At 46.2% G+C, this 288,358-nt stretch overlaps 1 protein-coding gene, 1 long non-coding RNA gene and 1 other non-coding gene across 13 annotated transcripts; 2 read left to right on the top strand and 1 right to left on the bottom strand.

Annotated features, from left to right (window-relative positions):
• The first annotated feature begins 7,728 nt into the window (after positions 1 to 7,728).
• LOC140850107 (uncharacterized) lies at positions 7,729 to 11,508 on the top strand. Its single transcript, XR_012132861.1, has 2 exons — positions 7,729 to 7,830; positions 8,820 to 11,508. It is a non-coding gene; the product is annotated as an uncharacterized lncRNA (long non-coding RNA).
• Positions 11,509 to 29,845: 18,337 nt separating this feature from the next.
• LOC118967403 (U6 spliceosomal RNA) lies at positions 29,846 to 29,948 on the bottom strand. The gene has a single exon (XR_005054390.1). It is a non-coding gene; the product is annotated as a U6 spliceosomal RNA (small nuclear RNA).
• Positions 29,949 to 74,582: 44,634 nt separating this feature from the next.
• GRB10 (growth factor receptor bound protein 10) lies at positions 74,583 to 277,959 on the top strand. 11 transcript variants are annotated; one of them, XM_073239136.1, is made up of 21 exons: positions 74,590 to 74,826; positions 105,363 to 105,504; positions 107,960 to 108,075; positions 137,712 to 137,809; positions 163,690 to 163,780; positions 188,374 to 188,439; positions 189,934 to 190,153; positions 194,861 to 194,905; positions 195,597 to 195,738; positions 232,123 to 232,279; positions 245,094 to 245,209; positions 246,222 to 246,290; positions 247,806 to 247,943; positions 249,268 to 249,378; positions 250,994 to 251,092; positions 264,484 to 264,561; positions 265,450 to 265,566; positions 266,423 to 266,489; positions 266,703 to 266,790; positions 274,532 to 274,625; positions 275,158 to 277,959. In XM_073239136.1, exons 4-21 carry the CDS (start codon positions 137,759 to 137,761, stop codon positions 275,302 to 275,304), a joined length of 1,896 nt encoding a protein of 631 aa, XP_073095237.1. In that variant the 5' UTR covers positions 74,590 to 74,826; positions 105,363 to 105,504; positions 107,960 to 108,075; positions 137,712 to 137,758; the 3' UTR covers positions 275,305 to 277,959. The 11 variants fall into 11 exon arrangements, 10 of the variants coding, with proteins under 10 accessions (XP_073095243.1, XP_073095237.1, XP_073095238.1 ...); XM_073239133.1 differs by lacking the exon at positions 107,960 to 108,075 and having other exon boundaries at positions 74,591 to 74,826; XM_073239134.1 differs by lacking the exons at positions 74,590 to 74,826; positions 107,960 to 108,075 and adding an exon at positions 74,853 to 75,734.
• The last annotated feature ends 10,399 nt before the right edge of the window (positions 277,960 to 288,358 follow it).

The following is a 288,358-nucleotide window of genomic DNA, read 5'->3' as shown; positions in this document are numbered from 1 at the left end:
TACTTTTACATATATGCAGTCCTATACTCTGTGTACTCCTATGTCTGACTTTCTTCCACTTAACAATGTGGTTGTGAGATTATCATATTGCTGTGCACTGTTTATTTTTATTGCTGTATAGTAGTCTGTTAAATGAATATCCCATAAAACATCCAGTCTTCCATTGGCGAATTGTACACATTTTTGGTGAATATAGGAATGTGTTTCTATAGGGCATATAACTGGAAATAGAATTTCTTGGTCATCAGATACACATATGATCACCCTCAGTAGTTTTCCAAAAGTGGCTTTGCCAGTATTTGCACCAATCCACAATGGCCAAGAATTCCAGTTGCTCTACAATCTCACCAAGTTTGATTGTGCCAGGATTTTCAAGCAGAACCATTTTGGTGGGTGTGTAGTGGCCTCTCATGGTGGTTTTAATTTGCATTTCTCTCATTACTAATAAGATTGAGTTCATTTTCTATATTTATTGATCATTTGAGTACCCACTCTGATGCTTCTTAAAGCTTCTTGCCACTTTTCTATTATGTTGTTGTTTTTTTCTTATTCAGTTCAAGCCCTTTTGTCACTTAAACGCATTGTAAATATCTTCTCCACTGTGTTGTTTTAATGATATCATTCAATCATTTTTGGTCATTTTTCCATACTTTTGAATTCTAGATAATTTCAGATTTACAGGAAAGTGCCATAGAACAAAGGATTTCCATGTACCCTTTCCCTGGATGCCAGAAGTGTTGATATTTTATCATGTTTTCCTATCATTTTCTCTTTTCTAACCATTCTCAAATCATTCACTTAAATAAGCATTTAGTTTACCCCTAAATACTGTGTATTTACCCTGTATGTAAATACTATGTATTTGCCCCTAAAAATGTGCATTCCCTAAAAAACAAAGACATTCTTTTATGTAACTACAGTTCAATTATAAATATAAGGAAATTTACATGGATTCTGAACTATTATTTACATATCTCATTCAAGTTCCACCAGTTGTTGTAATAATGTTCCTTATTGAAAAAGAAGAAAATGTTTTTGATCCTGGTTCCAATCCAAGATCGTTATGCCTTATATCTAGTTACTAGGTCTCTTTACTATTTCTTAATTTTTCATGTTTTATATTTCACGACAAACATTTTTAAAGAAATTAAAACTTAGTTGATAGAATATCCCTTGAGTGGATTTATCAGATGTTTCCATATAATTTCACCCAAATTGTCCATTTTGGACAGTAATACACAGAAGTGATATATCCTTTTCATTGTATCATATCAGGAGGACATGATAACAAGTTGTCCCAGTACTGGTGATTAAGGAATACTGACTATTTTCTCCACTGTAAAGTTGCATTTTTTTTCCTATTGTAATTGATAATTGTTCTGTGGGGAGATACTTTGAGACTGTGTAAATATCTTGTTTCTCAAAAAAACTTTTTCCTATTAGTTTCAGCCACTGATGATTCTTGCCTAAATCAATCATTAGTACAATTGTTGCCAACTGGTGGTTTTTTAATTCCATCATTCCTTTTACTTTTATTGATTTACCAGTATATTCAAATGAAATAAATATTTTCCATTCTCCCATCCATTCATTCATTTCTCTTGGTGTGAGCTTACGAATTTTAATTTTTCAGTAGATTATAATCCATTACTAACTTTGCCTTTGAGTCTCAAATTTTTCCCGACCTTTCCAGTGAATTCTCTTAAAGTTGGCTGTGTGTCCTTTTGAAATGTCTCCAACATTCTTTGAGCTGTTCTTTACTTTCTTGAATAAAAAGATGCTCTTGATTTGCCTTATATTTTCCCAGTCCCAAGTCTGGAATTTACTTATTTATCCAAGACTTCTTTCTTTTTAATGGAAAATATATTTAGAAATCAAAATCTTGATACTAGGTGTGCTCATTGCTGCTGGAGTGTCACTGCCTTTGGTTCTTAGTGGGCAGAGCTAGGAAAAATAGATGATAGATGATATAGATAGATGATATAGATAGATAGATAGATAGATAGATAGATAGATAGATAGATAGATAGATAGATAGATAATAGAAATAGATAGATATGGATATATGTTAATGAAGATAGATAGGCAATATATATCATGAGTTCTTACTGATACCTCCAATTCCATGCCAACACCCAGTTACATTCCGGGAACATGAAGCTCATTCCAATTTTCCCTATATTTGACTTTGCAGTTGCCTTCTCCAAAGTGAGAAACCTAGTTCCCACCATCCGCTATATATCTACTTATTACTTAATATTAGAATATACCAGAATATACAAAAACTACTTCCAGAATTGCTAAGCCATATCAAGCTTCCCACCTAAAGTTCAATCTTTGCTTACAATTTCTTGTGCTCAGTCCTTTGGTAAATGTCTTAAATTCTAGATATCTTCTAGATTCTCATATGTAGTGTTTTCATTTATCATTAATTTTTAGAAACTAGGTAATTTCTGTTTCCATTTCCTCTTTCACTCAATAGTTCTTTAATATGATTTTTTTTTTAAATTTCCAAGTATATGGGGGAAGGGACTCTTTATTTTGTTATTTGTGATCAAATGTTATTACCTTGTGATCAGAGTGCTATAATATTTCTACTTTACAGAACTTTATGATGTTCTCTTTGTAACCCAACATATGATCATTTTTGGTCAATGTTGCATGTGTGTCTAAGAAAAGGCTTATTCTCTATTATAAGAATGTAAATGGTGGCATATAAATAAAATGCACCTTATTTATTGTGCTATTTAGATCTTCTATATCCTTACTTATGTTTTGTCCACTTGGTCTGCCTTTTATTAAGAATGGGTATTGAATTTTCCCATTATTGGACTGTTTCTAGCTACTTGGTTTGCCAATTGTTTCTGCTATATAAAAGTATTTGCTGTGCTATTTTGACACATAGATGTTCATAACTATTATGGCTTATTTATGAATAGTCATGTCCTTCTTAGTCAAGGGTCTTTGACAAGATTCCCTCCTAGTCAAGTTTAATGCCTTTTGGCTTGAATTACATTTTGTGGATATCATGATTACATTCTCCACACTTGTTTCCATTTTCCTGGTAGAAATATTCCCTTATTTTTAGCCTTTCTGAGTCACTCACTATTTTGGTGATAATGGAGGGGTTCTTGTATACCAGAGCTGTATTTTGTTTTACGAGCCAAGTTTAAAATATTTTTAATAAGTCAATTAAGCCAATTCACTTGTATTTTTATGAGAATTATGTTTGACCACAATTCCATCATATTTTTGTTGTTATTACACAGTGTATTATATTTTCTGTTTCTTTACATGATATTTTTCTCCTTATACTTTTATTTTTTAATGATTTTATTATTTGAGAAGGTTTGTGTTTTTGTTTAAACTCTTATTAACTGTTTAATTCAGGTTTTAATCATCTCATTGACTCCCATCTATGTTACAATCAATGAGCTTATTATACTTTCCTCTTTCCCTCTCCTTTTGTAGCTTTAGGCTTGTGTCCATAGGGTTAAAATGTATGAAATGCTCACCACCTGACATTTTGCCTAAGTTTCTCTTGGTTATATCTTGGTTGAATGAAGCTTACCTTCCAGGAGACTGGTCAAGTCTTCATGCATGCCTAAAATTTTTTTGACAGTTTTGTTACTTGAGAAATAACCTGAAATACATGGTTTGCATTTTCATTCCTTGACTTCTTAAAATCGTTGCTCCATTATTGCTTTGCTTTGTTGCTGTTGTTATTTTGAGCAGCACGATATCACTCTAATCATATTGTTCTTGGGGTTATTAGACATTTTTGCTTTGGAGGTCTCAGGCTTTCTTCTTCATTTTTTAAATTTAGTAATTTCATTTGAATATATCTCAGAATGAATGGTTTGGGATCAATTTTCATAAGTACCTCTTGAGTCTTTTCAGTATATAGTTTCAGGTATTTTTTTATTTCTAGAAAGTTTCATGGTATTACGGTATTAAATACTAATTATTTCCCATTGTTTCATTTTTCCTCTTCAGGAATCCAAATTATACATAAGTTACATCTTCTTTGCTGTTTTCCATTTCAATGACTTTCTTTTTGACCCTTTTTTTCTACTTTCTTTATCTCATTTTCATTATTTTTGTTTCTTTCTGCCCTTATTCAGTTTATACTTGTATCTCTTCTTCCTTGGAAGCTTTAATTAAGTTTTCATTGCTGATGCAATTTTATCTTTTCCTTCTAGTCTTTTCTGGAAACTCTCATTTTATTTTTTCCAATTTTCTGTCCATTTGTTTTTAGTTTTCAAATTTCTGATTCAAGGTGGATTTTTTTTCCATACCTCAAATGCTTCTTAGGGGATATTTAATTCATTTTGGAGTGTTAAAATACACTTTCTTCTGTTTCAGGGTTAATTGCTGAGGAAGGAGTTTATTTTCATCAGCTTAAGTATTTAAGTCTGCTGTTTCATTTTCTTCTTAGAGTGACATCGCCAAGATGAAGATTGCTTGCATCTCTGCATTCAGCAGAAAGGGCTGGGGGTTTGCAGTGTTTAGGACACTCCTAGTTCAAGACATCTTTTTTTTTCTGTGTGTCGAGGTACGATTTCTTTTCTGGGTGACTACTTTTAGGAAGCAATAGTGGAAGTGGCTATGTGTCACTGAATTTCCTTTTTTCCTTGTCTTGTAGGATCAAAACTTTCTGCCTATTTCTTGTTTTGTTCTTCAAAACTATTTCCAATGTTGTTTCTCCCTTCTTTTTACTCTCTTATCACTAGAGGTGTTGCCTTTGTGAGACTATCTCTATAGGTTTTACATGCCCTCTTAGTCCCTTCCCTGAGATCAGTGCTTTTAAACACTAATGCTCTTCTTCAGGTCTTGAGTATTTTTTAAATTTTGTACTTAAAGTTGACTCTTTGGGGGTCACTTTATTTCAGTCATGGCTTCCCTCATGTCTTTTCTGTGCAGCTCTTTGAGACCTGCTTTGTTCTCTGCAAAATCTTGGCATGCAAGCTCAAGAATATATCTCTACTGGAAATTAGGGCTCATGTTTATACTTACATAATATGAAGTTGTGGTGTTTTCTGTTTCCTAGTTTTGTTGATATAAGTGTGGAAGGCATCCCTCACCCTCAGTGTTCTAGATAAGAGACAGAGTCTAATAATCCCATCTTTCTGTGGTTTCCTGAGGCACCAGGACATACTCTCTGAGACCACCAATGCAGTGATTATTCATCTCCAGACCAGGCAATGAATAAATCCAGATCTTCAGGGACCTATAGGCTGTCTGAACTATGCCATTACCTTTATTTCTCCTCTGTTGTTGGAGAGTCTTTTCATCCTCAGAAAGATGGGAAGACACAGGGTACAATCCCTGTCACTCTGTGTTTTATGTAAAAGCCACCAACTTCAGGAGTTCCACCTTTGGACTAATAAATCTGTTCTTACTAGACCAACACAAACACTTGACATTTCTAGTTAGGAAAATGTCTCATTTCAATAAATAAAGCACATACTCCTTTGTCTTTTGAAATGATAAAGCTCTTCCCACAGTGTCCCAGAATATAAGCAGGAGGTTCTCAAGGCTGTGCATAGCCTATTCTTGCCTAAATCACACACTAAATCCATTAGTTCTTTAGAAAAAAGTTTTGAAATTGGATGATTTTATGCAAATATTTTTATGATTTGGCAAAAGATTCACCCAGATTCCCTTAATTTTATTCATTCTTCTCTGCAGTTTGCAGTGTCAATATTCTGTGTGTGCAACTTCAAATCAACAGACAGAATATTCTTTTTGGAAGTTAGAATTTACATAACCAAATCTCTAGAGGGAAAAAAATCACTTTAAGTAAATTATGCTTAATTGTCTCTCTTGTACTTTCACTTTCCTAGCTGGGCCATTACAGGCCCTTAGAGGTATTTTAAAAGCCAGTGTCAATGCATAGAATTTATGGGATGATGAATATTCATCGTGGCAAATGGAAACAGGAATTTAGGCCGTAGGGTACAATTCTTCAAGCTCCACCTGTCACATGGCCCAGAACATTGATTTGATTTTCTGTCTAAAGAAATGCTGTTTCCCAGGATCTCTCTGTCTGTCTGTCCTTATGTCTCTATGTGTGTGTGTGTGTGTCTCTCTCTCTTTTTTACTTTCTCTCTGTCTCTCTGTGCCTCTTTCACCTTCTCATTCTCTGTATATTTTAGTATATACTATTTCAACATTAGCTAAATGATATGACAAAATTGTATAAAGTAGGGGATTCTTTTTAGCTAGTAGATCCTAACATTCTGATAAGCTTTCTACACAAAACAAAAATGCTAAGAGATGGGAGAAATACCTAGAACTTGACAAGTCATCTAATGCCAACATTAATATGAATTCAATTTCAGGGTACTTACAGCAGCAGTCTTATTTTCTTAATTTAGTTGATTAGGGGCTCAAAAAGTATAAAAATCAAATCATATTTCATATTAAATTGCCCTTATTGTAAAAAATAGAATTACAAAGCAAGTACAGATGTTTAAAATGTTTGGCAATATTAGTGATTAAAAATCATCTGAAAAGTAATAAACTATTATTTGCTTATTACATTGACAAAATGCTAATACTGTTGTCAACAGGTGGGGAAACATGCCATCACATGTGGCTACTGGGAAAGCTAATATCCCAGGCCATTCTAGTGGATGATTGACAACACATATCAAACAGCTGAGCCCTGCTTCATATGGTCAGAGCAAGTCATTACTAGGCTTTCAGCTTAAACAAATAATCATGAATATGAACAAAGACTTAGCAAATAAGAAATCTGTTGCATACTGTTATTGATAGAAATAAATGAGTTAACAAGTAGATAAACCAATCTAAAACTCCTTCCCCCTTGTGGGTAAAATTGTAATATTTCCAGAATATCTGCCTGGCTTTAGTACATATGCATATCAACAGGCATTCCTCAGGGGTGGATAAAAGTAGTTCATCTCCATACCAGTGGGTAATTACCTGGGCAACCTAGTGCTTATCTGGACCTAAGAGGTTAGGGGGAGGGCTGGTTCGCATCTGCTGGAGCAGGAAAGAGAAACGACCCCAGACCACAGTTTGTAAACAATAAACAGGTTTTAGACTTTATTTCTCCCTTTGACTGATTTCAGTTTTAGAGGAATTTTGCCCTGGGATTTCTTTCCCCAGAGTTACACTCCTATAAAGTGAAAAAGAGTTAAATATCCATGCACCCTGAACTATTTTTGGGGTGGCATGTTTTCAGCTCAGTCCCTCCAAGGACCTGGGTGGTACATTTCCATCTGTCCCTTACCTTGCACAAGCACTGCCTAGGGATTTCCACCTGTCAACTTGCCAGCAACTCCACAGTTTATGTCACTATGTTTCTGCCCACTGTTTCAGGTAGATGACCTTTGCTCCAGCCATGGGAAAGTGAATCAATGGAATAGCACCTGTCCACCTGCCCCACCTACCCCTTGCACCTGTGGCCAGGGGCCTCCTCTAAAGCCATCTATGCTGCATGAAACTGCAGATACTCAAGTGTTTTTCACGCAGAAAAACAGCAGTTTCATGAATTTCAACCTGACAGAAACTATTATTCCTGCCCCATTTCCCATCAGACACCCCTTGTTGGGCTGTCAGTCAATTTGATTTACACTAATATTTGTATGTTGCTGTGAGGTGCTCGTTCTATGATAGGCCCTCAGCACCAGCACAGGACAGGAAAAAGTTCTGAATCAAGGCCAGCTTAGAGGTTTACAGGAAACTGTTGCAAGAACCACCAGGAATGTAGGGCTGAAAATAAGTCTGGTGTGGCCATGGGATGCAAGAAGGGGCTGCTCAGGAGTTGAGTCTACATGGTACCACAAGCAAGGATCACAGGTAAGTAATTAGGAGGAATTTGGACTTGACAGATTTTCAACACAGAGGAGGAAAACAGTAAAAGGTATTTCACTGCATTTTGGTGCAAAGCTCATGAGACTAGAGTAGACTGAAGTTAGGAGAACATGACAGAACTGTGGTGTAGAGGTTTGCGGAGCTATGTGAGGCTGCAAAGGGTGGGATTGGAGAAAAAGGATCACGTGAATGATCAGTGTCAGAAAAATCCAAGGAATTGTTGATTGCTAAATTATAGTTGAGGAGCCAGAGAGAGAGAGAGAAAAAAAAATATTCAAGAAACTGGAATTCTGGTGATGTCCCTGATGTAAATAGGTAGTTTGGAGGTAAGAATGTTATTTTTGTAGGATCTGATGAACTATTCTGCTAAACCCAACATGCTAGTCAGTTTTATATATCAGTTTGTCTAAGTTCTGGTCCCCAGTTTTTCAATCAAACATTCACCTTCACATGTCATCCTGAAGGTGTTTTGTAAATGTCATTAACATCCGCAATCAGGTAACTTTACAGGAGATGATCCTAGATGACCTAGGTGGGTCATCTCCTCAGTGAATAAAGGCCTTAAGTGAAGAGCTGAAGTTTCCCTGAGGTAGAAGAAATCCCACCTGTGAAATGCCTGGTGGACTTTTCAGCCTGCCCTTCCTGAAGGCCTGCCCTACAGATTCCAGACTTGCCCAACCAGCCCTGGCAACCACATACGTCTCACAATACATCTACCTATGTATGTACATATCTATCTCTATCTCTATGTATGTATGTATGTAGGTAGGTATCTAACACTTATCTCTACATATCTATTTATCTATGTATCTGTCATCTCTATCTATCAATCTTGGTATCTATCATCTATCCTTGCATTTATCATCTATGTATCTACAGTCTACCCTACTGGATTTCTTTCTTGGATGGGACCCTGATTGGCATGAGAGGTTTGATTATTCTGGATAAATTCAGGTCCTATTTCTCTTTTGCAGGGGAAGCAGCATGTTGCTCCCCAGCTCTGTGGATTAACTGGTGTCTGTGACCGTCAGTGAAGCCCCTTTCCACACTCAACTGCTTCTCACTGGAGGACAATGGGCTCCTCCATGTGATGTGACCCTCTAAAGAAGGCACAGAAGACAGAACTGTGGCTATGGGAACTCCCACACCTGATCTCTGACCCCTGTCACTCAGCGTCACCTTAGTCCATCACCACGTCCAGCCTAGACCATCGAGCCACTGTGTTGCTGAGGAGGGTTCCATTCATTCAGGCACAGCCAGAATGATACCACATTTTTGTCTCTGTTCCCCTGTTACCAGCATGGGAAGACTTGGAAGAATAACACTTTAATGGCTTGGAAATTGTTCCCAACAGAATGATCTGAGAGAGGATTTTTCAAGGGTTACATCACTAAATGACCAAACAAAGACACAGTGTCTGGCTACCGCCCACATGACTCTGCTGTGAGCCATGTTTTCATAATGATGTAGTGGGGTTTAGACACACCTCTTTTTATAACTGAGAGAAGGAACATTAGCATAGAAATGAAAACCTGGAACTCAGCACTAGGAAGCCAGCAAAGAATCTTTAAAACAGAGTAAATCTTAATAATAAATAATAACAATAGCAGAAATGTGTTGGGGTGTGGGCCCGTTGCCAACTGTACCTCACATGATCCTCACAAGAAACCCTGTGGGATGTGTTCCATTATTGTCCTCTTTTTATACAAGGGGACACTGGAGGCTCAAAGAGACTGGCTAATCTGACCAGCTACCAAAGCAAGGCATGGGGACAAACCCAGGTGCACGTGATTCCAAAGTCCCCTCTCTCTGCTATTGATTGTGTTAAGCAAGGTTGAATAGATTTAAAGGCCCAAGTATAGAAAGAGGTCTGCATTTCTCTACAGATAGTATGTTTAGCTGGAATTTTTAAAGTATTATCTTGAAGTTTTTAAAAAGCCCTTTTGGATAGACAAAGAAAATTGATTTAAATTCAACATAATTCTGTTGTCTTTAAGGGTATTTACAAAGGCTTTTGTTTCCTTAATGGGTTACATATTCTGCACAGGGCTTCTGCCAGCTGACAGGACTTAGTAATGAATTTGTCCTTTTTGCTTAAAGGACCAGAGTTGACTTTATTTACAGCTTGTCTTGATCCCCATCCACCTCTCTGTGGGAAGCCATGCTCTCCACCCCTTTTCCTTTTGTCCTGCATGCCTGTCCTCAGGGAAGTGTGAACCGGTTAACTCAGGGGCTGGTGGAAGCTCAACTCCGACCCCTCTCGGGGTAGGAGACCAGACACATGGCAAATGTCTTGAATACCCCGAGTTGCTGCCTGTGAAGCTAGTACTTCAGAGACCCACAGAAGCACATCCCTTCTGGGAATTATCTGTGGCTCAGCCCAATGTCTTCATGCGAGTTTTCCATGACACAGTTTAATCTCTCTATTTGTGTGGGTCCGTTAGACTTGGCATTTCTCCTCAATCTCTATACCCTGATTACACAGAACCTGTGATTGTGCTCTGAGATCACAAAGCGGCTTCACACCTGCGTGCCTTTGCTGTCCCCTCTGCTGGGACTGGCTTTCCCCCTTTCACCCCTGTTCCCAATTCAGGTCCCTGGGAAATGGTAAATACAGTTGATTCTGGCAAAAACTCACTGTCCACTTGTGGGGAATGGGAGAGAGGTCCAAAATATCTGCAATGATCCCACAATATATTTATTATTAATTTCCAAATGATGTGGGTCCAACAGGCAATGTGGGTTCTACACTGGAAGAGAAAGTGAATTTAGACCCCAGGATGGAACCCCGTGTCTTCTGGAAGGTGTCCTGGCTTCAACCATGCTTTTAGAAATGAATACCCATCTTCTTAGAAACTCTTCATCCAAACAGCCTCACCTTGTGATGGAGTGTTAGAGGCTCGGCCAGCGGCCTCCCCCACCAGCATCCCCAGAATCTGAGTGGGTATCCATGCCACCATATCCACTCCAACTTGCACCACCTCTAAACTGAACTTCTTTATTGGTTCATTTTAAACAAGGAAGCAAGGGGAAAAATGTAATAAGCCAAGGTTTGGAGTTTATTATTTCTGAAAACTTTGAAATCGAGGCAATTTTTTCTTATTGTGCAGTACCGCTGATGTGGTCTGAGTGTGACATAAATTGAAAGGGAACAAGACACTTGTGGGGTAGGAGCAACAAGCCAGACTCTGCTCCCACCTTCATGCCTGCAGAGACGGATATACAAATGAGCAGAATGTATATAAAAATAGAACCCTGACCCACAACCCATGGCAACCATCCCAGGAAGCCAAACAACAGCTACTTCAGCCTGGGAGGCCAGGATGTGATCCGTGAGGGACCACCTCTCTGATGTTTGCCTGTCTCAATGGAGGACCAACACAAAAAAGCCAGATATCCCAAGGATGGCTCAGTGGGTGTTGCCTGGGGCACAGCGTTGCCTTTTGCTGTGACGCAGTTGATAGAACGAGGTCTGCTCCTCAACACCCTCCGACTGTGGCCCCGGGACCTGAGCTGCTACAGAAACAGTTTGTCTCCAAGTGGCATAGAGATGAATATTGACAGTGTCCAGAAACTTTTAAAACAAATGTTATATTTGTTCTAATCATAGTTATTGAAATGTAATCTTATGTCTGTTAAATAGTAATAAAAAGTTGGGGATTATCACCTGTATCTCTTCTTTTACTTCATTTTTTTCAGTAATTCATTTCTATCACATGTCATAAAACTATTGGTCTGCAATAGATCAAAAATACAAATAAAAACTGATCTTTCACTCTAGAGATTTGGAGAATCCCTGCCCTCTTTCCCTTCAGAATGAGTGGTGGCAAAGACAGGGAACAACAGTGGGTCACCAATAAATGCAATACATATTACTTGAATAAATATCTAAAAGAAACATAAATCAGTGAGAGAATGCATCATTATTTATTCAATACACATGAGGTCAGTGTGATCTTGAAAAGTTAAGATTCCTGTTCCAAGATTCCCAGTGGAGATGAAAGCCATTCAGGCTATGGGTTTTTCTGCTGTAAGAGCTCTGCTCCAAAGAGCAAGAGAGTTAGTCACCATAAAACCTGAACAAAAAGCAATTTGGTCAACATACAACACCAGTAAATTATAGTAAATTAGTTACTAAAGAAATAAGATTTGGATTCTATTTCCAGAAATAAAATAGTGACTGGAATGCAGAGAAATCAAAGGTATTAGTATTTTGTTGGCATGTTAGGCCATTTGAATTCAAAACAACTGTTTTAAAGGGTAGCAGCTAGTTCTCACATGCCAGTGCCTACCAGGGCCACTCTGGTGGAAACATTTCCTCAGGATACATCCCATTCAAAGAGCTCTTCTGGCAAGCAAATACGTACGAAACAATCTTTGGAAAGTCCCATTTGTGCACCTGCCAAAGTGCACAGTACTTTTAATGGCCTTGTGTCCAATTTCAGATTCTGCTTCCTTGTTATTCCTTTGGCCAACAAAACATTGGCAAGAATAATAATGAGAATTAACATTGTTGTGAGAAATGCTCTGCCAAAAATCAACAGTGTCCAAGTAGCCTCTACTCAACAGAAGTACAGCAGGCTCCATCAGGCGTCTTCTGCTATCTTGGGGCTGCACCTGTTTCACTCACAAAGAACACAGCACACATGGCCCCCAAACCAATGGCTTTTGATCTTGTATCCCCAGGGCACATGTGACCAATGGACATACTCCCCTGGGCAATAGGAAGTTATGCAGGGTCCAGAGGTGGCAGCCATAACTCAAGAGAGTGTAAGGGTGGCAGGTCAATGTTGGGGTGTTACGAAAAGCTAACTGTAAATCCATTCTGGTTTTCAGTAAATTACCTGCAAACTTTGGTACATCATTAGTAACAAACTCTGGCATGCCAGGCAAATGCAATGCACTAGCTTGTCACAACTCTGGGGCTAAAGGCTATTCCCTCAGACCTTATCTAGAATCACAGTGACACATTTCACCAGGGCCTGCGGTAGCCATGGCACCAGAGCAATGGAGCCATAGTCATCCAAGCATTCATCTCACACTTAGTCTGGCTCTGTTCAGTGTTGGCTCTAAACAATCCTTAAGGAAGGCTGAAGTTGAATAAACTTAGGAACTCTACCGTCAAGCAGCTCAGAGCCAGTGGTAGAGCACTTAAGGAAGTCATCCCTGCAAGGGGATGGTAACACACAGCACTAAAGGACACAGAGCTCTGTGGACTGAAGTCTCAGCAGTGATATCTGGCACTTGGGAGCCAGATGTAATTGAAACGTCTAGCCATCCCACACAGTATGGCTTTCTTAGTTTCACTTTATATGTGTTCTCTTCTGCCCCTTAGGAGTAGAGAATCTAAGGAATGTATTTTAAGGCTATCTGGGATTTTTTTTCATCGGGTATGGTAAGACAGGCAGATGTGGAAATGACTATCGGGAAGGAAGAAGTTTATACTCACAGTTCTAGGAGCAGGACGCATCCCACGGGACACAGGAAGGCACCAGGCTGGCCAGGGGTCAGGGGGAGCAGGGCAAAATGCAGGCACCAGCTTTTTCTGTGGTTTCCATAGGAAGGAGTGGGCAAGGCAGGGAAAGAAGTTTTAGAACTGGCCAGTCTGCATAATTTCTAGAAGCTCTGGGGTGGTCCCTAGTCTGGCACATAGACCTCTGGTCATTACAAAGGGGGATAGTGGCCCAGAGGGTCAGAGCTCCATAAAGAAGGTGGTTGTAGATCTGGACTCTGCATTGATTGGATTCTGTGTGGAAGGTAAGCTTGCATACTAGTCACTTGCTACCCCTGGGAACTGGCCAGCCCTGAAGGGGAAGTGTTTCCAGGGCCAGCAAGCCCCAGATGTCAAAGCATCAAACATACAGAAAATAAAAGGTTTGTAACAGAAATGAAAGGTGCCTGTCAGAGGGCACAGCTGTCACACCCCTGCTAGCAAAGAGAAAACTCCCAAAAGTCTGTTGCCATCTTGGAGGACACAAATGTACACAGTGTCACCAGAATCTGATCCAATCAAATATTTTGAGGACCTAAATATAAGATATGAGCTCACATTATTTCATCTGAGCTTTGTAGGAACTAGGGAATAAACTTGGAAGTCTACAGCTCCCAACTATCAGCTTTGAGAATTCTGAGGGGCTTTGGAAGGACATTCATTGGCTTACAGAATGGCACCATCCACCAGGCGAAAGGCCACATGGACCCTCCGCTTACCAGGGGCTCTATTTATAATCTGGCATTTTAACCTCTCATGAGGTGGAAATTACAATGTTTATTTACAGATGAGGAAATCAAGGGTAAAAGTGTTGAATAGGGACCCAAGATGGCGGCGTGAGTAGAGCAGCGGAAATCTCCTCCCAAAACCACATATATCTATGAAAATATAACAAAGACAACTCTTCCTAGAATAGAGACCAGAGGACACAGGACAACATCCAGACCACATCCACACCTGCGAGAACCCAGTGCATCGCGAAGGGGGTAAGATACAAGCCCCAGCCTGGCGGGACCCGAGCGCCCGTCCCCCCAGCTCCCGGCGGAAGGAGAGGAGTTGGAGAGGGGAGGGGGAGGGAGCCCAGGATTGCTGAACACCCAGCCCCAGCCATCCAGACCAGAGCGCAGACACAGTGCATGTGTGGGGTCCTGGATACTAGGGAAACAGGACAGCAAGACCTGTGAGTGGGTCCCTGAGGCCGGCACCTGGGGACAAAAAAAAGTGAGTGACTTTTTTTTTTTTGCTTTTTTTTGCAAGTGCTTTTTGGAAGTCTTAAAGGGACAGGGACCCCAAAACCAGATGGAAGCATCCTGGGACACTTAGTCAAGCAGCAGGGAATCACGGGAACTCTGGGCACTCTGACCCCCTGGGCAGCAGGGAGCACGGAGGCCCCTCACAGAGATAAATAGCCTCCAGGCTGCTCCCCCTCCAACACAGCTCCACCATATTGGAGCAGCAGCCTAAGGTAAGCCATACCCACAGCAACAGTGGAGATAAACTCCATAGCAGCCGGGCAGGAATCAGAAGCTCTGTCTACGCACAGCTGCCGAGCACAAGCCACTAGAGGTTGCAGTAGTCCCATGAGAGGAAGGCCACAAACCAACAAGAAGGGAAGTTCTTCCAGCTGTCACTCGTGCCAGTTCTGCAAACTATCTCTATCACCATGAAAAGGCAAAATTACAGGCAGACAAAGATCACAGAGTCAACACCCGAGAAGGAGACAGACCTAACCAGTCTTCCTGAAAAAGAATTCAAAATAAAAATTATAAACATGCTGACAGAGATGCAGAGAAATATACAGGAGCTAAGGGATGAAGTCCGGAGGGAGATTACAGATGCCCAAAAAGAAATTACAGAAGTGAAATAAACTCTGGAAGGATTTATGAGCAGAATGGATAAGATGCAAGAGGCCATTGATGGAATAGAAACCAGAGAACAGGAACGCATAGAAGCTGACATAGAGAGAGATAAAAAGATCTCCAGGAATGAAACAATATTAAGAGAACTGTGTGACCAATCCGAAAGGAACAATATCCATATTATAGGGGTACCAGAAGAAGAAGAGAGAGAAAAAGGGATAGAAAGTGTCTTTGAAGAAATAATTGCTGAAAACTTCCCCAAATTGGGGGAGGAAATAATTGAACAGACCACGAAAATACACAGAACTCCCAACAGAAAGGACCCAAGGAGGACAACACCAAGACACATAATAATAATAATGGCAAAGATCAAGGACAAGGAAAGAGTTTTAAAGGCAGCTAGAGAGAAAAAGGTCACCTATAAAGGAAAACCCATCAGGCTATCATCAGACTTCTCAACAGAAACCTTACAGGCCAGAAGAGAATGGCATGATATATTTAATGCAATGAAACAGAAGGGCCTTGAACCAAGGATACTGTATCCAGCATGATTATCATTTAAATGTGATGGAGGGATTAAACAATTCCCAGACAAGCAAAAGTTGAGGGAATTTGCCTCCCACAAACAACTTTTACAGGGTATTTTAGAGGGACTGTGCTAGACGGGAGCACTCCTAAAACTAAACAGATGTCACCAGAGAAAATAAAATCACTGCAAAGAAAGCAGACCAACCAAATACTAACTAAGGGCAAAAAAAAATAAAATCAACTACCCACTAGAAAAAGTTAAAGGAAAAATGAAAGAGCACAGAATAAAACAACCAACATATAAAGAATGGAGGAGAAGGAATAAGAAGGGAGAGAAGAAAAGAATCTCCAGACAGTGTATATAACAGCTCAGTAAGTGAGCTAACTTAGGCAGTAAGATACTAAAGAGGCTAACCTTGAACCTTTGGTAACCACGAATCTAAAGCCTGCAATGGCAGTAAGTACATATCTTTCAATAGTCACCCTAAATGTAAATGGACTGAATGCACCAATCAAAAGACACAGAGTAACAGAATGGATAAAAAAAGCAAGACCCATCAATATGCTGCTTACAAGAAACCCAAAGACATGCATACACTAAAAGTCAAGGGATGGAAAAACATATTTCAGGCAAACAACAGAGAGAAGAAAGCAGGGGTTGCAGTACTATTATCAGACAAAATAGACTTCAAAACAAAGAAAGTAACAAGAGATAAATAAGTACCTTACATAATTATAAAGGGCTCAGTCCAACAAGAGGATATAACCATTCTAAATATATATGCACCCAACACAGGAGCACCAGCATATGTGAAACAAATACTAACAGAACTAAAGGGGGAAATAGAATGCAATGCATTCATTTTAGGAGACTTCAACACACCATTCACTCCAAAGGACAGATCCACCGGGAAGAAAATAAGTAAGGACATGGAGGCACTGAACAACACACTAGAACAGATGGACCTAACAGACATCTATAGAACTCTACATCCAAAAGCAACAGGATATAAATTCTTCTCAAGTGCACATGGGACATTCTCCAGAATAGACCACATACTAGCTCACAAAAAGAGCCTCAGTAAATTCCAAAATATTGAAATGCTACCAACCAACTTTTCAGACCACAAAGGTATAAAACTAGAAATAAATTCTACAAAGAATACAAAAACACTCACAAACACATGGAGGCTTAACAGCACTCCTAAATAATCAATGGATCAACAAACAAATTAAAATAGAGATCAAGGAATATATGGAAACAAATGACAACAACACAAAGCCCCAACTTCTGTGGGACGCAGCAAAAGCAGTCTTAAGAGGAAAGTATATAGCGATCCAGGCACACTTGAAGAAGGAAGAACAATCCCAAATGAATAGTCTAACATCACAATTATCGAACCTGGAAAAAGAAGAACAAATGAGGCCTAAAGTCAGCAGAAGGAGGGACATAATAAAGATCAGAGAAGAAATAAACAAAATTGAGAAGAATAAAACAATAGCAAAAATCAATGAAACCAAGAGCTGGTTCTTTGAGAAAATAAACAAAATAGATAAGCCTCTAACCAAACTTATTAAGAGAAAAAGAGAATCAACACAAATCAACAGAATCAGAAATAAGAATGGAAAAATCATGACAGACTCCACAGAAATACAAAGAATTATTAAAGACTACTATGAAAACCTATATGTCAACAAGCTGGAAAACCTAGAGGAAATGGACAACTTCCTAGAAAAATACAACCTTCCAAGACGGACCTAGGAAGAAACACAAAAGTTAAACAAACCAATTACAAGCAAAGAAATTGAAACGGTAATCAAAAAACTACCCAAGAAAAAAATCACCAGGCCAATTGGGTTCACCACTGAATTTTATCAGACATATAGAGAAGACATAATACCCATTCTCCTTAAAGATTTCCAAAAAATAGAAGAAGAGGGAATACTTCCAAACTCTTTCTATGATGCCTGCATCGCTCTAATAACAAAACCAGGCAAAGACACCACCAAAAAAGAAAATTACAGACCAATATCCCTGATGAACATAGATGCAAAAATACTCAACAAAATATGAGCAAACCGAATTCAAAAATACATCAAGAGGATCATACACCATGATCAAGTGGAATTCATCCCAGGAATGCAAGGATGGTAGAACATTAGAAAATCCATCAACACCACCCACCACATCAACAAAAAGAAGGACAAAAACCACATAATCGTTTCCATAAATACCGAATAAGCATTCAACAAAATTCAACATCCATGTGTGATAAAAAATCTCAACAAAATGGGTATAGAAGGCAAGTACCTCAACATAATAAAGGCCATATATGACAAACCCACAGCCAACATCATACTTAACAGTGAGAAGCTGAAAGCTTTTCCTCTGAGATTGGGAACAAGACAGGGATGCCCACTCTCCCCACTGTTATTCAACATAGTACTGGAGGTCCTAGCCATGGCAATCAGACAAAACAAAGAAACACGAGGCATCCAGATTGGTAAAGAAGAAGTCAAACTGTCGCTATTTGCAGATGACATGATATTGTACATAAAAAACCCTAAAGACTTCACTCCAAAACTACTAGAACTGATATCGGAATACAGCAAAGTTGTAGGATACAAAATTAACACACAGAAATCTGTAGCTTTCCTATACGCTAACAATGAACCAATAGAAAGAGAAATCAGGAAAACAACTCCATTCACAATTGCATCAAAAAGAATAAAATACCTAGGAATAAACCTAACCAAAGAAGTGAAAGACCTATACCCTGAAAACTACAAGTCACTCTTAAGAGAAATTAAAGGGGACACTAACAAATGGAAACTCATCCCATGCTTGTGGCTAGGAAGAATTAATATTGTCAAAATGGCCATCCTGCCCAAAGCAATCCCTATCAAATTACGAGCAACATTCTTCAATGAACTGGAACAAATAGTTCAAAAATTCATATGGAAACACCAAAGACCCCAAATAGCCAAAGCAATCCTGAGAAAGAAGAATAAAGTAGGGGGTATCTCACTCCCCAACTTCAAGCTCTACTACAAAGCCATAGTAATCAAGACAATTTGGTACTGGCACAAGAACAGAGCCACAGACCAGTGGAACAGATTAGAGACTCCAGACATTAACCCAAACATATATGGCCAATTAATATACGATAAAGGAGCCATGGACAGACAATGGCGAAATGACAGTCTCTTCAACAGATGGTGCTGGCAAAACTGGACAGCTACATGTAGGAGAATGAAACTGGACCATTGTCTAACCCCATACACAAAAGTAAATTCAAAATGGATCAAAGACCTGAATGTAAGTCATAAAACCATAAAACTCTTAGAAAAAAACATAGGTAAAAACCTCTTAGACATAAACATGAGTGACCTCTTCTTGAACATATCTCCCAGGGCAAGGAAAACAACAGCAAAAATGAACAAGTGGGACTATATTAAGCTGAAAAGCTTCTGTACAGCAAAAGACACCATCAATAGAACAAAAAGGTACCCTAGAGTATGGGAGAATATATTTGTGACTGACAGATCCGATAAAGGCTTGACATCCAAAATATATAAAGAGATCACCCAACTCAACAAACAAAAAACAAATAATCTAATTAAAAAATGGGCAGAGGAACTGAACAGACCGCTCTCCAAAAAAGAAATACAGATGGCCAACAGACACATGAAAAGATGCTCCACATCGCTTGTCATCAGAGAAATGCAAATTAAAACCACAATGAGGTATCACCTCACACCAGTAAGGATGGCTACCATCCAAAAGACAAACAACAACAAATGTTGGTGAGGTTGTGGAGAAAGGGAACCCTCCTACACTGCTGGTGGAAATGTAAATTAGTTCAACCATTGTGGAAAGCAGTATGGAGGTTCCTCAAAATGCTCAAAATAGACATACCATTGGACCCAGGAATTCCACTCCTAGGAATTTACCCTAAGAATGCAGCACTCAAGTTTGAAAAAGACAGATGCACCCCTATGTTTATTGCAGCACTATTTACAATAGCCAAGAATTGGAAGCAACCTAAGTGTCCATCAGTAGATGAATGGATAAAGAAGATGTGGTACATATATACAATGAAATATTATTCAGCCAGAAGAAAAAAACAAATCCTACCATTTGCAACAACATGAATAGAGCTAGAGGGTATTATGCTCAGTGAAATAAGCCAAGCGGAGAAAGAAATACCAAATGATTTCACTCATCTGTGGAATATAAGAACAAAGGAAAAACTGAAGGAATAAAACAGCAGCAGAATCACAGAACCCAAGAATGGACTAATAGGAACCAAAGGAAAAGGGACTGGGGAGGATGGGTGGGGAGGGAGGGATAAGGGGGGGAAGAAGAAAGGGGGTATTATGATTAGCATGCATAATGGGGGGTGGGAGAAAGGGGAGGGCAGTACAACACAGGGAAAACAAGTAGTGATTCTACAACATTTTGCTATGCTGATGGACAGTGACTGTAAAGGGGTTTGTGGGAGGACCTGGTATAGGGGAGAGCCTAGTAAACATAATATTCTTCATGTAATTATAGATTAATGATAACAAAAAAAAAGGAAAGAAAAGGGGGATTACTCCCTGATACGATAAAACCAACTGCAAATCACTGATTAATGCATGCTTTAAATATCCTTAATTTTGATCATTTAAATGGTGTCAGATTATCAGCTATGGAAGTACATTTTTCTGATAATATTCCTTTCTCTTAAAAAAAAAAGCAGTTCCTGTGTGGTGATCTCCAATAAGTTCTTCACAATGGTATAAAGGGCATATCAAAGTGTGGGCAAAGGGTTTATTTGTGTTTATACAGAGGATCAAAGCCTAATTTGGCTACCCAGAAAATGAATTAAGATACCATATGAAGAAGAACTTCCAACATCAACATTCTCTGGAAGAGTCATTCCAGAAGATGATCATCTAAAAACTTCAACAAAGATCCTGGTGCTGTTGCAGTTGTAGCTGCATTCATCCCACCGGTTCCTGGACTTGCCATCGGAATGAAGAAGGAGATATCTAAGCTGGCCTGTGCATACAGTAAAACAACAAATTTGACTGGATCTATACTGTCGAAATTCAACCAAGAATTAGGAGAAGTGCAAGTTGCAGTGCTCCAAAATCTTGCAACTATAGACTATCTACTGTTAAAAGAACATATGGGATGTGAACAGTTCCCAGCAATGTGTTGTTTTAATTTGTCTGTTTTCTCTCAAACTATTCAAATTCAGTTAGACAATATCCATCATATCATTGATAAGTTTTCACAAATGCCTAGGGTGCCTAGCTGGTTTTCTTGATTTCACTGGATATGGCTGGTAATTGTAGGTCTGCTTTGATTATGTAGCTGTATTCCTATTATGTTAATGTGTGCATGCAATTTAATTAGTAGTTTAAAACCTATACATGCTTATGTTACACTACAAGAAGATATGTCCAAGAAATAATCAATCTTCCCATGTTTTCTTCCATCTGCTACCTCTATAGCTTTTCTTCTTCCTTCCTAATTACAACCCTTAAGTAGAATTCGTGCCTCATATCGAAATTACCGAGTATCATAATTCTTCCAAGTGGTAAAGATACCTCAAGACAAATGCTGGGCATAGAAGCCACAGGGCATAAATCTGCAAAGAAGTAAAAAGCCAACCTTTTCAAAGAATATTGCTTCTCTCTCACTTACCAACTTTATATTTCCCTGAATGGCCCCAGAAGATGACTGGTTAGTCAGAGATGGGTAAGATTCCTCACGGGAGGAACAACCTAAGACAGGCACAGTCGCAGGGGGGCCATCAGGTGAGAAATTGGGGACCAACAGAGGGGAGGCTTAGAACCTCAACCCCCCTGTTTTGAGAGAAATCTTCTGCATCCGTGGATGTTTTGTTGCCCTTGTCTAGCTTGGATTAATACTTAGTCTATAGACACACACCTGATCATCTACATTTGCCCTCTTACAGCACTAACTATGTTTTCTACCTTTATCTTGCATCTACCTACCACTTCAGCATTTTATTAAAAATAATAATAATAATAATAATAATGGAGAAATGTGGGATTCACATATACATCAAGTATAAAAATCAAATGAATAATCATATTTGACCTGATTGTTTATAGTTCATGATGCGTGATCAAAACCGGAAGTTTCTGTGATGACTGCCCTTGCACTGTTCACCATGTAAGAACTTATTCACTATGTAAGAACTTGTTCACCATGTAAGAACTTGTTCGTTATGCTTCAGAAGATTGGAGACTGTTGAGAATTAAGCTTGGGGTTAATTAATGATTGTGCATTGAGTCCCCTATACAGAATTTTATTGTTGTTAACAACCATATGATCAATAAATATGAGAGATGCCCTCTCAAAAAAAAAAAAGTGTTGAATAACTTTTCCAAGGTCACTCAGCTGGCAGCCAGTGGAGCAGGATTGGTCCCAGGCTGCCCCCACACCTCACCCTGCTGGGCCCCCCCCACTGCCCTGACCTGGGCCAGCCGAGAGCACACTAGGCAATTACCCCAGACCTTTGCTCAGTGGTTCCCACGATGCCTTGGAGCTGCCATGGAAGAGAACTAAACTCTGTCCCACTGGGACCTCTACCAGCTCAGCCTGCCGTATGGCTCCCTGTTCTTTTCAAGCCATTTTTATGCAGGATTGTTGAGAGAATTCATCATTGGCTAACAGTTAACAAGCACCCACTTAGCATGTCCTGGGCCATAGGCTCCAAGTATAACGGCTCATCTTCCTAATGACCCTGGATGGCAGATATCATGCTTGTAATATGTAAGGACACTGTTGCTGGTGGCACGCTCTGGTGACAGTCAAAGATTGCTCCTTGACATTGGGGAAGGGCATCGGTATTTATTAAGTTACTGTGTGTGCCAGGTGCTGTCCTGACAGCATCTCCTTGGTGCTCAGGTCAGCTCTGGGAAGACTGCCCAGAGAAGAGAAGCTGAGAAACTCGTAAAGGCTGGACACTGTATGTGACTCAGGAGGGCCAGGTCAGAAAGCCTCCCTCAGTCCGTGGATGGGATCTTTGGCTTCGGCAGAAGGCAGACCTGGTCGCCTGAGCTTACAGCTCTGCAGCTTGTCTTCCTTGAGTTCTGGCTTCCAGTTGCTTGGCAGATTCTGGAAGGGCAGCTGAGACCCGGCCAGCTATTCTAGCCCTGCTGAGCATAGCCTGTAATGGCCCAGAGGGAGTACATTTCCCACCAGCATCACTTGTTGTTAAGGGTTGATTATATCAACTTCAGGACAAGGAGAGTCTTGTGTCACCAGCATGTGAGGCAGCGGCCCTGGTCCTGCAGCAGTCCCAGTGAATTCTGCCACAGGGATGCAAGTTCTTGCTTTCCTGCCAGTCCACAGTGACCAGAGGGTGGCTGCCCTTTCCAATTCCAAAGATGCCTTCCTGGGACCCATCCCCTTTCTACACTTGGAACCAGGATCTCTAACCCAGTAGAGCTTACATTTACAGAGGTGGGAAGCACAAACTCCACAGCAGAGAGATGGTGTGGGGTCCCTCCTTGCCCACCCCTTTTCCATGAGGAGCATGGCCCAAACATGGGCCATTGATCAGTATAGGCATCGGTCTCGTGGGCATGCAGCCTGTTCCCACAGGGCCTTGGCCCTTGGCTGAATTTCCACAGGTGTTTTTACCACTCAAGCAGGCATTGCTTCTGTGCATAGGTGAACAGTGAGAACTGGGTCTTGTGGCCATGTGCTCATTGCTGCACTTATTTTGCTATGAGATGGGCTCATTGCTGTAGTAATTTCTTAGAGCTGCCATAACACAGTAAGCCAGATGGCTCAAGATGACAGAAATGTATTCCCTCATAGTTCTGGAGGCTAGAAGTCCAAAATCCAGATGTCAACAGGGTTGGTTCCTTCCGGAGTTTCTGAGGGACAGGCTGTTCCAAGCCTCTGGGCCAGCTGCTGGAGGCTGCCAGCAAGCCTGGGTGTTCCTTGGCATGTAGACACGCCACTCCAGTCTCTGCCTTTGCCTCGCACGGTTTTTCCCCCTGTGTGTGTGTCTGGGCATCCTGACACCTGCCGTGTTGGGTGAGGGCCCACCCTCCTCTCCTATGACTCATCCTAACCTGATCCCATCTGCAGAGAGCTGACTTCCAAATAAGCTCTTGTTCAGACAGTGGGAGGTAGACCTTTGACTGTCTTTCAGGGGGACACACTACCCAGTGCAGGATTTCATGGCAAATGACCAGACCCTGCAGGCCTTCGTTGGTGCTGCTGGAGTTCCTGCTGGTAGGGGGAAGGCAAGCTCACACCCTCAGCAGTGAGGTTTCTAGTGAAGGCGAGGTGATAATCCCTACAAGGTAGGTGTTCGTGTCATAGACCTTTCATCACACAACAAACTGGTCTCCTTAAGGAATGGTGTCTGCAGACAGACTGGGCATTCCACTTTAGCCGTAGCGAAGGGAGCCTCCAGGAGAGCTCACAGGCTTGAGCACACGTGGAGCCCCTAACCCTGCTCTTGAGCTACCCCATTCATGGGAACCACAGTGCAGCGAGGGGGAGGCCAAGGACAGAGTGGCTGGCATCCCTCGTATGAACCATCCTGGGCAGCTTGTTGCACACCACCCTGGGATGCACCATCTCTGGGAGGTGTCGGTATGAGGCACCCAGCACATAACCCCCGTCCTGCTTTCCCTGTACCCAGCTTTCCAGTCTTACCCCTTCCCTGGCCCTCTGTAACTAACTGATCAACTTGGCAATGTCCAGGGGTCCATGGACAGCTGTTCCTCAGGCCCTTACTGAGCTCTGCCCACAGCTCTGCCACGAGGAGGGCTTCCCTTCTTCATTCTCTTAGGTCCACCCTGGCTGGGGCTGCTGTATGGCCGTGGTCTGCTGTCACCTGCCAGCAGCGTATGGCACCAACCCCCCTTCACACTGAGCCAGCTTAGGAGGCCACAGGGAGGAAGTCATGGGGAGGAGGCCGATCTGCTCCACGCTCTTTCCTCCTCTGGTCAGGCAGGTGTGGCCCTGGTGGCAGGAGGGCCTGCAGATGTGGCTGGCACCCTGCAGCCTCTGGGAGCCCAGAGGCAGAAGGAGGTGGCAGGTGGGTCCAGAGGGACAGGTGGAAGATACCCAGCACACAGCAAGCACTCGCTTCTGTTGCTGACCCTCCCCTGCTGGAGCTGCAGTCCTTGCTGTCTGCCCCTGGAGGCTGATGGGCATCCCCTGACAGCTGGCCCAGCTCCCTGGATCCTCCTCCAGAGGCACACTGGGCCAGGAGCGCCCATGGTGGCATGTCAGAGCTGCAGGAGGACAGATGGTAGAGGCCGGGGAGGACTGTACATGTCTGTCGCCATCACCTCCAGGCTGAGCCTCCATCGCCTCACCAGGAATCACCCAGCACCCTGCACATGCACACCTGACAGGCCAAACAGGGCATAGAGACCTAGGGACTCTGGCCTGCGTCCTAAGTGATGACTCAGCATTCTCTGAAAACTTGAGACAGCAAATCACAAAAAACCTACTCTTTAAAACTCTAAGCCCTTTTGTGTCTCCCCAACGGGTTTGCAGGACCTTAGAGTTGGGGAAGATTTTGAATGGGGAGATCGGGAAAGCACCTAACTCATCCCTGGTGCTGGTGGGGACAGCTCTGTCACATCTCTTCTCCCTGCAGCTGTGGAAGAATCTGCAGAATCAGCTCCCCCTTGGCTGGGGTCTCCCCAGCTGTTGATCCTTCATGGACTGGACATGAGAGCCCAGGGCTCAGAAGAAACTGTCCAGAATATGGCAGATGATATTTTCCAAAGATGACTGTGACAGTGTTTGTCATCCCACATGCTCTCCTCCTACACAGCTTGGCCCTGCTCCCGCGGCAGGTGGGGTCTAGGTGCCCCCCCAGCCCCTTGCCTCTGAGTAGCTGTGCTGCTGCTTCAGTCACAACAGTGAAGCAGAAGTAATGGGCATGGGCCCTGAATGTTTGCTCTCCGAGGCCCCACTAAGGGCTGGGCCGCCCTGCTCACAGAACCCCAGGCCTTGGCAGAGGCCACAGGGGTGCTCTGGTCCCCGATGAAGCCCCTTCAGCTCTGCCAGTGCAGGCGGCAGACGGGGGCATGTGAGGCACTGGGAAGGGTCCCTGCAGGCCAGCTTTTGGATCATCCCTGGCACTCCAGTCTGCCTGGCTGAGGCCCCAGTTATCACCAAGAAGCAGAGAAGAGGCTGCCCCCTTTCTGAATGCCTGAGCGTAATCAAGTGATCACTGTACACGAGTTAGGTCTTTCAGAAAGCCCTCCTTGTTGTTTCCGATATCTTGGGGGTGACTGTGTGCTGCCAAATGGATTTGGGGCCCTGGCAACCTAGCCTGCCTTCAGGACATAGGGGCAGCCACTGAGGGCAGCAGTTGGTGGGAGCAGGTGGCAGGTAGGACCTGGCCTAGGTGGGGCACGGGTGCTGCAGCTGGGGGAGGGCCGAGGCACTGTTGGGGGCAGCCTTGCCCCTGCCTTGGGCTGCTGCAGGGCCTGCAAAGTCCAGGGACGGAGGCCCATGTGGCCACCTTTATCAGCATTACTGGAGGGCTGGAAGGGTGATCCAGGGCCGGGAGATGGGAGCTGAGCTCTAACTCAGGCAGGCACAGCCGGGGTCTGCCAGGTCAGCAGGGCTGCTTACGCTGGCTCCAGTTAAGTCCTGGCCAGTGCTGGAATTCATTTTTGGCCGCAGAGAAGCAGCCCGAGTATCTGAAAGTGGAGGGGAAGGGTTTCTAAAAGACCTACCTTATTGCAGGGAGGGGACTCCAAATCGTGACTTGTGAGGTATAGTTGCTGTCACAGCCCCACCAAGCCTGGCTGCACTGTCGAGTCCACACCTGGGGCAGCACACTGGCCTGCATGCCAATCCAGCTCTGACTGCCTGGTACCCCTCGCCACCCTGTATCCATCAGGCTGGGAGTGTGCACCAGGACACAGCCTGACATGGAGCCCCCCAGGCCTCGTAGGAGCCCACACACTGTGTCTTCTGGGAGAGCACCACCCCACAGAAAGGTGTCACTTGCCTCCTTCTCCAGGGGACACTTGAACTGAGGCCAGGGCAGCTCAGTTCTGTCCCTGATGCTAGAGGGAGCTGGAAACACCCTGGCTCTCAGGAGAAAGGACAGGGCTGCTCAGTCAGGTGGATCTGGGGGCATCACAGAGACCAGCTGTGGGGCAGAGAGTAAGGACAAGGGAGTCCTGAGAAGGCCTGAGAGCCAGAAAGGCCCCCTCTGTACTCCTGATGGATGTCCACCCCGGGTGCCTGCCCTGGGGAGAACACAGGGAGACCTCTGCCAGGGCCCTACAAACCGCGTCCCCTGACAGAGCTGTCTCCTGTGTACAGGGTGCTCCCTCAGCAGCCCAGGTGTTTGCAGTACTCAGAAACGTCTGTGTTTCACTGTTACCGACATCTCTCAAGAAACATTCCAATGTTGATTAGCAGACTCACAGATAGGGTGGCACAGGTGGGGCTGTCTGCCCAAGGACAAAGACAATTCTTCAGGCCCTGCCATGTATGTAGTGACCACAATATTAGAGAAATGTCTAGACTCAGGGTATCAGGAATCCTTCCTAAGTCACCAAGCCAATGTGTCACTCATGACAGAGTGGAGTTTTCCTGATAGGTTTGACAGCCAGTGCGCATGTCGGGGATCTGCCACAGTGTATCTTTTCCCCTTACCTGCCATGTGCCAGCTTACTGGTCAGGTGACAGTCCCCTTGCCATGTGCCAGACTTTGTACATGGACCTGTCACCCACTCCAAGTCCTCAGAGCATTCTTATGATGTAGGTTCCCTCCCAGACATGCAGGGATCCCAATTCTATAACTAGTATGAAATGAATGACATGTCTATCTGTCTTTGTCCTCCAGTGCCCCTCCATTGGCTAGATGGGGTCTGTGCCCAGGCCCTGGCTAGCTGTCCTGCAGGGTAGAGCTCTGGGGCTGGGCAGAGGCAGGAGAACCCACAATACCCCTTCCCTGTCGCCCACATGGGCAGGTAGTCCCAGACCGTGGACAGAGGAGGCGGCTGGGTCCTGCCTGGATTGATACTGGACTGGGACAGGTGACCTAGCTTTGCACATGCCCTTCCTTCCTCTCCAGCCCCTGCCCAGGCCCACACAGAGCTAGACCCCACCCCACGACTGGCCCTGGACCCTTCTTCCTGGCTCCATCCTCCATTCCTCCTTCCTCTTCGCATTTATTTAGCAACAGCTGAAGGCCAGTACCTGTCCCCTGAGAATACAGGTGAGCAAACTGTTTAAACTCTGGAAGGGAAAAGACGAGGACTGGACAAGCCCAGTTCAGTGCAGAAGGGGGAGCAGGGCACAGTGGCCTGGCACCCTTAGTTTCAGTGAAGGAAAGGAGGGGGCTGAGGCCTCTGGGCTGACAGATCAGCCAGAATCACTTGCAGGGACAGGCCTAGGTGCAGGCAATATGAAGTCAGTCCCCTGGCCCTGCCCAGACCCTGCTTTAGCATCTCTGACTGAAGGCTTGGGAGGCTGCAGCAGTCCTTCAGATCCGGAAGGGCTGTCCACTGGGCTGAGGACCTGGACCAGGGATTGCAACTGAGTCAGAACCTGTGAGCAGAAGGGAAAGCAGCCCTTTGACTCAGACAGGAAGAGGCAAACACGGCCACCAGTCAGTCTGGGTCGCCAGGGAAGCAGAACCTCCATGAGCAGTAAGGAACTAAGGCATTCGTCACTGGGGCCACTGTAGTCAGGCCCTGCCCAGATGTGGAAGAAGCTGGGGACAAGAAGGTCTGGGAGGGGATGTCCCTAACACCTGCCCTAAGCACTGGCATGGGCAGACAGTGGGCCTGTAGGGAAATGCAAGAGGACAGGACCCATGTCCAGCCCACAAGGTGGGACCACAGGGGCCTCAGGGGGACGTTCCAGGGGTCTGATGTCGGCTCCCCAAGCCTGACCACCAGGATAGAGTGCGATCTCTTTAATAGTATTGCTTCTATTCAGACTTCACAGCTGTGTTTTCCTGTTTATCTCAAATGATGTCAAGTTGAAATTCTGCAAATTGGTTTATATTGTTTTTATTATAAAAGTTGTCTGAAGAAAAAGAAGAGAAGTTTCTTTTTTGCTTGTTCACAGGCTGAGAGCTGAATGTTCTGATTTGGATGAGCTTTATCTAGAAGTGCGATGCCACAAATGCATTTGGATGAATATGAACAATATTTATTATCATTTGAGAGTCATGTAGAGCTGGGCTTCAAGATTATGTCACTATGTGCAGAGTATTTACCTTTGCTAAGCCCCAGTCTCCTTGTCTGAAATGGGAGAAAATATCTGCTTCTCGGCAGTAGCATTTTGAGGAGCTCTTAAGTGAAATATGTGAAGCTCTTAGACTGTTATTTGGCCCATAACAAGACTACCAGAAGTATGTGTTGAGGTTTTAGGTTGAACTCTGTTAAATTACCATTTTGTAGATCGATCTAATAGCATCAAACAGCAGCAAGTCCAAAGAGCTCAGTGTGTTATCGGTCCCGTAACAATCCCCCTCAGTGCTCTCAGCCATAACCCAGCTTCCCTCTCTCTGTGGCTGAGCGCTCTGTGGGGCTCTATGGGGCCCTTCCAGGGACCCGAGGACAGTTCCTTTAAGGGAGTCAATTTCCAACTCCAGCAGCCCTCTCTGAACGCCTTCCATCTCCTCCCAGTCTCCCTGAGCCAATGAAGGGCCTTAAGTCAATGCCTTTTGTTAACCATCTTTCCCCTCTACCCTCTACCCACCTTGCAAAAGAGAAGTACCTGGGGCCCAGCTGCCAGATCCTCTGAGCACCACCTTAGGGGCAACTCAGAATTCTAATGACAGGAACCCTGCTTTGATCCAGACAATAAACACTCCAAATCCATCCAAAACAAGGGCTATCTTTGCCATCACAGTTCACATTTATATTTAATACCTATTGGTCAATATCTGAAATTTATGAGACTTGGTCAAGTATGTACTAATAATAGCTACAAGGATAACTCAATCCAGAAGGATTTTTTGAACATTTTATGGTTAGTCAAATTTTTTTGAAGTTAAATTTCAATTACAAACATTCTGAATATTAAAGAAGGTATGGGGACCTTGTTTGCTTTTTATTTGTTTGTTGTTTATTATTTTTTTAAAATAGGTCACTCTTCTCAAATTTGCATGTTAGGCCTAGGCAGAGTCATGCTAATCTCTGTATTGTTCTTATTTTAGTAAATGTGCTGCTGAAGCAAGTACTGTTTTGTTTGCTTTTTAACCAAGAATGGTGAGTATCGAATCATTTGAGTATTTATATTCCATTGTTACATTTTTAAAGAGTAATGAAGCATTTATGATTTAAAATGTCAGTGTTCACATATCGATATGAATTACATTCTTGCAACTACTTAAACTTGTAATGAAAAATTTTAGATGTCAACTTAAAAATGCACATAAGGGGGATACATAGTTTTCCAGAATTCGTTTTAAGGGTAAACAAGTGTGAGGAGGGCTGTCCTAGGGTAGCTGTGAGAAGGTGGGAACAGAGGATGCCTCCCTCTCCTGTCCTGAAAAAAGTGTCCCTGGGGCAGAAGCCACTGCCAGCTGAGGGGACAGGGGCCCAGAGGCAGCCCAGCAATGGAGTGATTGATGGCTGTCTCCCAGAGGGGAGGGAGACTGTGTGGAAGCAGGTCTCCACCTGGGCCCTCTTCCCCCTGGGCACAGGGCAGAGCAGACAGAGTTCTGGAGTTTCTGCCAGATGGCAGACAGACCAAGGGAGCTCAGTCCTCCCCAAAGCAAAGCACCCACAGTTTCCCTCCCTGTTCTCGCATCCTCCCCAGACACCCCAGGCGATCTGGTCACCAGGGCTCCTTCTGTTGTCAGCTTTTGCACAGGCTCCAGCACCCCCACACCTACAGAATGGAGCCTGCACCTTTAGCAGAATCCATGGTCACCGCAGGGGCTCATTGCCCATCACACTGCCTCCCCTGCAGGGGTGAGCTCCCTCTCACCCCTGCCGCAGCAGCAACCACAGACTTTGCATGTTGTTCAGACCACCCCCACCAGATGGGTCCCACAATATCTGCAGAGGGAATCCAGGAATAAATGTGTGTATGTGTGCCCTGGCCTCTGCCTTGGTTTCCCAGGACTATTCCCTTCTGGATTTCCTGTGGCCATCCCTCCGCAGGTGCCTTCAGTAGATCCTCCCTGACTGAGCCAGGATTCTGAGCGTGACCTCCTGTCCCGCCTCCGTGCAGGGAGCGGATGGCACAGTGGTCATGGACAGGCACCTTGGAACCAGCTCTCTGCCCTAACGTCCTAGCAGTAGGAGCTTAGGCAGTCACTGAACCACTCCAAGACTATTTCCTTCTCAGAAAAATGAAGATAATACCTACAGCACAAGATTGCGGTAAGAAAATGAGCTCGTGATAAAAAGCACTTAGTGCAATGCCAAGCAGGCTGCAGCGTCTCAATAAATGATGATGATGGTGACGGTAATAATGGCAATGTCCCTAGATGATCTCTTGTACTCCCACCACTTTAGTTACCACCTGCAGTCTGATAGTTCCCAACAGTGTGTCTTAGCACAGACCTGTCCTCTGAGCTCTAGACCCAAAACCAAAGTTTATAAGACAAAACCCATTCTTCCCTCCTCAAAACTTGCTCTTTCCCCCACATCGCCTCCTCACTGGCTGAAACCAAAGCGACCCAGTTCATCTCCCACATGGGTAGCAAGAAAACCAAGCAGACAAACAGAAAGCAGATTTAGTTCCCATAGAAGAATGGGTCAAAATTGCTATAAAACACATTTGAGAGACAATTGGGCAAATTTTCCTGTGGACTCGATGCTAGGTTGTATTTAGGAATTATTGCCAATTTTCTTCTGTATCTGGGAAGCAAGGTGGTCCTGCAGGAGACGGGCCTTGTTCTTAGAAAATGCAGGCTGACATGTGCCTTGATGTCTGCAAAAGCTACTTTCAAATGGTTCAAGGAAAAATGTGTACACACATAGACATGTATTCTCACACAGATGAGCAGATGAATAATTTAAATTAAATATAGATATATAGATGAAATAGATACATGTACAGAGATATATGATAAATCATTTAGGTAAAATAGAAATATGTAGACAGAAGAGACAAATGGACACACAAATGGATAAGGGAAATGTGACAAATTGTTACAAACTGTTGAATCTGGGTGGTGCATATACAAATGTTCATTATAGTAAATGTCAGCTTTTCTGTGGGTTCAAACTTTTCCATGATAACAAATTGGGATACGATGCAGAATAAAAGTGTTTGAAAGGAAGGCCTGTCTATGGTTGGATTATGTCCCCAGTGGCCTGGAGTTTTGTTTTTTTTTTCCCTATTCTAGATATTGTGGTTTTAATCAGGCAGGTAACGATCAGATTTTCATTTTCGGCAGCTGTGTTATTACTTCTTAGTGACCTGCTGTGCTCTAAACCTTCTATTTCTTTTCCCATAGCTGTGCCCACCCAGCCTGCATGGACTCAACACACTAAAAGGAACTCCCTTTGCGTGGCTGGATTGCCCTCCCCCACGTGCTGCTCCATGTATTTTGATCATCTTAACTTACTCATCTTCATCCATATCATTAGGAGAAAAGGTGAGAAGAAGGTTGGGGTTTGGGGATAGAATCTCTGCCATAGTCCTAGAAACCATACCTAGAATTATCCTATGAAGCTAATTAAGATTCTGTGAATTACCATGGCAGGAATTCACCCTGCAGCCCAGGACACCTGTCCAGCTTGTCTATAGAGTTTCTCTCCCAGCTCTCTCTTCCTCCCTCAGTGTTTCCAGAATTCTTAATGTAGCTCATTTTCAGCCTCATACACCAATGAGGTGTTTCACATTCCTTCTAGATGCTCCATATAGCTCACTGTTGTCATCTACAAGCTTCCTCAGCCCCTGTTCCATGTGAGGAGCGGTTCCGTCAGGGTCACAGGCTCAAATATCCCAGCAGCCAGGCAGAGGTGACAGAGGGAGACTAAGGAATAGAGCAAGATGTCCACGTGATGTTTGCACCTGCTCAGAATTCAGCACCAGGAATGAGGGCCCACTGTCATCAAATTTTCTAGTATTGAAAGAGACACCAGAATTGCAAGTTTTTAAAGAAGAAGTATGCAGAGTTTTAAGTTTTGGTTCCTATTTGTAATGGGAGATTCCACGCAGGTGAAACAAAACTTCCATCTGGCTCCCTGCTAACACTCTGCCATCTGCATGCGGTGGGACCCAAGAGCTGGTTACTGTCATTAATGTTACTGTTTGGTTTTTCCGTCTGTGTACCTCTACCTCCATCATAACGTCTCCACAGCCATGGGCACAGCCTCCTCCAGCCCGTTCTTAGAGCTCCTCTGTCACCTTAGGAATTACTGTAGCCGTAAGCACACATTAGACTGAAACCTCTGGATGCTGCTCTTATCAATTCATGCTTCTCTCACACTCCCTGTGCTATTTAAGTCTGAGCTCACTACAGTTCCTTAGGCTGCTTTGCCATCTTCTTTCCTTGAAAGCCTTGTCCCTGATCTTTTAAACGATTCTTTTTTTTAAATTATCATAGTGCTAAGAACACTTAAGAGGAGCTCAACCCTCTTAATGCATCTTTAAGTGCGTTAACACAAACATTGTTGACTACAGGCACAACGCTGTGGGGCAGAGCTCTACAACCTACTCATCCTGCCTGATGGAGACTTGAAACAGCAACCAGCAACCCCACCAGCCACTGGCAGCCACCGTTCTGCTCTCTGTTTTGATGACTGACTATTTTACATTCCTCGTGTAAGCAGGCTCACGCAGTGTCTGTCCTCCTGTGCCTGCCTTATTTCATTCAACATAATGTCCTCCAGGTTCATCCACATTGTCATGTGATTCTGACACCTGCCCAAACCAGTGAGTGGTCCCGAGGAAATGACATTCTGGGTGAAGCCTCAGAACCAGCCCCCTCCGTCCATCTCCTTTCTGTCCTAAACTGTGTTCTCTTTGTCTTTACCTCTATGTGACCTCTGAGCTCCCTCGCCTGGACCTTGACATATACATGGGCCTCTTGGAATTTAGCATTAACCTGGCCCTACCTCCATATTTTGGACTTGGTTCTCTCTGATAGGCTCTGTCTTGGCTTATTTCTTTACTACCCAATATCTTTGGAAGGAATGCCAAACCCTCTTCTTACTTCCAGAAGAAATCAGCTCTGACCTTTCTTCTACCTGGCAAGATAAATCCCATCTCTGTCTTCTCTGTCCTGCTTGAAAGGGGGACATGAAGTAATCCTATTACATGCCTCTCCTTTGTCTTCTTCAAAGGCACAGTAAGAATGGACACGTCACTGAACAAGTCCCTAGTTTGCAATATGGTGCCATCTTGGTGCTGCACATTCTATGGGATTGGCAAGTGTGTAATGACATGACTCCATCATTATGGCATCATACAGAGCATTTTCACTGCCCTAAAGGTCCTCTGTGCTCCACCTATTCATCCCCTGGCAACCCCTGAATTTTGTTTCCACTCTCTCCATAGTTTCGCCTTTACCAGAATATAGTTGAAATCATACAGTATGTCGTCTTTCCAGATTGACGTCTTTCACTTAGTAATATACACTTAAAGTGACTCCATGTCTTTTCATGCCTTCATAGCTTATTTCTTTGCAGAGCTGAATAATATTACATTGCCTGAATGGACCAGAGTTTATTTGTCTATTCAACTATTAAAGGCTATCTCTGTTGCTTCCAAGTTTTGGCAGTTATAAACAAAACTGCTATAAACATCCATGTGCAGGTTTTCATGTGGACATAACTCCTTTGGGTAAATACCAAGGAGCACAATTGCATGATCATATAACAAGAATATGTTTACTTTTGTGAGAAACTCTCAAACTGCCTTCCAAAGTATCTGTACCATTTTTCATTCCACCAGCAGTGTGAGAGTCCCTGTTGTTCCACATCTTCACACCAGCCTTTGGTGTTGTCAAAGTTCCAGATTTTGGCCATTTTAATAGGTGTTCAGTGTGTCTCATCATTGTTGCCTTTCCCTCATGATATATTATGTGGAACATCTTTTCATTTGCTTTCGGTGAATTGTCTGTTAAGGCTTTTAGTCTATTTTTTAATCGAGTTGTTTGTTTTCTTATTGTTGAGTTTTAAGAGTTCTTTGCATATTTTGGATAGCAGTCCTTTATCAAGTGACAGTGTCTTTTGAAAATATTTTGTCTCAGACTGTGGCTTGTCTTCTCTTTTTCTTGGCTTCATAGAGTTGTCTATCACAGAGCAGACATTCTTCATTTTAATGGAGTCTAGTTCATCAGTGATGTCTTTCATGGATAATGCCTTTGGCATTGTGACTAAAATCATTGTCACACCCAAGGTCATCCAGATTTTCTTCTATGTTATCTTTTAGGAGTTTTACAGTTTTCCATTTTTCATTTAGGTCTGTCATCCAATTCAAGTTAATTTTTGTGAAAGGTATGTTTGTGTCTAGATTCATTTTTTGGCATGTGGGTGTCCAGTCGTTTCAGCACCATTTGTTGAAGAGACGATCTTTTCCCTGTCGCCTTGCTGTGGCTCCTCTGTCAAAGATCAGTCGATCACGTTTCTATGGGTCTATTTCTGGGCTCTCTATTCTGCTCCATTCACCTGTTTGTCTAGTCTTTTGTCAATACCACACTGTCTTGATTGCTGCAGCTTCAGAGGAAGTCCTGATATTGGGTAATGTCATTCCTCTTTCTTTTTCAATATTACGTTGGCATTTCTGGATCTTTTACCTCTCTGTATAAACTTTAGAATCAGTTTTCTGGTGTGCACAAAATAACATGCTGGGAGTTTTATGAGACTGCATTAAATCTGTACATCCAGTTGGGAAGAATTGACACCTTAACAATAGTGAATCTTTTTACCCAAGACCATAAATATCTCTCCATTTATTTTGTTCAGCAGAATTTTATACCTTTCCCCATAGAGATCTTGTATATATTTTGTTAGATTTACACCTAAGTATTTCAGTTTTGGGGTGCTAATGTAAATGATATTTCAAATTCCACTTATTCACTGTTGGTACATAGGAAAACAACTGATTTTTGTATATTAACCTTGTATTCTGCAACCTTGCTATGACTGGTTATTAGTTCCAGGAGCTGCTTGTTGATTCTTTCAGATTTTCTACGTAAACAATCGTGTCATCTGTGAACAAAGACAGCTTTATGTGTTCCTTCCCATCTGTATACATCATATTTCCTTTTCTTGTCAATTGCATTGGCTAAGACACCCAGTACAATGTTGGAAAGCAATGGTGAGAGGAGAAAACCTTGTTTTGTAACTCATCTGAGGAAGTTTCAAGTATCTCACTATTAATATGAAGTTAGGTATAAGTTTTTTGTGGATGCTCTTTATCAAGTTGAGAAAATCCCTCTACTCTTAGTTTACTGAGAGTTTTTACATCACAGATAAAGTCTAATGTTTAACATGTACTCTTGCTATAAATATTGACTCTCCAGAACATGCCAGGACGTGACAATGGAAACATAGCAGTCAAGAGACGGACTCAGTCCTTGTCTTTGTGCTGCCTCCTTTCCTGTGTGCTGGGTAAATAACTGTGAAATTTCCTTCACACACATTCAGATACTAACACTACACACACTCCATGCAGAGGGAATAACTGCTTCAATACTGGTTTCACTGGATTCCTACCAATTAGTTCCATTTTCATACTTTTTGTTAATGATGTCCAAGAATTTCTTGTCCAATAGCAAGGCTGTTTTTTTGGGGGGGGAGGGGTCTTGCTTCTGTGGCATTGCCATTTTTAACTCTGCATGTTTTCGTTTCCATAATTGTGTACTCAAAGATCTCTTGACAGACCTTACATCTCTTTCATTTATTCCCAACCCTTGCCCATGAATACACATTGAATTGTTAGTGTCCTGACACCTTATTAATACAATGATTACCATTATAATTTCTCAGTAAATAGCTCCCATTACTTTTGCCTGTGGACTACTTCTTGCTATAAAAGAGACAGTGTACCACAAGTATGGAGCGCAGATAACAGCCCCCCCCCCCACTAGTTTGACTGCAATTAGGCTTAAGGTCTTTACTATCTGCAGCCAGATGGACTAGCATAGGTCAGGACTGACAGCCTCTTCCCTCTCAGAACATTGATTCATACAAATCTAATATTTTGGGTTGCTGACTATGCCAAGAATATGGGGGATACAGTAATAAAAATGGGTGAAAAAGTAAAAAATCAAGTAGTTTATTTTCAAGGCAGAAGAAATTACAAAAACAAAATGAAAAAGATACAGAAATAAATGATAGGGTATGTTAGCTCATGTTAAGTGCTGTGGTGAAAAAATTAAGTAGGAAACAGGGACAGGAAAGGTCATGGAGAAGGTGGCATTTGACTAACAACCCAAAGGCAAAGTGGGGAGAAATCAGAGGGTGAGGGAAGAGAAGAGCAGAAGCTGCAGGGCAGAGCCTGCCTAGTGCAGTCATGACATGGCAATAGGGAGACAAATTCAGAGAAGTCAAGAGGGTGTGAGATCAGGGAGTTATGGGCCGTTGTAAGGACTTTGGTTTCCATTCAATATGCAGGGATGTCATCAGAGAGCTTTTAGTGGAGAGACACATGCTATAACTCACATTTCAACAGGACCATTCTGAGGCTGTGTAAAGAACAGATGAAAGGCAGGCGAGTATGAAAGTGGCAAAACACTCATTTCTGCCTCATCTTCCTCTATGTTTCTGCCACACATGTCTTGGGAATGGCAGCCATGCTAGGGTCCCAAAACCAGGTGGTTTCCCTGTCAATCACATCTGGGATTTCAAGGTCAAGTGTCTTTTCCTCCTCTGAGTTTGAGTCCCCTGATGCTGAGCAGAGGTGAATCTTAGCAAAGCTGTTAGCAGGGTCTAAAGGGCACCAAAGAGAGGTATCCTCAGATGGCACAGAAGGAAGGAACCTGAACATCTACCTCAGGCCAGCTTAGGTGAATTCTGGGTACATAACATAGGATATTAAATTCAATCATCACAAGAACTTGTAAAATACAGAATGGTTGGAAATTCAGGGTGGACTTTGGTGAACAAATTCTACCCCCCTTACCTCTCTTCCCTTCCTAGGGCCTCACTGATCTGATGAGCATGCACACTGATCAGCCTTGCTTCTGGCAAGAAGACACATCTATTTACTGCTTGCTGGTCACTGGACCTGTCTATTGGCCTTACACGGTCTCCATTATGTCTGGGTTGCCAAGTGGAATTTTACCCCTCCATGGCTCCCTTTGGAAATTCCCTAATTGCCACAATAAAAACTTCCATTCCCTCCTCAGCAGTGTGGTACCTCAGTCTTGAGATTTCCTAATGGAACCCAGGGGTAATTAGCAGTCTGGGACTGCAGTTCCCTTTGCTTTCCTGCGAATGAAGGCAGAACTGCTGCCCCAAATGTCCCCAGTGTTGATTCCTGTCTTCCTGAAAAAGAGCATATAAAGGAGTTGTTTCATGTTGCCTGTCTCCTGTATATTTATTGATGGAAACATTTGAGCTGTTGCTTTTCACATTTGTAATTTTAGACCACAGTTGCCTAGCATGTTTAATCATACAGCAATGCTCACATTTAATGAGAAAAATGTCAAGTATATTGTTATCCACCATAAAAGCTGTGAAAAATCTCTGCCATCTGCAACATGCCTTCTGCTGCTGCCTCTAAGAATTTCACTAGTAACAATATGAAGCAACAGTAGGGCAAACAATTAAAAAAGGAAACTTGCTGAAATTCTTCTTATCTTTAGGAAACCAGAAGGAAGTCAAGACCTTTTGTAGCTCCCAGGGGAAGGGTGTTCCCAGCCTGGGACGAGTCCCCCTATGAAGCCGGTGAAACTGAAATAAGTCAAGGGAAAGGAAAAGTTGGAAGAAAGGCTTTTATTTCCTACAGTCACTCGAGGTGGGTAGCCAGACCCGGCTCCATCTGACTCCTCTGGCTTCAGCTCATGTTCTCTTTCCCTCACCTGCCCCTTCTGGCAGGAACTCAATGAGTGGGTCCTTGGTGACTGGCAAATGCTAGACTAATGACATAGCAGGAATGGAGGGGAAGAGAGAATGGCCATTTTCTCTCTACTCTTGCCCCAGATCCACAGGAGGCTCTGCAGTGGTAAACACCTATTGATATGTAAATGAACTAAGGCTAGGCAGGAGATTCTAGGAATTCTGCCATTTACCCCACACCAACCCTCAAAGTCATCTCTCTAATACCTTACCTGGGTTCCTGCAACAGCCTACTATCAGGACTCCTGGCATCCTGTGTCCTCCAAATTCATCATCAACATTGCTGCCAGAATTATTTTATATATCCTAGACCCAGTTATATCAACCACTACTTAAAAACCATATGTGGCATTTCCTCTTCCCACCATTGCCAGCCAGAATGTTCTGACCAAGCTTAGTCACTGGTTACTAACTGAACTCAACTTACTCCTCAACACTCCATGTTGTCTCTGATATGCCATGTTTTCCCCTCCTGCTTTGTATGGCAACTCTCACACATCCTGCAACAAGAACCTCGAAGCCACCTCTTCTGTGACTCTTGCAGGCAGAATCAATTGACCCTCTCTTTGGGTGCATGATCCAATATTTACCTACTTCTTTAGGAAGACTTGCCACTAGCATTTTCCCTTCAACTCTGACCTCCTCTGTTGAGGGACAGTATTGGTTTCCTCCCAGCCCAGTGCAGCCCAGCCCCTGCCATCATGGTCCAGTGGCTATCCTTTGGATTGACTGCAATGATAACAAAATCACTACAAAAGGGGAAGGAGTGAATGAGGTTTCTTTCCAGGAACTTGCTCTTCTGACTTTGGCAATGCAAAGCCTTGCCATTGTGCAGGTTTATTTATTTCTAGGTTTTCTCTCTGTACCTTGGCTCTTTTTCTTACTGAAATAGTAGCTTGGTCAGTCAGAAAGTAATTGATAGTGATGAAAATTCTCCTTTTAGACTGTGAGTTCACTTGTTCTTAAGTCATTCTTTGCCACAAACTGCAGGCTCATTATGAGGGAAATGTGGTATCTCTGAGAAGCCACATGTTTAGAAGTTTATAATTTGCCTCAACTGATGACTAAGGTCTAGAGGTTTTCACAGCTTATTTGAGCATGGCTTCAGTGGGGACATGATGGTAAATAAAGCTTCACCTCTTCTTAGTCACTGGAACTGACCTGGAGAAACTATTGGGAAGAGTTCTGTGGAAAGGCACCCTGTTTGTTTGGGTTGTTAGAGGGACAAGGAACCATTCTCCCCATGGGAATAGCCTCTGAGCAGGTGCCCACTGCCCAGGATACATCACCCTCAGGCTCCTTAACTCCCCCGCTTTCTCCCTCTGAGTGTCAGTCAAGCCTTTCAGTTGTAAAATAAACTCACATGACTTTTGGCAAGAAAAATAGAACTCCTGGTATGATGTTAGGCTACCTGAGCAAATCCAGAGAAAGGACACACAGGCAGCTTTCAGATGGAAGTGGAAGTAGGAAATGGAGAACAGGAGATGAAATTCAGGTCTTCTTTCTCTCTCCACTCTCACCCAGCACCCACTTTAGCCAAAAAGGACAATCCCTGAGGTTGCAAGTTCACTGACCTCTGTTCAGAGACTGACCAGATTCTCTCCAGCCTAGTTCTGATTTTTCAACACAAACATTCTGTTATTTTTTCCCAGGAATCAACTCTGGCCCAGGAGACATCTGCCTGTGATATTCAGAGAGCCTGTCCCTGCAGAAGAAAGGATGTGGACCGCACAGACACCCTAAACCAGGCTGGTTATCTCCCATACTCACATTTTACTGAACCTTCTGGAGCCAGTAATGGGCAAGATCAGTACAGGAGAGAAACATCTATTTCCACTTGTTCTCCATACCAAGCTATGGCTGTCTGGTCTGAGATGAACTGGATCCCCCCAAAAGATGGAATCCTAACCCCCCATATCTTATTTGGAAACAAGGTTTACAGATATTGTCAAGTTAAACCAGGGTCATTAAGTTGGGACTAATCCAAGATGACTTCCTCATAAAAAGGGGACATGTAGAGATAGAGTGACATGCACATGTAGAATGCCATGTGAACATGAAGATGGACATCGCCAAGAGCATCAAAGGTGGCCAGCAGACCACCAGATGGTAAGGGAGGGGTATGGGACAGATTTTTCCTCACAGCCCTCAGAAGGAACCAACCCTGTTGACACCTTGATCTTGGACTTCTAGCCTCCAGGCTGTGAGACATTAAATTTCTGTAGCTTAAGCTACACCTTGAGCACCTTGTTATGGCAGCACTAGCAAGCTGCCCCTAAAGAAGAAATAACCAGGCAAGCTGGGCAGGGCATCTTTAACACGGATGCTTCCTGAATTGGAGACATCCCCACTGGCAGGACAAGGTGATTGAGTTTAAGAGATTCATATAGCACTAATATAGCCTCATGGAGCTTGCAGTCAAGTAGAGAGGGATAAGGTTTTAAAGTAATTATGATACAGGCAATAACAAATATGCATAAGATATTAAAATAAGATGAAAAGATGACACAAAGGTGGATGATTAATTTGAGGGCAGTGCAGGCATTTGCAAGAAGACTCCATGTAGGAAGTGTTTCTAAAAGAGAAAGTATTGAGGATAAATTAGAGTTTGACAGCCAAAGATAGTGCCCCTGAGTTTTCTGGTGTGGAATATATACAATAAAGATAGGCCTCTGAAGTGTTTCACACTTTGGTTTCCAGCAACAGCTATTCAAAAAAAAATCTTAAGTGAAAGCATAATATGTAAAATATGTGAAAACAATGCTAGAGATTCCACTTCTAGCCAATAGGAAGTAACAGATATCATAGCTATCCTCCTGACTGAAAAAGAAAACACAAAGTTTAAGAAATAACAGTTGTCAGGATACTGGCAACACTTAACAAAGGACAGATATCACCAAGAGACAGGAGACAAACCAGATGAGCCCTAAAATTGCAGCACACAGGGAGTGACCTGGGCACCCGGCTGAGCTGAGAGGTCAAAGCTCAGGAAACAGTGTGGGGACGGGCCAGAGAGAGAGCAGCAGGGGTCCCACTGGGGTAAGGCCCAGGTACTGCTCAGTGAGTGGCCGTGAGGAGATCACCGGAGGCCGGGGTAAGGGCCCTGTAAGTGACGGCAGGGAATACCCCTGGCACTCACGTGGGACAGGGACAGCACCTGCTCCCACAAGCCAGATTGGAAACCTCAAAGTTCATGAGGCATTGAGCAGAGCATGCCAGAGCATCTTGCCCTAGCGGTATGGAAAAAACAGCCCCTAATTAAAGACTGCCGTGGTCTGGCCTTAATCTTGGGAACAAGAACCAAAGGAACCAAGTGGTTTTAAAAATTTTGGTTTTCAAATAGCTGAACTTCTTCACAGAAGGAAGTTGAAGAATATTTATGAGAATACAAAAATACCCATTCCCCAGCAAGGTAAAATCCACAATGGCTGCATTCTAAACAAGATTTTCAGGCATTCAAAGATGCTGGAAAATACAGCCCATAATGAGAAAACAGCCAATGGGAACTAATCTGGAACACACACATATGTTAGAATTAGCAGACAAACACTTAAAGCTATTATAGTTTTATCCCATATGTACAAAAAGTTAAATAGAAACATGACAGGTATTTTTAAAGACCCAATCTGAGCTGGAATATCTGAAACAAATGGCACCCTGGATGAAATTAATGGCATACTAGGCCCTGTAGAAGAAAATAGTGAATTTGAAGATGCAGAAATACAATTTTCCAAAATGAATCACATAAAAAAAAGGAATAAGAAAAAAGGATGAATGGCACTTCAGTGCATAGAGAAGATTCCAAGCAGCCTAATGTAGATATCCTTGAAGTCCCCCAAAAAGGAAAGAGAGTGGCTAAAGGTTTTCCAAATTCAATGTATCTGTAAAACCATAGATCCCAGAAGCTCAATTAACTTCAGCTACAAGAAACATGAAAAATGACTAAGCCAAAGTATATCCCATTCAAATTGCTCAAAACCAATGATACAGAAAAAAATCTTAAGGGCAGTCAGGAGAAAAAGAAGGTTACAGAAAGAGGAACAAAGATGTAGTTTGAGCTACATCTAAAGCAACCATAACTAACAGACACCTACTGAATGGTCCACCCCACATACACATTCTCTCAGGTGCTGGTGGAACATCCTCCAGTGTAGGCTACATATTAGGCTATAAAATAAATCTAAATTGAATTCAGAGGATTGAAATCATCTGTAGTATGTTCTCTGAGTAAAATAGAATGCAATTAGAAGTGAATAGCAGATGAAAATTTGATAAATTCACTAATAGGCAGAAAATAAACAACACACCCCTACATAATTAGTGAGTCAAAGAAGAAGTCACAAGGGATATTAGATAATATTTTGAGAGGAAATAAAATGAAAACGACACATCAAAATGTATGTGACACAGCTAAGGCAGTGCCTATACGGAAATTCCCAGCTAAAACACCTATACTATTAAGAAGAAAGATCTCAAGTCAATAACCAAGGCTTTCACCTTATGAAATGGAAAAATTAAGTGCAACTAAACCCAAAGCAAGTAGAAACAAGAAAGTAATGATGGTTAGGGCAGAAATAAATGAAATACAGGATAGAAAAACAATAGAGAAATTTTTAAAAGTTGCTTTTTAAAATATATCAACAAAATAGATAAACTGATTTTGGACATCCTAGATGAAATGGACAAATTTCTAGAAGACACAAACCGCCAAAAATGACTCAAGAAGAAACAGAAAATCCAATAGACTCATAAAAATAAACAGATTGTATTAGTATTCAGAACACTTCTCACAAAGAAATGTCCAGGACCAGATGGATTCCCTGGTGAATTTTACTGAACATTTAAAGATGAACTAACTATAATACTTTAAAATCCAGAGGGAAAAAAATTGAAAAGAGGAAATACTTCCCAAGCCATTCCGTGAGACAGTTAATATCTTGATACCCAAACTAGAGAAAGACAGCTCAGAATATATAAAGAGCTCCTAAAACCCAACAAAAATAATAAAAACAAAATAATTTAAAATGGGAAAAGGACTTGATAGACAGTTCTCCAAAAAAGATACATAAATGGAAAATAAGCACATGAGAAGATACTCATCATTATTAATTAGGGAAATACAAATCAAAACAACAATGAGGTACTACTTTATACTCACTAGGATGGCCTTTAATTAAAAAATGGAAAATAACCAGTGTTTTCAGGGCTGTAGAGAAATTGGAACCCTCTCATACATTGCTTGTGGGAATGTAAAATGGTACAGCTTCTTTGGAAAACAGCTTGGCTGTTCCTTCAAAAGTTAAACATAGAAGTTCCAAATGATTCAGCCATTCCACTCCTGCATATAAACCCAAGAAAAATGAAAATTTGTATCCACACACAGTCTTGCACATGAATATTCATAGCAGCATTATTTATAATAGCTAAAAAATATATAAAACCCAAATGTCCATTGATTGATAAGTAGAAAAGCTAATTGTGGTCTGTTCATAAAATGCAATAGCATTTGGCCACAAAAATACTGAAGTATTGATGCATGGTACGACATAGATGAACCTTGAAAAGAACATGCTAAATGAAAGCCACAGAAGACCACATATTGTATGATCCCATTTATATGAAATGTCCAAGAATAGGTAAAACCATAGAGATACAAAGTAGATAAGTAGTTGTTGCCATGATTGGGAGTACAGAGAAATGGAGACTGATTGCTAATGCTTATGAGGGTTCTTTTTAAGATGTTTAAAATGCTGAGGAACTAGACAGTGATAAAGATAGTACAACTTTTTGAATTACTGAAAATTCACTGAATTGTGCACTCTAAAATGATGGATTTTTATGGTACATTAATTATATGTCAATAAAACAAATTTTTAGAAAAGAGTAGCATGAGGGCTGGGGAGAGAGAAATGAAAGTGTACTATTGTAAGGTTACTATTTCCAACATGTATTCTGTTATTGTTTCTCTTTAGTTTTTTTTATCCACTTTAGTTGTAATCAATGCTGTTCAATTATTTCCAGAGTTTCTTACTTCCAAGGACATGCTAGGATTGTACGTTTCTGCCCCCTTGAAGTTAGAAGTGTCCATGTGACTTGCTTTGGTGAATGAAATGTGAGCAGAAATGAAATGACTTTCTTTTGGAAGCTTAAAAATCTAGCTCATGATGGGCCATATCCCTTTTCCTAGCTGTAGTGACTGGAAGCTTGTGTTGAAATGAAGCCTAGGACAGCCTGGCTTTTGCCATGTTAGCATGTGACATGGGCAAGAAATGAACTTTTATTGTGTGAAGCCATCAAGATTAGAGATTGTTTGTTACTGCATAATAACATAACCTATCCTGACTAATGCAGCCTCCATAACAAACATTTTTCATCTTGCTAAAGTGTCTTCAATTGAGTGTTTAAAGAAATCACATAATATTTCAAAAAGTTAAAGTTTTACTATTCTGTTTCAACAGACCCTTCTATAAAACATTTGGATTATTTTCCCTCTTTCTCTATTAAATAATCACACTACAATTAGCATGTTTATGCTCATGGCTTTGCCTCTTTCACACTAGTTGCATAGGTTATAATCCCAAGTGAGATTACTGGATCAAAACTTCATAACTTTATGGATGTTGATTTGTATAACTTTTTACCTGTTACCTGTAATATATGAATGCACCTGTTCTACCATGTATTTATAAGAATTAAGTAATATTGTTTTTAAGTTATTAAAGGGGGTTATAGGATACTTCAGTGAATGCAAAAATTTCATTACAACTCTTCCTCATTAAACAAACCTGATATACTAAATATATAGTTGCATAAAGTATAAATCAATGGCAATTACTAGAAGCATTCTTCTCTAGTGCTCTTAAAGTTTGATTTGACTCGATAAGCATAATGATTGAGGAAGGGGAAGATTGAGAACTGTGTTTTGGTGTCACTCAAAGAAGATGGGGGATAAATTCAATGAAGGGAAGAATTGGCAGAGGGAGGCAGTCCTCATACTTGGTACTTCATGTAAGTCTAAAGCTTGACTAGCTTAAAAAGCAGTGGGAGTGCCCTGGCACCGGCAGTGGGGGTTAGGAGAGCATCAGATAGGCCTGCAGAGAAGACTCAGATCTTGTGGGCAGGGCTCTCGGGCTCTCAAGGTCACCTCTCCTCCCACTGTATTGACTTCCTCTGCTGACAAGTTCTCACATAAGGAGGGAAGATGGTCACCAGCATCTTCCCATTTTAGCAACAGAGGGAAAGAGAAAAGCTTCCTCTTCGCATCAACAGAGCAACCCAAAGAGAGATCCTGCTGACCCGACTGGGCCACACACTCCCGCCCGCCCGCCACCCACGGCAGCCTCTCCCAGCGCGGCCCGCAGGATGAGCAGCGCTCATTGACGTGGCAGAGCCACAGGAATGGGGCACAAGTTCCTCCAGGGAAAAGGCGTGTTGGCCGGGCCAAGGCAGCAAAAGCCCGTTATGTCATGTACTCTCCCAGTGATCCTACGGGAAACTCAAGATGAGCCCGGAGCATTTTACAGGACCCAGAATAAAGACACTCTTGAGAAAACAAAAGAAGGGTGGGAGCATGTCAAAAGGGCATAGGAGCCGTCCTGAAGGGGGCCCCTGGCCGCAGCTGGGACAACCCATGCATCTGTACTGGCACAAATGAATGGATTAAAAGTAAATAAACAGAGGAGAGGGACAAGCCTTCTTTACAGAACTCCAAAAAATAGAGGGGATATTGATACTTCGCCCTCCAGGCGGCGGAGCCTAATGCCCTCCCCTGCAGTGCGGGCGGACTCAGTGACTCACCTGCTGTAACAGGGCTTGAAAAGGGAAACCCGGTAAGTTTCCAGGGCCCAAACCAGGCAGACCACGCCCTCACCCAGACATCAAGGGTGCCCTCAGCTGCGGTAAGTAATGTTGGCACCACGGACCTCAGGAGGCAACGAGAGGGACACATCCCCCTGTGGGATTCCTCCCGAAAATAAAAGCCCAGCCCCAATCTACTCACGGAAAACATCAGCTAAGCTCCACTTCGCGGACATAAGACTAATTCCTGACCAGCACTCTTTACAGGGAGATGGTCTTGAAAAACATGGGAAGTCCAGGAAACTCTCCCAGGTTAGAGATGCCTAAGGACATCTGAAGACTGCAAGCAAAGTGGGGTCCTGGAAGGAGTCTGGAGCAGAAAAAGGACATTAGGACAAATTCAAATGTGGTCTGCAGTTTCCTTAATAGGCTCGTTTCCACGCTAAGTTCCTAGTTGTGACCCAAGTCCCACAGTCATGAAAGATGTTAACAACTAGGGGAAAGCCAGTGAAAGGTATGTGGGTACACTGTGTACAACTCTTTTGTGAATCTAAAATTATTCCAAATTAATTTAAGAAATTAATTAACATTTATTCAAGGGGCTTTGCATGTATTAACTTTTTAAATCTTCACTACTTCATGAGGTATATACTACTATGGTTATCACCCTAATTTTACAGATGAGGCTCTCAGGCCTGAGAGGTTAAGTGACCGTCCGCAGTCACACAATTACTGGGGCAGAAATGAGACGCAGCGCAGCGTTGGTTTCCAGAGCCTGGGCTCTGTCGTCTGCAGCTCCAAGTGAGAGGAAACCCCCTCCCTCACTCCTCCCCCTGAGCATCCTTACCTGAGGGGAACAGCCTGTTCTCGCTCTATGGCGTCCCAGTGGGTCCCTCGTATACAGCTGACCTGGGCAGCCTTCCTGAGAGCGAGGCGTCGCACATGGCTCCTGGGGACACCCAGGCATGCGGAGCTGAGGACCCCCTCCCAGCAGTAAGGAGAAGCCCGAGGTGGGGCCGTGGGGCTGCTGGGCTGCAGAGAGTCTCCCCAGAGCAAGAGCCAGTCTAGGGAGATTGTTCCCAGGTTGTGGCCACAGCAGAGGCCAGAACGCTGACTCCCACAGCCCCAGTGCTACCTGGACAGGGGCACAGGATGCCTAGAAAAGAGATTTGGGGGAGGGAGAGCAGAGGAAAGTGAAGTAAAATGGAGAGAGGGAGAAGAGGAAAGGAGAGCAAATTTCATCTCTCTCCCTAAAGCAGCAGTGAGGGAACTGGCTGGACACCTCAGGTGGGAGGGAGTGTCAGCACAGCTGACTCTAAGCCACACGAGGACAGTGTGCCGGCCTTCAGTCTCCTGGTTTCTGTCAGAAGCTACGCCTGTTTTCCTCTCTGAGAGGGGCCAGCAGACACCACCCACTGGACAGCTGGTGCAGACACCCCTCGTGCTGTCAGTTCAAGGCCGTGCACACTGTTCCTCACCATGACCAGAGTGGTGGCCATGCTTATCACCCCAGGTAGGTGGACAAACCTGTCCACCGCCTGGTTCACACAGCCTGTTAAGAATGGCATTTACATGTTTAATGATCAGGAAAAAATCAAAAGAAGAATATTTCATGCCACATGGGAATTATGCTGAATTCAAATTTCCATATCCATAAAGTTTTATTGAAACACAGCCTCATCCGCTCATGTACCTATCATCTGTGACTGCAGCTGTGACACACACCATATGGCCCGAAAAGCCCAAAGGATTGACTAACTGGCCCTTTGCAGAAAACGTGTGTCAACCTTGGTACAGATGGCTTGGAGAGATGGAAAAGCTCACCATAAGGATGCAAAAGAAAAGGCTGGCTGGCGACCCCTGGAGGGTGGTACTGTCTACATGGAGGGGAGGGGCAGCGCACAGGGTGAAATCTGTTTACTTTTTGCATTATTCTCTTCTGGGCTGAGGAGCACTGTATAGGCAGCAGGTCTTGCTGCCACTTGTCTTCATGTGCCCAAAACAAAGGAGCCAGCAATGGGGGTCTATGGTGCAAATCCAGACAGCTCTGCATAGCTGCCAAGTAAATGCAAGGTGGCCCAAGAATGAAGTGCAGTATGTAGATACATCCTGAGTCACTTTGCAATGAAGAATAAAATTCCAGAAAGGGACTAAGCTCATAGACATATAATGTGAAATAAGGGCAACAAAAAAATCTGAACCTGTTTCCTCACCAGTGTATAAAACCAAAATTGAATGCCCAAAAACACATGTATATGAACAGCCAAAATTTCCTTAAAATCTGCCATTCATAATGGTTCAGAAGGACTGAACTTCTTCTATGTGGTAGATTCATGAGAGAAGGCACGGAAAGGCCAGGACAATGTGGCTGACAATTAGAGTCATATCTTCTGCTTGTAAAGCTATGCACATAGATTCAGAATGGCCCCTCTTCAGGACTGCTGTGGAGAAAACTTACTATTCATTCATTCATTCATTCAGCAAATACTAGGTGGAGGTCCACTCTATTCTAGCAGCTGCAGGTAAAGCAGGAAGGTCCCTGTTCTAGTGCATAAGAGACAATGAAGGAAACAGATTTAAAGGAATCATGCAGATAGTGGTGAGCCAGGGCAGCCAACAAACGTAGGAAGTGATAGGTGCACTCAGGTGGGGTGGACAGAAAGGCTCTATGCACACCCCTGAAGTGGGGTTCTACTTAGGAAACAAGAACTGCCTGGAGCAGTCACCAGTGGGAGAGTGCCTGGGAGGGTGTCAGCGAGGGAGGGGTGGGAAGCCACAGATAGGGGATCTTGGGGGCCAGAGAAGGAAGTCAGGTTTCATTCTGAGTGAAGCGGTGCTGCGGGTTGAATTGTGTCCCTCCAAAGAGATGTGCCCAAGTCCTAACCCCCATGACATGTTTGGGGATACCTTTCCAGATGTGATCACATTAGCATGAGGTTACATAGGGCCCTAAATCCAACCACTGGTGTCCTGAGAAGAAGAGAGAACAAATCAGATACACATGGGGAAGAAGATCATGTGACACAGAGGCAGTGATCAGAGTGACCAATGACTGTGGGCAGCCAGCAGAGGCTGGAAGAGGCAGGCAAGGGTTCTTCCCTAGAGCCTTCAGAGGGAGCGTGGACATGGACCTCCACTTCCAGCCTCTGAAACTGTGGAACAACAGACCTCTAGTGTTTTAGGACACCCAGTTTGTGGGACTTAGTCACAGAAGCCCCAAGAAGCTAATGCAGACAGGAGCCATGAAAGGAGCTTAAAAAGAAGAATGGCATGATCTGCCCTAAACTGTAACAGATGCTATGGCTGCCATGCTGAGGGAAGAGGCCACTCAGGGAGGATGGAGTGCTGCAGGTGAGATGCAACTGCCATCACTGCTGGGGAGCTGGCACGAGATTCTGTAATGGCTGCCAGGCACCACACACACTAACAGATTTGTCCACTTCAGACCATGGGGACCAAAACTTACAGGACCCAGATTAAGGCATCAGGCAGCAACTGCTGGCCAGGGTGTAGTAGAAATCCTTGCATCCTGCCCACTCCTGGGACTCTCTGGAGGCGAGTTCCTTGAGGGCAGAGACCATGGCTTTCCCATTTTCCTGCATGTCTGCCAGTTCTTCCAGAGAGAGGATTGGTGCACTCTGGCCCCTCGTTACTCCAGTGCAGACACTGTGGCTTGTGTCTCTCCTGGTAAAGAACTGAGGACAGCTTGTTGATGGATTAAAACCCAAAAGGTGGAGGAGGACTGCATCCTGGGAAGCAGGCCCTCTGCCGTGTGCCCCCAGGACCCTGTGTTCTTTCTTTTTTTCCCTTCAACTTTGCTAGATGTCATCTGTTGCATGTACTAAAAAATAACTGTCTTTTGTCCCAAAATGTAGCAATTATGAGAACTACATGAGCTCATTTGGCTCTTGCTTAGGATGAGAAAATCTTGATTCTTCTTACTTGGAATCAGTGACAAGAGAGGCCAGTTAATAGTCCTTCAGGCTATGTTTCCAGTGAACAAGTCAGGGATTCCATGCCCGGTCAGCTCCACAGTGGTGGACAAGGAGGTGTTCCTACCAGAGCAGGAGCCCCATCTTTCTTCAGTAGTAAATTTTAAAAGACTAACAACGGAAAGATTTACAGATGAACAGTGAAACTCTTCGTTTGGAATTTATGTAGCATAGCACATATTGACTTTGTGTCACTGAGAATACCAAGATTTATATTCCCAAAGATAAGTCATAACCTTGACTTTGACTTGGTCAATATTTATCTCAGGAGTCAATAAATCTCCTACAATAAATTTCAATGAAATCCAACAGATTCTGATCCTGGGCTGCATGCTGCAGAGACCCCCAACATCCCTGTCTTTTTTCTTAGCAAACTGGTAGTCAAACCTGTGAAGTGTCTTCAAGGGCACTTTATTTTTAGTGACATCAGACTGGTTATGACAGAACTTTATCCAAATAACTTAACGTGGGTGGAAATTACAGACTCTGACTTGGCTGTCTTCTTTGCAATAGTTTTTCAAAGAATCTTCTCAGTCCAGCTTTTTCTAAAGCTGATCTCAAATGCTAAAGTAAGACACCCTCCAGAGCAGACTGGAGGACAAGCCCGCCTGCCAGGGAAGGTGACATGTGACACCAGGCACTCGTGTGCCATCGCTGAAACAACATCCTAGCTGCGTTTTTATTTTAACAGTGCGTGGTCTCCTGTTAACCTCCCATGAAGTCAAAATCTTTTCTTGGTGTTGATTGGTAGAATAGTTCATCACTATTCAAAACTATCGTGTGCCGTGTGAGCAGCCTGATAGTTTTCTCCCCTGAGTGGAAGTGATGTCACAGTTGGTCGTGTTCCCAGGTGACTCAAACTTTGAAGTCTGAGAGGACCTCTCCTTTGATGATACTCCAGGCAAGTGCTTTGTGTGCCTTGGGTGGCACACAACCATTTGCATCTGTGCATACCCCAACACTTCTGGCTGTGTGCTGTTTCTTGCCACCTTCTTCACAGGACACTGATGTGGGGGTGCCAGGCAATTCTTGGACAGGGTTACCAGAGCTCAAAAGAGCCTGACTTACAGAGAAGTGGGTTTTTTTCTGTATTTCCTCCCCCACCCCACCAGTTTATTGAGATAATAATTGACACGCAACACTCTAAGTTTAAGGTGGAAGATGCTATGACTGATACACAGCTGTGCTGTGAAACGATCACCTTCATGTGATTGGTTAACATTCGTCCCCTCAGTTATCAGTTTTTGTGTGTGTGGTTTCTGTGGTTGTTTTGGTTTCTTTTGTTGGCCTAGACTTTGAAGAATGTTTGGTCCTTCTGGAACTATTAGACATTACAATGTCATTCCCTCTTCTGTCTTTCATGTGAAGCCATCAAAATTTGGAACATGGCTTAATTAAGACAATTTCTCACTGGTCATCATGTTTCAGAAATGTATAAGCGAAATCCTCCCAATCCAGTGTAGTGCTGTTTTTTCTCATTGAAAAAGGTGTTTCTGAACTTAATTTGGAAATAAAGTATTGAATTTTGAGTAGAAGGAAAGAAAGCTCTGTTATTGCATCACAGAGCAGACTTTTCCGTCTCCTGATGGCCTTTCCTCTGCATTCTATGCCTTGCAGAGAGCTGCTCTAGTGGGCTTCCATCAGGAGACCTTGTTGTTATTTGCTTGTTTGTGGGGGAAGTTGGGGGGAGCAGGTTTATTTATTTATTTATTTGCCAAAATTCCTAGAGAAGTTAGGGTATAGATGGAATGTTATGTAAAATCCAAAACATAAATGTAGACTACGCCAAAATGATGCCTATAGCTAGTCAACCATAGCAAAATACTTCCCACATACTAGGATGGCTCTTTCCTAATATTTATGTTGAGAGGTGGTAGCAGATGAGGACAAAGATTCTGGGGGCCAACTACCTGGATTAGGATCCGGTCTTTCTCACACCAGCTGGGTGACTGGCCAAAGTAGTTATCTCTGTGCCTGTTTTCTCATAAGTAAAACTGAGATCACTGAAGTGCTATGTACAGGATTGTTATGAGAATTAGTTAATATTTGAAAATTGCTTGAAATGGTGCCTGGCACACACTAAGTGCTATATGAAGTGGTTTGTAAATAAATACATGGGTGTCTTGAAACAATAATGACTTTCGTTTGTTAAACACCTACTTGTAGCCAGCGACTTCATGGGCACTATCACATCTAATCCTCCCAACAATTCCCCAACATGTGTATTGTTTTACAGATGGAGAATCAGACCTAAAAAATGTCAGGTGATTTGCGGTGGGTGACTGGGTAAGTGACAAGCTTGAGGATTTGAATTCAGGTCTTCTGAGTCTAAACACCCTGATTGTATTTTCATTATACCATAGTCCCTCGTAAGAGTCAAAAGCTTCTTTTATTGGTCAATTACTATATACCTGTCATTTCCACGTGTTATGGACTGCAACAGCCCCTCTGGTATGTTTGTTACCATTTCAAGGCAGGAACTGTGGCTCATGGAAATGAAGCCACCTATGAAAGTAATAGACCAAGGATTCATATTCAGGTTATCTAAGACTAATGCTGTGCACCCCACCACAGCCCTCAAACCACAAGGATTCCCAGTGTTGAATATTCACTCAGAGCACCTTTCCACATTGCTGTCCTCCATACCCTGGCTTTTCAATCTTAAATTTTTCAGGCCTACAGAAAAGTTGAGAAAATAGAACATAAACACCTGAATACCCTTCAGTTAGTTTCAGCAATTAGTGCTATCATAAGAGTTTTTAAACATTCAGAAGAGCTGCAAATATTAAGTGGGCCAAAGAAAGCCACTTTTCAGTAACAAAGGATACAAGACACAGTAAGATTTAACCATGATGAATATGTAGGCATCAAAATTCATAAAGCAACTACTATAGAACTGTCTTGTCAATGGGTTTCAGTCCCGGGCAAGTTCACTATAGATTCAGTGTGACCAAAGAAATTGACAACAAAACGTTCTTTGGGGTGAAAGGGTTATACCCAACTTTATTTCCAGGTGGCAGGTCAGTCACTAGAATCCTATTGACTCAGAGTGAGTCTGCATGCAGCAAGCCAGTCTCTGCCTCTGGGCCCCTCTGTCCACCCAGGGGTCCTCTGGGCCTCTGTCCTTGGCACTGCCACCACTCCAACCTCTGCTCTGCTCTCCTGCAGCCTTGCAGCCCTGCCACCGTATCACACCCAGTGCACTGGGCAGAGCTCTTTTTATAGAGTCAACAGCCATGTATTGCCCACAGGTGTGCAGTGAGCTAGTCAACTAGGGCCAGGTGAGAATCCTGGTCACAGGCACTCGCATTTTATCCACAAGGACCTCTTATGAGACAAAACAGAAACACACCCAGAGTGTGACTTTATTTCTCTCCACCCGTGAAAGATCAAATAAGGACCTAAGACCCAATGATGAGCGGTACTTGAAGGAGCTGTAGGAGCCCAAGGGAGAGCCCTAACCCCCCGAGTGGCAGGACGGGAGACAGATGACTAGCAAGCTGGGGCGGATAAGCAGGTGTAGGCCAGCCTGGGCAGCTGGAGGGCCTCAGATCAGGGATCTCTCTGGCCACACTACCAGCCTGGGGGAGGCCTTAAACCCCGAACCGCTGACTAAGCAGTGACACGGAAATCCCAGCCCTTGAAGAGAAATGGGAGCAGGGATCTTTCTTTCCCCTGCCTAACTGCCGAGGCAAATAGACTCCCTCTGGGTGAATCTCTTCCTCTGGGGAAGCCCGCAGCAGAGCAGCCCCTGGACACGTGGCCGGAGTCAGGTGACTTCAGCAGTCAGCAGGTAGATGTGTAGAAAAGGCAGTGGAGCAGCCGAGCTGCTTGCTCTTAAAGGGTGCAATCTCTGCCTGATGATTTCAGGGGCATTTGTGAAGCACAGGTCAGACCACACAGTCCACACTTAGTGACTACAGTCTCCTCGAAGCCACCAGATTTTGTTCCCTGATTTGTACCTATGGTTTTCTTAGTTCCTTTCCTCCAACCAAGATCTGAGGCTGGGATTGTTTGCAGCTGGTCCAGAGTGAGCTGTTTCAAAAAAAAGTATTGTGTAAGGGGTGGAGTGTGTTGAGACCTGAGGTGGGTGGGGGTCTGTGGGCAGAAACTCTAGGCATCTCTAGCTCCAACTAATTCTAATACAGACTTTCATTTATATGTTCTAAAGTATAAATAACGTAAGGATTGTAAACACACCCAAATCAAATATAAGCACAAAACAGTGTCTTCCATCTCAATGGATTTTGTGATTTTCAAATGCTTCAGGGTCCACTGCCTTCCCTGAGCCTGACACACTCACGCTGTGGATTGTCAGCTTTGTACAGACTACAGCAGTCTGTCCAGATGACAGGCAGCCTCATGGCTGGGAGGAAAGCTGAAGCCTGCACCACCCAAAGGAGGACACAGAATTGTGGGGACACGAAGGAACCATGAAAAAGCAGGAATCACAGCATATAAGCCACTATTACTTTTTTTTTTGGTGACAGTGTAAAACTCTTAATTTCCATAAATGGTGGAAGTAAGATAATGTCTTGAAATATTAATCTCTGTGTTTTTTCCCCCACCTCCTTATATATGACCCCTTCTAGTCTTTTAGGAACTTCCACAGTGCTTTAAAGAGGAATAGAATTGTTCCAGAGCAAATGAGAAAGAACAGGAAGAAGGGGAGGGAGGAAGGCAAGAGGGAAGGAAGGAGGGAAAGAAATCTAATATTTGTGTGTCTGCATCTGTGTTTTTATTTTGTTAACAAGGATCTGAGACTCAGAGGGAAGACTCAAGGAAAGTAAGGCAGAGGGCGTAACTGACCAACAGAGCCCCCCCAGCCAGCCTGGGCACTTTGCAGAAGAGCACTGGCTCACAGAGGCTCTGGGGGGCAGGAGGGCCAGGGCCAGAAGTTCAGGGGCCATAGGGACAGCAGCCGTTCCTGCTTCTCTGTGGGAATGGAGCCCTGCCACCACACAGACACCCACCCAAAATGTCAGGGGCTCTGCTCGCTGCTCCTGGAAGCAACCCGATCACGGAGTCTGCACAGGATTTGACACCTTGTTCTCTTTCAAATTAGAGTCTCCTGCAAGTGCATTGACTGGCAGAGCCCAGGTCTGCCTGGACCTCTGGGTCTGTACTGGAGCAGTCAGGGAGCCAGGGAGGGCAGTTCTGGCTTTGGTCCTGGTGCAGGACTCATAATGGAGGAAGTTAACCACATGCAGACAGGTTTTCTGGGGCTGTGCACAAGGCAAATGTCCACCATCACAAAATAAGAAAAGAGGTAATAGAGTAGATAAAGAATAAGACACCTTCCCTTGCTCAGACACAGGCCTCTACTCCCAGGAAAATTCCAGAAGGAGGAAGGTAAGGCATGGACTCTGAGAAAGTTAGGGGCAAGTAATGAGTGACTGATCCTGGAGACCAGGAGGAGGGGATGCAGGCTTTTAAAAGGAAACCACCAAGCATCCACTGGCCCTTAAGGAGAGCAACATGGACAGGCCACTCACTTCAGGGCCTGGACCCTCCACTGGGCCTGCCTCAGTGACACTCCCAGGTCGTCCAGCCTGTGCCTTTTGATGTGTCTCACCAGCCGCATCCCAAAAACCTTGTGTGGACACCTCTCCCGTGAGTAGCATGGAGCAAACAGAGCAGGGGGGGCTTGGCATCTTAAGCAGAAAGAAGAAACTTAATCAGAAGGAAACACAGACAAACCCCAAATGAAGGACATTCTAGGAAATAACTGACCAGTGCTCTGCAAAAGGATCAAGGTCAGGGGCAACAAAGTGAGTCAGGGTCTAGGAAAGACAACAAGTAAATGTGAGGTGTGATCTGGGATTGCACCCTGGACCAGGGAAGGGATATTAGTGGGACCCATTTTGAATGTAGATTGGGTTGTAGATTGCTTAGTAGTACTGAATCGATGTTAGTTTCATTTCATGATTTTGATAAATGGCCTGTGATTCTATAAGATTTGGGGAAGCTGAGTGAAAAGTATATGGGGATTCTTTATATGATTTTGGCAATGTTAACTCTGGGCTTATTGCAAAATGATTAAGTATAAATTAACAACATTGTATTAATTGGTGTAACAGAAGGAGGAGGAGGAGAAGTAAGGAAGAGCATTTTCAGATCAAGAACCTAGCCTGATGGCCCTGCTCATAGGGCTTCTTACAGAGACCACCCTCTGCCTATTACTTACAGCCTGAGGAGAGAAAGAAAGCAGAGAGACAGGTATGGCAGAGCCCCTTTCCTGTTGCCTGGTGGAAGGGCTTGGAGCCATGTGAGTTAGATCAGACCCCAGGCTCCCGTCCTCAGCTTTGTGTAGATGGAACCTCACAGCGTAACAGAGCAGGTTTTATAGTTGTCCAGCCAGCCTGCTGGAGCCTCGACACATTGCTGCTATTGGTGTGCTTGAAGGTGTAGGGGATGTGCTTGTAGGGGTGGATGTCTAGGAAAGGCTGGACTTCTCTGAAAGGAGACGGGTGAGCTCCGGGTGAGCTCGTGGGGGTCCTCCTGGCTACCTGTGGCTTATGTGGTACACACAAGCAGCCCCAAAGCTCCTGAGCACCTGGGTGAGAGGTGCAAATGCTGGGAAGACTGACTGGGCCTGGGAATAGTTGAAGAAAAAGGGGCTGAAGTTTTTTCCAAATCTAGTGAAAATGATAAAACTACAGACCCAAGAACCTCAAAGAACCCCAATCACAAGAAAGGTGAAGAAAATGACAGTTAGGCACTGGCATTTAAATTAAAATTAAAACCCCTGATAAAGAAAAATCTTAGACATAGCAAGAGAAGAAAGGATGAATCACAGGGAAGCAAAGCAGACTGTAGACTTCTTATGAGAAACACACAGTAACTCAGAGAAAGACAAATACTGTATGAGCTAACTTGAATGTGGAAGTTTAAAAAGCCAAACTCCTAAAAACAGAGAGGAGAATGGTGGTTCTCAGGGGCTGGGAAGAGGAGGAATAGGAGACATGCTACTTAAGGGGAAAAAAAATTGCAATGAGTAGGTAAATATGTCCTGGAGATCTAACACATGGGACAGAGAATATAGACAACAACATTGTATTATAATAGTCAAACTTGCTAAGAGACCAGATCTTAATTTTCCCACCACAAAAAGAAATGATAATTATGTGACCTGATAGAGGTGCTGCCTATTGCTACTATGGCAATCAGAATATATAAATGTATTCACATCAACATATTGTACACCTTCAACATGCACATCGTCATATATAAAATATTTTTTAATTTAAAAAAAGCAACATGCAGGCTAGAACCTAGAACAACAACTTCAAAATCAAAACCGAAAATAAAACCAAAAAATCTCTGTAGATTTCTCCATGTTCAGTGAAAACATCTTTCAAAAATAAAGGCAAATGGGGGAAGGGGGGTAAAGGAAAAAATAAAGAAAGGCAAATAGAAACTTCCAGATATGTAAAAGCTTTGAAAGCACTCACCGCCCACAGATTTACAGAGCAAAAAATTGTCTTTCCTTCAGGCAAAGGAAAAGGATGCCAATGGAGATCTGTGCCTACACAAGGTATGCCGACTGTTAGATATAAACATATGTAAATATAAAAGACCTTTTTTTCTGGTTTTAAAGAAGTATCTTCAAAAATAATCTTCAATAGGTAATTGATTATTTAAATCAAAACAAATGCAGGTGTCTTACGGGGTTTATAACATGCAGATAAGTTACAGATATGACAGATAAGGAGGGCAGGTGGGGAGCAGAGCCCACTAAGGGAAGGTTCTTTGTGTGTGAAGTGGTTCAGTGTTAGCTCATTCCCATGGCTTCCTGTGGGGGATCTTTGCACTTGGACTTGGGGAACTAGTTTCAAATCCTGGTGTCTACAGAGCTTTAAGAGATCATGGGAAAGTCAATGAACACTTTTGAACCTCCACGTTTTTCTCTTACAAATTAGGGGTGCAATTTTTTGGCAAAACTACTCAACACCACACCACAAAGCATTTTAGAAATTCAGAATCTAAAGTGCTACCTCAAGCCTACTGGATCAGAATTTTCATTTCCACAAGCCTCTCATATGACTCCTACATAATAAAGATTGGAATCAATGTGGCTGTTCTCAGCTGATAGAGGACAGAACAGTATCCTCTAAACACTGAGGCATGGCAGCATTAAAGTGTTCTTGCTGTCAGAACTCAGTTCCTTTGGCATGCGGTCTGCAGCAATGGCCAGCATAACTTCAGGACTCACCAGTGATGTCAGAGCAATTTTTAGACTTTGCTAACAGGTCTTGTGGGTGAGAGGGAAGCACTTGGCCTGGTGCCTGCACCCTAGAAACTCGGTGGCAGTGAGCAGCCTGAGAGGGCATCCAGCAGGGCTGGGCCCCCCGCCTATGTGCTGCTAGGTCCCAGGCATGTCATGCTAGAATGACAGTCAAGGCTTTGAGGGTGCTCAGCATCGTGGGAGTTGAGAGCTATTTGGTGGACAACTTTGCCCATCTTTTTGTGAACCGTGCAGAGCCACTGTGAAGATATGTGACTGTATCTGTCCTCCAGGCAGAGGGTTAACCGTGGGAAAGGGAGGATTCCCTGGCAGGTGACCAGAGTGGGGGCTCCCTTAGTGTGTGGGGTAGCAGAACAGGAGGAACCAGCACTTCTCTTGTTTGGGGGTGCTGAGTTCTACCCCAAAGGCCCTGGAATTTGGCAGTAAGTAGCTCCAAGGCTGCAGGTGGATATTTAAGCTCACCTGTTTCCTTCTCTAGCTCAAGACACAGCTCTATGCCCCATTTCGGGAAGGATAAGTGGCACCTGGTCACCTGAGGGTGTGGACTCAGGGTCAAAAGCTGTAAGCATCCTCCGCTAGGCATGGACAGGCCATCTGGCTCTAGCAGTTCACTAGAAGTTAGCTTGTTGTGGCTGCATTTTTATTCACATGGTTATCTTTTCACAATTCCCTTGCATCTCCCGTGTGGAGCCCAGCTCTGAAGTTGAGGTGGAAATCAAGACTATTTCTAACAATTGCCCCAAGTCATTTTTACTATCAAGCCAATTGGTGAAATGTAATGCAGACAACTCAGTCCCACAGAACAAAACATGCAGTTCCTTTTAACATCCAGGGAGACCCTCTGTCAGACTCCCACACCCTTCCTGGTCAGCAGCCTGGGGTAGGGCCCAGCTCCCCAGCCTTGCTGCTCCTGCTGGTTCAGGAATCCCACTTTGCAAACAGCTGATTTAGGCAGCTCGTTGCACTTGATGAAGTGCTTTCTGGCATTCTGTCTCACTGAATCCAGGCAACGAAGAACTGTCGGGTTAAAACGGGATGGACCTGTGGATACCATCTGGAAGACTGTGGCTTAGCAGGAGGGGCCAGGACTTGTTTACTGGGCCTTTGTTCCTCGCAGTGTGGCAGGCTCTGGTTTTAGAGAAGTTAAATAACTCATCAAGGATTGACCCAGCTAGAGAGAAGTAAAATTTGACTCCAGGCTCTGGTGTTGGCTTTCCTACAAATGGCAATAAAATATTTGTTACTCAGAATTACCTGTGGTGTTCAGCTTGAGTATCAGATCCTGGATTAGCACAACTTCCATTAGTTGCAAAGAATACAGGCTCCCCAAGTGCACCTCAGGAAAAGGAGCAAAGCTGTGGACTCAAACTGACCCGCTGTCCTTCCCTCCCTCCCTTCTTCCCTCTCATGCATGCCATTCCATGAAGGCCTTTCGGCAAATCTCCACTTTCTTCTCTCTGTCATTTGGTTTCCACTGCTTAATCATGTATGACCGTGTGTCGTTGTCTGACCCAACACCTGCACTGTAAACTTGATCAGTCTCTTCATGTCTCCCAAGCAGGTGCTCTAAGGCAAGGACTGGAGGGAAGTGCTCTGTGCCATGCCAGGCCATGTCACTGGTCACCCACTAGCCCCTGACTGGCCACCATGGGTAAGGTGACTGCTCTTAGTCCAACCAGCTATGGCAGGGGAGAGGAGTGTCTTATAGCTTCTTCTAGTGCCCTTGGCCCGTCATCACATAAATCAGAGCCCAAGTCTGTGTGCAGGAAGTTTGGTGATTAAATGAGTTGGTGTGACACTGAAATAAGAAAAATATTGAGAAATTTCAAGTAGATCTAGTCACAGCTAATTCACACATATTTCCACTCAGCCATTTTCCACTTGCCACTCTGCCTCCTGCCTTTTCTGCAGAGCTGGGTGTCCCCAGGTGGACGTGAGGGGCCAGCATCACAGGTGTGGTCCCGGCTCGGTGAGCCACTGCCACGTGGAGCCATTTCCACTAGGGCTGGGATGCATTACTCAGCACACTTAACCTTTTTTAAATTGGTCTAAGTGTGTTTTAAACAAATATCAAAGGCAATTTTGATCAACAGGCTGTCCCAGGAAATGCATGGGAGCAGACAGGAGGTGGAAGTGCTGTAGGGAGATGCTCTCCACAAGGCCCCTTCACGTGGAGAGCAATTGACACCTGTCCTCATCAGTGGCTGCAGAGATAACAAACCAGTGGCCCCACTGTTCACACATGTGGGGACATCACTGACATGGTTAGTCATGTGAATTCAATGTCATGGCAGCAGTTCACTTCAGCAAAAAGAGCATGAGCCCTACTCCACCCAAGACACTGCGGGTGCTGGTAGGAAATGGTGCGTGGGAGCAAATCATGGAGCCCATGACTGACGTGTGGGGGGATGCACATGAAACAAACATAACTGTAAACCTGAAGGGCATGGAAGCTGTGGGCTCAGGAGGTCCCAGAGGGTGCAGATTGAGTCCTGAGGCTTCCTGTCTCTAAGCCAGGTGGTCTCCAAGGCCAGCACGCCAGGTTTGGTCAGAACATGGACGGCTAGTCCTCCCGAATGTGTGATTTCATCAGCCTGCATGGCCCAGAATTTGCATTTCTAATCCATTTTCAGGGGGTGTAGATGCTGTTGGTCTGAGACCATACAGCCAAGCAGTTCAGCACAGCCATGGGCAGGTCACTCTGTGCTGCCCAAGGGTCTGAATGGCAGCAATGCTACCACTGATGAGGAGAAAGGGGAGCAGCGGGGCCCCCCAGCTTGTAACCATGAGTTCACACTGGACATGCTAAGCTTGACTTGGCTGTGGAGCACACAAGCAGAAATGTCAGGTAGACAGTTGAGCTGAGGCAATTTGCTGACCTGCAGTCACTAGGGACTCCTTGGAAAGGGGGGAATGACTCTGGCAGAGCTACCGGTTGAGTAAAGGACAGCTGCCTGGGACACCAGACCACCTGTTCTTCTGTCCTCTCCCCTCCCCATCTCCTCTCCTTCCCTCTCTCCCTCCTCTGCTGTTCTGCTTTGTCTGTGCTTTGGCTATGGAGAGAGTTGGGGGCGGGGAGTGGTGGATACAGTGGGTCAGGGGGACAGTGGGCTGGGGGACAGTGGGCTGGGAGAACAGTGTGCTGGGAGGCTGTGTGCTGGGAGACTGTGTGCTGGAGGGGTGACAGTGGTTTGAGGGAGACAATGGGCTGGGTGGAGGGGGACCTGATGGTGTCATGAAGCCCACATTCCTTGGAGGCACCTGTATGGGAATCCCCATTTAGAGCAAACTCTGAAGTTGTTCACATTGGCATGTGAGAGATGGAGGACAAGAGGCCCTGGACAAGGGAGGACAGTGGTTCATGAATCGTGAAAGTGAGTTGCACCCCCAGGATCAGTTCTGAGGAGTGGCCACCCAATAGCCAGAGGCAGCTAATAAAGGAGCTGCATTTAAGCCCCCAGAGGAATGCCTGCCACAGGTAAACTCAGTGCATTCTTATTTAGGAGAGGTGAGAAATGCATTAACCTCACCAGCGTTAGAGCCTTGACAGGACAAGTCCTGCCAGGCATGCCCCACAGGCCACACTCCCTCTGCGGGACACTGCCCGGTGCAGGCCTGGCGTGGGTGGCCGGCTTTGCTGCGGCTGTGTGCACATCTCCCAGTCCCAGCCCTCCTGCATGCTGAGCCCCAGCTGGTTTGATCGGCGGCATGACTGGGGGTTCCTCTCAGCAGCGAGACAGCGCCCTCCGGAGGCCCTCCACAAAGCCCACGCAGGCTGATAAGTGCCCCCCGCCCCACCTGCCGCAAGCTCAGGCCCCCTTGCTGGGGCAGCTGTAGCTGCCGGGTGATGGATATGGAGGGGTGGTCACTCGGGCCACCCAGCTCCAAGCTCACAGGGGCCACTGGGCCTCCCTGCAGCCCTTCCCCTGCACAGGTGTTCCCAGGGACACCTACAATTAGTCCTGCATGCTAATATCTACCTCCAAGCTGACTCTGCCTCACCTGGAGCAGCCCACTCATGGATGACCTTTGACTGGATGAGGATCTGAGGTTTGGGGGCCACTCCCTGGTATATACAGATGAAAAAATAAGTGCTAAAGCAGGATTACAAAATTTGCAATTTATTTTCAATGTTTATATTTAACATATTAACACATTTAACAAAAGCATCAAAAACATGCAATATGATCATGCTATTGATGACATCATTATAAAGTTTAATGAAAAGATATTCACAGTGACCAGATTAGAAAATGAGACACTTGTAAAGTAGTAGGAAAGATCTCTTTTGAATTTTCCAGGTTACTTACAGGATGCTGCATCCAATCACATGGGTTTGGGTGTCACTTTCTCAAGCTGACACTGGACTTGGCACTTGGCTTAACTGAAAAAGGTCTTGTCCTTTGGGGCCTGGAAGCTGCAAAGCCCTTGTGCTTTGGGGCCTGTCCCTTCTGCCTGCTCAGAGACAATGTATACTGAAGCCAGGGAGAGCCCACTGGGGGACAAAATCCCATGGAGCACAGACAGGCAGGCTGTCCCGGCCATGGTCCCCTAGACCTCAGAGTCTCTGGCAGCCCCCTGCTGCCTGGCCTCTGACTGCAGCTCAGGAGCAAGCCCAGGCAAGGCTAGCAGGAGTGCCTCCTGGGCCCATCCAAATCAGCGGCCCAGAAAATCATAGGCCAGTAATATGGTGGTGTTACTAGTTGCTAAGTTTTGCGAATGGTCTGTGACATTCCATTTAGAGACAAAGTTAAACTGAACTTGGCTCCTTTCCTGAATCCCTGCTCTATCACATGCCCTCCCTATGAGACCCAGCCTTGTGTGAAATTTGAGTTAGGCTAACGACATAGTTCTGTGGAATACGAACTATGGAATCCAAGACGGAGCCTGTTGGCAATGGAAATGGAAACTGTCGGGTAACTGGCTGTTGGTGCTGAAGGAGCAGCAGTGTCCTGAAGAATGCCAGTTATGGGGGGCAGAGAAGGCAAAAGGGAAGGTGCCAGCATGCAGGAGGGGCATGGAGAAACCAGGGGGGTCAAGCACAGCTCAGGATCCTTTGCCTAGAGTTGCCTCCGCCTCCTGTTATCTGGGGTATTCCCATGTGACAGGCAAACCTTTTCTTCCCTGACACTCATAAAAGAAAGGAAAGCTAACAGCAGTGTTCTAATGAGATATGTAAAAGAACTTTTTTAAAAAGCAACTTGCCCAAGGGTGTCTATTGTGGTGCTATTCATAGCAGCAAAGAAATTGTACAGAGCTCAAATGCCCAACAAGACGTGTCTGGGGAGGTGTGATCTATGGAGAAGGGTGCCTGCAGGCAGATCAGAGGAAAACAGAACTCAAAACTCCTTCCCAGCATGTTGGAGATGGGAACATGCACACAGTAATTATTGGGACAAGCCAAAGGTTATATAAATAGTTGACATTTTAAGTATTTTTAACTCCTCCTGTAAACTTGTGAATAAAAGGGAAATTTAAATGAAATGAAAGCATTTTTTCACAAGAGGCTATAAAAAGAGATGCTCAGTGTCATGTGACATTGCTCTCTCCTCTTCTTTCTTCAGTATACAGTGGTCCCCCTTATCAGTGGGAGATATGTTCCAAGACCCCCAGTGGATACCTGAAACTGTGGTTAGTATGGAATATATGCTGTTTTTCCCTACACATACGTGCCTATGATAAAGTTTATGAATTAGGCACAGTAAGAGATTAACAACAGTAATTAATAATAAAATAGAACAATTATAATAACATACTTTAATAAAAGTTACGTGAATGTGGTCTTTCAAAATATCTTCACATACTGCACTTACCCTTTTGAGATGATGTGAGGTGGTAAATGCCCACAGAATGAGATACAGTGAGGAGAGTGATGGAGGCGCTGTGCAGTTAGGCTACTATTGGCCTCCTGACTTTGTCAGAAGAATGATCATCTGCTCTCAGACCACAGTCATCCGTGGACAACTGAACCTCAGAGCAAAACCATGGATAATGGGAGATGACGGTATATCTATCAAAGTTCAGGCCCTCTCCTCTTTCTGCCTCTGAGCTGGTTGAATGTGGCAGTGGGGTACATGGGCACCTCCTCCAGGAAGGAGGGCCTAGAGGGCCCAGCTCAAAGCTCACCTTGCAAGCAGCCCTGCCTCGCCCTTCAAACGATCTGTCAATACACAGTGTGGGGCTGGGGCAGGCTGTTCCGTCCTCAGAGGTAGATAAGGACCTCAGACACTGTCATCTACTTCACCAGGCTGTTCTTCTGAGTCTCTCTTCCCCTGAGAGGAAAGCTGTGAGCGCTCTTTCCAGGTCAGTCCTTCTTCTGGCAGGAAGAGCCCAAAAATGGGGGTCCCAGGGGCTGTGAGGATCCCAGGACTTACTGGTGATAGTCCTCAGACACCAGCTGTGGCCCAGGTGCTCTCACTTCCATGTTTCAGATGGAGCAAAGGGGCAGAGCAAGTGTCACAGCACACACAGAGCAGCACAGCCCTCTCTAGGCATGGCTGGTCCCAGCATTACTAAGATGCCCCACAGTGACGGTCATAACAAACCCACTGACTCAGCCCTTGCCCTGGGGAGCACCTTGCAGGGCACTGTCGACACATTACTAATCAAGTTCATCCCACAGTAGGTGACTGCTGCATTATGCTTGAGGACCCCAAGGCTCCGCATGGTTGGGTGACCTGCTCCAGGACCCTTGGCAAGTGAGAGCCATGTTGTGCTCAAATATGTGCTCTCTACCAGGATAGACATTCTCAGCAGCTTTTCTGGCAGAATAATTACCCTCCAGGTTGCTGGAATGGACACATCAATCCTGAAAGCCCCTCCTATGGGTATTTGGTAATAATTCCAACTCTCAGGTTGAGTAGGGGCCCTGAATAGGTGTCTTTTGCACTCAGTGAGGACATTTTAGCATCAAGTGTTGGACAGATTCTCTGAAACATACGATGAATATGTCAGCAAGCATGTGGGTGACCTTATTCCCTAATAAGTTCCAAAAGCAAAGTGCTATTGTGCACATATATACATGTATTTTCCCAAGACAATACAAAGAGAACATGACAGAACACCAAATGTGTTTTCTAAAACACCAGGCTCTGTTGCAGGCTGGAGTTTCCAATGAGAACCAGAGTGCCAGCTCAGTCTCAGTGGAGGATAACCCCTAGCCAGTGTCACTGTGGGTGTGCAGGCCTCCTTCTGCACTGTGCTTGGTAGGTCACTCCCTGGAAAACACTGGAGCCCGTGATCAGAAAGCTCTCCCTTATTCCTGCATGTTTAGAGTGACTTGCACTGTGATGTCAGAAAGGGCCCAGGCTTCTGTGCAGAAAGGGGACCCATGATGCTGCTCCTTTTTATGGGGTGTTTTCCATGCACTGTCTTAGTGAACAACTATATTAGTTGAGATGCTTTCAGCCGCAAGGAAAAATAACAGCAGCCAAAAAACTGTGCAGTGGGGACATGTATTAGCTCTTAGGACTTAGAGACCAGGGTTAGGTGCTCTGGGGTGACTTCACAGGTTTGTGTTCTCTCCACTGCTCTACCTGGGAGTCCTGGGCCAGCCTTGTTCCCAGTTGCCCCCATGGAGCTGGGAAATGGCCAGTGGGGAGCACCATGTTTTCCCTTTCACAGCCCATGTCCCGCAAGAGAAAGGGAACTCCTCTCAGAGACCCTGGTGAACTGCCCTTGGCACACTTGTCTGTGTGCCAGTTGGTTCCCATACCCACTCTGACACTGAGCCCCACACCATGGCACAGGTCTGGGACTACAGTGGGGAGGAGACAGGCCAGCCAGCCCTGCTGCGCTATGTCTGAATTACTGGCTCAAAGGTCTGCAAACATAATAAAATGGTGTTTGTTTTATACCTTTGGGGTGATTTATTATAATGCAATAGAATGTCCAAACTCTAAAATTAGGTAAAATGTAAAAATCTACTGAAACCATCCCAGGAGGTAAGAATTAGAATTGCGACTTCATCGTTGAGGACACTGAATTTAAAGACACTATGTAACTTATCCAAAATCACACAACAAATCAGAAGCAAAGTTAAAATTGGAACCTAGATGCCTGAGTCCAAAGCACAGGTTGTTGACCTGAACAGCATATGGAGCACCAACACACCTCTTCATCTGCTGCTGTGACAGCTGCCTCACCGGGTGGCAATCCCTTCTTCCGAAGGTCCCCATGGCCCCTGCGAGAGGAGACTGCTGTGTGACATGCAGAGGCGGGCACTCTCAGGGAGCATCTCCTGACTGCCACCCTTGCCAACTGCTCTCTGGAGTCTCCCTGGACTCTTGGGGCCCTTGGCAATCCAGTAGCCGGTATCTGTATAGCTCTCACTACAAGGGGTGCCCTGGGGCACTTTGCTCCTACAAGAGGCCCCTTCTGGAGTCTTTGTAAAACTGCCCTTTGATCGTGTTGGAACGGCCTCCTCACCCCCTTTAACTTCTCAGGGCACTCAGAGACAGTCTGCCTTTAATAGGTTTAAGTGAAATGGTGTTTGAAACTCAAAGCTGACTCCGAGGCCACTGGCCCACTGATGCACCTAGAACAGGCTTCCAGAGTCTATCCACTTCCTGCCCATATTCCTCCTCTCCTCCCTCGAAGATTCCCTGAAAGAGTGAGGCCTTGGCTGGTCTTGTCCTAAGGGAAACCCAGAGGGGCTGCACAAGCTGCTCTGGTCCTGTGCAGACCTGCGTCCCAGTTCTGGCTGTGGGGTGCCTCCCTTTTACTGTGTACAAATATGGACCTCCTGATCCACTTCCTGTGGGACCAAAGCCCTGTTTGGTACTTGCCCAGGCACCAAGTACCTGCCCTGGGCTTCCGGCCATGACTGCACCTTGCTGCTACCCCACCCACTTGCCCTGTGATGGATGTTTGGATGTTACCTGGCACCTCACCACCAGAAGGGTGACCCACTGCAAGACTCCTACCACTTGGGGACTTTTTGGATATACAGCTTGGCTGCACTGGCTCTGACTCAGTTTCATCCTCTGCAGGGATGGTTCCTCCCACTGCTGATTCCTGGGCCTGCCCACCCTAGGTGTCTCTGGTCTCCAGATGGGCAGAATTCCCAAGCTAGCATCCTGGCCAAGTCCTCAAACTCCCTGAAAGCAGGGTGGAGGTGTAGGAGCAGATTAAAATGTCTAACTCAAATAAATAAAGCATCTAATATCTTGCCTCACACTGGATTCAGGGATACATGCTTAAATAGAAATGACACCACACTTCAGGATTGTAAAACAAATGAGAGCCCCTTTCCTAAGAGGGAGATGTTTATGGTGATGAAATCTAATTGCAGCATTTTTCACAAAAGAAAACCTCTTAGGTCATACATTTAAAAACTGGTTACACAGAAAGTAATAAAATGAGAAGAAATGGCAATAGAGGCAGCCAGGAACAGTGGGAGAAGGTGGGGCTGGGGTCAGATACATGTGGCTTCAATCCCAGCCCTGTTGTTTGCTGGTTAAAGAAGTTTGGTCATGAAGCTTCCCTGAGTTGGCTTTCTTGACTGTAAGATTGAGACAATAATATCACCTCAAAATTTGTTGCTAGATTAACTGAAATATGTGTATAAAGGGCCTTAATAATGTGTGTGATATCAAGTATGAATCACATAGCTGTATCAAGCTGTATGTAAGGCAGTTGCTTACACAATGCAGCTTGTTTTGAGGACGAAGGAGGAAAAGAAAGAGGAGAAGATAACATAAAAGTAAGGGGAAGATGACGATGAAAGATTTCCAGGAAAAAGCTATCCTATACACTCAACCTTTAAACAGCATGAGCTCTAAATAATCATGACCCTGGGTTATGAGTAAAGAAGAAAGATTCTACACATTCTTATAAAACAGAATTCTCTTCTGTGCAATCAAAACATTCGTGTTGTCAAATGGAAGTGCTGGGTGGCAGGATGGATGCAAACACTACTCAGTCACTCTCCACATGGCAACCTGTCTTGTCACTGTGGGGGCCAGCTGCAGGACCCTCTGTCAAGTGCATCTTCCAGGACTGGCTGTGTTTTTTCTGTGTAGTCTCATACCACTTGCAAGCTGACGAGTCCTCTTAAAAAATGTATGCTAACTCAAGTGGTTTCTTGTTTTAGCAATTTAAACCCTTACTTTATGATGTTGCCTTAAAAACAGTCACTCACTCACCTTCTCACACACCGTGGAAGTTATGCTAATACCAAATCTTCAGTGGATCTAAGTAAATTTTACAAATTAAATCATATTGTTCTTATTTTGGACTCTCCTATTAGCTCTGGAACTTTGGTTATTAAAATTGAGTGTACTGGGCTAGAAATATATTCCCTTGAGTAAAGTTTGTATATTAGTGGTTAATTAACTTCTAATTGAGGTAAGCAGCTGACTTGACTTTTTTCCAAGTGCCTGAAAAGGAACTTGTGCTAGAGGCATGACTAGGTTTGGATAACTTGAGTTTTAGAATTGTGTGTCACCTCTCAGACCCTAACTGCCAGACTGCATTTCACTTCAGATGCTACTTTAGAGAAGGTGGGGGCCTTGGTTCTTCACTGCCAGAAAGGCCACTTCCTTTTGGCCAGAGGCTATTTGTTGTCCATTTACCAGCCATCCTCCCTGAGCCTTTTTTTTGCTGGTAGAACCTGTTCCCCAGTAGGGAGGCTGAAAGTGCCAGATGCTCGCTTTCTCACCTTTCTTGCTGCTAGCTTCCTTGCTCAGGCTTAGGCCCGAGACCATATTGTGGCCATTGAGCTGTGACAAGAGCCTTCTAGAATGAGGCAAGGGAGGAGAAATGTCCCCTTTCTGCCTTTGGACGTAGCTGACTCTGAAGCTACAGCTGGTCCATGACCTCTTCTCTGATGGGGACAACTGTCAGGCAAAGCCAGCACCAGAGGGTGACCGAGCAGAGGGTGCAGAGTGCCTGGGTCCTGGAGGATGCTGGCCACCCCACTCTGTGCACTGCAGCCTGAAGCATCCTAATGGGCACAGCATTCTTTCACTTAAGATGTAAACATGCTGGAGAGAGTGCCGGGGCAAGGCTCTGGGGGCTCTCTGCTGCTCAGTGATGAGGTTGCCCGCTCCAGCCCCCGGGCAGGCAAGCAGAGTAGCCCTGAGCTGCCCCTGAGCCCTCCCTCCCTTTGTGCCAGTACCAAACCCACTGTCCACAGCCTCTGTGGTCTCATAGAAGCCCAGAGCCACCAGAGGGCACATGACTGAAGCTTACAAGAGGGCACTGGGGCTTTCTCAGAACCCACAGCCGCGACACTGGAGCGAGGCTCTGAGGCAGCTCTGAGACCCTGAGGCTCTCCACTCTCCTCCGTGGTGGGTGCTGGCCTCTGGGCTGACAGGGTCCTGCCTGTGTTCACTGCATGCCCCACACCTTCAGGGGACTGCTGCAGATGGGCTCAGGCAGACATGCTGAGTTTTTCAAGGGAAGCCAAGACTGTGGTTTTATGGGAAAGATTGAAACGTTTAACCCTTATTGAAAAGTCTTAAGCATGGTATAGACCACCCACCTTCCCCCACTGAAAAACAACAAAAAATGTTTTGGCCAGTGCATTTATGTGTCTAGGTTGCCTGTTTGAGACCCTCCTGTGTTTCCACCAGGGGAGCCTCTGCTCTCCAACCCCAGCCTCTCTACCACTCTGCCAAGAATCTCCAGTCCACCATGGATCCCTTGACCACCCACCTGCAATGTTTAGAACCTCTTCTCTCTTCTCCTTTACATCATCCCCACCAGCAGAAGCTCCCCAGCTGGTCTCCTGGCTCCACATTGAAGCCAGACCAAGTGTTCAGTAACACAGCTTGGATGGTCTGATTGTTCCACTGGGTGCAAAGCAAAAAAAGGCAAAGTCTACCAAAACTAACTCACATTGGATTATAGATCTAATGTAGGAGCCTAAAACTATAAAACTTTTAGAAAAAAATTGTTTCAGCCTTGGATTAGGCACAATTTCTTAGAAGGGATGAAAAAACAAACCACCAAAGGATAAAGTGATGATTTTTAACCTACAAAATAAAAAACTTCTCTTTGAAAAATGCTGTTAAAAAAATAAGAAAGACTGGAAGAATATATTTGCAAAACACATGTCTGCTAAAGTACTGGTATCCAGAATATGTAAAGAACTCTCAGAACTCAAAGATAGGAAAACAAACAGTACAATAAAAAAAAAAAAAGGGCCAAAGACTTATACTACAGAAAAGTATGTAGCTGCATTGCAAGTAAACCCATGAAAAAGGGCTCAGCGTTATTTGCCATAAGGAAAACACAAGTTAAAATCAGAATGAGATACCACCACACACCAACTGGCATGGTTAAAATAAACAAAAACTGACAATAGCAAGTGTTGAACTAGATGCACAACAGTGGGAACACTCGTACATTTTTGGTACAGATGCAAATGGTATAGTCACTTTGAAAATAGTTTGGCAGTTTCTTAGAACTTAAACACATTTCATGTGACTCAGCAATCTCACTTCTAGTTACTTACCCAAGAGAAATGAAAACTTAGATTCCCAGAATAATCTGTGTAGCAGTTTTATTTATAATGGCCCCAAACTGGGCCAATGTCAATCAGCTGGCGAGGGGATGAACAAATTGTGTACATACATGCATGGATAGTAACCAGCATTAAAAAGGACAAGCTATTGATTCATGGACTAACATAGATGAAACTCAAATACATTATGCAAAGTGAGAAAAGCCAGACATAAAAGTCTACAAACTGTGTGATTCCATTCAATGACAATCTTGAAAAGGCAGAACCATGAGCACAGAGAGCAGATCAGAGGCTACCAGGAATGGGAGAAGGAACCTTCTGGATGACGAAAAGCATCTATATCTTCACCCACCTTGTTGGCTGCATAACTGTTTGCCTTTCCAAACTCCACAAAATGTGATTTTTCCTGAAGGCAAACTAAATCTTGCTTGTCTTGGATCCTCCAGGAGTCCACTGGGGCATTGCCACAAAGGGGAAGCCTTTCCTGAAGGCTGCCAGGCTCCTTCTTCATGCCTGGAGTGGGGGAGCCTATATTTCTCTTGCTTAGAGGATTCAAAGAATACTGGTGTGGGAGTGGATATCATGGGGGAGTGTGTTCAAAATGCAGACTGATCTGGAGAAGTGAACTTTGTAGGATGGGGGTGAGCTGGAGGTCTGCAGTGGCAGAGGTGCTTCAGGGGTTCTGAGGCAGGCATTATGTTTGTATTGTGACTGGCGGTTACTCCCTGCCCCAAGGTAGGGATGGGTGGGTGGGCAGTCCTTAGTGCTGCCGACCAATGGTTTCCAGCTCAGCCTGCCAGGCCCATGCTCCCTGGGCACAGCAGCCATGTGACTGACCTTGCCCCATGTTAGTAGATATGACAGCCACCTCTGGCTAGGGCCTTTTACTGTCAGAATTCTTTTCCCCTTGTTCTCTTTTCCTTTGCCAAGACTGCTGACAATGTTTGAGACGGTGCCCAGGTCCTGGGGTGTATCGTTTATTTACTCCATTCATTTGGTCTGTTAATAAATTCATTTGCATGCTATGACTTGCCAGTGATGATTTATTTCACTGAGTGCCTGCTCGATGCTAGGCACTTCTTCTGCTGGGATGACACCAGTGAACGGCACTGGCTTACCCTTGTCACCTGCTCACAGTCAACAGAGACAGACATTAATCAATTCGTTATCAATTGTAATTGGAGTCTATCAGATTCTCTGCTTTCAGCTGAAGGAGCCTTCTAGCACATGTTTGGATCATTGAATTCCTATCACAAAATCCCCTTTCCTGTCCTGACACCTAATTGCAGCAGTATAGTTTTCCCTTGGTGATACTCTTGAATACAATGCCACATTGCCTCCCCCACAGCAGGCTGGCTGCTCCAGTGTAATTTACACACTTCAAGGCTTCCATCCTTCTCAGGGAGCACATGGTCAGCAGCATTTGAAATCTGTAGCTGGGAAGGCACTAAGCTGCAGTCTGCCCACAGATCATGGCACAGGGGACAGCTGCAGCTTCTAGGGCCACAAGAGTGACACGTACATAAACTTGGATCATAAAGTGGTACTGAATTGGCCCTGTCCGAGAAGGGAGAGGCATGCACGGATGTCTATGAAGAGCTGGGAAATGTGGAGAATGAAGGCCTGTCCTAGGAACTCTGGGGATCGATGTCACCATGCAAACACTTGAGGACATTTATTCTGATCCTTCTCAGTAAATAGCAGTGTCTGAAAACCATCTGCTTTGCACAGCTACATGTGATGCCTGACCTTAACCTGGGTCTTGTGATGAATGGGAAAGAAATACTGTAAAGGACATTATTGGATCAACGAGCAAAGTTGGAATATGGGCCTAGATTGCATACCCCATATTTTATCAATATAAACTTATGAATTTGGTAACCATCTGTGGTTATGTAAGATAATATCCCTACATATATAGTATATAGGGGTAATGGACTACAGTGTATGAAACTTATGTACAGATGATTCAGAAAATAATGTATCTGTATACAGGTGCTTTCAAATGTCTTTAAAAGCCCTCTGCCTATCAGGCTGTTTGGCACAGGTCAATTTAGTTTTCTTTCCATTCTTTGTTTACAACAGGAATCCTTGTCTTCTTCCTCTCAGGAATCTCTCTAGATTTTTCATCTCATGGTTTTCTGAGCTTGGACTAATGGATAGACATTTTCAAGACATTTTCAAGGTCTTCTGTAGCAGAGATCTATTTTAGTTATGGGAAAGGATGACCTTTCATCAGTATGTCCGTCCAAAGGTGGGAAAAGCCGGAGCTATAAAAAGTGCCATAAAGTGTTCTGGCACAAGCCTCATTCTGCAGTTACTAGCTACTTGACCTTCCAAGCTATTTAACCTCTGGGAGGTTGGATTTCCTTGTCTGTACAGTGGGCATCTCCCAGTAGCAATGTCAGAGGACCAGAAGATTAATGATGTTTGGCACAAAATGCCTGTTCAATAAAGGTAAGTTATTACTCTAGCTGTTTTTATAACATCAAGACCCAGAGAGAGACTTAATTATTGTTATTATCCTATTTGTATAATAATTTTGATTTGGTAGAGACATTAATAATCATATTAATGACAATGGTTTCCATTAATTCAGGAGTTCCTTCAATCCAGTCACTTCTTGTTACAGGAATGAACTCATTTAACCCCAGGACGCCTCTCTCAGTAGGGTTCATGAGCCCATTTCAAAGATCAACCCATTGAGGGTTGGCGCATTAAGAAACTGTGTAGGGTCTCCCACTCCGCCCACATTCCTGTGCTCACACGCAGATGAGGAAACTGAGGCTTAGAGACGTGAGGCCCAGACTTGGCTGACTGTGAGCAGACGCTGCAAACCTGGCTCCCCTTCCTTGGGCCGGAGCGCCGGCCCGACAGCCCGGGCAGCCGTAGTTCCTGCGACTAGTCCTTCTGCTGTGTGGGGGGAATAAATGATTTGGTCTACACAGTGCTTGGAGCCAGCGCTGTTGCCGGGGGCCTGCGTCCGGGGTTCTAGGGGGCAGGACGAGGGGTTCGGGCGCCTGCGTTGCACTAGCTCGCTCGCTAGCGCCGAGCTGCTGCAGTCCGGCTCGGCCTGGCCCCGCTCCACCCCGGCGCTCCCAGCGCGCCACGCCCCCTGCGCCCCCCACTGCCGGCGCGTCGCGCCCAGCGCCCCTAAGCGCCACGCCCTGCGACCCCGAGCCACGCCTTGCGCCCCCCTCACCGCCCGCCACGCCCCGCGCCCAGGCAGCCCCGCGGTCCGGCCTGTGGCGCTGACGGCGGCGAAGGCGGCAGCGGGAGGAGGAGCAGGAAAAGCGGCCGGGGGAGGAGGCGGAGGCGGCGGAGGCGGGCGGGGCCGGACGGGTTTAAAGCCCATTCAGGGAGTGGGGAGGCTGGGAGGAGGCAGGAAGGGACGGCAGCGGTTCGCGGGCGTAGGGTTCGCCGCTCGGAGGCCGCGGACACCCGCGGGGAGCTCAAAGTTTCCGCACAGCCCCTGGGCCGCTGCGCGCGGGCCGCCCTCGCCCCGCGGGGACCCGCGCCCGCCCCGGCCGCGCCGAGGGTCTCCGGGGGCCGCGCGGAGGCGGCCGGGAGCGGCGCCGCGGCAGGTACGGAGTTGGCGGGGAGCGCGGCGGCAAGTTACTTTGTGGTCGGCGCGGCCGGGCCCGGCGGCGGTGGCTGGCGGTCCCCGCGCCGTCATTGTCTGCGCTGGCCGCCTGGGCCGGGACTCCGGGCACCGCGGGGGCGCGGCGGGCGGAAGGGCGTCGCCTCCGGGCTGGGGGCTGCGGCGCCCGGGGCCGAGGCCGGCGCGCGCCGGGGCCGGGCTCTTCGCGCCGCGTTTCCCGTTTCCGACCGCGGGAAGCCGGGCGGTGCCCTCCTGAGCCATCCTGCCCGACGCCGGCCGCCCGCGGGCGGGCTGGGCTGAGCCGGGCTGGGGGCTGCGCCCGCCTGGCAGTCAGGGCCGAAACCGCGCTCCTGGGGGCGCCCGCCGGGGGGGCGTAGGCGCACCCGCAGCCCCGGTGCGCACGCCCGCGGCTGGACAGTAGGGCTTGGCACTCCCTCGCCGAGCGCAGCCCAGCCTCGGATCCGTCCCTTTTGGTCCTGTGAGTGACCCCGTTATCCGCCTCTGGGGCCTAACACCAAGTTGGAGGGCTCGCGGATCAGCCACCCACCAGCCGTGGAAATGTGATAAGAGTAGAACCGTTCGCAGAAGGAAATTTCTGATGCAACTCTCCGTCTTTGCTGATTGCCTCTGCAAACGCCTGCTTGGCGACAGCCCTGGAACATGTGCATTATGGAAATGAGGGTATTCTCTACTTTTTATTGTGTTCGTCTGTTTTGGGGATTGGAAGGAACTCAAACTTTTTGTCGCTTGCTTTGACCGGAACGTTGGTGATGTCCGGGAGCCACAGGTGTCCTGGATCTTGCTGATGCATTCCAAAGAATGCTTTCTTGGAAACGTTGTACCCAGTTTCATTCAAGAGATGCACAGAAAAGACCAAAACAAGTAGCGCTCGTGAGTAAATACGTTATTGCACAACTTTCTCTTTGCTGCTGTTTATGAGACCAGGCCCAGAACACTTTGTTTCTGAAAATGCTGATTCAGCCGTTTGGAGCTCCTGTTTCAGGAATGGTGCTCTATTTAACGTTTCGCTCAGTTTTACTAAGAACACATGTTGGTAGCGCTGCTAGCAACAGGCGTTGACTACGGTTTACAGCACAAAGCTGGTGATCTTTCAGAAGAGCTGACCTTTTTCTTTCCAAGAGGAAAAATAGGTAGAATCTAGGTTTCTGTAGCAGAAGAAATTGAGTTAGGGCGATGGTGAAGTGTCTTTTAGGGGAGTATTTTATTAAGTAAAAGCGTGTTTCCAGGAATGATTGTAGATGACTAGGTTTTTCTGTAAAAAATAAAACTCTAGAATTAGTGCATATAATATTTCAGTTTTATTGAGAACACTTGAAAGAGAAGGGCCACACAAGCCAATCCCCAGATTACAGGGAGGGAATCTGAGGACAGAGGGAATTACACACCCAGCAAGCCTTGCTTGTGTGACTGAGAAGTGTCGGACTCCTACTTCTGTAGCATTTCACAGTTTACGAGATATGCTCAAGGCCTTGTTGCTTTTAATCCTCTAAAGCTCCTGATCTCCGTTTTACAGGTATGGAAAGCAAAGCTCAAGAGGTTAAATAGCAGGTTAAATGACAGAGCTGTCACCATAGCCTAAGCTTTGGATTTTTTCAGTCCTGTGTGTTTTATGCTTCTGACAAGTACATCTGTCTCTGAAAGCAAAATACCCAGAAGAGGTTCCCCTGCCAGTCACACACCTGGAGAATTAAGAGGCTCTGTTACCATTCTGGTGGCTTTCAGCCTTCCAGATTTCAGCCATATGGCTGGGCCATTAGGAATATTTTCTTTTGTCCACTTACTTTTTATACTCACATACGTATTGTATTTTGGGAGGAAACTTTGATATGCAAGAAGTCATGACTGATACAGTAGTTAGGTTTACTGAAATTCAAACAGTGCTTTAATAAAAGCTGTGTACCCCTAAAGTTATCTTCTGCATATTGCCTGCTTTTGGGGAACTGTTGGGCTGGGCAAAATGCCTTTTGTTTGTGAACCAGGAACCCAGAGCTGGGCAGATTCGTGCCAACTGCTTGTCCTGGACTTTGTATGGTGGAGGCCACCAGGGTTGGAGCCCAGGACAGCTCTAGCCCAAAGTGACAGACTCTGTGTGCCGTCGGGCTTCAGCGCGAGAGAGGAGCCAAGTCATAATCTAAGAGCTAGCACAGAACTGTTGATTTTGATGATGCGTCTGGTCTAAGACTTTACAATGTATAGACACCAAGCTGCTTGAACAAAGACATCATCTGTTGGGCCCTCAGCATCATCTTAGAGCTGTAGAAATTCTGGCTTGTCTGATAAAACCTAATACTTTAAAGGTGGCATAATTTAAAGAACCTGTTTCCTGTCCACCTCTTAACTGCAGGGGAAGGAAAACCTGTACAATGCTAGGATGTATTTGAGCTCATGTCTCGGGTTGGCCGGCCTGCCTGTCAGATGGGAGCTGATGGCAGGGCTGTCTGCCCTGTTCTGTGGGAAGGAAGCCTGTGCATTTAGTTTGTGGCCTAATCCTGTGTCTGTCTAATCAGGCTGTGAACCAGTAGGGAACTGCATGGGCTTGTGAGGAGAAAATATTTGTCATGTCTTCCATTTAACTAACCAGTCATACACTCAACATTTAAATAAAACTTTTTCTGCTGGTGGAGATTGCTTTTTAGTCTATCTTAGTGTATTCTTTGTTTACCTGTGGATGTATGGAAGATTAGGGAGACATTAAGATAGCCAGGCTATTCGGTGGGCGAGGCTTGGCAAATAGGCATTTTGGAGATTTGTCTTTTAAAAGGTCCACACACTAGTGTGTGTGTGACTGATTTGATCTGTTCATACACTGGCTGCTATTTCATTTTGTGTTGTTTTTTTTTTTTTTTTGCTGCACACTTCTGGGGCACTGTTTCTGTCTTCCGGCTGGGACACCTTTGCCTTGACTGACCTCTCTGAGGGAAGGGGCTTCTTAACTGATGTCTGAGGAACGGGCTTTTGTCTGTGTTCCTGGTGATCATGGGGCCAGTTAACTGTAGGGAGATGAAAGCAGGCGAAGCTTAGAACTGCCAGCTCTCAGAAGGGCTGACAGCTCTTCTTTGATGATAGAAGGAAAAATGCTGTGACTGTCTTTTCAGGTGGTAACCAAAAGAGCCATGTCCCAGGGTTATCAAAGGTCATCCCAGGGGGAGAAATGACTGGTTCTGACTTCCTCCTTTTGGGCTACACCTCCCTTTCTGTGTGGTGGCAGAGATCAGCATGAGGTGACAAGTTTTGCTTTTTGCCCATTCAAGAAAGGGGGAGATGTCAAGGTGGCAATAACTTCCCTGCGCCTTACGTCAGAGCCTCTTTTGGATCCTTTGCTTGGAATGTGTGGGATGTAGTTGGGTCATCATGATTGAATGCCACTGGGAGAACTAGAATATTATTCCAGTTTCTCAACCCTCCAGTTTACATATGGATTTGGGGTTTTTTTTCTTGACTGTTTAGATCCTTAATTTGAAGGTCTTCTTACTTGGGCTGGACCAGCCATAGTGGACCATGTGTTTTAGCATCTACTGTGGGAATAGGTGTCGGGGAGGAAGTTCTCTGCTCTTGCTTTGCCCAGGGCAGTGGCCAGTCCTGACAGTTGCATGAGGCATGCCACCTCAGTTTGACTCCTGGTGGTACCATTTACAAGCTCAGCGAGCCTGAACAAGTTAACCAAGTTTCTTGGTAAAATGGAAGTCAGAGGTGTGCTTACCTTGAAGGGCTGTTGGAAGGCAGGAAGCCTCTGGAGTTGTGTGAACTGTGGCACTTAGTGAGAGCTCAGAAACTGCTTCTGTGCACTCTTAGCCTTGTTTCTGAGCAGCCTTTGTGCCTGATTGTCATGCTTCCTCTTAATCTGCAAGATCTGCTCGAAAGAGGACTCTGTTTTTTGTAGTTTGTGCTTTGAGCCTGGGTTAGACCACACAAGAATCCAAGGACTCCTTGCTTCTGTGTAGCGGGACAATTTGAGCTTTTCACAGGTAGGATTTTTAGAGTGAAGACAGATGGTGGAATGTAGGTGTCACCTGGCTGCAAACCATTAAAAGAAGATGATGGTGCATTGAAGGCATCAAAAATTGGTCCCTTGAGACCAGGAGCAAGAGATACAAAGACTGCCGAGTTGTGCAAGCTCAGACGGGCTACAGCCTTGGGTATGCAGAGGGACCTATGGTCTCATGCATGGCCAGCCAGGTGGCATCTATCATCAGGTGGACCCTGATGGTGGTTGGTGTTAAGTCTTCAGAGATACTTAACCCAGCTGGGATTGAAGTGAGCATAGGCTGCTCGACCAGATGGACTGACTGTGCCCCTGACATGTGGCAGTATGCTGAGCCATTGCCATGCTGTGGGTTGCTCTGCATCTCCCTGAAATCCTGGCCAGGTGTTCAAGCTGGGTCTGTGGGCCTGGGCGCCAGTGGCTGCAATCTTGCCCAGTAACGTGGTCTCCTGGGACACCTGGCATAGGAAGATTTTGGTGCAAATTGGCTTCAACAGCACGTTATTGTTGCTACCACAGCTAGAAGCATGCGTGGCAGTTGAGAGCCTCAGCGTCTCACTGCAGGTAGAACTGCTTGGCGGACTGCGTGATGGCCCCTCTGAGAGCCATCCTGTGCCACTCCTGGCAGCTCTGTGGGGGCTTTCTCTCATCCTGTCCTGGGGGAGCTGGCAGTGAGGAACTTCCAGGGCCACTAACCACAGGCTGCCTGGATCCTATGGGAGAGCCTCTCAGTACGAGAGACCCTGCAAGTGTTCACTCCGCTGCTGGGCTGGGTCTTTGGCTTACTTACTTGTCCTTTTAGCTTTCATCCCCTGGGAGTGTCTGGGTAGTGGCTTCATCCAGCCTCTTCTGAGTGGAGAACTCCCTTTACCATAGCACATACTGTGGTTACAGGCATGCCACCTCACTTCTGTTGCACCGCCCTTTGCTGTGATTTGCGATACTGTGTAATTCACAGATTGAAGGTTGGTGGCAACCCTGTTTCAAGTAACTCTCAGTGTCCTTTTTCCAACAGCATCTGCTTACTTTGTGTCACTGTGTTATATTTTGGTCATTCCCACAGTATTTCAAACTTTGTCAGTATTGTGTTTGTTGTGATCTGTGATCAATGAAAGTGCACTGAAGCTCAGTTGATGGTTAGCATCTTTTAGCAATAAAGTTATTTTTTAATTAGGTGTACATGTTTTTTAGACATAATGCTATTGCACATTTAACAGACCACAGTGTAGTGTAAATATAAATTTAATATGTACTGGGGACCCCAAAAAATTCATTTGACTCCCTTTATTGTGATACTTGCTTTATTGTGGTGTTTTAGAACTGAAACCACAGTATCTCTGAGATGCTCCTGTAATAATTTTAGGATTTCCTGCTCAAGAAACTCATAGTGACCAAACAGCTCTGTGTACTGAGAAATGTATAAATTCAGAAGGGTGTACCATAGCCTCATGTACAAAGGAGGTGTCCTTTGGCTTAAGGACAACGCCTTGCTGTAAATCTGGACCCTGCTTGGACTACATCCATCAGGTGGGAAGGTGAGCTGGGTGATGTCCAGCACCCACTTTGGGCTCTGTATGGCCCAGCACAGGCTCTGGTGCGTTACCTGACAGCCTCCACATTGCTTTTTCTAGAATGCCTCCTTCTCTCTTCTGAAGAATTGTATGGATCTCATGGAAACCCCTAGGATGTGTCTGGAGAAATGAGAGTAAGGGCCCCTGGCCTGCAGCTCCCTAGGGGTGCAATGAGCCTTGGGGTATAGGCAAGATGGGATGGGGCTTTGTGCTTCCAATTGCATCGTCTCTTAACTGTAGGCCTGGTTGAGCCTTTCTCTGCCCACTTGGATTGGCAGGGCATCAGTGGACCAAGGCAGTCTCCCTCAGAGCCCTGCTTCCTCAGGTGGCACCGTGGCCTGCCTGCATACAAGTTCCGTCCACCTGAAGGGCCATCTGGCTTTCTCATCCCATATACCCAGGGCAGACTGTTTTTAAATTTAGTTTGATTTTTTAATCAGTGATGTATGTGCATAGAGAGTCAAATGATTCCCCAGAAGTAATCAAGCTTATCGTTCGATTTTTTTCTGTATTTACCTCCACAATTCTAAGGAGATGTCTAGATAATACATTGCTGTTCCTTGCCTCCTGCCCTGCCCCCCAAGTTTCTCATATGATTCTTTGACTTCCCTGCTTGGAAGGGAGGAATTGGCCCTCTGTCGCATGTCCATCCTACACTTGCACTCCAGTGTCCCATCATCCCTTCTGGTGAGACTGGCTGGACCAGCTCGCACCGCTGATCCTATTGTGACAGCCCCTAAACGCCGCTCACGGCTGAGCCATATAGTGTATGTGATCACCTTTCTATCTCTTCTCTGTGTCTCCTGGAGTTGCTTTTGCATTTGCTTAGTAGCTTATATACTTTATCACTCTGTACACCACCCCACTGCAGACAGACACAGCCATGCAAATCTCCTTTCAGACCCCTAGGTATTCGACCAGTTTTATCTTTTGGAAGCCATCTCTCACATGCCTTCTTGTGGCCTGGCTGCTCTTCAGGTCTCCCTCCTCAGCTGCCATCCAGAACCTTCCTTCTTCGTCAACCTGAGGTCACCTTGTGCTTTCTATTCCATCTCATGACTCCTCTTTCCTGGTGTCTTCCCACAATTGGATGGAGAACATTCCATAATAGCCTCCAAGCAAGAGGAACATTCAAATATTTTGAGACCTTGTGTGTCTGAAAAATATCCTTATTCTACCTCAAGATAGTAGTTTGTCCAAGCATACACTTCTCCATTGGAGATAGTTTTCCCTCAAAAATTTGAAGGCTGACATTGTCTTTAGGCAGAATGGGGCTGAGAATGAAGCTGATCTAATTCTTGATTCTTTTGAAACCTCAGTGTGTCTTTTTGTTTTTGTTTTTGTCTGCAAGATTGTAGGATAGTTTCTTCTGTCTTTGTTTGGAAATCCCTTGAAGATGTGCCATGTTAGAGGGTCTGCATCTATTGGGTAGGTTACATTGAAGGTCCTGTCAAGCTGGAAACTCAGGTCTTTCTTTGGGGCTGGGATGTGGTTCTGAATTAATTCTTTCAGTTTTTTTCTATAGTTTTCCTCTTTTCTTTTTATAATGGCTTTATGTGGTTGTTAGCCTCTTGGACTGGTTCTGTGATTGGCTTTTATTTTGTGTTCTGTATCTGTTGTGTGCTAGGTTGTGGAGCTTATCAACTTGACTCCTGAACCTTTCTATTGGATTTTAATTTCTGTTTTCATTTTTAGTTTCCAAAGACCTTTGTTTTCTTTTTTGGTTATTATTATTTTTTTAATGGACTTTCTTTTTTAGAAAAGTTTTAGTTTCATTGCAAAACTGAGCAGAAAATAAAGCAATTTCCCATGTGCCCCCTGCCCTCACATAGGCACAGACACCTCCACTATCTCCGTCCCTACCAGAGGGGAGCATTTGTCACAGCTGATGAATCTACATTGACACATACTCAAAATGGTTATTTTAATGGCATGATGCTCTTGTTTCTTAGGTAACATTATTTCTTAAAATCTCTTTTTGGGGATACTCATTTCTGTTTTTGTTTTTAGCTTTTTTTTTCCTGAATGCTTTTCTCTCTCCAGTATTTACATTATTCAAATTTTCTATGCATTTGTGTCTGGCTTACTAGGAAAGCAGAGCCTACAGCAGGCAAGAACTTACCGCACATGTTTTATGCAAGTTTGGGGAAGTCGGGTGAGGAGCTGGAGGGGGCAGAAAGGAGGGAGCCAGCCCCCATATGCAGTTGAGAGAAGCGACTGTGACTGTCCCCAGACAGTGCTGAGGCAGGGAGGAGCGGAACTCATCTTCCAGGGGGTGCCTGTCTTCAGCAGCTGAACCTGTGGGTTCTGCATCCAGGCCTTTCTTGTCCTTGGGACCACCTCAGGGCCCAGGTGGTTGAGACAGGTGCGACTGACAGGGTGGTGTCTGACCTGCTCTGCTTGGCCACCATCTTTCAGGCTCCAGGCTTTGCTTAGACGTCTGGGCCCTTCTCTGCCCACCCCCTTTCAAAGGCATCTCTGAGAAGCCAGCAGTAGGTCTCTGGGAGGCTGTCTGCTTGCCCCATTGTGTGGGAGCCCCTGCTGCCATGTCTGAGGTGTTTTCTCCTCAGCTGCCAGACTGTCTGCAGCCTCCTTCACCCCTGATGAGGTGGCAGAATCTGTTTTCTACTATTGACTGTTAACGTATGCAACTCTTAACTCTTCCTACCATGGGGACATTAGTTGTCTTAAGCAGCTGCACTGGGCCCTCCTGTGCTCAGTATGAGTCCCAGAGATCCATTGCTGCTTCAGGGAAGGAACCTGGTCTTGCAGTGGTGAGAGCAGAACATTTGCTTGGCTGATGGCTTTGGGGAAGGACATGGGTCCAGCTGATCTTTAGGCATCTAGTTCCTCTCATTTGACTCTGCCTTCCTCTCCTCCCAGAGGTTAACAGGAGTCCTTCTTGGCTTTTCCTGTACAGGCAGTGTGTCAGGCTTCGTCTTCACTTTCTGGCTTGGCATTAGGCACTGTTGCATTTGAGAGTCTGCTTCCCCTTGTCCACCAGCTTTCCAGCCCTGACGCCTTACAAAAGGTTCCCTGCCTGCTGTCCCAGCGCAGCAAAGGGTGTGTTCTAGGCAGGCATTTGGTACAGGATTGGCCTTTCTGGAATCCTTGCCCGTCATTCCTCCCTCTTCCCTCTTGCCCTCTCATATCCAAAGACAGCTGCTTGGAGGAACCTTATTCGTTTTTTTTTTAATGGGGAAGCATGGCTGAAGAAGTGAGTGGGTCTCCTTGACTTCTTGTAGTGTGCCTGTGGCTTCAAAAAATAGCCTCTCCCTGACTTGCTGTTCTTGGGAATTAGAGGACCCCTTGTTCTTGCCCAGCAGTTCATGGTCCAGGTTGAGAGCAGCTGGCAGGGGGGCTGGAAAACCTAAGCCACCTAAGGGCTTACCTTCAGACGCAGGGTGGGGAGACACCACAGAGAGCCGCAGAGAAGCCTCATGTCGGAAGGAAAGCCAAGTTTTCCCTGCCAGTAAGTTTCTCTAGGGCCTTGGAAACGATCATCTCCCTGCACTTTGATTTCTTCTAGAATCTCAGGATTGGATGTGTGTGTGCCTTGGTTTACTCTGCAGCATCTCCACTGAGGGGGCCCAGTGTTGGCTTTAGCACCTTCGGGGGTGAGTGCTCCACCTCCCAGGGTGGACCAGGCTGTTGTGATCTGTTTGGACTGTGAGAAAGGCTTCTTGCCCTTGGTTGGGTCAGACACTCTGCTTGTTTTTGCACTCAGCACCTGCCTCAACCCTGCTCTCATTTGATCAACTTTAAAATACTAAAAGCACATGGTCACCTTGGAGCCCCTCCTCCTGGGGGTGGATATCTGCTCTTTCTGCTGCTCCTCCTTTGGGAGTTAGAGGACCTGCACTGGCTTGGCCGCTTGTCTGTGTCCCACGCCCTGGGGTCTTCCCACTCCCTGCTCCCTTTCATACACGTGAATATGGTGGGGCATCTGGGTTTCGGAATCTGTTTTCTACTATTTACTGTTACGTATGCAACTCTCAACTCTTCCTACCATGGTTCTCCATGGAGAGGAGCTTGCGCCTGCTCAGTAAGGCTGCCATCCTGGACAGGTAACGTGACCTGTCCAAGCTCTTTTCCTTCTTTTGCTGCAGGGTTGTGTGTGTGTGTGCACTGCGTGTGTGCATGTGTGTGTGTGAAGTGACAAGTGCATAGCAGATTCTTCATGTTTCCTGTCTGTTTCTGGTCTTATTGTCATGTGAAATGGAGCCCCACTTTCTCCTTAACTTCTTGTTGTGTTGTGCCTGTCGCTTCAAGAAATAGCCTCTCCCTGACTTGTTATTCTTGCTCTGACATTTGGGGGAGGGGTACTTGTGATCCTGGAAATCATAACTGGCTGGCCTTGATGGCCAGGCAGGTGGAGAGGGTGGATATGTCCAGTCACGTGTCTGGCTTCTGGTAGCCCAGTGCTGTGCGTGGTTTCAGGGATGTGAAGGGGGACTTGTGGGGTTCTCAGTGGCCGGTGTGTGTCTTTTGCCCATCAGGGTGTAGGTGGCCTGTGGGGAGCCCTGGGACAGTGGGAAGCTGGGGGTTCCATTGGATTACCATGAGAACCAGGGGTTGGAGGTGTTGGGCAACAGAGGTTCCCAGGTCACATGGGGTTTGGTCCTGGGATTTCTTTGGCGCTGGTGTCTGGCCATCTTGTTTTTCCCACTTTCTCGGAAGCACTGACCCGTGGAAGCTTGGGTGGCTGCTCGGCTGTGGGATCCTCTGTGCACATGTGGAGTGACATTTTAGGAGGCACGGGGGTATCCCACCCTTGCCGGCAAGGCTTCCCCGCTTTTCTGTGTTGGAGTGTGTCAGGCTGTGTCTGGGGGTGCTCAGGACCCCGTATTGGTGTTCTATGCCCAAGTTCCCCGAGGAGATGTGCAGCCCGGCTCAGTCTCCCATGCTGCACACTGACCCTGCGGCCTGGCTGTGGGGTGTGTAGCAACCCCGTGTGCAGTTCTGGTGCAGAGCCGATGTGGGGTACACACTGAATGTGCTGGGCCAGCCCTGTGCCACTGCCCTGTGGTCCTTTCCGTGGTCCTCGGGCACAAGCTGGGCCAGGGAGGGCCGGCCCTGGGTGATCAGAAAAGGCCTGGCAAAGAGCCTTTGGCAGGCCAGGGTTCCAGGTGGCCGTGTGTCCTCAGATGCATTGTGTCCTGGCCATGTCTCTGGCTGGCATGCAGGACTCCAGGATCCCACAGCCTCTGGATGCTAGCTGGCGGATGATGTTATGTAACTCCAACCTGATTGTTTAATATGTAACAGGTAATAACTGTACCCAGATAAACCCACCCCCTCTCTCTTAGCCAGGCTGGGGGCAGCGGGTGTGGGAGCCAGCTGGACAGATAGGGGCATCCCAGAAACTGGACCTTTTTCTCTGCTGAAAAAAGAATTCCAGGGCCTGCCTGGACTTCTTTTCATCCTTGATATATATAGTCTGATATATAAAAGCTTTGATTAAACACATTTTGTCACATGGCATCTTCCGAAATCCTCTCCTCCATTGAGGGAACCCTTTAGCTGATCAAGGTGCAGTGCTAAGGTGTTGGGGAGATCTCACTCTTCTGAGGGGGTTCAACAAATTGCTCCAGACACAGGTGTGTTCCTTGCCCTTATTCTTCAGAAAAGCCATCAAGTTATCCATTTCATGTGTTGACGGTTCCTTTGATCAGCTGCCATTTGAGTCCCTGCCAGGGTGTTTAGATAGAGGTCCTGGAGGTGCCTATACCCAGGCCGCTGTTGTCTGGGGAGGCTGCTGTCTGCAGCCCAGACAGCCTCATTCCAGCCAAGGAGGGGGAAGGGGGCACCTGTCCTCATTGTTCCCTACTGTGAAAGTGGTTCCATGCTGTGCCAGGTTGGGGGAAGGGATTTGAGGTGTTGAAGCGTGAAGTGCTGTGCTGCAGTCTGGCCGAGGTGGCTGTGGGACCAGGCTGTGCCTCTGGTCTGGTCCACATCTCTGTGCCTTTGCTTTCTGTGTTGTGTCCTGGGTTGTCCCTGCTTGTGGGGAAGCAGGTCTCACACACTCACCCCCGAGCTCTGTGGGAGTGGGCAAGGGTGAGGGGCTTTAGGGATTTTCCTATTCTCTGGTGCTCCAGGGCATGAAGGTGGTAAAGACCCACAGAAGAATGCTTGATTAAGATTTTGGGTGCTAGGTGCCCATATGCTGAAGTACATTCACTGTGGGGTACAGTGTTAGTGCACAGGGCAGCTTAGGGCGCATCCCTCCCTGCCCTGGCACTAGTGGCACAGGGTTGATAGTTACTGCCTTGTAGGATAGAGGGTGATGGACACTAACTGTGAAGAACACACCAGGTAGAATTAATGATTTCACTGTTGGTCCCTTGGGGGTCAGAATGGCAGAGTGAACACGTGAGTCATTTTCTAAGACTTTCTATCAGCAGTTGATCCTTGAGCCATCACTTAATTATTAACCCAGAACTGGGTTTCTTGACTTACAGAGAATGCAGCATCTTCTGAATTTTGGTTTGGTGATGTTTTTGCTGCAGTCTAAGTTCATCGATGCTCATCTCCTGTAGTCCCTCAAAAGCCAGGTAGCCTCTTGTGGTGTGGTGTGACTTTAACAATGTCTCAGGAAACCTTCAGGGACTAGAACAGGTGTCCCTTCCTTTCAGACGGGGGAAGTTACATCCTGATGATGCCCGGGGGAGGAATGTGTAGGAGGGACCAGGGCTTTTCAAGGTGTGACCTCTGAGCCCCCTGTGTCTGAGGCCCTGTCGGTCATATCCCCAGGCCTTGCTCTGCTGTATGACTTTCAGGGGTTGGGACCTGGAATTCCATCTTGTAACCACTTGGGCTTCTTGGCGTCGGAAGCTTGGCAGCTCCTGTCCAGAACTGCTGCCTAACTGGAAGGTTGAGGGCAGAACGAGGAGAGGACCCTGGGAGGTCTGGGAGAACGTGTGGTTCTTGCTTCTTTGTCATCTTACTTAAAAAATGAAGTTGTCCCTGTCCCCAGGGCTTACCTGGCCTCCTGAGTGCAGGATACCGAGAAGCATGCTGGCAGTTGGCATGGCCAGAATCAAATCCAAAATTGGTGTTATGTCCGCATTACTCATATTTCGTAGGCTTCTGTGGTTGGAAATGACCCTGAAGTCCTAACCCATCCCAAACCCTACAATACCCATTCCATGAAGGTCAATTTGTGTCCATTCAGAAAAAAATACTCCCTTTCCCCGCTCCCAGCTTTGTTCCTCCCAAGGCTGGTAAAGGCTAACTTAACGGGCCTGGAGAATGCTGAGCCGTGAGTTAGAGTAGGGGCCAGCAGGTGTGCACCGGCCCATTTGTGCTTCCTTCTCTTTTTTCTTTCTTCTAGGACATCTTCTCCAGGGGCTTTTCTGGGCCGTGGGGAGTTGTCTACAGGCATCTGGAAGGGCTGATTCTGAGCTCAGGATGCCCCCAGCTCAAATTTGATATTAGGGAGGGAAGACAGTCCTAATTGTGTAAACAGTTTTTTTTAGGTCCCCTCCAGATAGCTTCTCATGTTTCCTGGGCCGTGGCGCCCGCTTCTGAGAGCTGCTGACACCGCTCTGGTACCTGCTTTTGCTGTGGTCGGCCCAGCATCTCCCTGCTGCCCAGCACCTAAGCCGGAGAAGGGTTTCAGGGAGCACTCCAGACGGCCTTGTTCAGTCAGCTCTACAGCAGGTGTTTGAGGAGCCAGCGTATCTGTCTGGGCTGGTCCTGCCCCACTTTGGTTGAAAGTAGTGACATCTGTGAAGAAGGGACGGTAAGCAGAGGGATGGCCTGGGTTGACTGTCCAACAAAGAAGTGATAGAGATGTATTTTTCACTTATTTTCCTGGAGGAAGCTGGCAAATTTCAGTACTGACCCAAGTTAAATATTAACAGTGTCTGAAAATAGTGCTTCTTTACCTTTAATATGCACCTAGAGATCTTGTTAAAAGGTAGAGTCCCATTCAGTAAATCTGGGTGGGGCCTGAGCTTCTGCATTTCTGTGCAGCTCCAGGTGCTCATGCCCCTGATTGGAGTCACACCTGTATTAGTCACAAGGTCCTAATACATTTTTTTTCCCATTTTTGTCTTTGGTTTCTTCTTCTCTAGAAATTCTCTGAAAAGGGTACTTTACCCTGTATGAGCCGTTAGTACTAATCCTATTACTTGATCTAGGGATTTTGCCAAGAATCTCCCAGTGATTAGCCTTATGTTGTAATAAGTGGCATTGTTAAATGTGTCCATTACTTTATTCCATTTATAAATATTTGCAGAATCCTACTTTGACATTGCTTGGGTTCCTGTGGATTTTATTCAATGGTTTCTCTTTTGTATGATGAGAGAAAACTTAGAAATGTTCCAAACCTTTTGAATCTTGAATGTCTAGAAGCCCTGCCTGCCTTCACCTTAAGGATGTAGAATTTGTGCCCTGTTAGAACCTTCAGGTGTCAGTGCCACAGGCGAGAGCCCCAGGCGACTGTTCCCTGTGCAGTGGAGGAAGACACGATGTGCCCAGGAGGCTACCTGCTGGGCCCTGCCTGGCTTTTGCTAGCCTGGGAGGGTGGGGCTGGGCTGTCTTTCCCGTAGTGGACGTGGCATGAAAGCAGCTTTTGTCCTGCTCGCATCTGGGAGCATGTGTCCTGTGTGTCAGCCTCCACTCTGTGGCACTGCTTTGTTCCATCTCCTGAAAACTTTTACTCCCAAAGCCTTCCTTGGATAATGGATGCTCTGGAATTTTGTAGTTTTGCCAATACTCCTTGCTCAGCACATGTCCTAAGAGCTATGGACCCTGTTCCCTTGTCCTTCTTTATCAGGCATCTCCCTTGGCATGTGGTGAGGTTAGATAGCTTAGCGCTTCCTACGGTTAATAGATGCCATCAATGTTAATATTCTATGACACCCCTTTTGTGTGCATATGTCACAGGGCTAGTTGATGAAAGAGTCCTCTTGTTAAAAAAGCTTTATTGAGATATAATTCACTGTACAGTTTACCCAATTGAAGTGTACAATTCAGTCACAATTAGTGTAGTCACAGATGCATGCAACCTGTATGTATAGATATAGTATCTGTATTATCCAGTTAATATATTCCCAGATGTGCACAGTCACCACCACAGCCAATTTTAGAACAACTCATGATGTCAAAAAGAAATCCTGTGATGTAGTGCTCTTTCTCTGTCACCCCCACCCACCCCTAAGCAACTACCAGTCTACTTTCTGTCCATATAGATTTCCCTGTTTGGGATATTTCTAAGAATGGGGTCATATAATATGTGGTCTTTGTGCCTAGCTTCATTTAGTATGTTTTCAGGATTCTTCCATATTGTAGCATGTATCATCACTTCTTTCATTTTTATGGCTGAGCAATATTCCATTGTATGTACAGACCATCTTCTGTCTGTCCGTTCATTTGGTGATGGCTATTTGGATAGTTTTCACTATTTGACTGTTGTGAATAGTGCACTTTTATGAACATTGGTATGCAAGTGTCTATTTCAGTCCCTTTCAACTTTGTTTTTTATATATACCTAGAAATAGAGTTGCTGGATCATATGGTATTTAGCATTTTGAGGAACTGCCAAACTGTTTTCCATAGTGGCTGCCACATTTTACATTCCCGTCAACAACGTACAAGTGTTCCACTTTCTCCGCATTCTTATCAGTGCTTGCTATTTTCTGATTTTTTTTTCTTTTAGTAATAAAGCTGTCCTAATAGGAGTGAAGCCGTGTCTTACTGTGGTTTTGATTTGCATTTGTTGTTGAGATATACAAGTTCTTTATTTATTTTGAATATTAATTCCATATCAGATGTGATTGCAATTATTTTGTCCCTTTCTGTTGGTTATCTTTTCACTCTCTTGTCTTATAGATGCACAATACCTTTTTAATTTTGATGAAGTTCAATTAATTTTATTCTTTTGTTTCTTTTGGTGTCATATCCAAAAAGTCATTGCCAGGTTTAATATGGTATATAAGTATATAGTTGATATACTGTGTTATATTAGTTTCCAGTATGCAACACAGTGTTTTGCCAGTTACCCACATTATTAAATCTTCACCCCAACTAGTGCAGTTACTATCTGTCAACATAGATGTTACAGAATCATTAACCTATGTTCTCCATGCTGTACTGCCATCACACTGTGACCAACTTTCAGTATGATTTAAGAATATTTGTGACCCTTTATACCCCTCCTTCTCCCTCCCAGAATTATTTATTGTCTAGACTGTACTTACCCATGAATAGTCTTGGCACCCTTGTTGAAAATCAACCCACCATATTAACAACGGTTTATTTATGGGCTTTATTTTCTATTCCAATAATCTATATGTCTGTCCTTATGCTAATACCACACTGTTTTGCTTACCACAGCTTTGCAGTAAATTTTGAAATCAGGAAGTATGAGTCCTTGATTTTTTTTTTCAATATTGTTTTGGCTATTTGGGGGTCCTTGAAAATCCATATGAATGCTAGGTAGCTTTTTGTGTTTCTGGCAAAAACATTGGTGGGATTTTGGTAGGCACTGCATTGCGTCTGTAAATTTTTTTTACTTAATATTTAAGTCTTTCAACACATGAACATGAGTTTTCTTCATATTCTTAGAACAATTTTTTGTATTTTCCAGTGTAAAAGTCTTTTGCCTCTTGGTTAAATTTATCCTGTTATTTTATTATAAATGTTATTGTAAATGGAATTGCTTCATTTTCAGATTGTTCTTAGTGTATAGAAACACTAGTAATTTTGCATGTTTATTTTGTATCCTATAACTTTGATGAATTTATTTATTACACTGATAGTTTGGGTGTGTTTGGAATCTTTAGAGTTTTCTGTGTATAAAATCACTGTCATCTGACAACAGAGATAAATTTTAATTTTTTCTTTCCAATTTGGACACCATTTATTTCTTTTTCTTTTCTGATTGTTCTGGGTAAAGCTTCCAATACTGTGTTGAAGAGAAGTGGTAATAGCATCCTTGACTTATTCTTGATCTTAGAGAAAGAGTTTTTATTCTTTTGCCTTTTGAGTATGATGTCAGCTGAGGGTTTTTCATATTTATTTATTGGAAAACTTTATTGTGTTTAAGACACTTCCTTTTGCTATTAGTCTGAATGTTTGTGTCCCCCGCAAAATGAAATCCTAGTAGATGGAGCGTTTGGGAAGTTATTACATAATGAGGGTACAGCCCTTTTGAATGGGATTAGTTAGTGCTTTGATAAAAAAGCCCTCTCTAGCTCCCTCTGCTATGTGAGTATATAGTGACATGTCTGTGACCTGGAATAGAGCCTTCACCTGACCTCAGATGTCAGATCTCAGACTTTCAGCCCCCAGAACTATGAACAATAAATTTCTATTGTTTATAAGGTATCTAGTGTATGATATTTTGTTATAGCACTTTGAATGGATGAAAAAATTTTCTATTCCTCGTTTGAGTATTTTTAGTGTGAAAGGATATTGAATTTTACTAAATACTTTTTCTCTATCAGTTAAGATTATCATGTCTTTTCCCCTTCATTTTATTACTATGGTACATTATGTTGATTGATTTTTATATGTTGAACTATCCTTGCATTCCATGAATATATCCCACTTGGTCAGGTGTATAATCCTTTTAATATGCTGTTGAATTTGGTTTGCTAGTATTTTGAAGATTTTGCATCAATATTCATCAGGGATATTGGCCTATAGTTGCCTTCTTTTATAGTGTTTTGGCCTTGGTATCAGGTATCAGGTAATGCTGGACTCATAGAATGAGTTAGTCTTCAAGAGTTTGAGGAGGGTTGATTTTGAATACTTCTTTCAAATGTCTGCCAGAATTCTTTAATGAAGCCATCTAATCCAGGGCTTTTCTTCATTGAGAGGCCTTTGATTACTGATTTACTCTCCTTACTAGTTATAGATCTCTTCAGAGTTTATATTTTTTCATGATTTTGGTTTAGTAGATGGTATTTTTCTAGGACTTTGTCCATTTCACCTGGTTATATGATTTGTTGACATACAGTTTATAACTATCCTCTTACAATCCTGTTATTTTTGTAAAATCAGTAGTAGTGTCTCCTCATTTCTAATTTTAGTAGTTTGATTCTTCTGTTTTTTTTCCTTAGTCAGTCTAGCTAAAGATTTCTCAATTACCTTGATCTTTTCAAAAAATCAGCTTGTATTTTGTTGATTTTTCTCTATTGTCTCTATTCTGTATCTTACTTGCTCTACTCTTTATTCCTCCTTCCTTCTGTTAGCTTTTGGTTTTGTTTTTGTTTGTCAAGTTCTTTAAATTGGAAATTTAGGTTACTGATTTGAGGCCTTTCTTTTTTAATGGAAGCATTTACAGCTATAAATGTCTTTCTTAGCACTGCTTTCAAGGCATCCCACAAGTTTTGATATGTTGTGTTTTTTCATTTGTCTCAAGGTATTTTTTCATTTCTCTTGTCATTTCTTTAACTCATTGGCTCTTAAAAAGTATGTTAATTTCCACAATTTTCGAATTTTCTAGTTTTCCTTCTGTGGATTTCTAGTTTCATTCTGTTATGATTGAGAAAGATACTTTTTATGACTTAGCTCTTTTTAAATTTGTTACAACTTTTGTCGCCTAACATATGTTTATCCTTGAGGACATTCCATGTCACTGGAGAAAAACGTGTGTTCTGTGTGTGTCTATGGCATCCAACTGATTTGTAGTGTATTCATGTCCTCTCTTTCCTTATTGATCTTAAGTCTGATTGTTCTGTCCTTTAGAAAAAGTACTGAATGAAAGTCTCCAACTATTATTGTAGAACTGTCCATTTTCCTTTCAGTTTTGTCAATGTTTGCTTCATACATTTTGGGCCTCTGAGATTTGGTGCATGTATGCTTTTAATTGTTATGCTTTTGGCAAATTGACCCTTTTCTCAAAATATAGTGTCCTTCTTGGTCTTTGTGATGGTTTTCACTTAAATTATATATTTTGGCTGATGTTGGTATCACCACCTCAACTTTCTCTGTTACTGTTAACATGAAATATCTTTTTCAGTCTTTTCATTTTCAACCTAATTGTATCTTTCAATCTAAAGTGAATCTCTTGTAGAGAGCATATAGTTGGATTTGTGTCTTTATTTTTCTTTGTTTTGCCAATCTCTGCCTTTTGATTAGAGGTTTCAATCTATTTACATATAACCACTGATAAGGAAGGACTTCAGCCATTTTGCTTTAATTTTGTGTGTGGGGGGTTGGGTGTAGGTCACAGTTTTCTTGTCCTTCATTTCTCTAGAATTCTCTCTTCTTGTAACTATTTTTATGCTTTAAGGAAGACTGCTTAGATGTGAACATTTGGAGAGTAAATTGTGTTTAGAAGAACCTTTTGCAAAATACTGAAATTTGATTCGGTTGTTCTTGATACCATAGTCTTGCCATTGCTATGATGGGATAGTGAATAGGTATCTGTTTTTCTACACAGTTTTTTAACTCCAATACTGCTTGGACAAGATATTGTACTGCTGTTTGAGAAAGAAAAACGTGAATTTATCTGGGTGGTGGTGAATTCCTTAGTCTGCCAGTGCTGAGTTTTGCATTTAGTCCTCAGGACCCCCTTGCACCAGTGGGAGAGGGAGCATCTTCCTTGTGTAGATGAGGAAATGGGAGGCCTTCACAGTCCAACGCCTTGTTCGGGGTCAAGTGGGTATTAGTGGAAGAGTAGAAGTACACTGTGTCTTCAGACTCCCAACTCCAGCATTCTTTGTATGCCTGAGTGCCATCATACAAGGAAGAAGGGAGGGGTGGTGTGTTCCCACCAAAAGCCATGGGGACGTATTTAATAAGGGGAAGGACCCCATCCAAAGATGCTGAGTTTTTGCCTCAGAGCTTGTAAATAATAAAGGAAAATGTGAGTAAATTCATTCATAGTGCTTGGCATATAGTAGGTGTTCAGCAAACGTGTAATTCCCTTTACTTGGCAGAGTGTTTCAGGAAAGATTCTGTGTTCTTGACTGTGCTGGGACTCAGATTCAGAATAGTCTAGAAGTTGGGAAGTTCAGGAACATAGATAATATTATTTCTTCTTGTGTTGTAAAGTAATACAAATTTGCTTTTGTTTCTTTCTAGATGTGGCCACCTTACAGTTTTGAGTGTTACAGCTAAGGCCTTGGGCTTTGAGTGGCTGTTTGGAGGCAGGGGACCGATCTTGTGCTACAACTCACAGTGTTACTCCTTTATTTCTCAAATGTTTGAGATTGTTGGGGGTGTGTATGACAGTGAAGGAGGTTGCCCTATTTGACCTATATCCCCATCACAATCCCATTTAGGCTGTGTGACTTCTGTACCAGGTTTTGGGGCACACATGTGCCACTTGTGTTCATTTGACTTTTTAAACACCTCTCAGTCGATTTTGGCCTCCCAAAGGTAGGGACTTTGAAGTTCAGCACCCGAGTTTGTCTCCTCTCCCTGCAGGGTACTGACAACTTGGGATAGAGATAGCAGGTATTATAAAGGTCCTTGTCCCACTTAGAAGAGCCAGTCTTGCTTTGTCACGTCAGAAACAGATCCTCTTTCCCCTTGTTAAGCATGTGCTCAGTCCTGGGTCTGGTAATCCTGCATCAGGTGAGAGTGGGGTGTTGGCCTGGAAGTTTTGAGGAGGCTGGGGACACAATCCTGCTCTGTCCCCCACAGTGCGTTCCCATGGGATGCTGGCACTGGCCTCCCACATCACGCAGTTTAAACAGGAGCCGACAAACAGCTGGGATCAGTTAGTGGAGAGCATCTGCACTTTCTTTGTCAGGGGAGATCTAACCCCAGGCACTGATGTGCAGGTCATTGGGCACCTGGTTTCACACAGAAGAGGAGGAGGGCAGTTGGCATCTGCAGAGTAAGAAGCCAGGGGAGGCCCTCTGTCCTGGGCCGCTTTTCACCCTGGGTTGGAGCCTAGAAGTGCTAGAAAGCTGGAAATACTGGACGTGTGACATTTTCCTCGGATGCTCCCCTTTCGTGGCTTATTCAGGTGGCAGGACAGAACGTTCTGCATGGTTGAGAGCTGTGCATCTTGCCAGAATCTCTCAGGACAAGGCTTTGGGGGAAGCACAACTGAGCCACCCTTCCCGGGTGCCCTCCTCAGAGCTGCCTTCCACAAAAAAATGCCCTCCACGTCGGTTCTGGCCAGGGACACTTAACATGACCATGTCCCATGTAAAAAGTTCTAAAGCTCAATGTCATTTTCAAGAAAATCTCTTCTGAATGAACAAGTCTCTCAGGAGTCTTGTTACTTGAGTTCTTTAAGGCTTTCTATGTGGGTCCCGGGAAAGTGAGGCTGGGGTGGGTTGGGGATGGTGGTTCGGACTGTCCCAGGTGCAGTCGAAGTTCTGGGTGCTGGGTGGGGTCCTGGTTTCCCCCAGGTGGTCCCCAGGGCTGAGTGGGGCCATAGGGGCTGCAGTTCTCACACTTTGCCCCTAGAACCCCTTGACATTCTTTGAAATGGCTGCAGACCCTAAAGAGTTTGATATTTGCCATTTTAGAACTTCAGACAGAAATTTGAAAAGTTTTTTATACCTCCACAAAAGGACTAATACAAATACCATCTTTTAAGAAAAAAGAAACTCTATTTTTCCAATAAGAAAATTTAATGAGAGTGACATAATTTTGCATTTTGTAAATCCCTTGAACATGTGGCTTAGTGGAAGGCAGCTGGGTTCTTGTACCTGCTTCTGCATTTGGTCACTTGTCATGTTGCCTCCAGAAAACTCAAGTACACTGGTGAGAGGAGAGGGAGAGGCCAGGCCTGGCCTGGCCTGGCCACCTCTTGGTGTCTTGAAAGTGATCTTGACCTCGCCAATGGGGTGGGTGTTGCCTTGGGCCCATGAGGTCAGCCAAAGCTGGGGCTCCAAGCAAAAGGCTCCCCAGTGGAGGCATAGATGTGGGGGGCTGGGCTGCTGGGTTCTCTCCCGAGCCTGCCCTGCAGCCTCCTCCCTTGTGAAGAGGAGAAGTGCCATGCAAGGGCGCATTGGTCCCGTGGCTGATCCTTGGTGGTGCGTGTCAGAGGCTCTGAACGCACAGGTCTGGAGTTCTTAAGCACCACATAAGGGGAAACCATGCTCCTCAGTCTTCTGGTGTACTCGTGTTGCCTTTTGGGTTAAAATATAGAGGCAGTGTAGAAATGACAGTGCCAGTCCCTGTGTGCTGTCTGGACATGCATTAGTGGAGGGGTCAGCTTCAGTCTGCTGAGCTGCTCCCCAAGGGGCATGGTGTCCTCCTTGGTGCGCTCTCTGCCGTGCTCGTGCTTGTGCCTTGCCCTGGCCCCCCAGGTCTACCCCGCAGCCTTTCTGTCCTCAGGGCATGTTTACTGGTGGGGAACTAAAGGGTCTGCAAAGGAAGACAGCATCACTCTTGAGTGCCTCCCAAGAGCATTTGGGATAAAGGAGAGTTAATTGGCAGGGACCAGGCCCGCAGAAAAGGTGGCACTTCCTATACGACATGCACTGCAAACAGAGCAGTGACAGCGTTCTCTTCCTGCTGTGCTGCCCTATCAGAATCCTGGCCCTTGGCAGCCCCGGCTGTGGGTCTTGGTGTTTGGGGGCCTCAGCATGATGCTCAGGCCCCACAGAACCTGTGGAGTTGGGGTGGGTGATGCCATCCGGGAGCTGACCTCGTGGGAGGACAGCCAAGGGGTGGAGGGCGAGGCGGTCCTGGAGTGAGACCAGTATTCTCCGTCATTTTACACTGTTTTTAAATCACAACACTTCTGACACCAAATATGTGGGGTTTTTCCTCCTAAACCAGCTCTTCCAGCTCTCCAGACACCAACTGGGTGTCCTAGAATTCAGCTCAGTTCTGACACTGTCCAGAACTATGTCAGGCCCCACAGGTTAAGGGGCTAAAGCCACAAGACTGACCCCGCTTCAGACACCAGCTGCAAGTGCCCAGCCATCTGTACTTCAGACCAAACAGCTATAAATTAGGGTTTGAAGCCCCCAAGAAGGTTTGATAATTTGCTACAGTGGTTCCCAGAATTCAGGAATGCACTTTACTAACATTCACCATTATAATGTAAAGGATACAACTCAGAAACAGCCAAATGGAAGAGATGCACAGGACAGGGTGTGGTTGTGCGTGTGTGGAGCCTCCATGCCCTCTCTGGGTGTATCATCTCCAGAGTGTTCACCAACCTGGAGCTCTCTGAAATATGTCCTTTAGCGGTTTTTCTGGAGGTTCCATTATGTAGGCTTGATTGATTAACTCATTGGCCATTGGTGATTAACTCAATTTCTAGCCTCTTTCCCCTCCCTGGAGATTATGGGGTGGAGTGGAAAGTTCCAGCCCTCTCACCATCCCATGGTTTCCCTGGCAACCAGCCCCCATTCTGAAATGGCAGCCACCTGTCATCTCATTAACATACAAAAGCCACATATCACTTTGGAAGTTCCAAGAGTTTTAGGAACTGTGTGACAAAGGCCAAGTACTCATTTATGATACCACATAGGTGAAGCATGGCTAGTCACAGAGCCTAAGGGTGTGTGTGTATGTGAATAATATATCCATATGGAGAACCAGTAAACTGGGCAAGTGTGATGGGTGGGCAAGTGTGACTTGAGGAATATGTGCTCTCTCTGCAAAGAGAAAATGTTTCAGTGCTAAAGCAGGTGGTTTTTGTTAAAAATGAAAGATTCCTTCTCAGGCCTCAATACTAGCTGTCTTTTGTGAAGCCTCCCGTGTAATGTGATGACTGATCTTTTCTGATTATTTGGCATCACAATAAAATCCTAAAAAGATTCAGATTAACTTTAGTGATCTTTGTAGGAGACCATGTGAAGTTAGTCTGCTGTGACTGTTTTAATAGCGCAGATTGCTAGGAGGAGAATTGATCCTGGAATGCTCATTGTGGGTTTCCGTGGTGGAGTTTAGCTTTGCAGTGAAGATCCAGCCTTGTAACCAAAACTCTATCAGAATGGAGAATAGTGAATATTGTGGGGCGCACTCACCTGGGCTCAGAGGTGGGCTTTGGTGTGATATGCTTGGGACACCAGCTGCCCCAGTGTCCCCTTGGGTAGCTTTCTGCTCATTTGACTGGTCACTGTGCTCTCCTTTTTCCCTTTCACTCTGCCTCTGGTCCAACTTTCCTGGGCAGGAGGAAGACCCTTTCTTTGGTCAGTGATGTGTGTATCACTAGGATTCCTGAAGAAGCTAGCATTGTTTCAGGGCCTTCCCCATGGGATTATCAACAGCTGAGGTCCCCTGCTGCACACCTGAGAACAAGTTCTTTCAGAATCTGTTTCAACATATACATGCATTTTTTTTTACAGAATTGGTAAAAGCTGTGATTGCTCACACATGCCAAAAGCTGCTTCCCCCCATATTCTCATTATGGGCTCCTGACCAAGATTTGGCCCTACTCCTGGGTCTGCATCGATCACCTTAAAAATCAAGGTTAGGGACCATATTCTAGATGCTTCTGTAGCTGATATTACATGTAGTAATTGTTGGAGGAGTGGATTAGAGAAACAGAAATTTCAGGACAGAGGTAAACACATAGAAAGGAAATTGTTAAACAATGTGACATAAACCATTCAGTTGTCTCCTGTGATTTCCCGGGTTTGTGAGAGCCTTAGATGGTGTCCCATCTTCAGCATCAGCTGCTGTTTTGACTGACATAGAAAGAATATTCCCTTCCTTCAGAGTAATTAATTCTGAATTGAAAGTCACTGGAAATTGAGGGGGTACATTTTCTACACAAATTACTAGAGCCAGGAAAAAACAGAATCAACTGCATAATCTAGTGTTTGCAGCTTCTCACACTGCTTCCCAAGTTGTTTGTAACACTGCAGGCCGTTTACCTGGTTCAGCTTGAAGGGCAATAGCCAGCGCGTCACTCCCAGCTCTGCTTGTCATTGCACTGCCACCTGTAAGCCAGACAGGAGGTCTGGAGGTGGGAGGTCCCCAGATCAGGGTACTAGCAGATGCAGCATCCACGGAGGACCTGCTCCCTGGTTTGCAGATGGGCGCCTTCTCGCTGTGATCTCACCTGGCAGGGAGAGAGTGCTAGCTCTTGGGCCCTGCTTCTGAGGGCACTAGTCCCATCATGGGATCCCACCCTCGTGACCTCGTCCAGCCCAGGCCCCTAAGGCCCACCTCCTGGTACCACCCCATGGGGCGTCTGGGCTTCAGTATTTGAATTTGGGGGAAAAGAAATGTGCTATCTGTCACAGCCTTCCAGGTGTCTGTGTCTTCAGGATTCAGGTGCTGCTTTTGGTCTGGAGGATGGGGAGCCAGGCTGGGTAGCCTGGCACTTCTGTGCTGACCAGGCTGCAGAGCTGGACGGTCATGGCCAGCTAAAAAGCTGAGGAAGGTTGAAGGGAACTGTTTGTTAAGGATTCATACCCACTAGGTTTTACAAAGTAATAAAAGGAGATTAAATTGTTAAATACGATAGTTTTTCACATGCTTATACGCTGGGTCAGTTTCCAGTCTTATGAGACCTGCTTACTATATAAAAATAGTGATCCAACTTCGGAGCCACTAAGCATTGTTTTCCAACCATTCCTGCTTTGGGGAAACCATACGTCTCTGTACTAAAATCTTGATTTCCTGAGTGGAGGGACCACTCTTCTGTATGTGTATTTGCGATGCTTTGTCCCTAAAACCTAGGACCCACGGTAGCTCATTGCATGTAATGAGTGATACGGAGAAAGAAGAGATGTGATTATCTTTAAAATATAAAAATACAAAGCCCTGCAGATGGGACGTTAGACTTCGGGGTGGCCCCGTGACTTGGCTGGCTTTGGTGACAGGCTGTTTTGGGGTGGTGGAAAGCATCCCGCTGAGACTGGCTCTGCTTCTCGTAGGTTCCCAGGGCAAGGCGGCGCCCTGCCCCGCAGTGGGCCTCTCCCACCTCACTCAGGATCGCTGCTGCCCCATATGTAACTGCGTATCTTCTCCACAGGCACTAGGGTCTTCACTTACTTTCCTCTTTATGTATATATATTTTAAACCTCCTAAAAGAAGGAAGAAAATGCAAAGGAAAGAAAGGAAGGAAAAGAAAATGGGAAAGTACCTCCACGTTTCCAGAAACAGTCTGTTGAGAACAAGTGTCTGGGCAGCTGTGTTCCTGGGCCTGAACCACCCAGTGCCTCGTTGTAGGTATAGAGCAGTGATTTCTCTGGGATTCCGAGAAAGGGGAGCCAGCCTGGGACAGGAGGAGAGTCACAGCAACTGGCTGTGGAGATTTGGGTGCTGAGTAGGAAGGGCAGGAAGCAAACGGGACCTCTGGCCTAGAACTTGGTGAAAATGCCTCTTACTACAAAGGTAAATTCTAAATAGGGAAGTAATTCATGTGCCTTACTCTATGCACAAACCCAGATGTGTGTGGAGGAGAGTGCCCACTCACGCTGGCTCCGTCCCGGGGCTGCGGGCCCTCTGCCGTGCGGGGTTGTTGCCTGCGCACAAGTCACTTCCCCCTTTACACAGGTATCTCCTTTCTCTGTAGCTCTTTCCCAATTCATCTTAGGCAGCAGTATTCATCAGGTGCTACCTTCTGCTAGGCCGTGGAAAGCTCTTTTTGGGAATTGCATCCATGCATGACATTGGATGGTCTTACTCTCATTTTACATTGACATTGAGGCCTATGGAGGCAGCTTCTCTTGGGGCAGGTCTGGGCTGTCACCTCCATGGCTCTTATTTTTGGCTCTTTTCTTCTCCAAAAGAGAATGATAGACCGTGCTCCAAAAGTGTGATTGAAAGAACAAAAATGAAGAGAAACCTTACAAAATCACGCGAAAATTTTCTGTTATCTTTTCTTATCGTACAAATAATACTTTATCAACAACATAAAGAGGTAGTGGTGATTTGGATCTTGGCTCTTCCATTTATCATTTGTGTGTGCCCTTGGGAGTTCCTCACTGTCTCCCAGACTCTATTTCTTGACCCATAAAATGGGATGATGATTGTACCCCAAATAATGACAATGTTTGTTTTTAACTAAGAACTGCTAATCTTTGCGTGTTTTAATATGTGTCTCACATGCATTTATTCCTTTGAATTTAATCTTCAAAAACCCCTTAGCTGAGAGGTTGTAGAGAGTTTTATGAGATGTCTGATGTATGATAGATTGTCAGTCAGGGGTGGCTGTCATGGCCGTTTCTGTAGTCATCACTGTTGTCACCGTGACCTTGGGGGGCATTGCTGGGAGAGTTAGGAAAGGTGGGAAGCCCTGATTCCAGTCCCGAGCATCCTGTGTCCTGGGTTGTGGGAGTGTGATCATGGAGTATTAGGTATTGTGCTAGGAGAGTTTGTGTAGCATGTGGAGCTACGATGAAAATACTGACATTTGTATTTGCAAACCTCGCCTTTGTGGATGAGCACTCGCATGGATTTCTGTGCCTGTACCACACTATTTTAACTACTTTTGTTTTATAATGTTTTAGTATGTGATGAGAGTAATTCTCTCTTAATGCTCTACAGTTGAGAGGGAGTATTACCATTTATTTTACTTTGTCAGTTCTAATGAATCTAGATTGATACTGCATTTCATTCACAAAATTAATGTTAACTTTCATAGTAACCACTTTTAAGAGAATCACTGTCTTTGATATTATGTTTAATCTTCCTGTTAGGAACTTAGCCTGTTTGGGTTCATCCGGGTCTTTTACGTCTCTCGTAGGTGTGATACTTAGTTTGTGTAGGGCTGTTCTTCGGACTCAGATGTGCAAGTACAGATATCAGCCGTGGAAAGGGGTGTTTCCGTCTGTCCTCTGGTCAGTCACTGTCTGTGTGTGTGTGCACCCTGTCCCTCGTGCTCTGCTGTCTAGGACTAGCTGGCAGGGGCAGTGCTCTGCCTCTCAAGTAGGCCACCCCTTGTCTCAGTCCTCCCTAGTCTGTGGCCTTGGGCAGGTTTCCCTTGGATGGCCGCTCCTGGGGGCTGCCTGGGGGATCCTGGAAGGCCCAGGGCAAGCACTGATAGGATCCTTGGTTCTGCTCGACTCTGGTATTGAGAACGAGGAGGGGCTGCACCCATTCAAGCATTTTGGTTTTGTCAGTTTCCACAATGGCAGCCTGCTGGGAGCACTTTCTGGAAGGGACACTCTGTCCCCCATGCTTGCCATCTCTGAGCAGCCCCCCAGCTGCTGGCAGATGGGCCCCGAAGGAGAGGGCTTCCTGAGCTTGGGCCAGAAAGTCACTGCTGAAGGTTTCCTGTGTGTTTGTGGTTTGAAAGAATGATGTTGGCGTTTGAGTGGGGATGTTCCGCGTCTTCCTTCTGCTGCCTGTGTCCTTTGACCTCACGTTCTATCATCCCTACCAGGAAGGTAATGGCTGCTGGAGTGGCAGGTCCTGGCCTGCAGTGCACCTGATCCAAATGACATGAATTGTGGCATTTCATCTTGCTGTCCATTCTCTCTCAAGCTGTACACAGTTCTGGCTTAGCATTCTGAAATTTTATAATTACTTAAAAAATATGCCCTTTATCCAATTCCATTTCATTCACATGTTTCTCACTTTGTCTTTGTAACAGCCTACATATTCTATGAAAACCGTGGTCTCTGATCACTACAATATTGAATCTAGTTTTTTTAAATTAAGGGTATTCTGTCCCCTTTGGAGAAAACCAGGACTTCATTCCAGAGCTTTCTGGCTGCACAGGCTGAACCTCCTCATCATGAAAGTTGGGATTTGTTGAGTGTCTAAATAGTCAACTGTTATTTCTCTAAATATTTAGTGTGAGCAAACTAGACAGAAGGAAAACTTTATATTAACTCAGGAATTTTTGGAAGATATCAAAGATACTAAACAGGAATCAAGAGGTCCTTTGTTTCTGAAATATTTTGGAAGTAAGACAGGTATTTTTCGCCCAAGTTCATATGTTGTTTAAGATCTCAAGCCTGTGTTGTGTGCAAATGTAAAACTGCTGAGAGGTGCTGTTTTGATCGGTGGGTGACTGGCACAGAGAGCTCCATGTGCTCCGCAGGTGCCAGCAGACGGCCAGCCCAGTGAAGGAGGTTTGTCGGTCTGTGCTGGGGTGTTGGTGGGCGGTTGTAAACAACACCTAGATGTTTGTAGCTCGCTATGCTGGGTGTGCTGATTGGTCCTGCTGGCCGTGAGGAGGTACTGAATCTTCAGTTCATCAAGTTCAAAAGTCATCTCATCTTTGTTTTTTTCTACTGAGAAGCTCAGTGTTCGCTGTGGTAAAAATAGACAGAAATGGTTGAAGTGGTGACTAGCTTGTCAGGCAACTATGTTATTTTTCTTTAATTAGGATTTATTTATTTTGCCCATTTAAAAAGCAAACTCTCAAGCATATATGAAGTTGAAGGCATTTGCATGCAAAGTGCATTTGGAAGTAATCCTGGGCCACTTGGATCAGAATCCAGGGAAAGAGAAGGTTCTCTGGAGAAGATGGGAGACTGTTAGGATACAAGGACTCAGAGAGGTCATGCTGTCTGTATGTGACCCTAAGTCCATTTCCCAACATTGTGGCCTATTGTCATTTCAAAGACCATCATACTGGTTGACCATCTCATTTTGTTTTTAACTTTTGGTCGATTAAGCTATTAGAATTTAAAGAAATTCCACTCCACATAGTTATGATAATGTTCTTCAGGCTTGCGAGTTCTCTGAGAGGGTGACAGCAGCTTGGTGAGGTGGTGTTCAGCTTTGAGCAGTCAGCCCCGTGCAGTGCCATGTGTCATTTCTTGGCTCCTAAGGTCAGCACCCTCCGAGTGTCAGCAGGCTCTGCAAGCTTGCAGGTGGCTAATGTGTTTGCAGGGGATGGTAGGAGAATGGTTTGACACATCACGATTAATGCCAACTAGTGTTTGTTTACCATTTACTGTATGTTGGGTCCTAAGTCTTCACATGCATTAGTTCATTTCATCCTTTTAAGAGCTTTAGAGGGAGATTCTATTTTCATGTCGATCTTGGAGCCGGAGACACCGAGGCTCCATGAGTCAGTGATTCACACAGATGTCACCTGCTAAGATGGGGTGGTGTCAGGAGACAGCCAGTGCTCTCTGCCTGCACGCCTGATTCTTAGCCAGCATGCCCCCAGGACCTGTTGTTCTAGACCGTGACTCCTTCCATGGTGGGTCAGTGGCGGGGCAGGTGTTATTTCTGCTGTTGAATGATCAGGAAGGTTAGTTCATGAGTACTTCAGTGAGGAATCTGTCCCCTTTACCACCAAGGACTTCCAGTTGCAGGTTAGAAGGTGAGCTCATGCACAGGAAGGCAATTGATGCAGACGCTGACCAGGAACCCTTGCTCTCTGGGCATTTCCTTTAGACGCACAAAGGTTCAGTGGCACTCCAGTGTGAATGTATGAACTCCTCAGGGAGGTGGGCTTTCTTCCCGCCACCCTGCAGAGGAGCCAAGGTCAGGGACACCAGGAGTTGCCTAGCTACCTAAAAAGCACTTCCTGTCGCGATAGCTTTAGTCTTGGACCCCACCCTCTCCTCCGTGCCTACAATGGCACCTCAGGCCGTCAGCAAATATGAGCTGGATAAATGAATCAGAGCAAACAACCAGACTTCAAACTACAGGTCAGACTCTTCTGTCCCCCTTCCGTGGACCATGTGTGCACCATGTGAAGAACACTGTATGTGCCCAGTGGAGTCTGCACCGCGGGGCTGGTACCTGGTCTGTGATGGAGGAAGGCCCCTGGTGGGTGGGGTGAGGGTTGGTGCCTGGGGGGACCCCGTGAAGAATGTGGGCTTGAAGCCTGAAATACAGGTAAACTGGGCCTCCCTACAGGGCACCAGTCTGCGCGTTCCACACCCGCTTGCCTCGGGCCCCGGCAGGCAGAGCCCCTTCGCTCTTCGGGTCTCTGTGGGCATGTGTTTCTGTGATCAGTTGACACAGCAACTAGAAACCTCCTTCTTGTGGACTTCTTTGTGATCTGTTCTTTGAAGAGTCTTTTAAATTATCTCCCTAAAAAAATTACTCTGTTCTCTGTTTTAAAAGTTCAGTCCTGGATGCAGAGCTTAAAATTCACATTTGTACCAGTTCAGCGTGTTCAGTGATGTTCTCTTGACTTCTCAGCTTTGGAGTTGCCCACAATGCTGAGCTGGAGGAGGGCCCTGTGGGGAGTGGCCACCCCGTGACCAAGAACAGCAGCTGGCTCTCACCTGGGTCCTTGGGTCAAGCCTGCGTGTGCCAGACAGCTGGAGCGAGCGCCTGACAGGTAAGGTCTGCTTGGTTTTCACAGGAGGGAGGATTGTCTGTTCAGTGTCGATGAAGGCAAGAACTGTAAACATAGGTCCTTGCAGGTGGACTGACGGTGCATGTCCTGATGTGGTGTTCACGCAGGGAGCCTCCCCGCCCATCTGCGGCTCCCTTCCTCCCCTTTGCTCACGGAGCTGAGCCGGGTGGGGATGGAGAGGTGGCTGTGGGCTTCAGCCACCCTGCAGTCCGCCCTCTTTGCCGGCTGCCTGCTCAGCCTCTCCAGTCCCTTTGCTTCCCATACAGCCAGGGTGATAATCTGCCACCCTGTCATTCTGAGACTCGGGTGGTAAGCATCCAGAATTGGCAGCGGCTATTTTTGGAAGTGGGCCCGAACAGGAGGGGCAGGTCTTGACTCAGGCCCCATGCAGGGTGTGTTGGTCTGGCTTGCCCCACCTTTGGCACCGCTGGGGTTGGGGTGCCCGTAGATGTGAAAGGCGGGGCAGGTACTGGTGCATCCTTGCTCAGTGCTTTGCCCTAGGTGGCCCTTTCTGGGGATGGACCTTCGCTTTTGTCTCAGTAGGCCTGGGTGTGGGGTTCCTGCCATGCCACCAGCAGGTCTGGGACAGTAGTTGGGGAACTAAGGCCAGAACAGTCTTCCAGCAACTGTGCCTGTGGGGCCTTTGCTGCCTGGAGGATGGTGGACACTGGAGAGCATATCAGTAAGCTCTGGCCGCTGTAACACACTACATACAGACGGGGCGGCTTGAACAACAGATGTGTATTTCCTTATGGTTCTGGAGGCTAGAGGTCCAAGGTCAGGGCATCAGCAGGTTGAGTTCTTCTCATTGGCCTGCAGATGCCCTTTTCCTGTGTCCTCACATGGTCCCTTTGTGTGTCCGTCGTAATGTCCTCTGTTTATAAGGTCATCGGTTATATTTGGTTAGGGCTCACCATTATGCCCTCAGTTTAACTTAATTACCTCTTTAAAGACCCTGTCTCCAAATACTGTCACATTCTGTGATCCGGGGCCCTGGGGTCAGGGATGCCCAGGCCAGGGGTGGACGGAAGGTGAGGGTTGGAGCTGCAGTCCGTGGTATGAAGGTATTGGGCTCTCTCCATGTCAGCACCCTTCCCTGTCCCATTTCTCTCCCTCCTACTTGTTGTGGCCTCCATTTGTGGCTTGTCGCTCATTTCGGGGTTTCCTGAGCTGCCCACAAAGATACACTGAAGAATGCTTTTCTTTTGCATCAAATGAGTCCATTCAGCAGGGCACCCTGTGTGTCAGTCTTATGGTAGGTACTGAATTCTGTTGCACACATTATTCTCTAAGGTGCACATGTGGAAATGTTCATGTCTTTCCTAGGTAGCCAGCAGTACAGTTGATTTTTTTTCTGGGATATGACTTTTACCCTGGGAGTCAGTGGCTTTTGTAGAGACAAGGTCCTCTGCATGGAGTGTGGAGTAACTGCAGCTTCTCCTGCTCCAGCCCTAGTCCTTCTGAGCCAAGCCCATGTCTGGTGAACCAGGACCTGCTTGCATGCTCTCTGCCCTCCTCGTGTCCCTGTGAGCGGGCCTGTGCCCAACGAACCAGGACCTGCTTGCATGCCCATTGCCCTCCTCGTGGGACAGGCTGCTTTTGTAGGCAGGCCTTTTAGCTTCGTTCCTACAGCAGAGATGTACGAAGGGTCAGGTGCATCCTCCCTCTGGCTTTTCCCAGATGCTGTCGAAGTCAAGCGTCCAAGGAGAATGAGTTAGTGGTTGTGACTGGCACCCAGGGCACAGGGGCCCCTGCCTGTGCTCCTCCTCGTGGAAGGCAGCTCCCGTGACATTGGGCTGGGCTGCTGCTGTCAGGAGGACGGGAGAAGGGGTTCTCCCCTTGGCCCATCTGCTGACCTGGGCTGCCTTTGCTCATCCATGGGGCCAAGTTCCTGTGTGGAACCGAGGCTGCTGGGAGGTCTTTTTCTGGCAAGCTGTCACAGGGTTGAGCAGACACCTCTGAAAAGGGCAGGAGCTGTCCCTGCCCAGCACCACCTAAGTTCTGGGACAATCGGATACCCACACCTGTGATCATTTTCCTCTCTCTGTTCATCATTCAAGTGCAGCTCCCTTGAGCCAGGTACCTCTGCATCCCAGCAGCCCAGTCATGGCCCTCTTGGCCAGGACACAACAATGAAATGAACATCTTTTCACAGTTAATCCTCTTGTTTGGGGCTTGAAATTTAATTATGAGCAGCAGCTTAGGCAGTGGAGTCTGCCGACCTTAAGGGCACGATGTGGGGTGTACTCGCCTACGCTCCAAGAGTGGTGAGCGGGGTCTATGGCCATCTGTCCCCAGATTGATGAGTTTGAGTCCCCACAGCGACAGTGGGTTTGGTGAATAAGGACTGGACCCCCAAAGATTGCTCTGAGGAGGGAATTCCCAAAAACTTTTTAGCCACAATACCCGTTCTTGACCTGAACACCTTCTCATCCAGCACCTGCGCAGGACCCACTGGATGAGCCGGTGGCCTGGGAGACAGCAGGACCGTGGACCTGGTGCCTTGGTTTCCTCCCTGTGCACTCTGACAGCACTCAGGATGGGCCACTTCAGGTATGAGTCTGAGGGAGAAAGTCTTAGACATTGTGAAAGCCAGTTTGTATTACTCTGTGGTTACAGCCTGCACCCTCAGTCCTCATACACAGTTCCTGAAACAGCTCCGATGGTGTCAGGAGGTAGCAGGACCCTGCAAGTCCATGGGCTCCATGCTCAGGTCATTTCCCCATGGGCGTCCTGGAATGTGGATCCTCCTCATCTGATGGAGGGGCTCCCCGGCATCCTTGATAAGCTCTGCATTACAGGGAAGTCTGACCCCAAGTTAGACTCTGCTAACTTGACTATGTTATATAATGTGTTTATTAGTTCCCGCTTTCCTGACTTTTTTCTACTTACTTGTAAGTTTCTGGTGAGCACCCACTTGGTACCAGCTGCTGCCCTGAGTGCTGGGGCATCGTGGGCTACAGGCTGGCCATAGTCCCTGCACACATAGAACATGTCTATAGCAGGATATTCCGTTAAGAACTCATGTTCTGTTGATCTGTGAGCTGGAACCCAGTCACCTGGGGTTTCAGAAAGATGCTGCAACACAAAATAAGAGGTCTGAGAAGGTCAGTTAGTGGCTAATTAGGGGTGTGGTTATTGCCCAGACAGGCTTCAGTTGGCTCAGTGGTTGGGCCCAGGACACCCAACACCTGGATGTGGCTGTGCCTAAGTGGGGCCAAGTCTGGAGTGATGAGGCCATGGGCAGTAAACTGGGAAGGGCAGGTACCAGTGGGCCATCGGGCAGCCCCCTCACATTCTCCTTCACTGTGCCTCAGGAGCCTTATTTGTTTTGGGATCATGGCGCGGGGAGAGAGAGAAAGGTGCACATGGTCTTAATCATCTGATTTCTGTTCTCCTGCTGTTGATCTCTGAGAGACCTCTGAGTGTCCCTCAGGCCTGCGGGCCCTCTGGGGACTTAGCCACTGGCCCCACTTTTTGCTGCTAGTTTTATCACTGGAGAATTTTTAGGGATGACTTGGGTCAGAGCACGGCATCTCCAAGCTTGGTGTCCCTTGCAGCCCAGCCTCTGGTGGAGTGCTCTCACACCGTAGCCGGCAGAGGCAGGCATGTCCTTGGGGTAACTCGCACTGGACTCATATGATCTGCCTACCCTGAAGATGCAGGCAGAGGAGGGCCAGCACGGCTGTCACAGCTATTTTAATTTACTTAGTAAGACAGGGCTTGGCTAAGGGTAGAAACCATTTCTCTGCCTGGTTTCATTGATCAGTCATTCTTTCCGACTTATAGTGTAGTTTAAACCAAAGCATTCTCAGTATCTAAGTAAACATGCCATGGCTTCTGCCTTCCTCTCTTCAAGGGCAGAAAATCATAATTGTGCCACACAGCTGTTTGGATCCCTGGGCAGCTCTTTCGGAACTCACATGCTCTGGTGTGTGTCTGGGCGTCCTCTCATCTTTTGGCTTCTTGACAACACACTCCCCTGATTGTTGTGTTTGTGCATCTATACTTCCCCACTGTCCTTTTCCCCTGTTTCCCCTGTTTCTCCTCACACTCTTTTGGCAGACCTTCTGTGTCCTTGGCAGCCCTGATATGGCCATCGTGCTTCTGCATCCCTCCCTCCCTGGGTCGTACTGTAAAGCAAGGATCACATGGCATATCTCAGCGCCCCCAGTCCAACAGCATGATACCTCAGTAAATGCCTGATTGAGTTGTTTGCTGTGTGTTGGGGTCTTAGCACATTATTGCCTGATAGAAAAAATCTAAAGATCACAAATCTGAGATGGAAGGAAGAAAATCGATCTGTGACCACCCTGTTTGTGAGTTGCTGAGAGACGGAGCTCCTTAGCTGCTGTTTGTTTCAAGAGTGTTTGTAATTCTCATGGAAGCATTTTTATGATGGCTGCTCTAAAATGCCAGGCCCCTCTGGCCTGAGTCATCTCAGTGCTGGCATCTGTTGACTGTCTTTTTTCCTTCAGGTTGTGATTGTCCTTGTTCTTGGTATGACAGATGATCTTCTCTTGTATTCTGGACATCTTGAATTTATGTTGTGAGAGTCTGGATCCCATTTAATTGTCTTCTTAGCAGGTGGTGTCCTGAGGTGCAGCCACAGATCCATGTAGGGTGGGTGTCAGCTACCCCCGAGCCCTCCTGACACCCCTGGAGCGCTGGCACTCGGTGCCTGTGCAGTTGATGTGGGTGGAAGTTCAGATCCTCCTTGCCCACCTCAGACCTTCCGGGAGTACCATCTCCTGTGGCCAAGTGTGGGGGAGGCTTGGCTCCTTCTGGGGCCTGAGAACAGGGCACACATGCACAGCCTCATCACTTGTGGAAGGGGGACTCAACCCCTTCTGGACCCTGTAAGGTGGGTGCATGGGGAAGAAATGCCAACTACCCCCTTCTCTCCCTTCCTGTTCCCTTCCCCATTCCAGGAGGGAGTGGAGGCAAAGCTCCCCAGTGGCACCCCACTGGCACTCTTGCAGGCAAATTGGGTGTTTGCTTCTGCAGGTGGGAGAAAGATTGGCTCCTCAGTCAGTAGATACCACCCCAGGGGAACCAAGTGTGGCCACCTTCTGCCTAGTCAGGGGCTGCCAGAGGGTGGAAAATTAGCTTCTGCTTGCCCTCTGAAGCCAGGAGAGGTGGGGGCAGTTTTGCCAATGGTGTTTGTCTGGAGTAGGGCAGGTTTTGAAGGAAAGGTTTTTGGTTCTCACAGACCACTTTTTTCCAGGCCTTTGTTGGTGGGGGGAGGGGACAGGCTTTCCCGAGCTTTTCTCATCTGAGCCTATTGGTGGTTCCTGGTTGGTTCTCAAGAGAACTCCATTCATATTAAAATACTAAGTATTTAGGAGTTCTGAGAATGTTGGGTATTAGAGTTTTGAAGTATAAGGTAACCGGCATTATGTCTTGAAGCTTGGTGTTTTCAAGCAGTTAAACTGGGACAAAATGCACCACAGGCAAATGGCAGTTAGCATGTGAGTTAGGGCCAGTTCAGGCAGCAGCCCTGTGTGATGCCCTGATGCCCTGGAACATGGTGAAATGATGCCTGGCCCTGTCCTCGCCTTGTCCACGGGTGGTGGGACTGCTACAGTGGAGAGGGAGTAAGCACAGGGTGCACTGTATGGAAAGAGCTGGTACAGAGGCCAGGTAATAGTAATGCATGTGACACCAGCTGGCTGGCACTGTACTCAATGTGTGCCAGGTGCCGTGGTAAATGATTCAGTGGCTTAGCTCATTTGGCCTTTGTAAACAGCTCTCTGATGGAGATGTGACCTCTCGCCATTGTATAGATGTGGACACCAAGGTGCAGAGAAGGTAGACACAGTTCATCTGCATTGTCCCCTGACCCCATAGCTGTGAATTTTCGCACTTGCCAAAATATGTTTGTAACCTTGAAATCAGCACTCGGGGCGTCATTTGTGGACATGCACATGGCAGTGGAAGATTGTGGGTGCCTAGGTGAGGAGCGAGGCACCACTCTGCCTTCTTGTTTCTCCTCGCAGACTATAAACGAGTGTCCTTTTTACAGTCCATTTGGTGCCATGTGTTTCACATTTTTGTGCTTTTGGCTGGTAATTTTGCGGTTGGGAATGGCCCCAGAGCACAGCACAAGAAGGCTGTAATATGCCCTGCAGAGAAAACACGGGTTAGGTCAGTTCTCTTGGGAATGATGATGGTGCTGTTGACTTCAGTGGTGATGGATCAACAGTGTGTGTTAGTAAGGTGTCCTTAAGCAGAAACACAGAAAGTATTGATTGATGGATGGGACATGTTGGGACCAGAGGCTCCCAGGAACCTAAGTCTGTTTCCGTTGGGGCCAGTGGTTCAGTGTTTGTTCGTACAGCATTCACAGTGACTTCAAAGAACATAGCTACCCAAGCTGTGCTTGTGTCAAACCTAATCCCTTGATATCCTCTTCTCCCCTCCAGTTATTTTCTTGCTTAAAATAAAAGTTTAATTGAAGTGTAATTGATATTCAGTAAATGGGACTTATTTAAATTGTAGAATTTGATGAGTTTTAACATATATAACCCATGAAGCCATGAGCACAGTCGGGAATGATCACCCGCCATCCCCAAAACTTTCCTCACACCCCTTCACAGTTTCTCTCCTGGCCTCTCTCCAACCTGTTTCCTCTCGGTATGGGTCAGTTTGCATTTTCTAGAGTATCACATAAAAGGAACTACAGTTGACCCTTGAACAATATGGGGGCCAGAGTTGAAAATCCACATTTAACTTTTGACTCACCCAAAACTTAATTAGTAATAGCCCACTGTTGACCAGAGCCTTACCTACAATATAAACAGAAAATCAACATGTACGCTGTATGTTGTATGTATTCTATGCTGTATTCTCACCATAAAGCAAGCCAGAGAAAAGAAAGTGTTTTTTCAAATAGTCACAAATATCCAAACAATTTTCCAGTTTACTACTGAAAAAAAATCCATATATAAGTGGACCTGTGCAGTTCAAACCCGTGTTGTTCAGGGGTCGGCTGTAATTTATTCTGTTGGGCCTCTTTCACTCAGCATGATTATGTTGAGAGGCATTTGTGTTGAAATGTGTAGCAATAGCACGCTCCTTTTTATTGCTGAGTAGTATTCCTTTGCATGGATTTCTCACCGTTGGTTCACCCACCCGCCTATTGATGGGCATTTGGGTTGTGGGTTGTTTATAGGTTTTGCTGTCTCAATCCAACTACTGTAGACAGCTTTCTTTACTGCATCTTTACTGCTGTCTAAGCCTGTAGGAATGCCGTGTCTTTCCATCTGTCCTCCTTTCTGGATTTGATCTCCTCCTGCTGAGATCCTGGGTGGCCTGCTTGGGGCTTGACTAGGTCTGCTGGTCATCTGTGATCTGGTCTGGGAGAGAGAAGGGAAGACATTGTCAGGAAGACAATGTCCGAGGCAAGCTGAGGCAGCGAATGAGGCCTAAGGATGTCAACATTTCCTTCATGCAGGTTATGGGCAGTGTGGATGGGGTACCTAGTTAATTCTTGCTGAGTGTGATCTGTAGTGTCAGGGGCCAAACCATTGTGGATGCTGTGAGTTTACCCTTATCTTACTGATTTTACTGACATTTTAAGTGGTTAAAAATGATTCCTGGGAGCAGAGTGGGCTTATGTTTCTTCTGAGTGCAGACTGCAGTCTGGAAGGCCCATCCTTCTGGGTGGCAGAGTCATCTTGGGGTCTGGAGGTCAGTGCAGGCTGGATCTGGGCCTGGGTGACTCGTCATCTGAAGTGAGTGTCTGCTGCCCTTGCCCTCCTGTTGAAGTCATCAGTGTCATTAGACTGGGGACTTGTGTACCTTTTGATGTAAATATATAGCTCTTCTGGCATTGACACTGGGCATGGCTTAACTTCATGAGTAGTTGTGGAAACCCAGGTATGATAATTATTTCCATCTGCTGTTGGTTATTGAGGATTGGGGATGGCGTACTCTACACCTCTGGATGTCTCAGCCCAAGGGGCCCTCTTGCCAGGTGCAGCATGTTTATAATCATGGAAGCATCTGTTGAATAGGATGGCCCTGCAGTGCAGGCATGGAAGGAGAGTGGACCCTTCGTGTGTGCACCTGCCCAGGCAGAGACAAGCAAAGATGTGGTGAAGAAACTTCTGTTTTTTATTTGGGTCCTTGGTCCTTTTATGGATAGAAGCTTGTTCAGCTTTTCAAATAACTTTTTATATATGAATGGACAGAGCAGCGTCTACCGAGGTGCTGCCTGTAGCATCTTTGAAACCTTGCAAAAGACTTTCTGCCTTGGCACCTCCCAAGGGGGTTTAGTTTTGAGGGAGCACAGGGAGCCTCCCCAGGGGGAGCTGCCACAGGCCCTGTGTGTTTCTGCAGGTGATCTGTAAGCCGGATAGCCCACCTGTCTCCATCAAGTAGATTTTCCTTTTTCCTCTCTGAGAGTGGGGGCAGCCTGGCCACAGCACTCCTGAGGGAGTAGCAGCACAATTCATTCTAAGGTGAAAGGAAGGTTAATTTTTTTAACAATCTCAATTAGAGGAAGTCATCAGTGTCATTAGACTGGAGGAATGTAATAACATGCACTGAGATCTATGTACACACTGAATATTTTCATGTAAAGAATTTCATGCTTGCAGAAATAACAGAGCTGAAGGTCTGAAGACAGGATGGAAGAGGAGGTAACATTTCATCTCTTCACTGCCCAGGGTTGTTTTGATGAGTCACTCCACAGACTTGAATGAGTTGGCAAGTGAGGGTCCAGAGGGTGTATGATGGATATGAATTACCTCATTGAGAGATCATTACTTCCTACATTATTGCAGTTTTTAGAACCAATGGGGGAAAATATTGCTTTGAAAATGACAGATCCTTAAAATTATGCAAACTTGAGGGAAAACTCCTGGTGGTTATTTATAGTGACTGATAATGTAGGACTAGTATGGCCAGAGTAGATACAAATCTATTTATTTTAAAACAAAATCATTTAAATTCCATTTTGTAATTAAACATTAAAGAATCTTATCATAAAAATCCAAATTTCATATTAAGGAGATTAATAGATTTGTAAACATGTAGAACTTTGGAATTTGAGGAACTTTTAGCATCATCTAGGTTGTAGATTGTAGACTCTGACCTTTCTTAGGTGAGAAAACAGAAATTTTTTTAAAAAAAATACATATTTTGATTTAGTACATCTTCCTAAAGTAGGAGTGATGACTTCCCATGATGGTTTTGAAAGAAATGTCCTATTAGCTTCTTCCTCTTTTAGGGTGGGTCTGGCCCTGTCCATGAAACTGGAATTGTTTTACTTATGAGGCTGCATGGCCAGAATGGATATTGTTAGGTTTTACCCCAGCCTGAGGCCCTGGTCCCAAGGCTCCAGGCGCAGCCACAACACTAAGTGCTGGTAATGCTAACACCCAGTGGCAGGTTCCTCCCGGGCCGTGGGAAGGAGAAGGGCCACGCCTGTGGATGCTCTGCTGGGCACCTGACCCATTATACTAGTCCACAAAAGAACCGCTGGTGCTCACCGCCTGTGTACCTGGGCATTTTCTGCTGGTTCTCCCTGCCTGGCAGTGAGGCTCCATCCTGTGTTGCCACATGATAGCTCTGGTCTCCTCATTTCTGGGCTCTTTCCTCTACCCTCCATCTGCCTTCTCTGCCTGATTTCTGCCACTTTCCCCAGCTCTACCTTCACACCCACCGCGGAGCCTCCTTTGACCTCTGCAGAACCTTGCTGATGTCCATCCACACAACACGGGGCCTTGTTTAGGTTTCTAGTGTTGCTTCTGCACCCCAACCTGCCACCCCCAGTACTCACTGAGATGGGATCAGGTGCAGTGAGCGTGTGACAGTGCTTCCTCCTGTCTGGCCCTCTGCTGCTGACTTGCCGTTACCCCTCCTGGTCTGCACTGCCCCTCTCCCCGACCCCCCTCACCGGCTCCAGGGCAGCCCCCCCACCTGCCAGTTGTGGGCAGGGGTCTGCTCCCAGTGAGGCGGAGTTAGGAGCACCTCTGTTGGGGCTTCTTTAATTAATCCAGATCCTGGGGTACAGGCAAGGTGATCCGTTCCCTCCTTCATGCAGCTCTGCTGCTCGCTCTGAGGTTACCGTCCTGCTTGTCAGCACAGAGACGGGGAGGCGCCTCCTCCTGTGCTCTCTGACTCATGTTGCCTGTGTTTAGCTCATCTCTTATGGGTTGAACCCATGAAAAGTTAAATTTGGGATTACATCATATCTAGGCTGGGAGGATTTTAACTGCAGTAAATATAGCCTTATAGTCCCTGTTCTAAAATAGCTAGAAATTGTATAGTAAGGCAGTGAGTGATTGGATCTCTTTCAAGTGGATTTGAAGCATTTAGAGAAAAACCGGAAGGGAAAAATGTCAAGGAGCGAGAGCACATGGAGCAGTGGCCACAAGCCCCGGCCATGGAAGCAGAATGGATGTCGGAGCAAGCGAAGTGGGTGTCATGCAAAGCCGAGGGCCTTGTTTTCCTCCAGCGTGACGTGGAGCCTTCAGTCTCCACACGGCTCCTGGGAGCTCGAGGGGGAAGGAGCACTTTGCAGCCTTGGCTGCGCCTTCTCTGTGACCCTCTCCTCCTCCCTCCCGTCCTTCCCTCCCATGTCCTCTGCTCCCTTCCCCCTTCCCTGCCCTCCTCTCCCTGCACCCCCCCAGAGGTGGGTGAGTATGGACAGCTCACTTCGAGGGCATTGCATCATTTGTGAGAGGAGGCCCCCGGCAGCACGTGAGCAGGGCAGAGCAGCACACGGGGCCCCGGGCGTGATGAGGGCCTGACACCTGCAGAGGGCCTGTGGCTTCCAGCAGTATTTACAGCGTCGGAGACAGATGAGCTCACCCAGGAGAGACGCGGGGAGGGCAGGGGTCTGAGAAGTGGGGCTGGCCTCCCAGCAGTTAGAGGTCTTGGAGCCGGGACTCGCCTGCTGTGGGACTGAGCAGGTGCCTGATGGGGGTGTGGCAGTCGATGGGGCTCCTAGTGGTCCCAGGAACCCAGGTGAGCTAAGGGTGAGACAGTGCTGGTGCTGGCTGAGGCCCGGCCTGTGGCTGCTGCAGGGGGTAGAGCCATGGTCAGTCGAGCTCAGGCTCAGGAGAGGCTGGGGGCAGAGCCTGCTTGGTGGTGGCTTTGGGAGAGGGAGGTGTGCAATACAGAAAATGTAACCTTGTGTTTTAAGCATTTCCAGTGGAGTTGAAACTTCCAAGCAGTATTCTGTTAGTGGTTACCCACCCATGTGTGTCAACTCACACATTGATCTTCATGTAATATGCACACGTATGTGGGGTCTGTGTACTCAAATGTACACCTCTGTATGAAATGGGCACATGTGTGTGGGGTGTATGTACTTACATGCATATATGGACATACTTGTGACACAAACATGTACACATGTCCCTCAAGTGGGTTATTTAGATTGTTTCCAGTTTAACTGGACTAGAAAAGCATTTTGTGTCCAGTGACTAGTTAGATTAAGAGCAGTGAGAGTGCTGGAGTGGGAGGTGCCCAGGAGACTTCTGGGCTTGCAGAAGCTTACCTGTTTTGTACCCCTTGCACTATGCGCCTCCCAGGTGTGTGAGTGTGATGCCCAGGGCTGATGGGTGGGTGGAGGGCTTGAGAAACATTCAGATCCACAGCTCCAAGGGGAGGACCATGGGTTCAAGGAGGTTAGGATGTCACGGGAGCCTGACCAGAGCAGGTGCTTGGTGGCATTTAGGTTTGGCAGGAGTGTGTGGTGCTCATGCACCACAGATGTGGCAGCAGTGACTAAGTGGCGCTGTTGGGAGGCTCCCTGTCTTCACTGACCAAGGCAGGTAGTTACAGGATGAGCCAGTGTGCAGGGATGGTCACTTGGGCTCTGCTGGGAGACCTGCGTAAGAATGGCCCAGGGCCCACGGGCGGCAGGGCTAGAAGAGGACATTGAGCCATGTCCATGGGGAGATAGCAGCGGATGCCCTTGGGCTGAGATCGTTTGGACAGCGGAGTGTGTGTAGAAAGACGTCCAGGACCAGGAGGGGTGGGGGATGTCTGCGGGTGGTCATCGGGAAGGCTCTTGGGGACATGGATAGGTGGGGTGCCCCTGGGGTGTCCTTGGTTCCCTGTTTCTTGGTGGCATCCAGGGCTGTGCAGTCCAAGCTGGCTGGGCCCTTCCTCCCAGGAACCTGGGGCACTGAGTTAGGTGTCCTGGCCTGCATGGGATGCTTGGCTACCAAGCCTATGCCTTGCCCACTGCAGAGAGGGCCACCCACCATAGGGTGAGGGCAGCTGGGGATCAAAGGTGAATGCCCAGCCTCGGCCTGTCCTGGGTCACGAGGACTGCATCCCCTTCCTGGGGCTTCTGCGTCTTAGCTTGGGACCTGGGCTCTGGATTTGGGCTGAGCACACCTTCCATGCCAGGCTCCCGGGGACACTAATAGTGTCTCCACACAACTGCTGAGCAGAGTCAACATCATCAAATGTCATTTGAAAACCTCACATGTTTTCTGTGAGGAGGATGGCCACAGTACTTAGGGGTAAGGTACTGTGAATACTTGAATAGAATATTCCTAACAGGTCACACCAAATTCTGAGGATATAGACTCAGAGGTTGATCTCGTCCATATATTCAAATACAGACCCTTAAGCCTGAAAACACGCGCTCGGCATTGAGGATGTCACTTTTGCTGTGGGTGCATAGAGTTCCTTGCCCCGCCCCACACTGCCTTCCACCAGTGCCTTGTGGAGACAGGCTAATGTGGGTGCTCTGGAAGGGTATCTTATATTTGTACAGGAGAAAATGATGGGCTGTAAAAGGCGAAGCCATACAGTGCAACCACTGGCTGGGGGTCTCACCCTTGGGGCAGTTCGGGCATTTTCAGTAATGCATCACATTTTTCATTTCAAACGGCTCAGTGTGGTGCATCCCTCCTCCTCCCAGCACCAGAAAGTGAGAAGCTGTCTTCAAAGCTTCACTGCAGTTTTCTCCCAGCTTTTTCCCCTCGCAGACATCATAAAAAAGGAATAATAATTATAAAAAAGAAATGAGAGCAGTGGTTCTCAACTTTGGAAAAACCTGAGGTGCCAAGGAGCTTAAAACAGTGCCCCTGCCCCCCAGACTTTAATGTCACTGGTCTGGGTGTAGCCCAGACACCTGGAGTTTCAGGAAGTCCCTGAGAATTTGATGTGCAACCCGGTGGTTGACGAGGGTGGAGAGGTTCCTCCCATGTGTGAAGAGAGGCCATGCTGTGGGCCCATCCAGCTTCTGGTGTCCTGGGTCAGGGTCTGAACTGCAGAATCTGTGTTCTAACAGGTTCGTGGATGGTACCTGTACTGTCTGTGCAGGGAGCATAATCGGAAAAACCACAGGGCTGTAGGTTCTTGTTAGGAGTGGGGACTTCCGGACAGAGCTCAGTCATCTCCTTCAGCTTTCCTGTCACCAGCCCTGGGATCTTGACCCTCGCACTTCATTTTACTCCTGTCAACATGAGGAATGATATAAGTGTATAGTACGTGTGCACAAATGCATAAACCCCTTAGCCCAATGCCTGGTCTAAACAAGTACTTGGGAAATCATTCTTTTTTCCTTGACAAATTCTAATAATTGATAGAACATCCAAATCCATGGCTTTCTTTATATGGGGATGGGATGGTGGAAGGTGGGTGGGTTTCACTCTATTTCATCTCCAATGTTTTCAATTTAAAAGTTCTTTTTTTAGGTTATTCTGATTTTGGTATATTTGTTAATAATAGTTACAATTGCATTGAAGTTTCCCAACCTCTTTATTAACATCTATAAACTTACCATCTTATTAAAAATTATTACATTTCTTTACTTTGTTAAAATTTTGTATGTTGGTGTATTTTCTATTTTATTTGTAAGAGGTTTGTGTTTTACTATATTTATTGGATTTTCATAAATTTCATTATGTTTTGCCTTCTAATTTGTTTTTGACTATATACACATGTCCTTTCATCTGGTTTAAGGATGATTCATGTCACTTGTTTAATTTCTTTTCTCATTTGCAGTCTTTGCAAGGGTCATGGCATTAGCTTTCTTTCTGTTACTTCTCTTGCTTCATTCCATCTTGACACATGATGCTGTTCATTGTCCTAACTGTCTAAAGTTTATTATTGTATTCTTAATTTTCTCTTTGGACCAGTTATTTAGTTTTTAATTTTCAAGTGGCTGACCCCTGGGACACAGAGTCTGTCACGCATCCCTGTACCCGCTGGCAGGAGGCCACACAGGTGTTCCTTCAGCTCCAGAGATCTTTATGTTTTAGCAAAAGCACTAAGAATCTTTGTGCCTTAGTATTTTTTTAAATAGTAATTTCATAGGTGTTTGTAAATATTTGCACTTGCCCATTTATCATAAACATGAGAATTCTGCCTCATCATGCATAGTATCATGTATTCTTTTTATCCTACCTGGATTTCGTCCTTTGCCCAAGTGGGTAGCCAAAGTCCCTGGTGACACTTAGCTTTTCTTAGCGTCTCCTTGGAGGTCTTAGAGTTTTTGTTTGTTTGTTTTTATTGTAAACTTTTTATTGAAGTATAAATGTCTGTTTAAGATTCATTTATATTGTTTTGTTATTTGGAGGATAAAGGCTTAGTACGATTTTTGTTCATTATTAACTGCACTTCTATCAACATTTTATTCTTTCCCACTTTGGATTAGTGTTTCTTTGAGTTAACTTATACTTGACCACCACTGCTGTCATTGTGTTTGAGTTTGTGTTCTTACCTCTTTGCCCATCTGTCTCTGTCACTCCCTTCTCTAGCTGTCTTTTTAAACCTTTTCTATTTCAGTTTGCCTCAAGTACTTTTTTAACATTGGAGTTCTTTTTTAATATTGAAAAGAAGGGAATTGGGCATTTGACATTTATTGCTACATGTCATCTATCTTCTGAATAAATTGTTTTTTCTAATGCCTCTTCGTCTGTCTCCTGTTTTCTCTTTGATGTTTAAAATATTATTAGTTTCTTTTTATCCTTTTATTATAGCTTACAATGCAAATACTCTGTTTTCAGTTCTACAAGCGACTATCTTAATGTATCATGAACATTTTTCAAATTATACTTTTCCTAATAACAGGATCTTCTGGCTTTTATGGGAGGTTTGGCTTTCATTTTAAAAACCCCGCAGTGAGTTAAGACTTGAAGCGTCTATTTTTGGTTTTTATTTTTAAGTTAAATTTTATTATTTAACCTGTCCATCAACTATTGTGCTGCTTACTCTTATTTAGTTTACAGATCCTTCTTGAGACCCTGCTATGTGCTGTTCTGGGTGTAGCAGGGAACTGGACTGCGTTTTTGAAGAAGAAAGGACCTTGTAACCATCTAAAAAGTGAAATGAGATTTATGTCAGGTACTGGCTGTGGTCATGAAGCAGGAGACAGCAGGGCGATGAGCCAGCACTGTGTGTGCTGGGGTCGGAAATGGCAGGTGATGCTGGCTGGCATCTGAGTGTCCTGCAAGTGGCGGGCAGTGTCTGGGGGCAGAGAGGGGAAAGTAAGAAATGTCTCCAGACATTCTGGAGAGCACAAAGTAAGTTACCTAAGGAAATACGTAGACTTTCCCAGCAGTGTTAAACGCACAGTTTGGATTTGTGATTAAATAAAAATAGAATCCATTTGGCATAGCATGTGACTTCAGGGGTCTTGGAAGCGGCTGGTTGTTAAGCCAAGGAGTTGTCATTTCCTAAGAGTGGTTCAGAGGAGGAGATGGGCCCAGGGACACAGGCATGTGCCAGGGCACGTCTGGAGCGGACTGCTGACCTCAGCCAGGAGGGTGAGGAGTGTGGGCGTGGGTAGGGTGGGGATGGAAGTGCTGGGCCAATGGCAGCAGTCGCCAGGCTCAGGAGGGTGTCTGTGCAGAGGACAGCCAGCGAGCTTGGAGCAAGACTCTAACCGTAAACCCAAACCTGACCCTGTTTTCAAATTGTGGGTTTCAGCCCATCATCATGTCTTGAAATCAAGTTAATAGGTCACAAAAAGCATCTTTTAATAAAGAAAATAGAACAGAAAAGAAAGTGTCAGAGGGGATCACACAGATCCTTAGAACGTGCTAAGCACACTGCCAGCAGTGACGAGCAGTTGTGCTGAGATGAACGAAAGGATCCATCGCAGTTGGTCTTCTGTTATACAAACAAGTCGTCCTGGTGGGAGGGGGGACACTGTGCAGTTTAAACCCACCATCAACATACTTTTCAGTCGGTTGTGGCATGGAAGGTGTGTGTGACTTGTCTGCTAAGGTCTCCAGAGTCCCAGTTGGGAATGCCCAATGTACTTTTCATAAGTAAGTGTATTGGGTACAACATTTTTCAAGTTCGTGACAGTTGCATTGTTTTAATTGAGCACAAATGGCCCTTAAAATGGAAAAATAAATATATATGAAAAGAAAAGAACAAAGGCATGTTCAAGTTTAGCTGCTGGATCCAGAAGTGTAAATATTGACATTGACTCCAGAGTCAGCAAACTTTTGACTTTGCTTGAGCTATTTTTCTGAACTGTAGTCTAATAAGGAGAGAAGTGCACACTTTATGAGGAAGATTATTTAAATTTTTATCACAAGTTCAAAACCCAGTTAATATAGACACACTGCAATACGTTATTTATAATGGCATTCTTGCAAAGGAGAACTTACCCTTCAGAATTAAAAGGACACGGGGAACCAACACAAACTGAACTTGTCAGCAAGCCCCTCAACTCAAAGGAAGAAAAAAAGACATGGGTTATTGGTACAGTTTCTTAGTCATTGTATGGCCGTTAATGAGAATGCCTTTTATGACTGTAGACATAAAAGGGCAGGATCTCCCTGCTTATGAAACTATCCCTCAGTGTCTACAGAGGAGCACATCGTTCTTGATAAATCAGCTGGTCATTTAAAAATGAAGCTCCTTAAAGCCGCACAGTATGTCTTTGGATCGGCACTATTGTCGGGCATTTATAAGTGAGGCTTTTTGTTCAGGCTGGTCCAGGCTTCAGTCTCCAGCAGAGCGTGTGTGACAGTGCTTTTGGTCTCCCCGGGTGGATGGGGGCAGGGTCATTCCCATGGGGGGCTTGCTGCCTGGCTCCAGTTCACCTCCAGGAAAACTGGGTTGGAGGGGTCACCACCAATAACGGGCATTGCTGGTCAGCGTAAATCGAAGTTGAAAAGCTGTAAACAAGTTCTGAGTGATGGACTGATTGTGCCTGGAAAACATGATGGTGTTATTTCCAAAAAAAAGTTTCCATGTGTAAAAGCGAAATTTCCAAACCCTGTTTTGCACATCTCCAAACTTCAGCAACCTAAGAAATTCTGCTGAATCTTATGGTTGTATTGAAAAAAATAGCTGAAGTTGTTCATTGATTAAAGGGAGCTCACTGAATAGCCAACTTCTTGAAATCTTTAAAGAATGGGGATAAAATATGCACAACATAAAATTTAGCATTTTAACCATGTTTAAGGGTACAATTCAGGGGAATTAAGTATATTCACAATGTTGTATAACCATTACCACCATTTCCAGAACTTTGTCATCATCCCAAACAGAAATTCTGTACCCATTGAACAAACCCTGTTCCCTCAGCCCCTAGTAACCTCTATTCTGGTTTTTGTCACTATCCTAGGTACCTCATGTAAGTGAGATCATACGTATTTTTCTTTGGTGACTGACTTATTTCACTTAGCATAGTGCCTTTAAGGTTCATCCATGTTGCAGCATATATCAGAATTTCCTTCCTTTTTAAGGCTGAATAATGAGTCCATTGCATGGATATACTGTATTTTGCTTAGCCATTCACCTGTTGACGGATACTTGGCTTGTTTCTACTTTTTGGGTATTGTGAATGACACAGCTATGAACATGGGTGTTCAAGTATTTTAGTCCCTTCTTTCAGCTCTTTTGGATATATGTTTAGAAATAGAGGTGCTGGCACATATGTTAATTCTGTGTTAAATTTTTTGAGGAATTTTCATACCGTTTTAAACAGAGGCTGTGTCATTTTACACTCACCAGCAATGTAGAAGGATCCCAATTTCCCCACATCCTCACCAATACTTACTATTTTCTGTGGTACTTTGTTGTGGTTTGATTTGCATTTCTCTGATACCTAATGATGTTGAACATTTTTTTCATGTACTTATTGTTCATTTTTAGATCTTTGGAGAAATGTCTAGTCATGTCTTTTGCCTATTTTTGAATTTGGATTTTTGTTGTAGGGTTTTAAAATATGTATTCTGGATATTAATCTCTTATCAAATATATGATTTCCAATTGCTTTGTCCTTTTCTATGGGTTTTTTTTTACTCTCTTGATAGTGTCCTTTGATGCATACTAATTTTTAGTTTTGATGAAGGCAAATTTATTTATTTTCCTGCATGTGCCTTTGGTGTCACATTCTGGAAATCATTGTCACATCCAGTGTCATGAAAAGTTTTCACTCTGTTTTCTTCAAAGAGTTTTATACTTTTAACTCTCACATTGAGGGGTCTTTGATCCATTTTGATTTTTTTTGTTTATAGTATAAGAATCAGACTTCATTTTGTTGCATGTAGATATCCAGTTTTCCCAAAACCATTTGTTGAAAAGACTGTCCTTCCCTCACTTATGATCTTGGTGCCTTTGTTGAAAATCAGTCTACCATATATATGAGGGTTTATTTCTGGGCTCTGTTCTATGCTATTAGTTTGTGAATCTGTCTGTGTGCCAATACCACACTGTCTTTATTACCATAGCTTTGTACTATGTTTTAAAATCAGGAAATGTGAGAGTACTCCAACTTTTTTCAATATGTTTTTGGCTATTTGGGGTCCCATGAGAATCCATATGAATTTTACTGATTTCTGCAGAACACCAGTGGGATTTTGATAGGGTTTGCATTGAATATGTAGATTGCTTTGAGTAGTATTAGCATCTTAACAATATTAAATATTCCCACCCATGAACACAGGATGTTTTCCTTATTTATATCTTTATATTCTTATAGCAACATTCTGTAATTTTTATTGTACAAGTCCTTTGCTTCCATGGTAAAATTTATTCCTTATTATTCTTGATGATGCTACTTTAAATGCAGTTGTTTTCTTAATTTTCTTTTCAGATATTTTGTTAGTGTATAGAAACACAACTGATTTCTTCATGTTGGTTTTGTATTCCGTAACTTTGGTGAATTTATTTAGTAGCTCTAATTTGTGTGTGTGTAATTTTTAGGGTTTTCTTCAAATAAGAACATGTCACCTGTGAACAGATAATTTTGGTTCCTCCTTTCCAATTTGGATGCCTTTCATTTTTTTTTTTTTTTGAGAGGGCATCTCTCATATTTATTGATCAAATGGTTGTTAAGAACAATAAAATTCTGTATAGGGGAGTCAATGCTCAATGTACAATCATTAATCCACCCCCAGCCTAACTCTCGTCAGTCTCCAATCTTCTGAAGCATAACGAACAAGTTCTTACATGGTGAACAAATTCTTACATAGTGAATAAGTTCTTACCTGGTGAACAGTACAAGGGCATTCATCACAGAAACTTTTGGTTTTGATCACTCATTATGAACTATAAACAGTCAGGTCAGATATGAATATTCGTTTGATTTTTATACTGAATTTATATGTGAATCCCACATTTCTCCCTTTATTATTATTATTATTTTTTTTTTTTTAATAAAATGCTGAAGTGGTAGGTAGATGCAAGATAAAGGTAGAAAACATAGTTTAGTGCTGTAAGAGGGCAAATGTAGATGATCAGGTGTGTGCCTGTAGATTATGTGTTAATCCAAGCTAGACAAGGGCAATAAAACTTCCACGGATGCAGAGGATTTCTCTCAAAATAGGGGGGGTGCGGTTCTAAGCCTCACCTCTGTTGATCCCCAGTTTCTCACCTGATGTCCCCCCTGCAACTGTGCCTGTCTTAGGTTGTTCCTCCCTTGAGGAATCTTACCCGTCTCTGGCTAACCAGTCATCTTCCAGGGCCATTCAGGGAAATGTAAAGTTGATAAGTGAGAGAGAAGCCATATTGTTTGAAAAGGTTAGCTTTGTACTTCTTTGCGGATTTAGACCCTGTGGCTTCTATGTCCAGCATTTGTGTTTAGGTATCTTTACCACTTGGAGAAATTATGATACTCAGTGAATTCGATATGAGGCATGAATTCTATTTAAGGGTTGTAATTAGGAAGGAAGAGAAAAGCTATAGAGGTAGCAGATGGAAGAAAACATGGGAAGATTGATTATTTCTTTGACATATCTTCTTGTAGTGTAACATAAGCGTGTATAGGTTTTAAACTACTAATTAAATTGCGCACACACATTAACATAATAGGAATACAGTTACATAACCAAAGCAGATCTATAATTACCAGCCATCTCCAGTGAAGCCAAGAAAACCAGTTAGGCACCCTAGGCATTTGTGAAAATTTGTCTATGATATAATATTGTCCAACTGTACTTGAACAGTCTGAGAGAAATCAGACAAATTAAAACAACCCATTCCTGGGAACTGTTCACATCCCATATGTTCTTTTAAATGTTCTTTTAACAGTAGATAGTCTGTAGTTGTAAGATATTGGAGTGCTACAACTTGCACTTCTCCTAATTCTTGGTTGAGTTCCAACAGTATAGATCCAGTCAAATTTGTTGTTTTACTGTATGCACAGACCAGCTTAGATATCTCCTTTTTCATTTCAATGAAAAGTCCAGGAACCAGTGGGATGAATGCAGCTACAACTGCAGCATCACCTGGATCTTTGTTGAGGTTTTTTGATGATCATCTTCTGGTATGACTCTTCCAGAGAGTGCTGATGTTGGAAGTTCTTCTTCATATCCTATCTTAGTTCATTTTCTGGGTAGCCAAATTAGGCTTTGATCCTCTGTATAAACACAAACAGACCCTTTGCCCACACTTTGATATGCCCTTTATACCATTGTGTAGAACTCATTGGAGGTCAACACACAGGAACTGCTTTTTTTTTTTTTTTAAGAGAAAGGAATATTATCAGAAAAGTGTACCTCCATAGCCGATCATCTGAGACCCTTTAAGTGATGAAAATTAAGGATATTTAAAGCGTGCATTAATCATTGATTTACAGTTAGTTTTATCCTATCAGAGAGTAATCCCCCTTCTCTTTCATTCTTTTTTTTTTGTTGTTATATTTAATCTACACTTAGTTGATGAATATTATGTTTACTAGGCTCTCCCCTATACCAGGTCCCCCCCCCATAAACCCCCTTACACTCACTGTCCATCAGCACAGCAAAATGCCATAGAATCACTACCTGTCTTCTCTGTCTTGTACAGCTCTCCCCTTTCTCCCACCCCCCCATGCCTGCTAATCTTAATACACCTCTTCTTCTCCCCCCCCCTTACCCCTCCCTACCCACCTATCCTCCCCAGTCCCTTTCCCTTTGGTACCTGTTAGTCCATTCTTGGGTTCTGTGGTTCCGCTGCTGTTTTGTTCCTTCAGTTTCTCCTTTGTTCTTATACTCCACAGATGAGTGAAATCATTTGGTATTTCTCTTTCTCCACATGGCTTATTTCACTGAGCATAATACCCTCCAGGTCCATCCATGTTGCTGCAAATGGTAGGATTTGCCCTCTTCTTATGGCTGAGTAATATTCCATTGTGTATATGTACCACATCTTCTTTATCCATTCATCTACCGATGGACATTTAAGTTGCTTCCAATTCTTGGCTATTGTAAATAGTGCTGTGATAAACATAGGGGTGCATCTGTCTTTCTCAAACTTGATTGCTGCGTTCTTAGGGTAAATTCCTAGGAGTGGAATTCCTGGGTCAAATGGTAAGTCTGTTTTGAGCATTTTGATGAACCTCCATACTGCTTTCCACAATGGTTGAACTAATATACATTCCCACCAGCAGTGTAGGAGGGTTCCCCTTTCTCCACAGCCTCGCCAACATTTGTTGTTCTTTGTCTTTTGGATGGCAGCCATCCTTACTGGTGTGAGGTGATACCTCATTGTAGTTTTAATTTGCATTTCTCTGATAATTAGTGATGTGGAGCATCATTTCATGCTATTGGCCATCTGTATCTCTTTTTTTGGAGAACTGTCTGTTCAGTTCCTCTGCCCACTTTTTAATTGGATTATTTGATTTTTGTTTGTTGAGGCATGTGAGCTCTTCATATATTTTGGACGTTAAGCCTTTATCGGATCTGTCATTTACAAATATATTCTCCCATACTGTAGGGTTCCTTTTTGTTCTATTGATGGTGTCTTTTGCTCTACAGAAGCTTTTCAGCTTAATATAGTCCCACTTGTTCATTTTTGCTGTTGTTTTCCTTGCCCGGGGAGATATGTTCAAGAAGAGGTCCCTCATGTTTATGTCTAAGAGGTTTTTGCCTATGTTTTTTTCCACGAGTTTAATGGTTTCATGACTTACATTCAGGTCTTTGATCCAGTTTGAATTTACTCTTGTATATGGAGTTAGGCAATGGTCCAGTTTCATTCTCCTACATGTAGCTGTCCAGTTTTGCCAGCACCATCTGTTGAAGAGACTGTCATTTTGCCATTGTATGTCCATGACTCCTTTATCAAATATTAATTGACCATATATGTTTGGGTTAATGTCTGGAGTCTCTAGTCTGTTCCACTGGTCTGTGGCTCTGTTCTTGTGCCAGTACCAAATTGTCTTGATTACTATGGCTTTATAGTAGAGCTTGAAGATGGGGAGTGAGATCCCCCCTACGTTATTCTTCTTTCTCAGGATTGCTTTGGCTATTCAGGGTCTTTGGTGTTTCCATATGAATTTTTGAATTATTGTTCCAGTTAATTGAAGAATGTTGCTGGTAATTTGATAGGGATTGCATCAAATCTGTATATTGCTTTGGGCAGGATGGGCATTTTGACGATGTTGATTGTTCCTAGCCACGAGCATGGGATGAGTTTCCATTTGTTAGTGTCCCCTTTAATTTCTCTTAAGAGTGACTTGTAGTTTTCAGGGTATAGGTCATTCACTTCTTTGGTTAGATTTATTCCTAGGTATTTTATTCTTTTTGATGCAATTGTGAATGGAATTGTTTTCCTGATTTCTCTTTCTATTTGTTCATTGTTAGTGTATAGGAAAGCTACAGATTTCTGTGTGTTAATTTTGTATCCTGCAACTTTGCTGTATTCCAATATCAGTTCTAGTAGTTTTGGAGTGGAGTCTTTAGGGTTTTTTATGTAGAATATCATGTCATCTGCAAATAGTGACAGTTTAACTTCTTTACCAATCTGGATTCCTTGTATTTCTTTGTTTTGTCTGATTGCCATGGCTAGGACCTCCAGTACTATGTTAAATAGCAGTGGGGAGAGTGGGCATCCCTGTCTAGTTCCTGATCTCAGAGGAAAAGCTTTCAGCTTCTCGCTGTTCAGTATAATGTTGGCTGTGGGTTTATGATATATGGCCTTTATTATGTTGAGGTACTTGCCCTCTATACCCATTTTGCTGAGAGTTTTTATCATGAATGAATGTTGAATTTTGTCAAATGCTTTTTCAGCATCTATGGAGATTATCATGTGGGTTTTATCTTTCTTTTTGTTGATGTGGTGGATGATGTTGATGGATTTTCGAATGTTGTACCATCCTTGCATCCCTGGGATGAATCCCACTTGGTCATGGTGTATGATCCTTTTGATATACTTTTGAATTCGGTTTGCTAATATTTTATTAAGTATTTTTGCTTCTACATTCATCAGGGATATTGGTCTGTAATTTTCTTTTTTGGTGGGGTCTTTGCCTGGTTTTGGTATTAGAGTGATGTTGGCTTCATAGAATGAGTTTGGGAGTATTCCCTCCTCTTCTATTTTTTGGAAAACTTTAAGGAGAATGGGTATTATGTCTTCTCTGTGTGTCTGAGAAAATTCCGAGGTAAATCCATCTGGCCCGGGTGCTTTGTTCTTGGTTAGTTTTTGATTACCATTTCAATTTCTTTGCTCGTTATTGGTTTGTTTAACTTTTGTGTTTCTTCCTTGGTCACTCTTGGAAAGGTTGTATTTTTGTAGGATGCTGTCCATTTCTTCTAGGTTTTCCAGCTTGTTGGCGTATAGGTTTTCATAGTAGTCTTTAATAATTCTTTGTATTTCTGTGGTGTCTGTCAAGATTTTTCCTTTCTCATTTCTGATTCTGTTGATTTGTGTTGATTCTCTTTTTCTCTTAATAAGTTTGGCTAGAGGCTTATCTATTTTGTTTATTTTCTCAAAGAACCAGCTCTTGGTTTCATTGATTTTTGCTATTGTTTTATTCTTCTCAATTTTGTTTATTTCTTCTCTGATCTTTATTATGTCCCTCCTTCTGCTGACTTTAGGCCCCATTTGTTCTTCTTTTTCCAGGTTCGATAATTGTGATGTTAGACTATTCATTTGGGATTGTTCTTCCTTCTTCAAGTGTGCCTGGATCGCTATATACTTTCCTCTTAGGACTGCTTTTGCTGCGTCCCACAGAAGTTGGGGCTTTGTGTTGTTGTTGTCATTTGTTTCTATATATTCCTTGATCTCTGTTTTAATTTGTTCATTGATCCATTGATTATTTAGGAGCATGTTGTTAAGCCTCCATGTGTTTGTGAGCCTTTTTGTTTTCTTTTTAGAATTTATTTCTACTTTTATACCTTTGTGGTCTGAAAAATTGGTTGGTAGAATTTCAATATTTTGGATTTTGCTGAGGCTCTCTTTGTGGGCTAGTATGTGGTCTATTCTGGAGAATGTCCCATGTGCACTTGAGAAGAATGTAAATCCTGTTGCTTTTGGATATAGAGTTCTATAGATGTCTATTAGGTCCATCTGCTCTACTGTGTTGTTCAGTGCCTGTGTGTCCTTACTTATTTTCTGCCCGGTTGATCTATCCTTTGGGGTGAGTGGTGTATTTAAGTCTCCTAAAATGAATACACTGCAGTCTATTTCCCCCTTTAGTTCTGTTAGTATTTGTTTCATATATGCTGGTGCCTCTGTGTTGGTTGCATATATATTTAGAATGGTTATATCCTCTTGTTGGACTGAGCCCTTTATTATTATGTAGTGTCCTTCTTTATCTCTTGGTACTTTTCTTTGTTTTGAAGTCTATTTTGTCTGATATTAGTACTGCAACCCCTGCTTTCTTCTTGCTGTTGTTTGCCTGAAATATGTTTTTCCATCCCTTGACTTTTAGTGTGTACATGTCTTTGGGTTTGAGGTGAGTTTCTTATAAGCAGCATATAGATGGGTCTTGCTTTTTTATCCATTCTGTTACTCTGTGTCTTTTGATTGGTGCATTCAGTCCATTTACATTTAGGGTGACTATTGAAAGATATGTACTTATTGCCATTGCAGGCTTTAGATTCATGGTTACCAAAGGTTCAAGGTTAGCCTCTTTAGTATCTTACCGCCTAACTTAGCTTGCTTATTGAGCTGTTATATACACTGTCTGGAGATTCTTTTCTTCTCTCCCTTCTTATTCCTCCTCCTCCATTCTTCATATGTTATGTGTTTTGTTCTGTGCTCTTTCTAGGAGTTCTCCTATCTAGAGCAGTCCCTGTAAGATGCCCTGTAGAGGTGGTTTGTGGGAAGCAAATTCCCTCAGCTTTTGCTTGTGTGGGAATTGTTTAATCCCACCATCATATTTAAATGATTGTCGTGCTGGATACAGTATCCTTGGTTCAAGGCCCTTCTGTTTCATTGTATTAAATATATCATGCATTCTCTTCTGGCCTGTAGGGTTTCTGTCGAGAAGTCTGATGTTAGCCTGATAGGTGACCTTTTTCTCTCTAGCTGCCTTTAAAACTCTTTCCTTGTCCTTGATCCTTGCCATTTTATTTTTTATGTGTCTTGGTGTTGTTCTCCTTGGATCCTTTCTGTTGGGGGTTCTGTGTATTTCCGTGGTCTGTTCGATTTATTTCCTCCCCCAGTTTGGGGAAGTTTTCAGGAATTATTTCTTCCAAGATACTTTCCGTCCCTTTTCCTCTCTCTTCTTCTTCTGGTACCCCTATAATATGGATATTGTTCCTTTTGGATTGGTCACATAGTTCTCTTAATATTGTTTCATTCGTGGAGATCCTTTCTCTCTATGTCAGCTTCTATGTGTTCCTGTTCTCTGGTTTCAGTTCCATCAATGGCCTCTTGCATCTTATCCATTCTGCTTATAAATCCTTCCAGAGTTTGTTTCATTTCTGTAATCTCCTTCCTGGCATCTGTAATCTCCCTCCGGACTTCATCCCATTTCTCTTGCGTATTTCTCTGCATCTCTGTCAGCATGTTTATGATTTTTATTTTGAATTCTTTGTCACGAAGACTGGTTAGGTCTGTCCTCTTCTCTGGTTTCTCTGTGATCTTTGTCTGCCTGTAATTTTTTCTTTTCATGGTGATAGGAATAATTTGCAGAGCTGAGACTAGTGACTGCTGGAAGAACTTCCTTCTTGTTGGTTTGTGGCATTCCTCTCCTGGGAGAATAGCGACCTCTAGTGGCTTGTGCTGGGTAGCTGCACGCAGACAGGGCTTCTGCTTCCTGCCCGGCTGCTATGGAGTTTATCTCCACTTTTGCTGTGGGTGTAAACTGGCTCAGGCTGCTGCTCCAAAGTGGTGGAGTTGCATTGGACGGGGAGCAGCCGGGAGGGTATTTATGTCCGTAAGGGGCCTCCGTGCTCCCTGCAGCCCAGGAGATTAGAATGCCCAGACATCCCCGGATTCTGTACCTCTGGACTAAGTGTCCCGCCCTGACTCTTTAAGACTTCCAAAAAGCATCCATCAAAATAAATCAGCGATCCCAAAAAAATAAAAGGCTGCTCGTTTTTCTTTAGTCTCTGGCGCCAGCCTCGGGCACCGGCTCACTGGTCTTGCTGCCCTGTTTCCCTAGTATTGGGGTTCCTATCCCTTTAAGACTTCAAAAAAGCGCTCACCAAAACAACCAAACAACCAAACAACAACAACGACAACAAAAAATGGCTGCTCACTTTTGTTTTGTTCTCTGGCACCGCCGTCTGATACCCGCTCACCGGTCTTGCTGCCCTGTTTCCCTAGTATTGGGGTCCCTTCCAAAAAGCACTCGCCACAACAAAACAACAACAACAACAACAAAAAAGGTGGCTGCTCGCGTTTCTTTTGTTCTCCGGCGCCTTTCTCTGATACCCGCTCGCCAGTCTTGCTGCCCTGTTTCCCTAGTATTGGGGTCCCTGTCCCTTTAAGACTTCCAAAAAGCACTCACCACAACAAAACAACAGAGAAAAAAAAAATGATGGTCACTCGCTTTTCTTTTGTCCTCCGGCGCCAGCCTCTGGTACCCGCTCACTGTTCTTGCTGCCCTGTTTCCCTAGTAACCAGGGCCCCGCGCATGCTCTGTGTTTGCGCTCTGGTGCGGATGGCTGGGGCTGGGTGTTTAGCAGTCCTGGGCTCCCTCTCCCTCCCTGCTCTGACTCCTCTCCTCCCGCCCGGAGCTGGGGGGAGGGGTGCTCGTGTCCTGCCGGGCCAGGGCTTGTATCTTATCCCCTTCGCGAGGTGCTGGATTCTCACAGGTATGGATGTGGTCTGGATGTTGTTCTGTGTCCTCTGGTTTCTATTTTAGGAAGAGTTGTCTTTGTTATAGTTTCATAGATATATGTGATTTGGGGAGGAGATTTCCGCTGCTCTACTCACACCGCCATCTTGGCTCTGCCGGGCGCCTTTCATTTTTTTTCTTGTCTGATTGCTGTAAGGAGAACTTTCAATACCATGTTGAATAGAAATGGCAAAAGTGGGCATCCTTGCCTTGTTTCTGATCTTAGGGGAAAAGCTTTCCATCTTTTACCATTAAATATGGTGTTAGCTTTGGGTTTGATACATTTTCCTGAACAGCAGAGTTAATCCAGCCCTCTTACTGTATCTAACTATGGTTTCTTGTCCTGGAGGAAGCTTCTCAACAGAGATTATGGGGTGTATATTTTTAGGGCTGAGAAGCAATTTCATTTGAGAAATACTTTTAAAGGTGATGTTTAGGCAATAAAATTGGCATATTTAATATTTTTGGCACTCTTAAAACCCACTGAATTTGAAACTTTAGGGAGAAAATTATATGTTTCTGTGTGTAGAACACATCCAGAAGTTCCAGAGGGCAGATGAGGCAGGGCAAGTTGCATGCACAGGGTGAGCCCAGGAGAGTGGGAGGTGACAGCAGGAGTCTGGGGGCCTGGGACAGCCTGATGTTCTGAGCGCAGAGAGGGTCCTCAGGGGCCAAGAGGAGCTACTCTGCAGCAATACAGAGGAGCCAGGGGGACACCAAACCCTCCCCTATGCCCTCAGAGACACGGGTGAAGGGGAGAGAAATAGTGTCCCCGCAAAGGCAGTCTGTAGTTAGGATAGAAGGCGGGAGTGTTTGGAGGCAGTGCTGGGAGGTGGGGAAGGCATGCCGGGAGGCTGCAGCAGGTGAGGGGTCATCAGACCTGCGGCGGGGTGTCTGTCATGGGGTCCTGGAATCCTGTAGCAGTTGGTTGTGATGTAGAAGTCAGAGTTCTCCAGTGAAATAAGAGATTTATTTTAAGGAATTGGTGCATAGACAGTGGGGCCTGGCAGGTGTGACATCCAGGGGGTATGCCATCAGCCTGGAAACTCAGTGCTGGAGTCTGCTGTGGTCCTGAGGTCAAACTCCTTCCTCTCCAGGAAACCTCAGGTTGTGCTCCTAAGGCTTGCTCTCCAGCATACTGGGTGAGGCCCTCCCTGATTATGGAGGGTAGTTAGTCTCCTTTACTGAAAGTCAAGTGATGGTAGATGGTAACCACTTCTTCAAAATACTTTCAGAACAACCCCTAGATTGGGGTTTGATCAAGTGGCTGGGTACCAGACCCGTACAGTCTGACACATGCACTTCCCTCCCACAGGCACAAGGTTGCCTTAGGGGCTGGAGAAGTTTGGAGGCCTGAAGGCTGGTGGCCTCGCCAGAGGCTGGAGGGAGGCTGCCGGCCAGGACCCTGTCCTGGTGTAGGACCAGCAGGCTGCCATGTGGAGCACCCCTGCCATCTCGTCAATGCTGCCATAGCTCATCACTGGTTCTTTCAGTCCAGCAGTCTGCTACAGTTGTTCCCTTTGTTTCTGTAGTGATGGTTTAAAGGATCCTAGGGAGATGCTTGCAGAAAACATGATTGATTGGCAGTAAATAACAGATTTCAGACCCTTCTGGACTTTTTAGCTAAAATGACAATTCAGTAGTGTTTTAGTGTTTTGGGTCTATATTGGTTCCCTAGGACCACCATAACAGAGTACCACACTGGACGGCTTAAACAACAGAAATTTATTTCTCACAGTCTGGTAACCAGAAGTCTGAGACCAGGGTGCTGTCAGGTTTGGTTCCTTCTAAGGCCTCTCCACTTGGCTGTAGGGGGCTGTCCCCTCCCTGTGTTCTCACATCCCTCCGACCCCCTCCGTGGGTCTGTGCCCCAGTCACCTCTCGTACTGGATCAGGACCCACACTGATGCCTTGTTTTAATCACCTATTTAAAGACCCCTCCAAATATGGCCACACTGTGAGGTGCTGGTTGTTAGGACTTCAACTTAGAGATTTTGCAGGTGACACAACTTGGCTATAACTGGACATTATCTTGAATTTTTTGCTCCTTGGTGGAATTAATATCCTTAATTTTATGCCCTCCCTGAATATTTCAGATTTCCTCTGGGAAGGTTCTGTGAGTCTTCTATTTCTGAATTTTAAAACAATGAGACTGACTAGATGGAGAATCTCGGCCCTGCAGCAGATGTCTGAAGTGTGAGGATCCGTGTCCCTTGACAGTTCCTGGTCTTTTCAGGCTGGAAGCGTGCTCCCTTCATGGCTGACCTTTCTCTCTGTGCCCTGCTCCGTCCTGCGTGTCACCACTTTACCACTTTACGTGGCTCATTCTCTCTGTGGGCTCTTTCAGTGTCTCTGGCTTTTCTCTCCCATGGATTTCATTTTCTGTTTTTGATTCTGATTTGACTGCTGCCAGCATCCAGCATATTTTGTCCTGGGCAGTTTCTTGCCTCTATTATTCTGTCCATTCTCTCAGGTTTTTATTCTTTCATTGGGAGAAATGAACCACTTTCTAAATTTTTCTAATTGTTCTCACAGTAAAACTACTTCAGAGAAATGAACCTGTCCGTGTCCCTGAGTGTCAGAATGGGAAGTATTTCTTAAGCTCCGTTTCCCTGTTATCATGGGGTTCTTGTTACAACTCAATTGCTGTTGCTCCTCTGAGGGGAGCCCGCGTTCCGGCACCACACACCTGCCTGGCCCTGGCCCTGTAGAGGGAGGTGTGGGCAAGGCGGGTTGTGCTGCCCGCGGTGGCTCCTGGATGGGGTGGCCTGGCCCCTGGAGTTCTCCCACCTTCATGGGCTGATGTGGGTGCCCACCAGAGCCCCCTTTGTGAACCTGCCCAGCTTGGGTCCAGATACCTAGAGCCCACTGAGTGGGTCTTGCAGAGTCAGGAGTGACTCTCCACGGGCCCTTATCCTTTGGGGCTGGGGCACAGAAATTGTTTCTGCTGCCAGTGAGCGCAGTTTATCTGGGGGAGTGACAGCAAGGAGGAGCGTACACAATCGGTGTGGTGAATGGAAAGATGGATGTTAGCTCAGGGCATGGCCCCAGGGCCCAGAGCCATGATGACTGAGCCATCTGGGGGTGGTGGTGATGGGCAAGGGGCAGTCTGAGGGGACTTCCTGGAGGAGGTGACTCCAGGGCTCAGCCCTACAGCATTGTGATTTTGTGGTGGAGCTGGGAATGATGCCTGCAGGTAGGTACAGAGGCCTGAGAGAAAGCCTCTTGTGGCTGAGACTTGTGAATCACTCACGGTTGCTGGGCCAGAGAGGATCTGAGGGTCCAGGAATCCTCTGCGACTGATCATGATGGAAATGTCCGCTGCTGTTGCTGCTTTTCCTGAAAGCTTTTGCTCCCGATGGTTTCTGAGTGAGAAGAATGGATTTGAGGGCCTTTTGACATTAGGCCTGGTTCCTCTCTCTTCCTGGAATCTACCCAGTGCAGCACAAGTGTGACTCAGAATAGTCTTCCATCCTTGGGAAGGAAACTCATTTCTGCTGACATTTAGAAGAAAAGATGCATCTTAGAGAAGTTCACATCATAGGTGGTCTCCTGTATGTGAGCAGTATTTTGGGGTTCAGAGGCGGGTGGGGGGATGAGGCGATCCATGCTGAGTCCAGGCCAAGCTGCTGATTGTCCCATACCCCCATCCTCTTCATCAACAGGGAGGGGCCCTTTGTCAGAGTCAACACCAAAACGTTCATCAGCTACCTTGTACGCGTTGCACCTGTGGTTTGTGCGGCAGATAAAAACAAAGAAAAAGACAGGATCCCAGTTGCCTGCCTATTGGGAGCTCACTCTAGGAGCTGAGCGTACAAGTTAATGTATATGATTTTACTTGTAGCTTACATGAGAGTCGGGGAAGTCTTACTTGCATTTGGAAGGCTGTTACTGTGACTATTTTTCCAGAATATTGTAGTTAACAAAATGGGCCTGCAAGGAGAGCCCAGAAACTGTGTGGGGGACTGGATGCCTACTAACAGTATGTGTTCTTGGTGTGGTGGAAGAGCTAGTGTTTATGCATATGGCACTCAGAGGACCCCGAGGGTCACATGTGTCCCCTCAGTGCTTCTTTGGAATTAGGCTAAATCCATATTTCCCAGAGGATGATAAAGTACTCAGGGTTTTAAATGTCATGAGAAGAGTCTGGCAACTTCTGGGAACTGCTGAGAGAGGTGTGAGTTAAATTCCCTGGGTCAGTGTCACCTGACTCCACTCAGTGTTCCCCCACCTGCCCCAGACCCTGTGACCACACAAAAGCTTCTCATAGTTTTGCAGCTGGTGACAGTGTCCTCATGTGGGAAGGAAAGCTGGTCCACTTGGAGCAAACATCCCAGGCGCTGCTGTGAGCTGCGTCCAAAGGGCACCCATTTAGATGTGTCACTCGGGAACTAGCTGTACATAGTGGCTGCTTTCTCTGGCTTGGCTTCTGTGGTAAAATTGTAATATTTCCAGAATAGGTGTTCAGAGGTGGGAAGAAGTATGGCTTTAGTGCATTTGCATCATTCCTCAGGGGTGGAGAGAAGTTCATCTCCCTATCAATGGGTAATTACCTGGGCAAGGAGGGCTTATCTGTACCTGAGAGCTGAGAGGGAGGGCCGGTTTTGCTGCTGCTGGAACAGGGGAGAGAGATGGGCCAGACTGCAGTTTTGTAAGCAATAAACAGGTTTTAAACTTTATTTCTCCCTTTGACTGATTTCGTTGCCCCAGGATTTCCTCTCCCTAGACTTACAGCTTCTCACATCTGTCTCTATTCCAGGTGCTGCAGCGAAGTACATGTAATTTGAAGAAAGCAAGAAGGAACCAATGGCTTTAGCTGGCTGCCCAGATTCCTTTTTGCACCATCCGTACTACCAGGTATGGGTGAGCATGGACGGCTGATTCTGGCAAATGGTGTTGGCTGAGGGCCACAGCACAAATGTAGGCAATAGCCATGACCATCCTTACTGCAGGTTCTTAGGATGTAACAGGTTATCCCTCAGTCCCATGCCATTTCAAGTACCTGTACCGTCTTGGCCTCCATCTGCCGGCAGCAGTCCCGGGTTCTGAAGTCTGTCTGTCTTGTCTACTCTTGACCCCATTTTTGTACCTCTCTGAACTTGTTCCCTTGCCTTCATCTGGGGAGTCTCTCTTTAGCTACAGTGATAAGAACTTGTCTAGAGCACCCCAGCTTCTCAACTCTTCCGGTGTCAGTGAAGCAAACCTTCTAAGAAAGGCTGAAGATACAGACTATCATACCATATAGGCATTGGATTTGAGACAAAGCTAAAATCAGTTACCAGCCAGAAAAGAGGACTAAACCCTCAGCAGAACTGCAAGGTTTGCTGGTGACCTGCGGGTCTGGTGGGTGGGTGGGCTGTGCCCCAGGCATCACCCTCTGCCTCCCGCATGGTTGTATCCTTGTCCTTGAAGAGGCCCCATCCTGTTGATGACAGCTCTGTGCTGCATCCACCGGCCACAGGTCCAGTTTTCTGGTTGCTTAGCTTTGGCCTGTTGTCTGGGCCAGCTGCACCCTCACCCCAGCCTGCTGCCGTGTACTTCCCACCATGACTCTCAGGGGAATGGGAGCAGTGCCCTACAAAGAAAACCTTCCCCGGAGCAGTCTGTCTAAATGCTAGTTGAGTAGAGTAGTGTCATCTTCGGCTGGTGACACAGCAGACCTCAAGGGCCAGACATGCCACTGGGAAGGCTGATGACACACTGGCCCTTAGCCTTCTCTGGCTCCCGTGGGCATCTTTGATGTCCTGCTGGTCCGTGGAGATGACAGAGGCATCCACGGAGCCTAATGCTTCCCTGGGTAGGTGTATTGACTGTTGCTCTTTGCTGCCCCCCTTGCCCAAGGCTGCCCCTCAGGAGCCAGGAAGTGGTGGATGAATGGTGGGCACCCCCAGCGTGCTCTGTCATCCTTTGAGGAAATGCTCAGTCATGCTGTCTAGTGGCTTTTGAAGGCAGTCTAAAAAGCCTTGCAAAAATCCAGCAGCTGGACTTGGCAGCATTTATTCTCTATTCCTGGAAAATTAGATGACAGTTCCAGAATTTCTCAGAAAATGGGATGATTTACAGTGAGTTCCAGTCTTGAGCAATCTGCAATTACAGCAATTAGATAAATCTCCAAGTGTTTAGAGAGAAGAATTTCTTCTTAAGTACTTCAATATACAAATAAGCTTCTAATTCTAGCTCTCACCAAGAACCGTGGCTTGCATTAGATATGGGGTTCAGTCAGTGAGTTGCTGAGATGCTTAATTTTTTATATACACAGAAGCACCCAAATTAATGTGTGCTTAATTACCCTGCTTCCTGCTTTAGTGACAGAGCAGCAGATGGGTGGGGGTGTGGGGGAGCTGGTGGAATCAGAGATAACCACTTTACTTTCAGAACTTAGGGTGTCCCTTTAAGATGTGATATTATCATAGTTCGGTGGCCTTGGGGGAGTCTCATGGCTTCCTTGGCCTCAGTTTCCCTGTTGGTAAAAAATGGTTAACGGTGTCTGAGTTGTGTGAGGATTGGAAGAAGTATGTGGAAATTGCCTAGCCTGGGGCCAGCCACATTTCAGGTGCCCAGTTCAGAACTGTCACTTTTAATTCCTTGGTTACCAATTGTGCCAGACATAGGTGCCAGATACCAGTTGTGCCGGGAAGTCACAACGCAGATAAAGTCCCAGGGCTCATGAATCCTAGTGGGAAATGAAAACCAGTGATAAGATCATTGTGAATAATGAGGATAATTTTGAAGCAAATCAAATAGGACAGCTGGAAAGAGGAGTCAGAGAGGCCCCCCAGAGAAGTACCCAGAGTAGGGGGTGAGGGTGGGGAGTGGCACCAGGCAGGACTGGGGCGGTGATCATGCAGAGGGTGGAGCAGACAGGGTTTAGACTTCGGTCCAGTAGGAATGGGAGGCATTTGGAGAGGGCAGGGTTATAAATAGAGGCCTACAGTCCACTGTCTGCAATTTAAAAGATCTGAAAGCTCTAAACCGAGCAGCGTTTTTGTTTCTCATGGCAAGGCAGTTCTGCCTCGGCCTGTACCAAACTGTGCCTGTCAGATACGGGACGACTGGCCTGCAGGGCCTTCCTGGGTCCTGTCTTGTCTTTCTCAAATCCAAAAATGCTCAATTCCCATCAACATCCAGCCTCCTGGGTTTTGAGAAGGGATTATGCATCTACTACGAAGTGCATTTTATTTATTTATTATAAAGGAAAGCAGCGTTTATTATCCTTCAGAAGAATGCCTAAAATAGAATGTAACATGTACAGACATCTGAGCCATGTGTTGAGCTGGCTTATAGAAATGAAATGCCTGAATGTTAAGCTGGCTGTAGGTTATAAGATTACTGTTGATTTTCCAAATATTTATTCTAAATATTTAGTTTTACTTTTATATTTTTTACTCCTGATTTCTGAGTTGAAAACATGCACACTTTGTAGTAAAAGTTTGAGATGCTGCCTCATGCAGAGATTGGATCACCAGCGTGGCTGCACCCACCCTTCATTTGAGGAGTAATTTAATCATTTCATAAAAACCTGCAGCCTCAGGTTACCCCAAGTTGCTCCCTTTGTCTCCATTTCAGTTCTGTGTCCCTGAGCCTCCGGGCCAGGAACCTCTAGACTTTGACAACTACAGCCCATGAGCCAAGTCAGGCCCCTGCCTGCTTTTGTAAATGAAGTTTTACTGGCACCCAGCCACACTCACTCGATCCCACCTTGTCTGTGGCTGCTTTCAGATGACAGCAGCAGAGTAGAGCAGTGTGTGGCCCTTTTCAGAAAAAGTTTTCCAGTTCCTGTTTTAGGACACCAGTTGCTTCAGTGAGTCTTCTGGGTGAACAGAGGTCAGAGTGCCCTTGTGCATCAGCTTGTTTGCTCATTGCTGGGGTAAGGGGACAAGACCCCCAGCTCTCGGATGGGAGTTCCTCTCTGCCCATCACACACAGCTGTGCGTGTCTGGATTCCTCCTCCTCTTGGCAATGTCTGGAGGTCCCCAAGGATGACACCACACCATCCCTTCTAGGCTTGATGTGGGATCAGTCCTGGAAAGGAGTTCCATTCCCAAAGTTTAACACCATTATTTATTATTTTAGCCAGAGAGTGATTCTGTAGCTTTTCTGTTTTTAATCTTACACTTGTTCTTTGAAAAAGGGTCATCTTCACTGGACCACATTTTTTACAAGAGATTTGTGGACAGTAACTTCCTTTCATCATGGCTCTTTTACTTGAGCTGGGAAACTGCAAAAGATCATCTGAAACATCCCGTATTTTTATATTATGACACCATTCCAGCAGATAGGACTTTTCCCTAAGCAGGTTTTACAGATTATTTAAGATTATGATTCTGAATTTAGTAACAATCACTGTTTTATAGAGGTGTTTTGTGAGGTAAAGCAGACAACTTAGAAATGTCCTGGTAATATACTATTCAGCTGCCTTACTGTACTCACTCTGTTTAAATTCTCTGTATATTTCTTTGATATATGATGTCATTATAATGATTAGAGGTCATTATATGGCCCATGGTATTGTGCTTTGCATAGAGACGACTCATTAAATGGGGGCTATTATCTTGATATTAACATGAGCAGCTCTCTAATTTTTTAAAGTGTAGAACTTTAAGTAGAATTTTTAAGTGATTTTTGTGATCCCTGTGTAAATTTGAGATTACAGCCTTTTCAAGCTTTGAAATCACTGCAGAATATCCACAAAAAAATAGATGTCATTGGTTGGGAAAACATTTTCTCAGTGATTTGGCAAATTGCCGTTAACTGGTTTTATTTATTGGAATCTTAGGAGCAGATGCCATGTTGGTAAATATCATGTGCATTTGTACCTTCTGTAACTTAGGGAATCAAGGAGAACCCTTTTCTTTAAATGTTGGGAGTTACAGTGGCTGCTTTGCTCATTCACTTAACTGTGTTGGGAATGACGGGCAGACCATGGCTGGATATCAGGAAACCACACACCAGCCCCGCCTTCATGGACTCCCAGCTCTAGTGTGACAGACAGACAGCATCAGCAGTGTGCTTTGTGGGGCCCAGTGGAGACCCTCCTGCGTCATTTCCTGGCAAAACTGTCAAACGTGGATATTCTACAACCTGAGCTCATGACTCAGTGGGGACGTTGAGTGGGGAAAAGATTCAGTGCTTCTGTCTTGGGTTCCCTCATTTAACCCTCCAGCAGTCCTGTGACAACATGAGGTGGGACCTTCCTGATACCCACTTTGCAGACAAGGAAACCGAGCCACTGCCATGTACGGTCATCACGCCAAGGCCTGGATTTGGTTTTCTCCTCCCACCAGCCCTGGGGGTTGGGGCTGTCATGGTCTCCCTAAGGCAGAGAGGCTGTGTCCCCCTCTGAGTAGAAGAGGCATGTTTCTTGTAACGTTTGTGTCTGTGAGGGGAGGTGTTAATGTTGGTGAGACTGAGGGGGAAGTTATGGTCAGGATGATGTGGATTTAATGCCCAGAGCTGCTGTGATGAAGCATTCAGTTTGTGTCCTGTGATTTGACCCTTACTGAATTTCTTTGATCCTAAGATGCCATGAGATAAAGGGTCAACTTTTAGGTCAAATTAAAGAGCAAGGTAATCATGTGCATTCCTTACACATTAGTTGGTTGGAAGATGTTTGTATTTCAGAAATGTTAAAACAACAGGAGTCTGTAAAATCAATGAAATATTACAAATAAGTAAATACAAATAAAAAATTTAAAGTATGTTTTTAATTACTTTTGTTAGAGACAGACTTGTTCTAGTTTGAATGCTTTTACTTTTACTGCCCAAATCTCTTCTTCGGGAATAACCATATTCTTTTGGATGCTTTGTATGCATTGTTTTTATTCTGTGTTTGATAACTGTGTCAAGCACTGTTCGCACACCATTGATCTCTTCTTTCCAGGGGCCAAGGCTTGCAGATGCTGCCGACACTCAGGGTTAGGGGGCTTGTATGTGAACTATTGAAGAGGGCCTGTGGGGCCTGGCGGGGCCTTCGCTGCTCTGCCATTCTCCTGTTTGCACATGTGCTTGGCAGGGCAGCATGTGATGCCTGCCTATAGGCCGATGGATTAATTGAGAGTTAGTTCCTGCTCTCTCACGGTTCCATCGCAATGAGGAAGAGAACACTGGCCTGTGGCTCTGCCCTGTTCTTGAGGAAGATGCCTCTCATCATGGACCCCTCTCTCTCACTTCTGTTTTCCTCCTGCTCATCATGGCAGTTACAACCCCACCAAAAATCCGTGCTCTGTTAGTTTTGAATCCTCTGAAGGTCAAGCTTCAGTCACCTTTCTCTCTACCCTCTGCCCATGGGCCACTACGGAATCACTTCTGGGAAGTCATTCACTCATGAAAGCTGATAGTTGCCTCTTCACATGTGAAGTGGCAGAGTTGATAATGCTGCAAAGGCTGCAGCTTACCCCGCTGGTGTGCTGCATTAGGACTGTAGTGAGGACCTGAGAGGTGGCTGCAAGGAGGCAGGAGGCACACAGTGGGCGTGGCTTCTCGCACGGGTGTTTCCTGCAGCGGCCAGACGCTCAGAGTTGGAGAGAAGCTTCGGTGTATCTGGTTGAAGCATGAATGCTCAATTCAGCTGTGTTTCCCTTGATTACCAAAAGTGGGGGGAACTTATATCCTGCAGGACAGCCTGCTCTGTTGCTGACAGTGAGCCGCCTCTCTGTAGCGTGCGTCAGTCTGTTCTGGCCTTTTTGGTAACAGAACAGTCAATCCCATCTTGCTGTGGTAGTGTTTGAAGTTGCATGTCCTGTGTCATTTCCCATAAACACCCCAGCTCTAGGTGCCTTCCTTTGTCATGATTTCTGGCACTTTTTCCATGTTTCCAGTCTCCTGCTTGGCCTCCCCCTCTTAAAGGGAAAGCACCACAGTTAACCACACTTCAGATGCTGGTGGGGGCATTATCCTCTCCCGGTCTTGGCACTCCCATCAGTCATTTTAGTCCAAGGCTGACTTCTTTTTTATGGGGGTGATATCTCTTCATATTCTGGGCACTCAGAGTGCCATGGTCATTACCAGTCCATGATAAATAGAGAAATTGAGAAAACGTGTAGGTTTTACTGCAATTTGAATGTTAGACTTAATATTAAAAATGTGGTTGTGTATTTGTATTTTCTCATTTCATTTTTTTAGTAATTTTTATCATGGTTTATATAAAATACCCATGATTGACCAATGGGGAGCAGTGAACGGCCCCACAAGTGGCCTGAGGAGCTGGCCTCAGCTATCTGAGAATGTCGTGGTCATGGTCTTGAATGTCTGAGGTTGTAGGGTGACATTTCATGTGGCCTTGCCTGAGTGCCCGCATGCACCGCTCTGGTCATTGGGGGCCAGCATACCCTTCTGGGATCCTCTGCCCTTCCCAGGAGGCCTGATGTGACTCCTGTCGTTTCCTGAACTGTTGATGACCAGCTCTGGAAACTGCCCTGGGTCTCGGGGTTGGGTATTTTCTTTGCCAGGAGTCTCCCTGTGACTCGCAGTGTCACCCACCCCACCTTCATATGTCTTTATCTTGAGCACCTTTCTATCCTGACTCAGCCCCACAGTCTGTCATGGAGGCCACATGGCCAGCAGGCAGTGAAGAAGCCTGGGGGCCGGGCAGACCCTGGTACAGATCCCAGTACTACCCCCAGGCATGGGAGACATCGGACAGCTCTGCTTGGGGGCCAGTGGGGACCAAATGAACAGGGCCTTAGGAATCCCAAGGTGACCAGGAGTGCCAAGGGCTGAGCCTGGCATCGTTCCTGAAGCCCCTTCCCCAGAACTGCTTGTTAAGGATGCTCCAGGGGTGGGGGGTGCTGGCCAAGGAGCTTGTGTTTCTATTCCTCACCTGAAACCCAGCTTAGTTTTAATATGGGACAAGACTGCATTAGAACATTTTATGTTATTCTTTGGGCAGCAAGGAAATGATTGGCATTCGCTTAGCAGTTGCCCATTAAGAAATGCTGGGACAGCCTGGGACTGACCACACTGAGCAGTCAGGGAAGGAGAAGACCCACACTGTCAGTGAGTAGGGGGACAGCCCTGGCACTCTGCGATGGGACCTGCCCTCTTACTGTGCGCAGGGGAGACCCAGCTGTTTTCCTGCGGGCCCAGAGGTGACACTTGAGGCCCCAGCTACCAAGGAAACCACTGTTTCCTGTAGCATTTGATGCTTTTCAGAGAAGAAACCATCATGGTATGTTCAAAAATTAAATACATGTGCAAGTTGCATTTTGCCCTGCGTACCTCTCCAGAACATCCCTAAAAGAAAAGTAAATTACATATAATGTAGCATCATGGGGATATCCATTTTGTTTGAATTGGCCTTTGGGGGCAGATTTTTGGTGTTTGCGGGGTACTGATATTTTCTGCTTCACAAGGAATGAATGGCTTTTTCAGCTTGTGCATTGTGAGGGGTGAGTAGGGAAATCCAAAGAAACAACATAATCCTGAGGGCTCTTTACTAAGATGGGTAAACAGAGTAAAGCCGACCCCATCTGCCGACGTGCAGACTGGCGAATCTGACATGTGGCCCTGCAGTGCTTATAGGGGCACCATCCGTGCTGTGTGGGCCCCAAGTCCTGGCTTGCCCAGCACAGGACAAGTGGTGCTCCGGCAGTGGTGCTGCTGCGGCTGGAGGACTGTCTGCATGGCTGGAATTAGCCTTTGGGCAGCTCTGAGAGTCCTTCCCAGAGCTCTGGAGTACCATGGCTGCACTTGTGCCGCCTCCTGTTGGGGGCATGGGGGCCTTGTGCAGGCTGCTGGGCACGGCGAAGCTGGAGTGATGTCTGTGCTCTCTGACGAAGTTGAAGACAGTTGAAGACCTGTCACTGCATCTGATATTTGAATGTGGCAAATACTGCATGTGGTATGATTTATTAATCTTTTCAGTACAGCGGGACATTTCTTCCTTTCCTGTCGTCGAGGTGAGGAGGGGTCTGCTATGGCAGCTTGCTGCATGGGAGCTGGCACTATGGAGCTCGTGCATTTGCTCAGCTGGGAGGTGTGACTGTCCGGCTCATAGTGCAAGTGGGTTAGGCAGGCAGCCAGGCAGCAGTGACCTGTAAACAAGCAGCAAATACCTTGACTGATGATTAGGCATTTTAACTGCTTTTTTTTTTTTCAAATGATGCATTTTGGGAGAGAGAGGAACTTTAAAATTACACCTCTTATTAATGCATATGGAGTAATTTAAACATGAGTTTTTAATTCTATAATTTCCCATTTTAGTGTTGGGTCTTTAAAGTAGTAACTGGGTTTAAGTTATGTTATTACATCCCTGTGTGTAGCGTGTACTAAATTTGTAGTGTATGCATGGGCCCTCTTAGTGTTGCTGGTTATTTCTCCTCCTTGGGGAGAGTCAACTCTGCACTCTGCCTCATTTGGCAAGTGGTGGCAGACGGTACTCACCTGCTCTTACCAGGTATTAACTCTGGCAAAGTGGAACACCTCACCATCGTGTCTTCGTACAGTAAACACTCACCTGGGTGGCTCCCCAGAATGTGTGAAATACTGATGCATGTTTGAAGGAGACCCTGAGAACATGCTGCTGGCACCTTTTAGAAACTATTATTATTTTTTTAATAACTAGGAAGAAACAAAAAGAAAGCTTTGATATTTGCTATTTTTGAAGATTAGCATTATTTCCAACCTCTGTGAGATTTTCCTATAATTGATGTTTAAGGAAAAAGTAAATATTTAACTGATGTTTTAATATTCCCTCTCAGTAAATTTTCTGTCACTGTGCTTACATTGGGTAGTTTTCCTGGGAAAATGTTAGGAAATCTGACATTTTTTTCACTGAGAATAGATTCCCCATCTCTGCAGCTTTGTGAGGGGCTTTCCTGGTCTTGCTGTGATGCACTTGAGTTCTGTGAAGGTTTCTGGCTCTGCCCAGCTGTTGGGGGAGTGGAGGGCAGAAGAATAGGCCTCCCTCCAGCTGTTCCTGGGTGCCTGGGAATAAAGGGCTGAAATTTGACCAATTGATAGGAGGGCTTAAAAAAAAAAGTGATAAAGGGAGCATAAACTCATAGGAAAAACAAAACTTTTTATTACTGGTTAAAGATTCTCAAGTATGATGGAAATGAAAGAGCTCATTTAGACATTTATCTTGCAGGGAAACTGTCATCTGCTGTAATTGTTAAGGGTGGTCACTATTAAGGGGAAGATGTAGAAGTCGCTCTGCATGGCTGCCACCTCTGTCTGCATCGAGGCCCTTACGGCTGGCAGGGTCATACTGGGAGACCTGTGTGCCGCATCCGGTCCTTCTCCCAGTCTCGGTCCCTCCAAGCCCCTTTTCCATGAGGTTTTCTTGTTTTACTTAAATTGCAGCTTCCTCCCCTATTTACCCTGCTCTACACCTTTAAAATTCCATGTAATATATTAAATTATAAATATATATATTGCATAGTATATTTATTGTGTGTCATTTGTTTTCTTTAGATAAAATATCAAGGAGGGCGAGTTCTTTGCTTTAAGCATTAATGTGCTGACCTCGTAATAGGTGCTTGGTAGATATTGTTGAATGAGGTGAGTCTCTAAAGACTGGCTTTATTTCTCTGTTACTTAGATGAGGAAGGGGTTGGATATCCAAGTGTGTGAAACTCTGCATTTGACGCAGCTCCATAGCTGTGTCACCCTGGGGAGGACGTCATAGTCCTCACTGAGCTTAAAGACATGGAACAATAACTGAGATTGTTCGTCATTGGTTTGTAAGCTTTCTTCTGTGTGGGAGCCATGAGGAGTGGTTACTGCTTTGGGGTTCCCATGGCTGTTTCAGTGTAGGTGTGCTGTATTCCGGGCTCCCTGAGAACCGGGTGTTTGTGTGTTTATGAAGCCTGCTTCTTAATAAGCAAGCTGGTTTGAAGTGAATTTAGATCTCTGGTCTTCCTAGACTGAAATGGTGGGTGTAAAGGTGTAAAGTGAAGATTCACGTGCAGACTCCAGGGTCCTTGGGCTCCATGCTCTGTCTCCCGGGTGTGGGGTGTGATTTGGGCACTGCAGTCACTTCCCAGCTACTTTCGGCGGCAGTGGTTCAGGACGTGCGGAGGGCAGCCTGAGCCAAGGACGCTGTGGGGGATGTAGAGGCCGAGCTGGGAGGAGGCAGAGGCTGACCCTGGGCACCGAACTGAAGGATTGCTGTTGCGTTCACAGAAGTATTTCTGGGGACCCGTGTTATGCCAACATTTTAAAATAAGGAAGTTTCATATGTACTTCATCTTCCCATGACCACAGTTGGCCTCTCCTCCCGCACCACCGCATGAACCCTCCATCCTCCTGGTCTCTCATCCCACACCCCTGTGTGTGAATCCTGTCCCCCTGGCCTCTTCTCCTGCACCCCCATGTGATCCTCCGTCCCCCTGGCCTCTGCTCCCCCGTGTGTGATCCTCTGTCCCCCTGGCCTCTCCTCCCCCATGTGTGATCCTCCGTCCCCCTGGCCTCTCCTCCCCCATGTGTGATCCTCCGTCCCCCTGGCCTCTCCTCCCCCATGTGTGATCCTCCGTCCCCCTGGCCTCTGCTTCCCCGTGTGTGATCCTCCATCCCCCTGGCCTCTCATCCCCCACCCCTGTGTGTGTATCCTGTCCCCCTGGCCTCTTTTCCTGCACCCCTGTGTGTGATCTTCTGTCCCCCTGGCCTCTCCTCCTCCATCTGTGATCCTCTGTCCCCCTCGCCTCTGTTCTCCCATGTGTGATCCTCCGTCCCCCTGGCTCTCCTCCCCCATGTATGATCCTCCATCCCCCTGGCCTCTGCTCCCCCGTGTGTGATCCTCTGTCCCCCACTCACTAGGCTGCCTGCATCCTTACCCTTTGCATCAGTACTGTTGCCCTGGCAGGGACACGCTGTTGCCCGTGCCTCTGGTCCCAGCTTGGGAAGCCCATTTTGCTGGCAGCCTGGCACTTGGGGTACTGGCCACAGTGTTTCTGCCACCTGAGTCTCTGGCCTCCCTGGAGACTCTGGAACAAAGCAAAGTCCAGTGGGATCAAGGCCAGCCTACTTTGCCGGCAACAATTCCTATTTGAGCAGTTTGGGAATAGGGTCACATGACGGCTTTGTCCTGACCCTGTTGTCTCCCCACAGCACCTTGCCAATGCCTGCCCTAGAAAGGGTTGGCAGATACCTGGATCTCCCAGTGGGGTTTTAAATGGATATGGGGGTGTCAGCCCAGGAACCTCCTTTCAGAGAAGGAGAATTCGGCAGAGGTGTGAACAGGGAGTTTCCTCAATACCTGGCTGAGGTACACCAACAGGAAGATAGTGTCTCAGACCTGCTGATAACAAATGGGCCCGTTGCTTTGGGGGAAGATTTCCTGTATAAAGGAATACTTTGTGCAGCCAGAGGGGTGCTGCAGGATCTGAAGATGGTCTGTGCCTGAGTGTGTAAGTTAGCGGAGCTGGGTGTGCACACATGCTATAGATGATAAAAGTGCACATGCACACATGATTCCATCCCCTTGCGAGTGTCATTCCTCTCTGGGACAGGCCTGGGGTACACAGTCTGGCGGCTGTACCTCCTTGAGGGGCCAGATGGCCCCAACACCTTTGCTACTTATTGAGGCTGGATCGGCCCTCCAACTCACTCGGGATTGGTCAGTGATGACTGCTTTCCACGTGTATGAGGGCAGGCACAGCTCTGGAGGGACTGTGAAGACCCTCCTTGCTTCTGCCCTTGACCCTCCCAACCCCACACGAGGCTGTGACAGAGTGGGATGTCAACTCCTTGGGTACTGAGAAATGAGAAAGAGCTGGCCTTTGACTTGGGACTTCTTGCACTTCGCCTCCCTCAGTCTCCCCACAAGTCCTTTGAAATGGGTATTGTTATCCAGATGTGCCTCTGACGATCCCGAGGCTCAGAGCTCTGCCCCCTTACCTGGCTCAGGGCAGACAGCCAGAAAGCAGGAGATGCCAGGGTCAGCTTCAGCTCTGTCTGGCCCCGAACTGAGCCCCTCCCCTGTGTCCACACCGGACATAATTTGGGGGAGTTGATCAGTCTTCCCATTTGTTTCTTCCTCTGTGTGCTTCATTTTGGTTAGTTTCCATTGCTGTCTTCCTGGGGGTTCTCTGGCACCAGGTCCCCCAGGCACTCCAGCCTCAGTGGGCAGGGAGCATCCATCCCACCGTCCTCAGAGAGGGCTCACTGGAGGTAGACAGAGAGCGAAGAAGAGTCGTGGTGCCTGAAATGCACTCAGCCTGCCTGTGAATTTTTCATCTCTGGAGGTTGAATTTGGCCATTTCATGACTTTTCTCCCTTATCAGGATTACACTTTCTTATTGATCTGGGCTGTTTTGACATATCTGCCCTCTACTTCTATCTAATTTGACATTTCTGGGTCTGTTTCTCTGAGTTGACTCTCTTATCATGATAGATCTTATCTTCTTTTGGCTGGTAGTGTTTGATTGGATGCCAGACATTGTGAATTTTACATGGTTGAATGCTCAATTTCTTTTTTCTTCTTTTTCTCTTTTGGTATTCCTTTAAATACCTGGGGTATTTATTATGGGAACAGTCAGGCTTCTTGGAAATAGTTTGATCCTTTTGAAGCTTGCTTTTAAATGTTTTTAGCCAAGCTGGGTCGCTTTTAGTCTAGGCCTTATTTGACCTCACTGTTGAAGCAAGGCCTTTCTGAGGACTCAGTTCAGTGTCTCCTGTGTAAGGAGCCTTACACTCCTGCTGGAAGGAACATAGACTGTGTCCTGCCCTGTGTGAGTCCTGGGGATTGTTTGCCTGCTTCTTCCCCTGGTCTTGATCATTTCCTTACATGCATGTGATCAATACTCTGGCAACAATTTGCAGGTCACTCTCTGTGGGTCTCCAGCACTTTCCTCTGAACCTTGGTCTCCCTGAACTGTGAATTTTGTCTCCTTAGAAAAGAGGCTGAAGTCTTTATGCAGCCCTCTCCATTGTGCTGTGGACTGGAAACTGCAGGCCGTGAGTGGGGCCTTGGTAGGGCCCCCCACACTTGTTTCTTCTCTTTCAAGAACACTGTCCTGTGCTGTCTGTTGTCCAATGTGTAAAACCATTTCAGCTTTTCAGTTATTTAAGGAGAGAGGGTATATCCAATCCTTGATATTCCATCTTAGCTGGAAGCTCAGAAGTCTCCCATAATATTATTTTAACCACAGTTCTAGGAATAGATTAGCCTCAGAACATTTTTATGTAGTATACAGCTTCGGAGTTGAGAAGAAATGCAGAGATCACATGGTCCCAAGACTTCACTTTATGGGGGAAACCTGCTCAGAATCTTGGAGTTCGTTACATTGGCAGTTTACAACCATTTGGCTCATGCCACAGTAAGGTTTTTCATACATGAAGGATGCAGTGAACAGCTTCTCCTGACCCACCCTGAGTTAGGGCCCAGCAGTCCTCCCTGCTACAAGGGGTTGGCACATCTTGTCTTACTGGGACAAGCTGCTCTTGGGCAGGAGGACGAGTTTTTGTGCCCTGAGATCTGTGCTGGTCATTCAATTTGACTCAGCCACTTGCCTGCACAAAGCTCCGTGGAAGATACATCTCAAGGGAGCATCATCTTACCTGTCCTCCGTGCCCTTTAGCATGCTTCTGGAAGCTTCTCTCTACCATTTCCTGCTCTGTGTCTCACCTGCTCACACAGAGCTGTCACACCTGGTGCAGGTGTGGTGTTGGAAGCTGGGTGAGATGCACTGGGGACGCAGGCTGGAGCTCTGGGCCAGACCCAGCTTTCCTCATGGCGCCTCCTGATTCTTGGCCGTGGGCTGCCATTCACCCTGGCCTTCTGCCCTCTGCTTGTCAGAGGGACATAGAAATGAGGAAGAGCCACCACTGAGGATTGCACCATATGAAACCCTGGGGCTTTTTCCTGGTCAGCCAGGACACCGAGAACCCTTTCCAGGTTCTGAGGTTGCTGTTGACAAAGTTCAAGGAAGGGATGCCTCTCCTCATTCTGCTTGTAGGACGGAGTGTGGGTGTGCAGGGTGCTGCTACACACTAGCGCTTGGCTAGGAAGACCATCTCCATTACTGTACAAAAGCACAGCATGTGGTTTGGTGCCCCAGTTTGACTATAGACGTTGCAAGGACAGAGGTGCCAAGAGAGAAAGCAGGAAGTTTGGAGCTGAGAATGGGGTTCATCTGTCTGCAGTGGCCTTTTGTCCCCACTAGGGAGGTCTCGGGATCGAGCCCCATTCGAGATGTGGAAGCTCAAGCTCTGAGATGCTGACCCCAGGATTTCCACCCCAGTGTCACAGCTGTGCTCACATTAGCCCATAGCGCCATGTTTTGTTAGTGCCTTTCCTTGGGCCTTTTCTTTGGGTCTCTCTGGCTGGGCGGCACAGTCCCCTCTGGCCTCGGAGGCATTCCACTGCTGCTGGTATTGGGCTGTTGCTTTGAGGCTCCCTGAAGCTCAGCACATGGAGTCATCTTCTGTGAAGGCAGAGGGGCAAGGTACTGCAGCAGGAAACCCTGGCACAATTCCTTTTTTCCCCAGAACTTGGAGGCCCTGTTAGCCAGAATTTCCTGGGGCCAAATCAGGGCACATTTTATTCCATTTGGAAGCTTGTTGCTTATCAGATTGCTCTTAACGCCTGGTTGCATTTTAGCTGGTCCTCTGGAAGCAGGTTGAAGCCTGTGATTGTCAGTGTTCTTCACCAAGCAGGTGAGAAACTGTACCATGTCATTTCCCAGGTGGACAGGTCGCTGTGGCACCCAGGGTTGTTCATGTGCCACTTGCTGACCATCCTCACAAGTAAACATTATGTTAAAACATGTGGATGTTTTGGTTTCTCTTGATTTTCCTTTTCACGAGGGGGACAGGCCCCAGAGAACAAACTGAGAGGCAGGGGTAGTGGAGGTGAGGTTTTGTGCCCTGCTCTGCTCTGCTGCCTACACACTGCCAGGTGCCAGACATCCTTGGTCATTGTTTAAATGGGCTATGCCAGGGGGAGAACATAAGGACACGCTGTGTGTCTGGGGCAGACGTGCATAACAGATATGGAAGTACTATATCATAGCATGTGTACAACTGGTTTGTGTGTCTGTTTTGTTAAATAGTGTGTGTTTGCGCCATCGTGCTGAGCTCAGTAACAAGTCATGAGAGAGTGTTTGTTGGCTTGATTCATGGGTTCCTCTTGGGAGGGAACCAAACACTTGGCTCTCTGACCTACCCAGTCTGGGCAGATAGCTGTGGGTGGGTGAAACCATGACCCCAGCTGGCGGGGTCTCTTCCCAGAGACCCCCCAATCTCACAACCTTCTGCTCCTGCATCTTGACCATTTTCTAGCAAGGTACATAGGTCTCATAGAACAACCAAATAGCCATTAAGAAATTTGTAACAGCTTTTCCTTTTAGACCGGGACCACTGATTATACTTAAAATCCACAAGTTAATAACTCTGGAAAACCTTCAGCCTTGCATGAAAACAGGAATGGGTCAAGAAGTGCTGTGCTGTCTTTCATCAACTAATGGAGTATTTATGACATTGTTTCTTATTTTTTAGAATTTCACTGGCTTGAAGTATTTGGTTCCTTTTCTGAGCCACAGTAATTATATTGGCATGAATTCCCCACCTTTTAGTAGCGTTTCTAAGACACAGACCCATCACTGAACTGTAAAATTGTTGGTGTTCCTCAGCCTCTTACCTCCAACCCGCTCCTCCGAGTGACAGCCACCCTTGTCCATACCTGGGCCAGCCTTTTTTACTACTTCCTTCCCCGCAGCAAAGCCTGGCCTATGTTATTAGTCATTTACGCCTAGCTCTGAATTTTAGGCAGTGTGGCACCTCTCCCAGTAAGTTATATCTGTAATTAAAGTCGTGGCTATGGTTAGAAGACTCTGTTCACTCTATAGCAGGTGATGGAAGCATTGGTATTCCCCTTGGGGAGTGGAGGAGATGGGCAGCATTCTAGAGTTGGGAGCTGCTCAGGGAGACCGACCCTCTGGGGATGGTGCTGAACTGGTTGGGTAGGGGGCCAGCCCTCCTGCAGACATGGGCTGCAGCCACGCGGGACCACCCACTGGTGGAAGCGAGCCTGATGCGGGCAGGGAGAGGTCCAACAGGCCTGCTTCTCTCTGGTGCTCCATTCATTTGCCTGAGAGTTGCTGGGGTCCCGGAGAATCACCTGTGGTGTAGGAATACTCGCAGCCTTTTGTTCAGGCTTTGGAAGTTTGTGAATTTTAATTTCTGTGCTTGCTGTGAAGGGGATTTGAAAATTCTGACGTGCCACTTCTCAAGGCTCTCTGAGAGGGTGAAGGCCTGTGGGTTTTTGTCTGCTGAGTGTTTCCACTTGGCGGTTAGTGGGAACGGCATTGTGTAGAGGCCACTTCATCCTTCTGAAGTTGGTGCTTTTGAACTCTTTATGGAATTCATTTTTTCCATTAGTTATTATTATTTTCTTCACAAATATCTAATGAGTGAGTCCATGATCTAGGAACTCCTTTAGGTGTGTACTTTGGGGTCCAGCCTGCTTTGGGGGACATGTCCCTTTGTGTGTTTGGAATGCCTGCCTCTGTGGGCCAGTGTCAGAAACTGTTCATCAGCTTTTACTTCTGATTGGACTCACTTTAGTATACAGAAAATGAAAAGAAATCAGAAAAGACATTAACTGAATTTCCGTTATGTAATTACATGTGTACATTGGTCTTGCTGTACTATCAGCTGTTCACAGGTGACCTTTTCCTGATCCTCATGTTAAGTTGGTGATGGAGGAGGTAGAGATGGAGATCTTGCTGGTGGTAGAGGGAGAAGTGGTGAAGGTGGAGGTGATAGGGAAGAAAGGGGAGATGATAGAGGAGGGGGAAGTGATGGAAGAGGAGGAGGTGATGATGGAGGAGGTGATGGAGGAGGCAGAGGAGGGGGAGGTGATGGAAGAGGAGGAGGTGGTGCAGGAGGAGGTGATGGAGGAGGGGATGGAGGTGGTGGAGGTGGTGGAGTGATGATGGAGGAGGGGGAGGTGATGGAAGAGGAGGAGGTGGTGCAGGAGGAGGTGATGGAGGAGGGGATGGAGGTGGTGGAGGTGGTGTAGTGATGATGGAGGAGGGGGAGGTGATGATGGAGGAGGGGGAGGTGATGGAAGAGGATGAGGTGGTACAGGAGGAGGAGGAGGAGGAGGAGGTGATGATGGAGGAGGTGGGACAATGTCCGGATTACTGGTGAAAATTGCAGCCAACACTGAGGGATACTTTACATGCATGATCTGTTATATCTTCCCCACAATCCTTTGAGGTGACCCACCATGGGGACATTTAGTGTCTTCCCCAGGTCCTTCAGCTACTCATTTATAGAAATTTTAGAGCTAGTGCTCTTAACCGTTAGGCTGAGCTGGGTCATTGATGTGGGAATGCCGAATTAGAACTTAGGAGCAAAACTGACCTGGCAGAGGCACTTTATTTTGGGAAAATCATTTATCAAGATTGACAGGCTCTGGGCAATGGGGTTTCTCTATAGGGTGATGGAAATGTTCTAAATTTAGATTGTGGCGATCGTTGTACCAATCTGTAATTATACTAACATTGGATTGTACACTTACAACAGATGAAATTTATTTTCTGTAACTTCCATCTCAATAAAGCAGGCTGGTAGCCTTGAATAACTGAAGGGGTGTTTCTGTGCCCCATGCCAGAGAATGAGTGGCTCTGAAGGTAGGCAGTTCATTTGCCATTCATGCTGACGTGGCACCACGCAGGGGCATCTGCGGGGAGTTAAGAGGGGAGTGCCTGACTTGACATCTGTTAGTGCATGCACACAGTGGGGCCTCAGTAAGAACCTCTTGCTTTCTGTGCAGTGGCATTGTCTCTGCCAAGCCAGGCATCTTTTATTTTGGGGAAAAGCACTCTGGTGAGAGGTTTTCCAGGTATTTTCATGGCAGAGTCAGCACCCTGAATGAATACATCATAAACAGAAAGCTCATTCCTGCTATGGAAGGCTGGTGTGGTGAGGACTTGGTCTCTTCCAGGGTTGTGGAAACAGGTGAAGCTCAGTTTGTGATTTGGTTTTAGCCTTAGTTTGGTGTAAGTCTCTTGTTCCCTGCACAGGCAGTAGCATTTTGGGCAAAAAGTGGCTCTAGGTCATTTATCCTGTTTTTTTTTTTTGTGGGGGAGGGTGCTGATTTTGCAGACCTTGCCACTGGCAGAGTGCAGGGTGCTGATATTGTAGCTTTTACCAAGTTCTCCGATGTTTTAGGAGTTTGTAGCACTGGCTGATGCTGTGGTAAATTGCATAGCTACCTGTAGCTCAGTAGAGCTTGTCCATGGCCACCAGCAGTGGCGCATGGGCCCACTCTCTCCTCGACTCTAAGAATGGCACTAACAACAGCGCCCCTTAAAGAAGGAACTTCATGGGGACACAGTCCTTGTCCAGCCCCATGCCTGATCCCCAGGAGTTTCAGTAGAAACCCTGCCATATTTATGTTAATTTTTAATGAAAGTTAGTAATTGTCTCTATTGGGCAGAGTCTAAATGTAACATATTCATCACACCTGTGTATGTTAGAAGGTTCTAGAGAGTAATACAGTTGACAGAAGTGGGCATTGGACAAATAAGGGAATTTAAATAGATGGTTGGATGATGCATCCCTTTTAGAATTGCAGGTAGTACAAAGGAGTAGATAATAGGGTCATTTATTTTTTTACCAGGGCAGCAGCCTCAGAGTTTAATGGATTTCCATTCTGATTTGTTTCACAACTTTAACTGCATTTTGTGTGTGGAATGACAAAATACACTCTGATTGTATTTTATCTTTGGTCTTCGGAGCCATGGGCCTGTGGTCGCTCAGATACATGTGCAGACTTTGAGCAGGCAGCAGCCCTAGAGGCGGGAGGGGAAGGCCTGGAGCTGTGGACCGGAGGGCCCATCATGTGAGGTCCCTCCCTGCCTCAGCAGCTGTAGGGAGCGGTGTGGGGCGCTGGGAGAGCCCCCAGCTCTGCTTTCACTGCCCCTTCAGGTGAGTACCCCAGGGGACCACCTGTTGCTCCCACACCGTTCTCCCATTGCTGTTTGTGTTTTGTTTGCTGGTTTGGGTGGTTGTGTATCCATCTGCACTGAGATTCCATTTGTTGGCTCTGATGGAGCATTCTCAGTGGTCAAAGCCTTTTTAATCCCCTCTCTGTTCTCTAAGGTGTCGACATTTGGCTGTGTTAGCAAAGTAATTCAGGGCACTCTCAGTGCCTTTGTTCATATCTCTAAGAAAAAAGGTGATGCCCAGGGCAGGGCAGGGCTGGGACATAGCCTTCCTGTCCTTGTTGTTTCATGCTGCTGTCGGCACCTGCTGTCCGCTGAACACCTGGCAGCTTTAGGTGCTGGCCAACCCTTTGTTTAATCCTCCAACAGATGTAGGAAGCTGCCGTTCTGCTCTGTGGAAGCACAAAAGATGCAGTCACACAAGTAGCAGATGGGAAACTGGGATTGGCCCCGAGTTCACTGTGTGCTCCCGCTTGTTACCTGGCAGGCACAGTGCTGACTGTTACACTCGTGTCTCATCCGGCATCCTGAGCTGCTCTCCGAGGCATATGTTGGTCCTGTTCTGTAGATAAGGAAAATGTTCAAACTGCACAGCGACCGTTCTCTGTCTCCTAAGTGGCGCTCCTCTTGGGAGTCTTGAACTGCTGGGCAGCCAGCATAGGCAAGGCTTCATCAGATGCTGTACTCACCACAGAACTTGAGGGCCAGCTGCTAGCATCTGCCTCTTGTCTCACTTGCTCCGAGCTGCATTGTGATGCTTCTCGCTTGAAACATAGCTTGTCTTGTGGGATTCTGACAGCTGGGGGGGGGGGGTGCCTGGTGACAGCATTCTGTGCCATTTTGTCCTCTGGGCCTCTGCTTTCCCTGCTTCAGCTCTGGGGCATGAGGGTGAGTCAGGTGTCCCCGTTGCCTCAGGGTGAGGCAGGGGTAGCGCAAGTCAGCTCCTCTCTGTACTTCCTTCCCACCTTGAATTAAAGGGCAGCAGGATGGGGGCAAGAGATGTTTTCATCTGGGTGGTCAGAGAAAGCTCCAGAAGGAGGTGGCTTTTGAGCTAGGCCTTGAGGATGAGGGATTGTGTGTGTGGAGAGCAGGGCAGAGAACATTCCAGACAGTGAAGAATCCAAAGCAGAGCAGGACAGGGAGGCACTCAGGCTGTGAGTCATTTGGAGCAGAGGAAAAGCAAGCAGGCAGGCCGCCCCTGGAACATTCCATGTAAGTGAATTCCCTAAGGTGAGGAGCTCAGACTCAGCCCAGGCTGGGACTGAGCAGGCCTGGGAATCTGCATCTCTCACCAGCTCTTGCCTTTGAGGCTGGTGTGCTGTTCTGGGGACTGACACACATCGACTCCCACTGCCCACCAGAGTCCAAGCTGCAGCTTGAGTCAGTTTTTCCATGTAATCTAAAATGTTGAATTCTAGGTCAGCAGAGCCAGGGAGGATAAGCCACCCACATCCCTATCAGCTGTGCTAGGGTGGTCCCCAGAGTGGGAGATTTCAGGGCGGGCTGGAGGGTCTGGGGAAGCTAGCCGGGTTGCTGCCCAAACCTGGGGCCGGTAGGAGGCCTGAAGGAGCAAGGCCAGGGGCATTCATGCAACCCCTGCAAGAAGTGTGGCTCATGAAGGAACTTTCTGGAGGGACAGTACTGCCTAGTGGAGCCCCAGTCACTTGTGCCTCCCTCTCCACCTTTGCCCACTGCCAAGCTCTGTGTAAGCCTGAGGACCAGGGTGCTGATTGAGGCTGCCCCGTAGCCAGCTCAGAGGACTCTCCTACATCTTCTTGGAGGCGTGTTTCTGCTCTGCTCCTCTGGATGTGTGTCTGATTTTGGAAAGTATTTCTAGAGAAGTGTGGGTTTGGGACTCCTGCCCTAAGTAGTGAAGTACCCACACAGCTCTCATTAAGGGACTTGGTCTGTACTCTCCCCAGCTGCCATCTCCCCTGGAGGGAGGTAGCATAGTAATCGAGGGCTCTGGCTTAATGAAGTATTCACTGCTAGCAGCCACCTTCACAGAAGAATCCTGGGCTCCTGCAGATAGGGTGGCTTTGTAGTGCTGGCCCAGAGCCACAGCCGGGTCACCCTGCTGTCCTGACCCTGACAGGGTGACTCACTAACCTGGGCCAGGAAACTTGCCCAGACAGAAACGAACCTGGAGAGACCATGCCAGCACACTCACTGACAGGCCCTTCACCCTTGTCCCTGTTTTTATCACCCTGCACCTGGCAAAGTACCATTGTTTGCCTTTGAAGAGTGGACAGACATTTGCACCTGACTGTTCAGTCTGTCAGGAGTTTTCCTCCACTGTGGTGGTGAACTACTCCCCACTGCCTTTGTGTTTTGGCTTTATTTTACAAACGCTGACATTTTTCAAACTGTTTTATTTATCTTCCTTCATTTTTCAAGATAATAGAATTCTTGTCTGGAGCTTTCATGTGTTGAATTTTAAAAAGTGTGTTTCTTTTTTGACCTGGGAGTTTTATATAGGAACAAATGAGCCACCTGTCAAGATTTTGTTCTTACTGCTATAATTTGTCATGCAAACCTGTCAGATTTAGAAGCGTCCTTTAGGTATGGAGTTGCCATATAAAGTATATAAGATGCACAGTTAAATTCAAATGAGGCACAAGATTCTTTTTTAGAAGTCCCATGCAGTATTTGGGCTGCCCACCAAAAAAAAATTATTAGCTGTTTATATGAAATTCAAGTTGCACTGGACACCCTTTATTTTTACTTGCTGGATCTGGTGATGCTATTTAGATAAGGTTGCCATAAATTAGGTTTGAAAGTCACTGTCTTCTAAATAGATGTTTTGATGGGGTCTGGTTTGCTTGTTTTTGACAAGAGGAGTTCTCATTCCTAGCAGGGTGTGGAGTGAATGACCGTCTCAGACGTGAGTGGGCACAGCAGACACCCGGAGTGCTTGTTTACCTGTAGGGCCATGCTGTCCCCAGACAAGGGCTGTGTGGGGACAGGGCATTAGGGAGGCTGGGCCCTCACCCTTAGAAGTGTGGGAGGTAACACAGCTTTTTGCTTAACTCTCTCAATGTACATACTAATTTCAATCAGAGGATCCACTAGCAATATTGGTATTTATAATGGTTATTAATTACTCATTTATGTATAGTTAAATATTCCAGATAAGAAGTTTTAAATAATTTTAGCAAAATTTGCAACTATTCTCAAGTTTTTTTGGAAGAAAATAAGTGAGGAATTCATGCAGGAGAAACAAGAAGGAAAAACTTTGCTGCTGATAAACGCGTTAGAAGCTGTGAGAATGGAAAACATAGGGCGCTGGCCTATTAACAGGCTTATGTGTGGGACCCAGACACCTGTGTAAGTGGGATGACATAACGTGTGATAAAAGTGATGCATTTTCCTCACTAGGGGACAAGTGGGCCTGGGTGAACTGGGTGCCGGTGGGGGGCAGTCATTTCATGGCCTTCCCTCTAACTGTCCACCAAAGTAAATGTAGGATAGTCAAAAGGGCAATAAATACATCAAGTCAGAAAAGAAATCACAATAAAACATAAATGAAGTTTTTCAGTTTTTTTGATAGCAGGGGAAGGTAACTGTCAAACTTAAAATAGTGAACTAAAAAGAAAAGTTGAGTAGACTTACCTCCACTTAATTAAGCTTTCAAGAATCAGAAATATAATTAACTCTAAAGACGAACAAGGTGGGAAAAGAATTTGCAACAGAAATGATCAGAATTCATTTCTTACCACACGTAGCTCATCCTGGGGAGCTAAGAAGTGAACCAAGGTCTCCGCAGACTGAGGACATGAGCAGGCCGTCATTTCAGGGGTGCTCACCAGGCGGCAGCTCTGGCTTTGCACTTCACCCCTAAATAAACCCTCCTGGCAGCCTCTGAGGGGTTGTTTAACACATTTTACAGATGAGCCAAGTGGCTTGGCCAGTGCAGGTAACATGTCCTCTGCTGCTGAGGTGGGGCTGCCGCTCATTCTGAGGGGGCCCAGGACCCTCAGGCACTCGTCTAGCTGGCCTGTCCAAGGATAGTCCAAAAGCAGGAAAGGGCTAATAAGCATAAGAAAAATACTCATCCTTGGTATTTAAGATCTGCTCGTAAAAACTGTTACCTCTGGGATTGACAAGCAGAAACTTGCAGAAAAATCACCCATCACAGTCCTGGCTGCCTAGCACATTACGGAAAGGGCAGCGCTCTGGGGTGGAAGAGAAGCTGTGTGGAGAGAGTTTGACAGTGTGTATCTAGCCTCCCATCCCCCCCTGAACGTCCCACATGTCATCTTTAGCTTAGTATTTCTAGGGATCCTGAGTAGTGAGAAACATGGACAAGGTTTTATGCACACAGGTGTTCAATTGATTGTTATTTATGCTATTTGAAATTGGCAAATGACTGAAAGTGCCTGCTAGAATAGTTCAGAATCTGAAAAAAATATTTTCCAAGGTTTTAAAGTACTCTTGTGATGTTATTTGGGGTTAAAAAGCAAAAACAAAACCATTTATACCACATGATTTTGACATTGTCTAGGTATGAATAATAGAGGTGCAAAAAGTCCCTGAGAAAGCTAAGTTACCCACTGCCATGGGATGAGCCTCATTTTTATTTTATGTCTGCTCTGTATTTCCAAAAATGTATGTGGATCATTTTAAAATCTGGAAAAGAAAGAAAGAATATTTCTCTCAGATGGTAGAGAGCTTCCTGGATGGAGAAACACTGGCTGTGAAATTGCAGCAACTAGCTGGAGTGACTCCAGGTGGGGAAACTCCACTGAATTTGGGGTCTTGGGAGGTACCACTTGTCACTAACCTGGGAATCCCAGCTCCATGTGGGTTACCTGGGCAGGGTTCCTGGTGGCATTGCTCTTGCCTCCCAGACGCCAAGACCTCCACACCAACCCCTCTCCTCTTTCCTAACCTGAAACTCACGCTCTGTGTTTACCAGAGAGTCTTGATTAAAGGGGTCATGTCACCCAGCCACTTAGAGCTCTGGGGATTGCTTGTTGCCATGGAAATGTTCAGAAAGATGTGTTAAAATACAGTAGTACATGTCAGATGATTATTATTCCCTTTTTTATCAGGGTAATTTGGAACCCCCAAGTGATTTACATATAACATATATAGCATATATGCCTCATAACTAATTCAGACATTGCATACATACATAAAACGTGTGTACATTTCTTTTTTGTCTGAAAGGACAGACTAAAAAAAGGAGAGGATAACATCCCTGTGTCAGAGAGGTTTGATTACTTTTTTAAAATACTTTTTAGCATGTAGATTTTCATAATGAGCAAGTATTTCACCCATGATTAAAAATCAAAAAGCTATTTCTTTTGAAAGAGGAGAACAAAGGAGAGAGAAGCAAATGAAAATATCTTCCACACCTTGGGGGGTCTGATGGTTTTTCCCCAGATTTTCCCAGGAAGACATGAACGTGCAGGGCCCGGCTGGGGGTGTTGGGCAGGAGTCGTCTTCCTCCTTCCTTCCGGGGGTGGGGAGCTGGCCCGTCAGGACTCTGCCTCACCCAATCCTGGGAGTGGCCCCCAGCACTGTGTGGACTGGCCCCTCACCTCGTTCACCTGCTGGCTGACCCCCACAGTGGGCAGAGGGCCCATCCCCATACTTAGCATAGGCAGGTGCTGGGCGGAGAAGCCTCTTACTGGGGAGCTCTCAAGGCCACATGCACCTTAGCAAAATAAATGTATTTTTTGAGTTTCTTGGGCAGGAAGGCGCATGGGCTCTGACACCTGGCTGCCTGGGTTCCAGTCCTACTGGCTCGGGGATAGTAGGGTGGACGTAGCCTTCCTGGGCCTTCTCATCCTCATCTGTGAAATGGAAGTTGGGCCCAGCAGGAACCTCGATGCGCTTGTTGGCTAGTGCCCGTGCTTATGCATGGGATGTGCCATTGGCACAGCCTGCAGCCCCGGGAGGCTCTTTTGTGTAGAGATGAGGTGGCTGCCAGTAACTACCATATTTGTGTCAGTGTCTTATCAATATTAATAGATTTTCCTTGCAGATCTTATATTTTGACACAGTTCTAAAACCTTTCTAATTGCAGAGGTAATGTATATGCATTATGCAAATCTCAAAGATTTCTTAGATCTGTAAGAGAAGTTTGACATTTTCCATTCCAAGGTAACCATTGCTTAGATTTCATCACAAGCATGTAAATATTAAATGACCCATTTTCTTTTTCCACATTTTAATTTATCTCTTATTGGTTTAATTCTAATCCCATGAAGATGTTTTTCTGAATTGTGGGCTTGGCTGTAATACTGATGTTTTAACTTTTGCCTAAAATTTTTGCCCTCATCCTGATGTCTAAAAAATGCCGCTGAGCTCCTTACCTTACACTTTGTGGAGCGGGCCACTTATAAAACAGTCTCTGAATGTTTCTGTACCAGACACAAACCGCCTAGGGCTTGATTACCAGTAATTGTTAGAGCAAATGCATATGTTCCTTGGAATGTTGATAATTTATATTCATTACATAAATCCATCAGTTGACAGTGATGGATTTTTCCCCAGATTTTCCCAGTGAGAATCATGGACCTATGTATATGTATCTTTGAGATACATTTGAGATACGTTTGAGATATGTTTGAGAAACGCCCCTTTGTCATGGGAAGCAATTGAAGCCAGAAAAAGGAATAACTTTTCTTCTAACTTCCTGGTCAAGCAGGTTGCACCTTTTCATGGTTAACTTCCCTTTTGCAGTGTACTAAACATCTGTCATTTAAAACTAAAAAAGTAAATAAATCAGGTGTAAGTAAAAAATTGAGGAAGAAGGATATGCTGGTGGTGGTGGATTTGCACAGGTGTGAAATGCTCCTTTTGACCAGAGCCTTCTGTTCCTGTGTGCTCTAGGACCAGGTGGAGCAGACCTCCCCTCACAGTGCCCAGGATCTGGCAGGACCTGGCTTCCCAGCACAGTCTGATCAGCTCGCCAGTCACCAAGGTGAGAAACGGCAAAAGCCCGGTGTCACCAATGCTGTGACCCCCAGCCACGCTTTGCAAGGATGCTGGGGGTTTGTGGTCTAAGAAATTATTCTTGGTACTAATACAAGATTCTGACCTCAGCTCTTCTTTCTCCTTTAAGGAAAACAAATTCTGACAAAAATACTAGGTTGTGATATCTTCATATGTTTCCCTTCAATGAACCAACTTCAGTGAGTGAAATTTCAGTCACTTCTATATGAGTTGTCCCAGGATTCAGCTCAGAGGCATCTTGATGTTGGGTATTGAGGGCTCGTCTATGGAGAACTACTCTTAGTTTTGGCATTTTTATATTTACACTGAAGCCAGTTTTGTGTGTATGCAGTCTTGGTAACTCTTCACCTTCCTGTGGTTCTTTCTCTCTCTTCTATTTAATTTCTGATGGGGTCATCACAAGGAAGAGCAGGATGAGGGGTTAGTAAACTAGGGCTAATGGATGTAAACTTTGGTTCAGGACGGGAGCCCAGGAAGGGAAGCGGTCTGATGATGGGACAGAACAGGAAAAGTGCACATGGCAGTTGTTTGATTACTAGAGAGCATAGGTACAAGAAACTGTAGTGTTTAGAGCTGGTAGGAATTAGAATAATCAGATTTTTAATATTGCCTAATGAGAAAGGAATGAAATTTAGCAAAAACTAAAGCTGGAAGCTGACCGTGAAGTCAGAGAGATTTTTTTCTCAAGTATTAGAGGAGTCATAGAAGTAGTCAGGACTTTCTGTGTTAGACATAACTTCAGGGTCAACTTGTAGAAAACTTTCAAGTGAGATGATACAAAGGAAAGTCTCAATTTGTTAATACTGGCTTTGAAACTCAGGAATATTTTAATTTATTACCTTTCACTGCCGACAAATGGTCTCTTTTAGACTAGCATAATCTAAGTTTTGGGTATTAATGTTCATATAAAAATTTATGTTAATTGTAGGAAAAATTACACTGAAAGGATGTTTTGAAGCTTATCTCTTTTCCTGTGCCTTTCAGCTATACATTCAAGTGTCCCACAGTACCACACCTGCTCAGGTAGTGCAGGTAAAGGGAAGTCGAGGCACAGAGGTGGAACAGAGCCACTTCTCTTTCCTGGTCAGGAGGTGTGCAGTGGGCGGCAGAGGCTGGCATCTGACACATCCCAGCCCCGAAGCAGGGCTTTAGAGGCATGAGTGAGCTTGTTTCCATACTGAACTCAGCGTCCCAGGGAGTCAGTCCTTTTAAGCACACCCATGATGTTGTCCACCTTTGCCTCCAGTCCCGATAATTCTACACACGCAGCATGTAAAACAGGAGAATCAAAAGGACTCAGCCTGGCTCAGACACCAGACAGACATTCGCACAGAGCAGTGAGCACCCACGTCCACCAGGTGACAGACTGAAAAGTCTCCACTGATGGCTGGCCTTCTAGATGGTCAGCCGGGCACAGCCAGGAGAGCCAGAGCTGGCCCACGTGGCCTCACAGCTCAGTGACTGGCTCAGCCTGCACAGTCTCCCACAGGCAGCCTGAACGCCCCCTCCACTGCCATGGCGGGGGGCAGAGGGCGAAAGGAAAAAGAGCACAGCCCACACCAAAGGTCTGCAGATCCTGCTCCCAAACTTATGAGGCAGTCTCCTTACTAAGACACAGCTCACAGAATCAACTGACTGCCAGGTTACATATGCAGTAAAGGTAAATCTGACAAAAGGTTTGAATAAGTATTTGTAATGCTCAGGGAGATGACTGAATGAGTAACATCCATAAAAGAGGACGAGAAACTCAGAAACACGATGGGAAGAAGTGAAGCAAGAACAGATAGGTGTGAGGAAGAGTCCCTTAGAAATTTTGGAAATGAAATCTACACTTATTGGCATTTAAAAAATGCCAGATCTAGTCTAGCGGCTCAATTGAACAAAAATGCATAGAACTCTGCACCCAACACACAGATTCCTGATTCTTGTCTAAGATCTGTGTAACTTGTTAAAAAGTTGATCATACATGGAATGTTGCACTAAATTATAAGCAGCTTTAAGTGAGATTAGGTTAGAAGTCAGCAGAAGTTCGAAAACATGTAAACATGTATGGAAACTTTAAAATACACCCTTACTTCTCTCATGGATTAAAGATGAAATCACAGTAAAAATATCAGTTATTTGGAACTGAATGAAAAGTGAATGTGTTACAGGTTGAAAGTTATATAATGCTGCTAAAAGTAGGTGTTTGAGTCTCAGATTTAAGCTTTAAATGAAGAAAAATTCAAATTAGAAGAATGAGAACTGAATAACTAAGAAATGTAGAAGGATATAATTATGAAAATAAAGAGTAGACATTATTGAAGTGATACAGAAAGTATCAAGAGATAAGAGCGAAATCAGAAATCTATAAAATCTCTGGAAACCACAAACCTAGGGCAGATGCTTAGGAGAAAGGTATGCACACAGGAAAATCATGTGAAGAGTATGTCAGAGAGTTAAAAAATAAAACAAGATAAATGTGAACAACTTAATGCCAATAAATGTGAAAACATGAGGGAAATGGCTAATGTGTTGCAAAAATATAAAAACAAAAGTGTAACACCTAATGCTGATGAGGATGCAGAGCACCAGGAACTCTCACTCATGGTTGGTGGGATGCAGAATGGTGCAGCCACTTTGGAGACACTTTGGCAGCTTCTTAGGACGCTGACTCTTACCAGATTATCTAGCATCATGCTTCTTGGTATTTACCCAGACAAGTTGAAAACTTAGGTCCACCCAAACACTTGCACATGGATGTTTGTAGCAGCTTTATAATTGCCAGAACTTGAAAGCAGCCAAGAAGTCCTTCAGTAGGTGATGGATACATGAGCTGGGGCACGTCTAGACAATGGAGTATTCTGTCACTGAGACTAAATGAGCTATCAAGCGATCAGAAGCCCTGGAGGCACCTTAAATGCATACTACTAAGTGAAAGGAGCCAATTAGAAAAGGCTCTGAAATGTATCTTTCCATCTATTGAATGTTGAAGAAAAGGTAAAACTATGGAGATAGTAAGAAGGTTAGTGGTTGCCAGGGGTAGTGGGGAGAGATGAATAGGCAGAGCACAGCAGGTTTTTAGGGCAGTGAATCTGTACATGATGATACAGTGCTGGATATACTCATGGATAGATTTGTCCAAACCCGTGGAAGGCATGACACCAATAGTGAACCCTAAAGGTTAACTGTGGAATTCCCTGTCAGTGTAGGTTTATCCTTGGTAACAAATGTACTATTCTCATGAGTGTTGCTAATTCTGGGGGAGGCTGTGCATGGGGTTGGGGTGAGGGTTGTATGGGAAATCTCTGTACCCCCTCTCAGTGTTGTTGACCTAAATCTGCTCTAAAAAGTAAAGTCTTAAAAAAAAAAATGGGACCCAATTGGAAGAAGAAAAAGCCTACCTAAGAAAACCAAGAATATTTTTTCTGTGCAATGTGAATTATATACTATATGACGTGATGGAAAAGATAGCTTTGAGAAGTATAGATAGCACTCAAAGTTTTAAGTAGAGAATTCTAAAGAAATAGAGAATAATAGTTGAAAGAGAAAGACAAAGCAAAACCTAACTGACATTTGGAGAAATACAAAATCTTAAAGAAACAACTTTTGTTTCTCCATTGGAAGAATGGAGTCTGTAATCAATGCCATCCCCCCCAAAATGCTCAGGGAGTTTAAGAGTGTCAGGAAACCTTTAATGAATAAGTAATTGCTTTCTTTATAGGAACTGTTAGAGAGGTAGGGGAAAGAGTCATCCCACTCATTTTTATAATGTTTTGTAGCTTTGCAAGAGACAGTACAAGAAATCCAAATGTAAGCCTATTTCACGTTAACAGACAACCAGAAAGTTTATGGAAAACATTTATGAACCAAATTTAAGTTTCTTAAATGAAACGAAAACCAAACAAATGTTATGACCAAATTGGGTTTGCTATAATCTTGCAAGGATTCTTTACCATCATTAGACTATGAACACATTTAACATGTTAAAAGATTAAAGGGGGGAGGAATTATCATCTTACCAGAGACAGAATATTTAATATTGTTCTTCACTCATACAATACAAAACAAATAGCAACAAAACTCTTACAAACCAAACTCTGTGACCTGCTTTAAATGTATTTGTCAAAACATACAGCATTCATCATACATAATGGAGTTGTGCCTGTGAAAATCAGGAGTCACACAAAAATACTGCTGTCACTAAAGGTCTTAGCCAGTTTAATAAAACAAGCAAATGAAGAAGTAGAAATGCAGACACTGAAAGAAAGAAATAAAAGCTGGGCCTATCTTCCAGTGATGATATTAGCCAAATAGAAAATCCACACAGTTATACAGACCAACTTTTAGAATGAATGCGTTCTTCTGGTGGGCAGATAATCATGTGAGAGCAACAGAGATAAAATTTAACAGTATCTTGTGCAAAAGAAAACAACCAGGAATCATAATCCGAAAAGAAGTCCCACTTATGTTAACAACAAAAATGATAAGGTATCCAGAAGTAAATTCAGTTAGATTACTTGACATTGTAAGATGTTGCTAAAGGACATAGAAAGACCTAAATAAGTGGAGGGCTATCCCATGATCACGAATCAGAAGACTGAAATAGTGAAGATGTCACATCATCCCAAATTTATCTTTAAATTTAATGCATGTCAAATTTAACCAGATTTCAGAGAGTTTTGGTGTGACTTGACGGATGGTTCCTAACTTTAAAATGTGGACAAGCGAAACTCAATAACAACCAGTAAGGACAAATTTGAAGAGCAGGGTGTAAGGAGGGGTGATTGCCCTGTCAGATACCAAGTCTCAGGAAGCATGTTATTGGCTCCAGGGCAGACAGATGACAGAAGACCAGAGCAGACACCCCGCAGAGAGACTCACACATTCCTGAAGGGTCCATCCAGCACAGAAGAGCTGTGCAGTCCGAGGACACAGGCCCGTGACTTCCCTGGGCAGGGAGCGGCGGCTGGATTCCCATTGCATGTGACCCATAACCATCAGCCTCAGCTCAGTTACATCACTAAAGGTGGAAAACAAAATGTTTTGTTTTAAATTTAATGTTTTAAATTTAAATGTTTTAAAACTTACTGTAATAGTAAGAATTAATGAGTAGTGAGAATCTTTATGCCCTCAGATGAAGGGAGAATTTCCTAAGACTTAGCACAACCATAAAGGTGAAATGATGTCTGAGTACGTTTCACATACAAATTTCCATTCAAACTTAGACAGCATTTAAAAAAACTTGAACAGGCATGCTTCAGCCTGGGACAGATACTTGCAGTGGCAATGCATGGAACAGAGTATTAGTATCTTCAATTGATTTTAAAAGCCCTATAAATAAGAGATACAATAGGGAAACTGGTACAAAACGTTAGTAGGCGGTTTGCAAAGAGGAAAGCACGCCATGTTTGTATCTGACTCTGGACACTCATTTTACAGAAAAGTGTGGAAAGTGACTGAGCCAGAACAAGTTCCAGTGCCCAGAGCTCTGGTGGGCAGCCGAGGAACATGTCTGTCTGTCAAGTATGTCCGCGTGCCGCATGACCATCCCTCTGCCTGGCATTCCCTGGTCCTGTGTCTGTCATGAGCAGGCTAGGGGTCTGCAGCCCTCCTGGGTGACTCTGTGCTTTGCTAGGCCAGCGTCTGCTCAGCCTGTGGGAACAAGCGCTTCCCCACTGGTGACCTCCGCCCAGCTGGCTGAGGCGTCCCTGCCCCTCCTGACACTGGGTGCTTAACAAGATGCCTTGGGACGCCTGACAGAATTTGACTCAGATACAGTGCTCAAGGCATACTCAGTTGCTCTGATTATAGGACTCAGGTCTGCTTGAGGTGTTTGATCTGGAGTTGGCTGGTTCTCTGCAGGGAACCTGATGTTTGGAATAGAAAATTCACTGTGACTTTCCTTGACCTGTTCTTTCTGCCTGGCAGAGAGGATTTAATACTCTTGTTTTTATTAGCTCATTCCTAAAGTAAGCAGCTTATTTTTGTGTGACAGTAGCTAAAAATGCTTCATGCATTTCCTAGCAGATCCTTCAGGAAGGGATGCATTTTCCTTTGGAAGCTGGTGGTTTTGTACTAGCTGGGTGACTCCTGGCAGTTTTTTTTTAAATACTTGTTTTTTATTGTGGTAAAATAAACGTAAGATTTACCACTTAATCCTTTTTAGGTATACAGTTGACTGGCACTCCTTATATCCAAAGGTGTGCAATTACCACCACTGTCTATTTCAAAAACTTTTTATCACCCTAAACAGAAACTCTGTGCCCACGAAGTAATAACTCCCCCTGGCTCCTGGTAACCCCTGTTCTACCCTCTGTCCCTGTGAATTTGCAGATTCTAGACACCTCCTGTAAGTGGATCAGACGCTATTTGTCCTCGTGTGACTGGCTTTCTTCACTTAGCATAATGTTCCCAAGGCTCACCCTGGTGGCATCCTGTGACAGGAGCTCATTCCTTTTAGGGCTGAATGATATTGTACATACACAGCTTTTTCTTTCTCTGGTCATCTGTCAGCAGACACGTGGCTCGCTCTCCCACCTTTTGGCTCTTGTGAATAGATCTGCAGTGAACACGGGTGTACAAACACAGGTTGGGTCCCTGTTTTCAGGTCATTTGAATATATACTCAGGACTGAAATTGTTTAATATGGTAATTCTGTGTTTAACTTCTTCTTGACAATATTTCAATTTGTCAGTGTGGATTTCAGAGAATTTTGACATTAGAAGTTTGGCCTTTTCTCATTTTGAACAAGTCTCTCACTAGAGCATGACGGAGCAAAGATGCCCCCAGGAGCTAAAAAAGGTTTCAAATCTATGCGTGAAGGTCACAGGAGTCTCCTGCATGGGGCATTTCATCGTGACTGTTTCCCTTGGATCAGGGGCTGTGTGAGCAGCACGGGAAAGCCTCTTGAGACATACTCAAAACTTTGCCCGTGACCCCTGAGGTCGAAATCCAGGGATTTACTGGCTCAGCTTGGAGGCACCCAACTCCAGCAGCGGCTCCCCTCCCTTGAGGGATGCCTTCCGGGTCTGGCTGTCAGCATCCTGTCACACCTGTTGCTACTCTGTTCTGGCTTAGGGTCTTCGCTTGGTTTTCTGCAAGCCAAAGGAATTGGTGATCAGCATGCAGTTTTAATGTGCAGAAATGTATTTGGTGGGATGCTTTCCTTTCCAGTAATACATGAGTGTAGAAAGAAGATGTGAAAAGGACACTTTCAGAATCTCCCGTATCTCACCGGATAGTCTGTTTGCCAGGTGGAAAAGACCAGAATTACGAAAGAATGTCAATTAGGAGGGAGGCTGAAATAAACTAAGAAAGATAGTTTTGTTTTGATTCTTTCCCTTCGGGGAGCTGTTCTAAATGTCTTCAGGGGATGGCCAGGCTTTGAGTTGTTGGGCAAGCGAGTAACAGCTATATGCCTTTTCCATTCTTCATTTGTATATACTCATCTTCTGTAATTACTGTGAAAAATAGTCATAGTGGTGATGATGATAACTTGGAGCCCTGTGCAAAAGCTGCTGTGTGTCTTAGACATCTTTCACTTAATTATGAGAGACAGAGACAGAGAAACTGAGGTACAGAGGTTTGATGACTTTCCCAGAAGTCGCAGAGAGGTCAACAAACAAGTAACACTGGAGTCAAAGCCGAGTCCATCCAACTTTACGTTTTGAGATAATTCAGAAGCAGCATCTAGCATGAGCCTGTACTTACAGATGCCCTGGAAGGGCTGCTTTACACATCACATTTTCCCCCTTTCTCCTGAGATCACGCATTTCTGCAGGTAGGAACTGTGTGACTTATTTACCTTGAAGGTTCTGATCTAGTGTGTTGTCCACAGTTGTATTTAATAGATAATTGTTTCAGGAATTCCTGACTTCACGCACCACACATGAATACTTTTGTGGGCTGCAGAGAGGTCCCGAGTTCCAGCCTCTACCCTCCGTGTGTGAGGTTCCAGTAATTCCAGGCAGGTAAAGACCTTCCCTTCCAGGGGTGCTGTTTCCGGGCTGTCAGGAGCCTTTGGGTGAGGATGATAAATGAGAGTGTGAAAGTCAGCAGAGGAGTGTGGTACCTATGGATTGTTGCTTTTGAACTAAGCTTGCAGTGCACTTGGTCAAATGCTGTGATTCACTTCATCTTTTGCTGTGTTACACGTGAGAGTATCTTCAGCATTTTACCCATTGTACACATACACACAGATACACACATATGTAACTTTATTTTCTTAGTATCATTTCCTCACAGTGAAATTGCTGTCTTCCAAAGATAATATTCTTTTCCTGAAATGCCCAACAAAAACCCAACCAGTGCCTAACACTGGCCTCTTATTGGATATCCATGCCAAAGCTGATTTTTTCATTTGTTTGCCCTCCCCCCATGCCTAAACACCTTTTATTATGGTTAAGTTGCAGAAAAGCTAGGAGAACAGTCATCTATAATGCTTTTCCTATGAAGTAACTAATGTCCACGTTCTTTCTGCCTTAGGGGATACACAGCATGCTTGTGGCTGCACCTAGTGATTGCGTTTGTCCATGTCATTAATGATGCTTCTGTGCCACCAATTTTAATGATGATATTATCGTCACTGGAAAGACGTATCATGATTTCTTGCTTCTGTCCTGTTTCTTAAATGTTTAGTTGACTTCCCTATTATAAAAACAGGTTAAGAACTTGTTCTTGAGTCCACCTAACCGGCCTTTGAGGTGGGCACTGTTATCGTCCTGTGTTTCCAGGGAAGGAAACTGAGGTACAGAGGCTAGAAAAGGTACCTGGGTCACAGCCCAGATGAGAGGCAGCACTGGGTCTGTCCCTGGTGGGGCCCAGCATGCATGCCGTCTCCGCAGTGCTGTTCACCTGTGGATTAGCTCTCCATCTAAGAGGCAGGGGCCGCTCGGACCTTCCTTCCTTAGTGAGGCCTCACGCTTTCAAGTGGCTCACACAGGTTTTGGCTGCAGGGACTGGAAGTTCCTCGTCCTTTGAAGCAGCCACGTGGATGGGATCCCCAATGCAGGACCTTGGTTTCCTTTGCACTGTGCTCATTCAGTCCTTTCCACCGGGAAGATCATTTGTCTTCATAAGGAACATGGGGACAAAAAGGCCTTGAAGCGCCTGCTCGGCGGGCCTCACCCTGCCTGATTTCCACTTGGAGCTGAGCTGGAACACCCGTTGTCATCCTGTGTCGTTTCTCCCAGCTTGGCTGGGCCGGCCTCACTTACCTGACGCTCTGACAGCTCACGCCGTTCTCTCCAGTTTCCTTTTAGCAGATAATTGGACTCCATTAATGTCCCACGTTTCTTAGCTGTCAGGATGCTCACTGGGGATAGAGGGCTTTATCCCCAGGCAGCTTCTGTGCTGGGGCGTGCTGACTTTCACCCTCTTGCCCCCTGGTTCTACTGTTTCTTTCGATCATTCTTTTGTTCCTGTGGTTATTATTCATTCAGCAAATTTCTGTTGCTTGTCTAGGCCACACCATGCCCCAGGGCATGGCAGTGGGCAGTGAGCTGATTTTCAATTATTGGTCCTATAACATAGGACCTTTTTGTCCAAGGAAGTTAAATCCCATTTAGATGTGGCAGGATGCACCTTAAATATAATTCATTCTTAAGATCAGTGGTGAAAGACTATCTCTAGGTTCCCTTTAGGTTGAATACCAGAATTCACCACCTCCTAAAATTGAATACTATATGTTTATCATTATACTATATTATTCTTAACTTCCATTAACTTATTTTTTTAAATCATGATGAACTAGCCATTCCAGGTAAATACTCTATGGAATGATTTATTTTTCTTGTATAATTTTAAGTCTATCCCCAAGGGAGACTCTCAAACTGGAGATTTTCAGTAAGGCAATGTAAGCCTCCATCCCTTGGGACAGGATGTACCACTGCGTTTAGGAGGAATTGAAGAGGTGCAAGAACACTGGTTAACACAGCTAATACTGTCTACCCTGCTGTGAATGAATCTCACCTCTAGGTTTCAGAACTTCTAGTAGCGTACCTGGGGCAGGTGCTGTGTACACACATCCAGTTCATTCTTTCAGTGATGGTGCCAGGAGTGAACCCTTCTGTTTGGACTTTAGCATGCGGGCGCCCAGCCTCTGAGCCAAGAGTGCACCTGGTGACTCCCCTGCCCTCAGCATTTCAGAACATGCCAGGGCCTGGTAACTGACACCCACTGAACTCTGGATTTAGTTCTGACCAAGGAAGGCTGCAGTAATAGTTCTGACCTTTTCCAGGGTGGGTGGGGGTGGAGACAGGGCCTAGAAGAGATGGGGCACAGGTTGTTAATGCTTCCATCTCTGTGAGTGTATTTCAAATGTACTGAAAAATAATCCCAGTGGGCTGATAATCTACTTGTGTGTCAAATGGCTAAAAGCACTTTTGCGTAACAAATGCTCCCTGTTTGGGGGTGGGGCGCCGTGAACCCCAGCTCCGTCAGCTGGTTTTCTGCGTCATAGAAGAATGGTTTGCCTGCTCTGCAAAGGGGGTGGCAACCCTTGTTTGTCTACCATTATACCTCTGCCCGCTCCCTGTGTGGATGCCAGAGTTTTTTTCTTAAAACAGGGAACACCACTTTCTCTCTCAGACAGGTTGGGGTCCTTCTGTTGCTAAGAGTGAAGGACCAGCCACTGGGTAGGATTCAGGGCTCACATAGCGCAGCCTTATCTGCCTCTGGCTGCTCACCTGGTACCTGCCAGTGGCCCCTGGGCAGGCTGCACGGGCTGCTATTGTACTGTTAGATTCTGTCCTTCCCTTCCTTTGCCTGTGGCACCCCATCCCCTTATGCTTGCATTCCCCTCCTTCCAGCCCTGACTCCAGTGCCCTGCCTCCTCCCTGGATGCCCACCTCGCACCCTCTGCCCATGAGATACATTGCTTCCCCTTGGGTGGTCTCCTGTGGCTTTTTACTTCTCCCCCAAACTGATTCCACCTGGTTTTGTTTTATAGGGATACCAAGTGTGTGTGTCCTCCCAATTTATTTCCAGGTTCCTTGAGACCAGGAATCATGTTTATTTTTAGTCTTTGGTGACAACTGAAAAAATGTTGGATTTTTTTAGCCATAGCAGGGTAGGAAGTGAGGCTTCACTAATAGCCATGTGATGTCAGGCATGCATTTGAGCTTTTCTGAGCTTTGACTTTCTAACCTGTGCAGTGGGCCTGAGAGCGTAGAGCTCATAAGCAGTGCGAGGAGCAGATGAGGTGCCCTAACGAATGTCCTTGGACCTTCCTCCTCCCCTCCACACCTTCTTTCTGAATTACTCTCTTTGATCAGCACATAGTGCACTAGACATCATGAACAAGGGGCACTTGTAAACAAAATACTCTATTAAGCTTTATCAAGTGCTAAGTCTCTGTGTTCTTTGGAGCTGTGAGCGGTGAGTACATGACTTGTAAACCATCCTCTCCTTTGCACCTTCCATCTGGAAACGGGATCCTCCTGGTTCAGGGCTCACATTGCACTGAGTGCCAGCCGCTCCTGTGCCCGTGTGCTCTCTGCTGGCCGGGCTCAGCGTTAAAGGTGTGTGTTTGAAGGGAGATTCTCACATGGCCTGAAGCTGCCATCACCCAGAAGGACTGCAGATTTTCATTCCTTGGATGCCACACAGGAGCCAAGGAGAAGGTAGTAACTATGAAGCCGTCTTCTCTGGGCAGGGCCAGCTGTATCCAAGGTTGAGTGGTGTGAAAGGCTCCCAGCACCAGGGGCAAGAGAGTACATTCAAAGGGGAGTGATTGCTCACTGTAGCAATGCCCCAGGGGAGCATGGTGGTGTCTACACTTCCTGGTTAGAGACAGAATTGCATCATCCTGTCATTCCTGTGTGGCCTCAGGGATGACCAGATAAGTGCCATGTGGGCAGGTAGGCTCACACAGGCCCAGGTCTGGCCTGCTGGGTAATCTTCTTGCAAGAAGATCCCTGTGCCTCAGACAACCCTCCCATGTGGACATGTGACATCTCTTGTTGAAATTAGACAATCTGGCATTTATTCAATGGGTGGCCAGTGGGCCTTTTTCTAAGAAACTAAGACTGGAGACTTAGCAGCCTCCAGAGGGATTGGGTACTCTGCCTGGCTATCTTTCTGGAAAATCCTATAGCTCAATCTAACATGTTCTGATGACCTACTGTGCGGCAGGTATAAAATAAGGTAATGAGACAAAAAGAAGGATCATTCAGTTCCAGCCTTCTAGAAACTCAAGTTTCATAAGAAAAAGACTAAAGAAAATTAAAATCAGAATGTAAGAAGGAAGCAACATGTTCCACTTTGGAGCTGGACAGATCTGGGTTTGACTATTTACTCTACATCTTGGTAGATGAATGATTCTCTGCCTCAGTTTCTTAATCTGACATCTGTCAGAAGGCCTATGTGACTGGCTTGGTAGGAAGATGAAAAGCAGCTTGAGCTTTGGGATGTGCCTGGTATGGGACCTGGCACTTTGTAGGTATGGTAGATAGTGTTTGTCATCATCATGAATAGGTGCGATGTTATGAATAGAGAATAGAAGTCAAGCAGGTATCCACCTCTCTCATGTGCAGTCTGGGGCACCTCTCCCTCTGTGCTGGCTCCCCCAGAATTTGTGCCCATCAAACCCAGATTCCAAGAGCACTCCTGGGAGTCCCCCTTCTCCTGGGCATTGTAGACTACACCACTTGTGCACACACATGCTGTTACTTCACTTGATGGACAGCTAATTATCATAAGAATAATAAGCCCAGTTAAGAGCTATATTCATGAATCCAGGCAACTCTCAAGAACCTGCTTTCACAAACAGAAGCCCTCGGGCCATCTTGCTCATCAGACAGGTTGCAGGGGCACAGGTCTGGAGAGTCCCAGCCCCTCCCACCACATCCTGGAGAACCAGCTTTCTCTCCTGGGCCTTTCAGTTCTGGGATATGTGCCATTTCTTGGAATCGCCTGATGCGCCTTCTCTTGGAATGACTTTCCCCATCTAATGCCTTGAAAATTGGGCTCTTCTTAGAGCTGAATGCCCTCTACTTGACTGCCTTGCCTGTAAACAGAGATCTCATTTTAAAAGTCTTTTCTTCTGCCAAGTATGGAGCATAATCGTCCTAGGAGTGTTGCTGGCCTCTGGGGTGCATTCTGGTGTGCATGCTTCATCCACTCCGCCCAGGTTCTCTCCATCTGAGGACACAGCTGCCCTGTGCTGCTTCCCGCCCCCACATCCACCCTCTCATGCAGGACGCTCAGCCCTGGGATTCCCTCCGTTTAGCTGAGGCAGCCCCTCTGGTAAGGAGCCCACTCTTCCTTTGGGACGTCTCCACTCCCGGCTTTCCCATCAGTTGCCAGTACACTGGAGTGCTGTTAGCTTCATCATGGAAGGATTTCTCTTCCCAGAGGTGGTGAGTGGGTTTCCTGTCTTTCCTAGCTGCTTATAGTTAGCACTGCCTCCTCTGCCAAGCGTGTTGCCTGGGACTTCGTCAGAGTCCATGGGGGAGATTCTCATCCATTTTGTTAGCATCAGTATTTCCAGGACCTGGAGCCATGTCAGATAACGTAGTTAGTGCTCAGAAGAGAAATACTGGTTACATGAATGGAATTTTAAATTTATGGGATACATTCATCGAATTGTGGAGTATCAGTGCTGAATAGAATAATAAAGCCCCCCAATGTCTAATTTGCCTTTAAAACCTCATCTTTTGGAGAGCTTAGCACTAGTGGGCAGCAGACCTCTGGACTGTGACCTGGATTTTTCTTCTTCACTGCCACTGTTCTTGGGCTAATTTTTAGGGTTGATGGAAAGTGAGAACCTTCCAAATTGACAAAATATTTCCACAGTGTCCTGTACCCAGGCTTCTGCCTGATGTATGGTGTAATAGAAGAATTAGGAATCAAACTCAAGGTTGAAAAGAGGGATTAAATTGCTAAGGAAGACTTGGGAAAGATGCTATTAATCTTTCTGTTCTGTTCTTTTTCTCCCCCTCAAATCGTCTCCTAAAAGAACACACAGTCCTTGCACAGCTGGATGTCTGCTGTGCTGTGTGCCTTGTAGCCCAGGTCCTTGGTCCTTGCTTGGCAGGCTGGTGTTTTTTGGCAGAGGAAGAGTCCTCTCTTGTGTTGTACCTGCTCCGTGGTGCAGAACACAACAATCCTGAAGGACGTGCAAGAAACTGGGGATGTCCATGTGCTTCTTTGCAATGATGTGGCAGGAAAACCATCCAGGAAAGAAAGACAATTTGCACTGTTTTCTAGGTGAACATTGGAGGCCAGTTCTTGAATTTCAGTGACTGGAATCATGGAGTGAAATAAGCAGTTTTCTTATTTTATTCATTTATTTTGGGATAGGATTATTCTACAGTTCTTTAACACATAGGTTTAAAAAGAAAATCTCACTAGAATCAGAGTCCAGTGTGATTAATCTTCTTACTTTCCATGCTTGTTTGCTTTGGTGGAAGAGGTGGGGGTGTCTGGCCCCCAGGATACCTGTGTTTGATTCTGAGATCTGTCCTGGGCTTTGTACACTTTCTTCCGAGTGTTGCAGCTCCAGACTGTCATATAGCCCTAGCTGTAAGAACAAGGAATTTATTAGGATGGAGAGACACCACCCAGCCTCCCTCCCTGAGAGTAAGTACACTCAGCCTTCTGGGCTGCATCCAGCCTCGGCCACCAGCTGTTCCTGGGAAACGGGTGAAGAGCTATCGCACAGCTGTGTATGAGAGGTTGTAGACCTACTATATTCTTACAAGTTCTGTTCATTCAACCTCCATCGATGGTCATGCTTTGCGTGAGCTGTCTTAAGGTGAACACACGTAGGTTTGAATACCTCCCTGTCCAGTCCAGAGGACTGGCGGAGAAGCAGACACACTTGTACTGAAAATTGATGCTTGTTAGGATGAGGAATCCATGTTTACAACTGGGGACATGAGCAGCTGGGCCTGGGCCTTCACAAGCCAGTCTGCCTGGGGTCACCTGGTGATTCACCCAAAAAACCAGCTGTAGGGCCCTCATTGCCCTCAGCCTCCATGGCCTAGGGACCTCCCGGATTGTGTTACCTCCTGACTTGACCTTACACCCAGCTCCTAGACATATTTCTCTCCTGGAAGCGTCCCATGATCTTCTCCACAGCTGAACCAATGTCCCCACTGGTAACCCTGGGCCAGTTTCTGTGGCCAACCTGCACTGGCCCCAAGAGCCCAAAGGCCCAGCAGAAGATGTGATGTGGTGGCAAGGAGGCTTCATGCTGAGCTGTGGGCAGACACGGAGGACACCCATCCCCCAGGCCAAGGGGCAAGTGGGTGTGGTCAGATGGAGACACATGAGTGGACCCCAGTTGGGCACTAGGACCCCTCCGCCAAGCCCCAGTAGGGGCTCAGTCCCCTGACGCAGGCTCAGGTAGAGGGCACCTTAAGGTGCCCAGGTAGATCAGCCAAGCAAAGATCTTAAATGACTACAGTTGAAAATATGAAACATTCCAATTTAAAAAATGCTTTTTCTATTATTATTTTTTAAGTTGTGGGAAAATGCACCTGCCATAAAATGTGTAATTTTAGCCATTTGTAAGAGTATAGTTCAGTGATATTAAGGAAACTCACATTGTTTTTCAGCCATCACTACCACCCATCCACAGAACTCTTTATCAGCTTGTAAAACTGAAACTCTGCCCCCACTAAGCACTAACTCCCTGTCCCCCAGCCCAGCCCAATGCCTACCATTCTGCTTTCTGTATCAGTGAGTTTGACCCCTCTAGATGTCATGTAAGTTGAAATCCATAGTATTTGTCCTTCTGTGACTGGTTTCTCTCAGCATAAGGACCTCCAGGTTCATTTGTGTTGTAGCATGGGTGTCAAAATTCCCTTCCTTTCTAAGAATGAATAATAGCATTCCAGTGTGTGGGTTGATCACATTTTGTGCATCCAGTCAGCTGTCCTTGCTTGCTGCCCTTGGCTAGTGTGAACACTGCTGCTTATGAATACGGGTGATGGGTATGCAGATATCTGAGTCCTGGCTCTCAATTTTGGGATGTATATACCTACTTTGCTTTGTAAAAATGACTAAAAGAAGAAAAACTAGATTTTGTCTCAATTCTTTGGTCTAATCATTGAAGATATTTTTTACTAAACCCAAATTTTTGGTTGCTGTGTCTTAAGGTGAGCATCGAGGTATTCCATTGTTTCCCTCCCATTCTAACTGGGCTGGAAACCGCGGCAGCTGCTGATGAACATAAACGATCTTCCATTATAAATCCAGTCCCTTGGCCGCCTTTCCTCAGATTCAGATATATTTTCATGTGTGGGTATTTCTGGTTTTAAGTAGTATGTGTTTACTGTAGAAAATTTGCTGTATGTGACCCAGGATGAAGAAGAAATCCAGATTATAAAAGAGGACTAGGACCTCAAAATGTTTAAAAACCAGTATGTTAAATGATACTACTGAGGGTGTTTAATTTTATGAGATATGTAGAATCTCTGGGAATCCAAGTACTCTTGGGAAGGGGTGCAGCTCACCCCAGAAATGCCCAGACTGACGGACTAATAAGGAGCCACTGGCCACGGCCAGAGTCCACAAGAATCACCAGTGATGCACAGTGCTCCGTGTGCATCAAACGAATGCCACATGTGTCTTGGTAGGTCACCAGACTCTTCATTTTCGCCTAAACCTTTGCTGAGCTTCCCTTCAGGCTCTGGGGTCTAGGGGGGACTTTAGTCATTTATGTCCCATCAGGTTGGGTCAGAGACAGAAACTGCTACTCATCTTCTGGGTTAAGTGTGTAAAAGGATTTGTAACACGTTAAAAAACGGTCACACAGAGGCTTGGCATCACTCTAGGGGACAGCTCCTGCTTTTGCGTTTTATTTTTCTACAAAGATTTTCTGCAAAGATTTTTACATAATTAAAAATTAATATGTGTGCTACTTTGTTTTTGCACTTTCTGACATGTTGTGTTATAGCAGTGGCTTGAAAAAGAATGCAGTTTACATAGACTTTGAACCGTGTGTGGCTAGAAGATCTGGTACTATAATGAACTGCTTCGTCTGATAGAATTTACAGGTTCTGGGTTAATTTGATTTGCGACTGTTCTCATGGGTTTCCATTTCTCACATTTATACCAAATAAAACACATTGTGAGAATGTCAGCCCATGCTTTATAGGATGTTCTTATAGTCCTGGATTTGAGAGAGAAGTGAAGTTTGGGTAAGACCTGCAGGAGGCAGAGACCTAGAGGAGCTGTGCTCAGATCCCAGGCATTTGGGCTAAGAGCCCTGCTTTTGAGGCCACCTTAAGGTGGCTTTTCATGGACCCGACTTCCAGGAGCCCAGCCCCATCATAGCAGGCTGGCCTGTTGAGAACACTGTCATTGTGGTAAGCAATGTGATGTTTGAAAGGAAAGAGATGAATTCTAATCCGAGTTTGCTGCCTGCTCACATGGGACCCTGACCCTGTTGAACATCAGATTCTTTGTCTCAGCAACTGCTAAATAGCTATTATTGTACCTGTCATTGTTTTGAGGATTAAAGTAACCAGTGATGTAAAAGGTAAGGTCTCATGGTAAGCACATGGTGACTGGCTGTGAGGGGGATCACCGTTGGCACTAGACACACAGCTCCAGTGGCACAGTGGCAGGCCCTCTGCAAGGCCACCAGGTCAGTGTGGCACATGGATGTGCTACTTTTTCTGGCTTCACTCTGCCTACCTGAGATGTGAAGTTTGCGTTTCTTATTTGCTAGGACTCCGAGTTCCTGAAGTTCTTACGGTACAGCAAGAATGTATTTCTACAGGCTCTTGCTCTGTGGCCCAGGCTGTCAAGAGAATTTGCAGGTCATGTAATATCTCTCATGACACTGTTTTGCTCACTAAACTCAAGACCGGGCTGCATCCCAGCAGGCTCAGAAGCAGGGGCGCCAGCGCAGAATGACTTAATGGGGAAGTGGCCATTCACTGCTGGGAAGGAAAGCACCTGATACGGTAGAACAGGGAAAACACAAACCTGCACAACGTACACCCAGTGTTTGCTTTCAAGTTTGGAAAGAGCCCCATGAACTTGAATATATTATGCTGCCCAGACTGTCTTGAATACTGCACAGCGGGTGACTGTGTGTGCAAACAGAGTGCAGGCTGATAAATGTGGGATTTATTCAGTAACTGAACAGTTTCTGGTTTCAGGCTTTTGAAATTGTACGAATCCTCTCTCCTTCCATCAAGGAGATAGGATTTTTACAACTCATTCCTGAAATAATGACTTTTGTATTTTCATTGTTTACCCTGCTGCGTTCATGGGGATGGGGTGAAGGGGAGGTCTGGGCAGGCCTGGCACAGCGTCTTCCCTCTAGTCAGTGCTTAGAGGAGGCCTGAATACGGCAGACCAGGGCAGGGATGGGGCCAAGGGCTCTCTGAATCTGTAAGTCTTTGGGGCAGAGGAACCTGAAGGAGGGGCCAACCTTCCTCATCTCTCTGTCTGCAGCTGCTGGTAGGCACTGGCCCTGAACACTGTCTGTAGCACTTACCTGACTGGCTGGACAAGGGTTTGGTTCTAAATCACTTCCTGAGTGTTCTGAATCTAAGTAGCAGCTATAGATACTAAACTGCACCTACAATGGGGTTAGGTCCCAGTAAACCCATTATAAGTTGAAAATATCGTTAAGTTGGAAATGCACCTCAACAACTAAACATCACAGCTTAGCCGGTCCTCCTTAAATGTGCTCAGAACACTTCTCTCAGCCTACAGTTGGGCAAAATCATTGAGCACAAAGCCTGTTTATAATAGTACTGAATAGCTCATGCAATGTACTGAGCACTGTACTACAAGTGAGGAACAGGATGGCTGTGAGTACAGAAGGGCTGTCAGTGTGTCGGTTCTTGATCCTCATGATCGTGTGGCCTGACCAGAAGCCTTGCTCGCTGCCCTACCAGGCATAATCAGAGAGGATCAGGAAGAGAGCAAAGTACGAGTTCCAAACTGTCTTCTCAATGTGTATTGCCTTTGAACCATTGTAAACCAAAAGAATAGTAGGTCACACCATCATAAGGGACCTTCTGTAATCATATGGGTGATAGCACTGGTTTAGACAGAATATGTCTATGTAAGTAGCTTTAAGGAAGACGGATTACAGAGTTCACGGAAGCAGTGCTCTCCATGTTCTGTATTATCTACAGAGCTGGATGGTAGAATCCTGGATTATACTTGCTATGAAATACTTGGAAGTAGTCTACATGGAGTTCCAAAATAACAGGAGAGGATGGCAGAGCTCTCAAAGCACTGGATGTGGGACTGACTATGCATGCAGCCTCCTGAGTGCACAGTCCTGAGCTTGGATCAGGACAAGGAAAGGCATTCCAAGAAAAATAATGTAGGATATCACCTATAAATTTGAAACAAGGAACAAATCAGCTTGGCCTCAGCCAATTGAGAGGGTTGTTTTGATTTTAGCTTTTTCTCAGTGTATTTCATTTAAGATATGTGTGTATTTTTTTCCAGTTTCATGTCACCAGTTGGCCCTGAACATATTTTGGGAGGTGATTCCACATGGCCTGTGGTTCCTGGGAGTCGGGGCAGGGTTTACCAAATTCTAATCAGAGCCCCACCACAAAAAAGTATAGGCAGGATTCTTTTTTAAATGCCATTGGCTGTAATGAAAAAAAAAAATTGATTCTTAGAAATTATTAAGTCAATTGATTGGTTGGTAGTTATTTTCTTAAGCTGTAGACTAAAAAAGTGGCAGTTAATATTACTAATGGCTTGGGAATTGGGTGGAGAGGAGACAATGCCATTTTTGATAAAGGCTTGGAAAGAGCTTCTCTTGTAACTCTGAAAAGCTGTAGCTGTACAGCTTTCCTATATGTGTATTCATATGCATATGCTGGACCCATATTCTAGGGTTTTTATTTCCTGCCTTAAATCCTGCCAAAGTGTAGTAACCTCCGAAATAAAGCAGTGATTCTTTTTTTTTATGACATGATTTGGAAGTTGCGTTTGTATTTGGAGTTATGGTTAGGGGATTTGCTTTTCTATTTGCCGAATATCTTTCAGTATCATAGGTTTGAGTAGAGAGGAATGCCCTGTCATGCCTCATTTTCCTGTTCTGCTTACTTAGGTCCAACTCTATCTACTGAAATATTAAATATGTGTGACTGGGATACATGAGAATAGAAGATTAATTGGTGGGCATAAAGGTATTTCCATAGGATGCTGAAGTTTATTTGCACAGGTTTTAATTACTTCGAGGTCAACAAAAATAGGTTGCCAAGTGAACATGGTTATGGCTTACTGCTTTTCCGGGCTGTATCTTTAGTTCTTGTCCAGGTAAAAGTGTGTAAGAGCTCTGGCCTTTGCACATGTGTTCGGGACTTTTCAGGTATAACACTTTGGAGGTACAGTGCTGTAAAGAAAGTTCCCTTTTTCTTTTTTTTTTTCCCCCTTTTCTTTTCCCTGTGACTGAAAACTTCTGTACTCCAGATAAGTGGGGTTTTTTCCTACACCAAGGGGTGTCCTACAATTCAGGTCGATTCTGACACTGCCTGCTCGGTTCAGTCATTTGCTAGAGCCTCCCCCAGAGCTCTGGCAAGCAGTGTACTAACTGGATGACTAGGTTGTTACAAAGGCTCCAGCTAGGAAACAGTCAGATGGGAGACGGCCGTAGCGCAGGGTATGGGGAAGGGGCTAGGGACTTCATGATGGGCACGCTACCCTCCCAGCCCGGAAACTCTGAACCCTCTGGGTTGGGATTCTTTACATCTGCTCCATTATGCGGCGTGATTGATTAAATCAGTGGCCATTTTAGTGGATCTCCAGCCTGTGTTCCATCCCTGAGCATCTGGGGGTGGGGCTGAAGGTCCCAAGCCTCTAATCACATGGTTGGTTCCCCCGCAGCCAGCCCCACCTCTGTGGTCATCTGGGAGCTTTCCAAAACCCACCTCAGTAACATAACTCAGGTGTGGTTGGAAGGCACTTGGTTTGAATACCAAAATGTTCTATGTTATAACAACAAAAGACAATCCTTACCCTTTAGGTAATCTCTTGGGAGCTATTTCAGGAACAAAAGAAAGATCACATATAACAAAAAGGCACTCCCATTATTCTTATCACTTAGGAAATTACAAGGATTTTAGGAGCTGTGTACCCGGATCCACGGAGGAAGACCAGAATACTCATTTCTTATTCTGTCACAGCCTCACATGTACCATCAGTTTTTTTCTTCCCAGGGACCAAATCTACTTTTACTTAATTACCGTCACCCTCTGAGGTTTTAGCATTACAGAAGGCTGCCAGGGCCCTGCCTCACAGCCGTCCATTACTTGCAAGTACCTTAGATACAAAAAGGAGGAAGGCACTGTGTGTTAGCAGATGCTCTGTGGGCTGTGAAGAACGGACAATATCAGTGTATCCTTGAGCACTTAACATAATGCACGTGGCGTTTCTTGGAGGCACCAGATAATTTAGCAGAGAAAGTCGTGTCATCTTTCATGCCTAATTAAAGGAGACACTAGGTGGTGCTGTAAACTAAGCAGGGTACACTGAAGGTAGCCAGGTGTGCTAGATATTAAATAAATCCTCTTCCAGAACTGCTCTCTTCTCTGCCTGCAGTCGGCTGGGGAGCTCCTGGCCTCTTCCCAGCATGGTTTATGGGAGACATTCACCCAGAATAATTTATGAGCCAAACACAAGTTTGTTTTACTGTATTTATGTCTATTTTAGAACTAAAGTAGCCTTGGTGGCTGATAACTGTGAAACCAGATACACATGTGAGTTTGAGATCAAAGGAACGACACAGATATTCAGGACAAAAGTCATTGTCTGTTTTGGATGGCTTATTTGGGGAAGGAAAATGACTGTTAATAGCTTGATTTACAGCCATGTCGTTTGACCTATGTTTGTGCAGTAAACTCAATTTACAAATCTGGGTGAAGTGAGATTTCATATACCGTCTTCCTGTCCCTGCCAGGATCCCTTCCAGAGGTACAGTCTCATGGGAGGTACTCTGGCATCAAGTTTGCATCAGGTAGACGTTTAATCAACATTCATTTCCAGGAGCACCTGCTTCATCAATGCCTTTTGATTCTCCCCTTATGTGGCCCTGCAGAAAGGCTTTCACAAATGGGCGATTATTGATTCATGTGGGCTCTTGCAGTCAGCCACAGGCATAGGAAAGGCATGCAGAGTCATCCCACGTGCCACCGTGAACTGGCTTATGGGACATGAACTGTTTGGAATGTTTGCAAGAACTGAGTGTTTCTTCAGTAGCATCTTCATATAGTGATTTTTTTAAAAGGTCAGTAGAATATGAAGAAGTGTCTTCTTTAGAATCAATCCTTTAAAACCCCTGTTTGGAAGATTCAATTATTAGTCCTCATTAGAATTTAACAAAGGTTAAGTAAAATCAGATAATAGCCCTTAGTGATTTTATTATCTAAACAGATAAAATACTAATTTACTCACGAGAGTTTTTAAGAGTTTGCCCTAGAGTAGAATATTTTAGATTGTTTAAAAGTTTCAGTTTTGCTCTAAGGACTATGGAAAATGTGCAAGCTTGAAACATGTCAATACAGTGTTTGGATTTTTCATGAAAACTGTAACCTACATAAATGAATGTTAACAGACTAATGTGACTTTGTGTAACAGATTCACAGTTAAATGTACTAAAGTAGAAAGTAGTTTCACAAATACTGCACCTCAAAAGAATAAAAACATTTTGAGGACATGTGTTGATTTATGCCTTAGTGTCCAATTTACCTTTCTATTTATTTTGGATAAGGTCAGGATCACTTGGCTTCTCTAAGGCATACGGACTGCAGAGAGGGGTGATCTGGAACCACTGGGCTGGCCCAGAGAGCAGAAGGAAAGGAGGGCACAGCCAGGCACCTTCAGAAACACATGTAGGAAAATAACTCAAACGAAAATCCGCCTGAGGGAGTCAGTCCGCATGAGGACTCTAGTCCCATCTGATTTCTAAAGGAGGATGGAAGTAATGAAAGCAGTGATCTTTTTCTGCTAGGTCTTCTGCTGTTCTTAAATAAGTACAAAGCACAACTGTATGAAATGCCACTGCACCTAGGGTGGGCTCCCTCTGCTGGCCTGTCTGTGGCATCCAGGCCATACGTGCATTGCCGAAGGCTGATTGAGCTTTGTGCTCTGTCCAGTATTGATTCTTAAATGGCCCAGTAAGGTGCGGATGTTGACTTCATAGGGTGAGTTAGGACAGCACACATTTAATTGTTTTCAGAGCTTAAATTTAAGTGATTATGACATAACAGCCAAATATGAATATAAGACATTCTAGAACTTTCCTGAAGCCTCAGATTTGTGAACTCCAGTATAACTTATATAACTTGTGTATTTCCTCATGAGCTGAATACACTCTTGTCTCAGTAAGCACACTAAATCTCTCAGTTAGTGGCTGGCTCTCTTTGGGTAGCCATCACCCACTGTTTTTATCATTAGGCCATGTTGCATCCTCAGCTTACAGGTGAGGACTTAGTCTAAGACCCACCACCTCTCAGGAACAAGGGGAGTGCTGGATTGGGGGGTACCTGTCTCTTCAGGGATCTTGATTTTCAGTCAGCCCTCTCTTCCCCACCTAGCCCCTTGCGCCCCCCTCCCAAGTGCTGAGTGAGAGCTCTACCTACTGCCTTATGATGTATTAATTATTGATTGCATGGTAATTATTAACTTTTGATTCAGCACTTTTGTCCTTTTAGTATCTGGCCACAGGATTCATATTTGACAGCTCCAAACCTGAGCTCTAGCAGCATCTTTCTCCTCCCCATGCAGGTCCTGCTCGCTGACTGCGCCAGGTCAGGTTTGGGTCCGTCTCCATCCTCCCTCCCATTGCAGCCTGCTTCTGCTCCTGCCCAGCCCCAGCCTCTGTCCTTGCTTCCAGCAGCAAGGCACTGGGCAGGCCTCCTCTCATCACTGCTATTGCAAAAGCACCTGTCTCTTCCTCGGCCCCCTCAGAACCCTCATGTGACCTGTCTAAAGCCTGCTGCGTGTGATGGCCCTGGTCCAGGCCATGCTCAGCTCCCTTGCCGTGGCCTGGAGGGTAAAGGAACCAGGAATCTGTGGCCTTTCTGCTTCTGTCTAAATCTTCACATATCTGTGCTCTGCTCCTACACCAAGTGGCCAAATGCCCTTCCTGCTTCTCTCCTTGGGGGTCCCCCATCCCCTTGCCCTCTGTGCCCCTTCTTCCAGCAGGTTCTTGTTGTTATGGTTTTGTTCTGTCTTCTTGTGTCCTTTGCCTCATGAGATGGGGAACCATAGGCAAAGGCATCTGAGGCTTGTGTTGGGGGCACAGGTTGTGTGGGGGGCACAGGAGAGGCAGTGAGGCACTGTGTGCTGAAAGGTCTGTGAGCTCGTTTCATGAGTGCACCTGGTGAGGTCAGATTGGCAGCTGCTAAGCTTGTTTTCAGATTCAAGGTTGCACCTCGAGCTTGCATGAGCTTGGGCAAGCTGCTCAACTCCTCCAGGTCTGTGTCCTTAACTTTTAAACCAGGTTCATAGTCACCACTTTCTATTGTTTTGTAAGGAATAAACAAAATAGAACTAACAAATAACATTCACTGAGCATTTCTCATGTGCCAGGCTCTGTTACAGAGCAAAGAACAACTAATTTAGCCCCTCACACCTGCCCTGCAGGTGGCACCATTGCCCATCCTGTGACCAAGCCAGAGCTGCCTCCGGGCCTAGAGCGGCAGGAACCAGGTGGGTGTCAGCATGTTGTCTTCTGCCAGTGCCCTCCCTGCTGGTTCCAAGTTTGTGGCCTTGGGTGTGGGGGGGTCTTGCAATCTGCGCCCTAAGTTTCTTGTGGGTTAAGTGGGTGTCACATGGGACTCTCAGGGGAGCACGAGGCTGAATTAGATGACTTGCAAAGTTCTGGGCTCAGTTGTGTTGCTGTGTAACTAAAAAGTGACAGCTCTGAAAACACAGACAAAGGAAGTAGGTATTATTCGAGTGTGTTGGGTTGCAAATAAGAGAAACTAACTCAGACTAGCTTTAGCACAACTATAGGGGTGGAGGAATGTCTTTCAGAGCTCCTGGCAGGAATGCAGCCAAGCCTGAGAAAGGATGGAGATCAAGTCACACACAGCTGCCCAGCCCCCAGTCCACAACCCCAGGCCCCATCTCTGTCTCCTTCCCTGGCTCCCTCCCCCATCTCTGAGTGTGCTGGGTTATATCCCTCATAGTGTATTCACCGGCCCCTCCCATAAAGGGAACCAACAGGATGTGCTTTTATATGTATATTGTGGGAGGAGTTTATTTTAGGAATTGGCTTACATGACTCTGGAGGTACTAGCCCCAAACTGGCGGGTGGGTGGGCAGGCTAGAGGCACAGGGAAGAATTGCAGCAGTTCAAGTGTGGAGGCAGAATTTCCTCTTCCTCTGCAGATCTCAGTCTGTTCTCCCAAATCCTTCAACTGATTGGGATTGGGTGAGACCCACCCACCTTGTGGAGGGCAATCTGCTTTACTCAAAATCTGCTGAAGTAAAAATGTTAACCTCATCTGAAAAATGCTTTCAGAGAAGCATATAGAATCATGTTTGACCAGATACCTGTTTGCTATGTCCCAGCCAGATTGACATAAAATTTCTCATCAGGGTCTCAATGCATCTCTTTCTGTTCTTTTGTGTCATTCTCTCTGGCTTTCTCTGCACCTGCCTCAGGCCTTTTGTGAAGCCAGACTTCCTCAGGCCAGCCGAGGGAAGCCGAGAGGCGCCTGGAGGCCTGCAGTAGATGTGCCCTCTGCAGCTGCCTGTGCCAGCTGAGGCTGCTGTCCATGTTGGGTCTCTGTTTCGCTTCTCGGATCTCAGGGAAAGGAGAGGTCCCGATATTGGCCTAATTAGAATGTCCACCTGTGATCTGGCCCGCTGAGGCCGTGCCACCATGGCTGTGGGGTGCCCACCCACGCTGGTGGGGATGTGAGCTGAGCAGATGCCCTGAAGGGGTCTTCTGAACAGACAGGTGGAAATGTAGTTGGGCTATAATTACTGAATTGCTTCTGGAATATCAACAAATATGAATAAATGTAATACATATGGTTCCTTATAGAAACTTGTACTTACCTCCAGGATGCTTCTGTGCCTCACACAATATTATTAAATGCTCTGAGTATCGGGACCTGATCACCAAGATGCCCATTTGGCTGTGACCCCTCACCGCTGCTAAAGTCTCTCTTGCTTTTGCCTTGTAATGCCCAGAGGATGACGTGGACCTGGAGGCCCTGGTGAGCGACATGAACGCATCCTTGGAGAGTCCGTACTCGGCCTGTAGCATGCAGTCAGAGACGGCACCCCTCCTCCAGAACGGCCCGCACGCCCGCAGCCAGCCGCCATCCTCAGGAACAAGGTCCCTGAAGCCGCAGGTGTCCCCGAAGCAGAAGGTGCAGCGTTCTCAGCCTATGCACATCCTCGCCGTCAGGTGGGACCTGGGGCCTCAAGGGCCTCACCTCTGAGAGCAAGCAAGTGCCATCAGTCAGGACACTGCTCTCTGCTGAGCACATTGTTCCTTTCCTCTGTCCTGCAGGGCAGCACCCCAGGGGGCTGTAGTACCCTTCAGATCAGATAACTTCCACTGAGCACTTGCTTGGTGCCTAGCCCCTTGCCAGGGGAACAACATGCAGGAAAACCGTCAGAGGAGAATGCTCTGGGAAAAAGGAGAGAATGGCCAGGCAGTTGATGGAGGGCTCCAAGGCTCGCTGCCCAGAGCGGGGTCTGGGGACCAAGAGGGGCTTGTCAGAAATATGCAGCCTGGGACATCATATTCTGCAGGGGGCTAAGATGAGAGGCCACAGCCAGTGGAATCTGGCTAGAGGGAGGGTTCTGGGAAGCAGAGGACCATGCCTTGCAGGTGGTGGGTCTCTGAATTGGGCATTGAAGGATACATAGGAGCCCAGGGCTGGGGAGACTCTGTGAGCGGAAGAGATGGCCCTTGCTTTTGCAAGTGGTAGGACCTCCTTTTTATGGCTGATATTCCATTGTATCTGTATGTCACATTCTCTTTACCCATCCCTCTGCCAATGGACAGTGTGGTCGGTATGCTAAGTAAATAAGCCTGTCACAGAAGGACAGATAGTACTTGGTTCTGCTTCCATGAAGAGTCTAAGATAGTTAAACTCTTGGACGCAGAGAGTGGGAATGGTGGTTTCAGGGGGCTGAGGGAGGGAACTGGAGGGTGTTAGCCAAAGTGTCGCGATTCAGTTCCATAGGATGAATGAGTCCTAGGGATCTGTGAGGCAGCTTCCAGCCCACAGTCCTGAATTGTGTCCTGAAATGTGCTCAGAGGGAGGTCTTAGAAGCGTCTCCCTCACAAGCAACAACTATAATAAATAGGGAGGAACATTTGGAGGTGGTGGGTGTGTGCAGCAAGGCTGTGGTCACGGGTCACAGTGTGTTCTTACTCTAAACTCTTCCAGGTGCCTGGTACATGTGCACAGCTTTTTGTGTGTCAGTCATACTTACAGAGTGGTTTAAAAAAAGACAATCCCAACAGGTGGGGGCCAGGTCTGGAAGGTCTTGGTGGGCCATTCTTAGGGGAGAGACGGGGAAAGGATTTGACCAGGCCAGTGAGGAGCTCCCATTTGGGCTTCGGCAAACATTTCTGCACCCTGGGGCGGAGCGTGCTGGACTGGAGCACGCCTGATTTGGAAGGTGCTCCCGGGACCAGCTTGGCGACGGCAGGTCCTGACCTGGGAAGAAGAGGGATGGATGGGATTTGTGGGCCTGGGGTAGTGGGTGGTCAGAGGGGTCAGCGGTGGCAGTGGGTAGCCTCATGTTGAAGGCCATCTGAGGGGAGAGCTTGGTGAGATCAGGCTGAGAAACTCTTGGCGGCCCCTCCCAGGTCTGGGCTGGCCCTGGAGGGTTTCCGGGTGGGGATGGGGGCTTGAGGGTGGCAGGTGGAGGCCTCCTGCCTCCCCGGGCTTTCTATAAAGTGTGTGCCACATCTTGGGCCTTGGTCAGGCTGGGGTTATTCAACGCTGCATCCTCAGAAACCTCATTGGCTTTCATGGGTGGCAGGGCCGCTACACTCCCAGAAACTTCTGAGAGGCTCTTTCCAGTCTGACAGCGAGGTCTTCTGCAGCCAGGAAACCCTCCCACCCGAGGAAGCTTGCTCTGCTTAGGAGGCAGAGTGAACCTGGAGGAGGGGTGGTGGACCACCTCTCGGCTCCCTGCCTCCTGCCCATTCCAGAGTGTGTCCCGATTTGCTTTGTAGAGCATCACCTGAGAGCTGTTAGTGCCTGATGAGTTAAGTCTGGAGGAGACACTCTCTTCTCTGTGAGCTTTTCTGGGTGTGGGGGCCTGTTTGTCGCTGTTCATGGAGGCCTTCGGGAGGCCCTTGGGAAGATGGGAGGGCAGCCCACGGTGACAGTGACCAAGGCTGGGTCGGGGTGGAGATCGATGGTGCCAGAAGGCCTGGCTTCCTGCCATATAGTTGCCCTAGATCTATAAGCCTGTGCTTCTGGCGGAATTGGGCCATGTGCCCAGGGGGTTCCCGTACCAAGTCCCTCAGGGATGCGGGGTTGCACCCGAAGGCAGCAGGCACCTCCCCTTCCCGTGTGGCCTGGGCCTCACCTCTGCTCTTGTCACACAGGTAACATTGCTTCTTACCTTCAGGTGCACCTAAAAAAATGAGGTGACCGATAATAGGATACCCTGTTTATTTTGTAAGACCATGTGCTGGGCACTTGCTGTGTGCATCTCTGTTGAGTCTCATTTACAACAGTCCTATGAGATGGGTGGTGTGGTGACCCTCGAGGAGGGTGAGGAAACCGAGGCACTGGGGGGAGCAACTTATCCACAGCTGGTGAGTGGGAAGCCCAGATGCAAACCCAGGCTGAGGGGTCCTGAGGAGCGTCACACTGTGAACCCTTTGCTGCTGTGGGGCCACAGAGCAGGGCCTGCAGCACACGTGGAGTACTTCCCGAGATTGTCACCTGTTCTGAGAGGTGCAGAGCAGAAGCTGAGGAGGTGGGAAGGGCTTCCTGGTTCGGGTTGCTGGTCCCTGCAGACCCTGGAGGGAAGGAATGGCTGTGGTGGGAGGAGGAGGGTGGCTAACCTGGATGCACAGGGCAGCATGGCCCTGCGCTCTTGTCCTGTCCCAGTTCCCAGCTGCCTGCCTCGAGTCACCTTTCCATGTCCCCGTTTGTAATTGTGAGGGGGCGCATCTGCTGGCTGTTCACATCTTGAATGTTTTTTTTCCAACTTTGTGTAATAATGTTCAGTTTTGGGCAGTGTTTATGAACTGCTATAAAGTCAGCATGGGGCTATTTTTTTCAATTAAAAATTTTTTTATTGAGGTGAAATTCACATAACATGAAACTAACCACCCACAGTGTGCAATTGAGAGGCATTTGGGACATTCCCAGTGTTTTGCAGCCAGCACATCTGTTTAGTTCTGGAACACTTCCGTCACTTGGGAGGAAACCCCCTGCCTCTTCAGCAGTGTCTGCCCGTCCGCCCTCCCCACCTGCCCTCCCCAGCCGACCCTGGCACCTGCCAGTCTTCCTTCTGTTGCTGTGGATTTACCTCTTCTTGGTGTTTCATAAAAATGGAATCTTATAGTATGTGACCTTCTGTGTCTGGCCTCTTTCATGTAGCATAATGTTTTGCTTTTGTTTTAAATAAAGACTATTTTTTAAGAACAGTTTTAGGTTCACAGCAAAATTGAGAGCAGTGTACAGAGATGGCCCACGCACCCTGTGCCCCGTGCATGGACAGCCTCTCTTTACCAGCCTCCCCTCCCCAGCAGGCCAGTTGTTACAGCCAATGAACCTACCCTGGTGTGTCGTCACTGTCAGGTTCACAGTTTACGTGAACTCACCCTTGGTGGTGTGCACTCTGAGGGTTTGAGCAAGTGTACAGTGACATGATTTTGTCATTATAATATCACACAGAATGTTTTCACTGTCCTAAAAGACACAGGACTTTCTTAAATGCTCAAGATGGCATATTAAAGAGAGAAGCTTTTGTGAACAGTTGCATATCAGAATATCAGTATCTTGCTCTGTAAGTCAGAACAAAAGAAAACTCATTCTTCAGTTGTTTAGTGGTCATTTGGGGGCAGGAATATACTGAAGGGGGCGTGGCCACATCCACTCTCTTACTCTGTAGGACAGGGGACAGATGAGTCATTTGAACACTTTGCCGTGATGGAAGCTGTTATGTGGGATTTGTTAACATTTAAAAATAAGCATGTTTTCAAGCCACTGCCCACTATAGTAAGGGCTTTCCTACTTTCACAGCACTGAGTCCTTCAGGCCACGGGGTGCCCCTGATATAAATCAGCGCTCCTTTGCCTGGTCCCCATGCAGTGGCCAGGCAGGCCTCCTTTAGAATCTGGGTGAACAGTAAAAAGGGAACATATGAAATGGTCACAGTGTGCATTTCTCTAGTGGCACATTTTCTAAGAAGCTAATGGATCATTGAGTCCAACTGTAAAATTAGTCAAAAAATTACTTGAAGACACAGCCCACATGAGGGCTTTTGAGGAGTGTGTCAACAAGAAAGAATGGGAATGCTGAGCAGCGGCAGGGTCCCATTTGCAACTTGGGGTTTGTTCCCTTCCTGCAGATGGGCATCTGTCCATGGGGCGGTGTGGCCCATGGGCAGGCAAAGTGGCTCTGCTCACAGAAAGCCCAGGCTATGTGGGCAGGAGGCCACCAGCAGGGCTGTTGGGAAAGGAAACATTGTTTCTACTTTGACTTTGAACTTGATTTATCTGCCGTTTTTTATATTGCCTCTGATGAGTCATCCTGTGTGTGTTTTGCCTAGTTGTGTGGCAAGTGAGTTTCCCATTCTTGAGAGGAAGGAGCTGGCCCTGGAGAGATGCCAGAGAGAGAGGGGCCGCTCAGCAGTGGCTGTCAGTGGGGTGGGGAGGGTATTCCGAGGTGGCACAAACACAGGCTTTTGTGCTCCACAGAGGATAGCTACGTGGGACATTTATTTCCGATCAATTCAGTATTTTCAACAACCTTTTTGTATAAATAAGCACTCATTCCATAATTCAGATGAGGACACATGGAGCCTCTTTTGGTATTTCAATGTAGTCAGAGAAATGTTCACTTCAAAGTCACTGAAAATAGTTGTTCTCATGAAAACGCTCTTACCACAAAACCTCTTCACACGTCAGGTGTTTGCTGAACAAAGATGACAGGGTGTTTGGAGAAAATGCCTGGTACGTGTCCTGCACTGAGCAGCATTTGTGATTTGAGTGTGCACAGAGCTACTCCTCGCCTGGATGTGTGACGAGTGAGGGAACCTGTATCCTTTGAGTCTGAGAAGAGCAGCTTTTTAAAAAAACAAGTTTGTGGTAAAACATGTAACATGAAACCTACCATCTCAGCCATTCTGAAGTGCACACTGGCACAGTGTGATGTGCAGCATGTGCAGTCAATAGTCAATGCCCAGAGTGTTTTCATCCTGCACAACTGAACATCTGTCCCCACTGAACACTGACTCCCAACTACCCTTGACTTCGTTCTACTCTGAGTCTATGAGTTTGACAACTCCAGGGACCTTACAGAAGTGGAATCATACAGGGCCCGACTTCTTGTGACTGGCTTATCTCACTCAGCACAGCGTCCCCAGGGTTCACCGGTGGTGTAGCAGGTGGCAGAGCGCTCTTCTGTGGTGGGGCTCAGTATTATCCCCCTGCCCATATGCATTTTGTTTATCCATTCACACATCAGTGGACTCTCGGGTTGCTTCCACCTTTTAGCTGTTGAGTGACCCTGCTGTAAGCAAGTGCACACGTATCCATCAGAGTCCCTCCTTCAGTTCCTTTGGGTCCATTCCCAGTAGTGGGACTGCGGGATCGTGTTGGGGGGATGGCAGCTTTTAATGAGTGGTTGTCTCTTTCCTCCCAGGCGCCTGCAGGAAGAAGACCAGCAGTTTAGAACCTCTTCTCTGCCGGCCATCCCCAACCCTTTCCCTGAGCTCTGTGGCCCGGGGAGCCCCCCTGTGCTCACACGGAGCTCCTTATCTCCAAGCCAGGCTGCTGCGAAGCAGGTGAGCAGGCTGCTTGGCTGTGGGATCAGGACAGACCAGGTGGCTCATTCCTTTGGGAAAAAGGGAGGGAGATGGTGGGATCTGCGCTCTTAGCTCTTCTCGGCGACTATGCTTGTTGCCTTGTGAGGCTTTTAAATTTACTGGCCAAAGTTCCATTTATTAAGTCAGGGATGTATCTGTTTTAGAAAGTCTCCTACAAAAGGTTAAGAAGTAATAACAATTTGGTGCTTCTCTGAAAAAATGTCACCACTGCCTCATCTTCAATACCCATTAATTCTGAAAAAATGAAGTATTATTAAACTCTTGCCTTTCTTGGGTGCCAGTACTTCAGTGTAGTTGAAGAGTTTCCATTTTACATTTCTGACTTGGAATACGGTCTTTGTAAAGCAGAAGGATTTTCACTTGACCCAGAAGGTGACAACCACCTTTTTAAACTAATGGTTTCTACCTGAAGTAGGTGTTTGACAGCTTTTGTCTCCATGGGAAGACACAGGGGCACAAAGAGTTTCAGTGACTTGCCCAAGGTCAAAATGTCAGCTGTCAACTCATCAGAGAAATGCACTGGCAGCCCCATCCCTCCAGACTGGCAGGGCTGGGCCAGGGTGGGTCGCAAGCCCAGTGGAACAGACCCCTCCTTCACACTGTAGCGTGGGGGCAGTGGTTTACGTATAGTAGTAATGACACTGAGCACACAGTAGCTACATATCACAGGCATTGAGTGATCTCTACATGCCAGGCATGCTTTAAGTGGTTTATATTTGTTTATTTGTTCATTTATTCCTCAAAGCAACTGTAAGAATTTGGAACAAATGCTATTTCTCTTCTGAAGTTGGGAAACAGGCCCAGCTACATGGTGGAGCTGGGCAGGATGCAGTGTGAGCTGTGGGGCAGGCCAGCACCCAGTGTGGTAGGACCTGACGTTAGGGTCTAGGGCCTCTGATTTTAGCCACTGAACTAAGTGCTTCCTGGGACCATCTTTTTTTTCAACAAGTATATTTCAGAAGTCCCTTTGCCTTTTCCGTTAGAATCACTCTCTTCTCATACTCCCTATGCACATTTCCACCTTTGCCATCCTCAAGTGTGATGTGCCACCAGCCCTTTTTCTCTGCATATCTGTCCACCCTGTGCCACCCAGGGCTGCGCTCTTGGGAGACAGACCCTGCTCCTAACGCTTGCCAGCTCTCGAGCGCTGCTCCTGCTCTGACCTCGCTCCTCTGGAGCAGGCCGCATGGTCCCACCGTCAACACTTAGAAGGTGCGTCCCTGTCCAGGAGCGTCTGGCTGGGCTGCAGCACTCTGTCATGTGCCTGTGGTACGCTGGGATGTCGGCCTCCCTGGTGACCTTCTGCTTCACGTAAGGGTCTAGACGAGCTGTCTGTGGATGGGCCAGTGAGGTTGTTTACAACGTTACCCATCCTAAAATAAGACCAGGAAATATTATCTGGCTCTCACAGCAGTTGGCAAGAAAAGGGGCCTCCACCCCCATGGACTGTCCGACTCTCTAAGCAGAATCAGGAAACCCTGGAACTCTGCCTGCTGTTTTTCTTGGGATTGGAGTGAGCTCCCCACAAGAACATTGCTTTGGTGTCTGTTGTTGTTGCCAGATTCCTCCAGCCTGCTGGCACCAGCAGGCACAGGAAGGATGCTTAGCCCTTGGCACTACTTGTAAACAGCCAGTCTTCTTCATTGTTTTTTAACTGGTCAAAGGGACACTTTCTTCAACTGCACCAGGTTCTGACTTCTGATCTTGTGAGGCACGTGTCTTGTTAGGGCTGCTGGCAGTGATCTCCAAGCGGCCTCTGTTCCCCGCCACATCTCTTGGACAGGAGTAGCCACTGTGGGGCAGAGAAGTCAGGCCCCTTCTTTGTCAGTTGCCTGAGGAGAAGAGAAATCTGATTCTTTCTCCTCTGATGCAAAGTCAGAGGAAGCTGTGGGTCAGCGTCCACTCGAAAGTTCTGAAGTGGCATAGAAAGATGCCTGCACTCAATGTGTGGGGCCCACATACCCACTGTGTCCACAGAGGGGAGCTGGGCAGGTTGGGGGAGACAGTGGATCGCCTCTCTGGAAGGAAGCTCGGCCTGGTGAGCCCACAAGAGGCCCCTCCTGCTTACAAGTTAGAAGGGAGGAAGGGGAGGGAGAGTCACGTGGCCAGGTGGGCGGAAAAAGCCATTCCTCCTGGAGGTACCGTAGTCACAACACTCCAGATGCCCTCTCGAAGAGGCAGGGGCCTTGCCAGACAGGGAATCCCCTTTCCAGGTTTCTTTTCCCAGGGCCCTTGGCGACCACCCAGTGGGGCAGGAGTGGTCAGGTGTGGTGTCTTGGACCCCAGCTCCATAGAGCAACCACCATGATGTGGGCTCGGCTGCGTGCAGGCGACCTGCTCACAGCGGCTTCCCACCACCGTGTGGCACCGTGTGGTGGGACAGCCCCTGTGGCTGTGGACTGGCCGCTCTGGGTCTTGCTGAAGGGGAGGGAGAGGAAGCTTTAGCAGGTGCTGTCGAGGGAGGAGGCCCTGAGTGCCCCACAGGGCAGCCCTGGGGAGTCCTCTGGGGTAACCTCCCTACCTTCAGTTTCATCTCGGAGCCCTGCTGTGCACCACGTGGTTGCCACAGGAGCCCTGCTCCTCAGGTACTTAATGACCAGCCATCCCAGGTGGAGGCAGATGGAGAAATTGGTGGTCAGAGGGGTGACAGCAGCGAACTGATAGAACTCCTTCCTCTGCCAAGAAGGGTCGGAAATCTTCGGGGGCCACCCTGAAGCCTCCATGATGGGTGTGCAGAGGGCACAGATGGCTCTGGGTAGGCTCCAGTCTCCCACCCGCTGACCCCCCCCCCCACCCGGGTGTGTGTCCTTCCTACCAACTCGTCCCTGCCTGAGCTGACTGTGGCTGGGCAGTGCTTGTGCGCCCTGAGAATCCACATGCTGTGGCCCTGGGGTGGTCAGGCTGGCCTTGGGGAGCTGAGGAGGTTGAGGTGAGGTCATGGGGTGGGGTCCTCATGGTGAGATTAGCACCCTTATGAGACCAGCCGCCAGAGCTGCCCACACACCACCTGAGGACTTGGCAAGACGGCAGCTTCCGAGGGCCGGGAAGGAGTCCCTCCAGAACCCCACCCCTGCTGGCACCCTGACTGCATACTCCCAGGCCCCAGACCTGTGAGGCACCAGCGTCGGTCCTTTGAGCCCCTGGCCTGTGGTGCTGTGAGGGCCGCCGGAACCCACTGAGCTGCGGGAGCTGCTGAGATTCTTACACACATCCTGCTTCCCGAGCAAGGGAGCCCTACGCTGCGTGCAGGTGAGTGGCTCGGCCCACTGGAAATCAGTGCTTGGAGAGGAGCCTCTGACAGCCCCCTGCTCTTCCCCCAGGCTCTGCCTGCCCCGTGTGGACTCCCCTGGCTCTGACATAGAGGAGCTGGGCTGTGGTGCCCTCCCCGAGTTCCCGGGGAGCCCAGCCAGTGAGTGGAGTTCCACTCTGGCTTCTTCCCAGCCCGGCTGGGCACCACCTGCCCTGTACCTGCTCCCATGCCTGCTATCCCTGACTGAGGCCAGCCTGGAGGCAAACCCTCCAGTGATGCACTGTTGAGTCAGCGGCCTGGTGGAACGGAACCCCTGTCATCAAGTTGGGGGGGGGCATCTGGAGCCTGTGAACCGAGTGCACCTCCATACCCTAGTGACAGTGACGTCTGGGCCTCTGGCCAGGTCCTCCCAGGGTTCTGGTCCATAATCTTGTGAGAGGTTTTAGGGATATCTGCCTTACAGACTTCCTGGGTTTTCTGCTTATTTTATTGTGTTATGTTAAAACAGCAACTTTTGGATTATTTGTTAATATTTTAAGCTAGTCTATGATTTGTTTTTAGCTTAGTTTGTACTCTCTGACTTCACCAGTGAAGTGCAGCATGCCCATGGACCCCCATTCATTCACATACAGTAAAATGAGATACTGAGTGCGGTTCGTGTTGAAAGAAACACGTCCCTGTGCCCTGTCAGCCTAGGAATGGAAATGATGCAGTTTTAAGTGGCATCTGTTAGTGACCATGGTCTTCCTGGATTGTTAACACAGATGAGTGTATCTTATCTGGGGGTTTCTGGGGCAGCATGGTGCCATCAGTTATGTAACGACACTTCATATATCTCCTGGTTTAATTAAGTTGTTGAACAGCATCTCCTCACATATTTACCCAAGATGCATATGCCTGCGAACTTCTGAGTGATAACGTTCTTTCCCTTGGAGGGTAGTGAAATAAAATTAGTATCAGGGAAGTGAATTTTTGTGGTGAAAATCAACAAGGCATTTTGAACTGCTTTGTGACTCACTTGGAGCAGACAGGCTGTCATGTGGGTGAGGACAATTACTGTAGCAAAGATTTATGAGCTGTGAAATCAGGCTCCATGCCTGACTTGAATCCCAGGTCTGGTCCATACTATTAGGCTTCTGTGGGGAGGGTCGCTTTGCTCTCTGGGCCCCAGAGGACCCCAGGACGTTGGACCATCTTCATATTTGGCCAAGTGTGGGTCAGACCTGCTGGGAGCTCTGCTGTCTGAGTTGTTTTTGTGTCTGCCTGGAACTCGGCACAGCGTGCATTTATCTGGCCATGGCTCTGAGCATCTACTTAGTTGCTTGACCCAGTGCCAGTGGCAGAGATCCAACTGAGGGTGCAGTGCCTACCATCTGATCTGCATAGTATTCAGGACCCTTGTCTTTCTGGCAAGGCCTTCCAAATTGAGGATGTGGTCGTTCTGGAGCCAGCCTGAGGGTGCACTTTTGGAAGTAAGAGGGCAGAGGCTAGAGAGGGGCTGAGCAAGCCCAAGTCCTAGGTAATCAGAGGTAAATACCTGACCACCCCCCTTCAGGGGACCCAGTTACTGTTTCCCTCTGTTGCATTTCTGTGTCTTGGAAGAGAGAGAAGGCTGGCACAAACTCCTGTTTTCTCCCAGAGTGCTGGGTGAGAGGCAGCGCGGGCTCTGATAGGGAAGCCCCGTTGCTTGGGGATAGCTAATCAATCAGGCACTTCCCAGAGGGACCCCCAGGCCCACTGCCTGGCCATCTCTCCTTTTAGCTAGGACTGCGCTCTGGCATCAGAAGTCTGGCAGGAAGCATTGCCGCATGGGGAAGCCCCATGTCAATGCTCACAAGCCGGCTATGAGAGGGGTGCTCTTCCTCTGCCCAGCTCCAGCCCAACATAGTTGCAGGCACCTGGGCCAGTGTTGCCAGATCTTTGGATGGTTGCAGAGAAATCAGGACTCACACTTCTAAAATCTGAACTGTCCAGATTCTGTGTGTTTCAATTCCTAAAAGCACCACACAGGCTGAACCTAATGCCATGGCAGGCCTGCTTGGTCCTATATGGCCTGGATTCAGGTGGACACAAAGGCTGTGGACCAGGAAGAGGTAAGCCCAGGTGTTATTTACCTGGCCTCCCAGTGCCTGGCACATAGCGGACACTCAGTGATGATCACAGGCACTGGTGCTCCAAAGGGCTTTGCAAGATGCAGGGACAGCCCACCTCCAGCAGGGATGGCATTAAAGAGGGTTTGAAAGTGACACCATGCCCACATAGCTAGGTGCATGCCATTGGAAGGGTGGAGCTGTGCTGTTTGCTGCTTATGGAGAGAAAGGTGCTACCTCGCTGGAAATGCTGCTCGAGTCAAAAGTTCCTTCTGAACTTGTGGGGTTGGCTTCTGCTCTAGCAGAAGCTGTTTTTCTGGAAGTCAGCTGCTTTGTTCTGTGTCCGATGCTGCTGTCCCTCTGAGAAGGCTTCTCAGCACACAGAGGGACCGGGTGGTGGGGGAGGCGAAGACCACTCAGAGTGGCAGACGGCCACCGGGTCCACACAGGGCTTCCTTGGCAGCTCTGGTCAGGGAGGCTGCCCCTGGCCTGGGTGGAGAGAGCTCCTTGGGGAAAGTGGGCTGCCCCAGGCACCCCTGCAGTGTCCCCAAGTACCTGTGTCCCTCTGACATGCGCTGGGTGACCCCTTCTGTCAGCCCCAGGCCACACCCTGGCCCATCTCCCTCATCCCGCACTCAAAGCAGGGCAATAGGAGCCCTTCAGAGAAGCGCTTTATGTAAACGGACAACTGAAAATTTACTGAATCAGAACTGAACATACGTTATAGAGGGAATCTGTAAGGTGATAATGGTTGGACTCGATCCCTTTGAGGGTCTGACTAGTTTGTTTTGAAGAGGGTTACCCCAAAGCAGGAATAACTCCTCTGTACTCAGGGTAGGCCAGGAAAAGCTTAGGGTGAAGTGGATAATGGTAGCATTCCACCCAGAAGACCCAGGCTGTGATGTTAAGTGTCTATCTTGTGGTCACTCCATGTTTAGTTTCACAACACTTCTTCACACTACCAGGAAGACATGGTTTCCATGCTGGGAAACCAAGGCCCAGCAGCTGCAGTCCTTGGGAAGTGAGCGGGGCGGGGCTGAGTCCAGACACTTCATATATGCCCCTGTGCGTCTCAGCGCCCCAGGGCAGCACCTTCTGGGCTTCCAGGGGCTCCCTAGCTCACTCCCACTTCCTCGGTAGCGGCTCCTGGGGGCACAGGCTTTCCAAGAAGGGCCCTGGTGCTCCAGGGGGAGCTGTGGCTCCTCCTGCAATGTGTCAGCCTTGGGGGCTGGGCCGGGCTCAGTTGTGCCTGGGCCAGAGAGGGGCTCAGTCTCCGAAAAAGATGGCACCACAGCCACTGGGAAGGCTGCCCGGTGGTGGGGAAGCAACGGGGGGTGGAGGGGACAAGGCCCTGCAGCTAGGTTACCATGGATGCAGCAACAGCCACTGCTGCTGGACTTGTTGGTACGCCCAGGGTGAGTAAGGGATTTTGTGCTTCATGTGTCCCATCAGGATGCCTTTGGCTGCAAGAAGTGAAGGTCCTGACCAGCTTCTGCCTAGGGAATTTAGTCCTGCAGAACAGCAGGCCCCTGGGAGGGACACGTCTGCCACAGGCAATCTTGTTCTGTGTCCTGAAACTCACATCCTCTCTCTGCCACCACACCTGGTTGGGACAGGCTGTGTGCTTATCTGGAAGCACCGTTCCTACCCCAGTCATTGAGTCAGGGACCCAGAAGTGCTAAATGACAGGAAGAGAAACCAAGGCCTATGTGTTGTGCACCGATCCGGCAGGACGCAGTGCGTTGGTCATGCGTGGGGCAGCTGCCAAGGGCAGCATCACGTTGGAGGGAGCAGAAACCATGAGGAGGAGAAAGCTGATGGGTAAGACAGTGTGCAGAGATGCTGGGAGAGGGGGAGGGAGAGAAGAGGGGCAGGAGGGCACTGGTTAAAAGACAGTGCAGTGGCCCCCACGCTTATCCACAGGATATGGGGTCCAGAACCCCCACTGGACACCTGAAACCAAAGATAGTCCCAAACCATACATGTGCCATATGCTGTGTTTTTCCCTATACATATACACCTGTGATATTTAATTTATAATCTTGGCAGAGTAAGAGATTAACAGTAACTAATAAAAACTAGAAAAATTGTAGCAATATACTGTAATAAAAGCTAGGTGAACATGGTCTCTCTCTCTCTCTCTCAGAATGTCTTGTGAGGTGAGGTGATAAATGCCCCCGGGATGAGGTGAAGGGAGTGAAGGACGGGGGCATGTGACGTAGGTGAGGCGCCTGCTGACCTGACCACGTGACAGCAGATCCCCTGATCTGGGACCGGGGTGACCTCTGGGAACTGAAACCTGCGACAGTGAGACCGTGTGTACGGGGGTGGGGCGGCTGCACACGGGTGCCGACAGAAGCATTTCACCCCTGGACTTCGGGTGCTCCCTGAAAGCTCGGGTGCTTTGGGACGGCTTATCGGGCTGGTCTTTCCTCCAGCCAGTAAGGATTTTCATGTGGCTGCATAATGACTCGTGACAGCAAGTTTTTCCATTTGTTGTTCAAACAAAATTAGTCACTCATTTTAACCCCATTACTAATAGGGCATAAATACTGTCTTAGCTCTAATCCGCTCTTCTCCCTTTGGTTACTTTTAAAAATTAATTTTCTGGAACTGAACTAAGTGCCTTGCATATAGGGTTTTGCTCATTACTATTGATCAAAATTGGGTCTCCTGAGGCTTTAAGTACCCTTTAATGAACGTGCTATGACTTGGGACCATCTTTGGCAAGAGACACTTGCCACTATGGCCAAGTGCAGTTAATTTCACAGAATGTGCTGCTTCCCCGGTGTGGGTCAGGGCATCCCCAGTGTCCATCTGAGAGGCTCAGCAACTTCTCTTTCTCCCCTAAAGCCTCATTCCAGGCTTTGCAAGCCCTCTTGCTTACTCTTGGTGCTTGAGCCATGCGCAAATCATGTCAGTTTTCTGGTTCCCGAAGAGAGGAGGACATGTTAAGATCCAGGCCTCCTTCGCACTTAACCTGACTGCTGGGGTTCTGGGTGGTGAAGTGTGGCTGCTCTGCCTGGGTTTGGATGCTCAGGGTGTGCAGAGGGCTGCATGGGACAGCAGACCAGGAGAGCAGGCACGGACCCCCGTCTCTCCCTTAGGCTTCCCAGCAATATCCAGTTCCCCTCCGCCAGAGGAAGCTGGCCTTACTCATGATCTCATGGAGCCGTTGCAACAGGTCATATCCAAGAAGTGGGGTTTAGGCCCAGGATCAAGCTTCAAGTCCTGTCTTCCCAATAAGCTGCAGCAACGCTCTGAGCAAACAGGAATGTGTCTTGGTAAACTGGAATGGCATTTACATGACATTATATTACCTGTGAGGGGACACGTGAACTCAGCCAGGCCAAGCAAGCAAAACCCAGGAACAGCACAGACACTGTTGTGCCCGTTCTTTCTGCCGGCAGCTGCCACCACAAAGGTTCCGTGGCCTGGGCACTGCTCTGCCCTCGTCCTGGCAGTCCGGGGCCGGGTGCTGTGAGGACAGGCTCTGAGGCCAAAAACCTGTGGGGAATCCTGGTGTAGTAGGAGAGCGGTGTAGTAAATGCTGCACAGCAGATAGTTCAGCCTTGGAAATTTGTACAAGAACCAGAAAACTCAGGAGCGCTGAGCAGCCCTGATTCATATGTCTGCGAGTTTCAGTGGTGCTGTGGCCCCGCTGTGCATTGTCCGGGAGCATCAGCCCAGGTCCAGCTAACTCAGAGGCTGTTAAGTGTTCCTTCCTGGGGGCTGCTGGACTGGTCTGTCCCCTCAGTCCTCCCAGATCTGTGGTTCTGGCTAGTGTCCCCCATGACAGCGAAGCAGCTGGGACCCAGAGTTCAGGTAGGGTGGGCAAGTGTTCACCACAGCACAGACTACCTCAGCCAAGACCCGAAGGTCTGACAGACGCTGGTCAACTTTGCGGGGCTGTGTTGATGGAACCCTGTACCTGCACTTCCTGGAACCCCAGTCCCCTGAGATATGAGCATGCCGGTCCGAGGAGTGTGGGGATGTCTGTATCCTGTCACCCCCATGGAAGCTCATATTTAGAGGGTCTGAAAATTCTACATGGAAGAAAACCCAAGTGATGGGAGTCAGCCTAGAGCTCCTCAGATGTTTTTGATGACAGAACCGCTTTGTACCTAGCAAACTTCCTGCCCAGCCCACTTTGGGAAAGGGCACTAAGGTGTCCTAGGCCGTTTTTAAATGGTGAATATGAATACTGCTCCTTTTTCAGATCCTGAAAAAAGATTGATTAGCTCTTGAAGTCTGTAGCTGTAGGGAGCATTGGAAAGCGACCATTTAAATTATGTGTATCTTTCACATACTTTTACCAAAGATCTGAAGTGTGTGTCTTGCAAGTGTGTGGTGTATGTGATGGAATCCTGCTGCAGAATCCAAGGCCAGGGCGGTGCGACCGACAGGCGTAAGTGGCTTCAGAGAGGGCTTCCTCTCTGTGAGGAAGTAGAGATGGTTTTCTTTGGCAGACTCATCTGCCAATTCTTGCTGCTGTCCTGATTTGAAATTTTATTAGGTAAAGCTAACTAGAAAATGAATTTTTGAGCCATAACCCTCCAGGACAGTTTTGCATGAACTCATGTGACTCAACACCCACCTCATTTTTGCTTGTATTTGTATTTCAAGCCCCCATTCATTAAATGCAGAAGCAGCTTGTCATTTCCACGGAACGTGAACATCTGCTTTAATGAACTGTGAACAGTCATGGAGGGGCTTTGGTTCCATTTTACAGTCTCTGAGTCATTTCCTTGCAGTTTTGGATAAAATGTTTAACGAGCTTACGAAGTTGACCAGTGTCTGTCAGACCTTCGGGTCTTGGTTGAGGTATTCTGTGCTGTGGTGAGCACTTGCCCACCTACCTGAACTCTGGGTCCAAGCCACTTTGCTGTCATGGGGGACACCAGCCAGAACCACAGTGAACTGGTCATGTAGTGGGCGTTGCCTCTGGGCTGGTCACTGCGCCCGCTGCTGGCTGGGCCTCCCGGAGAACAGCCTCCTGGCACGCCTTCCTGTCTGTGAGATGCCTGCCTGCAGTCTGGGCCCCTTCCCTCCATGTCTCTTCTCTTGGGCTCTGATCTGACTTTCCAACTGGTGTGACAGCAAGCAACTTGACTAATAAAAACATAAAGGAGAAAGAACTGGAGGAAACCGAGTGAGGGCATGTTGAGTGCCTTTGGGAGAGAGAATTCCATAAACACCCTCCTGCCCCCCCCACCCCCAACACCCACCACTGCGGCAGAGCCAAGTCTCGGCATTTCTGGAAAAGAACACAGATGTTGACTCCGTTTGGAGGGGCTTTAAGTGCACACCCCCTGCTGGTAAATGTAGAGAACCAATGCTGCTGACTAACCAGATTTATTTTTCACCTTGCCCCCGAATTGTTTGCTCCTTGTGATGCCACAGGAGATTCTCCTGCCCCACAGCAGCAGTGACTTGCCCTATTTACGGAATCCTGGATTCTTCAGGTTCATCTGTATCAGGAAAACCCTGAACAGGTGGAGCTGGAAGTGTCCCCTGATGCCCTCTCCTTGGCTCTGCTCTGCAGAACGTGCTCCTGCTGTGCAGCCCTGTCTTCTGGAGGAGCCTGGAAGGGAGGGTGGTGGGGACGGCACCAGTGCTCCAGGAGGTGGGAACACTTTGTGCTTTATTTGCCTTTGTAGTGTTAGGATGCCCACCCTCCCACTCTGACCATTAACTTTGACACAAAGTTCAATTGAACACAACGATATTTTACTTTACAGATAAAAGACAGAATTAGGAAGTACAGAGCTTGGCATTCAGCCTCTAGCGTAGCTGAGACATCATCCTTGCTTAGCCATCCAAACCTAATATTGCTACTGAAGGATTTCCCGGTCCTGTGGGAATAACAGCAGAGGGTCCTGTGAGGTGGAACTCTGCTTTCCTCGGTCACAAGGATGTTCCTAATACTCTTTTTTTTTTTTTTTTTTTTTTTTTTGAGAGGGCATCTCTCATATTTATTGATCAAATGGTTGTTAACAACAATAAAATTCAGTATAGGGGGGTCAATGCTCAATGTACAATCATTAATCCATCTCAAGCCTAATTCTCGTCAGTCTCCAATCTTCTGAAGCATAACGAACAAGTTCTTACATGGTGAACGAATTCTTACAGAGTGAATAAATTCTTACATGGTGAACAGTACAAGGGCAGTCATCACAGAAACTTTCGGTTTTGATCATGCAATATGACCTATAAACCATCAGGTCAAATATGAATATTCATTTGATTTTTGTACTTGATTTATATGTTGATCCCACATTTCTCCTATTATTATTATTATTTTTATTTTTAATAAAATGCTGAAGTGGTAGGTAGATGCAAGATAAAGGTAGAAAACATAGTTTAGTGCTGTAAGAAGGCAAATGTAGATGATCAGATGATCAGGTGTGTGCCTATGGACTAAGTATTAATCCAGGCTAGACAAGGGCAGCAAGACATCCACGGATGCAGAAGATTTCTCTCAAAGCAGGGGGGGTGAGGTTCTGAGCCTCACCTCTGTTGATCCCCAAATTCTCACCTGATGGCCCCCCTGCGACTGTGCCTGTCTTAGGTTGTTCCTCCCTTGAGGAATCTTACCCGTCTCTGGCTAACCAGTCATCTTCCGGGGCCATACAGGGAAATGTAAAGTTGGTAAGTGAGAGAGAAGCCATATTGTTTGCAAAGGTTAGCTTTTTACTTCTTTGCAGATTTATGCCCTGTGGCTTCTATGCCCAGCACTTGTCTCGAGGTATCTTTACCACCTGGAGGAATTATGATACTCGGTAAATTCGATATGAGGCACGAATTCTATTTAAAGTTTGTAATTAGGAAGGAAGAAGAAAAGCTATAGATGTAGCATATGAAGGAAACTTGGGAGGATTGATTATTTCTTTGACATATCTTCTTGTATAGTACCTTAAGTATGTATAGGTTTTAAACTACTAACTAATTTGCACACACATATTAACATAATAGGAATACGGTGACATAAACAAAGCAAATCTATAATTACCAGCCATCTCCAGTGAAGCCAAGAAAACCATTTAGGCACCCTAGGCATTTGTGAAAATTTATCTATGATATGATGGATATTTTCCAACTGTACTTGAACCATCAGACAAATTAAAGCAGCCCATTTCTGGGATCTGTTCACATCCCATATGTTCTTTTAACCATAGATAGTCTATAGTCATGAGATTTTGGGGTGCTACAACTTGCACCCCTCCCAACTCCTGGTTGAGTTCCAACAGTACAGATCCAGTCAAATTCGTTGTCTCACTGTATGCACATGCCAGCCTAGACATCTCCCTCCTCCTTCTTATGGCAAGTCCAGGAGATGGTGGGCTGGATGCAGCCACAACCGCAGCATCGTCCGGATCCCTGTGGAGGCTTTTTGATGATCATCCCCCGGCACGAGTCCTCCAGAGAGTGCTGATGCCGGAAGCTCCTCCTCATATCGTATCTTAGTTCATTTTCTGGGTATCCAAGCTAGGCCTTGATCTTCTGCGTAGAAACAAACAGACCCTTTGCCCACACTTTGACATGCCCTCTATACCACTGTGCAGAACTCATTGGAGGTCAGCACACAGTAACTGCTTTTTTTTTTTTTTTTTTTTTTTTTAATTAAGAGAAAGGAATATTATCAGAAAAGAGTACCTCCATAGCTGATCATCTGACACCCTTTAAGTGATCAACATTAAGGATATTTAAAGCATGCGTTGATCCTTGATTTACCAATAGTTTTATCCTGTTAAGGAGTAATCCCCCTTTTCTTTCTTTCTTTCTTTTTTTTTTTTTAAATTTTTAATCTACACTTACCTGAAGAATACTATGTTTACTATGCTCTCCCCTATATCAGGTCCCCCCTAACAACCACATTACGGTTACTGTCCATTAGCTTAGCAAAATGTTGTAGAGTCACTACTTGTCCTCTCTGTGTTGTGCAGCCCACCCTCCCCTATCTCCCTCCCCCCCATGCATGCTAATCTTAATACCCCCCTTCTTCTTCCCCCCCCTTATCCCTCCCTGCCCACCCATCCTCCCCAGTTCCTTTCCCTTTGGTACCTGTTAGTCCATTTTTGGGTTCTGTAATTCTGCTGCTGTTTTGTTCCTTCAGTTTTTCCTTTGTTCTTATACTCCTCAGATGAGTGAAATCATTTGGTATTTCTCTTTCTCCGCTTGGCTTATTTCACTGAGCATAATACTCTCCAGCTCCATCCATGTTGCTGCAAATGGTTGGATTTTTCCACTTCTTATGGCTGAGTAGTATTCCATTGTGTATATGTACCACATCTTCTTTATCCATTCATCTACAGATGGACATTTAGGTTGCTTCCAATTCTTGGCTATTGTAAATAGTGCTGCGATAAACATAGGAGTGCATCTGTCTTTCTCAAACTTGATTGCTGCGTTCTTAGGGTAAATTCCTAGGAGTGGAATTCCTGGGTCAAATGGTAGGTCTGTTTTGAGCATTTTGATGCACCTCCATACTGCTTTCCACAATGGTTGAACTAATTTACATTCCCACCAGCAGTGTAGGAGGGTTCCCCTTTCTCCACAGCCTCGCCAACATTTGTTGTTGTTTGTCTTTTGGATGGCAGCTATCCTTACTGGTGTGAGGTGATACCTCATTGTAGTTTTAATTTGCATTTCTCTGATAATTAGCGATGTGGAGCATCTTTTCATGTGTCTCTTGGCCATCTGTATTTCTTTTTTGGAGAACTGTCTGTTCAGTTCCTCTGCCCATTTTTTAATTGGGTTATTTGTTTTTTGTTTGTTGAGGCGTGTGAGCTCTTTATATATTCTGGACGTCAAGCCTTTATCAGATCTGTCATTTTCAAATATATTCTCCCATACTGCAGGGTTCCTTTTTGTTCTATTGATGGTGTCTTTCGCTGTACAGAAGCTTTTCAGCTTAATGTAGTCCCACTTGCTCATTTTTGCTGTTGTTTTCCTTGCCCGGGGAGATATGTTCAAGAAGAGATCACTCATGTTTATGTCTAAGAGGTTTTTGCCTATGTTTTTTTCCAAGAGTTTAATGGTTTCGTGACTTACATTCAGGTCTTTGATCCATTTTGAGTTTACCTTTGTATATGGGGTTAGCCAATGGTCCAGTTTCATTCTCCTACATGTAGCTGTCCAGTTTTGCCAGCACCATCTGTTGAAGAGACTGTCATTTTGCCATTGTATGTCCATGGCTCCTTTATCAAATATTAATTGACCATATATGTTTGGGTTAATTTCTGGGGTCTCTAATCTGTTCCACTGGTCTGTGGCTCTGTTCTTGTGCCAGTACCAAATTGTCTTGATTACTATGGCTTTGTAGTAGAGCTTGAAGTTGGGGAGTGAGATCCCCCCTACTTTATTCTTCTTTTTCAGGATTGCTTTGGCTATTCGGGGTCTTTGGTGTTTCCATATGAATTTTTGAATTATTTGTTCCAATTCATTGAAGAATGTTGCTGGTAATTTGAGAGGGATTGCATCAAATTTGTATATTGCTTTCGGCAGGATGGCCATTTTGACGATATTAATTCTTCCTAGCCATGAGCATGGGATGAGTTTCCATTTATTAGTGTCCCCTTTAATTTCTCTTAAGAGTGACTTGTAGTTTTCAGAGTATAAGTCTTTCACTTCCTTGGTTAGGTTTATTCCTAGGTATTTTATTCTTTTTGATGCAATGGTGAATGGAATTGTTTTCCTGATATCTCTTTCTATTGATTCGTTGTTAGTGTATAGGAAAGCTACAGATTTCTGTGTGTTGATTTTGTATCCTGCAACTTTGCTGTATTCCGATATCAGTTCTAGTAGTTTTGGAGTGGAGTCTTTAGGGTTTTTTATGTACAGTATCATATCATCTGCAAATAGTGACAGTTTAACTTCTTCTTTACCAATCTGGATTCCTTGTATTTCTTTGTTTTGTCTGATTGCCGTGGCTAGGACCTCCAGTACTATGTTAAATAACAGTGGGGAGAGTGGGCATCCCTGTCTGGTTCCCGATCTCAGTGGAAATGCTTTCAGCTTCTCGCTGTTCAGTATAATGCTGGCTGTGGGTTTATCATATATGGCCTTTATTATGTTGAGGTACTTGCCCTCTATTCCCATTTTGCTGAGAGTTTTTATCATGAATGGATGTTGAATTTTGTCAAATGCTTTTTCAGCATCTATGGAGATGATCATGTGGTTTTTGTCTTTCTTTTTGTTGATGTGGTGGATGATGTTGATGGATTTTCGAATGTTGTACCATCCTTGCATCCCTGGGATGAACCCCACTTGGTCATGGTGTATGATCCTTTTGATATACTGTTGAATTCTGTTTGCTAATATTTTATTGAGTATTTTTGCATCTACGTTCATCAGGGATATTGGTCTGTAATTTTCTTTTTTGGTGGGGTCTTTGCCTGGTTTTGGTATTAGGGTGATGTTGGCTTCATAGAATGAGTTTGGGAGTATTCCCTCTTCTTCTATTTTGTGGAACACTTTAAGGAGAATGGGTATTATGTCTTCTCTGTGTGTCTGATAAAATTCCGAGGTAAATCCGTCCGGCCCCGGGGTTTTGTTCTTGGGTAGTTTTTTGATTACTGTTTCAATTTCTTTGCTTGTAATTGGTTTGTTTAACTTTTGTGTTTCTTCCTTGGTCAGTCTTGGGAGGTTGTATTTTTCTAGGAAGTTGTCCATTTCTTCTAGGTTTTCCAGCTTGTTGGCATATAGGTTTTCATAGTAGTCTTTAATAATTCTTTGTATTTCTGTGGAGTCTGTCGTGATTTTTCCATTCTCATTTCTGATTATGTTGATTTGTGTTGACTCTCTTTTTCTCTTAATAAGTTGGGCTAGAGGCTTATCTATTTTGTTTATTTTCTCAAAGAACCAGCTCTTGGTTTCGTTGATTTTTGCTATTGTTTTATTCTTCTCAATTTTGTTTATTTCTTCTCTGATCTTTATTATGTCCCTCCTTCTGCTGACTTTAGGCCTCATTTGTTCTTCTTTTTCCAGTTTTAATAATTGTGATGTTAGACTATTCATTTGGGATTGTTCTTCCTTCTTCAAGTGTGCCTGGATTGCTATATACTTTCCTCTTAAGACTGCTTTCGCTGCATCCCACAGAAGTTGGGGCTTAGTGTTGTTGTTGTCATTTGTTTCTATATATTCCTTGATCTCTATTTTGATTTGTTCATTGATCCATTGATTATTTAGTAGCATGTTGTTAAGCCTCCATGTGTTTGTGAGCCTTTTTGTTTTCTTTGTAGAATTTATTTCTACTTTCATACCTTTGTGGTCTGAAAAATTGGTTGGTAGAATTTCAATATTGTGGAATTTACTGAGGCTCTTTTTGTGAGCTAGTATGTGGTCTATTCTGGAGAATGTTCCATGTGCACTTGAGAAGAATGTATATCCTGTTGCTTTTGGATGTAAAGTTCTATAGATGTCTATTAGGTCCATCTGTTCTAGTGTGTTGTTCAGTGCCTGTGTGTCTTTACTTATTTTCTGCCCGGTGGATCTATCCTTTGGGGTGAGTGGTGTGTTGAAGTCTCCTACAATGAATGCATTGCAGTCTATTTCCCTCTTTAGTTCTGTTAGTATTTGCTTCACATATGCTGGTGCTCCTGTATTGGGTGCATATATATTTAGAATGGTTATATCCTCTTGTTGGACTGAGCCCTTTATCATTATGTAGTGGCCTTCTTTATCTCTTGTTACTTTCTTTGTTTTGAAGTCTATTTTGTCTGATATTAGTACTGCAACCCCTGCTTTCTTCTCACTGTTGTTTGCCTGAAATATGTTTTTCCATCCCTTGACTTTTAGTCTATGCTTATCTTTGGGTTTAAGGTGAGTTTCTTGTAAGCAGCATATAGATGGGTCTTGCTTTTTTATCCATTCTATTACTCTATGTCTTTTGATTGGTGCATTAAGTCCATTTACATTTAGGGTGACTATTGAAAGATATGTACTTATTGCCATTGCAGGCTTTAGATTCGTGGTTACCAAAGGTTCAAGGTTAGCTTCTTTAGTATCTTACTGCCTAACTTAGCTCGCTTATTGAGCTGTTATATACACTGTCTGGAGAGTCTTTTCTTCTCTCCCTTCTTATTCCTCCTCCTCCATTCTTCATATGTTGTGTGTTTTGTTCTGTGCTCTTTTTAGGGGTGCTCCCATCTAGAGCAGTCCCTGTAGGATGCCCTGTAGAGGTGGTTTGTGGGAAGCAAATTCCCTCAGCTTTTGCTTGTCTGGGAATTGTTTGATCCCACCATCATATTTAAATGATAGTCGTGCTGGATACAGTATCCTTGGTTCAAGGCCCTTCTGTTTCATTGCATTAAGTATATCATGCCATTCTCTTCTGGCCTGTAGGGTTTCTGTTGAGAAGTCTGATGTTAGCCTGATTGGTTTTCCTTTATAGGTGACCTTTTTCTCTCTAGCTGCCTTTAAAACTCTTTCCTTGTCCTTGATCCTTGCCATTTTAATTATTATGTGAACACAACGATATTTTAGCAAAATTAAAAGGCAACACCAACTACTTCGATTTGCCCATAGTTTTGTTCAGTTCCCACACTTTGTATTTTATCTAGTTTCAGTCAGTGTTGATACCATTTTATACATAATTTTTTTTTAATATTCTGTATTTCTGTGTTTCTTACACGGACTTTATAATGAACACCCTGTTTTTTAGTATGTTCGATTAAATTGTAAGTTTTTAATGTTTTTTTTATTGAGGTACATACAATAAAATGAGCAAATCTAGTGTACAGTTTGATAGATTTTGACATGAATAATACACTTGTGTATCCATTGCCCAGATCAAGATATCAGACATTCTTACTAATTTTTTTCCCCTTCACCTGTTTTACCCCACCTCCCTTGTGGCAATCACCAGTCTATTCTCTGTTTATGAGTCTATTCCTGTTTTGTTTGTTCATTTGTTTGGTATTTTAGATTCCACATATTAGTGAAATGATATGGAATTTATCTTTCTCTGTCTGACTTATTTCATTTAGTATAATATCCATGTTGTTGCAAATGGCAAAATTTCTTTTTTATGGCTTAGTAATATTGCATCATATATTTGTACCACATCATCTTTATTCATTCTGTTATCTGTGAACATTTATTTAGGTCACTTCTATATCTTGGCTATTGTAAATAATGCTGCTGTAATAAACATAGGGGTGCCTCTGTCTTTCAGGTCAGTGGTATTGTTTTTCCCAGGCAAATTTCCAGACATGAAATTGGTGGTTTGTATAATAGTTCTATCTTTAGGTTTTTTTTTGAAAAATCTCCATACTGTTTTCCATGGTGGCTGCACCAGTTTCCAGTCCCACCAACACTTACGAACTAGCTGATGAATATTTCTTTGTGCCCCATTTACTTTACTCTGGCTGGATATTTGCATGGTTTACCAATGGTCTGTGCTACAGATAATGCTTTCTTGAGCAACAGTGATAAAGTTTTTGTCACATCTTGAATTCTTTGCCTCAGGGAAGATCCCAGAAGCCACATTCCTAGTCGAAGATTGTGTGTTTTATAATTCTCCATACATGTTGTGGTATCAATTTGCCTATTTACTTTGGTTACTGGATGAAGAATTGAGTGAGTTTCCAGATTTGGAGACCTGAGCCCCACAGGAGACCCCCCCGACAGACACCAAGTGGCTGTCTGTGTTCTCTTTGTGAGCCAGGGACTCAGAGGCCCCCTGGGGCAGCACACAGTGGCTCTGAAATCCTGCCATCCCCCAGCTTGGGTGGCTTTTCGTGCCCCAGTGGTTAGCTGCTGTTTGCAGGGACTCTGTAGAGCTTTTGTGGTGACATGAAAGGACCCACTTGGTCTTTCCCTGCCTTTGTGAGGTTGAACATGCAGCCTCTCAGGTCCTCAGAATCCTGCAGCAACTGTAGCAAGTCCTCTGGTTTCATGGCTGTTGCTGGGTGTGTAGCAATGGCATAGCAAGTTAGTTATGCACTGCCCTGCAGTGACCACAGAATAAAGGGGAAAGAGATTCTCTCTGTACATAAGGCCACACGTAAGCTCCCCATAGAACTTGGCCATCTCTTGGTGTGCCAAGATAGGTCACTGAGCAAATAGTGAAAATAAAGCATGGAGGGTAGGTCAAGTCCTCCTCACCCCGACCTGGCCAACTGTGTCCCACTTGGGCCACTCTGGGCAGATCCCAGACTTGGGGCGTGGGTCTCCCTCCCGCACCCTGTCTTTTTCAGCCATGCAGCATACTTGCCCCCATCTGCCTTCCCCGTGTGCTGCCCATTCTGTGTCCCCACACAGATCCAGATTTCCTCCAGGTCCCAGCAAGGACATAAAGTCACCACTGTCCACTCTCTCTCCCATTGTGTGTACTAAACAGTATCTTTTGGGTGGCTTCTACGTGTGGGCACTGGGTGCTGGGCCTGGGCCAGCCTTGCTGACCTGGTGTGAAACACAAGCACAAGCCAATCCTGGGCACGGGATCACCAGTGGGTCAGATGTGAGACCCAGGGATTTACCTGAAGGGAAAGCAACCAGCTAGTGTACCATCAGGGGACTGAGGAAGAGAAGCCATTAACTGGGGGGTGGGGTGCAGAGTGTTCCAGAAAGTTGGGAGGCTACTTGAGAGGGACCTAGTGGTCAGAGCCTGATGTCTGCTGAAAATTCCATCTCAAGTGCAAAGGAGGCCCTGCAAGGTGTCGTGGAGGGATGCAGAGCAGATTTGCCATTGTTTGGAGGCTCCCTGTGGTCTGCAGTGCCAGGTGAGCTGGTCTGGAGGTGGCGTGGGGCCGGCCAGTGTGCACCGATGCAACAAGAGCTGAGAGCCCTCAGAACGAGGGCAAAGGTGCTGAAGCTGGAGAGAAATGGATGGGCTAGAGCAAAATTGATAGGATTTAGTGATTTCCTGCTCTCCTCTAGTTTTCCTGGTCCCCATGACAACATGCAGTTCTGTGTTTTCTCCTTTAAAAATTGTTCAACCTGGTGCTCAAATCTTGGTTTCCAAATAACATTCTCCACTAAGAGGAGGCAGGGCTGCCTGGGAAATGCTCCAGGGACAAAGGAAAGAGTAACTTAGATACGGGGAAAGCCTGGCTGGCATCCCCAGGGTGGACCAGAGCAGCATCCTGCTCTCCGGATGGGACACCTAAGAAGGACACCCCCGTCTCTACTGTGGCACCAAGGATGCAGCCCAGGCCCAGGGACACCCCACGAAATGGTGGTGACACACTGAAGGCATCGAGGTTGTAGAAGACCCCAGAAAACAAAATCATACAACCACAATGACACCATCAGATCCCAGGGGTGTCCAGAAGGCAGAGACTAGAGAGACAAGGGAATGCAGCTTGTTCTGGATGGGATCCTAAAGCAAACTTTCAGTTGCCTTTTCTAAAAAGATCATTAGTTGGGCACTGGCTACATTTGCATGAGGTCTTTGTACCAGCTAATGGCAGCGTATCGATGTAATTTCCTGACTCTAATCGTACTGTACTTATGTGGCTATGTTGTTTCGAAAAAATAGATACCCAGCTATCAGGGGTACAGGAACCAGCTGTCTGCAGCCCACTGTCAGATCAGGAAGAGAGTGTGACTTGGTACAGCAAACGGGGTCAATGCTAATATTTAGGGAACCCAGATGAAGAAGGTATGGGAAATTGTACCATGCTTTACAGATTTTCTTTAAGCCTGAGATTATCTCAAGATAAAACGCTGAAGAAAGAAAAGCCCTGTTTAAAGCCCAAAATATACCTCTTCCATGCACAGAGTTTTCAGAGTGCTTTTCCCCAAGAGGAGATCACCCCAGGGACCGTGAGACATGAGAGTGTCCCGTGATTTCTCCGTAGTTAACACAGCTCTGGGAAAGCTCGGCAGTGCACCCGGGTCCAGCCTCCCTGGCCGGCAGCTCTGAGGGTTTGCAGTGGACACCTGGACGCAGAAGCCTGTGTAAGTGGGCCAGTCGCTAGTTTCTGGGACCAAGCCAGGCTCTTCAACTAGTGCTGCCAGCAAAGTGGGCACCCCCAGCTGCTATCCCAGGAACAGGCAGCATCTCCAGGCATTCCCGCACTTCTAAGAGGAAATGCTCAGAACATGCTGCTTCTCTTTTTTCCTCTTCTTTACAAAAGAAACAGAATCCCCATAAGTATGTTGGCATAACATAACGTGCTAAGCAGATTTGTCTCTTCTGTGCTCAGCTTCCATGCATATAAACTTCCTCCAAGGGAAAAATTCCTGAGGCTTCAGTTTTAACCCTAAACTATGAAAGTTTCCTGAGTAGATAAAATGTGAAACAGTAAGTATTACATTTTCTCAGAGGCAGCGCCAGCCCCGTAATCATTCTGTTGGCTGGGTTTATAGTAGAATCTGCACCACTTATGGTTCAAGAACCCACAGGAGGAATATCTTGCTGTAATTGAATTTGTGCCCTCTGTGTCTGACATTTACATGCCCCTTTGATCTAAATGATTTGGGTAGATTTTCCGTGCAGTCTGTAGGGGATCTTGGTGAGTGGGCTTTGCATACAGGAGTAAAGTGTCTAGGATGAAAAGTGAAGTTGGCTCCAGGGCAGGTCTGGGCTGGGTGGCCCAGGGTTTGGGGGCTGGAAGGCATATGGACTTCAGAGAGTGGGGGTCATCCCCCTACAGAGGGGTCTGCAGCTGTGCAGAGCCAAGGCTGTGGGTGGGGTGGGTGTTTTCCTCTGTGAAATATCACATCTGAAATTTCTCCCAAGTCCCCACTACGACTTGGCTGCCCCAGCTACAGCTGTTGGGGTGGGCCACAGGGGGCAGGTGCTAAGGCGGCCTGCATCTGTGGCTGGAAGAAGCTGGTGGGTGCTCACAGAGTAGAGGAGTGATGGATTTGACTATACAGAAAACTAATGCCATAAATTGAATGTTAGGATTTTGACAAGCTAAGAATGTCTGCCGTATTTACACTTGCAGTATGTAAATAAAGAACAGTCATGAATCAATAAGAGAAAGGTATGTCAGCTCTCTGTTCCTTGTTCTTTTTTCCACCAAAGATTTTCCCCACTCCCATTTCACTCCCTAATCCCAAGAAAAAGAGACAGCTTTATTACACCATTTCTTCCTTTTAATGTCTCACCTGGTAGCTATGCCTGGGTTTAAGAAAGAATCGCTGTTACTGGGCGAGAGCCAACTCTGTCCACCTGTGCCATTCACCTCTGCCTGCCTTCCTGGCTGCTCTGCAGACACGGCCCTGCATCTTTCCAAGGCCAGCTGTCCATTTGTGGCCACCCGCCCTTGTCTTCTCAAGGATGTTGCCCTTGTAGTCACCCCCTTTCTTCCCTCCATCATCAGTTCTGTCTTCATTCCTGGGTCACTCCCACCAGCTTCCAAACACACCTTGCTTTTTGTCTATGGGAGGCTCCCTCTGCCCACATCATCTCCAGCGGCTGCGTTTCTCCACTGCTCTCCTGGTGGAAGTCTCCCGGCCAGCTGCTGGACTCACTGTCTCCACTTCCCATTTCCTGGTCCCCCCTCAGGCCTCCACAGTCAGGCTTTCATTCCCACCGGCTACTTGAAGCCTCTCACCAAGGAGGCTTATGGCCTACCTGTAGTCAGAGCCACTGGTCCGTGTTTCGTGGCATCTTTGATGACATCAGTGCTTAGCCCAGTCTGGCTTCCCGAACGACTCACTTCTGCAAGCCTTTGTGACCCCAGCCTTCATTTCATCTCTCAGCCCCTTTATCCCCATGCTCCCAAACCACAGCGTTCAGAGGCCCCCTGGCTTTGTCCTTGCCTACCCCCCTCCGGAGCAGTGAGCTTTCCCTGGCATTGGATGCCACCCAGATGCTCTTGACCCCGATTTCATCCCTCCCTGCACTCCCCCACGCCACGGCACTCTGCATCAGCTGGTCCCGGCCACCCTCCTGGCTTTCCATCCCGCTGTGTGCTGGTACCAGGTCTGTGTTCTCAGCCAGCACCTGCGAGCCCAGATGTATGTGTTCAGCCACAAACTTGGCTTCTCTGTGGGAATGCCTAAAGGCACTTCAAACTCCATGTGTCCCCACTCGGCCTCTGATCCTCCCCTACATACTTTCTCTTTCCAGGAATTCCTGCCCCAGATGCCCAGTATGAACCCAGATTGCTACCTCACCATTCTTCCCATCACACACAGAAACCTGCCAGAGTTGGTGGGCCCTGTGTGGCTGGGCCCTTTGGTGGGGCCCCCATCTGAGCCCGCTTGCCTTTCCTGTGTGGTCACCCGACCCCCCAGCTGGTCTGCGGGTGTCTGTCCCAACCCACTGCATTTCCCACACACCACCGGAGTGACCCTTTTAAATTCATCTGAGGGACCACAGCATCTTTGGGGCAGTGACTCCACATTCCAGGGCAAAAACCAGAGTCCTCCCAGCTGCCTGCGAGGACCTCCTCCGACCTGCTGGCTGAGCTTTGTTCCTCCGCCGGCCAGCCTGTGACCCTCCGGCTTTGTTTCTCATTTGTTGCCTGCTTACCCACCGCGAGCTAAGTGCCTTGAGCTTGGGATTCCATTCTCCAGCCGAATCCCCAGCTCCTCAGTGCCCGCACAGAGCAGGGGCACAGGGAGTACCCGCTGGATGAAAGAAGGGTACTACACACCCACCCCACCCACGCAAGTGGACCGGAAACATCCAGAAAAGTTTCAACCAGGCTAAGTCAAACCTTGAAGTATTTTTTTAAATTGTGGGTTAGATGTTAGATTTAATGTTTCATATCAAGTTTGATTACTACTACAAAACAGATCTTGTCAGTACTCTTGGAAATCCCAGTTGTAATCCTGTAGCATTGACTATTTTGATCTGCTTTTCAGGTTATGAAGTGTTGTGATTGGTTTGTGTCAAATGTCTCTAACTAAGGTTCCCTTTAGAAGCTGGTAGATCCTCAGTGGATTCTGCTTGCTTATTTTGTTTTGCTGAGGCTCTCAAGGGTCCTCCTAACACCAGGAGAGAGGACATTGTAGTTGTCAAGCCTTAATGAGTTGTCTTACATTAATGGCCATATTTCTTCTTATGTCTACCATTTTGCATCTTTTGAACTTGTGGCACTTTATTTAGACCTGTTTGTAGACCCGAGAGGTTTCTGACTTTTGGCCAGGCCGAGGGGAGGAGCTGTGGAAACTGATTCTAGAGTGGTAGTCCCCTTGTCCTACTGTCTGGCCAGGTGGGAACCAGGCCCGCGGTTGTTCTGTCTGCTCGACCCAGGAGTGGTCTTCGGATTTTATTCTGATTGATCCAAGAGCCATCCCCTCCCCGGGAGCAAAAGGCCTCCAATAAAACCAGTGCAGCCCAAGCTCACTTTCCCACACAGCGTCCACAGCAGAGTCTCCCAGCTCACCCCACCCTTCCCAAAGACATCGGTGCGTTCCAGCAGAGTGTGTGACAGCTGGCGGACTGTGACCCCCGGAAGCAGAACAGGAGTCGGACTAGGTTGGCTTTGAATTACTACTGCAGCGTCTCTGCCCAGCCAGGGGGCAAAAATAAAAAAAACAAAAACCCAGTCTTTAAAAATTATAAAAGTAGTAAGCACCCTTAGTAAAAGCAAACTGTGAACCTTAAACAGTACATGAAGCTGTAGGGCAAGAAGGAAAACTCCCTTCCACCTCCCTTTCCAACTCCTGCCTCAGTTTGCAGAGGTGCTCCGTGCTCTCTGCCTGTCTCCAATTTATGAGCATTCTTGCATTTTCCCCAGAAGCTTCACGGGGCTCCATTGTGTGAAGGTACCTAATCTACTTAACCAAACCCACTTTTGGTGAACAGTGTCATTGTTCTCAGTTCTTTTTTATTCTAAACAGAGCTGAAATAAACATTCTTGTGTATAGATCTTTTGGCCACTTAAACAGTAGGTAGGTGGGAGAGGAGATAGATGATGGATGGGCAGATAGATGATAGATGGACAAATAGGTAAATGATTGATAACTTATAGACAGAGGGATGATTGATAGATTCCCAACAGTGTAATTGCTGGATCAAAAAATGTATGTGTTTATGACTATATGTGCATGAAATTCATTTTTACAGCTATTGTCAAAGGGCTCTGTTCCTTTATAATAAAGTGTGAAGGCACCGGGGCCTGGCTGTACTTCTGGTTAAAGCGCAGAGTAATCCAGGCCAGTTGTGTTGTACTGCTGGTCCCTGAGGAGTAGGGCAAAGTCATTTTGCCTGATGACAAATGCAGGCTCCCAGGCAATCTGTCATTTTGATTCGTGGTTTCTGTAGCTTCAGGAAACTCTAGAGGATGTTTAGGGAGCCCCTCTGGAAGCAGAGGGTCAGACCCAAGAGAGCAGTGCTGCTGGGCACGTGCTTGTGTTGTCCTCCCTGGAAAGCCAGGAGCCTGAGGCCCCTGCGATTGGAGGTGGGGAAGGGGGCCCCAGCTGCTGGGGGGCGGAGTAATGGGCACCGTCCCCTTCAGGTAGTTATTCTTATGGTGTTGGGCCCTCTGAGCTCGTGTTGCACAGAACCTTCAGTTTTCCTGGATTCCGAGGAGTTTCACCTCATGGCAGCGTCTTGGCCTCCATTTTTCCCTGGCAGATCTGCGGTCTAATGAGAGGGCTGAAGAGCCCGGCTTTGTCCCACAGACACACCTGAACAGCAGGCTGGAAGTTGTCTTCCTCCATGAGGGATTTTTGCTTCTGTTGCCTGAGTTTTAGTTCTAAAGAAGCATCAAACTGCGAGGCTAAGTGGCACCAGTGAACATGTTCTACTCTTTAGGAGAATTCACAGTAATTACTAACTCTCTATAGTTGTTGGTATTTTTATAGTTTTATAATCTCACTTTAATGGTGTTAGGTTAGTATAAAGGTTAGTTGTATAAACTATATTTAAGGCAGCTGTGTTTTGGAGATAAATTGGGATCTGGAAGATGGAAATTGTATCTACAGATACATTTTGACTGTTGTAACTGAAGAAAAACATAGCCATAAACAAGAAACCCGTCTGTGAGATTGTGATGATGGCTCTCACCTTCCGCCTTGCCCAGATCTGGAGAAGTATCTGAACACCATAGTCCTTTGTGGTCTCAGCCATTCAGGACCTTCCCCTCAGCTGCTCACATTTCACTTTTTCCTAAACTTGAGTAAGCCTGCCGGCCTGCCGCACACACCCTGTCCCTCTCCGCCAGCCTGCCAAGCTGCCAGGTTTCTTTTGCTCCTTCTCTCCAGCTCTGCGCCCCTCCCTCCCACCCCACCAGGAGATGTGGGGCTTTAGCAGAGGGCACAGCTCTGGGCCTGCCAGCCGATGCCCCGCCCTTGCTGGGAGAGAGCTGCTGTTCTGGGAACTTCGCTGCCTTACCGAGGCTGCTGGAGGCTCCCTGCCCCCAGATAGCACTGAGGCCTGCCCTGCTTGCTGGTAAGCTCAGGCAAGGCTTTTTCTGAAATCAGAGGCAGATAAATAAACCACACAGTGTAACGGGACAAGAGCTGCACAAGCAGTCCTGATAAAGAATGCATTGGCCTAAAGGGAGACCCTCATACCCGATGTGACTGACCTTGTTTGGGGGAAACTGCTTTTGATGGGGCCCTGACCCACATATGTCAGAGGGAGGAGAAGGTCATGGGCAGGGCGGGGCAGGTCACCTCCCTGTCCACAAGTCCACATGCCTGAGCTCGGCCGTCATGGAGCCTCTGAGCCCATGGGGCCGTGTGGTGGTCAGGTGTGGGGGACCTCTGCGCAGGTGCAGAAACACACCTGTCCCGGGGCCTGTTTCCGCTGCTGCCCTAACAGCAGCACCGCCATGCTCAGGATGCTTTGTTCAAAGCCAGCTATGGCAGCACTACTCCAAGCCTGTGTATTTTGGATCTTAACTATCTCCTGGATCTTAAATATCTTAAACATCCCTTAAAGCAGAGGCTTAATGGTGAAGGGGTAGGGACACTCCTGCGAAGATGACAGCAAAACACGGGCTCTCTGCCATCTTTATGACTGTGTTCTGTGGGCAATGGCTGACAGTTTTATAAGACGCTAATGCATGGATGAGAGAAGTGGCTACATTTCATAATTTTCACGCAATGTGGTTTTTTTAAACTTTTATTTTGAAATAACTTCAAAACTATAGCAAAGTTGCAATAATAATGCAAGGAACATTCACGGATCCTTTATCCCAGTTCCCTAATTGTAAACATTTTGCTCCATTTTAAGTCATTTTACTGCCCCCCAAATATACGTATATAGAGAGATACAACTCTGCATGGATCTGTGTGATAAATATACATATTTAGATACACACATACCATTATTATCTTCTGAACCATTTGAGACTAATTTGTAGACATCAAGTCCTTTCTTTACCCCTAAATACTTCAGTGTCTGTTTGCTGAAAACAGGGAGCAGAACACAGCACAGTTACCAAAGGTATGATTGTTGACCCCACAGAGTGCAGGGGTCCGAGCTGCCGGCTTTATTCAGAGCCCCCGCTCATTCCATAATGTCTTCTATGGCGTCCTTTCTCTCTGTTTGCTGTGGCTTCAGCATCCCTAGTTTCCCTCTCCACGGGCTCTCCCTGTCCTCTCCACATCCATGACATGACAGTTGCTCCGGGACCCCCATGGTTCCCAGTGTGGGAAGCCCGGAAGGGGGCCAGGGTGATGGTTTGTCAGTGAGCACTCACGTTGACGTTACGACTCAGGTAAGATGCTGCCCTGCTGTCTCTCCATTATGAAGTTGGTGCTTTTCCCTTTTTAATTAAGAAGTACTTGGAGGGAAAATAACTTGAGACTATGGTTATACGTTTCTTTGCCAGACCATCATGACCAGTTTTGTTATGCATTGATGGTTGCTGTCTGGGTTTTCTGTCACTCTCACTCTGCTGTTAGTTGACATTCTGCTTTAAGGAAGAACATCCCTCTCTTCCACTAATTTATGTATGTCTTACTTTTCAGCAAGGGCACATTAATTATTTTATTCCAGGACTCAGTCATTACCATCGTCTGGGTGCTCGCATTGTCCAAGTAGATTAGGGGCCCCTTCAGGGGCCGTATTTCCTTGGACATGTCCCCTTCAGGGCATTTCCGCACTGCAGCCCGCATTGGTATTTGGGATTGATAATGCTCTGTGGTGAGCCCGGCCTGTGAACATTTAGCAGCATCTCTGGCCTCCATCCGGTAGATGGCAGTAGTAGCCCTGCATACATACCCATCATGACACCAGAAACGTCTCGGAGTTACCAAATGTCTCTGGGAGGGCACAGCCCACCCCTCCCCATCCCTGTTGGTAACCGTGGAAAGAGTGAAGGAGTATTGCTGTCTTTGCTGAATTTTATGATCAGTAAGAGAAACATTGGTTCAATTCTTCGAATAGATTAGGCAGGAAAAGTCTTATGATATGCTTCATTTCTTCTGGTAGCACAAGGATGAAGGAAACCAAGGAATGTTTGGGCTTTTTTCTATGAGAAATTTAGAACCTGCAGAACAGTAGACAGAAAAGTGTGATGAACCCCCCATGTGCCCCTACCCACCCCACTGCCTTCTCCCTTATGTATTGTTTTGACAAGAGTCCCATGGAACAGTAGCATTTATTTATAAATATATTAGTATGTTTCTGAAAAAGAACATGAATGTTTTTTTATCAGAACCATAATACAGTTATCACACCTAATTCCTTAATGTTATGTTGAAAAGCCAGTATTTGACTAGGAATTACATTTAAACTGCACTGTTTGCAGTCTAGGGCAGCTCCCCTGAGAGTCATCACCCCTCCTGGAAGGGCTCAGCTTCCCCCATGGCTCTGGTCTGGAAGGCCCACTGCCAGCTTTGGACCGTTGTGCACACTGCAGGGGTTCCCGCCCGCCCAGGGCTACTGCCTTCAGCCAGCAGGACTGCAGGCAGGCCAGACAGCAGGCCTCTTAGATAATCTGGTCAGCCTCTGCCCGGCTGGCGCTCTGCAGCCGCCACCCCACCTCTCAGGGATGGAGGCATGAGGGGGCCCTCTTCCTTTTCTCAGGGACCATCACTGCCTTTTCCACTATGGGCTTCAGCTTCTTTGAATACAAAACAAAGTGCTAGTTTTAGGATTTTCAACTGTTTAAACCTGAAATGGCTGAAGCCCCATAAAAGTCTTGGGAGAAGTTCAGGATGAGCTCTTCTGTCCAAACACTTTCTCTTCTGGGTTGACACTGTGGAAGTCTTGATCCTGGAGCTCATATTTGGAGGGTTATCTTTTCGACACAAAGTGCCCCCGAAAAGGAGAAGACAAGTCAGATGAGTCTGACTGGAGTGATCAGTTGTTGAGTGTTTACTCCACAATAGGGAGTTTTGTACTCCCTGCTTTGGCATTGAGGTTGTTGATGGTCAGAGGGGATGGCTTGTGCCTTAAGTGGCTGGCGGGACTTTGAATCCAGACTGACAGATTCGAGAGTCCGTGTTCTCACTGTTGAGCCAGAAATTGTCTAAATAACTGGGGCTTGTAGCAGGTGGAGTGGCAGTGGGGGAACTTGCTTTCTGGGGGAGTGGGCACAGCCCGGAGAGCATGCCAGCAGTACGAACTGGAGCAGCTGAGGATTCTGAGGTGCTGCAGTGGGCTTGCCCCCAGGTCCACCACCTTCCCTGACAAACTCAGTTTTAAGGAATCATGGTCTACCAAACACAGCGTCAGTCATACCCATTCTTGGAAATGTTTCCTTTACTTAGAGAAGTGTTTTACTACTTTAGAAGTATTGAAGTAGTTTCCTTTACTTTGCTAGTTTAATGTCCAGCAGTTTATCTAAGGAAATAATTAAACATACACACTAAGGTTCATGTCCAAAGATAGATCAGGCAGCACTGTTGATAAGAATGAAAAACTAGAAGCAGCCACAGTGGACAGCATGGTGACAGTGTCACGTTCCATACAGCTCTGTGAAGATTCCTTGCCAGCACTAAAAAATCAAAGAAATGTTGAACCCTGGGGGCTGTTTATGATGTAATGTGAAGCTACACGGTCCTGATTGCAAAACTGCATGTCATATGATCCTAATTATGTTAGTGTGTCTATTTATAAATATATGTGTGAAAGAGTACTGGAAGGGCATTCTCTAGCCTCTTAACCACAGATCTGGGAACTGTCAGCCACTATCAGTTTTTTCCTTTGTGCCATATTGTATTTTCCAAATGTTACAATGCAAACTTAATTATTTAAATAAAAAATGAATACATCTGTGTATATATATGTATGTGTGCAGGTGCATGTATGTATACATACGTGTCAGGAACCACACTTTACGTGGCCCTGCCCCCTCCCATCTTCACACATCCTGGGAGCTGTGGTTATCGTCCTCATGCACAGAGTGGACATCCCCATGTCAACTTCTCATGAATACGTCCTTGCCACAATGGGGGCAGGTGGACAGGCCCTCTGCCAGCGTCGCAGGGCACACCGCCCAGACTTGTGCCCTCAGCATGCTCCCACCAGCCCCATCATTGTGGGCCTGGAAACAAGAGGGGAACCTTGCAGATGAGAAGGTCCCACTGGAGGGCTGAAAGGTCTGCAGAGGTGCCAGCAAACAGCAGGCGAGCAGGCGAGCAGAGCAGAACCAGAACGATAAGCAGGCAGGTCCTGCATCCAGCAGCGGGAGAGGAAGAGGCAGCAGCCATTCCCCTAACAACCCCGGTACACCTTTGTTGACAGGATGGGAGACCGCGGCCAGGGAACAGGTGAGCTTCCTCGGCTCCATACCTGGGATCTCTTTGCTCCTCCTCAGTCTGCCAAAGGAGGTGCACATCTTTCTTAAGTAGTTTTTATTTTTATTTTCTATAAAATGCCACTTTGTAAAAATTGCTTTGGTCAAAATAACAGGCTGTACATATATTCCTTCTAGAAAAGTTAGGTTTTAATACAGATGAATCCATCAAAATTGGTTCTTCCTGATGAGTCTATCTGGTGTAAAACAGGCAGCAAGCTGCTGGCGAGCCCCTCTCAGGTTGATCTTGTTACCGGCCACCTCGGCAGGTAAGAGCCATTCGGTGAGGGAAGTCGCCGATGGACTCTTGAAATCTGAGGTTGACTTTCAAGAACTATTTTGTACAGTTCTTTTTAGAGCTGTAACTTCTTTAGAAAGGGTATGAGAGGACATAAAATAATTTTAATTCTCACTGATAACCTTAAAATCAATAAATTGTAATGCAAAATTTTTTTTAAGGAAGTTTGAGTCAGTGTAAGTGAGCAGGATTACTATGCATGTTCTTATCCCAGTGAGTAGAGCCACCCTCAGAGGCGGTGCCCTCCACCTGCCTGGGCACAGGTGTGGCCGTTGCAGCCCTCAGAGGTGGTGCCCTCTACCTGCCTTGGCACAGATGTGGCTGCTGCCGTCTGCAGAGGCGGTGCCCTCCACCTGCCTGGGCACAGGTGTGGCTGTTGCGGCCCTCAGAGGCAGTGCCCTCCACCTGCCTGGAAGAGCACAGCTGACTTGGCTGCTTTCCCCCTCTTGGCCTCTGCAAGAACAGGATTCTAACGGCACTTACTTCTTGTCCTCAGCAATCTTCCCTCTCTTTTGACATTGATCCTGCCCCTGTGGACTTCTCTTGGCCCTTGGATTATATATAACCTGGCTTCTCCATAAGTCCTTACCCTGCAATATTTACAAGGAGCTTTGGAAGTTACCAGAAGCCCAGTGGACAGCCTCACTTTGAGAAAGGCAGAGCCATGAGCTGAGAAGTCCACTGATGGAAAATGAAGAACTAAGGTGAAGCTGGCCCAAGGGCTCTGGGCTCAGAGCCCTCCAGAACTCTTGGCTTCCATGCCAGGGACTGGGGAGCCCTGCTGTGCTCTGCTCAGTCCGTGCACTTGGAAGCTGGCTGTTCATCCCAGGATGCCCATCACTGCAGGGAGCTCCATGGGGCAGAGCTGAGAGTACCCCATTTTCTGTTTTAGCAAGGTGGTCTTGTCCAACATCAAAGGCCTTCTGCATTCAGTAGGAGATTCCAAGCCTCCATCAGCCAGCAGGGTGTACCAGTGAGTGGATTGGAGTGAGACTGGCAGCAGGGAGGCAACACCACTGGCTGCTGGCTGGGGACCACTGAGATGAAAGCCACGCTCCCAGAGTGCAGTTCGGGGCTGTCTTGCCAATGAGTTTCAGCCCTGGGTAAGTTCACTATGGATGCAGTATGACCAAAGACATGACAGTCGAACATTCTTGGGTGAAAGGGTTATACCCAACTTTATTCCCACGGTGGCAGGTCAGTCAGTAAAATCCTGTCCACTCAGAACAAGTGTGCACGCAGCAAGCTGGTCTTGGCCTCTAGGCCTCTCTGCCCACACAGCCATCCCCTGGGCCTCTGTCCTCAGCGCTGCCACCACTCCAGCCTCTGCTCTGCTCTCCTGCAGCCTTGCAGCCAGGCTACTGTGTCACCCAGACCACTGGGCGGAGCTCTTTATATAGAGTCAATAACAACATATTGACCACACGTGTGTAGTGAGCTAGCCAACCAGGGCCAGTGAGAATCCTGCCCACAGGAACTTTTATTTTATCCACAGGGGCCACGGAGATTATGTAACCTCAACCCTGATTGTTCTTTAGCTCCTGCCTTGTAGTTTGCTTCTCCCCTCTGCCTGATGAATGTGTGAGAAGCGACAGCAGTGCTCTGGGGCCAGCGGAGTGAATGTCGGGGCTCTTAGAGCAGGCTGCTGTGCCTTAAAGAGGCTCATGCTGTTGACATAATTATGCCCTCTTAATATTAGTTTTATTTTTAAAAGCAAGGAGCTACTTTATTTCCTTTGTAGCAGATAAAAGGAAATTGAGGATTCAGGGACTGGCTTTTCCATCTGAATTGTTCCCACTGCATCTTACTGGTCATGAGGTTTGCTTTCTCAGAATTGCAAGCTGGAGCCAGAAGCAGCCTTCAGGGTCAAGGGTCCCCTTTCCTGGTGTCTGCAGGCCTTCAGAGGCAATCTGCCTTATTCTCAGCTCTGTGTCCAGTCTTTAGTGCACCCTGGGGAGCAGGCACAGGGGGCAGAGAGCAGTTCAAGAGAGGCTCTCATTGACCTGAGCTGAGCCCACGTGGTGAGGCCAGTGCTACCTATCAATCCCCATCTCACAGATGAGGACACTGAGGCACAGAGAGGCTGAGCCCCTCAGCCAAGTTCCCACAGCTCGCTAGGGGTGAAGGCAGACTGCAGCCTGATTCTAGAGCAGATCCAGCCTTGCCCACGTTGGTCACAATGATGCTTTCACTTCCACATGCCGAGCACTGGGCTCTGCCTTCATTATTGACTCTCAGAGCAGTGCCCACAGCACAAGAGGGACGTGAGTCTCTTTAACCACCGCCTGCCCGAGGTCACAGAGCACTATGGGTCTGCACTCTGAGTTAGCCCCACACTGGCATTACTCAGATCTGTAGACTCCCTGGATAGGCTGTGCCCTGGAAAACTGTTTGCCTGCAGGAAGGATCTCCCTGTTGAGCTGTGGGGCAGAGGCCTTGGCCTGCCCACTGAAAAGAAGCTTCTGCTCCCTGCCTGTGCACGATGCCTGAGAGTCCAACCAAGGGGCCTCACCTGCTCCCCACGGCCCTGGGCTCAACCTGTGGCACCGAAGGCTGAGACATAAAACCCTGTTTGCTTCCAGAATGAGCCCCAGCACCACTCAGGTGGTGCCTGAAGGGGCAGTTGGCGCTGTGCAGCTCACTCCTTCCAGAACCACACCTTAGAAGGTAGCTGCCTGTCCAGTACCAATACTCTCGCCTGGCTTCCAAACATGTGCCCAGTTTGACACTGCTGGCCTGTGTAGTGCCTTTGTGGTTTCCTGTCTTGGGGTCTGTTTCACCTGTGGTCAGTAGCCCCTGCTGAGTTTGGGGAGGTAGCTGGAGCCTGCTGTGTCAGGCCGAGCAGGGACTTGAGGTGCTGTCATTAGCATTGTCCTCATGTCCCTGCCACAGGCCTGCAACTGCCCTGCTCCCCCACCCCTCATGCGCCCCTCCAGCCTGGCCTTCCTGGGAATCTCAAGCAGTGGCCATGGCACAAAGCACATCTTAGCTTTTAATACTCAGACCACATCTAGACCTTCTGGGGGACGGCCGTGGAGCCACAGAGAGGCGAGGAGTGAGGTCAAAGAGAAACATGGCTAGGCTGACAAAGTTAGGAACTGGTGCCTCAACCAACAGGGGGACAGCAAGCGTGATAAAAGACAGGAAACACACCTCAACTGAAGTTTCTGAGGGAAGATAACGTTCATTGTAATTGCAGATAAACTCACTTAGAAACTTAGGGAAGAAGAGCAATGAGGGACATGCTGGTTTTGTTAGTCATGACTATGCATTACTAGAGAAGATAATTACCATATTTATAAGGAATGGCTTGAATCCATTTGTATTTTCTAAATTTTTCTTTTATGTTAATGTATTTGTTTTTACCTGTAGACTAGAAACTTTTGTATAAATCATATTATTATAGACTCATCCATGTCTATTAATATTTGAACACTTATTTGTTCTATAGAAGTGTAACTGTTGTGTAGAGAAAAGTACATTCTGAAAAAGAGATGGGTGGATTTCTTGAAAAATGTGAGTTGAAAGCAGGTCCCCCAGTCCTGATCTGCCCCCATTGGGATTTCTCTGGTCTGGGGGTGACTGAGAGGAGGCAGGCAAGGGTCCTAACCCATCCCCCAGTCCCCTCTGCACTCTGTCCCCCTGGATGGCCCTGCTCCCTCCTGCAGGGAGGCCCTGACCTCTACTCCTTCCAGGCACGGAGCTGGGGAAGGGCTGGGGACAGTCCCCATGGGACGGTGCTGTCCCCATTCCTGCTCCTCACTTGCCCCTGAGCAATGAGGACTTGATCCCATGACTCGCCCTCTGCTACCAGACTCCTCTCCATGGAAACAGATGTTCAAACTCCATACTGGGTCACAAATACAGGGAAAGGGACCAAGGGAATGTGGAGTAGCTGGAGCCACTTTGAAAGGACCAGCTGACATTCCCAGGCCACAGGAGGTTCCAGCTCCAAGGTTGCAGTTGATGGCGTGAGGTGCAGGGACAGACTTCTAGGGGACTTGGTGCACCAGCCTGAATTCAGAGAGCACACATGCCTGAGCTGAGCGTCCTGCTCGTTACCTCACTGCCATGGGGAAACAGGGATTTTTCTAGCCTATTGGTCTGAGCATTGTGTTGTTATTGTCATGTCACCTGCACCTCCACGAGTGAGGGGGGCGATTGTGTCAGGCCCAGGGAGGGACCTGATTGGCCTGCCCAACATGGCTTGATTCCCTACCTTGAGGACCAGGTTGGATACAGCCTTGCACCAGCTTCTCTGCATGCTGGGGACAGTGGGAGAGGCTAGGGACGGATTCCCTTTCAAGAGGCAGTCTCGTTTTAAATTGCCATCTTGTTCCTCTGAGTGCTTTTTACATGCTGTTGAGGTAAGATTTTTCTTAAAGCTTCTCAGGGCCTCCTAAAGGTTGCATCCTTTGCAGTTCTGCAGCTCAGAGTGTATTTTTGATCTTCTGGGTTTCCACTGGATTCTGCTTTTGCCTGGGGGCCCTTTCATTTGTAACAGTGCCAGGAAAAGGAAACTTGCTTGTACTTCTGTAGGGGGAAGGGGCCTAAGAATGTTATGGCTGTTCTTACTATGTCCTGTTTGGTATTTTAAGTCAGCATATTCATACCAGTGTCTCTCTACTTCTTCCTAAGCCTTAGCGAACTTAGGATGGGCAGGTGGGACGGGGAAAGCAGTGAGTGCTGGCTGTTTCACCTGGGCCTAGGAATGGAGAGCAGCTGAGTCACCTATAAAATGTCCCACCCTGAGACCACCTACAGTATCTGAAATGGAATCTGTCACTGCCTAAGATGGGTTGTTGAGAAGCAGCGCGTACATCTAGTGTGGCCATGCGCTGTGTGCTCCCTGACATGTCCTGGGCCTTTGAGGAACTTCTCGTAGTAATCCTACTTGCTCTGCCCCAGGGGAGTGAGGGGAGGTGGGAGGGCCACTAGACCGGCTCTCCTGAACACCACCGCCAGTGTCCTACTGCTTGACAGAATAGTTGTATAGGTGCAGGAGCACTGCTATGTGTGCTTTTTCTGTTTTATTTTTGTTTGTATTTCTGGAAAGCCCAAAGGTGTTAATCTGTAAGTGTCCTTTATGTGTTGCAGGATGTTAAAGTCTTCAGTGAAGACGGGACAAGCAAAGTGGTGGAGATTCTCACAGACATGACTGCCAGGGACCTGTGCCAGTTGCTGGTTTACAGAAGTCATTGCGTGGATGACAACAGCTGGTCGCTGGTGGAGCACCATCCACACCTGGGATTAGGTAGGGATCAGCACCTGAGGCTGGGCCGTGTGCAGTCAGTTGAAGACCACCACTGCCCGCCACCAGATGCGTTAGTGCAGCGCACCGGCCAGGCTCCTGCTCTTTACTGTTCTGCCTTGTCTTTCTCCTAAAATTCCACCTTCCTCCCAGCCTTCTCCCTCTGGTACTTCCAGAATCTTGCTCGTGGATGTTGCAGCAGTAATTCCCAAGGGCTGAGACGCAGCAGGAGGGTTCTCCCTGGATTTGGCTGGAGAATGACCTGTGAGAGGCACTTGTGGCATTCTGCACACCTGTGGTCTGGGGAGGGTGGCCTGGTGGTGCCTTGGGGAGAGCCTGCTGCTTGCACGATTCTGGCATCACTTGCTGAGAGCAGCTCAGCCACCTGACAGGACAGAGGGAGCCGTGGTGACCGTCTGCAGGTGAGACAGGGAGGCCTGCTGGGAGCCAGAGTGCCCACAGAGTGACTGCATATAAGGTGGGGTCTACAGTGCATCTCCGAACAGTCATGCTTTCAAGTTGAGATTTTGTTGTGGGATCTTTTTGCTTGGTTGGTCTATTTCAGGTAAAGAAGCTTTTCAGACTTAACGTTTAAATTTTTGTTGAATCAAGTATAGTGCTTACAAAATCATAGGCATATATATATATTAATTAATTTGGTATCATTAATCTACAATTACATGAAGAACATTATGTTTACTAGGCTCCCCCCTTCACCAAGTCTCCCACACATACCCATTCACAGTCACGGTCCATTAGCGTAGTAAGATGGTGTAAAATCACTACTTGTCTTCTCTGTGTTTCACAGCCCTCCCCGTGCCCCCCCCTACACACTATACATGCTAATCGTAATGCCCCCTTTCTTTTTCCCCACCCTTATCCCTCCCTTCCCACCCATCCTCCCCAGTCCCTTTCCCTTTGGTAACTGTTAGTCCATTCTTGGGTTCTGTGATTCTGCTGCTGTTTTGTTCCTTCAGTTTTCCTTTGTTCTTATACTCCACATATGAGTGAAATCATTTGGTACTTGTCTTTCTCCGCCTGGCTTATTTCACTGAGCATAATACCCTCTAGCTCCATCCATGTTGTTGCAAATGGTAGGATCTGTTTTTTTCATATGGCCGAATAACATTCCATTGTGTATATGTACCACATCTTATTTATCCATTCATCTACTAATGGACATTTAGGTTGCTTCCATATCGTGGCTATTGTAAATAGTGCAGCGATAAACAGAGGGGTGCATCTGTCTTTTTCAAACTGAAGTGCTGCACTCTTAGGGTAAATTCCTAGAAGTGGAATTCCTGGGTCAAATGGTATTTCTATTTTGAGCATTCTGAGGAACCTCCATACTGCTTTCCACAATGGTTGAACTAATTTACATTCCCACCAGCAGTGTAGGAGGGTTCCCCTTTCTCCACAACCTTGCCAATATTTGTTGTTGTTTGTCTTTTGGATGGTGGCGATCCTTACTGGTGTGAGGTGATATTTCATTGTGGTTTTAATTTGCATTTCTCTGATGACAAGCAATGTGGAGCATCTTTTCATGTGTCTGTTGGCCATCTGACTTTCTTCTTTAGAGAACTGTCTATTCAGCTCCTCTGCCCATTTTTTAATTGGATTATTTGCTTTTTGTTTGTTGAGGTGTGTGAGCTCTTTATATATTTTGGATGTCAATCCTTTATTGGATCTGTCATTTATGAATATATTCTCCCATACTGTAGGATACCTTTTTGTTCTGTTGATGGTGTCCTTTGCTGTACAGAAGCTTTTCAGCTTGATATAGTCCCACTTGCTCATTTTTGCTTTTGTTTCCCTTGCCCAGGGAGATACGTTCATGAAGAAGTCACTCATCTTTATATCCATGAGATTTTTGCCTGTGTTTTTTTTCTAAGAGTTTTATGGTTTCATGACTTACATTCAGGTCTTTGATCCATTTCGAATTTACTTTTGTGTATGGGGTTAGACAGTGATCCAGTTTCATTCTCTTATGTGTAGCTGTCCAATTTTGCCACCACCATCTGAAGAGACTGTCATTTCCGCATTGTATGTCCATGGCTCCTTTATCGTATATTAATTGGCCATATATGTTTGGGTTAATGTTTGGAGTCTCTATTCTGTTCCACTGGTCTGTGGGTCTGTTCTTGTGCCAGTACCAAATTGTCTTGATTACTGTGGCTTTGTAGTAGAGCTTGAAGTTGGGGAGCAAGATCCCCCCCACTTTATTCTTCCTTCTCAGGATTGCTCTGGCTATTTGGGGTCTTTGGCGGTTCCATATGAATTTTTGAACTATTTGTTCCAGTTCATTGAAGAATGCTGTTGGTAATTTGATAGGGATTGCATGGAATCTGTATATTGCTTTGGGCAGGATGGCCATTTTGAAGATATTAATTCTTCCTAGCCAAGAGCATGGGATGAGTTTCCATTTGTTAGTGACCTCTTTAATTTCTCTTAAGAGTGTCTTGTAGTTTTCAGGGTATAAGTCTTTCACCTCCTTGGTTAGGTTTATTCCTAGGCATTTTATTCTTTTTGATGCTATTGTGAATGGAATTGTTTTCCTGATTTCTCTTTCTATTGGTTCATTGTTAGTGTATAGGAAAACCCCAGATTTCTGTGTGTTAATTTTGTATCCTGCAACTTTGCTGTATTCCAATATCAGTTCTAGTAGTTTTGGGGTGGGGACTTTAGGGTTTTTTATGTACAATATCATTTCATCTGCAAATAGTGAAAGTTTAATTTCTTCTTTACCAATCTGGATTCCTTGTATTTTTTTGTTTTGTCTGATTGCTGTGGCTAGGACCTCCAGTACTATGTTAAATAACAGTGGGGAGAGTGGGCATCCCTGTCTTGTTCCCAATCTCACAGGAAAAGCTTTCAGCCTCTCACTGTCCAGTATGATGTTAGCTGTGGGTTTATCATATATGGCCTTTATTATGTTGAGGTACTTGCCCTCTATGCCCATTTCGTTGAGAATTTTTATCATGAATGGATGTTGAATTTTGTTGAATGCTTTTTCAGCATCTATGGAGATGATCATGTGGTTTTCATCCTTCTTTTTGTCGATGTGGTGGATGATGTTGATGGATTTTCGAATGTTGTACCATCCTTTCATCCCTGGGATGAATCCCACTTGGTCATGGGGTATGATCCTCTTGATGTATTTTTGAATTCGGTTTGCTCATATTTTGTTGAGTATTTTTGCATCTACATTCATCAGGGATATTGGTCTGTAGTTTTCTTTTTTGGTGGGGTCTTTGCCTGGTTTTGGTATTAGAGTGATGTTGGCTTCACAGAATGAGTTTGGGAGTATTCCCTCCTCTTCTATTTTTTGGAAAACTTTAAGGAGAATGGGTATTATGTCTTCTCTGTATGTCTGATAAAATTCCGAGGTAAATCCATCTGGCCTGGAGGTTTTGTTCTTGGGTAGTTTTTTTCGTTACTGCTTCAATTTCGTTGCTGGTAATTGGTCTGTTTAGATTTTCTGTTTCTTTCTGGGTCAGTCTTGGAAGGTTGTATTTTTCTAGGAAGTTGTCCATTTCTCCTAGGTTTTCCAGCTTGTTAGCATATAGGTTTTCATAGTACTCTCTAATAATTATTTGTATTTCTGTTGGGTCAGTCATGATGTTTCCTTTCTCATTTCTGATTCTGTTGATGTGTGTTGATTCTCTTTTTCTCTTCATAAGTCTGTCTAGAAGCTTATTTATTTTGTTTATTTTCTCAAAGAACCAGCTCTTGGTTTCATTGATTTTTTTTTTCTATTGTTCTATTCGTCTCAATTTTATTTATTTCTTCTCTGATCTTGATTATGTCCCTACTTCTGCTGACCTTAGGCCTCATTTGTTCTTCTTTTTCCAATTTCGATAATTGTGACATTAGACTATTCATTTGGGATTGTTCTTCCTTCTTTAAATATGCCTGGATTGCTATATACTTTCCTCTTAAGACTGCTTTTGCTGCATCCCACAGAAGTTGGGGCTTTGTGTTGTTGTTGTCATTTGTTTCCATATATTGCTAGATCTCCATTTTAATTTGGTCATTGATCCATTGATTATTTAGGAGCATGTTGTTAAGCCTCCATGTGTTTGTGAGCCTTTTTGCTTTCTTTGTACAATTTATTTCTAGTTTTATACCTTTGTGGTCTGAAAAGTTGGTTGGTAGGATTTCAATCTTTTGGAATTTACTGAGGCTCTTTTTGTGGCCTAGTATGTGGTCTATTCTGGAGAATGTTCCTTGTGCACTTGAGAAGTGTGTATCCTGTTGCTTTTGGATGTAGAGTTCTATAGATGTCTATTAGGTCCATCTGTTCTAGTGTGTTGTTCAGTGCTTCTGTGTCCTTACTTATTTTCTGTCTGGTGGATCTGTCCTTTGGTGTGAGTGGTGTATTAAAGTCTCCCAAAATGAATGCATTGCATTCTATTTCCTCCTTTAATTCTGTTAGTATTTGTTTCACATATATTTGTGCTCCTCTATTGGGTTCATATATGTTTATAATGGTTATATCCTCTTGTTGGACTGAGCCCTTTATCATTATGTAATGTCCTTCTTTATCTCTTGTTACTTTCTTTATTTTGAAATCTATTTTGTCTGATACTAGTATTGCAACACCTGCTTTTTTCTCTCTGTTGTTTGCCTGAAATATCTTTTTCCATCCCTTGAGTTTTAATCTGTGCATGTCTTTGGGTTTGAGGTGAGTCTCTTGTAAGCAGCATATAGATGGGTCTTGCTTTTTTATCCATTCTGTTACTCTGTGTCTTTTGATTGGTGCATTCAGTCCATTTACATTTAGGGTGATTATTGAAAGATATGTACTTATTGCCATTGCAGACTTTAGATTCATGTTTACCAAAGGTTCAAGGTTAGCTTGCTTACTACCTTCCTGTCGAACTTAACTCGCTTATTGAGCTATTATAAACACAGTCTGATGATTATATCTCTCCCTTCTTATTCCTCCACCTCCATTCTTCATATGTTTGTTTTGTTCTGTGCTCTTTTTAGGAGTGCTCCCATTTAGAGCAGCCCCTCTAAGATACCCCGTAGAGGTGGTTTGTGGGAGGCAAATTCCCTCAACTTTTGCTTGTCTGGGAATTGTTTAATCCCTCTTTCATATTTAAATGATAATCGTGCTGGATACAGTGTCCTTGGTTCAAGGCCCTTCTGTTTCATTGCATTAAATATATCATTTACAGGCCATTCTCTTCTGGCCTGTAAGGTTTCTGTTGAAAAGTCTGATGATAGCCTGATGGTTTTTCCTTTGTAGGTGACCTTTTTTCTCTCTCTGGCTGCCTTTAATACTCTGTCCTTGTCCTTGATCTTTGCCATTTTAATTATTATGTGTCTTGGTGTTGTCCTCTTTGGGTCCCATCTCTCGGGAGTTCTGTGTGCTTCCATAGTCTGAGCAACTATCTCCTTCCCCAGTTCGGGGAAGTTCTCAGCAATTATTTCTTCAAAGACACTTTCTATCCCTTTTTCTCTCTGTTCTTCTTCTGGTACCCCTATAATTCAGATATTGTTCCTTTTGGATTGGTCACACAGTTCTCTTAATATTGTTTCATTCCTGGAGATCCTTTTATCTCTCTCTGCGTCAGCTTCTATGTGTTCCTGTTCTCTGGTTTCTTCCATCAGTGGCCTCTTGCATCTTATCCATTCTGCTTATAAATCCTTCCAGAGTTTGTTTCACTTCTGTAATCTCCCTCCGGACATCTGTAGTCTCCCTCCGGACATCATCCCTTAGCTCTTGCATATTTCTCTGCAGCTCTGTCAGCATGTTTATGATTTTTATTTTGAATTCTTTTTCAGGGAGATTGGTTAGGTCGTCTCTGCAGATCCTCCCTCAGGTGTTATCTGAACTATCTTGGACTGGACTAAATTTTTTTGCCTTTTCATGGTGATAATAGTGGCTATAGGCAGGTTGCGGGTGTGTCAGCTGGGAGAAGAAAGTCCTTTCCTGCCTGCTGGATGCCTTGCCCTTCTCCGCTGCCTGTGTCAGTTACCTGCACTCCTGGAGCAGCTACTTGGTTAGTCCCCTAAGCTGCTGTGGGCCAGGTCTCCATCAGAGCAGCGTGGAGCCCTGCAGGGAGTGGCAGGCACGCCAGGTGCACCCCTACCAGGCAGCTGTGTGCCAACAGCAGCCTTTGGGTCTGGCCCGGGCGGCTGTGCATTGGGCTGGGATCCCAATCAGCTGCTGAGAGTGTGCCTATTCCCTCTGGCACCGCTGCAGGTGCGCGCAGGCCTCTCCCATGCAGACCTCGCCCGTACTCCTCTGGCTCCACTGCCGCCGGTGCGCGCGAGCCACACCCAGGCTGTTCGTTTGCCGCTGCTACAGGCTCGCACAAGCCTCTCCTGGTCCCTCTGGTGCCATTGGCACCCACAATCCGCTCCTGGTCCCTTCCGGCACTGCCGCCCCCGGCACGCGCTGCCACCCTCCCACTACTGGGCCATTGTGTCAGGGTCCGCGCCAGTTGGAGGAACGAGTGGCAGGCTGCTTAGTGCTGTGAGGGGCTTCAGAGCTGCACTGTCTCCCTGGGGTTTAGGGCGCCGAAGTTTCCCTGGGATTCCCAGCTGATGGCTAAGTGTGCTGGGACGACTTCGTCCAGCTGTGGGGTCCCTGTCTCTTAAAGACTTGTACAAAGCACTCGATTTTCTTTTTTCTCCGGGGGGCCAGTCGCAGGGACCTGCCTGCAGGTTTTGCTTTTCTGTTTCTCTAATATCCAGCCCCCCGTGCACCTTGTGTCTGCGCTCCGGGTGTGGATTTCTAGAGCTGGTTGTTTAGCAGTCCTGGGCTTTCACTCCCACCCCATTCCGACTCCTTTCTTCCCGCCAGGTTCTGGGGTGGGGGAGCATTCAGGTCCCACCTGGCTGCAGCTTGTATCTTACCGCCTTCGTGTGATGTTGAGTTCTCTCAGATGTAGATGTATGCTGGCTGTTGTACTGCATCCACTGGTGTCTCTTTTAGGAATAGTTGTATTTATTGTATTTTCATAAATATATAAGTTTTGGGGAGGAGATTTCCTCTGAACTACTCACGCCGCCATCTTCCCGTCATAGGCACATATTTAAAACTGGAATTTTCTCTAAATCAGCAGCTATATCTCCTCCATGTTGAGAAGAAGAGAAAAATACACATATTGAAAACTTACGGCAATTCTGAAATTTTCTCATGAACATTTTGAAAGATTAATAAACCGAATGTAAACCTCTAGGCCTGGAATCCTCATTTAACTAGATGGCAATCTCAGCCACTGCTGAGTTGCAGCCTAAGTAACACTGCTGATCTGAGCCGGCACTATTGTCATCATGGTGTTCCTGCTCCCGGGACTGCCACATCTCTAGAGTGCATTTTGAAGGGAGCATCAGGAGGCTTTCTCATTTCCTCCTCATCTCTGCTGACCTCCAGTGCACCTGTGCATCACCTGAAGCCTTCTCTGCGGTCATTGCTAGCCTTCTCCTGCCCAGTGCTTCACAGGTGCCTCAGTGACACCAGTGTTCTGTGAAGATTATCAGGCTCCACTTCGGAACATGCATGAGTGGGTCCTACTGTGGTCTGCACGGGCTTCTAAAAGCACCTGTTGGCACACAGGTTACTGGGAAATTAATTGTTGGAGTCCTGCAGTGTGTATTTACACACACTTGCATGCATATATGTACATATGGATATACATATATACATGTGTGTATATATGTACATAGACACACACAGAATTAACTTTAAAAAGGCTTAGACTCAAATATAATGAATATTGTTGAAAGTCCATTAAAAAGTCTGAACACTTTCAATTTGAAAGGAGCTCTGAGAGGGACTTGTGCAGATTTGACATACACAAGTATAATTGTGCCCACAGCAAGCACCCGTAACACAGGTACACATGCACAAAAGAGTTAACATACATGGCTATTTGAGAAATTTTAACTCAGATATTTGTGGTAGCAGTTGATTTCTAGAAAATGATAAATAGATAAAGAAACTATACATTAAGATTTTAGAAATGATCAACTGCATGAAGAAATAAGAAATACATGCACATTCTTAGGGAAAGTATGTTCATGTCTTTTATTTTTTATTATTCACATATGGGTTTAATGTACTCTAAAAGGGAAAATAATCCTTTATTATACAATCAAGTAAAAGAGTGGAGAAAAAGGAAGACGTGAAATGACGAAAAAAGAATAAAACACTCGGATCAAATTTTGGATCCTGATTGACAAAAATAAAAATTAATGAAATTAACTTCAAGCACATGAAATCCCCAAGAAGCTTCTTCCCTCAGACTTCTGTCCCCCACCAGTTCCTGTGTCGCTAGCAAGTGAGCACATTTTCCTGAGGCCTGGGCTCCAGAGCACCGAGTCACACACCATCCTTGTATGCCATTCACATAGAGCGTCTTCTTGCATTGCTGCCCCTCTGTCTTCTCTGTGCTTTTATTGTGATGCAAGCCTGTCATTTTTTTTCACATCAGTAAACATTTAGGTGAAAATCCATTAATCATCATGCAATTGTCAGATTCCCAGTTGTGGGGGCACTGTGGGCTGGGCACTCCTGGCCTTTCAGAGATGACTTAAGCATTAAGCCCCCTCAGCTGGGCAGTGAGCTCATTGGCCTGTGCAAAATTCTTTATGACACTGTTCTGGGGTGTCCCCACTCCTCCTTGCATAGTCAGTGTTCCTGTTCTTAGAGCAGGGCTACCTGTCCCATATCCCTACTCCCTCCAGAAAGTCACTTTCTTTAGGTTACATGTTGTGGATGCTAATGGGGACCTGCACACATACAAGGCTGGTGGCTCGGGCAGTTAGATGATGCCTGGGGTTATGTAAGGCAGATATTAAGGCAGGTTATTACCCCCATCCCCAATAATTCAGGATGGAAGTGAGCTAATTCACACGTAGTTTCAGTCTATGTGCGGTCTCCAAAATTGAGGATTTCAGAGCACAATTGCTAGACTGATCTTTGCACCTCTACTACTAGATCCTTAATAGCAGTACACCTTTTCCACACCTGGAAATGAGTGATGATTAGCAAGGTGGGCAGCTCCCAAGGAGCCATTACAAGGTGGGTCCCTTTTTAGTTGGAGACCACCAATGCAGGTGGGTGGACGCAGCCTCCGGCAGCACCTCCAGGGGCCGCCACCCACCCACTGCTGGCAGGAACACCCCGTGGAGGAGCGGGCATGGCAGCCTGCTGGCCTCAGTGCGCAGCATCTCTGGCCCATGGGGATTTTCTTGCCCTCACCCTGAACCGTACCTGTTGCCAAAGCCACATCAGATGGCCTGTCTGAGTCTCCTCCTGATATCATTTACCACAAGAAGCAGTTTGAAAAGTTGGGATAAAATCCTTGTCCTGGTCAGCAAAGCCCTTAGTGATAGGTGAACCGGGGTGAACATGTTCTGTTCTGACTCCCTTCTGTGGCCTCTTCTTTCTCTGGGCATGTCCACAAGCCTGCCTGGTGCAGTGTGCCCTCAGCATTTTGTGTAGGGCTCCACCGTGGAAGCACTGTCCTCACACAGCCACCAAGTGCAGCCAGAATGGACATCCTGTCAGCCCCAGCACACAAGTTGCAAATCTCTGGAAGGCTCACTTGAGCCAGGACACCTGCGTACAGAGGGTGTAGGGGTAGGAAACCTGTGGCTGTGGCAAGTAAACAAACCGCTTTTAAAAGAATTTCAAAAAACAGGAACTTCGGCATGCAGAACAGCATGTTGGTGTGCCCGTGAACTTGAAACTGATTGCAAGTGAATTCCATCTCCAGGCATGCAGGGGCCACAACTCCAGGCCCCAAGGACAGACAGGCGGCCAGGAAATCCAGAACTTAAACACGGAGCCCAGGAAAGAAGACAGTCACACCAGCTCCTGTGAATTCCAAGGATTTGAGGAATTGTTTGGGTAAATTTGGTTGGAACGCTTGAGGAAAAAGCATGGACTCTTTTCTTGGACAGTTTAAGGCTCTGTGCTTATTCCTGGTCAGGTGAGAAAAGTGTGCTGGTCGCCCTTTGGAGGGCTTGGCTGCCACCTGGGAGGGTGACGTCTAGGCTTTGGACAGGTGTCCCAGGAGAAGCAGTGGCCCATGTGTGCACTAGAAGCTCAGAGGCTGATTCTTGCCAGTCTCTGCCTCCTCATCCTTATATCTGAAAGACACCACAATAATGTTCTTTCCCCACTGAAATTTGTAATTAGGAGAGCTGCTTATTGGGCCCTGTGAGCCTGTTATCTCACCAGTTACTTTGTTCCCAGTTTCTTACAGTCTGCAGAGCCCTGAGCTGGGTGTCAAGAGCGCCTCATGGCCAGCCCTGCTCTCCTGTTAAGTGTTGGGTGACAGGGGGGTGGAGGTGGGCCCAACGGAGAGCAGCAAGGTGGGATGGCTTCTGCTAAAGAATTAGGTGTCCACTGCATGTTTTAAGGTATATGAAGTAAGATTGGCTCTTTTGAGTTGCTGGTTTTTTAATATTGTTCATATGGAGTCAGGTGGCATAGATGCTGCACTTTGTTTCAAAAATTTGGAAAATACAGATTCCCTTCAAGGAATGCCTGACTCTTCTGTTTATACACAAAGTCCTTCTTGGACACCCTGGCGAAACTAATACTGTGATTTTACTTCAGGCCTTTGTAGATAATATGAAGTTTGTAGATAGCGATGTGATGGTTCAATAGAATCACGCAAGGTCACTTTTTTGAAAATATATGTTTTTAGAATCATAGAAAAAATTAAAAGTGAAAAAAAGAGCTTTGAACTGATGTTGTCAGGTGGCTTTTTGACAGCTGGGAAAACAGGTGCCCTGGACATTGGGCAGCAGACTGAGGTCAGGAAGCTCTTGGGCCTCTGGGAAAGGGGTCAGAAGCAGCCCCCCCACCCACTGACATCCGCTGACCCCCTGCTCACTGAGGGTAGGCAGGGGAGTTGAGGCAGCAGCTTTCGTTTTCACCGGTAGGTACCTGGATCTCCCTTGCATCACCAGAGAGACCCAGAGCAGACAAGCACCCTCTTTTAGGGTACATGGGCTCCCGGTTCTCTCTGCCGTCCTCCCTGGGGATGACCACCCGGGATACTTGACAGTCTGCTCGCACTGTTCTGCAGCTTTCCCAGGGCTTCACCAAGGCAGGCCCAGTGAGGCCGGAAGATGTTGTCCTGGACTGGATCCCACCTGTGCTGGGCCGTGTGCTCCCTTAGAGCCGGTGCCCCTCGCTCATCCCCTGGACTCTCCGAGGACTTTGGAGACCCAGGCCTTTTGCTTTGGAACTCCACAGGTGTCTTGTCCTCATGTAGGCAGCTGCAAACCCACTTCTTGTTTTTCCTTGTTATACCTGGCAAAAAATTTTAATTCTATAAACCAACCATCAGCAGATTATTATTGGATAGTGGTGGTTTTTCCCTATAACTACAGAAGTATGTTCTCTGAATAAAAATCTCAACAGAAGTCATTCGTTTTGCACCTGGAAAATCTATATTAAATGAATGGCAGTACAGCAGCCTCTTTTTCAAAATCAGCATAGCAGCTGGCACCACAAGTTTGTGCCATGCATGGCTCTTCTCTCCTGCCAGGGGTACACGTGGGGCAGTGTTGCAGTTCACGTGTGCTAGCGGATCCCCTCCGCAGCCAGGGACAACCTGTTTGTGATTACTGCTGGTGCGAGGTCTGGCCCTTCCTGATGAGCTGTGAACCTTCTGGCCGCCTTGGGGAGGAAAATCCTTTCCTTGTCAGGTCACAGCTGAGTGTGCTTCTGCATGCCGGCGTGGCCCATCCAAGACATGCCTCTGGCCACAGTTGTCCTTTGCAGACAAATTATTCCTCCATGTTCTGGGATGCCTTTGACTTAGGAATGCTTTTGCTCTAAACTTATCTTTCCTGTAAGATGAGACTTCTGGGGAGTCAGCTCCAGCTGTGTGAAGGGAGGCAGACGTGTTGAAGGAGTGACCTGCCCCTCTTCTGTCACTTCTGTAACATCTCATTCTGCCCCATTTTCAACATCAGTTCACATGTTAAAGTTGCTGTGGATTTGCTGGTATTGTGTATTCCATTATTTAATGCTGTTAGTTTCCTACCCCCACCCAGCCAGAGCAGGAGACAGGAGGGAGGGGGTGTAATTACCACCAGAGAGAACAGCCCTGCATCTGGCTCTCGGAGCTCCACGGGGGAGGCAGTGTTCAGACTTGAGGGAAGCACCTTCCAGGGTGATAACACTGCTCACTGGTGCTTTGAGGTGTGTGCGCATGTACGTGGTATGTGTGCATGTGAGCACACACAGTTTTCAGTGTTTTCTTCCCTGCCCTAACAGTACGATCCAGCCATGAGAACAGCCCTTAGGATGTGGACAGCATGGGCTTCAGTGTTCACCGTGAGCATGTGTGGACAGATTAGAGGGGTAGCATATCCCTTCCTGTGTAACCACTGCAGACATTGGGCCAGCTGCTTGAGCCAGCTGCCCTCAGACAGCCCCTGCGTGCTCACTGACCACATGCTATCCTGTGCCCTTGGATGTTTTCCCTGCTGTTACAGTCCATGCTCTTTTGCAAGAGTTGAAGTTTCTTGATTTAAAGGCAAAATGATTTGCTAGGAGTCTTTACTGACTTGCTCCTTAACTTTTTATTGATGCCAGATGGAGAAGTGTGTTAAAGTTAAGGACTGACCTGAATTCCTCACACTGCATACGTCCAGACCTGTTATGTACTCAGCCGTACACTAAAGGGGCCTTTAAATTCACTTCATTCTTGACCTCATCGTTGCTCGCAAGGTCGAAGAGGAGCATGAAGATGGCCAGAGCCTGTAATTGGTTATAAAGTGGCCTTGAAGGTTCTGCCTGTTTGATCCCATGCATCGTGTTTTTCCTCTGCAGAACGGTGCTTGGAAGACCATGAGCTGGTGGTCCAGGTGGAGAGTACCATGGCAAGTGAAAGTAAATTTTTGTTCAGGAAGAATTATGCAAAATATGAGTTTTTCAAAAACCCTACGGTGAGTCTTATCTCTTAGGCTTTGAGGTTTGGAACTCTTGATATCTTGGCAGTTGATACTTGGCTTTAATAGTAGCAGATTATAAAATAACTGTGATGTAGGGGGTAACAGATGGATTTGGGAATCTGAGTTGCTACCTAACTGAGCATTCTTTGCTCAAAACCCAGTCTCTGCTGCTTACCTCGATGGCTTCATACTGGCCAAAGGCAGCTATCGCCTCCCTACAGTGACCGTGGGAAACTGGCTTAGTTCTAGGTTGAGAGAGAGATGAGGGGTGGGCTGTCTCGATTATTTTGAAAGTTCTCAGCTAAACAGGAACAAATTAGTCAAATATTCATCAAAGTAAAAACTGCAAATAGTAAATATTATTTTGTGATTATTTGTGGAAGAATGAGTAGAGAAACCAATACCCAAGTACATAGAACTCATTGGTGATTTTTCTTCCTTTTTTAATTATTTATTTATTTGGGGGGGACACCTGTCTTGTGAAATATCAGAGTCGGGGGCCTCACACATGTCATCGCATGGCCCTCTGTTCTGAGTCATGAGGCAGAAGAGCAGCGAGTTGAGGGCAACACCCAGTGTCCACTGCTGGTTTGGACAGTGATGCTGTTTTTTTTTTTTTATTTGGAAGTAAGAAGTTGGACAACTGTCATGGTAAATGTACCAGACAGACTTTTTCACATCATTTTTCATTTCCAGAGTCCTTTCTCTCAAGCCCCACATTTATGTGCTGAGTTACACTGCGCAGAGGCCCTCTGCCCTGGTGCATGTTGTGGGGCAGGAATTCATAGTAAGCACAGGAGATACTCCAAACTTTCCACGTTTCAGGAAACAATACAGACTTTGGATGTAGGTATTTCCATTGTGTGACAAGGGAGTAAAAAGGACCATCATTTTAAATACAAATGTGTAAAATTATACCTGCAAAATTAGTCCTGGCAACTTGTGCATATACTTCCCTGAATGTTGAAGCTCATCTGTAATGCATTTTTTTTCCCCATTTTCTTAGAACTTCTTCCCAGAACAGATGGTCACTTGGTGCCAACAGTCAAACGGTGGTCAAGCTCAGCTTTTGCAGGTATTGGGCAAGAACAGGATTCTGCTGGAGTCTCGGCCTGGAGTCCCCTCAAGCTTCAGGGGCAGCCCTGTGAAAACTGGAAGCCCCTGCATCCTTAATCATGCACCAGCCTTGGCTCCTAGTGGGGTTTAGAGTTACCAGAAATAACATTTACTGGGGAAATCTGTATAACCTGGCTCCTGCAAAGTGAAACAGGCACTTAAAAGCAGGATAAACTGAACTCTGACCTACAGACAATGTGAGCAGTAGGGCGGGATGGAGAAGCCACAGGCTTGCATGCACTCTGCCAGGCTCCCAGCGCCTCTCCAAGCATGTGTCCCCAGACAGGCCACTGCCCTGGATGCTCGACAAAAACTAACATATTGTACATTAAAAATAAGGACACCTGTCTTAATTGTCCTGCTTTCTGTTACAAAAAAACTTGGCCTTTCTCCACTCCCACTTCCAGTGGGGGAGCACGGGAGTCCTCTGTGTGCTTACTGCCGACTTATACTCTTCCAGGGAAGTCAGAAAGGGAAATATCACTGCTGTGTCCCTAAGATGTGCCTGTTTACACTGTTAAAAGAGATACTAAACCACTCACTAAGGCAGCCAGCACTGTCCAGGTGGCATCAAATACAAGAGGAACTACTCAGATTTGGTGCCCACGGAATTACATCCATAGCCTTTCTTTCACTGCTCTGGCCTCTGGAGGGAGAGAGCCTCAGAGCTGTGTTCTAGTGGTTTCTTCTGAAGCCCTCCAGCCACAGCACTGATCCATCTGGCAAGACTTGCCAACATTTAGTGATCATGGCCCTTGCACAGTGATGGCAAAATGGCTAATTGCTTTTTTAACTGCATGATTTGAGATGGCTGTGTGCTTGGTGAGAGTGCTCAGTGGTTCCTTGAAACTCCAGAGAGCCCAGGTGCATGGGGGCTCTGTCCAGCTGGCCCATCCGCCTGCAGGAGAGGCTGTGTCCCCTCTCAGTACAGTGGAGAGTCCCCACCAATGTCACTGCCCCAACTTTGCCCCCCAGTCCTGGCTCTTGACTGCTCTGGGCTGTGCCCATGTGCTCTGGGGTAGGTCGCATGCAAGCACCATTTATACCTGTCAAGGGGATGTGTGCATGGGGAAAATGACAGCAGGGTGCTTGCCCTAAGCCCACAAGGCCCCTCATCCATTGCTCCTGGCACTGCTGTTGCCCTAACCGATGATCAAACTGGGTATTTTATGGAAACAGCAGCATGAAGGGCAGGATCCTTAAATGTGCTGTCCCATACGTAAGCTTGTGGCTGTTCTGTCAGTGTTGGAAAGGTCCATTTGCTTGTGTGTTTAAATACTAATTACGTTTCAGGCAACACCAGTTTAAGGGGATTTGTAAGACTTTTGAAAGGAAAAATATTTGAAAATGTTCAATTGGACCAAAAAAGAATAGTAATTCAGGACATGTCAAAATGTCAGCAATGCTAATAACACATCTGCTTTAATTATTTCCAAGTAGCATTATCTGATTTCAGAAATTTGCTCTTCAACAGAATTTTCTAAACTCCAGTAGTTATCCTGAAATTCAAGGGTTTTTGCACGTGAAAGAGCTGGGAAGGAAATCATGGAAAAAACTGTACGTGTGTTTGCGGAGATCAGGCCTTTACTGTTCCACGAAGGGAGCCTCAAAGGTGAGTTTTAAAGCAGCCCCCTTGGTCACACCAGGTGGGGGGTGTTCAGAGTGAGCGCGGGCTTCACGTCAGAATGTACCTGAGGCTCCTCTGAGGCCATAATAACTTAGTATTAAGCTAATTATGGAATAGCTATACTCAGAGCTACCAGTCTGCTGGTCCACCTCAGAAACCAGGCGGTAACACAGTCTGGGAAAGTTACAGGCTTTGTCAGTACTGTCCCCCCACCCCCGCCCTGGTTGGCCAGCCTGGCCCCCTCTCTGGGCTGGGAGCAGAACCTCCTGGCTGCCCGAGTCTCCTGAACATGTTGACTTAGTCTCCACAGTTAGGAAGTTGGCATCAAGCTAGCTGTAAGGATATGGATAGGTTATTGCCACCCTAACGCCAGTCTACATGTTACTGTAGATATTTTGTGGAATAAATTGCAGTTTTGCATGTATCTCCAGTGGGAAAGGAGGTGAGAAAGGGATGGAACATGGGTGCTGGTCTCCAGAGACAGTAGGGTGTGCAGGCTGACCTCGCCGGGTCCCCTTTGCTGCCACACACACTCTGTAACATTTGAGGACACCCTGCAGCAGGGGTGTGCCTGGCAGACTGTGGCTGCATGTTTGCCATCTGAGAGCAGCAGCCCCTTCTGCTCTTCCAGGAGAGAGGGAGGAGCTGGTGGGACCCCAGGCGAGTGTGTTGAGCACCAGCTGACAGAGCACTGCTCTGGGAAGTCAGCAGCTGCGATGGCCGCAAGCCAAAGAGAAGGGCGTGGACATAGGCCCTTCCTTCTGCAGATGGAGCATCTTCCATATGCTGCAGGGCAGGAAGGGTAACTTCCTGATTTCTTAGCATCCTTGTAGGCGCTGAATTCAGGGGCATTTGCAGCCTGAAGCAGGAAACATCTGGGATGGGGATTTTAGGAAGGAACCATGAGGCAGGCTGTCAAGGGGAAACTGCAGGTTCAGCTGGACTGTGAACGCAACACAGCAAAGGTGGTGTGGGTCTGGCATCCAAGAGCGTGCTCCTTGGCCTTTGGGTTCCGGGTTTCCTCCTGGTGTTCACTAGACTGTTTGTCCAGCGGCTTTGATTGAGCAGGGTATCAGTGCATTCTAGTAGTCTTCTGTCTGAGAATTGGGAGGTGGGTTTTTCAGGGAGGGTTGGGTGAATTTGGTTTTAATTTAGCACTTACTTTATACAGTACATAGAATCTGTGGAATGTCAGAGGGGGAGCATTGAAAGCATGCACAGACTGCCCTCTGTTGATGAGCACGTGAAAACATTTTGCTCTGCGCTGTGTGAGCTCCCCAGAGTGTGTCTGATAGCAGCCTTTCCACAGGAGCCCCGACACTTGCAGTTGCTGGCTGACCTGGAAGACAGCAGCATCTTCTCCCTGATCACTGGCAAGAAGCAGTACAGCGCCCCCACAGACTTCGGCTTCTGCATCAAGGTACTCCACCTGAAGCCCTGTCTGGAGGCTACCACTCCATTAGCAATGCGCTGGAAACTAGGAAACAGTTAACTGTTCTCTTGGTTGTTGCTTTTTTTTTTTTAATCAGAAACAGTTTCCCACTGGATTTATTCATCATGTAAAAAATATTCCTTATGTGCTTATGATGTGTCATTCCTTAAGTAACTCAGAAGAGCAAAAGATGGACAGTGCCCATTGATGAGCTCAGTGCCTTAGTGACCCCCAGCCTGTCACCTTGTCACTGGGGTGGTCTCCAGGGTACTGAGTGAGCTGACACTATGTGGGCTTCCAGTCACCAGACAGTAGGGCAAAGTGACCACAGCACTGCCCTCCCTCTTCACACATGCATATGAGGACACATGCTCACACATATCGACACACAGACATGTGCATTCCTATGTGAACACACAGATCTGCGTGCACACACCTACATGAATACAAAGATGCACACACACACACCCTAGGGACAGGGTCACTCTTCTCCCCTGCCCAGGCTATGGTGATGTTGGTCATCATAATAGACAATCTGAATACTCACTCTGCACGAGATGCTCTGCTGAGGGTTTCCCTCCATCTTCTTAATGAGTCTCCCCAGGTGCTTATGGGGTGGGAACTGAGCCAGCACCATTGCCCAAGTCTGGTAACCAGTGAGTGTGCCCAGAGTCACTCAACAGGGCTAACTTCTGAGTGAGCTCGGCTCCATCCTGAGGAGAGGAGGAGGACGGGAGACATCCCATCCTAAAATACCGTCTTATACTTCACTCTGGGTTGCAAGTAATAGGAGCCTACTTCAAACCAGTTGAAGGCCCAAGGTGCTCAGGAAGCCACGGTGGGAACGTGGCCCATGGAGGAGCCTGGAGCTAACACCTCCCTTCCTGTGGTGGTGCTTGCTCTGCAGGCGGGCAGTCTCAGGGGCTGTCACTGTGTCCCTGGCTCCCCCTGCAGATTCCCCCAATGGAGAGCCTGCAGTAGTCTCCTCTGTCACCAAGTAGGTCCAGCCGCCGGGTGGAGGCACTGCCCTGTCAGTGCTGGGAGCTCTGATGGCCGCCCCTCCTGCCTCAGGCCACTTGCCCCATGTCAGTCCCCTTCTTTGGGGCAACCCTGGTCTCACTCTCTGAGCTCCCTGCAGGGTCTGACCTTGGGGCCACTCACATCCTCCAGCGGCTTCTCCCTGCTGGCTAAGCCCTGCAGGGGCTGTTCCTCCAGCCACCTCCTCAGTCTTCCAGGGAGGCCATCATAAATCTCCTTCCTTGTCGAACTCGGGCAGACCCTCCCTCCACAGAGCCCAACCCTCCTGCGCAGGGCTCACGGCCCCAGCCCTGTCCTGCCCGCCGCCTGCTCTTGCGGTGGGTACTTTCCTGTTTGTCTCCTCTGAGACCCCTGTTCCAGGATGGCTGGATCACTCAGCTGAGTCCAAAACAAGGACGCCCTGCCCTGGGCTTGATGCCTGGGTGTGTGCACACCGGCCTGGCCCCGCCCCATCACATCCAGTGGGCATGGCCATGTGTGCGGCAGGTTCAGCCCTGCCCTGGCCTGGGGTGCACGGCTGGTCCATGGTGTTAACACTCACTGGGTATTCTTTTACCTCCTTTAGCCAAACAAAGTCAGGAACGAGACGAAAGAGCTGCGGCTGCTGTGTGCAGAAGACGAGCAAGGCCGGGCATGCTGGCTGACCGCACTCAGGCTCCTCAAGGTACACTATGCCTGCGTCTCCACACGCACCCCTCGGCACCCGCCTCCCGGCACTGTGCGCCACCCATGGAGCACACCCACCTTCCCCACCCAGGCTTCTCACGGAGGCTGAGTGTCAGCAAGCTCTGAGCCGGTCTCCCAGCTTGGTCCTGCTGAAATGCTGGCTGACAACAGCTGTCCTGGTGCTATGGGCCTGCTGCAGCATCCCTGGTTTCCCCCATTGAGACCAAGCACCCCAACTAGCCAAGACAACCAAAACTGTTTCCAGACATTACCAGATGTCCCCTGGGACATGGGGTCAGGAAATTGGTAGAGAAATGGGAATAGAAAGAACAGGACCAGGGATACAGGAAGGGCACATAGTTCATCAAGAGGGCTGATTACCTTCATGACTGAGCACCAGTCTGTCAGCTTCCTAGAAAGCCGAGGCCATGAGGGAGCTCACGTGGCACCCCCAGGGAAAGGCAATCTCCTAACAGTGAGCTTTCAAAGAAATCTGTTGCATGAAGCCTCACATGGGATGATGTGCTTGGCAGTAATTCCATGGTAATTGCCAAAGTGAATTCAGATGGCTCTTTGGCAGAAGCTCAGCACATACCAGTGGAGCCCATCTCATTTTTGATTTTCCACAAAATGTTCCTTTGGGCACATACGTGCCCCTTGTATACATATGTCTCCACATCTGGAGTCTTGCGTATAACAAGTCCATGCAGGTTGCAGGTGAGTTGACCAAGATGAACTCATCTCAGACCAGATGAACACTCAAGCCGAGTGTCTGGAGGAGGCGTTTGGTCAGCTGTGGTTCTCCCTGGCTTCTGGGAGAATTTCCAGGAGGGGTCGCAGCAAAGCGCAGGATGGTCCATTGAGTGTGCTGCATGTGCATGGGAGAGGAGGCACTGAGCACCTGCTCACATTGGCTGGCGTGCCCGCCGCTGCCCTGTGAGGCCGCAGGAGGGAAGAGGGGCTGTTCCTGTGGAGAGTGGGTGCAGCACCTGAGGCAGAAGTGGGAAGGAACCCTTTGAAGTTTTATATATTGGGTGAGTTTTTTGATCTGTGATACAGAATCTACCTTGGAAGAGGCAGAAAAAGAAATGAAAAAGGTAAGTGGGGAAGTGGCAGCACCTTCTGTGAAGGGGCAGTGCTCGTTACTTCAGGTGATAGCACTGTACGTCCCATCCACAGGCTCCATGAGTAAGAAGCAACAGATGCTTTTCTCCTTCAGGGCTGTTGTCACATCAGTAGGCACAGGAAAGGAAGTGGGCAGAGCTCATGATGTGATGATTGACTTTATCATTAGTGCAGACGATGCCGTTATGTAGTGTGTCAGCGTGAACACTTTTGAGCATTTACTGTGGGCCAGGCGCTCTTTATCACTTCCTATCCGTGACCTCATTTGCTCCTCTCAACATCTCTATGACCTGTTATCATCCTTATGGGACAGATAACAAACCTGAAGCCCATTTGGTCACCCCAGGTGTGGCTGCTGGGTTTGGGGCCAAGCCAGCCTTTGAACCCTTGACTCCAGCACTCCGTTCCTAACCCCCACACTTTGCTGCCCTCCCTGGGAGCCATCAGTGACTTGAAAATTCACTGTGTTGGGGGCAACTCTGGAGTGACCCTGGCAGTGCCTTTTCCAGAGCTTGGTGGAGTCTGCAGATGGGGCCTTTGGACTACAGGACATGCTGGCCCCTCAGAGTCCAGTTCTTGGTCTTGGGCCTTCCCGGGCCATCTCACCAGCGCAGACTGAGCCAACGCAGGTTTGCGCCTTTTCATGGTTGATGTGAAGATCCTGTCTGCAGTAAGAGATGAGAAGTCCCTGTGGCTTTAGCCTTAGACTCCCTTGTCCCCTGAAAGTGGATCAGGCGTGCAGTGTCCTCGTGCACAGGAAATGGAGGACGCACATGGACTGCTGTCTTACATCAGCTGTCAACCTGGAGATCCCAGAACCTGAGCCTAAAGCCCTTGCCTTCCCATGGTCCCCAACCCTTTCCTGGAATCTCTCTGTACAATGGATAGCATTGAAATAGCAGCTGGGGTTGTGTGAAAGTCCCAGGGCTTGTTGAGAGGAATACCTTGTCTTCAGTTAACCCAGGGCCCTCCTGTGTCTTTAAGTACAGCACACGTATCTTTTCTTTAAAAACAAAAATAGCCTGAGCATATGGAGGAGAAAAGTGGCATTGCTAAGACTCTTGAGGGATAGAGCCAGTAGTAATGGCTGCTTTTGGTCCTCATTCCTTCCTGTCACATAATTTGTTAAATAATTGCATAGATTCTGTGGGGTGTGTGTGAAGAGCCTGGGCACATGGTTACGTGTTCAGATTATCTCCTCCCCTCCCTCCCTGCTTTTGTGAAAGCTTCTGAAACTGCTGTAGAAATTCCTCCCCAAGACGGAGGCCTGCATCACACAGGATTGTAGAATGAGTGGTTGCTTTGGTTTTGAACATGCTGGTGTTAAAAAGGTGACCTCAGTCAATGTTCAGAAAGAAGAATCTGAGGATAAGTGGGGCCTCCTGCTTCAGCTCAGGAGCTCTTACACTTAGGAGTGCATGTTGGGGTGAGAGAGGCTTGCAGCACCCGGGAAGCAGTGCTGGGAGCAGTCCTGTAGGAGGGCTGAGACCCTGGGCAGAGCTCGTGAAGGACACAGCCAGCTACCAGCCAGGAGCTTTGTGTGTTCCCTCATTTAATCCTCATGAGGACCTGGGCAGGGAAGACGGGGCCCTCCCAGCACAGATGAGGAGAGCGCTTCATGAGGTGGGGCAGTCAGGGTCCATGTCTCTGGGATGGAAGGCTCAGGAGTCCCACGTGGGGCTTGACAAGTGCCTAGTGTATCCCTCTCCTCGGCGGGTGACCCAGCCGCCTGCGTGCTCACACCCAAGGCACGGCCTTTGGATGGCGGAATTTAGACCCATGGTTCCCAAAAACCAGTCCTCTGGCAAGTGACAATCTGTGAAGAGGTTTTCTCTAACCAGTGGCAAAGTGAAGCAAGGACAGTGTAGTAAGCTTTCCATGAAGCTAGTTGTGTTTAGCTTCGGGAAAGGGTGTCTCCTTTCATCTGAGACCCTGTCCTCCTTAAGGTCAAAATATCCTTTATTGCATATGGTATCACTGATACTAAATGGAAGGTCATTGGTTAATATTTAGTTTGTGTGTATGTGTTGTCTTGGTTGGCAGATTTCTTGCCCAGTCTTAAGGCAGTCATGTATTTCTTTCCCCAGAATGCAACTCTTTGTAAAATCTGTAAGTGTGAAAATCACTGATGTAAACCTTGCCTTTCATTGTCTTCCCTGCAAGATGATCTCCCATGACTAAACCCAAATTTAATTTTCTTCTAGCAGAACATTTCCCCCCATCAGGCAAAATCTTTGATAATTCCCCAATATGTAAAACAGATAAAAGACTAAATGTGTTATACAGTCTGTCAGATTATTCCTAAGAGGCAGACAATCCCCAACCTCAGGAGCTGTAACAACAAAGACTGGCTCCTGTTCTACTTGAACCTGGTGGATGGTGCATCCACCATTAGATGACACATGCTACTTACCCACAGCCACCTGGTCCCTCCCAACCACAGTACCTGGGCAGTGCAAGCCCACCTGACTGGGAGCAGAGAGCCAGAAGTCCTCGGCGGACCGTCCAGTTGCTAGCACATGCGAGTGAGTGGTGTAAGCGTTCCTTTAGAAACAGCCCGCCACCAGCTGGATCTCCGAAGCTCCTCTCTCCTCCACAGGTTGGGGGGGCCTCTTCAGCCGCAGTGTGAGAACTGCACACGCAAACGCTTTTCTTTGCAGCACTGGCAGAGGGATTCAGAGGTGGGATTTCAAGTACATCAAGAGTAGAAATGAGGGAAGAGCAAACCCAGCAATTTTTCAAACAGGAAACGTGAAGACATACTGTGTATGTCTTCCTACCTGCTACTACCATCTACCTATTACTATTAAAATCAAGATGAAATGGGCATTGTTGGCAAAAAGAAAACCTTAAAATTGAACAAGAAACCTAGAATGAGTAATTGAACCATGTTTTAAAAAATATGAGTTTTTCTAAGTTTTCAGGCATATTTAAGCTCTGTGCTGCATTACAGAACCTAGATTAACACCATATGCTGACGATTGGGCCACCTTGATGCTTCTGAGGCAGGGCTGTCCTTCAAGAACCTGGTCAGACTAGGTCCCTTGCATGGACACTTACCGCTTACCATGCAAACAGTTCGGATTCCCTCTCTATTCCCATGCATAGAGTACTGCTACTTCTCTGTGTGTCTCCTGCAAGATTATAGCTCCCTCAAGGTAGACATCCTTAATTTTTTTTGTATTCTGGTGCTGATCCCAAAAACATGAGTCATTCTCTGACCATGACCCTCAGCCTCTGTTTTCTCTGTGTATGAAGAAATAAGCTTACATTCTACCTTACTTAAGAATATAAAGGTTAAGTGTTTAATTAAACTCCAAGATAAAGGAGCTGGTATTTTGTTATGTTGTTTGTTATGTTAACATAACATACGGGGACAGTGTTTCTTAGCACAGTGTACCCCGGCTTTGTATAGATACAAGTTGCCACTTGATGTGGAAAGGTGTCTGCAGTCTCTACAAACAGAAGCAAAACAGTCACCTTTTCCCTTTCATGTTTGGGAGGGTCAGATTCACTTAGATGTGAATAAGAAACATACTGCAAAGGAAGGGGGCAAATAGCTCTATGGTCTGCATCATCTTTTGAAGCAATAGAAAAAAGTATAAAGGAAATAATCAATCTGACTAATCAACATCTCTTTAAAACCCACTCTACTAAAATAAAAAAAAAAAGTACTATATACTATAGCTTGAACACAAAAACTTACTATTTAAACACTGTAAAGAGCTTATACAGGGAAAACCACCACTGTGGAGGCTCTAGTATTAGTAAACAGAAAGAGGACATGAATCCATAGTTTTGGAACTCCAGGTAATAAATGTGGAAAATACTCAGATGCTTTAATAACTAAAGTAAAAAAAAAAATATCTTAATACAATGCAAATCACAAATTTATACCTACTTAAAAGACAAAGGAGTTAACTCACAGGTCAAAGACGAGTCCTTTGAGTGAGCTACTGAAACTGAGAGTGGTCTTGGAGCCCTCCTGAGCTACACACCTGTGTGTGTGTGTTTTCTGTTCCTTTTTCTTTGGCTTTAACTTGATGGTCTTTTTATAATGTCTTCAGAGGGAAACTTAGATCTTTGCTTAAATTATTTTTAAGGCTAAAAATTTACCTCTTAAGTTCTACTTTAGTTGCAGTTTGTCATATTTTTATAATTATTCAATTCAAAGTATATACACACATGCACACATCACACATATATAAATACATACATGTGGATGTTATCAGATGCACACAATTTTAGAACATTTATATCTCCTCTATACTGATCCTTTTGTGGTTCTGAGATATGCTTCATTATTGTATTTGTGCTTAAGTCTACCATTTACTGTTTATTTTCAGTCTGCCCTACTTATCCTGTGTTCCTTTTTCTGTTTATTTTTTTGGCCTTTGGGATTCATCAAGTACTTCACATTTTTAACCTCTGTTAGCCTGTTGCTTATGCGTTCATTTACTGTTTTCAGTGGTTACCCTAGATGACACAACATGCATTTTTAACTTACTAAAATCTAGTGTCATTTAGTACTTTTCCCACCTTCAGCCCAGTATTAGGAAACTTCATTTACATTTACCCCACCTTTTGAAATATCTTCTCATCTGTTTTAATTCTTTACATATTTTAGGCCATTGAAGACATACTATGATTGTTGTTTATATATTAATTTTTATGTTAATTACCTGCATATATGTACTATATGCTTCCCTGAATTTGCATTCTTTTCCCTGAGACCAGAAGAACCTTAGTTCTTTTAGTGTGGGCCTGCTGGCAATAAACTTCTCTCAGTTTTTGTCCATCTGGTATATTTTTACTAAATTTTCCTTACTGAAGGTACTTTGCCTTAGGATGGAGTCCTGGGTTGGCGTTATTTTCTTTTCTGCACCTCATGTATACCATTGTCTTCTCACTCTCATCCTTAGTATAAAACATCAGCCATCTGCCCTCTCATTGCTTCTGTGAAAGTCATGTGCATTTTCCTCTCATCACTTTTAACATTTTCTTTGTTTCTGTTTTTCAGCAATCTTTCATGATGTTTCTGGGTGTCATTTGGAGTTTTTGTACTCCTACTCCTAGATTCTGTAGCTTGATCACCTTTGTGTCAGTTTTGGAAAATACTTGGCCGTTATCTCTTCAAATGTTTCTTCTGACACCTCTTACTCTTCTTCCATGGGAATGTAATTGTACCTACCTTAGACCCTTTCATTATGTTCTAAGCATTTTTACTTAGAAATGAATGCACGAGGGGGCGCTCAAGATGGTGGTGTGAGTAGGGCAGTGGAAATCTCCTCCCCAAACCATATATATTTTAAAAATACAACAAATACAACTTTTCTTAAAAGAGAGACCAGAAGATACAGTACAATAGCCAGGCTACATCTACGTCTGCGAGAACTCAGCATCTCACAAAAAGGGTAAGATACAAAGCCATGACCCAGCGGGACCCAAGCATTTCCCCCCACCCCAGCTCACTGGCAGGAAGAAAAGAATCAGAGTGGGGAGGGAGTGGAAGCACAGGACTGCTAAGTACCCATCCCTAGTAATGTGCACCAGGAGCACAGACACACACTGCATGGTGTGCTGGATATTAGAGAAACAGAAAAGTAAAATCCGAGATGGAGACTGCGAGCAGGTCCCCACAGCCAGCTCCCCTGGGACAAAAGAAAAGCCGGCACTTTAAACGTCTTAAAGGGACAAGGGTTTAACAGGTGGACAAAATCGTCCCGGCACACTCAGCAGCAGCAGACTGAAATCTTAAGGAACTTCAGGTGCCCTAAGCCCCCGGGTGGCAATGCAGCTCCGAAACCCCTTATGGTGATAAGCAGCCTGCCATTCATTGCCCTCTGCTGGCACTGCAAGCAAGCCAGCTGACCCACCACAGCTGCAGACCAGCCAGAGAGAAGCCCCGCCCACAGCAGCCACACAGAGTCTTCTCCCAGCCCACAGCTAACCAGGACAGACACTGAGGAAGCTGGCGCAAGGGGCGAAAGGCATGAAGGGGCACCGTTCTCAAAGAAGAACACACGCCACTCCTCTGCGACCCCTCCCAGTGCCCTAGGCTATCCCGAGGGCCACCTCACCCATGGCAGCTCAGGGAATTAACCCAGAGGCTGCTCCCTGTGTGTAGGTAACCAGCACAGGCAGTGGAGAAGGGCAAGGTGACCAGCAAGCAGGAAGGGACTTTCTTCTCCAAGCTGACACATGTGCCACTTGCCAGCAAACACTTCTATCACCATGAAAAGGCTGAAGAACCTGGTCCAGTCCAAAATCACTCAAACAACTCCAGAGAGAGGGACTGGCAAGATAGATATAACCAATATTCCTGAAAAAGAATTCAAAATGAAAGTCATAAACATGCTGATGGACCTGCAGAGAAATATGGAAGAGCTAAGGGATGAAGTCCAGAGGGAGATAACAGAAATGAAACAATCAGCAGAAGGACTTAAGAGCAGACTGGATGAGGTGCAAGAGACTGTTATTGGAATAGGAATCAGAGAACAAGAGTACAGAGAAGCTAAGGCAGAGAGAGATAAAAGGAGCTCTAGGAATGAAAGAATATTAAGAGAACTGTGTGACCAATCCAAATGGAACAATATTCACTTTATAGGGGTATCAAAGAAAAAGAGAGAGAAAAAGGGATAGAAAATGTCTGAAGAAATAATTGCTGAAAACTTCCCCAAGCTGGGGAAGGAAATAGTCTCTCAGACCATGGAAGTCCACAGATCTCCCAACACAAGGGACTCAAGGAGGAAACACCATGACAAATAATAATTAAAATGGCAAATATCAAAGACAAGGACAGGGTATTAAAGGCAGCCAGAGAGAGAAAAAAGGTCACCTACAAAGGAAAACCCATCAGGCTATCATCAGACTTCTCAACAGAAACCTTACAGGCCAGAAAAGAATGGCATGATGTATTTAATGCAATGAAACAGAAGGGCCTTGAATGAAGAATACTGTATCCAACAAGGTTATCATTTCAATTTGAAGGAAGGATTAAACAATTTCCAGATAAGCAAAAGTTAAGGGAATTTGCCTTCCACAAACCACCTCCACAGGGTATGTTAAAGGGACTGCTATAGATGGAAATACTCCTAAAGCTAAATAGATGTCACCAGAGACAATAAAATCACAGCAAAGAAAGCGGACCAACCAAATACTAACTAAAGGCAAAAAATAAAATCAACTATCCACAAAAGCAGTCAAGGGAAACACAAAAGAGTACAGAATAAAACACCTAACATATAAAGAGTGAAGGAGGAAGAATAAGAAAGGAGAGGAAAAAAAGAATCATCAGACTGAGTTTATAAGAGCATAATAAGTGAGTTAAAGTTAGACATTTAGATAGTAAAGGAGCTACCCTACAATCTCTGGTAACCACAAATCCAAAGCCTGCAATGGCAATAGGTACATATCTATTGATAATCATCCTAACTATAAATGGACTGAATGCACCAATCAAAAGACACAAGAGTAATAGAATGGATAAAAAAGCAAGACCCATCTATATGCTGCTTACAAGAGACTCACCTCAAATCCAAAGGCATACACAGACTAAAAGTGAAGGGATAGAAAAAGATATTTCATGCAAACAATAAGGAGAACAAAGCAGGTGTTGCAGTACTTGTACCAGACAAAATAGACTTCAAAACAAAGTAAAGAGATAAAGAAGGACATTACATAATGATAAAGGGGTCAGTCCAACAAGAGGATATAACCGTTATAAATATCTGCGCACCCAACACAGGAGCACCGACATATGTGAAACAAACACTAACAGAACTAAAGGAGGAAATAGAATGCAATGCATTCATTCTAGGAGAGTTCAACACACCACTCACTCCAAAGGACAGATCCACCAGACAGAAAATAAGTAAGGACACAGAGGCACTGAACAACACACTAGAACAGATGGACCTAAGAGACATCTACAGAACTCTACACCCAAAAGGAGCAGGAGACACATTCTTCTCAAGTGCACATGGAACACTTTCCAGAATAGACCACATACTAGGCCACAAAAAGAACCTCAATAAATTCAAAAAGATTGAAATCCTACCAACCAACTTCTCAGATCACAAAGGTATAAAACTAAAAAATTGTACAAAGAAAACAAAAAGGCTCACAAACACATGGAGGCTTAACAACATGCTCCTAAATAATCAATGGATCAATGACCAAATTAAAACAGAGATCAAGCAATATATGGAAACAAATGACAACAACAGCACAAAGCCCCAACTTCTGTGGGAGGCAGCAAAGGCAGTTCTAAGAGGAAAGTATATAGCAATCCAGGCCTATTTAAAGAAGGAAGAATAGTCTAAAGTCACAATTATTGAAACTGGAAAAAGAAGAACAACTGAGGCCCAAAGTCAGCAGAAGGAGGGACCTAATAAAGATCAGAGGAGGAATAAATAAAATTGAGAAGAATAAAACAATAGAAAAAATCAATGAAATCATGAGCTGGTTCTTTGAGAAAATAAACAAAATAGATAAACCCCTAGCCAGACTTATTAAGAGGAAAAGAGAATCTACACACATAAGCAGAATCAGAAATGAGAAAGGGAAAATCATGACAGACCCCACAGAAATACCAAGAGTTATTAGAGAATACTATGAAAATCTATATGCTAACAGGCTGGATAACCTAGAAGAAATGGACAACTTCCTAGAAAAATACAACCTTCCAAGACTGACCAAGGAAGAAACACAAAATCTAAACAGACCAATTATCAGCAATGAAATTGAATCGGTAATCCAAAAACTACCCAAGAAGAAAACCTCGGGACACATGGATTCACCACTGAATTTTATCAGACATTTAGAAAAGGCATAATACCCATTCTCCTTAAAGTTTTCCAAAAAATAGAAGGGGAGGGAATACTTCCAAACTCATTCTATGAAGCCAGCATCACTCTAATACCAAAATCAGGCAAAGATCCCACAGAAAAAGAAAACTACAGACCAAGATCCCTGATGAACATAGTTGCAAAAATACTCAACAAAATATTAGCAAACAGAATTCAAAAATACATCAAGAGGATCATATATACCATGATCAAGTGGGATTCATGTCAGGGATGCAAGGATGGTACAACATTCCAAAATCCATCAACATCATCCACCACATCAACAAAAAGAAGAAAAACTACATGATCATCTCCATAGATGCTGAAAAAGCATTCGACAAAATTCAACATCCATTCGTGATAAAAACTCTCAACAAAATGGCTATAGAGGGTAAGTACCTCAACATAATAAAAGCCATATATGACAAACCCCCATCATACTTAACAGCAAAACTTAACAGCGAGAAGCTGAAAGCTTTTCACGTAAGATCGGGAACAAGACAGGGATGCCCACTCTCTCCACTTTTATTCAACGTAGTACTGGAGGTCCTAGCCACAGCAATCAGACAACACAAAGAAATAAAGGACATCCAGATTGGTAAGGAAGAAGTCAAACTCTCACTATTTTCAAATGACATGATATTGTACATAAAAAACCCTGAAGACTCCACTCCAAAACTACTAGAACTAATATCTGAATTCAGTGAAGTTGCAAGATACAAAATTAATACACAGAAGTCTGTTGCTTTCGTATACACTAACAATGAACTAGCAGAAAGAGAAATCAGGAAAACAACTCCATTCACAATTGCATCAAAAAGAATAAAAATTCCTAGTAATAAACCTAACCAAGGGTGTGAAAGACCTATACCCTGAAAACTGCAAGACACTCTTAAGAGAAATTAAAGAGGACACTAACAAATGGAAATTCATCCCATGCTCTAGAGTAGGAAGAATTAATATTGTCAAAATGGCCATCCTGCCTAAAGCAATCTACAGATTCAAAGCAATCCCTATCAAATCCCTATCAAATCTTCAACAAACTGGAACAAATTGTTCTAAAATTCATATGGAACTACAAAAGACCCCGAATAGCCAAAGCAATCTTGAGAAGGAAGAATAAAGCAGGGGGGATCTCGCTTTCCATCTTCAAGCTCTACTACAAAGCCACAGTAATCAAGACAGTTTGATACTGGCACAAGAACAGACCCACAGACCAGTGGAACAGAATAGAGAGTCCAGATATTAACCCAAACACATATGGTCAATTAATATATGATAAAGGAGCCATGGATATACAATGGGGAAATGACAGCTGATGTTGGCAAAACTGGACAGCTACATGTAAGAGAATGAAACTGGATCATTGTCTAACCCCATAACACAAAAGTAAATTCGAAATGGATCAAAAACCTGAACATAAGTCATGAAACCATAAAACTCGTAGAAAAAAATATAGGCAAAAATCTCTTGGACATAAACATGAGCAACTTCTTCATGAACATATCTCCCCGGGCAAGGGAAACAAAAACAAAAATGAACAAGTGGGACTATATCAAGCTAGAAAGAACAAAAAGGCATCCTACAGTATGGGAGAATATATTCATAAATGACATATCTGAGAAAGGGTTAACATCCAAAATATAACATCCATTCATGATAAAAACTCTCAACAAAATGGGTATAGAGGGCAAAAAGCAAATAATCCAATTAAAAAAATGGGCAGAGGAGCTAGCTGATCAGACACTTGTCCAAAGAAGAAATTCATATGGCCAACAGGCACATGAAAAGATGCTCCACATCACTAATCATCAGAGAAATGCAAATTAAAATCACAATGAGATATCACCTCACACCAATTAGGATCGCCACTATCCAAAAGACAAACAACAACAAATGTTGGCAAGGATGTGGAGAAAGGGAAACCCTCCTACACTGCTGGTGGGAATGTAAATTAGTTCAACCATTGTGGAAAGCAGTATGGATGTTCCTTAAAAAACTAAAAACAGAAATACCATTTGACCCAGGAATTCCACTCCTAGGAATTTACCATAAGAATGCAGGAGCCTAGTTTGAAAAAGACATATGCACCCCTATGTTTATCGCAGCACTATTTACAATACCCAAGAAATGGAAACAACCTATGTGTCCATCAGCAGATGAATGGATAAAGAAGATGTGGTACATATACACAATGGATTATTATTCAGCCATAAGAAGAAAACAAATCCTACCATTTGCAGCAATATGAATGGACCTAGAGGGTATTATGCTCAGTAAAATAAGCCAGGTGGAGAAAGACAAGTATCAAATGATTTCACTCATCTGTGGAGTATAAGAACAAACAAAAAACTGAAGGAACAAAACAGCAGCAGAATCACAGAACTCAAGAATGGACTAACAGTTACCAAAGGGAAAGGGACTGGGGAGGATGGGTGGGAAGGGAGGGATAAGTGTGAAGATGGGGCATTAGGATTAGCACATATAATGCAGGGGGGTGGGCCAAAGGGAAGGTATTACAACACAGAGAAGACAAGTAGTGATTCCATAGCATCTTACTACACTGATGGATAGTGGCTGTAATGGGGTATATGTGGTGGGGACTTGATAATGGGGGGAGTCTAGTAACCATAATGTTGCTCACGTAATTGTACATTAATGATACCAAAAGAAGAAAAATAGAAATGAGTGCATACTGTAGGACATAGAGCTGGACATGTGTCACATCCCATGAAGGAGAGTGAAGGAGATACAGCACGTCTGATAACATGTTTTCTCTTCCTGACCTTTTCTCTTTTCCATGTGGCCTGAGTGGTGATTGCAGTGAATAGGCTGCAATGTTGGTAGTGTGTGAGCCTGGGGAGAACCCTTAGAGCTCATTGCCACAGTAAATAAAACAAGAGCCTGTGAGCTGGTTTGCAGTGAGCTTGGTCTTTAGGAAGAGCACTGGCTTTGTGACTTTGGAATCCTGAATCTTTACTCACCATGACCTTGAGCAACTTGCTTCACTTTGTGTTCATTTCTGTTATTTTTCAAATGGGGATAAAGTATCCATTTCATAAAATGGGGATTATTAAATAAAAGCACAAAGCATGTGGGCTAGTACTTGGCCCAGAGTGACATTCAGTAAGGCTAATTGTTATTCTTGTTCTTGTCATTACTACTCTTTCTCTGCCTGCTTCCCCTGCCTGTCCCCCAATTCCATCCCCAGACCAGACAGCTGTTACCTTCTGTGCAGTGACAGGCATGGCAGGAACAGGAGAGGGTACATACTGGATGTTTGTCCTGCAGTTCTCGGAACTGTCAGAAGGGTCTTGTTCATTGCTCTGCCCTTAATGTTGTCATTCACTGCTGTGCGTTTGCCTCTTGGGGGCTCACAAGGCCCTGGAGACTGACTCTGGCCTTCTCCTTTCAGTATGGAATGCTCCTTTATCAGAACTACAGAATCCCCCAGCAAAGGAAAGCCTTGCTCCCCCACTTCTCAACTCCAGTGGTAAGTACATGTGCCAACCTCCGTCACGCTGCTTTTGAGCTTCTGCATCAATCAGCACATGCTGATGGCTCTTGTTGCACAAGCCTGCCAAGAGGCTCCAGAATGAGTGCATTTCAGAGAAGCTGGTTTCCCACGACATTCCATCTCCCGACCCTGCTCTCTCAGCAGTGTGACTGCTTGAACATTTCCTCTGCTGCCCTCCCTGCCCCTGTACTTCTCCACAGGGCTGTGTAGGCAGATGGCCCTGCTTAAGTGCTCCCTGTCACCAGCAACGTTCAGCTCTGCTGGGGAGCCTCTCCCTCCTGTGGCTTTTGTCCATTTCATCCATGGGTGCCATAGACTATTATGCTTGGATCCTCCAATTTAGAGGTTATAATGAGTCCTCTGTGTTCTCAGGATGTAAATTACTTCTAAAAGATGCAAACATTTCAACCTCTGAAAACTATCTTAAAGATCTTTCAATGCCCGTTCCTAAGAGACACCAGATCATTCCACAGAAGGAATCCACGTGCTGCTCTGAAGTAACACACCCAAGAGAAGGGCTTGGTGCCGGTGAGGACAGGACCCACCGTGCTATTTCTGTTTTTCTTTGACATGTTGTAGTGCAGGTCAGGGAGCTTGTGAAGGGCTCCGCAGTCCAAATCCTGCTGACACCAGCAGCCTCACCAGCAGCCTGTGAATACTGCAAGAAGACTGAAATGTTTCTTATTAAGAGAAACCAAAGCCATTTTTTTTAGCTTAAGGGCCCTTCGGTCACTGAATTTTCAGCCTGCAACTTCCAGAGTTGGGGGTGGAGGAGGGGCATCCTGTCACCCTTCTCCTGGCCATCTTCATGATGCGCTGGCTTATTTCTCTGCATTTTAAGAACTCATGGCCTCTCTTTTCCAGCGCAGCGTCTCCGAGAACTCCCTGGTGGCAATGGATTTTTCTGGACAGACAGGAAGAGTGATCGAGAATCCGGCTGAGGCCCGGAGTGCTGCGCTGGAGGAGGGCCATGCCTGGAGGGTAGGGCCTCAAGCCCCGGGTGGCAAACCCACCACGGGTCACCCCCAGAAGAGGCATTGTGGGTGTAGGCAGGAGAGGCGTCCAGGGAGGGGCAGAGGGTGGCCCCCGGGCTCCCGACCACAGGACACCGCTGTAGCCTGGGGCTGCACCGGGGCCCTGCCACCCTGGCCCCGGGTCCCAACCACAGGACACCGCTGTAGCCTGGGGCTGCGCCGGGGCCCTGCAGCCCTGGCCCCAGGGTCCCGCGGAGGCCGTGGGGAGCAGCGCGGCCCCCTCGCAGCTGTTCCTGCCCAGCTGTCGGGCCGGGGCAGAACGCGGCCCCCGGTGGGTGCGGCTGACCCGGGTGGTCATGGCCCCGCCGCTGACTAGCTCTGTGGCTTTGGCCAGCCTCTTCACTTCAGAGACTCCAGTTACTGACCTCCAGATGGGAGGAATATCACCCAACTTTCACGTTTTCCGAAGATGTAAAGACAGTTCACGAAGCATGAGCCCAGAGCTCTTGGGAGGTTCTCTGAACCCTGGCTTCAGAAAAGGAGAACCACCCCCAGAGCACCGTGTTTTTCCAGAACTGAGTTCAGTGGGAAAGCTCATGGTTTTCTCCTAATATTCATCAGGAGCTTCGCTGAGTGTCTTCCATGTGAGAGACGAGAGTGCCCCCCTCAATCCTCGGTTGGCAGAGGCCCGCTGGGTGCTGCCGTAGTTCACAGCTGTGCCCCGGCCCTCTGTTCCCTGGCCGGACGGGGCGTCAGGTGACTCTCAGTTCAGTCGGGGCCCCGCCCCAGGGCACGTGAGCCGGGCGGCCTGGAGGCTGTGCCCGTCTCTGGGCGTAGTGCTAACGCGGGGATTTCTTTTGCAGAAGCGCAGCACGCGGATGAATGTCCTAGGTAGCCAAAGTCCCCTGCACCCTTCTACCTTAAGCACAGGTAAACATGGCATGTTGGCCTGATATTTTTGTACATAAAGAAAAAAAGACTCCCACCCTTCCCCAGCTTCACAAACCTGTCCGGGCCCAGAGCCCACCACAGGGGCGTGGCCACGGGAATCAGGGCCCACGCTGATCCCGAGTTGGCTGTGCCCTGCGGAAGGCCGTTCCACAGATGGACGAGACCCTACCCGCCTCCTCTTCCCTCCCACAGTGATTCATAGGACTCAGCACTGGTTTCATGGCAGGATCTCCCGGGAGGAGTCGCACAGGATCATTAAGCAGCAAGGCCTGGTGGATGGGTAAGGAACACTGCGGCCAAGAACCCGTGTCTGCTGAGGCTTTTTGTGCAGGGCATAGATTCTGCTTCTTGGATGGTTCTCATTTAAAGGGGAGGAAGATGTGGCTCAGAGATGTGATGTGGTCAGGCCTGGCCAGCTGGTAAGCGGGAGAAGAGGGATTGCCGTCCATTTCTCGCCGTGCTCCATCTGTAATCTCTGCCTCTTTGTTGAAATTCAAGCAGACAAAGAGCACAAGCTACTTATTTTAAGTTAATAAGGCACTGGGCAAATAGAAAAAAACATCTTTACTTACAGCTTTTGATTCATTTATCAGTTAGCTTTTGCTGACAACGGACAACCCAGAGCTTAGTCTTAAAACAACAATCCCGGTTGAGTGGCTGTTCTCACCTGGGCCAGCTTGGCGCTGAGTCGGCTTCACTCACGTGTCTGGTATTGGCTGTGCCCGTGGGGTGGCCGGCACGTGTTCCAGCAGGCTAGTCTGGGTTTGCTCACAGGGTTCCCAGGAATCATAGAGGTCAAACCCTAGGGTCCTTGCTCAGCATCCTATGGGAAGAGACTGGGGTTCAGAGGTGTGTGGGCTCGGGGTGGTTATTGCAGATGTGTCACTGCACAGCTCAGCCCGAGTCCCCTCCTCTCTTTGATCACAAGGAGACAGACACCCTCTGGCTTTCACCCCTGAGCTGGTTCATTTCCTGGTTGGAGCTGTGCCACACAGGATCTGCTGGAAATCAGGACCCTGGAAGCTGCTAAATTCAAAGAAGGACACTTTTGTCCTTCATCTTTTAAAAGCTTTAATATGGAAATTTCAAAGCTTACCTAAGGGAAGGGAATGTTATGAATACCCACATGCTCCTTGCCCAGCTTCACTGGTGCTAACCTTAGCTTCTCTGTTTCCCCTCACATGTGCTGTTTTCCCTCCCTCTTCTCCCCTTCCCTTCTTCTTCTTTGGGAGTGTCTTAAAGGACGCCCCAGATATTCTAAACTTTTACCAGTAAACATATTTCAGCGTGCATCTAAATACGGATCCTTTTCCAACATAACCACAATATCATTGTTACATTTTATCGAAATAAACAAGAATTCCTTCATATCATCTAAAATCAAGCCTGTGTTCAAATTCCGCAATTGCTGCAAAAAAAAAGTCCTTCCTTGAAGAGAAGCCAATTCATTTCTTCTGGGATAGTGTGTCTGGTTTGTGCATCATTCCACGGCAAGTAAAGAAGCACCTGAGGTCTAGTGTCTGTCCTAGGTCGTGATCTTAGGGTTGGGCTGGGGCCCTAGATCGTCAGCTTGACCTCCCAGATCAAATCCCCATCCCTGGTCCCCAAATGCTGTGAGCATCCATCACTGAACCTCGCAGGTTCAGTATTTCATTAGGGGTTACAAAATCATCACTTTTGGCTCTATTTTTCCTGTTTCTTGGCTGAAATTCTTTGCCTTGTCATGCAGTTGTTTTTTTGCAAAAGGATGGTGAATGCTCAGTTTTCCCCTTTTGTCAATTTTCAGAATAATGACTTGGTACCCTACCATCTTTCAATGTGACAACCGAGGCGTTTGTTTTAACCATCACTGTGAATTTAGATGCTCAGTATGCCCTCTCTTGGCTGCTGGGCATATGCACAACTCTTTCAAGATGGTTCCCAAGTTCTCTTGACTGACCACTGATAGTGCCTGATTTCAGATGTAACGGATAGATTGGGCTCCACATGGCACCTGTCTCTTGGGAGCCTAATTCTTTCTCGTGGAAAATGATGTCTCAGACCATAATCTGCAGAAGGTCTTTTCCATGGGCAGAGCTAGGACACAGGCTTTCTTAAACTGAAAATAAAGTATGGCTTCACAATGATATTGCCAATTCAAATTGAAGATTACAGGGGTTTCACTTTTTCAATTTTATTGGATCTCTCTTACCTTACTCTGAAAATCTTACTAATGATACTGTTTGTTTTATCCCACTGTGTACTTAGTCGCTGTGTCCCATAGACTAAGACCACTGAATTCACATTTCCTTTCAGTCCTTTTAATCCATAGGGAACATTCCAGGCAGGTCATGTTAAAATGCCAAGCTTAAAGTAATTCTCTCTGATTCTACCACCAAACTGTTACATAGCCAGGTTCATTGGTCTCAGTTTGTTTTTCATTTTCCTAAGTGGATCTGATTTATTTTCTCTTTGGTTTAATGGTGCTTCTTAAATTACATGAAATATTTTCATGGTTCCAAAGGCAAAACAATGAACAAGGTGCATCCCCCGTTGACTCTCCTCTGTCCTTCTCCACACGACAGGTAATTGTTTTTATCGGTTTATCCATCCTTCTATTGTTTCTTTGTAAAAATAGAAGCAAAACATCTTTGCTTCCTCCTCTGCCCCTCCGTAAACACAGGCAGCCCCTGGAAGTGCTGGGTGAGATCTGCAGGCCCCCTGAGGATTTTTCCAGCGCGTGCCTCCTGCCTCCTGTCCCATTCATTGTTTCCAGACTTAAGTGTGACCAGTCAGTGCCAGGTCCTGTGTTTGCTGGTGTCTCTTTGCTGGAGTTCTTAGAAGTGGGTTGTGGAGAAGGGGGGAGAGAGGCTTCTGTAATATTGTAATAAAAAAATGCCAGATTCCCCTTGCAGGGCGTGATCCCCTGAAATTCTGGGAGCAGCAGCTTTCCCAGAGCCACCTTGAGCTGAGAGGGGAGTTGTGATTTGCATCTCATAGCTGAGGATGAGCCTCCTTCCGTAGGATTAGGGGCCTTTGGCATTTCCTTTTCTTTTTGCAATTCTGGACTGTTTATATTTTTTGCCCAATGTTCTAAATCTGTTTTTTGCAGACTTTTTTCCCCAGGTTGTAATTTGTCTTTTTTACTTTGCTTATGGGTTTGTTTACAGAAATTTTTTTTAATGAATTTTATTTGGTCCCATTTATCATTTATGTCCTTCTTAGTCCTTGTCATATTACTTTTTCCCACTCCTTATATCATAAAGGAGTTCATTCCCATTACTTTCTAGAGCCTGCATTTTTTCTTTCCCTCTTTTTCTTTCTTCCCTCCTGCCTTTTTCCTCTTTTTAAATTTTTTTTGTGTTCCTTTTTGTTTGTTTAGATCCCAGATGCATTCAGAATTTATTTACCCTTGTGTACTGTGTAAAGAGCATATCTTAATCTATATTTTTCCTATGCAGGCATACAGTAGTTTTAAAACTACTTATTGGAGATGCCACCTTTATCGTTGAACAGTCCTTTTCAAGCGTTAGAAATGGGTTCCCCTGACTATAAAGAAGGCTGTTGCTCCAGTGCAGCTTCCAATCTGCCCAGGGAGAGACATGCTTCATTTCTGAAATTCCCCTTGCAGTGACATTGTTGCATTTAGGTATGTGTGCGCCAAGGGCTTTTAATACAGACTGTGGACCCGTCTGCAGCCATTAGCCACCTCAGAAATGAGCCCCTGAATGTTCAAGTCATGTCCCCATTAACTGCGTTGTCCATGGGACTTGTTCTAAGGACGAAGAGTGGGTTTGCTTGCCAAGTGATATCATACCGCTTTAAAAGGGAAGGTTCTGCAGAAGGCATATCTGGTGCCATGACCGCCTGTGTCCCTCTCAGGGCCCAGGGCAGTGAAGATAGCATCTGACCCCTGAAGACTGACCGGATCTCGGGGCAATGGGAGATGCTGGAGAGGGGGCAGTGGAGGACCTTCCCCGGTGATTCCGAGGTCAGGCCTGGCCAGGCCCCCTGAGCAGTAGAGAGCGGCCCTATGGCAGGGGGCAGGGAGCAGGCGGTGGGTGATCATGCTGGTGCCACTGAATTGGATGTCAGCCCCTGGCTTTTTTAAAAGCATGTTTGTCTTTACTTTTCCTAGACAAGAATCCCAGTTGGCAGGGTTCCACCTTTTCAGGCTTGGGGAGCTGTGCGTCACTACTACCACCCTCCTCCCCATAAGCCCTCCAGTTACTGCTGCCCTTTTAGAAGGAGTTTCTCTGTCCTTCTGGGGTTTCAGTTTATCTAAGGTTATAATTTTCAATTCTGAAGGTAGGCTCCTGGAGCCCCGGCAGACACAAGGGGGAAGATAATGGGGCCAATTCAGGTGTCACCACAGAGAAGCCACATTTCCCATTGATTCCTGTTTAGGGAGGAAATGTGTTGGAAAACAAAGTAAATTAAAAAATCAATTCCTAATCTTTAGTGATCCCTGAAGAGATAATGAAGGGAAGCCAATTTAGAGAAAGAAAACAACTTTGAAAGGCAGTATAAGAAGAAGACCCATGTTCTAGATCAGCGTTTCCTCGGGCACCGGCCTCAGATTATATAGGCATTAGAGCAGGCCAAGGGGGCCTCCGGGCCCGAGAAAACTAGGAGATGTCTTTGAATTTCCCAGTATTCAGGAGGCCTCCCACATTTGTGTATGTGTGCATGTGTGCACACACATGTGTGTCCGTGTGTATGTGTGCCCACACATGTGCATGCACCCCCATCCCACCAGCCCTGCAGGGAATCCTGCCAAGCACTGAACATGCTGCCTGCCTCCTCCTCATGCCACTGCCAGCCCATGCCAGAACCTGGAGGAAAAGGGTCTTTTCAGAAGGCAGCTCCAGCTCCGTTGTCCCCCCTGCTACCCCAGCTCATGTCACCTGCAGCGCTTAGGACTCTGCCCACCCTCTCCCACCCTGATGGGTCCACACTTGGGTCCAGCCCACTGACCTCTTTGTGGTCCCCAGGCTCCATCTCTGTGCTGTCTGTGGGTGCTGGTTCCTGTCTGCACCCTACAGCCCTCTGTGGGGTAGAAGGAAACTTCTTTGTCACAACTTGAGTCCATTGCAGCTTTCCCTTCCCCGGGCAGAGGGAAGGTCCTTTCCCAGGTTGCCAGCACTCCCTTAGAAGAGCCATGACAGCACGCACCAGCCATGGCAGAGTCATGTCCACGCTCAGATTTCACCTGCTGTTCCTGCTGTACCCACTGTACCCACGTTCCTCCTTGGCTTGTACTGTCTGTGTTACCTTGGAGAACCAGCTTACCTTCTCTGTGCCTGCTTCCCTCACTGTAAAATGAGGACAGTAGCAGAGTTGCTTGCTGGAAGGACTAGCGTGTGCCCAGTGCCCAGCTCCTAACCCTGAGCTGTGTGGTTCCCCTGGTTCCTGTTGGCCCCTAGCACGGCAGCAATTCCTGTGCCCTGGGGAGCACCTGAAGGAGCAGCCTGTACCTGAGTCCAGGTCCTCACCGCTTTCCTTCCGTGTTGCCTTGGCGATTTCTTGACCGAGTGGCTTATCCTGGCCTGCATGGTCCTCTGGGGCTAACTGTGGGCACTGTTATCACAGCCACCGAGGTTGGGTGCTGTGGTGCACAACACCGTCTGCCCCACCGCCCGCATTCTGGTGGTCGTGCAGGAGAGGCAGCAGCCCCCTTTGCAGGTGGCACCCTCCAAGCAGGGAAGCTAGTTCGTGGCAAACCTGGGAGACTTGCTGACTCCTGAACCACACCCTCTTCACTCTGTGGGCTCCTCCACTTTCATGACTATTCCAGATAGACAGCCTTTAGGCACAGTCTGTGAGGCCCAAGCTTTTGGGGAAGCCTCAGGAATTCCGGGGCCAAGTCCTCAACTTGAGAGACCCCCAGGGCGTGCTTCCTGCCTGCCCCTCTGTCTCTTCAGGGGCAAGTAGGCCCTGGCACCTTCGCCAGCCACTGCTTCTCTGCAGAGGGAAAGACAGGCAGCTCACTGCAGTAACATGAGGAGGGGCAGCCCCAGCCTTTCCTCTGGGACAACCTAGGGTTCTGCAAGCTCCCAGGTGTCTGCTGGCAATGACAGCTTATTTGGAATGAAGTAACTTCAAGGAAAGAAAACAGATCTTTGCAGTAGAGGGTGTGCAGCTCTGCTGAGGGAGGAATGAGAGCACATTCCACAGGGAGCCTGCCAGCGTTCCCAGCACTGTCCCTTCCAGGCTGCCCAGCCAAGTCCTGGAATTCTGTTCTGGTCAGTGTGTCTCAAAGTGCATTCTGAAGAATATGCATCCTGCGAAATGCCTAACAAAGGTCAGGCAGAGGCGGGGAGGGGTGGTACTGGTAGTACTGTCAGGTAAGACTTAAAAGCCCTCAGGCTGGAGCCCCTTAGGGCTCATGATAAACATTCATTTTTTTAAGGCTCTGAGAAGTCCTGTAGTAAAATAAAACTTCTGTACCTTTGTAACACTGCATTTCCCAGTCTTGCTTAACTGCTTTCCACCTTAACACTGCAACCTAGAAACTGATGCTTAAGCTGATTACTCTGGTTTAAAGTAACATTTACACTGCTATAACTTTAAAGTATGTTTTCTCTCAAACCATTTCTTGTCATTTGGGTTAAGGTGTTGGGACTTCTTTCTCCTCCTTTCTAGTGTACAACTGCCTATCACACCAGCTGATTCCAGATTTGTTCATGTAGCAGCATACTTCTTTGCACTGTTCCATTTTTTCAATTATTTTTTATTAAATTTTTTTAATCTCTTTCTTATTTTGAAATCATTTCAATTGTTGAAAAGCCGCAAGAATAATGTAATGAACTCCTATTCTATGTATCTGTTGTAAATGTATCCGTGCTACTCAGATGCACACCAGAGTTGTCCACATTGTAGCATGTTGGCTCTGTCATGACCTGCCCCCGCCGGCCCTCTCCCCGTGTTTTAGCTTGGGGGTAACTTGCAATCATAATTATTTTTTAATCCTAATTATTTCAGCAAAAAATTTCTAAAAACAGGAAGGTATCATTACAAAAACTAGGAATTAACACCAGTGAGGTTCTATGATCTAAAATACACACACAGGTTTTGCCAGTGGTGCTAGTTACATACTTCATAGCAAAGGGCATACTTCCTAGTCCTAAACCCTTCCTGTGCCAGTGCGTCTGCTTCCCCTTCCTTTGTCTGGCATCAGCACCAGTTATTGCAGAATGTGCCCTGGTGAGGTTGCTGCTCAGGGTCCACTGGGTGGGGGTGATGCTGGTGGCAGGAGTGCCCCAAAGGCACTCCTGGCAGGATGCACAGGGGGATCGTTTCATTCCTGCTGGTGATGACTTGAGTACTTGATGACTTGTAAAAGGTATCAAGAGGTTTCTCTACTGTTACTGTTTTCCCTCCATAATAAATATTAGGGAAAGATGCTTTGAGGCCATGAAAATACTGTGCTTCTCATCAGATTTCACCAGCTAACTTGAGCATCCTCGTTAAAATCTTCCCTGATCACTGGTACATAGTGGTGATTGCCAGTGGTGTTATGAATCTGTTGTTCCTTCTCTCTCTATTTAGCGGCCCTTCTTGCTTTGACAAAGAGCTTTTTCTTCTCCCGTATTACTTTGTTTGCTCATTTATTTTGTATGCAAGTATAGGCTTATGGATCCCTGTTGTATTCTCTGGGCTACCATCTCTTACTCCTGCTCTTCCATTAGTGCCCAGATTTGGCCAAGCTGCCTCCTGTGTCATGATTCTTTTGAGCATTTCCTTACGTTCTGGCACAAAATGTTCCAGCTTCATCTTGTACTTTCCCTGCCCTAACTCGAGTCAGCCGTATCCTCCGAGAGCCCTGGTTCCTTTCAGTGGGCAGTGACATTCAGAAACCCCAGTGTGCTGCAGGGGCTGTGGCTCCCGCTGCGGCACGCAGATGCCAATGCCCGCTGAAGCATAAGGGCTACAAGCCTGTCTCGTCAGAAGGAGCGGGCAAATGTGTGCATGTGCTCATATGCAAATATGTATATATAAAGTCTGGATTTGAAGAAATAATGATTGTTTTCCATTCCCAGGCTTTTCCTCCTCCGTGACAGCCAGAGTAATCCAAAGGCATTTGTACTCACACTGTGTCATCATCAAAAAATTAAAAATTTCCAAATCTTACCTGTAAGTGTTGATATTTTCACACTAATACTTGTCTGTTTTCTGGTTTCATTCTTAATGCATTTTTCAAGTTACGAGCTAACTGGAATATTTTTAACTGTTAGGCAGTTCCATGCTCACAAGTGGGATGCTCTCAGGAGTTTCTTAAGTTGTTTTTTGAAATTGGGAACAATGTTTACCCTGGAAATAATACTGAAAATGCAGGCACTGTGCTGAGGCCTATGCACACAATTCATAGCTGCTGCTGAAACGGCACCTGACGGGGAGGAGGTGGGTCAGGCGATGAGTAGGGCAAGCTGGGAGGAGCCTAGGAACCTCCCCACAACCACCTGGGGAACGGGCGCCAGCCATGCTTTTCAGCATCCAGCAGGAAGCCCTGGCTCCCCCCTGCCGCCCTGACATTTCCCAGCTCACCCTGGGGACTCCCTGTACTCTTAGGAACTGGACCGCAGACAGAGCTCATGCTGACTGTTGGCCCTGTCTTGTTCCCTGAGGCGCAGCCTCTAACTCGGCAAGTATCCTTATGTCTCTCTAGTGCGAGGATGATGGACAGATGTTCTTCAGCCTTGACGACGGGAACACCAAATTCTCTGACCTGATCCAGCTTGTTGACTTTTACCAGCTGAACAAAGGAGCCCTGCCTTGCAAACTCAAGCACCACTGCATCCGAGTGGCCTTATGACCTCAGACGTCCCCGTGGCTGAAGACTGGAGGACGCAGACACTGGAATGAAGAGGGCTGTGCATGGTTTGGAACATGCAGCTATACTGCCCCTTGGGACTCAGAGCAGGATCGATTCAGTTCGGTTGGTTCCCGCCGACCAGGATTGACTAGTTTGTTGGACTTACCGGGATCTGCTGCTGTGGATCCAGCAGGCCCACCTCCCTCTGCCCCAGCCAGAGCAGGGAGGGCACGGAAGAGCACGCAAACTGGAGAATAAACTGGAATGATCGTCTTGGCTGGGCCACGTAGGGATGAGAACCGGAGAGAATCAATTGAAAATGAACTCTTGCCCTGGAATAATCTTGACAATTAAAACTGATACGTTTACTTTTTGTATTGATCACTTTTTTGCACTCCTTGTTTTCATTATTGTATTTGGCCTATGGTAGAAGGGGACGTGGCTTTCCTGTGCATATGAGATGCAAAGACAGGTTTGAACAGGCAGACTTCAGAGACTGAATGTGGGTCCCCAAATGTCCCCAGGGGTGCTCCTCACCTTCAGGTTACCATAGGTGGCTTCAGCTCCCAAATAACCAGCCACCCCCAGCCCTTCCCAGTTTACTTGAAGAGCTTTTTTTCAATCCAAGGTTGCCTGCGGTAGGCCTTTGGCATGTTTTGTGGACCAGCCAGGCCACCTCAGCTTGTCAGTCACCTCTGTGCACAGATGTCCCAGACCCCAGACTAGGGTGCTCTTCCGCCCTCATGGCTCAGGAGACCTGCACTCTTTGGAAAACTCCGTTCCACAACTCAGCAGTGCGGAGCGGCCCTACCACTAGTCTGACGCAGGCCAGCCTTTTGAGACATGCCTGGAAACCCATTATCTGCCAGCAGCAGATGCCATACCATGGAGTGCCTTCAGCCTGTTCTAGAAAGATCACTGCCTCCCCACTGTGGTGGTTTGAGTCCTTTCGTGGCTGTTCTCCCTCCGGGGGTTACAGAATCTGAAGGGAAATGTCACCTGGCTGGCTTCCTACCGTAGTCCTGGTTTTCCATAGTGATAAAGACGGAAACGTTGCAAGGGGCTCATCCACAGCCCTGCATTTAAAGGTCTTTCCTTGACCTCATCCTGCTGAAACCCCCATAAGCCAGACACATGAGGCAGCTAGAGCCCCGTCCGCCAGCTTACAGTCAGAGGCCCCTCACAGTGGTGTGTGCATCGGTCGGCCCAGGGCTTGAGTTGTCTTCCCAGCTCCCTCTGCCCTGCTCGCTGGCTGAGTCTCAGGGGTGAGAGTAGCCGTATCTTTACATTTGTTCTCTGCAGGTAGAAAGGGCTCTCGTGACCAGCGTAAAGACTCCTGTGCTGAGAAGCGATTTCCTTTGCTGAGGTCACAGCCGCACACGTGACTGGCGCCCCTGAACGTGTGCCATGCATTGCCTCAGCTCAGACCTACCACAGGGCTCCACGGTTTAGCACAGACCCCACGCGGGCCTCAGTGATGCCTATCCGCTGTAATGACATTTAGGGTATAGAAACACTGTGTTTTAGTTTACAGGCCATATTCTAGTTGTTTTCCATGAAATGTCTTCTTAATACAAATGAAGAATTTATAGTAAAACATTTTTTAACCATAAATGCTCAATTATGTCATCTTCCTTTTGTAGCCATTCTTTCAAACCACAAACAATTAGGTAATTCCCAAGGCCTCCTTAGCAGCTTCCACTCAACTTCACTTTAGCGGCTGATTCTTACACTGCTACACCTTGTTTCTTTTCACTAGTTGGGAGTAAAAACCTGAGAAAACAATCTAGGATTTCTTTGCTCTGTTTACATAACCAGTTTCCCCCCAAGAGACAGCAATTGTCTGCAGTATTTCATTTTTATAAGCAGATGTTTTATTTAAAAGGAGAACAAAAGCTTGACTGACTCACAGTTTTGTATGTAGCTGGTCTGACTAGTGTTTTGTACCTTCCGGCCACCTTTGGCAAGTGTAAACTCCCCACAGCCCCTGCCTCGCCTGCCCGGGGCTGGGGCTCCACCTGACTGCCACAGGCCCTTGGGGCAGGAGGGCGCTGGGTCTGGCCCCGCCAACCAGGGGTGGGCAGAGGGTCCACGTCTATTTTTGTATTTGAGTGACATGAATGTAAACGGGCAGCTCAGGGTCGATTTGGAGCCTGTTGACTTCTCTCTCCCTGTGATTTTCTTTTCTAAAATGAAAACATGTAGCAGCCTGGCCTAGGTTGAGAAGGAAAACGGCAGGTGCTTTGGGTGTTTGAGTTAGCAGGTGAGCTCTGAGTTACAGAATGCTTTTTTGTTTGCTAAACCCTGAAGAAATATGTGCCTCAGTCCAGTTGTTCTGTCTTCTCTTTTCTGCAATTAATACATGATGGTTTGACCACTGGGCACACCTTCCAGGGGTGGGACTTTCTGGCGGTAGGTGATGTCGCAGTGCAACCTGCAGTGACCGTGACATGGCCTGATGTGTAAATGTTTTCAGGGAATGCAGAAGGTATTAAATCAGGAGACAAAACCTTGATTCCATGTGCTTTGCTCTCTTCTGTATATAGCTCTTTGGCTCGTGAGCCTAATTGTAAACTTTCAGGTATTTTTGTACAAATAAGGGACTGATGTTCTGGTTCTTGTAATTAGAAATAAAGATTAATACAGTGTTCTTCATCTCTGTTATTTGTAATGTCTCTTTCTGTATTTTGAAAAACCCAGACTGGTCAGCCACTGAGAGCCTTTGGAATGATTTGAATAAGAACAGCGTGCTGCTATGCACCCATAAAAAGCTAGTTAAGAAGGGATTGACATGGTGTGCTTGCTGGCCTGGCCCTGCTGCAGCGCCAGACTCTCATTTAGTCTCCCAGGCTGGTGGGCCCTGCATTGGTGCCCAGTGGTCCCAGTGGCCACTCACTGTACCTCCACCATATGGTTACAGACCTCAGGATGCTTCCAAGGCAGTCAGATCTCAGGTGAAAAACTCGCACAAGTTCCCCTTTGTGAAGTCCAGTGGCATTTTTTCACTGCAGTGGAACAGTTAAAAGTGGCAAGAACCTGGGTTTTCTACTCCAACAAGAAAGATAAGAGTATGACTGCCCTGAGCTGGTTTTCCAATGCATCACTTACCTGTGCTTGGACATGACAGGCCCCCTCTGGCCCACACCAGGCAGAGTACGGGTGTATTGTCATAGCCACCTTGCCCCCAAGCAGGCAGTTGAGCACACCTGTGACAGCTTGACTGTCCTGTCACTTGTTTTCAGAATCCAGTTCTCCAGTTTGGGGTAGCTCACACCCTAGAAGGCAGGCCGACCTTTGAGGAAGAATAGGAAAAGCCACAATGCTCTCCTCAAGAGAGATGTGTGTGTGTGTGTTGTCTGGCGGGGCTGGTGTGGGAATGTGTGGTGAGGACAGTGGCATATCTGCACGTGGGAGAGGAGACAAGCAGGGTCAAGTGCGTGTGGAGGCTGCAGTGGTGTGTGACAGCGGGGGGCCCTGTGGGGAATGCGCCTTCTGGGGGTGCAGTGTAAAGGCGCACGACAAGGAAGAGCCTGCCCTTCCCTCCTGGCGGAGCCCAGGCCCGGGGTAGAAGCTCTGGACCAGGCTCTGGATTGTAGATTTTGATGGTCCCTCCAGAGAAGGTGATGCCAGAGCCACACGGCTGAGCCGAAAAGAAGGCACTCATCGATGACTGTAAACTTGATCTCACTCCAGTTTTTGTTGCCTGGATCACATTTCTTACTAGTTTTTAAGGATATTTTGAGTAATTAGTAAAATTAATAGGAAGGAATCTTTTATGATAATATTAGCTTGTTGGATGTAAAAAGTGAAAGATCCTACAACTTTCGGTTTGAGAATACTAAAGTCAGTATTGCCCTTCTCAACTTGGAAACTACACACCAGCAAGAAGGACAGGAAACAGAAATGGAAGATCTGTTTTCGGCAGCGTTAGGCTTCCTCCACTCATCCCACAATCTAAGTACCAGGGGCTGCTTGCCCAGCCAGGAAAACCAGCCTGGGGCAGGGAATGCGGAGGGCACACCCATGACTACAGATCTCCGCACAGCCAGCAGGGGCACCTGCACAACAGAGGACCCTTCCTGGGGGCAGGAACTATAGGCTGAGGGTTGATAATGAGACTGGTCTCATTTTTCTCATTTCTCTTCAGAGCCACGCTGCTGTCCTGGCATGTACGCCCTGAGCTCCTGTATCTCTGCTTTGAGCTTCTCTGAAGTGATTGCTTGATGTTTTTCTCAAAGTTCATGATTCTATGTTTGGTTGCAGTTATGAATGACTCCATGGCAATATTTTCCCAGTGAGTGCTCTGTGCTGTTTACTTTTCCTACCATTTTCTCCTTTTACCTCAGGGTATCTTCAGAAGAGACCAGGGAGGTGAGTTCTTCATGGACTGGATGTTCATAGGAAGTTTGTGTGGGGGGAAGATACGGGTTGTGTCGGATGCTAGCAGTACAAAAGAGAGCAGGCAAGCCCATTGCAGGAGTTGTGTATGTGAATCCCAAGACACATATGACACATGTGACACATATGACAACAGAAACCCTTAGGATGGATCCCCAGCTCACTCCTCCCCTGCCTGTGGTCCTGGCTACCTCACGTTCATCCACCACACACCTGCCAGACAAATCTCCCCAAATTACTCCATATTAACTTACAATAGAACATTTTTTCCTTGGTTGTCCCAGTGCAAGTTAATACAGTGTCATTTTAGATAATTATGAAATTTTGTTATTTGAAATAGAAGTTAGGACAAATTCTCCTAGAAAATAAAAATGAATTATAGCTATAGACTCAAACATTTGCATGCGTGGGTGTCTGTTACGCTGTAGCCCATGATGCTCTGGGGGTGCACTGAGTCCAGCTGGGAGATTCGCATGTGCAACACGAGTGTGCCCTCAAGTGAAGTGGAGCAGGAGTGTGGCCTTATCGAGGTGTGTGCTGTCCAATTCCATACCACAAGGTACACATGACTATTTAAATGTAAATTTTAATTAATAAAAATGAAATGAAAAGCTCAGTTTCTGGGTTGCACTAGCCACATTGCAAGTGCTTAGTAGCCATGAGAGGCTGCTGGGTCCCACCCAGCACAGTGCAGAAGTAGAACACGTCCCTCCTCACAGACAGTCCTACTGTGCAGTGCTGGCCTAGGTGACAGAGATGAGAGCCTGGCCACAGGAGTGGGATGGATGACTGGAATGTGGCGGGACTGTACCTGGTCGATGTTCTCGGCTCCAAATACAAGGCCTAAGGCACCGCACTGAAGTCACACCTTTGCCCTGCTCAGCAGGTGAGACACACTAACCTCCCGTTTGCTACAACAGAGGGACTCTCTGTTCTCTTGGTTCTCCTACGGTCCACCTTACTTTCCAGAGATAACTGAATGGCAGTGGCTCACATCGTACACATATATATTGTATACACAACAATATGCCGACTTAGCCCCATACTGCACACACTCCCTGATTTGATAGCCTGTTTGATGAGATCTCCTGGCATGGGCCGGAAGCAGGAAACACATTTTCTGTTGCCCCCAATTCATCCCATTACAGCGATCATCTCCCTGGATGGAATGTAGTTTTCATGCCTGAATATAAAGTGAATGTTTTCACACACGGACCATAAATGTAAGCAGAAATCTCACTGCTGCACTCACAAAGGAGAAGCCACCTCTTTCTGCAGGAGTAAGCAACAGGCATGCAGAACTTTGACACATGGTTTTGTTCAGAACAATTACATTGAAAATGGGATCATTCGCAACACCTTTACATAACTCAAAGCCAGTCCTGACAAAGAAGGCTGGTGTTACTATGTGTGAGCTAAGGTGGGCCATCATGATGAGATAACAGTCTCTGCTTCTCCCAGCCAACCAGGCCCCAAAGTGTGCAATTCTTGGTATATTTTTTAATGGAAGGGAGGAGACCTGCGTTTTATGTTTTATTTTATGTCTAAAGTGAAATGGTATTAATATTTTGTTATTGCACTAGTTCATTTTTACATAAAATATGACTGCATTATGCTTTCTGAGGGGATTGAAGTTTTCCTAGGGCAATTTTGAGCATAGATTTTTTTCCTGTATTGGTGCTGAGTTTATATCTGAGCCCTGCTATACGATTAGGCTGTGGGAAACCTGCTTTCTGACATGGAAGATGCACAATGGCGCCTTCAAGGTAATGCTGGACGCGTGTATCCTGGCCTTCCAGAAGTTCTGATGCACTGGGATCGAGTGGGCACAGAAATGTGCCTTTGTGCCAGGCCCCCATCGTAAGGTGCAGCTCCCTCCAGGAGGAGAATTCTAGAGGCTGTCAAGGGAACTGCCTTGTACCTCTTGCCACATTTTAGCAGCGTGACTTTGAGAATCATTTAACACGTGTAAAAGGATCTTTTGGGTCCTGGCCCTGGATTTCAAGCTGATCAGAGTCACCTGTAGGACTTTGACCCTACATATGGCCAGGCTGCTCTTAAGCTGTGACTTGGCAATGAAAGGGCTTGCTCGCAGACCACCACAGGTAGAAGAGAGAACCCCCGACGGGCCACCTGCTCCAGCAACTGATGGTCTGGGCATTGCACTTCCCTCCCTTCCCAGGTGAGCAGTGGCATCTCAGTTTCTAAATGCATGTCTCAGTAGGCTGTGGTGGGAGAGCTAAGGTGTGAATTACAAGTGCTCGAAGCTGCCCCTGGGAGCACCCCTGTGGGCACAGGGCCAGCACACTGGAAAGGCCATTGGAGCCTCTGCCCTGGCAGGATGCAGCAGTCCCTGCCCTTCCGGAGGGGAAGGGAGCTGCTCTGCTGCGCTTGCTGAGGTGGACACAGCAGGCCTGAACCCCGTCTCCTGACTCTGGTGGGAGCACCCTCCATGCCCCTGTCCCCTCTCCCAACAGCTATGATCTGCACCGCATCACACCGAGCCCAGCCGTGGCCCTCATTCTCTTACACTGAATCTGCGGCCAGATGACTTGGCAATGACAGGGCTTCCCATAAAGGCTGTGCCGCCGTCTCCCTCCTCCCTACCCAGCACCTGCAGGGCACCCTGTCCTGTGCCAGCCCTTCTGCCAGCCTCCCCATTCCTCATTTGCAAACCAGGGCCACTAACACCAACTCTGACCATCTCTCCAGGGAGGCTTAAACAGGACAATCATGCGAAATCCGACTGTAATGCATTAGCTTAAATATAATTAGTTTAAAAGTAGAAGAGCAGATCATTCTGTGTTTGATCAGGTATCAAAGGAGCTGAAGGAAGCACCGGGTCAGTGGGTCCCCACAGGGGTCCAGTGCCACCTTCAAGATGGGAGTGTGCCAGGCCTGTGCCCCCTCCCAGGTTGAGTCCTTGTCACTCCTGAGTCAGAAATAATATAGGAATGGAAGCAAGAAATTCATAGAGGAAAAGCTACAAAAAGCTATGGAAATGAATATAAAATGACTACAATTTTTAAATTAAATAAAATACAGGATTTGCTGGTGCTGATAAGAGTCGGTTTCTCTAGCATTTTGTCTTCATTGTTGACTTGTCACATTCAGATTTCACAAATCTTGGCCTGTGTTATTTCTCTAGAGTATCCATAGTGGCTTTTGAACCCATTGAAATAACCCAAGTAAGAAATGCAACTGTACTCTGTACCTGGTGGCCCAGTGCACACTATACCTAATTTAAACAAAGTTTCAGAAAACACTATTTATCTTACTAGGCACAATGCCCCCTCTTTCCTGTTTTATTACGTCCTATTTTGTTTTTTTAAAACACTGGTCATGAGACCTCCAAAACTGATTTTGTGACCCAACAATAGGTTGAGGCCAGCAATTCAAAAAACACTGAATTGGAGAAGAACAAAGTTGGAAGACTGACATGCCCAGCTTCAAGCCCTCTAGAAAGCTCCAAGTATCAGGACAGTGCGGTGTTAATGAAAGATTAGACAAATAGATCAACGGGACAGACAGGAGCCCAAAAGTACACCCCCAGAAATATAGTCAGCTGATGTTTCTGCCATTTGTTTTTATTGGAGAAGAGTTGACATATAAGGTTATATTGGTTTCAAAGGTACAATGCAGTGACTTGACTGTCATGTACACTAACCACTCACCATGTAAGTGTAGGTACCTTCTGTCACGTACAACGATGGTACAATAGTATTAGCTCTATTCTCTGTGGTGTACTTTTCATCCTGTTATGTAATGGTTTCACTGGTAGTTTGCACCTCTTGATCCCCCCACTCCCTATAGTCAACTGGTCTTGGACAAAGGAGCAAAGGCCACACAATGGAGCCAAGACAGTCTCTTCAGCAAACAGTGCAGGATTGGCTAGATGTCCGTATGCAAAAAATGAATCTAGACAGAACTTACAGCCATCACAAGAAGCATCAACGTGGATCATAGACCCAAGTGTAAAATTTGAAACTCCTCAAAGATAATGAGAACACTGAGAAGAATAGAGGATTTGGCAGTGACTTGTTAGCTGTGGGGCCTCACTTGCACCAGACCTGAGCTGTACCCTCCCATCCCATCCTGAAGGTGAGCTTCCTGGCCCTGCTCCCCCAGAGGGCTGTTCTCTGTACCCCAGCTCACTCCTGGGAAGTGGTTCCTGTCCTTGCTGCCTTTCAATTTTAATATTCTATAGCCTCAGCAGTGCTTCCAGCATGCTTGCAGGCCAAGGCCCCTCATCTTCCCCCTGCATCTTGTCTGATCAGAGCCTGGCTCCCCCAATGATATTCTAAACTTTGCTTGCTTACCAAACCACGTGTAATAGAAGAAGAATGTACACAGTTGAGGGACTTGGGCACCTAGGAAACAGCAGGAGGAAAATAATAAAGCCAAGCATCTGAGTGTGTCTAAGAAGGGCGGGAAGCCCTTGAGATGTAAGCTGCAAAAACAGCCCTGAGCTTCCAGTGGCCAAAACAAGGGGAAACCTGACTGGTACAAGTCACAATGAAAACAAGCTCGTCCTTCCAGAAGAACGTGCTTCCCAGCACTGAGACTCGCATGCAGGGTTCCTGGTGAAACCCTACGGAGGCCACTGTGGGCCCCCTCTTTGATGACATCCTGCACAACCAGCTCATCAGCCCCCCCTTAAGCTGCCCCCAGGTGGACTGTAACCACACCGGCTAGTCACAACACAGTCCAAGCCCTGCCCACAGGCACTGGTCTGATCTGTGGCTGAACTTGACCTCAAAGGTCAATCTCAGACTGGATTATGATGCTTCAGGAAAACCTCAACAGTCTCTGATCTTTCTGCCATTTGTTTTTATTGGAGAAGAGTTGACATACAAGTTATATTGGTTTCCTGTATTTTATTTAATTAAAAAAATGATAGTCATTTTTAACCCTCCATACACCTGATTTCTTATAACTCAGGGAAAGATCCAGAGGCAATCACCTGAAGTGCACCAGCCTGAGCACTGGCATCCTATTGGGAGTTGGGTAGCAGGCCAGGCACAGGCTCTACCTATGTGATTCCTCCCACTGGGGGTGCCAGGGACTGAAGACCCTAATTAAAAGGCCAAAATAATAGAGACAAGAACTGCATCACCCAAGAAGTTGTCCACCGGGCAGTGGTGGGGTCTGCTGCCTTAGTTCGCCAGAGGCCAACCAATGTCTCTGAAGCTCAGACACTTTGGGGCTTGTGTTGACCATCATGTGTCAAGCCACTAACACTAGAAGCAATAGACTTTGTATCACAGAATTGTCACAGACCTGCCCAAATAGAGATCCAGGCCTGGTTCCCTCTGGAAGCAGGAGTTAAAACCTTGTGGGCATCATACTACTGGGAACACACATTGTGCAGGAATTTAAATGAGTAGAAGTTTCTTGTTGAGACGGGACCAGCCCACGGTCTTGGCTGGGTAGTCTCAGAGGCCCAGAGCCCTGCCACAGGCAGCTCTTGATGACAGTGTCCCACCCCCTCCAGCCAGACCCCCAGCTGCAGCATCAGGGCAGCTCCCTCCCAGTAGGCATGGACCCCACCGCCACATGCTGGCTCGCTATTCTGTGCTTCCTTGCCAGGCAACCTCCCTTTGATGGACACCTTTCTTTGCATGTGTGTTTTCATCTAACAAGTCAGGAGAATGTTCTGTTTAAAGGTGCTCTCAGTGCATTATGCTACTTTAACCTTCATGGCCACAGATGGAGCCAGGCAGCCTCTCCTCAGGATTTCATGTTTGGCCTTCAAGTTGGACTCAGAAAGTCTCGATTCTCAACAAGGTAGGGATGCTGAAACCCATACACATGCCTCCAGACCAGATGACATGGCTTAAAAGATCTGTAGGGAAGTACTTGGGGTCGATGGAACACGCAACTCCCTGGGAGAGGAAAGGGCTTCCTGAGACCCACAGGGTGGGGGCTGCCTAACTGCATCAGCTTCCAGGATTACCCAGGTAGCCCTCCACCAGGCCCATGTGTCTGCAGACACCACTAGGAGGGGTTTGTTAACTCCAGATTCACTAGGCAGAAAATGTGTTCTGTTAAAAAGCTTCAGTTCACATGGTACAATAAAAAGTACCCAGGACTTACATTCTTCCATCCACAAGCCTCCAAACAGACACGCACACCCAGAACTTTGTTAAGGACCCGCGGCAGATGCTGTGGATCACGGATCACATCTGAGTGCACAGCTGCCGGCTCCTGTCACTGCCTTGAGCTGCACCTGGTCACCAGAGCTTGTCATACCCCTTCCAGGTGAACTTTCTGTACCAACTCCCGAAGTCCTGTAGGCGAGCTCGGCCCCAGGAGCCCACTGTGCTAACAGGCTTGAAGACGCGCCTGTGCTGGCTTCCTCCCTTTTTTGGCCCACTTCCCCACACCCCTACTTGGGGTTTGGGGCTTTATTAACAAAATTAACTACTTGAACTTTTGGCACAGGGATCAGCTTTGGAGGGACCCCAAGCTAAGACAGACACACTTGGAGTTAGACAACAACATCCTGGATGGCAAGACTCCCTTTCTGAGAGGTCCGTTCTCCACAGCTTAGCCCTGCATGAACCTACTTCCAAGTCCCAGGAGGACTTTAAATGTATGAACTAATGATTTTAAAGTTCCTTTTGAAACAGAAACATGTGAAAGTAACAACGATTTTCCCCAAGACATTGGTTATGGGCACTCTTGCCCTTCCAGCCATCCCACTGCCTGATAAGTGGATAAAACTTAAATACAGCAGCACCGACATGGAGACGAAAGGACAGCTCATGACAACAGCAACACCAACGAGCTCGAGCAGCAGCAGTGCACCAGAAGGACCTTTTTACAAAATTACACTGGGAGAGCTGGATGGGGGGATTAGAACTCTAATGGACGTACCCCAAAATAAATTTAGTGGTGTGAAGATGTGAAAGTAAAATCCTAAAAGTATAAAAATACTACAATGAAATAGGGGGGACTATGTATACATTCTGAGCAGACACAGCAAGAACAGAGGGGGGAATGGGTGGATCTGAACACCTGGACACGGAAAACTCTGAACATCAAGAAACGGAAATTACACTTATACTGGGGGAAGTATATCGCTTGTGATGAAATCTGGGGAAAAGCAAGTTGAAAATAGGATGTACAGTTGTATCTACAGGTTGTTGACACAGTTACATGCATTGAAAAGTTCTTAACGGCTGTACAGCAGGTGTGGACAGCAGCTCCGTAGCAGAAGTGGGATTACACCTGAAAGTTTTCAACTTTTTCTCAAGGAATGTATGTTAGTTTTAGAAACATTCATAGTTGCATTCCTTGCAGAGATGGTTTCTTTACTGAGATGCCTTCATCTCCACCTACCTCAAATTGGTCCACCACAACTTTTTCCTTTCAGTCCATGTCAATCATCATCTGCCTATTGGTTTCATGTCTCCTGACTCCTCTTCCCTGCAACCTCCTAACCGCCCCCCACACAGGCACACACATGCATTCACACACAGGCACACACATGCATTCACACATAGGCACACACATGCACGTGTCTAGAATCCTACCATTCTTCCTCATCTCAATCCCCTTCTCTCTCCCAGTCCTTCCCAAACTCACCATGTTCCTTAGATTTCTGCTCTTTCCTCCCAACCAGGAGGGTATAGACACTTTAACTCTTGTCACCCCTCTTACCTGTTTTCCACACAAGAGCCAGAGTGATTCTAATGAAAATAGACATTAGCTGAGGTCAGTGCTTTCTAGAAATATTTCAATGTCTCCCATTGCAGTTGGAGAGAATACACATTATGTAACATGGTTCAAAAGCCCCCTGCTTTGTACGGCCCTTGGGGGCAGCCTTTGTTCAGGGCCTGGAATATACAGGGCTCCTTGTTAGCCTCAGTGCCTTCACAAATGCTGTTCCTGTATTTGTCAAGGACGACTACTCTCCCCTTCATCAGTTCCAGCCTGGGTGAGACCTGCATGTGAGCACGTTAGCCAGTCCAGGACGACTTGTCCAGGACAACTACTCTTCAGTCCCAGCCTGCACTAAGGCCTGCATGTGAGCATGGTAGCTTCTGCCACTGCAGGTGTGACTTGCTCTCTACTCTGTCCCCTCTCCTCCAGCGGCCCTGCAGAGGTTCAGAGTCTCATCCATGTCACTCTGCTTATGGCTCTGGTTCCAGTACTGAGATCCTAGTCCCCACACCTGCCCAGTGGGCAGAACAGCGAGTGCTTCCCTCATCTGGCCTGTGACAAACACCTCTCCTCACACACTTTCCATCCTCTGTCTTGTGCCCAGGCCTTTCATGAACTGCCCCAAAACAACCTCACACCCACCAGCTCATTGTACCCACTGAACCCCAAGCTTGGAGGAGCTGCAGGTTTCCCAAAAGACCAGCCCCCACGCTGCCTGCAGACTTTCCCTGTGCAAGTTTCAGCGCTGGATTCTCAGCCCTTAATGCTCCGATGACATTCTTTCAACTTTGGTATTTCTAGAAATTTGTCAAGATGCCATCCACACTATCATTTTCTGCAGCTTGACTATCATTTCAATGGTCTGGGGAAGGAAGTGAAGAGCTGGGATATGTAGCTCCATTTGGGGGCTGCCTGAAAGGACAGGAGGCCATCTGCGAGGCAGGCTTGCCAGGGTAGGGCCAGGACTCAGGATATGACCTAATGGGGC

This window comes from Manis javanica, chromosome 6 (assembly GCF_040802235.1).
Source record: "Manis javanica isolate MJ-LG chromosome 6, MJ_LKY, whole genome shotgun sequence".
Classification (NCBI taxonomy): Eukaryota; Metazoa; Chordata; class Mammalia; order Pholidota; family Manidae; genus Manis; species Manis javanica.
The sequence above is the reverse complement of the archived record's forward strand: the minus strand, read 5'-3'. Positions and strand labels throughout refer to the sequence as shown.

Coding starts and splice junctions, on each gene's coding strand:
- GRB10 (XM_073239137.1), top strand. CDS start 137,759: ATGGCTTTAGCTGGCTGCCCAGATTCCTTTTTGCACCATCCGTACTAC. Junction 195,739..232,122: donor GCCAGGCTGCTGCGAAGCAG/GTGAGCAGGCTG, acceptor TATGTGTTGCAG/GATGTTAAAGTCTTCAGTGA. Junction 246,291..247,805: donor GTCAAGCTCAGCTTTTGCAG/GTATTGGGCAAG, acceptor GCTCTTCAACAG/AATTTTCTAAACTCCAGTAG.